This window comes from Tinamus guttatus, unplaced genomic scaffold (genome assembly GCF_059628265.1).
Source record: "Tinamus guttatus ecotype Peru unplaced genomic scaffold, ASM5962826v1 Tinamus_guttatus_pri_ptg000260l, whole genome shotgun sequence".
In the NCBI taxonomy this organism is placed as follows: domain Eukaryota; kingdom Metazoa; phylum Chordata; class Aves; order Tinamiformes; family Tinamidae; genus Tinamus; species Tinamus guttatus.
Genome location: NW_028288794.1, coordinates 4,327,496 through 4,615,853, shown reverse-complemented (window position 1 = coordinate 4,615,853; position 288,358 = coordinate 4,327,496). Strand labels below are relative to the sequence as shown.

The window sequence follows — 288,358 nt, the reverse complement described above, 5'->3', positions numbered from 1 at the left end:
CAACCTTCTCGACACTGTTCTGTAAATCTAAAGCGCTCAGAGGTGAACATAAGCATAAATTGTTCTCTGATCAAGTTTTCCTTATACTGTCCAGCACTATTTAAATGCTTATCAATATAAAATGAGAATCTGTCCGGCTATGTTGGTCCCCAGAGGTTCTCCTTTTCTCACAAACACATGAAACTATTGACAGTTCAAAAACAGTTAAAGCTTCTGACTCTTTGTTATTTTTTTCTCAGAAGAGCAATAGAAATGTAAGATAAGTACCACCTTTGCATGTAATATCAAATTTATCATGTAAGTTACAGAAAAATGAGAGCTTTACTTTTTAGTAAATATCCTACAGTAACTGTTAAAAAAAATAAAAAGAAAAAAAAGGAGGGAAAAAGGGGGGGAAAACTGCTACAGCACTGGTGTTTGAAACATGCCATCTGGGCTAATGCGTGCATTTTGTAAGTATATGCTATTGGCTTTCCCTTTTAAAAAAGTCAATATAGCTATGCAGGTGAATATTTTCTAATGTAACTACATTTTGACCTTGTATTTTTCATTTGTTAAAGGTTAAATACGAGTGTAAAAAGACGCATTCATAACATAGTGGTTTTTTTCTTCTTGCTTCCTGAAAGGAATAAGCGTGCGCAGCATTTCTAGAAAAGATATCACTTCTAGTCACGATACAAAAGGACATTTACTGTACTTCAACAATACTATTGTAAGAGTGGAGGAGGAAAAAGTGAACCTTGCCACTGGATGACGTCAATTGTCCAATAATTGTATGTTTAATCACTTAAGTTTGCTTTGATATCATCAGAATCACATGATACAGTCAAAGGGGAAATAATTAGCATCTTTACTGATAAGGGTACAATGTGAGGACAGTAGCAAGCTATGAAATTGGATTGGATTCAAGCTGAGAATTGTTTTGCTGTGGAAGCAGAATGATCTCAAGGGACTACTCTTCAATTGAAAATGATTTTCCTGTTTATAAATATACATCACTTGAGGTTGTGTTTTTTTGTTCAAAGTTAGTATCTTTTGAAAATGATCTTGGCTCCCAGGAGTAACTGGAGTTATTTAAGATGACAGTTTTCTCTTTATACTGAAATCCAAAGCCATCTGCAATTATGCAGTTTTTACCCCCTTTCTGACATCAGCAATTAAAAATGGAAACATAGGCATTTCATTGAGATGATTTAGAATTTTAATTCTAGTGTAGCAAGGCATCAATTTGCAGGGGAAAACAAATCCTATTATTGGAAACTTGAGTGTTAACTGCCAGGAAATAACTAATTTTACATTACAGTGTTGACAATTTGCTTTAAAAAACAGCAAAAGAAAGGCCACTAGCACTTATCTGTGAAGGCGTTCATTCAAAACAGTGTAATTGTCACTGAAACAGATTCTTGGATATCCATGGACAGATTCTGGGCTGGCTTACAGTAGGCATATACTTAATGAGTACATACTAGCCACATTCTTTCATTATTGCTCAAAGAAAAGCCTTTGATAGCTGTGCAGTAGTTTGCTGCCAGTATATGTGTAATTTCCCACAAAATATTCCGTTTCAGCCAGATCTAATTTACCAAAGATGCAAGAGTTTGTAGACAGAAGAGATGAGAGACTGTCCAGCAATTTAAGCAGAGTCACAGAATGGGCTTTCAGCTCTTAAGAAATACGTGTACATATAAATATATTTGCTGCACATACACTTTGTGCCCGACAAAAAATGTTCTATGTTATAATACGATGTTGGAAATAGGATAATCTGGATTCAGAGTGTATACAAGAGGCAGAGTCGGTCCAGGTGATCTGCACGCTCAGCAAGCTCAGAGGTCTTCCCTCCTGCAAATTCCCAGCAATAAACAAGCAGAGGCCTTAGGAGGCCCACAGAATTTCCAGGGTTTTGTAAAGGGTGCAAAGCGGCCCCCGCTCATGCCCGTTCACACGCCGACGAGAAAGAGGGCACATGCAGCAGCCTTGGGACCAGTTGCACGTTATTAGCACTTCATAGACACCTCCTGGAGAAATGCCTAATGGAAATATTCCTTTTCAGTTGTTGCTGCTAATATTTTCTCAGTAGACTATTTTCTTCATATTCACACACCTAGGAATGACAGCGGACCAAAGTCAACACCAGTCTCCATCCTGCTCTCCTGGATTGCATGGCCCAGTTCCAGGCCTGACACAAGTGAACGAGGCCGGCGCAGTTCCACACTCCTGTTTCCACCAGGATTACATTCAAACATTAGTTTATAAACAGCTCCTGCAAGACGCATTTATATAACATTCAGTCACTATAAACAGTCAGATAAAAATAACTATTTCACCCAAGTGCTCTTTGTGAATTGAGTTTCAGATAGAAACATTTCCGCCCATTCTGTTTGTGATTGCTTGAAATAAATAGATTTTTATAGTTTGTGTATGCATGCAGAAAACCAATTAAACAGAAGCCAAATAGAAATAAAAACTATAGCCTGTTCCAAACCATCACCACCATTGGTTTCATCAAGAATGAACTGTTCTTTTGAGAGTCTATAGGCAGCATCCGAGATGATAAAACTTGGTACACAAAGCACAGATCCAGCTGGTTTTTATTCACTGAAAAATACCATTCTTCAGCTGCAAACAAGTGCAATATTGGCACTTATGCATCCAGCCACCTCCACGATGGTGACTGTCCTTCCTTTTCGGAGATTTGTTATATATGACATAATTTAGTACGATATTTCCAGAAACACCTTCCAGCCCATATGCATCTCCACAGATCAGATTCCCTACTTAACACGCTTGCAATCATCCAAGAAATAATACCTGCTTTAATGATGCCTACGATGTTGCTTCCTACAGCTATAACGCTTGGCATCTCCCGCCTCACATCTTTTTACCTTCTTTGCCACTGCCAGCTATCCTTGTCACGCCGTGTGCGCCAAGCCCTGTGACTACAGGGTAGTTGGAACAGAAGGGGTGCTCTCTTGGCAGATGCAGCTGGAAGCTGCCCTGTAGAATCAGCTGCTTTCTCTGAGTCCATCTACACTGGGCACGTCTCTCTAAGCAATTTTTTTCATAGGTAATCACCAAGCATGTGCTCTTCATGCATGACAGCAGGAAATGAAATCAGTGGAACCTGCTTTGAATGCACACGGTGCTGTTATAACACTAGATACTCTGAAAAATCAAGACACAGTAGTGTCAAGTTATGCTCCCAGAGTGAGTAGGTCCTTCTCATTTTATTTTTACATGCCTAAGTTCTGTGTCTGTAAAATGGAAATAATAATGGCATCTTATTTCCTAAAGGCATTCCTAAAATTAATTTTGAAAACCATTAGTGAGATAGCAAGGTCTGTGCAAAGCCAAAGTTGGAATTGATGTTCATAACGTGTCAGTAGTGTGCAACAAACAGCCTTTGATATTGAGCAACAATAAGATATTAAAATTGCTCATTAGCTGAGAGGTAGGAACACTGTGCAAACGAACTGTAACTTAGCAAAGGCTGTCAAAAGAACAGGGAAAAATCCAGGAGCTGGCATGATGATGCAAAACCTTCCTGCAAAGAGGTAAGGATGCACTGTGGAAGTGTAAAAATCACAAACCACAGTCTCTCTGCTCTTTTTCAACAGCATACACTTTAAACTTCTCAAACAAAATGAAAAAGAAACTCCATTTACATGTTTCATTTCATATTTTCAACAAGAAATCTCCACATGCAAGACTACTTAGTCTTCTACCAGAGAAAGGAACTTCTTAAAGATGAAACTATCATCTGCATCTTTTCCAAGCTGGTCTCTTTCCCTTACTTTCTACATCTGTATTTCTACAAAATATTGGCTATTGACCAAATCTGACACTTGGATAAGATTTCTACTTATTCTTGAAAATCGGCCAGAAAAACTAAAGCCAAGGGAAAATTTACTTCAAAACTGAATACAGGCTGTAGGATTTGGTGTTAGGCAACTAGGGGTTTCCTCCTGCATAGCTGTAGTTCTTTTAAGTATCATCCACATAAGCTGGGTATATAAAAAAAACAAACGTTGTAGAATTTCCTGTGTGACAGTGAAGGTCAGGTTTCCTACGATGCCGCTCAGCGGCTGGGGACAAGAAATGGCAGCCCCATCGCAGCCGGCCCAGGCGCCGCGTGCAGCCCTCCCTCCGCGCCGGCTCCTGCGCAGGCCGCACGGCCTCCCTGTCTCCCTCTACCATCTCCGGCGCTGCCTTCACACCCCACCAGGCCGTGTGACTCCCTGTCCCTGTCCCTATCCCTGCCCTCGCCACAAACTGCCCTTGGGTGATCGCCTTAGCCGAGTCGGACACACCACAACCACTACGGACGCCACAACACGAGCAGTAAGAGCCCCGCGAGGCAGGGAGAGCAGGGCCCGACATGAGGCGCAGGAGCAGGGCCCTTCTCCTCTGAATCTGCTGCGCTGCAGCATCAGCGCCTGCTTTGGTCTCTTTGTTCTTCTTTTGTTTGCCGCAGGAACCTTGAGAAGGCAGCCTTCTTTCTTGGCATTTATATAATTTAAAATGCGGATGTTATGAGATGAAGAGTATAAATTAAACAAACGTATAAATTGAAAATAAATCAATTTATTTTTAAAATAAAATGTTGAGTTTTTCTTCAGAAGTCCCAGTCACATTATATTTATGAGTCTAATGACAAGGCAAATGGGATATCCCGAAGACATGCCGATTCCATATTGAACTTTGACATTCTTGTAAAACATCAGAATTTTAATAAATGGGTAAAATATAATTTAAAGTGTTTGATGTTCAAGTATAAACTCAGAACTCTTAAGGTTGATAGGAATTCCTTCCTTCTAGTGTCTTCCAGATGAGGAACTCAGAGCACTTTAATTAAATTTCACTAGAGCCCTTCAAGGCAAAGTATCATTATCTCTTTTTATGGCTTGCACTGATAACATGGGAATTATGTAGACAGATCAATCAGGCAACTAAAATAAGTCATACGGACACACTTTGCTAGCTGGAGTCTGTGGGCCAGACCCAAAGTTCACTGAACTCAACGTATAGCCATTTGCTCCAAAAGAAGGGCAGCAATCAACATTACCAAAGGGTCTGGTAACCTTGATCTATGACGATGACATTGGTGCATTCGTGAAAAAATGTGAGCAGGATCAATCTCTCCCTAACGCAGCAAATTGGGCAGGTTATTCTGTGGGATATCCTAACTCCCTGCTTGTGATTTTAATAGCCATTGGTTTAAAGACAAAATGTGATTTGACACACTCGGCTCAAGCACAGAAAAAAGCTGAGCTGGATACAGCTCCACTGCTAAAGCACTGCAAAAGAGAGGACTTCGTTGTTTTGAGCTGGTTTTCTGGGTCTATTTTTATTCCCTGTGATTTACCACCAATATCCTCTGGGTGATAGTTAAGGAAACAGATGCTGGGAATCTCTGTCCCCTCAGTTCCTGAGAGGAGGGCTCTGACTCACATTCGTGCCCAGTCTCTCCTTTGTACTCACACATGCAAAGGGTGGTTGTGTGAAACTTAAATTACTGCTTGATTTCCAGTTTCTCATTGCCAGTTTCCTCAAAGTTTCCACTTACGTATTTTACAGCTTAACCAGTTTCATTTGAATAGCATTTTATTACACGTTTCCCCTTCCAAAACCTGAACTGCATGTTCCCAGGATGAAGTTAAATTCTTTTATTTTGAAGTGCTCTATTTATTTGGGATTTTCCAATGAAACTGGAGAGAAAAAATGTACAAATCTGGGGCAAAGTTTAAATTAATTTCTAGCAGATGTTTTAGTCTGATTTTTTCCTCTAACATCCTGAAAAACAAAACAAAACAAAAACACATATAGAACATAAGTAGGATTGCTTAATGATTCATCATAAAGGACATAAGAGATTATCAGCTGTCTGGTGCCAAAACCATATTTAATTGCCTCAACAAAAGGCAACTATTAAACACAAATAAATCCAGCCTATGCTTGTCTGTAAGGCTGTCGTGGAGCTCTCAAGCACCTGTGTGCAGATACGAACGGGCTCGCTGCCTCCCCGTGCTGAACCGCTGGGCACCGTGCAGAGCACGAAGCCAACTCTGGATTGATGCTGGGGCAAAGACAGCAGCAGGGCCCCTCTCCAGCCCACAGAAGGAATACTTCATGAAGACCTAAATGCAACTATTACTATTTTGAAAATGTTGCCCCCCGCAAACAGGTTTATAGCAATGAAGGAGTTAAATGACATACTTGATTTCACTTATGGGAGATTTCTGTTTGACAGGAATTAAAGTCATAGCACAGTTCAGAGCTGAGGTCCAGTGTCAACCCACAATGAGTTGCCCTGGCTGAGTTTCTAGAAAAAAACAGTCACAGCACAATTAATCTGGTGGAACAGCCGGATACACAGACTGCAATTAATTTTGCTCTGAATATTAACAGTTCCACAGTAGCTGAAAAGAAATGATAACAGTCAATAGCTTTCTGAATCCAGTAGGCTGTGGGCAACAAAGTAAATTATTGTTGATATTGTAAAAATGTTTAAATCAACTGACTAGTTATAATCAATCTGAATACTTAATAAATATGTACTAGTACTTATTTATATACGACAACAAGAGAATATATTTTAACTTCTGATTGAACACGAAAGCGGAGATTTAAATAAACCACCCAAGTACTTCACTTTAACTGAACAAATGTGGATTATTTACTGTTTCATTGCCCAGTGTGTACATAGACATATCAGAAGAGTGTATAAGTAATATCCGTATGTTGGAAACTTGTTTCTTGATTATACAGAGATATAGGTAGTATCCCTTTAATAGTTTCTTTCAGGGAGGATTTCTAGGTAATAGCTGGACTTGCAAGCAGATGGTCACTGAGCAAGAAGCAGTTGAACAGTGGCACCCAGAGGTGAAGAGTGTACTGCTGCCCAAGAGCGACTTCATTTGCTATCATTTCTCAGCTTTTCCTTCTGTCACTCCCATTATTTCTTTTTCCAAGTAGCAAATGCCAGAAAAGAACTGTTGCAGTTTGGAAGAACGTACTGCAGAGTTTGAAAAAGAAAGTCTGTGCTTTGTAACAACTGTCTACTACAGCTGGGCAGAAACACATTTTTTCCTACATATTTTCTTTAATAAAGAACAGGATAAAAATAACCATGCAAAAATATAGAATTTTCAGATACATCTCCTCAGATGCTCAGGCCTCAAAGCCTGGTATTCTCCCTAAATTCACCAGGTGAAATTATTGTGCTGGGTTATAACAGAGGCTCAATGATACAAACTAGAAGTTCATGGACTTTAGGAAGAGGATTGGGCTTGGGATTATAATGGAAAAATACCTGTAGGTGCCACGAACTGCCCACATTAGGTACCTTGACTTCAGAAGCCTCCTCTGCTATCCTCCTCAGGCTCTTTGGCTAGTACATACATATATGCTTGCCAGTTATTTATTTCACAAGTTTAATTAAATACAAAGAAATGGCATGGTTACCCAGCCTCAAGGTCAGGAAGACCCAGTAAAAAGAGACACACTGATTTGTGATTAACAAGGCTACACTTGTGCCATTAGTACCGCATGCCCACACGGTGCCGTTCGAGAGGGACTCCACCTGGGCTGAAGTGCAGCAAACCACACCATTGCTTTCCGAGGATCCTCCAAACAAACTTCCACTTATGCGACCAGAATAGAGCAGGGCCTTTTGCCAAGAGCTGCTCCGAGGAGGAGAGGGAGAGATGGGTATCTTGCTCGGGTCTTGAAGTTTATGTGTGTGAGATAACCGGCTTGTGGGAAGTGTCCAGAATGTGTCTGATGATTTTCCCTAGCAATGAAGTCCTTTAGTCTGCTCTTTCCTCATCCTCATATCATCATCATCATCATCACATCATCACCACTGTCCTCATGTAACAGTGACGCGACAGGCCTCAAAGTGAAGCTCATTTTTCCTTATCGGCATCTCCATCCCAAGCACGAGGAATGAGTCTTCATAAACTGCAGACAGAAAGGCACGTGTTCCTATATTCATTCCTCTATCCAGCGTGTTAAGGACTGCGTTTAAAATACCAGCCCTACTGAAGCCATCAGCTGAGGTTAACCTTCAACCATGTGCAGCTTGTGCAGAAACGTGTATACGTTTCTCCATTCCTGCCTTTCCCAGAGGACTTTAAGCAAACACAGAAAGGAAGCACAGCTCTGTGCAAAGCACCGTCCTCGCACCCCAGCCCGGGCCCACCTGCATCTCCTGCCCGCCGCGGCGCCCTGCCAGTGTGACATTCGCTGCTTGCTGAAGGCCCAGATGAAGATACCGTTTGCATTTCTAAGGAACATTAGCCATTTCTAAGGAATACAGCCATTGTTGTACTGCTGTCTTTCAAACACTTCAGACATATCGCATGTATTTATAATTATATATTATTATCTCATTTTGCCTCACAAATCCAGAAAATGTTTTAATGGTCCTAATTACAATCATGTCTGGCTGCTTATTGTGCTCCCTGTATGCTCTTCTTGCACGTATAGGCAGGGATTTGGCTACACTGGCTTTGAATTTTGTGTCGTAGTTCCCAGAAAATGCCATCTTAAAAGTGATCTATTATTTTAGAAACAGCAGTTAAAGGAGTAAAACTCCTTGGTTGAAAACATAAAACTTAGCAATACTTGGACCACAGTTCCTCTTCCAGGACTGCACTGCAAAGAAAGAGGCAAATAAATACTGCTTAATGCCAACCAATAAATAGCGGCAATGCCTTTTAATTCTGTAAAAAAACTTTCAAAGGGGAGTATTACTTGGTGGACAGGATAGAAAAAGAGTATCTGTTTCCTTTTGAAAGGAAATTTCTGCACGTTCACCCCGGCCCTCGTGCTGTTAACTGGAGAGATCTCTGCAGATTTAATTGCGAGTGTTCTGCTTCACAGCCTAGCACACATTTTTTTTCTGTTTTGCAAGCACTGCAGCTTATTCTGCTCAGTTGTGACAATTCAAGAAGAAAACAGATATATAGTTTTGCACTGGGGGTTAAACACTGTAAAAATTACTACTCTGAATTTTCCTTTATAATCCTATCAGCTAGTTACATGCATAGCTGGAAATAAAACGCTCCAACTAGCCTTTACATGCAAAGCAAATGCAGATGACTGCCTGAGCCAGGGCGCTACTGAGAGACACAAATTGTCTTGCCACCAAGGAGAGGTGGGAAGCATCCGTGTACACCTGCGTATGGCAGTGATACAGATTTTCAGCACTTCCACTAAACTAAATAATTGCCAAACAATCTCATCGATGGTCTCTATATCCAAGCTAATTCTCCATCAGTGCCGGGGCACACAGAGGAGCTCCTCAGGAAACACAGTCCCGGATAAGCTATCGAGGTTCGCACAGTTCTCGACAAATCCCCCTGAACTAAGAAGAATTATATCCCCATTTAAAATATTGAACCTAATGTAACTGTGAATGTCATTACTCCTACTGCTGGCTAATATCTTATTTAAAGCTTGATCCAGAAAGATGCTTAGCTTTGGATTAGAAACTGAATATTATTCTGAGAAATAAAAATGGAACGCAGGGAGAAGAGCAAATAGCCCGGACAAACCCCAGCTGCAGCACGTGTGGAATCGCCCGCCGCAAACGGCACGGAGGGGGACCAGGCAGGAGCGTCTCCGTCTCTAACTTAGCAGCTATGATTAAAAGGTTGCATGGAGATATTTGACTTAATTAAACCATACCAGCACTGTATAACAAATTGAATATTATGTCCAGATATGCGTGAGTTATACAAATAACTCACGTTACTCAATATACAAACAACCATAAGGCAATTAAATTTACTTTTACATTTTTAGTCATTATTCAGAAAAATTTATTAAGCAAATATTATTACATAAAGCCTAAACTCTGAATTTGGATCTGCACAGGTAGATACTCCTGCCTGTGCACTATGCAAGAGCATATAAGTGCATTTAGCAAAACCAAATGACAGAACATAGTCTGCTGAGCACCTGATTTTAACTAGAAAATACACTTATCAAAATGACAGTATTATTTTCATAGCTGCTTGAATACAAAAATAAGTTCCATTTGATATACAATGTTTATATTAATCCTTTTAAACATTTGCTGCCTTTCACCCCACAGGTGATCCCTGCAAAATGTGTCGAATGATTTATTAAGGTTTGACCCAGCAAAGTGCAGAGAAGGCTCCACATCCCGCTGCCTGCAGGAGCTTGAGGGCTAATAAAGGGCTTGGGCACCCGCCTCCCCGGAGCGCGTGCTGAGGGTGCTGCGGCGCGCGGGTGCGCGTGGGCGCAGCCTGTTTGCACGTCAACTTTCCTTGTCGTGCCTTCGCTTTGCACTGAGGCCAGGCGAAAACTGCACCTAAAACTCTCTTCTTAAGCAGAATTTCTGGTTAAGAAGAGTTGGTGCAGGAAGGGAATGTGGGTGTGAGGAAAGTGTTTGTCACGGCTAGCTGGTACATAGAGAAGATTATTAGGAATTTCATACCACAAAAATTGCACAGTCGGCCTGAAAAAAAGATTATAGCTACACAAATTAAATATAGCAAAACAAAAAAAATATTTCTATGCAGTGGATCATTTTAAGGCCTAGAACTAGCATTCAGAAAACCTGTGTTTCCTTCTTGAGAATTTTGCTCTCCTCTAACACATGTAAATCAATGCAAAATATTGGAAAATGTAAATCAGTAGTAGTTATTTTACTGTAAAAAAATCTATTGTTCTATTTTTTTTATTTTGTTTGTTGTTTGTCCTCACACTCTAGAATTTCCTCCTTTCTCTTTGATATTTTAAAACCCAGTTTTAAATGGTCTGCTAAAGTAGCAGTGGTCATGAAAATCTGCAGTGCAGACTCGCATAACCCAAAGGATTTATCCACATCTGTAGAACTGATTGACTAAATAAAATAATAATTCTTTTTTTAAAATTACATACTACTGCTTCTAGAGCACAAGATAAGAGCTGTGAATATTTTAACGCATAGTCTAATTTGAACACCAGTAAAAAAGCAGCACAACACTGTTAAATTCAGGAAAAAATGTGTTGTTCTTTCAGTTCTGCCTTTGCTAACAATTCGGAAGCATCCATTGTATTACTACTGCAATGTTATTGAGGTAGTTTTATTAAGGCAAATTTATAGCAATGTTAGAAATTAATACCACTCTTATTTCCTCCACTGCCTGGCTTTATTGAATGCCATGGGGCATATTAATCAGTAAAGCCAAGTAGTGCATGAAATAAAAGTATAAATTAACCTGTAACATGAATGTAAAAAGGGGCTTAATAAAATAGAAATAAATAACACTTTAATGATAATCAACCCCGCCTGGTTTAACCATGTGCATAGTGCAATAATGCTAAACACAAAAGAAAAAAAAAGTATTTAAATACAGTTTAAATTGTGATATAAATAACAAAATATCCAAAGTAATGCTTAAATCACAGTATTGTTTCTAAGCACACATAAGTTTGTACAAAAAGCCCCTTTCTGGCCCGACAGTTGTTCATTCAAAATTCCTGTTAACTTTGGAATTGGGCCCAAAATATGGATAACCTTAAATATAACAATGACGTCCAAGCAATTCCGCATTCTAACAATTTTCATGCAACCAAAGAGGCTTTTGCACACGCACTCAAAATATCCACTCCAAATATCAACTCAAACCAGAAGAGCCTCTTCAAAGCTATTTCAGCCCATGGCTGATGTGCATACAATGCGTACAGTGACTTATTAGGGACTTGACCTTGTAAGTGTCTGAAGTCATTTTAACCTTTCCATAAATTTATGTTGTTGGTATTCTGCAGTATAAAGGTGGAGGATTTTTTGAAGAAAATCTCTTCCCTCCAGGTCCAAAAGACTTAGTCCACAAGAACTACTCTCAGCAGACAAAGTGCAATAGATAAGCAAGTCTTGGCAAAATCAAAGGTAATTTTGTAATCACAAATCCACAGCTCAGCTTTTTCCTACAATTACTGCGGCTGCAGAGTACAAACACCTATGTTGTCATACATAATAACTAGAGGTACAAAACTGTATGTACCTGCAAAAACAGAAAGTAAAAAAAACGGCCCGAATGTGCAGTTCTCCTACAGCAGCGGCGTGCAGGCTCCCTCTGCTGGGTCCGCTGCAGCAGCCGGCGATGAAATACAGCGCCTGGAACCGCTCTGCTGCTAACGACACTGCCCTGTAAACATGTACCAACCGGGATAGAAACACCGTGTAACACAAAGGAAAGAAAGAGAAATACTGCACGAGTGACTGCCAAGCCTGGCAGTATGAAAGCAAACCTGAAGTGAAGGCTTTGCAAATATAAAATATATTAGAAATGCAGTGGAATTCAGTGCGCCACAGGCTTTACAGCATTATGGAAACATCCTGATATCGGATACGGTCAGCATTTGAAAGATATCGTGAGCTCTGTTGGGGACACTGTGCTGGGACAGAACTGCGCCGGTACTAAATTCAATATGTCCCGTTTGCAGACGGTGTAAGATGGGGTTGCAGACGGGTGTTGTTCAGAAGCGCACGGGGGTCTGGGAGCCCTGGTGAGGGGCCTTGTTCTGGGGAACCGCAGCGGCCCTGGGGAGGGGACCAGCCCGCGCCGGGCCGAGCGAGGTCCCGCCGGGCCCGCGGCGCCGCTCGAGCAGCCGGGCGGCCCCGAGCGAGCAGGCCGGGCGGCATCGCCGTGCGGGGAGCGGCGCGGCCTCCGCGGCAGCGCGCGGCGCTCTCGGGCCTGGGCGCTCCGGTGGCCGCTCCTCTCTGCAAGCAACGAAAAAACAAACAAACGAACAAACAAATCCAGAGGGCTTCTGAAGATGAAAAGGAGTGTTTTGTTTGTTTGCTTCTTTTTTAACAAAGCAATAGAAACCCCTTAATAAAAAAGGAATTACAGCATACATATAGTGTTCTAGGAGCATACAACATCCAGCTGATAGAATATTTATGGACATCTACATAATTTAAAACACCAAATCCAGAAGCTGAACCAGCCGAATGCCACTTGTTGGTCCCCCGTTCACCGACACATCCATGTTTGCTCCTCACCTCCTGTGGCTACGCAACTGGGTAACACACGCCACGTTCTTTGAAGTATTAAGCCTTATTGATTCAACAGTTACATAAATTTCAAGACATAGTGCCAACTTATAGAATATCCCAAACATAAGGCTTATACTTAAGTGATACATTAGGGAAGCACACGAAAGATATATAGTTAAGATTCATGCTTGCATTTTAATGCATTAAGAGATAGAGGTTTTTTTATTTAAGTATTTCCTCTAGCGTTGAATTAGAACAGCCTCTGTTTTATCGATAAAAAAGCAGAGAGTGAGCAGGTGTCACATATACACTGTCTACGGAAAGGGGACCAAAGGGAAGCCCACCCTGGAAATACCACCAGGGTAGTCCAGGGACCCACATGCAAATAGACAAACATAAGCACTGGCTTCCAGAATTTTTTTCACACCTATTAGGATAATGTTTTAATAACAGAAAGTTATTTGTTGTGTCAATATTTCAAGCGTATTTTTAAATAAATTGCCCATGTGTTTGTATCCCTTGATTAAATCTACAAAATCTGCCATCTTCTTTACCTCCCGGGATTAGAAACAGCCGTGTATTTTTACACCAGTGCAGTCACATGCACGAGACTGGCAGCCAAGCCTGTGCCAGCTCTGCTCACTGCTTGCAGCTGTCACTAGCACGAGATCTATCTTCACAAATATTATTACAAGTGTGTTCATCTGAGGTGTCCTTATTCACAATAGCTGACCTTCATGGCGATGCCTGACATTTAAAAAGAAAAGTTCTGCTTTACAACCTTCAGTGCACTTTCAGTTATAAATTACTTGTAGAGTATTAGTAATAATAATTGATTTTAGCAGTAAGTAATAGAGTTATAAACAGCTCCCACTATTTAATGAAAGAAATGCTTCAGCTTCCAGCTTTATTTATTAGTACTCAAGAGCCTTCCACAACCTTACTGAGATCAGTTATTGCTTAATTAAACTAGAAAAAATGGCCTGTCAATGACTCTTTGTTCGAAAAACATAAAAAATATTTCCCATTTCTCTACAAACCTTCTTAGAGTGTGCTAACTCTCCTTTTCCGAGTTGATTTGAATGCAGAAAATAATAATGAATTGTCTTAATTTTCCTTATATGCTAATAAAACCCAGGATTTTCGCCCTAGCGTGGCGCACCGGCTGCAAGCGAGTCTAAACAAGGGAGAATTTTACGCTGTACTGGGCTGCTCTCGGTGCTGGCAAGTGGAGCAAGCGCAGGGAGAGCCCGAGCGCTTCCCGGCAGCCTCCCACCAAATCCTGGTGCGCCGCTGGGAAAGGCGGCGCTCCCGGCAGGCGGGACAGCGCCCGCGGCTCCCTCACACGCGGGAGCCGCTGCCGGCAAACAGGGAGGCCGAGGCCGAGAGCCTTCCCCGGCGAACGGTCTGACGAATGACGCCGTCTTTCCATCAGTAACGCTAGGAAGGTTTCAAATAAACAATTCCCAATTAAAATCTGACTGGAAATTGATAGTAGCTGCTGGTTTTCCCTTTTTTTTTTTTCAGTCACAAAGTAGTGAAAGCTGACAATGAAACTTAATGTCACATTATCATTATGCAAATAAAAATGCACTGTACACTTCCATAAATGTCAAGCTTGAAATGCTGTCTATCATCTCTCACCACTAGCTGGCACCACAGCTTTAAAAATGCAGTGATAGGTCCCATTTATATTTTCCTAATTAACAAGCCAGCTACATAATTTTCAACAGAAAACAATTATTCAAAGCAAATGAGAAATATTTGAGGCTATAAACTGAAATGAGTCTGAAAGCAATATTCTCAGCGATGGCTGGTAAGATACACCCTGTAAAGGAAAATGGATAACAGTTAATGGGCTCAGGGCTTGCTTTTATTAAATGAAAATAAACAGTTCTGAGCACAGATGGCAGAGTCAGGCATTTTTGCTACCAAATGGGAGATTGCAGAGGTCAAGATGTTGGATTATGAGGGGGAACGAACCCTGATAAACCGCCCTGGTTATTGGGCTTTTCTGTCCCAGTTAAACTCAGAGGCCGCTTTGCGTTTCTTCCCGAGGAAACGGCTACATGGCACCAGCTAACGAACGTCCCAGAGCCCGGCTCCCTCCCAGCTCCCTTTTGCACTGGGTGCTCGCTCGGCCCTGGAGCCCGGGGGGCTCCGGCTGGGATTCCGTTCCCTCCCCGCGGTGCTCCGGACCCAACCGCAGGCTCCCCGCTCTGCTCCGACCCGGCAGAGCTGCGAGCAGGGAGCTGGCAGGCTGCTCACCCACTGCCCGACCCTAACAGAGACCAACCAGGCAACTGTTGCTAATTGCCGATGGATTTTATATTTATTCCCAGGATAGGGTATAAAAACATCAATGTTCACATAACACCATACACATCATCTGTTAATATACAAGTACATCCTATCTGTGGCTGGCATGTCAGCTGGGCTATGAGTAGACACTGAAATACTTATGTAGTGTAAGAAAATGCTCTTGCTTTAAAAGTAAATGAAGCTTTCTCCCCAAAGAGGGCAGATCCCCTGCTGCAGTCCAACCAAAGTCCCTGTGAAACCTGGCACATACAGACAAGATTTCTGTATGTAAAACAGCAGTCACTCCAAGAAAATTCTGCCTTTCCAGCCCTGGTACCCTTAAACAGCATAGCTGATATAAAGTGATAAACAGCATAGCTGATACAAAGTGATATATATTCACTTTTGCAATCTTCCATAAGACAAGAGGGAAGATAATGTAAACCTTGAAGAGCAAGGTACAAATTCTGCAGTTGAGTCATTGCAGTCTCTAGCTGATAGCATTGCAGTCTCTAGCCGATAGCTTTCTACCCATTACTGTTCAATAGATATTCCCTTTCTCCATAGAAAAAAAAAATCAGAATAACATACACTGGAGGCTATGTAGAAAAAGGTCACCTCCTGTGTAATTTTATAGAGACATCTCTGTGCTAATGGGAACGAGTGAACCTAATCTCCACGTTCCCTGTGCTCTGGCTGGGCTCCATCCCGCCACTTACCCGTTACAGTGACCCATTCCCAACTAGCGGACTGGTTAACAAACAAAATCCTAACAGGTACTCAAAGCAGCACTGCACAGATTGCTACCTTCCAAGAAGAAAAAAATACGGCTGGAAAGTAATGAAAAGAACCTACCACTACATCAAATTCTTTGGTGTTTTAAATGTCTTGAGTGGCTTCATATTTGCTGTGGAATTTTGCCCCTCACCAATAGAGGTCCTTTGTGCTGTAAATAATTCTGTCCTGCGCTGGCCAGCCTGAATGCAAACACTTCTTTCCTATCTTAGAACAGAAAAGAATGAAGGCGGCAGATTGGTTTCTTTTCTATTTGAAAAATAAAATGAATTTAAAAAAAAAAAAAAACAAGGAGCACAGATTGGAATCGCATTCTCCCTTTCACGAGACGGAAGATTTTCTGGCGACATTTCCAGGTTGCATCCGGAATTCTCAGACTTGTGCCGCCTGCAGGTTGCGCTTGGAGTTCATTCCGCAGCCAAAGGCTTTGGATCTTTGTTTTGTCTAACAAAAACCGCCAACGCACAACAAATTGGCTGCCCCCAGTGCTTTAACAAAGTCGTGGGAGTTGACACCTCTTTGCCATATGCTCAACAGGATAAACACACTGCCAACATCAACTCACCATAACATAAAAGACCACCACCCTTGTTTTGCCCTGTCCCAGAGTTATTCTGAGGTCATTTCAACAGCCTGCAAATACTCAACAGGGCAGCCCCTGGGAGCTGAGCCGATTCCACAGATTTCAGAACAGATGGCAATGTAAGATGAAGGATCATAAATTGGAGAAAACCTAGTCTTAGTGCATGCGGCAGAGAAGCTCGTAAGGGCTGCGGGATAACAAAGAAGTGCTAGAGTTAATCCACTGCTATCTGTCTTTATTTTGCTAACCCACTCAAGTGGACACCATAGCATTGAGACTACATTAATCAAAATTTGGAATGACCTGCTTTTCATTGCAAACTGCAGTTATCTTTCTTTACTGATTGGCCTTGACCTGTCAGCTGCCTTTGGTCCTGCTGACCCCAGGGGTTCCTTTGAAGAGCCTGGAGGACTATGAAGGGTTGTCTGACTCGGTTCTTGCTCGGTTTAATTCATATTCTACTCAACATACCCATTTTATTTCCAGTAGAAATTGCTCATTTAATTGCATTGTAAGTTTTATGGGCTATGCCCCAGGCTGCGTTCTTTATGCCAAGTTTCTCAGTATTTATATGTAGAATGGTGGAAAGGAAAAAAAAAATCATTGACTCACAAAGCTAGACCAGGCATCATAATACCAGTAATTTTTACTGCTTTATTTTGTATACAAAGCTGGCTTGGGAATAAAACAAATGTATGTGTCACCAGCCCAGACTTACTTGAGAAATGCACTGCTTTCAACTTCATATTTTCAAGATAGGTTTGTCCTCCTTCTAGGATTTTAGCAACCTCATCTTCAATGCTGATATATATTAAACCTGGCAAGAGACCTGTATTACTTCTCCACATCTAACCAACCCCAAAGCTCGCTGGATGAGATCCTTACTATGAACCAACGGCTCATACTCAAGATAATAATATTTTTTCAGATAATAATTTTGTAGTGGGATCAAAATCTTTAACCTCTTCCTTAAACTTTGCCAATAGGTCTTAGATTTGATATTCCCAATTCTGATTCTTCCCAAAGAAATAAAGACATGGTGTAAAATAGCATAATTCTACCATATTTGCGGTATTTGCAAAAACATATGAGAGTTTAAATTTGCCTTTCAAATTTGAGTGTGAGAAAATGCCCTCAAATGTGATGTTAGCCACAAATGTGCAGACTAGTGCTGTTTACTTTAGTACAATTAGTAAAAGTCTTATAACCAGCACTCAAGTTTGCCAGGACTGTTTAGCACCAGTAGATCAGTGTTACAACAATCTTACGGAGACTAGGAAGGTAATGGTCAAAGAAACACATAAGGTAAACTTGGATTTTTATTCCCTTTTCGAATGAATAGATTGCTTCAACAAATAGGAGAGAGCTTATAGCTCAAGATATTTTACATCGCAACAGAACTGATACGTTAAATCACTATCATCTTGATTACGAAACTGAAAAATTTAGATTAGATCCATCATTCAGGAATAATCCGGATCCTGGTCACCAGACCAGTTTTGTACAGAGGCACTGCAGGAATGAGCATCTGCCCACAATGGTGGAGTCCCAGATGCAGAGCACAGAGCAGAACTCTGACTTGCCATTACAAGAAAATGTATTTATTATAAGCATTATTTTTATTTGAGCATTTAATTGAATTTCCTTTGTACAATGTTGGCTATTTTAAAATAAAAAGTAGACAGTGGAGAAAAATACAAGGGGGAAATACTAAAAGAAAATTATGAGTAATATATTAAGAAAATTTTTGAAAAGGGATTTGTTAAACAGAATAGAGGAGACAGCAATAAAAGCAAGAGATATGATCAAAAATGCAAATAAAGGAAAGCTACAAAAAGAACAACAGGGCAGCTCATTCACAAGTGAAAACAAAATAACAGACAGCATCTATTGAGAGATCAGAAAGCAAGCCTAGAAACCAAACACCTTCAGATTCAACCTGAATCTATTTTTGTGAGTTAGGAAGTATCACAAGAAAGCTTTGGTAGGAAAGCTCTGGACTCTTACATAAGGATCAACAAACTAGAAATGGACTTGGAGGTTTTAATCGGATGTGCTCTCTATGATGCTAATTCCCGTTGAACTACTATCAATTACCTTATCCTTAATGCAATCAGAGAAAAGTCCAGGGTCTGAACTTCACCAGGAATTTGTATGGAAAGAAAACAAGGGCCCGTTTTTTCTCTAATCTCCCTTTACTAGATTCACCAAGCCTTTTTTTTCTGGCATCATTTTCCTCTGCTGTACATAATTCTTAACAAAAGCAGAAGAATTTCAAGAACAAGGAAAACATATTCCTTCTGTTTAGTCATTTCCTTTCTGTTCCTCACCTTGACTTTCTTTTCTGAACAAAGTCTATCTGTTTTTTATTGCCAAAGCAATAAAACAATGTTAATGCTTTAACATTCAGCTTAACTGCGACACTAACATACACGTCAAGAAAAGAACACACTTCTCAAGTGAAATAACACTGCTTTCTGCTTTTGATGAATGTCACAAACCACTGATAACAGTATGTGGCACGATGTAGGAATGAGCGAACACTGCAGAGGTTCAAGACATTTGTTCACGGCCTGTTGTTTGCAAAACAGAAAGCACAAGGGAATGTGGGCTACACTGCAGCCAGTTTAGTTCACATGTTCAACATGTCAAATCATTGCAGGGAAGAAAGCATTCTCAATCACCATAGCGAAAGTCACAGCTAATCAACTAGTAGTTAAATAAATAAATAATAATAATATCTGTGTTCAGATTTAGCGCTGTGAAAGCATAGCATTTGGCCAAATTTTATTAGAAACAGGTAGATTTTTTTTTCCAGGAAGCAACTGTAAGCAAATCTTTTTTTCTTTTTTTTTTCAAAATACTCAAAATCCTGTATCTATTTATGATCCACTTCCTCCCAGAGCAGTCAGAGCACAACTGATGTTCACAGCAAAGACAGAGCCCTCCTCTACTCCTCTTCCCCAGTCCTCCTCCCTGGACTGTGACCGTATAGGACTGAACCTTCATTCGGCAAACTCCGGGGCTGGCAGCCATGGAGCGCGGGCGGGGAGGCCAGCGCCGCGCTCGGAGCCAGCGGGAAGCCGCGGGGAAGCGCAGGGAGCAGCGCAGGTCAGCAGGGCTTGGGGCAGCTCCGGCACGGCCTGAGGAGACCTCTGCACCGGGACGATCCGCACAGTGGGGAATAACGGGGCTATGTAAAGCAGAGAGCAGAGGAACACACTGTGAAGAACTGTCTGGGGGATGATTGTGAAGCTAAGAATAATATCCAGCAGCACTCCAAGACAAACTGCACTTAATACCAGATATTCTCTTCTCCTCGTTACTCTTCAAGGAGTAGCAATCCTGCAGCAGCAGCTGCTTTAGACCAATAACTTGCTTCCAGAAGTGCCGATCGCTCGTGCCGGCACAGCGAGCTCGTGGAGTACAGAGCTCTAGCACAGTTTCCACTCTGCTCCTGGTGGGACGCCACCAGAGCACAGCCCTAGTAAGGGGCTGAATCGTGTTCCTGCCAGCTCTCTTGCAGCGTAGTTGAAGCTTCAGCTCTCACACTCTTCCAGCTTACACACTGCCCGATTCCCTCAGTATCCTCAGACCAACTTGCATGTAAGTCACTTGGAAACACAGAGGCACCTATTTTAGCGTAAGTCGGATCTGAGGCGGGATCATACCCAAAAACAAAAAAAAAAGATCTGGATTCTGAAGATGAATTGCAGGCAGATTTTACAGTCAATATTGACAGACTTAAACCAAAGGTCAAACAGGCAAATCTGCCTCATCTCATTGAACTGAACAAAACAGAAAAAAGAAGAGCTTCAGGCTGCTGCTCCTGCAGCGCTGCAGCCATGTATAATGTAATACTCCACGACTGGCTCGTACCCTTCTCTATGCTCCCATCCCAAGTCCTGCAAAAACGGGCAGGATCTGTGGTTTCCAGCAGCCAGCCTGGAATACGGCCGCGCTGCTCCAGGCCTGGCAGAGCAGCCCTAGTTTCGCCCAAGACGTAATAACCAATCACCTCAGTCTGCCCTCTTGAGCTCTGGGGAGGGTGCTAAGCTAAGATGCAAACAGGCACAGGCAAGACAGGAGGCTGCGCCTGGGCACACAACTTCACAACGCGGGAGGAAAAGCAGCTCCGAATCAGAGGGGCCCGGAGCAACCTGCACAAGGAGCAGGGACTAAGAGCAGCAGTGGACTGGGGGTTCACACACATCCTTTGAGAAGGACATGGGAAGCAGTTACTTTTTTCTTAAACAGTAACTTGAAGATATACTGACATAAACAAGCAGTCTAGTGTTTCTATAACTACATATTACATGCATATTTCTTGAATTTTAAATTAAATACCACATAATGATAAATAACACTATCTAGCTATATATAAAATCTTATTGTAAATTCTATGGTGTCACTATAGCTAATATTCCAGATGGTACAGCCCTCCTTTTTCAACCATACTTAAAAATCCTAAGTCACATAATCAAGGTAACGGATCCATTTACCTGTGTTCTTTGAGTAACAAGACTCTGAAATAGCACCCAAAAAATAAATGAGTGAGTAAATCTGCAAACTTCCTAGGCCTACCTGGATTGTAGACCTCATCCTCAAGCAACAAATTAATGTGTAAGGAATGTACATGAAGTAAGGCTCAGATTCCATGACTCTCAATGCTTTATCCATATTTTTTTTAAAATAGTGGGGACATTATTAAATTGTTCAAGCACCACAATATCAAACTATTTTTTACCCAAAACTAGTATAAGATATTGTAACCAAGTCTTCTGACATCTGGTTAATGTAGATTGATACCCATATATAATACGGCTATGGTTGCAAACATTAAAAATGTAGTACTTGTCTTTATATTACATTTGAACAGGCATGATCAGGTTTCAGGGAAGGTCAAATGATACTCCACGAAAAAATGCCTGTCAGTCATTTCACAAAAAAAAAGAGCAAAAAGAGCAAAATAGCAACATTTTAAATTCACATTGTTTTCATTTACCTGAGTTCATTTGTTTGAAAGTTATGATCTTAAATATTAGTTCATTTTTATGTGTTAGATAGCTGACCTTATATTAGTTTTCTCTTGCATAATGTGTTTATATTACCACCCTCTTATTAACGCGTGGAAAATGATTAATTACCTGGCCAATGAAATCAAGAGAACTCACACCGTGTGTGTCCTGAAGGCAGGAAATGTCACCAGGTTATTTATTGCAGTAAATATTTCTACTATTCAGTTGTGGTTTTTGCACATGTTCTACAGTATTTGGTAAACAAGTGTGTGCAGTCATTTCTGTGGTAAACATTCCAGAATTACAAGGCATTTTTTAAAATCATAACACAACTGTTTTTCCATGGAACACATGAATTCATACAACTGAGGTCTCTGAATGTACAAATGACTACCAACTGCAGTTGCCTCACCTGAGGCTCTGTTCTCTCAGCAGTCTCAATATATTTTTGTTAATTAAGTGATATAATCTACTGCAAGGAATAGGCAGGCTCTCGACATTCTCTGTAGTTTTATTCTACTTGCCAGGGGTCTCCACTGGGCTCTTAGTGTTGGTCAGTACAATAACTTTAAATGTAGTAAGACAGAATGACAAGATATTTAGCAGAAACAAGTAGAGTGCACATGATACTGTTTAAAATACAACCACCCATATTTTATGGGACAATATTTTGTATTTAGCAAATACTTACCTCTAACTAAATAAAAAAATGCTATGTTAAAGAATCAAAGAATGATATATAACCTGCATATGGAAATCATTATGAAGATTTTAGCATTTTTTTAATAGATATGCATTTAAGTTCCAAGTAAAAACATTAGTACATGTGATTTTATGCCCTGGAATTTAAATTTATTTTGGCAGCTTATGAAAGACAATCTTATTCACATATGTTTCAGGTTTTCTATATACAGAGAGCAGGATACAATGCAATAGAGTAACACAAAAACCTCCAGTTAAAAGAAAGCTTCTTAGCAACAACAGACTAGAAAATGATTATGTAAAAATCGATTTAACATCTTTTGAAATACCAGACTTCCCGGAGGAGTGTAGTACTTAAAAATGGGCTACAACTTGTAAATAAAATAAAACATAGCATGCCATCCAAAAGCATAATCTACACATATAAGTATTAAGCATAGCTGGAGGAGTAAATACAGGGAAGGAGTCATCTGCGTAGCTATGTTTTTTAATAAACCCTGTTTGTTACCTTTGTTGGCAGTGCAGCTTTTAGGGTAGCTACCGTGCATACCAGACAAACAGTTAAAATTGATGCTTGATGCAACTTTAGTCACAGTCTAAAGAATGTGTGCAAATTCAGTGCAGAAGAAAGGAAAAAAAAAAGGAAGAAAAAAAAATGAGAGGATTTTATGTTTAGCGGCCAGAAAAGGCATTTTGAGGCAGAGAAATCCAGTGCCAGATGTAAGACTAACCATTGGCTGAACACTGACCATGTGTCTGAGCTGTGCAGATCTGCAAACCCCTCCCAGAGCTAGATCTGCATTGCAGTCAAGGAAAGAACAAGATGTATTTCCTCTGCCCTACTATCTGGCACAGATAGTTTGGCAAGCAGCAAATCCACCTGCAGTTCCTCCCCTAACCTGTACCAATATTTACTCTTTATCTAGTAGTACAATTACAGCTTGCAAGTTTTCCAAATCTTAGAATCAAGGAATGAATATAAAGATCAAGCATAATCTTATACTGCTTTTAAAAGAATTGATTTGAAGGGCAGATATTACCTGCTGCAGTTCCAATCTTCTTTCCTGCACATCTTCAGCTTTTTCCTTCCTATGTAGACAAAATGAACTCTGATAAAATATAATTCCAGAATTTCTTACCTTGTTTCACATTGCAATGATTTTTATTAAATACACTTTAGCACAGTTGACTCCTCATGCACCTTAAACACAAAATAATAATTTTCATTTTACCTGAAGCTTTCAACAATAGGTGACTTTGTCAACAGGACAAACATGGTTGAAAAATCACTTTGTTTCTGCCCTTGACAATAATATGCCCCTATCTGAACTAGATCTAAATAAAGTACATATGTTTGGTAACAAAAATAGCCTCGCATAAAGAAACTATTCTGTCTTTACATTTTGTCTAGATTGCAACTTTGTTAGTTACAGTAGAATCCCCTCTTGCCCGCGATCCAGGCCATAAAGGCAAGTTTCCTGGGCACAAAGTTACAGAGCCAGCTATGCTGCAATGGCATCTCAGCAGGCTGCCTTTTCTTCTTATTACTGGGGTAGTCCTAATAAGGCCTGGAAAATGATTCCCAATGAGTGGCTTTTCTTTTCAACTCCATCAGGAGGGTTCAAGCAAATAATATTTTCAGCAGAAAAATCAGAGAAAACACAGCGAAAGGAATTTATGGAATAAAGTAGGGCCCAACTATGTTCAGATTTGATTAGCATTCAGAGAAAGGCAAAGCAAGTGGAAAGAATTGTTTAGGAAGCAATATTCATTTTACAGTTACACAAAACGAAGGATTATTTTCCGTCTAGTAAGTACAGGATTACACATCTGGTGCACATACAAATCATAGTAAAGAATAAGCATTTTATATGAGGATATAACTGTAAAAAGAATTCAATTCCTGAATGAAAACAAAATATACAAGGCAATTTAAAACTATTTTAATTGAGCTAGTTGCTAATTGTTTGATCTCTCTTGAGTCACAGCTCTGAGATGGAGCTCTAGAGGAATGTAAGTCATGCAAACCTGATCTAAAGTCAGACAGATGGAGCCTAATGAACTTCGCTGCAAGAGTTGGGTGTTATTTCTCCAACCGTTTGTTTGAAAATATCCCAGAGTTAGGGAGACAGACAAGGACATGTGCCTTTGCTACAGAGACACTAGTTGACAGCCCGGCATATTAATTCACACTCACCTTTATCAACTATTAATGTTAATATAGGAGACCCTAAATTCAAGAAGCCAATGTGTATATATGCATTCTGTGACTTCTGTAAAAAAAAAAAAAAAAAAAAAAAAAAAAGGAGAAAGTGGAAATACCATCTCAAAAGCATCGGAGCTGAGCCCTGTAGAAACAGCCACAGCTCTGAGACGTTAGACAACTGGATCAGCATCATCTAAAGGAAAAAGAGCCTCTAGGATTTGTAGTTTCTGAGCGTGCGTATGTGAATGTAGTTATATGTGAAGAGAGACACAAAACTATTATTTCAAATTTCTGAAATAAAGCAAATACTGTAACATAATCACACTATTTATTCTGATATCAATAAACCTACTGTTGGTTCTAGGTATTTTTATATTAACGAAGTGAAAGATATTACAGTGAAAGATATTGCGGCCTGCATTGCATGCAAGGACAATTACAATTGTGAAAATGTTACCAGACTTTAATATATTATCCTGTCTTTGTTCAGTGAAGCTTGGCCATTTAAATCAAAGACGTCGATGAAAACAATGGCTTCTATATAAAGAAGGCAGCAGAATCTACAGATGCACAATAGCCAAGTGTCTGCAGTAACACCCACATTTAGATAGATCAATATATACAATACAGGGAAAAAAAAAAAAAAAGATGATGACTTGAGTGCTAGACGATCTTCTTCCTTGCAGCTCACATTAGTGTGTTATTATATAACACTTGGACCTCCTTACCAAGATTTTTTGGTGTGCTTTTCAAAGTAGGAAATTTGAGTATGTTTAAATCAACTGCACTTGTAAAATTATTGTTATAGTACTGTCATTTAAGTCAGTAAGAAATTCTTTTTTTTCTGCGATCTAAAAGAGTTACGAAAAACACATTTGTTGCAGTGAAATGGTTCATTAACATTATAACTGTGGAGACCAGAATCAAAGACTAAAAAAAAAAAATTAAAAAAAAGGAAAGGTTGGATAACTTCACCAATAATATTACTTTTGTAATATTACAGAAGTAATATTATTAAAAGTAATATTACAAAGAATCATTCCACAAACTAACAGCATGTAAGAGTAAAGAAAAAATCTAAAGGGGCACCGTACACAGATTTCAGCCATAGAAATATAAAAAAGTTAAAACTGTTTCCTACTTTACTGAACCTGTTACAAAGTACCTTTCCTTTAAAAAGAAAAGAGTTTTTGTTTGCAAACACTGTTAGGAAAACAATAACATCCTAGACATCTGCACCGGTCACCTACCGCTGCATAACATGAAACTGCATCAGCCAAAATAGACACGAGTCTGTCTTTTCTTTTAAGGAAATGTATGATCCAAAATGTAAAGCAATAGTCTACCAGATACCAACAGACTTTAAAATGCTTTACAAGCAGAAGATTGCTTGCTTGAAATCTGCATTTTATTTTTTTCGTCTAGGACCTGACTTGTGCATAATTTTCATATGCAACTGTAAATCTTTGTAAAATAGGCCTCTCCTTAACTGGCTGGTCTTTTGCATCAGTGTAGAGAGCACAGCATTATAAACTGGTTGCATTCATGCCTTGCTCATGTGTAAGCAATGGTTTACCTGAAGCACGGGATAGCAGAGCTATAGCATTCAAACCTGATCTGCCTACGGCTACGCAACCTAAACAGACCGCAAGACCAAATCAGGCTCCATGAGAGAGATGCTTAACTGTGAATTCAGAATGAAAATCAAAGCAATGAGGGCCTCATATTCTTCAAATTCTATGAGGCACCTGTGGTATAAACTAACAAAAAATCTTTGCAACTAACAAGTATTATGAGACGTGTATTTAGTAGTGTTGTCTATTTCACAGTGCCTTCATCCTGTTGGTGACAATCATGTGTACGGACAACATAAAAGACACATACATGGAGGCTTTTATGTGAAATATAAGTTAAAGCTTATATTGACCAGTGGAGAAGAAAGGAAGATAAGAAACTGCTGGGTTCAGCTTCAGTGCAGAGACTCTCTGGAGGCTGCTGAGATTTCCAAGGAGTTGCACTTCCTAGGAGGTCACCCGTATTCTCACCAAGAACAAGATAGAGTAATGGCCTATGCAGATCCTCAGGCTCCCAACTCCAGTGCAGTGGCTGTGAGAACATTTCTGAAGCTACTTGAAATTTACATATATATTAGGAAAATCCTCCTCAGCTAGAGGAAACAAACAGATTTTGGCACTTTTGCACAGACTGGAGTAAACTGAAGGTTTTGAAAACCCAACACTCAGAGACCCCCTCCTCAGTTTGTTGTTGTTACTTGATTGTTTGTAGGAACTGCAAGGTACAGATACAAGCGAAGGAAGGGACAAGTTAGGCCATCCTACTAAACAGCTCCTGGTACAGTGGGGTTAGAAATAATCCTGACCAGGGAGCAAAGAACTTTTACATGTAGGTTTTTACGATGGGTTTTTGTTTTTCTGGTGTCATGTTCCAGTATGGAAAAGTTAGTTATGTATGTGCTTAACTATTCAACAAATTTTACTCTATATGCACTTCTTCTATATAAGCCTTTTTCTTTTTTTTTTCATGGAGACAGGGTAGTGTTTTATCACAAATGCCAGTAAAACAAGGTACATGTGATGCTCCACGTGAGGTTTGCCAAAGTTAGCTTGCCTTGATATTGGGATCACAGTGCCTTCACCTCACTCAGTCGGAAGGCTCAGTGCTCAGCAATCCTTAGAAAACAAGTTTGTTTGTTTTTTTGGGATCCCCAGGGTTAAAGCACGGCGCGGTTCAGCGGGCGGGCCCACTACGCGGCCTTGGCTTGCGCCGGGGGCACCGAGCACACCTTTCCCTGCGCCCCTCTCCCATTAGTACTTCAACGCTCCCTGGGAGCAGCTTTCCCCCAAGATGGAGACGGCGCCGCTCGGGGCGGGCCGCGTGATGGCGGGGGCGGGCGGCCTGACGTGCTCAGGGGGAGAGGCCTGAGCGCCGCCACCCCCACAGCGGGCGGCGGTTAGTGCGCCGGGCGGCGGCGGGCGTGTGAGCGGCGAGGGCGGGAAGGAGCGTAGCTGCGCGCTGGCACGGTTATATCTTATCTTATCTCACCTCTGCTCCCCTCTCCCACCTTCCCTGCTCCCTTCCTCGTTTCCCCCCTTTTCCGGGCGCGGCGGGAGGTTCCGGGGGGCAGTCTGCGCCGAGCGCGGCCCAGGCCCGGCGGCGCTGCGGGGCGGGGGGGAGGGGAGAGCCGCGGCGCCCGCGCGGCCGCCATTACCGCGCCGCACTCCCCCCGCGGCGCGCGGGGCCCGCCCTCGCGTCACGTGGCCCTGCGCCTGCCCTTCCTCTGGGCTCCATATTGATAGCGAGGAGGCAGCCCGCTCACAAAATGGAGGTAATTTGTCCGCCGCGCGCCCCGAGCGGCGCCCGCCGAGCCCGCCCGCGGAGGACGGGAAGGTGAAGCGCCCTCCCCGCCGCACCCGCGGACATGCTCGAGCTCCCCGTTACACCCGGGCGGGAGGAGGCGCGCCGGGCTGCAGCGGCGCCCTGGGGAGGGGGAGGCGGTCGTGGCGGTGCCCCCGGCGCTGCCGTGCGCGGGCGGCGGCAGCCGCTGACTCTCTGGGGACTCGTCGGGCACTGCGGGCTCCTCGCCTCTCTCCGCGAAATGGCGGCGGCGGGAGGGGGTGGGGGGTGGCGCGGGAGCGGCCGCGCTTCCTCCGCGCGGCGCCGCGGCCGCCATTTCGCTGCGCTGCGGGTGGGCGGGCGCGGGGCAAGGCCCAGGCCCGGAAGGGGGGGGGGGAAGTGGTCCCCGTTGTCCCCGCAGCGCTGCGCCGGGCTGCTCGTGTCCCTCCGTTTCCTTGGGAAGAGACTTAAAGCAATCGGGTTATATAACGCTGGGGGATTAAAAAAAAAAAAAAGGGGGGGGGGTGACTAGAGCACGTAGCAGAACCCCCCTAGGGCGCCTCCCCTCCCCACCCCCGTCTTCGGGGGGGACTAACACGTGCAGCGGCTTCCCCTGAGCGGGAAGGGGGAAAGGCCAAGCCGAACTTGCTTGGATGCCTTCCCGCTTCCCCTTCTCCTCCCCCGCTACACACACACCAGAGCCATGGCGCTCAGGGGCCTCCCGCCATCGTCCTGTGAGGCGACACAAAGAAGCAGCCCTGCGCAGAGCTCGATTCCAAGTTTCCTTGCCTTGAATGGAATGGCGGTGCAATTTGTAGTAGGGCAGTCTTCCGCCTCCTAGCCAGAGGGAAGATGCTGTAACCATAGCCCCTTTTGCTTTTCTGACCCTTTTCTTCAAAACCAAAGACTTTTTTTTTTCCGCTCAATTGTCTGTAAGTAACATGGTGAGCAAAAATGTTGCAGTATTTTTCGTGGGTATCTTGCCCCCTTCATTTATTGCAAGCTGAAACTTTGTAGAATCGAGAACAGAAATCAACCGCTAACACTAGCTTCTCTCTCTGCCTTAAAAGTAGAGAAGAAACTGGATCCCTTAGCAAAAGAGCTAAAAATAACTCCACTTTACGTGTAAGCAATTGTTTTAGTTGCTTCAGGGTTTGACAGATGGGAGGGATGATGACTTCAAAGCATTTGAACATGCCTCAATAAAGTTTGGAAACCCATCACATAAGTTATTAAGCTAATATCTTCTTGTTTTTTTCCCAGCAGACGTTCCTGTTGGCGTTGGGAATAAACTGCCAACACACTTAGAGCTGAAAATCTATTGTTTTGCTGCTTTAACTCTTAGGTTTGCCACGATATACTGTATGCACATTAGGTCCAACTTTAGCTATATACAAAAAAGACCAATACATCTCCATAGTATTCTCTGAATGGACAGGTAAACTCTCATCTTGGGAATGTCTATTTCCCCTCTATTCTCTTGCTTATTGCCTCTGTAAGAGATACAGTAGTATAAATTCCTTTGAGGCATCCCCTAGTGGCTTTCCCTTCACTATAGCTAGCAAATTTGTTCGCGATTACTTTCAGTTTTGTGGTTAAGTTGAAGTGTGCAACTGTTTAAATGCTACTTTAAGTCAGTTGATTAAAAAAATATTCTGAATATTTTAGATTAAAGTTGAATGCAGTATTTGTATGGCAACTATAGAAAATAGTATAAAAATGTCCTAAACGTCTGTGATTAAAATCAGGAATAGGGCTGTGTTCCCCTTTAGCGGATGGTTGCATTAGCAATGAGATGGTTCTTTTGCCCATCTGCTGCTCAGAGGCGGTTGTAGCAGAGATTATGCCTGTGAGCTGGGGAAAGCAGCAGGTAACAGTATGAGAGGGGGACTGCATATTTTTCATGTTGTCAGAGACCTATCCTAGAATAGGCTCATTCCTTCTCTCCCTAACAATTCACAAAGATTTCTGCTGCCATACAGCTACTTTTCCAGGAGCTTTTGACTTGACAGTATTCTGTTTCATACCTCCCCAGCATGCTTTAAGGAATATAATAGCTCAGGAGGTGTTTGGAAACTGTCCTGTCTGCTCTCTTGTTGCTAATGTTTGATTTGAAGGATTTCAGGAGCAGGCTTAACACTTCTGTAAAAAAGCCTACAAAAGTCTTAATGCTGCTTCATTAAAGCCTTAAAAAATGTTGATCATGATGCTTGTAATTTTGCAAACAGCCGTAATTTGAAGATCTTAGTTTGAAGATGCATTTCAGTATGAAATTAGTTTAAGTGGTCATTTTTATTATGAAAAACAGTACATATTGGTCATTAGGAAACCTGTCTGCCTTTCCTAAGATAGTATTTAGAGGAATAATTTTTTTAAATGCACCTGATAATGTAAATATCAATGATCTTCCCATAGCACAAATGTAATTTTACAGTAGCACATTATTCATTAGTGTGTGTACACTACTTTGACTACTGTAATAAATTTTAAGCAACATCCAAATTAACAAGGAATTGTTGCCAAAGATACAAATACAGTTTAGTAAGACAAATTAAGTAATGAAATGCTCTTGTTTGAATGATTACATATGAATTCACTCGCTAGCTGTATTTGTGAAATACTTGTTTCTTTTTAGTAATGTGTTATGTAAATATGTTAACATCTTTATTGTGAGTGGTTAGGCATGTCAATAGAAAGAACATTGGGTAGTAAATAAATACATAATTTGGAAGCAAAGGACTGTACCACTATGCTAGAGATTACTAGTAGACAACTATTAAAGTTTCTGATATTACCAGAAGCAAATCAATGCTTTTTTTTAACTGATATTTTAAGGAAAATATTTTTTCAGTGACAAAAAAGAAAAAAAAAAAAAAGTGTCCTCTAGCATACCCATTTTGAAGACTGCTTGGGTCACTGATAACGGTAGACCATGCATAAGAAAACAGTAGAGTGTGCATAAGATTACTTACTAATAAGTCTCATTTGTAAAATATTAAATATTGTGGGCATAAAATCTAGAGCAGAATTTGATTGCAATTTTGATATCAAAAGTCCTGCTTGTCCTGTAGTATTCTTGATATTTGTGTAAAACAGCATTTAACATAGGGGTGGTTTTTTTTTTTTCCCTACAGTTTGTTTTAAATTGTTCCTAGTTATTCTAACAATTATAAACAGATCTTTAGTAGGACAGCAGATGTTCTTTCTGCAGCTCTTCTTAATTCTGAGCAAAATTGGCTGAGGATTTTTACTCTACCCTTTTAAATATTTCTAATTTTACTCCTCCCCCATTTTCTCCTGTAAAGCCATTTGTTCCAGCCAGAGAAGGCCTTGTTTCCCAGGTTTGGGGGTAAGTGTTGACTTATCCAACCTGTTTTCTAGGTTTCCTAGATTTAAAAGAAAGGCTGATTCAGAGTATCCTTCCAAAATGTCTGCTATTAAGGAAGAAAGAGAGGTTGAAGACTACAAGAGAAAAGGAAGACGATCCTCACAGGTGAGACTGTTGCCTTTTTCACTTAAAAGTGCAGTTTTAAGGAGAAAAGAGTAGCAAAACTCTACTGTAGTTTCCATCTGATGGATTAATTCAGATTTTTTCCCCCATATTAGTAAAATAGCTACTTTTTTTTTCCTTTTTTTGTATTTTAAGTTCTAAGAAGTTGTGTTAAGCATAATAGGGAAATTTTACTTTCCTTTTTTTTGTTATAACAAAGTAATCAAATATGTTCTTACTATTCATGATTGGAACAAGATGTAACTTTTTTTTTTCAAGAAATGTTTCTATTCAGAAAATCAGCAGGAATTTGTCTTTTTCAATCTTCAAAATTCTGTTTTTAATGAGAATAAAGCTTTTTAATACAAGTGGCTGACTTAACCCTGCAGATGAAAATGAGGCTGTACCAAGTGAAAATAACTGTTTACTATTGTTTCTGGCATGAGTAGAGACTGAGTGAGGTGTGTGATGAAGATTGGAACTTCAGGGAGGATAGAGCACTTTCTGTCTGTCTGTACGTGTTTCCTTTCTAACATTTGTTTTCCAGCATAACTGGATATTTTGACTAATTAATCCACCTGTTTTTTGAAAAAAAAAATAGTGTGACACTATTGCAAGCTGAGGGTCCTTTAGTTTGGAACAAACATTCCTCGAGTTGTATGTATCCTGTAGCCTAAGTATTTTTGTATCTAAATATTGTGTACAAAGTGCTTACGAAAAGGCTAGGCGTGGGGTTTGGATACAATATAACTTCGGTCACTCGCTGCCTCAAAATAAGCTGCTGTAGATGACAAAAGTAGCTGTGCCTGGGAGGTACTTAAAGGTTAAGTTGCTACGGAAGATGATTCACAGAGAAGGCTTATTCATCCCTAGTTGTCTGTAAGCTTTTCATTTTCAGGAGGTAAGCAGGGATTGGGCTGCCCGGGGCTCTGGGTAGTTTAGCTTTACCCGCGTTTCGCTGCAGATTACTTAGGTATAGCGAGAGGCTTCCTCGGTGTGGGGACACCGCGGCAGCCGCTTTGTCAGAGGGAGCATGCAGTGACGGGAATGCTGCAACCCAAAATGTTGACTATTCAAAGCCAGTGTCATATGAAAATCAAATTTCTGGCTAGCTTGGAATAAATAGAGCTGCATTGTGCTAGAATTGTGAGACTTTTTCCACAGAAAAGAACTTCTACAGGAATTGCTTGGGGGGTTGGGGCGTGCAATTTGTTCCCCTCCCCGACTGAAAAGGAGGTGCAGGTAGATATAAGTGAGAGATTGGGGATTGTATCGGACGTGAGAGGCCGCAGCGGAGCAGTTGCCTCGCTAAGGACGTTGTGGAGGGAAGGAGAAGCGCTCCCGCCGCGCCGGCCCATGGCGGCTGCGGGCGCCGCCGCGCCCGGAGGGAGGCGGGCGCGCTCCCGCGGCGCCGGGACGTGGCGGGAGGCGGCTACTGCGCACGCGCCTGGCCCCGCCCCGGCTCCATATTGAGGGTGGAGGAGCCGGGCTCGCTCACAAAATGGAGGCGGCCGGTGCCGCGGGGAGCGAAGCGCTGGTTTGAGGAAGGAAAGTCTCCGGACAGGGTTGAAGGAGAAAAAGTCCCCACCTTCTCACATTGTGTAAAAATATATGGAATCTCCCTTAAAATATTTATGTGAAGAAATGGAAGTGATTTGCTGGCTGTGGAAATGCTGAGTCATCCCCACCCCCTCACCCCCAAAACAGAACCATGAAATGGCATGCTGGCTTGCGGGATGAGTGAGGGGGAGTTTGCTAATCCTATTGCACCCCAGCTAGTTGTGGAATGGGGAGGAGGAAAGGAACTGTGTTGTGGGCTTGCTGCCCCTAAGAGCAGTGTTACAACTAGCCCCTTAATGAAGGACTACAAAGTAGCATTCTGCGTGATACAGCACAGCATGGTGCAGACCCAAGGCACTCTTACCCCCAGTAAGAGCAAAATGCTTGAAAAAAATATACTTTCCCTGAGAAAATATTGTTTTTCATTTCTGTGGAGAGCTTTTATAACATAGGGAGCCTCCTCCCCATGATGGAAGAGTGACCACAGTATGTGACAGATTTTCTGATGGCTTTGGGAAGCTGTAGCAGCAAGTGTTTTTCCTCCAGAATGAGAACTGCAGTTCATGATTATGTAATAAAAATGTGAAGGAAAAGCAAAACCCTTTTCTGCTAGGAGTGACCTGAAAAATGTTGTTGTTTGTTTTTTTCCCAAGGTAAAAATAAACAAAAAACACATCTGAATTGCTAATAGACAACCCCTGAGCATGAATTAGTGTCAAAGAACTGTAAGATTGTACAGGGAACTGTACAATCTGAATGTTATAAACCACTGGATTATAAAAGAATCCTAATGCAGCATATGACTGAGAAACCGTTTGTTTGCTTGTTTGTTTTTTCCATGTTTTCCTTCACAAATTTCATTGCTCCCTAGGGCAAATGTGGTGTGGTCCACTTTCTGATAGTGCCCTCTCCTCACTAAATAAGGAGTGTCAGGGCTAAAGCACTTCATTGTGCATTTGAAGCAAGATGCATTAGAAGTATAATACACATACAAAAATGTATATGTAAAGGCTGTGATTTGATCTCTCGCTCAGCGCTCTGGCTTGTGCTGATGCTTGTCTGAATTGACTCACTGCAGCAGAGACAGTGGATGCCACTGCGCATTCCTGCTGCAGGAGTGAAGTCATTTGCAGCAGCCCTGGCCAACACTCCTGCTGCAGAGGAGTTTGATTGCGCAGAAACCTCTCCTTGTTAATAAGGAACTACATTGAAGTCATATAAAGTGATACTGTGAAGAGCTTTAGTTATGCTGAAGTTTAAGACTGCGCTTGTTAAGATACCAGTCTTACTGCGGTGGTTAGTACCCCCACCCCCCCCAAAGGCACACACTCATGGTCAAACTCCTAACCACATGTTACAGTTTCATTTTCGTAATAAAAATAAGTCCAAACATTTAAGAGGATTTTCCACAACATTGAAAGTCAGATAAATACTCATTCTTTCTTGTTTGTGTCTCAGTTAACAAAGTTCTCAGCATAAAATGGGCGCTTTTAGGGAACTAGTAGTTAATTTTCTTAAACGGGCATAAAAATAAGCTTTTTTTAAAAAAAAAGTTGTAAAATGGATACTGTAGAAGACTAGACTTTTCATTTGGTTATTTTATCTTGAACACTGATTTCTTAAACTTTTGATAGTTTTTCATGATGATGTCTTATAAAGTGTTAGACTTCCTTTTGCCTTGCAGTAGTTCTTTACAAATCCCTAAGATCAGTTTGCAGCTTGAAGTTAAGGCGTACATAAAATGGAATTCCTTTGGGTGGAAGAACAGAAGAATTTAGTACATTGAAGTTTCTTCTTTCTGTCTGCATTTGAGCAGTCTTAAGCTGTTAACTGGTTACTATTTCAATTAAAGCCACACCTCATTAAGTGTTAAGCTCAGAATGCTGTCTAAAATATTAGGAATCATTGTTTTCATGTAAATATGTTCTGGTTTGGCTCAGAATGTTCACAGATAATTTTGGGTAGTTCTGTGAAATTTTACGACTGTGATTTGTATTAAAAAGTGTTTCATTTTTTTCTTTTGTAGGGCCATGAGCCTAAAGAGCCAGAGCAGCTGAGAAAGCTTTTCATTGGAGGTCTGAGCTTTGAAACAACAGATGATAGCTTGAGAGAGCACTTTGAAAAATGGGGCACCCTCACAGATTGTGTGGTAAGACGTCAAATGCTTGTGCTTTTGGAAAGATACAGGTACTTAATATTAGTATAGTTATGCGGTGTCCTTTCTGCATTTTTGTAGGTAATGAGAGACCCGCAGACCAAACGTTCCAGAGGCTTTGGCTTTGTGACTTACTCTTGTGTGGAAGAGGTAGATGCTGCAATGAGTGCTCGACCACATAAGGTTGATGGGCGCGTGGTTGAACCAAAGAGAGCAGTTTCAAGGGAGGTAAGTTAGTGTTTGGGTTAACTAGGCGTGCATTGAGAAACATTCAAGCTGTGTTAAACACTGAACTTAATTTTTGGTTTTTGCAGGATTCTGTAAAGCCTGGGGCACATCTCACAGTAAAGAAAATATTTGTTGGTGGAATCAAAGAAGATACCGAAGAGTATAATTTAAGGGAATACTTCGAAAAATATGGCAAGATTGAAACCATAGAAGTCATGGAAGACAGGCAAAGCGGAAAGAAAAGAGGCTTCGCTTTTGTAACTTTTGATGATCATGATACAGTTGACAAAATTGTTGGTATGTAATCCCTTACGGAGAAGTGCCATAGGAGACAAACTTTAGTTCTCAGAAAAGCAATGCATGGGATGTAATATTTTTGTAAATCAGGAGCTTGGCAATATTTGCAAGAAATGGGGCAGATTTAATATTTAAACTATACTCATGCCTTACAATAGCATTTTGTTAGTGTTTTATGGTGTATTGTTTTTAATGTTTTGATTTTCTAACTTTCTGATTTTATGCTTATCTCTAGTTCAGAAATATCATACCATAAATGGACATAATTGTGAAGTGAAAAAAGCACTCTCAAAGCAAGAAATGCAGACTGCTAGCTCTCAGAGAGGTAAATTTAGAATTACATATGATAACTTTATAACACTGTTTTTCAGTTAATGTAAGCTATGGAAAATTATTTCTTAGGTCGTGGTGGTGGCTCAGGCAACTTCATGGGCCGTGGAAACTTCGGAGGTGGTGGTGGAAACTTTGGCCGAGGAGGAAACTTTGGCGGAAGAGGTAGGTGACCGGGATATTTCTCCAAATGCGACTTAATTTGCTATGTCTGTTAGCTTTAACACTTACCGTGTGTGCAGGAAAAAAATCTCATCTGTTTTGTGTTCCAGGAGGCTATGGGGGTGGTGGTGGCGGTGGTGGGAGCAGAGGAAGCTTTGGGGGTGGTGACGGATACAATGGATTTGGTGATGGTAAGTGGATTCCCCTCTATTCCCCACTCCCCCCTCTATTTTTTTTTCCTTAATTTTATAACTAGCTTTAATTCTTTATTTCCATTTTGGAAAGCACTCTCTTGAGAATCAAGAGTCAGAGGTTCTTGGATTTGTTTTGTTTTCCCTTCTCTCCTACCTCCCCTACTCTCCCCAAAAGTGGTGGGGAGCAAAAAAAATCCCCTGCTTTCTGCCTTTATAAAGTAACCTCATATCATGAGGTTGTGCTTCATGTCATGAAGCAGCTTTGTAGCATTATTGGGAGCTACGCAATGAAGATTTAGATGCCAGCTGAGATGATGAAATCTGTGAGGTAATGCAGTGACCAGCTGTCTCTTTAAATGATCCCAGAACTCTTTAACAACTGTAAGGCTTCTGATGGGTTGTTACTACCTTTTGCAAGGTGAAATTGGGGTGAGTGTTCAAGATGGGTCTGAAGGTGGCAGTGAACGTTGCCAAAGTCAGCTGTGGAAGCAGTGTTTTCACTGAAGCGATTGGCAAGGTAGCCTGTAGTGAAATATGTCCTGATTTTACAAGCAGTCATAGCCATGCTGAGTTCCCTGGGACTGTTTCCCAGTTCAAAACTACTCCTTAAGTGTCCAAGACCAGGTCACCACCTGTTGTTTTGTTTAACACTTTTTGGTGATTGGGAAAAGATCCTCCAGCAGTTTTGACACATGTGTTAGCAAAGCTGGATGTGTAGATTAAATCTTTGAAGGGCTCTGCCTGCTGATCGCTTTCAATTTAGAGGTATGAAGAGGATAGCATGTAGTACTGGCAGAAAACCGCTAGTGTAAAGAGTTGATTAATACAGTGTGGTGGTGGTAGAATTATGTTCATTTTGCATGAGCAAAAAGGAAATTTAGTAATAACACTCCTAACATGGACAAATGTTTTCTATTTAGACCAGATAATGCAGGTAGCTAGTAATTGCTTTTGTTGTTTTTAAATAAGGAGCTTATCATACCAGTATTTAACTTCGACATGCTTAGTTTGACTCTCTCTCTTATTTATTTTGAAGGTGGCAACTATGGAGGTGGTCCTGGCTATGGCAGCAGAGGAGGGTATGGTGGTGGTGGAGGACCAGGATACGGAAACCCAGGTGGTGGCTATGGAGGTGGAGGAGGAGGATATGATGGCTACAACGAAGGGGGAAACTTTGGTGGTGGTAAGATGCCTACTTGGACATCCTTGTTCTTTTAAGTAGGGCCTCAGTTGTGCAGTGCCTCAAGTAGGATTGTACTGAAGTGTAATAGTAACAGAAAAGATTATATAACGTAAAGAAAGTTCTCTCCCCTTTGGAGAAGCCTTGATTAAACGACATGGCATTGCTTTCCCTGAAACTTGCATTTCAAGAAGCAGCAGCCATAAGTCTGGAGTTTGGAGGTGAAGCAGGAGAAAAGGGCTGGGGGGGAACTTTACAAATAGCAAGAGGAAGGGTTTCCCTGATGTTCAGCCCAGTTCAGACTTGCATGTGAGGCTATCGCGTAGGTTTCTATTTTAACTTTTCCCTTTTTGAAGGGCTCTATTGCCATGAGTTACCAGTTCATTCTAAATTGTCTTAGCCTTTTAAGTTTGTGCAAGGTTTTTTTTAATTGTTTTCTTGTGAAATGAGTGACTCAAAGTCTATTAATAAAAGCAGCTTTTACCAGACTATATCTGGCTGAACTTGCATTGAACTTTTAGTACTTGCTCTATAAAGAATTAGGTAATGTTTGCATGTTTTTAAGCCAGCTATCCTGTTCTGCTGCACAAGGCCTGTATGTACGGCCCTCCAGATAAAAAGGAGGGCATGTGGAGTGCTAGTGACCACAGTCCACATGGGCAGCTTGGGATGATGCAATGTTGCGAAATGTATTTGAATAAAGGCCAAGAGTAAGTTATAGAACTACTAAAGATAATAGTCTTGAGTGATGATGATTTCACTCCCCAGCATTAATGTTCTGTTAGTGCAGTGTCCTGGCAAAACCCTCAGTTCTTGAATACCACTTACTTGGACTAAAGAAACGCTGCTTTATAGCAATACTGTTTTACAGCATTAAATAGAGTAAAACGTTGATAAGTGATTAGCATCTTCCACTTTAATGTCTAACCAAGCAAAGCAGAGCTGCCCGTGTCCTGCTGAGCAATCAGTTCAGCATTGTTCTGTTCTTTGAGTGTTTTGTTTCTCTGATGGATGTGCTGAACCGTAGGGTTAATTCTTAAATTTGGAGCAGCTTCTGTGGAGGTCTGTTGTGACAGATGTGAGTTTTTCTCAGCTTAGTCTTTACTACAGTGGTTGGGGCAGGAGTAGAAATAATTTGCAAGGACTCGTGCAAGTTTAGGGAGTAACTCTGCTGAAGACTAATTTGTGCTGTATTTATTCACTGTGGCCCTTACAGTTCTATTGCTTTTGAGAACAAATATTGTGCGTGTGTTTTAAACAGCTATTGATATTTATGCTGAATCCCTAATGTTGGGGGGCTTGTCTCTTACGTTAACAAGCTTCCCATCCTAAGCTTTGGACTTGGATGGGTTTATGAATCTGCATTTTTTTCAGGTAATTATGGTGGCAGTGGAAACTACAATGACTTCGGCAATTACAGTGGACAGCAGCAATCTAACTATGGTCCCATGAAAGGTGGTGGCAGCTTTGGTGGCAGAAGTTCAGGCAGTCCCTATGGTGGTAAATACATTTTATATTGAAAATCTTCTTGGATAAATGTTCTTAGCTACATATTTCAATATATATGTATTCTTGTTTTTTTGTAGGTGGTTATGGCTCTGGAAGTGGAAGTGGGGGCTATGGTGGTAGAAGATTCTAAAAATGCTACGGAAAAAGGGTAGGTGTAATGCATGTTTATAATGATGATGCATAATGTACAACTGTTCACTGAGAGTAATAATCTTCTTATCCTGTATTCAACAGGCTACAGTTCTTAGCAGGAGAGAGAGCGAGGAGTTGTCAGGAAAGCTGCAGGTTACTTTGAGACAGTCGTCCCCAATGCATTAGAGGAACTGTAAAATCTGCCACAGAAGGAACGATGATCCATAGTCAGAAAAGTTACTGCAGCTTAAACAGGAAACCCTTCTTGTTCAGGACTGTCATAGCCACAGTTTGCAAAAAGTGCAGCTATTGATTCATGCAATGTAGTGTCGATTAGATGTACATTCCTGAGGTCTTTATCTGTTGTAGCTTTGTCTTTCTTTTTTCTTTTTATTTTCCCATTACATCAGGTATATTGCCCTGTAAATTGTGGTAGTGGTACCAGGAATAAACAAATTAAGGAATTTTTAACTTTTCAATATTTGTGTAGTTCAGTTTTTCCACATTTAGTACAGAGAATTCTATAACAGAAATAAAATGTAGTTTAGGGTGTTTCCTTGTTAGTCAATAGAGAGGATTAATGCATTTCTCAATTACTATTTTGTATTAATTTAAAGTTAACAATAGAAACACCTATTGATTTGCAGTCTTAAGGGGTCTAGTCTCAGTGTATATATGTAACTGTCATTGACATGAGTTACATAGGCATACAGAGGGAAAACATCTGTATGTTACATTATAGTTTGTTTAGATGTATAACTAGGATTGAGTTACTCAAATTAGTGTTTGTGAATTATAGAACTAAGCTTTACCTTCAAATGAAAATTTCAAATTACTTTTGGTTTGTGCATATTTTTTTAATTTGTAGCTCTGTATTAGTACTAGCGCTTCAAGAAAATAAGGCATGATAAATATTTTAACAAGACCAACTTTAGCCACATTCAAGCTGTCTCCAGTCTCATTTGAGATGTATAAGGAATAACTGCAGTCGCTCAAGTTTTGGGTGAAGAAAAAAGAAACTTGTTTTTTATCTCTCTATTTATTGTAATTCCCAAGAAGTTAAAGGGGTGTGTATGTTTGCGGGGGGGAGTCAAGTGCCTGTTTCCTTGGGGTATACGATGATTCTGTTGAATAAAATTACGCTGTGGGGAGGGGGGCTTGGAATTTCAATCTCCTTCCCCTTCGTTTCTCCCCGTTTCCCTCTCCCTCACACAAGACTGCCCTGTTTCAAGTAAAAGAGGTGTCATAGTGAGAGTAATAGGTATGTTCCAAAATAACTTAATGGCTATATACTTTCTTGCATGCACCCTAGGCAATTTTCTGGACACATTCTTCTGACTGGGAGCCAAGGGTAGCGCAGGTGTAATCCCTGACAGCCCCAGGTAACGCGTTCCCAAAGCCCCCTCGCCACGGGCTGGGTAGCATAGCGCTCGAGCTCCTCCCTTGTGGCTACCTACGCTCCCATAAGAGTGTGAAGATCAGAAGAAACACAACCTAGTTTGTATTTTACTGGTGAGAAGCACTTCCCACGATAGAGAACAAGATGTGGTACAGTCTTAAGTGTCCATAGGTAAAATGATAGCGTGTTGCAGTTGTGTTTGATACACTGGAGTAGCAAATCTTATCAGCACATATGGCTAGAAAAATTGTACTCAATTCTCACTGATGGCTTCCAAATTGAGACACTCCCATCTGTCCTTTTCTCAGCTGATCTGACTCTCTCTCGGCTATTGCCAGGACAGTGTCAATTTAGACGCAGAAGAGTAGGGACCCAGTCAATGCAAGAAATGCTCAGACGCTTGGCAGTACGTGGTGGTGGTGGTGGAAATATTGTCACCTGTTTCACTTCTGGGTCAATGTGCAGTATAAGGTAAATGCAATTCCAGTGTAGGAATGAATCTGCAAAGATGTATGAAATGGCTCGAGTCATAATCAGTCATATTAATAATGAATTATAATTTTAAGCAGTAGAAAAATGAGTGTGTTATTGAAAAAAAATTAAACAATGTTATTTAAACACTGTTATTGGAGTGTATTTAGACTGCAGTACACTAAAACAAGGAATCGCTGTCAAGATGGGTAGATCCAAACTGGATTTCAAAGTCTGATTATTATTTTCTGTGGAGTTTTTAAAATATCTAACCTAAAGCAAGAATTGGTGATTTAGTGAACACGCTTTTGTTGTTGTACATATTTATTAAGCTGGGCGTGGGATGGGGGCAGGTTGTATTTCAATAAAGGCATTTTTAAACAACCCCTTCGGAGTATGAAAACACATTGAGACCTTTAACACTTCTCACTAGGGAGTGAGTCACCTAATTACTGACTTGATCTGTACGTTCCTACACTTAGGAGAAGTGTAGACTTGCACCTGGGGCCTGCACCCTTCTGAAAACTGATCTGATATTTCTAAATTTCTTAGAATGTATTGACAGTGTTCTTTTTAACAGGGCCTCTTGTAGCTGTACTGTGACAACTGTTAACTTTGAAATATAGTGTCATAATAAACTATGAACAAGATCTGTATGCAACCTTTTAAGAGATGGAGTCTGTAAGTGACGCTGTGTAGATGGGTGGGATAGCTTAGCTGCTGTTTGTGATGTGGAAAAGCGCAAGCTGCAAGGACAGTGATTAACCAGTTTTAAAGAACCTAGGATGTACTTCTTTGATCCATACTTTGCTAAGGAGACTCATAAGACAGGACTTCAGCAGCCTATTGAGTATGGAGAAGTCAGCCTAATTACAGAATGACGAGGCAGCAAGAGCAACAGCTTCAACTCCAGAAAAGTGAAGGCATAAGATACTGTGCTGATAGTGAGCAGCTTTTCAAGGCTAGTTAAATCTGCTAATCACAGCTGAAATATCGAAGAAAGTCTAGCAAGAGTTCTTCACCTCTTGGAACCTCCTTGAGTGATAGCTACTTGAGTTGACTCAAAATCAATAGGTCTAGCATTTAGACCTGAAAGGAAGGGCAATGAGCATAGGTAAGGTTTGCCTTTAAAATTTTTCATGAATTAAAAAGAGTAGCGGGAGATTTTTTAACAAGGTAAGAGTAATTTCTTTAATTTTCAGGTTGAATGAAGCTGCTGCTTGACAAAATGGGGAATGTCTTGCACATCCTCTCCAATTGGAGGTTTCTGAATGGGTAAGATTTGTAGTGTTTAGTAAAACACTTGTTTAACCCTTGTTTTCTTCCAGGCTTTCCTTCAGCAGCCTTTTAACATGAAGGAAAGCCTTAAATATTAGCAAGTATGGAAGCCTGTGTCATCCAGTAATCGTTGGTCTGTGAGAGGCTTGTTTGCTGGCATAATCTGTGTTCAAGAAACTTGCATTCCTAATAGGTCCCAAACTGCTGTGTGGCCAAGACTTGGTAAAATGGGAATAAATGCTTAAAATAAATGCTGTCGTTGGGAGGAATGTGCAGTCAGGTTTTGAAAATTGCCTGTTAACCTGTAGTAAAAACGGAGGTGTTCAGGTGTGATGTAAGAAGGTTAAGACCCTTCATCACGTTGCACAGCCATGGGCAATGCAGTGCCGTGCTGCAGCAACCCAGCGAGAACACATTGCATCGATTAAAACAGTTTTGTCCCACAATAAATGAGCTTGGCTTACCAAGTCATTCTGCTTCAGATTGCAAAGTGCTTTCAGAGTGCTGCAGCAGAGGCTGTTACTGCAAAGTGGTGCCCAGCTGAAAGCAGAACTGCTTTGAATTGGATAACTAGCAGTGGGGCAACTTTTCATGAAATCCCCTTTAACACACATGCGTTCTTAACTCTTCTGTATATTACAGGCTGTCGTAGATATGGAATATTTTTGTTCTTAACTCTTTCCATCTAGCAATCTAGTACTTAAATTGTCAGCGGGATGGTTTTGAGCCTTCTAGTATTCTGTGAAGTAACTTCTTGTGTTGATTATGCTTAAGGTATTCCAAAAATGAAGTCAAATAGAGTGTACTTTTGCATCTCAATTTAACTTAAGGATATTCAGAGAGATTCCCACGTTTTAACTCATTACCTGCTGTATCTCAAGCATCTAGAAAGTGAGCTCTTGATATTGCAACATATGTACAATTAAAAGCTAGTTTCATGTAATTTCCACTCAAAATGTAGAGATTTTCCTGTAATTAGGATGTTTTTATGAAAACATTGCACAGTGACTGTATATATGTTTCAGTACCTTTTCCCCCCCTCCTTAGCCAAGGCTGAGCCATAATTTAAAATGTTGCAGGGAGGTCCGTCCTGTCTTAAATTAGGCACCATGTTAGGCACCGTTTTGTTGTTTAGATGTCTGCCTGGTTTCTGCATCTTTGCCTTTCCAATGCAAATACTGTTTCATGGCCAGCACGTTCATTTCTCCCCATCGAATTCGACCCTAGTTTTGGCGCTTGTTTAATGCATGCTCCATGGCCTCCTTGTACCCGGGGTCCGTCCCTAGCAGGTTCTAGCTGGTTGTTTTCAAATACTACTGAGAACAAAAAGCATGACACCGAAAATGCAACGGACGGGTTTCTATAGCAGCTGCTATTGAGAAACAAAGCCCCGGTCCCTAAGCTGCAGTACGACAGAAATGTGTTCGATGCCTAAGGATGTTTGTGAACTTACAAGCAAGTGGTATTTTCAGTAGTAAATGCATCTTTCTCCAAAAGGGACCCAGGATGATGCAGATATAAATGTTTTGTCATTAGAAAACGTTGAGATTAAGCACATGGTCCTAACCTGGATAACCTTGAGACCAGCGAGGCGGGAAGGGGGCTGCTCGTAGCCTGCCGTGCTGGCCGCGGTGCGCGCGGGCTCGTGCGTGCGGCGCTGGGACGCGGGTCTGCGACATGCTGAGCGCTCCCGCGCGGCAGCCTCCTCCCCGCAAACACCTGTCCCTTACCTTGTGTGGAGCATGAAAGAGCTTGATTTGCACTAAACTGCACGTGTCTGATAGATTATTCTTTTTCTGCTGTGGGTGCTACAGGTTGACATCTCTATCTAAGATTAGCTTTTTCCTGAACTAAAGTAATCCAACTATCACCATAGAAGAAAAGTGGCCTTCATGTAGAAGATAATATCGCAAGATTGGAAACAGAATAATGTATTAAAATACCTGGCAAAGACTTCAAGAGCAATGGTGCTAATGTGGTGAAATCTTAATACTTGTGGTTAAACAAGTTTAAATTAAAAATAGCATGAATATTACAAACTTCAGTATAGTCCATAATGGATTGAAATTTGTTAAAATACTTCATTTTTGTATCAGAATAAAGTGTATATTGTCAAATGACTTAAACCTGGAATGTGTTGTCATCACCTTTGTTGTTACCACTCTGAAGAGCACAAAGAGGTCTAAGGTTATTGCCTCAAACTGAGGAATGCAGTCACCTTCCCATGCGCCTTAACTTTAGCTTTAACATCTTTGCAACTAAGGGTTTTGGCCAACACGAATCAATCATCTCCGCTTGGAGCCTGTCAGCGTGCGAGGTGAGGACCGGGTGGCGTTAGGATCAATAGAACTTGGCACTGCTGCCAGTCCTTCCCAGGTTGGAGTTTTCCTGTGTAAAAATTGTATGTTGTGGCTTTGTTTCCCCCCCTTCATTTGGCTGGGTATTTCAAGGCGAGTGCAACAGTCATTGTGTTCATGGCATGGAAAGTTTTCAATTGCAAGTGTCAGTGGTAAAAGTGTGAGTTACTGCAGAATGTTTCTTTGATGGAATCCAAACAGGGCTTGTCTGCTGTGTAAGCTTTCAGCTTTCTCCTTGGGTTTCTTTTTTTTTTTTTTAACTGCTTTTCTTATTCTGGTAACAGAATCGTTCTTCCCAGTATTTGGTTTTAAGCAAACAACAACCCCCTGTGAAGGCTGTAAGGGCTTTGCCTAGGGCTATTGCTTTAGGGGGCTAAATTAAAACAGGGGCCTCTGAGATCTCTGTTCTGCAGCTAATTTGTGGTTTAGATACTGATCTTGTGTCTAGGTGGACCAGAGACATTTAATAGCCTGCTAAATAGGAGTTTTCCCTTTGTAGTGTTTTGTTGGTTCTCTGCCAGCAAACCAGCCTGTCTTGGAGCTGCAGTATCGATCTCGAGGGACGGGTCAGGCCTGTAGCTCCGGGTGCTTCCTACTTAGTCCTGGAGCAAGAGCCTCTGCCCTGCTCCTAATGCGCCGAACCTGCCCGTTCCTGCGCTGCTGGCTGTCCTTGGAGCGCTCGTCCCGGCCGTGTTGGTAGGGGCGCTCCCAGGCCTGCCCGTTCCTGCGCTGCTGGCTGTCCTTGGAGCGCTCGTCCCGGCCGTGTTGGTAGGGGCGCTCCCAGGCCTGCCCGTTCCTGCGCTGCTGGCTGTCCTTGGAGCGCTCGTCCCGGGCCGTGTTGGTAGGGGCGCTCCCAGGCCTGCCCGTTCCTGCGCTGCTGGCTGTCCTTGGAGCGCTCGTTCCGGGCCGTGTTGGTAGGGGCGCTCCCAGGCCTGCCCGTTCCTGCGCTGCTGGCTGTCCTTGGAGCGCTCGTTCCCGGCCGTGTTGGTAGGGGCGCTCCCAGGCCTGCCCGTTCCTGCGCTGCTGGCTGTCCTTGGAGCGCTCGTCCCGGCCGTGTTGGTAGGGGCGCTCCCAGGCCTGCCCGTTCCTGCGCTGCTGGCTGTCCTTGGAGCGCTCGTTCCCGGCCGTGTTGGTAGGGGCGCTCCCAGGCCTGCCCGTTCCTGCGCTGCTGGCTGTCCTTGGAGCGCTCGTCCCGGGCCGTGTTGGTAGGGGCGCTCCCAGGCCTGCCCGTTCCTGCGCTGCTGGCTGTCCTTGGAGCGCTCGTCCCGGCCGTGTTGGTAGGGGCGCTCCCAGGCCGCGGGTCCTCCCGCACGCGGAGCGGGGGGGCTGCAGTTACGAGCCCCAGGTGGGCGGAGGAGCAGACATGTTGGGGAGGCAGGAGGGGGCCGTGCACACGGTGAGTACTCTGGAGTGCGAGCTGTATCACCCGGGGACTGTGTTTTCCACCGTGTTTTCCACGAGAGCATGAGCGCGACTGCCTAGAGCGGCAGCGTTCCTGGTCTGCCTGGGTCCGGGGAAGCTGCGGGTACCATCTTGCAAGCAACTGAGCTGTCTAATGTCTACATGTAATAAAAGGGGAGAAGTCATTCTTCTCCCTTTCCCATGTAAAATGAAAGAATAAAGATCTCTCTTTTCAGATGTGCTTTGTTCTTCCTCTGTGGTGTTCAGGAGATTGAAACTTATGATTGAGTGTTCTTTGGCCTTAAGTTTTGAACTCTTCACAGGTGCTTTTGAGAATGCTTTACTTATGAAAAGGGAGAGAATAATTGAAAAAAAAATAAATAAAAAATAAAACTTGTGCACTGAGGTGTGAGAAACTTGGTTTTACCTGTTTCCCCCCCGCAATGTGCTTATTCACTCCTTCCAAACTTTGTCTGCTGGTTCAGATACAAACACGTGCTGGGGCAGGACCTCCCTTCGGAAAGTTTCTGGTAAGTAACACAGTATTAAAAGCTACCTGAAAGACAAGAACCTGGTGTGAGTTTATCACCTGCAGGGAACAGGCCTGGAGCAGCTGAAAGCCCCTGGGCAGGGTAGGTAAAAGGGGCTTTTTCCTGGTGCTGGTGCTCGGCCCTCCCCTTGCCTTCCACAGAGGGCAGAGCCAAACAGGCCTGTGGTTCCTGCAGTGCTGCACAGCGACCTTCTTGCTCAAGGTGTTTTGAGCTCCCTCTTTGCTTTCCCTTTTCTGGTCAGCTAAGGCTGGGGAAAAGGAGTGGCGCGAGTATCTGCGCGAGAGGTGGGAGGGAGGCGTCTGCTCATCAGAGCCTCTGTACAGGGGCTGATGAGGGGTCAGAACAGGGTCCCTGACACAGCCGGGAAGGCTGGACATGCTGTGGAGTCAGACTCCTCCACAAGAGCTGCTTGTGAAAAGGGGCACTGATGCTGCTGTGCTTGGGCTGCGAAAGGTGACAGTGCACGCAAGATCCACAGGCCAGCACTTACCTTTAGGAAAACAGGTTCCAATTTAATTAATACCAGAGAAAATTGTATAAAACAGCAGCTCAGTGCTCAAAAATGTAAGTAAAATATTAAAAGTTATGAGACAAAATAAGTAACATGCAGCCTAAGGCCTGAACAGCTGTTATCTTGACTCTAGCACCCAGGTCTTGGCATACACCCACAGAAGAGCTGCAGAACGAGGCAGGTACCCAAATCATTTTTTTCCTAACGAGGATCAAGTTAACACACAACCTGGGCCAAGCTGCACGTGCGGCTCCCTCGGCTGCGCCCTGCTGGAAAGGGGGGTGCCCAGGGGCCAGACCGGCCTCCCCGTGCGGCAGGTTCTGCTCCCCGGGAGCCCTCAGCCCGCGGGAGCTTCTGCAGCGGCCTCCGCGCCAGGGCCCTGAACCAGCTGCTCTGCTCCAGCCAGGGCCAGGGCTGGGGATGGCCCTGCCCTGCTGTGTGCACAAAAACCTTCCCTTCACCAAAACTCATCAAATCAACTAAGGACTTGCAAAAAATATCAGGTCCTTTAACAGCAAGTAACTCCGTTTCAACAATTGAAGCCTTTTCCCTACCTTAGTTAGAAGATCACAGGGAAGATAAAAAAGTCTCATCTTTAATGTCCAGATCAATGTGTCACTGTAAAGAAATACTGCAAGTGTTTCCAATTACAAACTGCTTTATATATTTACATGAAGTAAGTCCTCTGTAATCAAGTACACGAGTCTTTTGAAGAGTAACCAAACAATTCTACTTGTTTGCCCCAATTTTTATTCTTACAAATCATAATTTCAAATCCTGCAACTTCATTATCGACTGAGCAAAGGTCCGGGCCAGGGCAATGGGCTGGTGCTGTGTCACACTGTGTAACCTCAGATGCAACAGCAGTGACAAACGGTGCTTGTTAACCTGAGATGCACAGAGCTTTTCTGGAACAATCAGTGAGAAATGAACAGGATTTTTGGTTGGAAAAATGCATAATGCTGACAGTGGTTTAATTAACAGGCTTTAAATGTCTCTGGGGAGAAGATACCATCATGAGTTTATGTAGTGTTCAAAGAATAAAACAAAAATTGTCACGTGCACCCGAGAGAGCTGAGACGTGTTTGCTCCACTGTCCTTCCGCAGGGATCTGAACCGGCGCCAGGCCCAGGAGCGGGACGCGGCTCCCAGCGCCAGCGGTTCTGCTGCGCCAAGACTCAGCCTTAGAAAATCACTGGCGATGTTTGAATCAGCAAATAACCTACTTCAGGGAAATAAATGTGCATGAAGTACTGTAAAAAAGTTTAATGAACTTTAAAACAAATCAGAATCATAATTTGCCAACTTTTACCCTAAATTATATCTTAAATATAAAGCAAGTATAAATGTATAAGAAAACGGGAAATATTACTGCATATTTATAAAAAAAGGTATCAGAAGCCATAGGGGTTGTATTGCAAGAAATTATATTTAGAATGCTAAAATCATTTCTTTATATATCAAATCTATGAATATAACAAGAGATAGGAGCAGTATATAAATATGGTGTCTTTAAATATTTACATGTATACGGAAACTAGTCAAAGTGGTACTATAAGAAAGAAATGTCTGTTATAAAAGTGAGATTACAAATTTTGCATACGTACATCTGCATTACACTATTAGTTTTAAACCTGCATCTTCCATAAACCAGTTATTAACTTTAGAATTACTTTTGCATAGAATCATTTAAAAAATATTACCCAATTCTGCATTCCATCTCACAGTAAAATCTATCCGGATAACAATACAAAAATAACAACTGAAGAACAGTAGCCAGCTGTGCTGCTCTTCAGAATTTAGTCTCCGACTTCTTGCTTTTAGGAACAAGAAAGACGTTACCATCCCTAGTTTGCTGCAGTGAATATTCACTAGGAGAATAAGACTTTCCATCCTCATCACGCAGCATGCTGAAGACCTCAAGGTATAAGGTGGTAAGTTGCTTTTTCATTTGACGAAGACTTTTGTCATTCTCTCCTTTTTCTTTAAGCAGTTTCTCTTTCTCGTCTTTTAGGTTACTCAAATCTTGCTCCAGTTCCACTCTATTTTCCAGTTTTCTTTTACGGCAGTTCTGAGCAGCCACTTTATTCTTGCCCCTCCTGCGTATATCTCGGATAAGCGCCAGCTGGGCCTCGCTGAACTGCTCCTTAGACATCATTTCATTGAAGTCGTCAACAGGGAGATTGATGATTTTTTCTACAGGAAAGGGGATCTGCAGAGCTTTTGCTCGTTGCTCATCTCTGGTGAGAGGAGCTCCAGGGCGGCTGGCGGGTTTGTCCTTTGCAAAGGGAGCTTTGGGGTGGCCCGGGCTGGCGGGCGGCTCCTTCTTGGGCGCGTTGGCGTAGGGCAGCGCGGGGCGCTGCGGGCCGGGCCCCAGAGCGCAGAGCGCGCGCTCGGGGAAAGGCCGGGCGCACGCGTGGGCGCTGCTCTGCGCCGCGCTCCCCGCAGCACCGTCCGCCTCCTCCAGCTCCGAGTCGCTGCACCCCAGAGCCTTATCTCCGAGCACAGAGGATTCAACAGAGGGCTCGGGCGACGCGATACTGGAATTGGCGTTCAGTGAGATACCAGAGTCAGAATCGTTACATTCTGGTGCAGTTCCTGAGTGGTCACCATTAAAGGCTTTACATAGAGAGAAGCTGGAAAGATCTATAGGTTCACTTAGAATATCCACAAGTGACTGACTGATAGTGTTTGTTGTGGCAGTGTTACTGTTCTCCTTTGTATGAACAAAGGTGGCATAGAAATCCTCACAGAAATTAGAGCTCGAATTAGAGGTGTGATTTAAAGAGTTTCCACTCAACTGGCTGGTGTCTTCCGGTGGTAAAATGTTGGAAAAAGGACCTTCAATACTATGCAGGAAATCTGGACCACAGGTAACATCTTTCTTCATCGTAGATAATGAGTTGTAGTAATTATAGCTGTTGTGCATCTCTGTTGACTTTGGTTCTGGGCTTGTGATCGTGCTTACCTCACCCAGGTTATCGTTCTCAATGTTAAGACACTGCATGAGAGAAATAAAGAAATTCAGCAATCCATCACCAATGGACAACAAAATCTTTTTATATAATCCACAAACATTAAATTTTAGCCAAGCAATGTGCACATGAAATGGGCATTATCATGCTGCTGTGACCTAGATTGCCGGAACACTGTTCTACTATGGAGAGGCAATCTAGGAAAAAGACTGTAGACACCAGAGCAGAGTATAAGGCAACAAGCTCTGCACAAAGCTACCTTGATTAAGCCAGCAGAGCCTGTCTGTCACAGCAAGATGCTGAAGACCCATTCCAGCACACTGAGCCACAGGGATATTTCATGGAGCCTCCTGCTCTGCTAAAGTGCTCTCAGGAATCCTGGAGCTCTCCCAAGCACTGCTGCTAAATAACGGTGTCAATAAGTGAGTGTAACATGAGCAAATGCAATGTACTGAGTATTACTAGTGAATCGTGATTCTCAGCAGTCTTTAGTTTCATATCACAAGATTAGTTTCTTCAAAAGATAAATTATTTTAGGTACTACTGCATGAAACAGCTGTTCGGTGCAGAGAAGTGTAATTCTCTGTGAAGTAGAGCGCACTACCACTAAGCCTTACAAACATTAATGCACCCCACCTAGTTTCAGTTAAGCTGGCTATCGCCACCACAACTGCCTACACCTCTGACACTGATGGCCTTTCTTGGGCTGCAGGAGCAATGTTCTTTCCACCAGGGTGGCAGTATCTTAACCGAAGCTGAACCAAGTGCCTGCTGTCCCCGCGGGACTAGACAATCACTGAAACGAATCCGTCTCTCTTAAGAAGGGACCACACACTGATTCATTTAAATGAAGATCACACAAGGCTTAAGGTTTTGAAACAGTTTTCTTCAAACATAATTAAACCGATGGCCCCTTCCTTCTATGAATTACCTTACTTCTTTTTGGAAGATTATTCAAAATGCTATTCAGAATTACTGCAACGGGTGATTTTTCTTTTGATTTTATATTTGCAGTTTCACTGCTGCCTCTTTGCAGTTAAATTGTCCCTGTGTGAGGCTTTTAATCCTATCACAACCATAAAGATTAGAAAACTAGGACATTTTTTAAAACTACAAAGATTAAGGAAATAGGACAAGTAGAGAAAAGATGCAATCCCCACACATTTTTTTTAAGTATGATTTAGATTGGCAGGAGTTCCATCAAGCATTCATTTCTTGTGTTAACAACATCAAGTAAAGCAATGTCATGCTGCAGCACCACAATGTCTTACAAAAATAAACGAAAAAATAAATCTACCCAATTTTATAGTTGACCTAAGTAAAAATATAAGTAAAATCATAATAAAGGTAGGAAAAAAACAGATGCCCTTTGTAATGCACAATTTAGGAATATAGGAAAATGATTTTCAGGCTGCTAATTGTTCCTTGGAAATATTAATTTCATGTACATTACACAATTAGTTCTTATTGTATATATATACATAAACAGTAGTTGCACGAAGAGCCATATAAACATACACACACACACATAAATATATAAAAGAGATGCCTATCTCTTTTGTCGCCTTTTTTCCAAAACCTTTCCCCTCAGACAGAAGTTGAGGACAAAAACTAAATGAAAGTAACCATACATGATTTACAGAATCTGTTTAAATACTGTCAAAAACACATTTACAGCAATGCTTGTGAAAACAATTCCTGCTGTTATAGGATCCACAGTTCAGAAGTACTATTTTATATTCACCATGATCATGCTGTAATACTGTATTTAGTGGGTTGCATTCAGAGGCGAATATCAAACATGGGGAAGTTCTAGTTGGGAAGACAGACTGTTTTACTACAGCATTCTGATAGACAATCAATTTTCTTTCTGTATGTATTCGTTAATTTAGTATTTTTTTAAATTAAAGCCAACACCTTTACCTGCAACTCAGGAAGGGACAATAATTCTTCCCAAACTTGCTCTATGTCCTGCATATTCTCTGCGTCAGTAAGTGAAACTAAGGCAGGTGATTCAGGTGATTCAACTTCAGGCTGAGTTTGATTAGAAGACATGAAGACTGGATTACTATCCATCTGGGCAGGAACCAGTGACTGAAATGTAGTAAAAGAAACCTGGAGTATTTTAAAAAGTATAAACGGCTTAGAATTGTCTGAAGCAAAAGACTGTTCTTGGTGTTCTACCCTTTCTGCAAAACAGGCAGAAGTTGTTTCTTAATTAAAGCATTTCTTGTAAATAGTTGTATAATATGGAAGTATTCCCATGAAAGCAGTTTTCATATTAAATTTTATAAAGTAGAGAAAAAGCTACCAATTGACTGGTGAAGGGCTTACCTTTACCACATAAAATAGTCTGGGACAGCATGCTGAAGTAAAGCAACTCAAATATCCCAACTCCAGATAGCTGAACTATGCAAGTGACCCAACCACAAAATTCCCCTAATGTTATTTGTAGCAACTGGAATGACTGCCATTAGCTGTGGTCATAAACTGCATGCTGACTGCAATCCTAGGGAAACACAAGGAACATGAGCACCACACCACCCACGCCAGTGCAGCCTTGCTTTAGGACTCCTATAATGCTTTATTTCTGTTGGGAGTTGGTGTGGGATATAGCTGAAGCCATATCACAAGCTAATAGCATGGTTGTGACAAATCTTAATAAGAAATAAGATGGATCTCCTCAAGGAGCAGCCACGAAACAGAGCATTTACCTCATTGTCATCTATGAATGGGAAGGCTTCTGCCAAGAGCTGCATGCAGTCATCAAAGGACAGGGCTTCTGTTTCTGGTTTCGAAGTATGTGTGCTCTAAATAGGAAAGGGAAAAAATATCTTTGCATTTTTGAATAACTGAAGAATCTTCCATTACAGCAAAGAATGCAAATTAATTGTAAGTAACCACTAACACTATGTCTTCCTGTGAATGGAAAGAGCTTTGAAAATGTTCACAAATACATACAAAAGTTTACCTGCGAAAAACTGTCTGGTGGCTCAGTATTTTCGGACTCGACACGCTGATCTGGCTGAATTGGAACAAATTCACCTGTCTCTTCGTCTAACTGCAGCTGAGCAAGCAAGGCTTTCTCCTGCTCTTTTTGGAGCTGCTCTTGTCTTTCCTTTTCAAGTTTCTTCTGTTTCTCAAGTTCATACTCCTTCTGCCGTTGACTAAAATCAAAAACTTCACGCCTTGCCCCAAGGTCTATATCTTGCCTCCAAAGAATGTCAATCAAGTTCATATCCTGTAATAGAAAAACGTTTTTAAAGCAAGCCTCCTTCCCAGTAAAGCTGGTTTAGAACGATAGCAAGTCTCTTTAATTTTGTACATTCATGCAACTGAGGTTTAGACTCTTAATCCTACCAAATGAACCAAATAAATGTGACTATATGCCCTTTCTGAAGGGCACGACCCGATGGTTTGCTTGCCCTGGCCCCCACACAGGCTCACAGGAACAAAGCAATTTGTTATAGTTAGTTAAGGTAACATATGAACTAGCCAGAGGATAAATTAATTTTTCTTTCCCAATTAGCTAATAGAAAACCAAGTTATAGTCAGAATTATGTGACTTCATTAAGAAAGTATTTTTTAAGAGAAAAATTGAAAGTTGAAGAGTTTCCTCATGTAAATTCTTTCAGTATGATTTAAAAAATGTAAAAGTTGACTAAAAAGCTGACATGGCAGGAAACACGGGTGAAATAGCTATAATAGATATATTGCAAAATGCATTTTAAGATATTTATGTTCCATCACAGTATTCTGTATTAATGTTAAAAATCAGCAGAACAGTGATACAAAGCTGGAAGAAAAACTTGTTTCAGAGTCACCAAATGACATAACATCACTGTAGCAATAAACATAGTTATTGAGACCAATTACTAAAAATTTGTAATCTAAATCTTAGTCCAAGTTGCCATTCTAAACGTGGCCAACTTGCAACAGTCGAGTATAAATTAATAGGTGTCAAATCTTGCTAATCAGTTAGGCTCTAGCTCATCACAGAGTCGGTCATTTATCGGACTGCTAACAATGAGCTAAATTTCCTGTAAATCAGTCATCCTCTGTATACTTAAATACAGCTATAATGTTTCAGAAGACAAAGCAACCTCTGCAATCTAGGGAAAATCATCCAGTTTATATATTTCATCTGTCTACGATCACTTTCAATTAATTGTATGGGATTTTTTGTTCTGATTTGCTACTGAATGTCCAATCACTCAGTATTTCTAAGGGCTTTCCTATGAAGAAAATCTAGTACTCAGCAGAACCATCAATCAGGCTGTTAGCTGATGGAGAATTTTAATACTTGGTGGCCACTTCTCAGGTTTGGTTTTTTTACCCATAAGTTTTAGCAAGTGTCTGGGAGTTACAAATTCATGGAATATTTCCCTATCCTTAAAATTTTACAAAATTAAAAATAAAAAATGCTGCTAAACCTTTTTGCAGCAGTGTGCAGAAATAATGCTTAATGCTTAATGAACTTGCTCATCAGGTTAGCACGCTTGAAGTTATAAGCCAGCATTTCATTTCACAGATCTTTACTGATTCAGTTAGCAGTTCTAGATCTGAAGTAAATTTAGCATAACCACAGTGATCCACCATAGGAAAAACAAAACATTCCCTTATCTCTAACGACTGTTTTCAAACAGAGAAGCACAGTAACCTAAACACCAAGTCATGTTGCCATTCAAAATGATAACCTCTCTACAACGTTTATGGCAAAAGGGTTTAGTGCAAGCCAGTGTCTGAGCAAACCAATTCAAAATTCTCGTTTCCTCATTAAAGATTATACACTATTAACATTCACATTTATATATCGCAAGAACGATTTCTACTAGCTACTAATCACTTTTTAAAAAATCAGACAGTTAAATAAAATGAGCGTTTATACAATGCAGGCACCTCAGGCACATACAACATGCTTTGCTGTGAGACCAAACTCAGCTTTAACGGCCAGCAACGAAGAAGTGAAATACTTGCAGTGGCTGTCCAAGACCACGTTTGGTCTTTCCAGATTGGCAGAGTAAAATGAACTAATTAGGTTCTGCAGTAATTGAAGACATGGCAATATGGTAGAGCTTCATTAAGGGCTAGTAGTTTACCAGCTGCTCATTGTCTCCTCCTGCAGCAGATTCAAAACCGTTTCCTAGTTTTGGAGCATTTGCAATATGTTCTGGATAAAACTGCAGGATCTGGATTTTAAGGCTCATTTCTGAATTATTCATTTATAGGGCACCCTTACAAACATGACTCAAAAGATGTGCGTGCACGTGTGAGTGCGTGCGCACACATATAATACACAACCTTGTGTATTAACAGAGTTGGTTTTTCTCCCTGGTTCACAACAGACTACTGAACAGGAATAGAGTTCACACACACACACACACACACACACACACACACACACACAGAAAACAAGGCTCTGGGGGCAAGAGATCTAAAAAAGGAGATAGAAACATTTTCCTTAGGAAGAAAAATATGCAACCTTAATGCAAAACTTTAAGGTACAGCTCCTGAATCTATTGGACATATTTGTTATCAAAACAAGTATTTTTAAGTGCTGCCTTATTTATGGGATGGCACACATCAGCTGGCAGGAGAAATGGCTCAGGTGTACATAGCCTCTGTATCTGCACATCAGTCTACTCACAAGCAATGCTGCTTTTCAGATCAGACTCAAATTAATCTGCCTGCCTCGTATTGAGGATGTTGAACTGTGTCTGAGGGGGAAAAAAAAAGTCACAGTATTGTTGCCCTTTGAAAAATGATGATGTGAGGTAATCATTTAGTCCAGTATGTCCTCTCTGGCAAATGGCCAGAGCTTTGTTAGAGAGCTGTGTTTTACCCTGGAGAGCACTGTCTGTCAGAAACACCTTTTTCTTTTTCGGTTGTATGTGTGACACTGAAAACCAGTATTGTTTTTTTTAATTATCAGTATATAATTAGGAAAAGAGCCTTGCTATTTTTACCTTGAAAAGTTCTATATATACTCATATTATCCTTAAATTCTAGCAACATAATTATGCTTTGTGTGAATGGGTTGCATGTAGCAAGGGTTCTTCTACTGAGCATGCCATGATGTAAAATACTTAAAGAAGGTGTTGATTTAATCTAACCTGCCATTTAATGCTTATCTATAATTGCTCTTCTCAAGAAAGTACAAAGTTTGGGGCGTTAATACAAAGCCTCGGGTAAAAGTTAATGGAGACAACACTGACCAGTGATTCACTGACAAATGAACCACAACCCCAGCATAAGGTAGTGGCAAAGTGAGGAAAAAAAAAAATCAGGCTAAAACAAACATACTGCAATTTTGTTCCTTCAGCCTCCCCACAACCGCCCTGAACTTAGCTCTCTCACACACACAGATGCATATAGGCACTCTATGTTAGTTTTAACACCAAAACATTTTTTCCCTTTCCATGGTGAAAGGATTGCAAAAGTGACTGTGCATTCAATGTCTTAAGTGCTTAACTAAAGCTACCAAAAAGTACCAAGTATTGCCTGTGCCACAGCTACCATCTCATTTTTAGATGGCTTGACATGATACTAGAATCAGAAAGATTCTCTGGAAGGGGAGCAGGGGAACAGCAAGTCCAGATGAATATCCAAAACAGAATATCTGCACCAAGAATCCTCTGCAAGATCTGCCTAGGCAAAGGCTTGTGACTGTATTTCAGAGCCAGGCTAACCACTTCCCCTAGCATCATGAGTATTTACTGTAAGGGCCCCAGCGGCCCATCATGTGACTTAGTCCACAAGTGCCCGTTTGTTCTTTCCTCTCTTGTGTAATTTTTTGAATTGCATCAGAGGAAACGATTTCTTTGGCAGCAGCTGAAAGGAGCGCAGGAAAAGCCGGTTCTCCTCGGCACGAGGAAGTAGGGCTGCTAGCCGAAAGGGATTTCAGACGCAATGTTTTCCCCTAATTTAGAACCCAGGTCTTTCCCATCGAATACCAATCTCTGTTTGGAAGGAAGTACATTAAGGTATTTCATGTATGTATTACCATTATCTAAGTGCCTAACTTCTGGCAGAATCGTATGTTTCGAGCACTTTTTCCCTGGCAAGCTGGTCATGATTGTGTTTACTTTATTGACAATTCTGCAAATAGAGAAAGAATTTCTCTCCCCAGACCCAAACTTGCTCTGCTTTCCCGGGAGCCACAGAAGCAAAGGGTGCCTCCTACTCATGCTTTGGTTTTTTTGTTCATTTAGTTATATGCTCTCCCCACTACACTGATAGCCTAGTTTGGACTTATAACGGCAGTTTTAATAAGATAAACCTAAATGTTAAACAATTCACATTAAACTACCATCTGGTCCCCAATGGAAATTTTCATGTTTTAGATTTACATATCAGCATTTGCCATCTGGGCAGAGTCTGTTATACATTTTATGAGAAAATCTCTGACTATATTGTAAAGTTTGACTATTAACTCTTATTGCTCCTAAGCAAACAAATTTGCAGTAGGGTAAACAAAGGAAAGGGACCCTATTTTTGCGTTACTCTCTGAGTTTTGTGCTGTAAATAAAACACCCATCTTTCTGTTTCACCCGTTTGGTTTACCTAGCTGGTTTTGTTCTTGTTTGAAATATGGGCCACTTACAGGATAGAGTTAGCAAAGCAGGAACATCAGTAGGGAAACAATCTGGTATCTCAGACAGAGTTTTCAAATTGTTACTAATTCCAGAGCACATCCTTCACACTTTTTGTGTGTGTGTGTGTGTGTGTGTGTGCATATATGCTTTTTAATGTCATACCTTTTCCAGCATTAACTGGGATAATATTAACCAACCATCTCACAAAGACTTGTCTTGCTTTCCCATGATCCATTAGAACCTAACTTAAAGCAAAGATAAAAGCTCACACACCGGGATGGATAAATGCAGAAGCAATCACTAGAAATTGCATCCTCCAGAAGCTCAGAAAGGGACCCCTCAAGAAGCAGAGAAACACTCCTACAACTTATTAGGAGGAGACATGGGAAAGTATCCCCGAATTCCTATTTGCCTTTCAGAAAGTGAAAGGAATGAACAAAAAGCATCTCAAACAGTGTGGTAGGATCAAGGCTCTGTGCCCCAGGTCCAAGACAAGAAAGAAGTAATAAAGACAGGAGATGTAACAGAAGGCACTGGAAGCACTTTTTAATATCTAAGAAAAGATAGCAGAAGCAAAAGCTAAATGCTTTTCCATCATTACCTTCAAGATGAATTGATTTTTTGTATATTAGGATTTATGATGTGTGTATGTGTATATTTTAATATTACAGATCTTGTAATCTGGTGATTCTTTATCAAGGTAAGCCACCACCAGCCTCAGTTACAGAAAAAAAAAATCTGAAAACATAATCCACATTCTTCAGTTTAAAGGGGAAAAAAAAGTAGATAAGGTTAACACTAATGCTTTTTTGAACACAAACAACTGGCTTTGAAAACTGGCCCATGGTTTCCACTTCCTTACAGCTGGAATCATAATGACAGGAGTTAGTTCAAGAATTTGGAGGAGATGGTGAAGACGTGGAAAAAATGGCACAAAAACAGCATTTTAGGGAAGAATGGGGAACAAGGAACAGCAGAAACTATTTATGCTGGAGGACAGCACAATGGCAATTTTAGATGTCTCGATTTAGGATTTGGAAATGTGACAGAAGAGACAGCTGTCAAACACCACCACATGACGGCAACCTGTGATTTGTGAATCACAAGGTCAGGTCCCCGACTACCCTGTGGAGCTGCCTGCTGTCCCACATTCTTAACCAAGACCTTCTTCCAGGCAATCCAGGGGAAACCAAAGTACTTGCGTTGCAAGTAAATTTTTCTGTATTTGATACTTGTGCCAGTATCAAGGCTGGTGACACTGACACTAAACCAGTACCTGCTTTGGCTTCTTCACAACCGTTTACTCTGTGTGGTCCAAATTAGACTTTGGATGCTCAATTTCCTCCTTAGCAACCTCTTCTTAAGCCCAGCTTAAAAGAGTCCTTAAGAGGACTGTAAAAGGGTTGAATGCCATAGCTTTAAAGAGGAGACACTGTAAGAAAATTTCCACTTTGGGGACATTCTTCTTCCCCAAAAGAAACATGAGACAGGCTTTCTTCTCAAAATCTAATGTTTATAAGCAATTTTCATTTTCTTACTGAAGACATTTTTTGAATGCTTTTCCAGGTCAGGATGAGAAGATATTCTGATATTTTGTTGGCTAAAAATGTTTAAATGTTTAGCCTTCCCCCCCCGCCCCCCGCCACGCTTCACATTCCACAGACCGAAGCACACTCACTATTCCAGCATGCTCTCCTAATAAACACAAAGCTGCCTGGTTCTCCTCTTGTAAATGAAATAGTTTTTCAATCTACTTGGCTACACTGGCCAGCATTCTTGGGAAAGGTTCACCTAAGCTGTTACCTTTGGATTATCCTAACAAGGAACGTGAGAGACTGCAGTAACAGTCTCCCACTTGCAAGTGCTATTCTGGAAACCCCCCTCGCCCCCGCAACCCTCACTCCAGAAATAACTTCTATGAGAAGTACATGATTTATACACTTCATCTAAAGTGTCATCTTCCAGGAATGGGATCAACGAAGGCTACAACTGTAAAGTTTGGTTCTGCTTACAGCTCGTCCCATATCACACAACCTAGGGCAAGTAAGGTGACCAAACCACAAGGAACAAGATACACTTCAGATACTCTCGAGTAATGGCGGGGAGAAGGAAAACAGGTTCCTTTAAGTCTGAAGAGTGTTAAATGAGTGAGAATGTAACTTCAATAAATAAAAAATGGATTAAAATGCTTATTGTCATAAATGTACAGGTTTAATACCTCCAAAAATGGCAACATCATAATGCCAACAAGAAAGCAAGACAAGAGAGCAAATAAAGAGAAATATCTTCAGCACAAAAACGTAAAGAGGGAAAAAAAAAAAAAAACACACAAAAGGGCTGCTTGCTTCCCCACTTTGATTCTTTTTTTCCAGAGGAAAAAAAAAAAAGATAAAATTACTGTCAAGCTCCTCCTCTACGCCACTCTCAAATCCTGACCAGGTGCTCTCCCCTATAGCCTGGGGCGGAGCAGCAGGAGTGACAGTCTTCCCTCTGGCTCACCAGCCTCTGGAGCCAGAAATACCCACGTACTTCCTTTTTCCATCACGTTAGGTCTGCCCAACGGCTACATCAGGGCACTCTTGCTCAATATCGTAGATCTCTTTGCAGAAGACTGCTTGGCATTCTATCTCATACACTCCAAAAGCAGCCATGTTGTCCTAAATTGTTTAATCAATACATATTTTAGCAGATGGCTTCAAAATAACACTTTTAATACAGAATGTGCGCCTTTCAGGGGCTGAATGGTCCCAAGATTCATCCTCCCTCAACATCTCAGAAAAAAGTGTTGTTTGAAAAATCTAATTTTAAGTCTAATTTTAAGTTTATTTTTCCACAGTTTACTTGGCTAGTATAAAAGTATGTTCTGGTTGCAACCTTACCCAGCCTCAATGTTAATTATGAGATAGATTAGTAATACTATCACTTTATTAAAACCAAACACAACAATGCATTGAATCCAGTCCTCTCAGTTAAAGGTCTTTTAAATAATCTAGATAAAAGTTTACATAAAAGTTTTACTCACTTTCTGAACCCCTCTTTCAGCTTAACAGACATTTACTTGCAATTTCTTTACTGTCATCAGCAGTACGGTTAAGTCACACTTATCCGCACGAAGTTAATATATATGCACATTACAATCCATTGGGAGGTTCTGGCAAGAAGACAGAATTGTTTTAGAAAACGGCAGGTTACACTGCACGTTCATTTTTATATGTTTGATGCATCAACAAAAGTCTACTCTGCTGCCCTGGCAAGTAAACTGAGCGCTTCCATTGCAGCTTACTAGAAAGTTGCTGTATAGTCACCGTGTATTGGACCAGTAACTATTACGGAAGACGTTCAAATGGCAGCCATCTCAGACAAATCTACTTCATTTTAGGAAAAGTGCATCTTGATACCTCTCCACCCCCTGCCCCCCCCATCAAGTTAAATTCAAAACCATAACCAAATTTAATAAAAGCCATTTTTGTTATGTTTACACTAAAATATCCTAGCCCTACATGTAAACAAATAATATATACTTGAATTCAACCAGCATCTAAAAATACTGCTGACCTCTTAAACACAGGAACACATAAGTCTTTGCATTCCAATCTATTTTATATGTTGAACCTATGGTGTTTGGAAAACAATTGCCTGTTAAACGATTATCTTCAAGCTACCCTGCTGCACCCTGCCAGGCATGTTCTGTGCGTGGACACTGCTGCAGGCTATTCATTAGTTTATGTAGGAGAGGATTTGTTTATAATAATGGCTCAGTCATCTGGGAAACATGATCCAGTCAAACAATAGCAGGCTCTTACAGCCAATGAAACAATCAGGAAATTTAAAAAAAAAAAAGATGAAAAAAGAAACAGCGAAATGAATCTAATAAAACTGTAAATAACCTATTTATTAGGTTCTATTAACCTGAGCTTATAACCTCCACTGTTTGCATTTCACTAGGATTATCTACTTTTTAGAAAACCATATTTCAAGTCAAGCAGGAAAACACAATGCATCTGTTCTTAGGTCAAAATATTCTCTAGAATTATTTAGAATCTCAGTTGAGCTACACAGTGCCATTGCTCTGGGAGCTCTGGCTATAAAACACCTATTTTTAGCTGTCATTTTGCTGCTCACTGGGCAGGTTATGGGGACAAGCACCAGATGGGTTATCACAGCTAAATGACAGCCTGGGTGTGGAAACAGTGTGTTCTGGTATTACAAGCCCATCTCACCACGTTACACTTCACCAGGCTCACAAGCACCTTACTTTTCACGTTGTTGTTCAAGGGCCAAACTAGCAAGGCAAGCACCTGGCACATCACAGTGGGTTAGCAAAGCACTGAGTGGCACTAACTGTAGCGTCACAAACATCCACCACCCTCACTCCACAGGGTACATCAAGGAAATTCTTCCATGCTTCCAAAGGGAGCTGAAAAAGAAAGAGCAGCCCTGCTCTTAAACCAGGAGGACTCATCACACAAACACCTCACCAGCCTAGGAGTACTATCTTCCTGAATAAAAGATTAAAAGGATTAATAATTGAGTTGACCTCAAGAAAACTACTAGAAGTTATAAGCACCAGTACCCTCTATTTCTGAGACAAAACTGGACTGTCATCCTGGTCCTCAAGAAGCCTGCAACACCTGGACACGGGTACAAGGGACAACCATTGCCATTCTATTGAGATTAGTAATTCTGAAGTAAATTCACTGCTTTAGAAGTTATGTTATTTCTAAATGCAACGTTGTAACGTCTTCTACCATCCCCAATTCAATTTGGGCAATAGAATTCACAATTGCAAGACAGACTTGCAATTAATGCACACTTTTCACATAGATTATTTTTTATAGCTAGGAATGCTGAGAATTTGGTGCCAATGTGCAGTTTGGACAAGAGAAATAAGTAGTGTCCAATGTAATACAATATTAGAAAATAAGTGGCAACTATCTAGTTCTGATTGCCCTTAAGCATATGATGGAACGTTCAGCAAGCCTCATTTTCCATTTTGTCTTTTTGAGTGTTTAACTTCTATTTGAAGCTAGGCAGGTTCTTCCATTTCTGTGGAGGAATAAAAAACAGAAAAAGACAAATATTTTGCTATTCAGCTGTTCACCATTGGATGCTAGAGAACCTTAAGAGGTTAGAGAAAGTGTTCCCCATGTGACAAATTTTTTGCTATGGTGACAGTTCATCTTTCAAATAAATAATTCGTGATTAAATGGTTTATTTGACACAGCCTTCATTAGCAACATGCTTCAGTTTGAGATAAGCATTACTAAATAACTACATTGCTTAACTGTGCTCTACTGAAGTGAGCAAAAGTTCTTCCTATGTTTACAAGAAACAGCATAAAAATCCTTACTAAATTTGTATGAAATGAGTCTGCTGAGCCTTCCTGCAGCCTTCAGCCATACTAAAATACATGGTGGGAGTTGCTCTTCTCTCTAATAAGGAAAAGTCAGATTTTTTTTGCTCATTTTCTTAAAAACTGAAGTTCACATATCTTTCAATAAAAAAAAAAACTGTTAAAAAAAATATAAAACATTCCCCCTAGATTAGTTAGAAAGCTTTTATGCTTAAAGGCCCTGAATGGTTAAAACAATTAAACCAGAAAGGTCAAGAAACGCCAAAACATTGGGTGTCCAAGTACCAATTTATCATTTTTGTACCCAATGACAGCATTTGCATAATGAAAAAGCAAACACATATAGGAACTGATTGTATTAGAAAGTAAAGCTTTGTTTCTGTGGCGTGCAAACCAACCTTTACTTTTTAAAGTGCTGTGCACTATTCAATTACAAATCGAAAACAAAGAAGCTAATACATACTCCAAGATGTGAACTATTTTATACTTTTTACCAGATTATATAAATGCAATTATTCCAAGGTCCTTAAAAGTACACTTCCAAACTCAAGCATCAATAATTCACTCCTTCCACACAAACGAACAGCCTCTATCTACTCCCTGCTACTTTGCCTGGGCCTTCTAGGTCTGCCTCTCTATTGAGGCAGGAGTAGGCAGGAGTCCCACTGCCTCCTGGATCTTCCTGAACCACCTGTTTTTCTGTTCTTCTCCACTGCTATGAAATGCTTGGTTATGAAGTGGCTGCCTCTTTCAGTCTTCTGACTAAATGGACAGATAGATGTACCTAGGAAATCAAGGCAGAAGCCAATTCCTCAGTATACTTTAACAGCAGCTATGACAATTCAAAACAAAACTGTTTTCCAAGAGTAATAAACATGTCAACACATCTCTTCCGTCTACAAGCAGGTAAAAATATCACATGCCTGTCAAGATGCTTAAAAAACATTCAGTATTTGCAAGTGGGCTTGGAGGGGAAGAAGAAAAGTCTAGTTTATCTAGTCTATCTAGTTTATTTTAGCACATTTTACAGAAAAATAAAGAATTTTTAAACCCAGAAAAACTCGATTAAGTCTGTTAAGCATTTACTTTTAGTTAATAACTGGGTCTGTTATCTGAAAAATGAACTGATCTCTTGGACATTTATAAAGCAATGTATTCACACAAATGTTAACTTAGTTAAAACCTTAGACACGTGCTGGTTGAGTGCTCTATACAAACAGTTTAAGGGGGCAATTCAGAGAATTTTAGATATTTTCTAGAGCTGCACATTTTATCTCCCATGACCACCAGCTGCAGTCTGATAAAGCTGTGGCTTCTGAAAAGGAGAATGTTGGACTGTGATAAAAAATTCTGGTGGCCAGGAAAATTAAGGAAAGAACTAAACTTCCTTTTTCCTTCACCAAGTACTAGACCTTTAATTATTCTATATGAAGTGAAACAGCACAGCATATCGTTGTTTATCATGGAGTAAAAAAAAAAATAATATTTGAAAACAGGAATCACTTTTATCTTCTCAGCTTAGCTTGCTTCTTACTCCAAACCACATTTTCTCCTGAACCTAGATCATGACCATACATTTTGTTGAAGAACATTTGATTAATTGGTCTTGTGAGCTTTTCAATGTTACTTGTTATGTGAGCCAGAAATACCTTTTCTCTGTTCTCTGTTCCTCTTCTCTGCCATCACGACACTCCCAGTTCAGTAAGGAAAGAGGTGGCGGAGTTGAATCAAGGCAGAATCTTTCCAATGGTAGAATAACCCTAGCAACAATGTTCAAAGTTTTTAATTCATTCAGCTTGTCCTTTCCTTCTTGCTTCCTTTCCAAAAATGAAAATAATAATAATAAAAAAAACACCTTCCCTATATGTAGAGATTCAATGAGCTATCTTACCCTTTTTCCTCTAAGTTTCTCTATACCAACTTTTACAGCTGGACTTTTAAGGAGAGCTATATTAACTGCCACTTGAAAATGACTTTTTTTTTTTTTTTTTTTTTTAAGTTACCCAAAATAGCATAACAAAGTGAAGAATCCTTTACAAAGATTCCATTTCAAGAGCCGAAAGGGCTGAAAAGCAACAGACTTACCTTGCTGCCTCCGAAGAAAGTGTCTAATCTCTAAAGGCAGGGTCAAACATCCCAGTACACTGCAGGCGTATCTATCAGCAGCTGAAGGACAGCAATTTGCTGATGCATAAAATAGAAAGTAACTGTAACTGTTCTGAATATCTGCTGCCAAATTAATGTTTGTGTGCCAAGTCCCCAAATTCAACAAAACATATTTATTCAGAGGCTGTTTCTAATATCAGCATTTACTGATGATTTTTCCGGTAGAAAACATTATGGAATATTTATTTGCATTCCATACAGAATTTGAATCAATTTGTTGAGTAAAAGGAATAAAGTTAATCTGTAGAAGACCACAGTTAAGGCAGAATGCAAACAAAATTTCAGGTTTGGATTCTGGCTGAATTGACCACTTTTTTTTCCTTATGACTCAGTAAATACTTGGAAAAATTAAATTTAAGCAAGCTGTCAGTAACAAATTACAAAGCTCCAAAATTTTCCCAAAGCACTTTTAATTCAGATTATGAGATACTGATCCCTTGTTAGGGCAAATCATTACTCTGTCAGATATTTAGTATTTATCTTTCATTACTATTTGCATTTTATAGCACCTTGTCCATCATGTCTGCCACACATAAGTTATTAAAAACATTCCTCCCAAGGTTCACTCCATTTTGCATTTAAAATAATTCTACGACTCCAACCTTAGTAACCCAGAAATTTTCTTAATCATCTAACATACTTCTGTGATTTGCTATATCTCCACTACAGTTTCACCGTTTAAGTGGCTGCCATTCTTCATTTTGCCAGCAAAAGAAATTCTGAGGCATGATGAGAGATGTCCACACACTTGTTATCAAATGAGCACCGATTCCTAAGAGTGGTTTGTGCAGACTAGATTCCTCAAGCGACAGATGATGAAGGAACACAGCTCTGTCTGAAGAACGTTCAGCAGAACTACAGAATTCCACTGAACAATTTATCCTACCTGAAAAAATGACACAATAATCCTATAATACCTGTAATACCCTATTCAAATACCCAAAGTGAATTACAAAGTATCAAAAACCACTGTACTGGGCCTATACAAGTACTAGACACCTAAACATGGTATACATTTCTATGGACAAAGGATGCAGCTTGCATAAACTTGAAAACCAGCTGTCAGAAGTTGGTATGAGCTAGTTTCAAGTGTCAGCTCCATTTTATATATCATACTATTTTAATAGTACTGGTTTTGCTATCAAAGTACTTCTGGTTTTGTCCTTAATTTCTTAATTCTATACATTTCAAAAGTTGGGTTTTTATTTTATTTTACAAATAACAGTAGAACAATCTTCGTAAAATTCCTGAGCTGACACATAGTCCTGCTTAACACCTCTCTGCACTAAGTCAAATACAACCCAATGTTACTAGATAGCTTTAAGAAATATCTGCACACACCTCAGGTCCCGCAGTTCACAGAAGGCCACCCCAGGTTCTGCAGCACGCTGGCTCCTAGAACACACACATGGAGACACTGCAGTCACTAAATCCGCACCCCGGGCACTGCTTCTGCGACCAGAAAAGCAGCCGTTGGTGCAATAAGCTCTGATCGAGCAGCCCCACTGATAAACCCTGTACAACCTCTGCAGCTAAACTCTGTGTGTCATTACAGGCAAAAAGCTTCTGAAAATTCGTTACGTCTAAAACATCAACCTTCAGAGGCCCCTACATATACATATTTTGCCACCCTTTCTCCATCATTTTATTACCAAGCTGACTCTGGAACATATATCTGTGTTAACTTCAGGCAAATCTAACTGGAAATACCCTGTTAGGATAGAATTCTACACAGCTCATAGAAACAGTCCTTGAAGACGGAAAGAAAAAAAAAAAATCACAGAGTGTCCAACTCCAGGGAACATAAACTCCAGATGCAAAGTGGTCAGTCTGTTTGCTCTGCAGCTGCATGGGTGACAAACCTGCATCAACTTGCACGCTGCTTATAATTCTGAATAGTAATCTTCCAACAGTCCAAGCAGTGCAGGAATTATTCCACTCTAATTACAGCCATAAGCACAGAAACATTAATTTTACCATAAGAGTTCATACAAACAAACCAAAAAAAAAAAAAAAAAAGATTTCTTTCTATCTTAGCTCCTTATGGTCAGACAATAGGAATGATCAGAGCTGGAAGCAACTTCTCACACAACTGCAGAAAAGTCACTGCTTCAACATATAATTAATTAATTGACATTACTTTCAAACACAGCAAACAGGCACACCCTTAATCATAAAACAAATCTCCTGAAAACTTGCTATCAGCCAGGCTCCTCTGAATGAATTTCTCAGGCATGCAAACCTTATTTTGCAAGCAGCCTCCACAAGCAGATTTTTTTCCTCCTTACAAGAGGCAGCATGTAACACCAATACAACCAACAGCAATAACGTTTTTAAAAGTGCAGGATGAATGCAGGGAGAGAAAAGGAGGATAATTTTATATCTTTAAGTTTCATAGACACACAGAAAATACTTCCTGAAAAAGTTTGAAATAAATTGTTTTCAATCAGATCTTACGTAACATGTTGCTGCAATGCTAAACTTAAAGAAAACTCATTTTCTTTTCTTGCCATTTAATTTCCTTGCTCATAACAACACTGTACAAGCTAAAAGTTGTAAGATATGTCCCCAAGACAAGTACAGCATAGCTGAGTGGTGTCAACTTTCTCAGTACTGCAAGAGCATCAACAATAAACAACAACAACAAAATTTGGAAATGGTCTAGCTTAATTATGAAGACAGGAAATAGTAGAAGTCATTTACAGGATTTTCACAATAACTTACCTAAAAATAAACATTATTGCATATTCCCTTTTCATAGTATTAGAATTACAGTTAATCAGACCAAAATCAGAAACATAAAGTGATAAGAAAACTCTCAGCCAGATCTGAAGCATTGTTTCTACATAAGTATTATTACTAATGGGGATGTAGTTTATAAGTTTTACTCATTCTATTAAAGACTCACCAGTTAGTATTTCTGCTTTCAACAGCTCTTACACCCTGCTGCTAAAAATGTTAACTTTATGAGTAATTAACATTCTTATTTACTCCTATTAACTTTACCACATATAACACATAATACATCTACACAAAGCCACAATCAAAAATCAACTAAAGAAATCTGAGCAAAAATTTCTGTAAGAATTCAAAATGCCTAAAGACAGAAAACGTTCCACATAACATGAAGACAAACTTAATTCTCCATTGGAGTCAAACAACTGAACATTTTTTCCCATTACTTGATCATGTTACATATCTCTTGGTTAACCAATTTAATATTTAACTCAAAAATATCTGGCCAATTTTAGTTCTGAGAGATACTGCGTCTATCTTAGTCATCACTGATACATGCCAAGGTAAAAAAAAAAATAAGGAAAAAATAATATGTATGTATGTATATATATATGCACACACACACATATATATACATAAGTCATTGAAACCAAGAAATCCTGAGATAAAACTGTCCCTATGCTTACTTCAGTACTGTAGCTGCAGAGAATAATAACACTTTTTAAACTTGAGAAAAGCTTCAGCACAATATTAGCTTCTTGCTGCTGCCAGTTAAGATACAACTGTCATTAGTACTGCTTTTCCTGTAGGAAAAAAAAAGCAGATACAGCAGGAAGATTACAAAATCACTACCATTATTTGGAAATTATTTGCCTGCATTTGTTTCAGATATGCTTTTCCTGTTTTGATGCAATTTTCTACATTACAGATAGTTTTGTTGGCTTCACTTCTGACTTGCTGGTTTAATTGCTTACCTTAATGAAACAAATATGCTATAAAGCTATTACAGTTGAGCAATTCTGAACAGGTCTCTGTAAATCAGTTGTCTTTGGATAACCTCTTTAAAGTTTTTAGCTTCAAAACTGGTCTGCATTAAAATTTTATATATATATATATATATATATATTTGCAGAAGTTTCAGATAAAGTTCTTCCCAAATCTGTTAAACTCAACTATTATAGAAAACACAAGAACTAATCTGAACACTGTATCAAATTATTTTTCCTTTATCTAAGCTTGTATTCTCTAGCACAAAGTCCTTTTTGATATAATACACTATCAGAAAACGGAATGGACTTAAAATATTTCAAGTTCTCTAAGAATGTGCAATATTGAAATAATAGGTTAGTTAGTGTTGGAAGGAGATAGAGGCCAAAACAAACTTTAACTAGGTGATTAACCTGGAGACTTTGGAGGACTTTTTTGCTGGCTGCAATTCAGACACTGCAGCAGGAGATTAATATTTAATTCATGCTGACAGGTTACTGCCTAGACTTGCACAGCCTTAACCTCAGCCAACACAATTACTACAAATACATCACACTTTCACAAATGACCTAATTTTACTGAATGATTTAGTCATTCTAAGGCTTATCTTATCTTTCTTAATTTCAAAGAAAATGGAGAGGAACAGGAGAGGAGAGAAAAAATTCCTCCAGTGAAGCACACGTGCAGTGCTGACAGGCATGAGCATACTGAATGTCACTTACTCTGTCACTTGGAACTCTTCCCTTTACCCCTATGCAACTCTACCCTTTTCTGGACCTGCAATTATCTGCTTTTCATTAAAATAATAGTAACAATGCATTTCAATAATCTGTCCATGACTAAAAGACAACAAACCCCCCCACATCTGACAGGTATTACTGCTTAGGGATGGGGGCTTTTGGGGTTGTTTGTGCTTGTTTTTTGAAAAACCAAAGCTAACAACAATGGACATTTCATTTAGTTCTTTCCACTTCCAATGTTCCTCAACAGCTCACAAGACCCTTTGTATCCCGCAGGAACAACAAAATCTTACGGAAATACACGTCCATCATACCAAAGCTACATTTCTTTCAGCTGGGATCACAAAAGTAAAACTACCTATCAAATAGATATTACTCTGGTTTGAAAATGTAAAAAAACAACTTGACAAATCTAAAACAAATGAAGAGAGCATCTGCGATCAACAGTAGATACCTGTTAGTCCTAAGCACTTTTAACAACACCCTTGAGCCTTCAGGATTATAGACAACCTGCTGCATTTTTATTTAGGATAAAGTTATATCTTTGTCATTTTTCCAATTAAAAAAAAGGAAAAAGCTGGGGATTGGGGATCACCAAGCCCAAGTTTATATTTGCCCATGAACATTGCTGGGAAACATATACAAACCTTCCTAACCACCCACGCACTGCTATAAAAGTGTCTCAAGATCTTCGAAGCACACAAGATCATCCAGCTGCTCTTTGCTTATACTAAACTTTTTTTTTTTTTTTTTTTTTGTTCCAGTTTGGTCTCTTTCAAATATTTTTCAAACAAACATTTATAGCCAAAGTCTTCTCCAACTCCAGGCTCTAACTATGAGGTTCTACAAGGTCTCTGACTTTCAGGGAAAAACCTACCCTTCTACTTCCACCAGATTCCCATGCAATTGTAATTTTTTAGTGCGTCCTAAGGACAAAATACAGGACACAGTCGTATTTATTATAACGAAAATGCCCAATTAGTCACTCTCCTGAAACGAGCAGCATTGTCATTGCCTTTTACTCTATATACGTATCAGTAATAAGTACAATGTAATATGCTTATCTACCACCAGTTTAACTGAAATTTGTGTATTTTGAAGGCAAGAAAGCTTTTTAAGTGCAGCTTGACATCAAAGTGAGCACATGAGAATTGTTAGTCTCTAAATAAATGGATTCCTACTTAAGATACAGATACTGTCATTCTCCGATATATTTCCTCCATCACCTTGGTAATTTTAGTAGATACATTATGTTATCATCATGCTCAGAAATGTATTTCTTATATTGAAATTTATCTTCATACACTGATAAGTAGATATTTTGATCTATCAACAGCATTTCCTATTGACCAGCTATTGAAACTAGTTACCTATAAAGAACCTAGGGAGGTGCTTGTGAGGCCTGAGTGCTGTATTTGTCTTTGCCTGCAGTTTTTATGTCATGGGGAAGCAACGGGCCAGCAGGGCATCAAAGATAAACCCATTCACTTGGCAGTTTACTAGTCAGTGTCACAAAATGCCAGTATGGACATTTCTTATTTTTTTTAGACTAAAGAGAGCAAGCTAATTGACCTAATGACTCTTTAGGACAGTGAGGAGCCCCAACAGATACACAGATATCTGATTACTGGCTCACTTTACTAAGAAGAGAGTTTTGGAAGACGAGAGCTGCTATGGGAATATCTTGCTTTTGCAAACAATTTCAGGCATCTTGACACTTATTTAATTGCATTCTTTTTTTTTTTTCCTTCTTCTTAGGTGTTTTGAATCTTCTGCTATTAGTGTATCTTTTTTTCCCCCAAAAAGCATTGCACTTGGTGATTCTGCTGCTCCCACTAAGCAGCAGTGATTTTACACTCCGTTGAAGGCACTGGATCAAAGCCACTCCTTCACATCCACCCAAGGCAACTGCTCACCCGGGCACACGCAAACCCCGGGCTTGCCCAGCATTCAGTGTGCAGTATGCAGTGAACTGGGACCTGGGGGAAGGAGAGCTACGCAACACTGCCAAGATGTTACCTGTAGAAAGCACCCACTTACTTATCCTAGGAGAGGATATTTTTACAGTATTTCTTTTTTACTACAAAAACTCATATGCAGTGTGTATACTGTACAGACAAGCCCCAAAAGAGCACCCAAGCTCTTCAGTTTAAAATTTGTACTATTAAGAGGGGGAAAAAAAAAAAAGAAAGAAAGGAAAAAAAAAAAAAAACACACTCCGGATTAAGTTTCTAGTTTCTACTTCTTTAATGCTTTTTAGAATGTGGGGATTATTTTATATGTAAGGATAATATCATGGACTCTGATCTTTCATTTACATTTCACCGTATGCCATCATCAAGGTTATCCTGGTTTACTTTTTACATCGCATTTAAAAGATTAAATCGAAAAACCAAAGCCACCCTAGGGAAATAAAGGATTGTGCAACATCTCCAACTGGTTCCTGGCTCGGCCGCGAGGGCTGCGGGCAGAGCCGAAAGGGCCCTTTTAGGGAAACGGGGGCCGCCAACGGTTCAGCTTCGCTAAAGTAGAAGGAAACCGCCGCTAATTCACCCAAATAAGGAGGCACAGGGTCATACGGACTCCTACGTGCCACACAAGGGCTGTTCGCGGCGGATTTTGTTTAGGGTCCTGCGGTTTCATCCACTGCTGCCCAAAATGACCCAGGCTACACCTTCCCTCTTGCACGAGTGAGCTCTCCTGAGCCTCTCACGAATTGAAGGGAAAAACTCACAGGGAGAGCTGCCAAGCACCAACGTCCACCAAAAAAAAAAAAAAAAAAAAAAAAAAAAAGAAACAACCTAAAGCAGCACAGATTTACCGAGCCCGTGGACGCGGCGGGGAGGTGAAGCGAGGCTGCTCCGGCAGCAGGGCCCTCGGAACACGCTCCTCGCGGCTCCACTCGCTCCCTTCCCTCGCCCCCGCTGCCCGTGCTCAGCAGCCACGTTACCTGCGCGGCTCGCAGCCTCCGCGCGCCCTCCGCCGTGCGCGCCCGCGCTACGCACCGGCCTCCTCGCCTGGGGCGGCGGCGCCGTCACCGCCCCCCGCGAGAGCCATCGCGCCCCCCGCGCGCCCTCCCTGCACCCGAGAGGCCGAAGCCCCCGCGGCGCCGCCGCGTCCCCAGGGCGCCCGCGGGCGCGATGACGTGTGTGGGGGAGGGTAGCGCCGCCCCCGCGCGCCCAACGGCCGCAACGGCCGCCCCGGCCCCGCCCCGTGACTCAGCGCGGCCGCAGGGGCGGGGCCGCGCCACGTGCTCCCCGCCGCCGCGTGACCGCGCCCCGCCCCGCGACGCCGAGGACGCGGCGGGGGGAGCGCGGGGGCGGCCGCGGGTCCCGGCGCCGCTGCCGGCGCCGCCGCGCGGTGCCGCGGCCGCCGCTCTCACCTGCGCGCCGGGGGGCGGCTCGGTCTCCATGGCGCAGGGCCTGGGGCGGCTGGCGCGGCTCGCCCGGCACCGCCTGCGCCCGCGCTCCGGAGCTCTTTGGCGGACGGCGGCGGCCCGAGCCGGGCCGGGCCAGCGGCCGCCCCCGCGCTCCGCCCCGCCGCGGCGCAGCCACTCAGGGAGCGCCGGGGGCGGCTCTTCTCCCGCGCCGGCGGCGGCCGTGACCGTGGCCGTGCCGGGAAGCGAAGGGACGGGAAGGGGAGCGAAGCTGCCGCGCTCGCCCGCCGTGCTGTCCCGCGGCAGCTCTTTAGAAGGCCTCGAAAATACCTTGTTCTGGGCTATTTCAAGCTGAGTTCCTGCTGCGGCCTCCCTACCTCCTCTTCAATTCGCCAAAGCTGTCCCAGCTCCCCCGCCTCCGCACCGAGCACCACCGTGCTGGTGGCGTAGCCCCGGTTAACGCGACCGCCACTCACATGGGCTCACTGTACTGCTCAATCTCACAGAGTATTTTCAGGCAGATATAATGGAAGTGCTCCAAGGATCGACAGTTCAGAATTTCCTTTATCAGTCGAAGATGTCACGCTGCCAGTGGATCAGATTAAAAGAAAACTGCATCACCGTGTTCTTTATCTAGTCTTTCATTTGCCAGCTCTTGCCCGCGTCTCAGCGCGTACCTGGGTATTCCAAGCTGACGTAGCGCGCGGTAGCTGTAGGTTACGTGTAGTTAAATAGCGAGATCAGCGCGGGCGGAAGGAGCGTGGAAGTCACGGCAAAACCCCCGCGAACACAGGCATAACCTGCAGCGCAAAGGGGTAGTCGTGAAGAATGTTGTTAGAAATAACAGCAGGATGCAGCGACACCGTAACTGCACTGCACGTCACCTCCCCCAGAACACCAAACAAATGACCCAATTAGGAACTACCCACAACAGAGATAATGATATGTGGGATTAGTACACACTAATCATTGGAGTTTATACCTTCGGACTACCCTCCAAAGCAGTAGTGTCATTGGTCCTTATAACACCTGGGTCAAACAGATAAAACACTGCGGACAGTGACAAGGGTTTAACTTCTCTGGTTATTTATTACACATTCAGTAACGTATCGTATTCCTTATTTATGACAGCAAGCACACACCGCAGCACACCTAAAAATAGGAGAGAATGCCCTGCTGAGCTATGGTGTCAGAGCTACCAATGCAGAGAAAACAAAGTAGAAAACAGGTGCCCAGAGTAATACATTGAGAACACTTAGGAATTCTAACAGAAGGATCAGTTCTCATTTAGGACTACGAAACATACATGAAACAAATATATACAATATATATATAACACCCAAACACATATGCATGTTCTTACAGTCTTTTCTCAGATAGCGGCAATATGCCTGTACTGGGTATTCATAATAGCTCATCTTACCTATTTAAAATGTGGCTAGTATGAAGATCCTGTTTTCATTTTCGCCCTGCAAGGTGCAAGAAAGTAGATGTATAAATTACAGAAATAACAGAAGTTAGTAATTTTGATAAATCTTAAATAATTTTAAAAATGCACCATTTTGTTGCAGATGCCTGTCTATCCAAAAATATAGAAGCTGCTTTCTGTAATTAAATGCTATGCATTTGAAGGAGGAAAAACTCCTTAAGTAGATTTATCATATGCCTGTTTCATAACTGTGCTAGGTATGGAGGAAGCACTTGCTTTGCAATGAAAGTTTAGTTAAAACACACCCACAGTGCCACTAAATTCCGTGTGGAGGTCTCAGCAGAACACCCGCTGCATCACTGAATGAATCAAGTATACTGAAATAGTCCTTAGGATGCAGTGTCCTTGGTCCCAGGGAGCAAAAATGCAGGGCCACAATTAGTAAGTCGTGGTGGAAAGCCAGCAGCAAAATTTTAAGGAGATTCCTGTGATAGTGTTTTTACAGTAACACTCTAAAACCAAATCCAACTCAATTCAAATAAGATGAGACTGTATGTTGGAGACTGTGGAGAAACAGAGCTCTGAAACAAATGAGCTGTCACAATTTAAAGAATGCTTTGATTACAGATGTTCCCATTTCAAGATGGGAGCAAATGATGGTTTTATTAATTACCATCTTTTGATTTTTTTAGTACAATAAAAGAAATAGCAAGCAGAAGAGACAATACGTTAGCAGACTATGAGTAATATACAGTGTCAGTTCATGAAATATAGGCCTGAAACCAAAAAAAAGATGTCTTTTCTACATGCTTTATCTAATTAAAAAAAATAGCAAAGGAAAAGCAAACAGGAGTCCTATGAATTGATATAGATTGAATCACAGTGGAGAAATACTGGGCAAAACTTAGCTTAGCCGCTTGCTTGGACCATGTGGACAAGGGTTTAAAAAAAAAAATCAAAAAAAGAAAGAAAGGACACTTCCTGGCCAGGACAGAGAAAGGAACACTGACTACGTATCTCATTCGCATTCTTGCTGAATTTCTTTCTCCTTTCCTTATCGTCTCGCCTGGCTCGCAGGCAGCGCAGCGCTTTGGTCCTCACGAGTCGCGCAGCCCCCGGCCCTCGACGCCGGCGCAGCACAGGTGCGTGCTGGGCTGTCCCACCGCGGCCCGCGCGCTGCTCCGTGCGGTCGGAGCCTTCGGAATCACAGCGCCAACTGTGGTTTTGCAATACCCTTATCTACATCTGATGAGACAATCTGAAACACCAGGAAACACAGGTCTGTGTGTTACTTGCCTTATAGTTCTCTGTAAAATCGAGGGAAATGTTTCCAATTAACACTGAATCTTTTTAACCCTGCAGGCACCCAGTGAAGAACATTCAGTTTCTTTGGGATAGAATTACATGTCTGTATGGTATATACAGAGGAATTTGGGCCCAAATGTAATGTCTCCGGCTCCACTTGTGAATATGAACTTTTATTCAAGCACAGAAAAATTCAAATGCTTTTCTATTTATGGTATTTCTGTTTATGTATGTGCGCCTGCTTTGTAAATACTACGTACGTAGTCTGTCCATGTTGACCTTGTTCTTAGAGCTGTTCAGTCATTTTTGGGATACCTTAGCTTGTAATATAGATAGATATACTTTCTAGAAGATCTGAAGTAGCTGAGTATATGAGTTAGTTTATATATTCAAGAATAGCCCTCTGGCCATACTTTTAGCTAGTGGACTATTAGCAACACTTCGGTGAAGTTCTTTCTGACATAGATGTATAACATTTTATGCTGTTTTATATGGGAGTAATACAAAGATAGAAACTACTGGTGCCACCTATTGCTGAAAACATACATTATAACACCTTGCTACTTTCGAGTATCTTCAAAGAAAGTGCAGTTGAGGAAAACTACTGTTGGAAAAAAGATAATCTGCTGCAATATGTTGGACAAGTCTCGATATGCTGCCTAGATTCAGTCACACTGAGTTTCTGAACATCGAGACAGTGACTGTGTTGAGCCCTACTGAGTAGTGAATTTCAGGACTCTTACTTTATGCTGAAACCATGCAAATAAGGGAAATTGTAGGTCATTGCCTATAAGTACAAACAATTAGAGTATTGACCTTTACTTGTTCTTCTTAAAAAAATCAAATTTAAATTTGGCTCAGAAGGATCAGAAATGGTTTATCTTTTGTTGCTACATGTCCCATCTTGTAAAGCAACATGGAAATGTTTTGGATGCATGACTGTGAGTGTCTTATTATGTTTTGATGACTTAAACTTAGAAATTAAAATCCCTTCGAGTTGAGAAATTCCTGAAAACAGCGTGTTTGAAATAAACAGAGCTGGTGAGGACAACGCAGCCTCCCAGCGGCAGTATTCCCGCAGCCTGCCGGGGAAGCCTGCGCCCGCTCCCGCGCGCCGCGCTGGCAGCTCGCAGCGCTGCTCCGGAGAGCGCGTGCTGAAGAGGAGGTCAGAACGCGTTTGCACAGGCAGAAGGTGCATGGAAGGTGTAACGCTTCCATGTTACACAACAAGAATTCACCTCCTGCTAGGTAAACTTGAGAAAGAGAGGGGATCATTTTTTTGGTTGTGGAAGACATAGGCTCAACAAAGTGAAAAGTCATGATGACCTTTTGGAAGTATCTGTTGAACAATTTTTTTAATTTACTTTCAGGAATGCTTATGTGTGATAACAGATCTGTTACATTTCCATCTAAATATTTTAGATTCTGGTTTATATAATAATCTTCAGATTATTTCCTCTGCAGATATTCAAAGAGGAAAGGAAGATCTGGCTGCTTTATTGCCACTTCTTCTCTTTTTTGAGATTTTCTTCTTGATAGTCACATGATGTGTGCTATAATGCTATTTCCTTCAGCCTCCTGTCATGCCTATATATTCTGCCACCCTAGCAAGCCATGCTCTCTTACTGTGTTTGAAACACACACAGCCTCCTGCCTCTCCTCGTGCTGCTGGGACCCGCTCTCGGAGCAGCCCTATACACAGGGTGCTCTGCTGCTTTTCCCAGGGTTGTTACATAGACAGTCTATAAACTATCTGTGGCTGCCCGGCAAGTCTGTCCCGACGTTTCTGATGCAGCGCTAGCTGCCCGGAGCGCTCAGATTTGTGAAGATCCAGGTGGACAGACCCCAGTTCTGCATGAGAAAGCTCTTACAGGCTCGTTGCTTACTGAGCAGCATAGGTAAAACCCAGGACAAACTGCATAGATTTGCTCCCAATGTAGATATGTCCTCTATGCTTTGGTGTGACGGAAACAGAAATGCAGAAACCATAGAGTCTGCTTTCTGTTGGTATTTTGATTATTTTTTTCCTTTTCCCTTTCTTTAGTTTAACTTCAGCTTCTGACTTGCATCTTTTGGTCCTGTCCTAAATATGTCACAATGTTCCCACTCATTGGCATCGCTCCTCCCCATAGCTCTGTTTGGGAAGTGCAATACACAGGCTGAAGCACCAGCTGTGCTTTGAATATCAAGCAACATCATGGACTCCATGTGATACTCAGCAGCACGCAGGACTGTGTGCCTGCTTTATTTATGCGGCAGAAACAGGGAGTTTGTCTCTGAAAGCGAGCTTCTGAGGAGACACAAACTAAGCTTGATTCTCAGAATGCAAATGCAACCCTTATTTTTATAAGCTCTTTTGGGTTTGCTGCTAGAGCAATTTGGCAGCTGCTCAGAAATGCCACCTCCAAAGCAGTGTTGGGATCTCTGTCAGTCCATGACCTGCTGACCTTTTTTGGCTTTTTGTTTCTAAATACTTCGTTCCAGAAGAACAGATCTATTATGGGTTCCCCTTAATCATCCTTAGAGGTTTGGACAAGTTAAACATAAAAGACGTATTTTCAAATAAATCTGGCTTTTTTCAGAATTCTCTCTCATTTGTCTTTGTCTTCTTGATAGTATTATGGGTAGAACTGAATATTTCAGGCCAAAATCGTAAAGAAAATGATTTAACCTGATGTTGTTGCTGTTCTTCATATGGAACCCCAAATTACTTGGATTTTTGTTTTGCCATATCCTATTACAAACTCACATCTAGTTGCTTGGGGAGATTCATGCTTTTCAGACTATTTCTTCAACTGAAAAACTTCTGAGATTATTTATACAATATTTGTCAATTTGGCTGATTGGAGAGCAAAACTTACTTTCTAGGTATCCATTTTTTTTTTTCTCCACATCTCAATTTTCCTCATCGGCATGCACAGCTTTCTAATGTACAGTTGTGTCAGCAGCATGCTGAAAATCACTTTGTTTTCTAAGACAGATGTTTTAAAAAAAAATCAGATCTCACACACACACACCCCACCCCCAAAAGCCTCACACTTCACTGCGTGAGCTACCTTTGCTTATGCCCTTGGCCACTATACTGAATCCCCTGTGTGTGTTAGGGGCTCCAGGGTGCTGCAAGCCATGTTGGAGGGAGGAGCTGTGCGGGAGCAGCAGCTTGGCAGCTGGCACAAGGAGGCCGCAGGGTTGTTAGCAGCACCCCAGAGCTTCCCGGGAAAGAGCTGGCTGCTGGCAGGGGGTCATTAGGAACAGCAGGAGGGCATGAGCAGGCAGGAGATGCCACAAAACTGCAGATGTGATTGGCAGAGGACTGGTGTCAAATGGTCCCAGCAAGGCCACCCCATGCTGCCATCACCCTCATTTGAGTTCCAGCAGGGCTGATTATGTCACTACCAGCAGGATAACTGTGCTGGAAGGAGTGCCCTATTTGTTCCACAGAAGCTGTAAAGTTGTCCCTATCACTTCTGCAGAGCTGCATGGTAACAAGGCCACCCTGGGCGCCAGAGCCTGCCAGGCCCCTGCTCAGCACCCCACAGCACCTGGCCCCAAGCAGGACCCAAGAGGTACCTGCTAACCCACATTGAGGGACCCTGTGTCCCACCACAGCACAAGAAGCTGCCGCTTACCCCTCAGAGCCACTTGCAATTAATTTTTCAAGTAAGGTTTTTACAGAGCCTTTAAAAGAAACCAGCCTCTCACAACTGCCACCTTCTCTTCAGCCCTTCCTTTTATAAAACAGTCCAAACAAATCACTCAAGTTGGCACAACAAGACTTATTTTTCATAAATTCGGTGTTTGTTGCCTGTAGACCTAGAACTGTCTAGCTGCTCAATGATGGCTTTGTAGTGTATGTAGTACTTGTACTAGGAACAAAAATTATGCTTAAATGACTGATGGAAAGTATTTCTCCTTTCTCTTCTCAAAATTGGTAACATGCTTGGTTAATAAATGTTCCTTGGCTCCCCACTTTTACTATGGTCCTGTTTTATCATATAATTACAGCTGCATCACATTCACTCTAGAAACTACCGTAAGGCAGCTAGTAGCCCTTGACGCATGCACAGAGCATAAATTGTTTCCTGTGTTTGTTTATGGATCCTTAATCAAGCCATTTTCAATCAAGCTATTTGCTTTCAAGGTCACAAAAGCTGTTTTATTGGAGCACGATGTGTGTTATGTTGGCACTCGCACTGTTTGTAAATGCAACAGGAGAGCAGCAGACAGGTTGCTTGATGAAAACAAGTCCATTGGAAGGGCTGTGTTTTGCTTAGGTGAGCTGACAAAAGTGAGCAGAACAAAGCAGGCTTGTTATAGCAAGAGTACTATGATCTGTGATGTTCAGGGGTAAGGTTATTACGCAAAATTTTAAAAAGAATAAGAATTTTTCAGAATATGAGATTTTAATTGCAGTTCATGCACAGAAATTTTGCTCTGCTAACAAAGCCAAACACTTGGCTAGCATTTCAACAAATTAAATTCCTGGGACTCTTGCCTGACTTCCTTGGAAAATCTGAAGTTGTTTTAAGGAGGTTCTGTGAGAAAACACAGAAGACTGAATATCACTAAGTTTAGCCTGCTTATAAGGGAAGGGCTTGTGGTTACCCTCAGGCATAAACTTGATTACATAAGGAGTAGTAAATACAAAATAGATCATATTCTTTAATTCTAAATCACATTATTTGCTATAATAAGAGCTTCCATACAATATCAAATCTCAATTAGTTGTTTGACAATAGTAATTCCCAGATGTGTCTAAGGAAATTGCCCAATTCTTCAATCTCCTTTTTGGCCCTCCACAAGTTTAAGGTATAATTATATAACAATCTGACTATAAGGGAAGTTATTTTCTAACTGCAAGCTGGTTGCTGATTTATGCCCTGAATTGTGAGCATTTATATCCGTTATGAATTTTTATCGGGACCAATCTAATTCCCCACATAAATGTCTATGTGTATATAACCTTTTACTAAATCTCACTAAGCACTTGGCCTCAATGGCAACACATGCCAGCATGTTTCACAAGCATATTAGTTCTGTCATTTTAAAATATATGGCCTTTTTCTTTTATTATGATGATCAGTATTTATCTGTAAGTGTATAAGCAATGAGCCCCAACATCCTTTCTGCCATCACTGCTTGGCCTGACCAACACTCGGGTCTGAGTCCAGGTGTCCTTGCTGGACCAGAAAGTGGCACCTACTGCAAACTGGCATTTTCTGTTCCATGCACTCATCAGCCAGACCTGGTCTTTACATTATGGACTTGCAAATGGCAGAGATCATGCTTTTAGTAAATGAAAAGGTTAAACCACCTCAAAAACAGCTACCCCTCTACTGCACCACAACTTCCTGAATTTTCAAGTGTCATTAGAATGTAATGTTAAAAGAGAAGGTTATTTTAGGGGGCAATTGCTTGTTCTGGACTACCAAGAAAAAAATTTTCATTTAAGAAGCTTGTTTTGTGAAAGAGATTGGGGAGGGATAGATTTATCTGGAAGGGGAAAGGGAACATTATTATAACTAAATTTTATTTTAGGGGGTTGGTTTATCTTTGATTATATTGGAAAAAATATACATGGTAAAAGGTTGGATTAGGATTGACTGAATAGAAAAGAAAAGCCATTTTACTTAAGGAAGTTGACTGTCGGTGTAGTAGACATTTTACTGACATAAAACAGTGAACTGATTTTGACTGGAAGCAAAAATGAGATGTCTGTAGGGAAGACCATTCAAAAGCAGCAAGACAGTGATTTCCTCTCTCCTCCCAAAACTGGCCATTAACTGTCTGCATCCACAGAAATGTGAAAGGTTGGCGGACCCTGGGGTTGCCAAAGGAAAGACATACCTTGCAAATCAAACTTTGACTAAGCACCTGTAATGAAAAGAGGCCATCAAACTGGCTTCAATAGTCCATATACAGTCAGAAAACTCAGGGAATCTTTCAATTTGTGATTCTTCAAAACATACACTGTGAGGAAATATTTTCAGGCCAAAGAAATTCATTTGCACAGACTGGGCATATATTCAAAGCCAGCAGAAATTCAGATTTGTTTTCTCAGGCAGAATTCAAGCAGCAAAAATTATGCTCAAGGAATATGTGCAAAATGATGGGTCAATATAAGGCATTTGTGAACTGAGACAATATTTAAATCTTGATGTAAATTCTTCATTTTGGGAATGCTGAGAGATTCTCTTGTTGGTTCACTTAATTACCTAATGAGCAGCTATGATCTTTTTACTCTGATTAAAATTTTCTGGAACATAAATTAGTTTAGATCTGAGGTTTTGGCTCAAGCCTATTCCTAGCTTGTACTGAACATAAATTACTGGCCTAGAGCCATGGCATGTTCAATTTATCCTCCATTTTATACAGGTAAAAAGTGCACGCATAATTCTGTGTAGATCACACTTTCTGTAATCTAGCATGACAAACAGACCAAATGACTGTAACTACTAGGTAAGACACTATTTTAGCCCACACCCAGACTTAGCTTGAATACCAGGCAAAAAGGACATTATTTGATTTGAATCAATGCCAAATTCAATCCTGTGCAAACTCAAAGAAAAAAATAATCCTGGAATAAACCCAATGCTTTATGTGTGGGAACATAAGGCAATAACAAGCAGCAATCAAAGTAATGACAAGAAGGGACCACCATGAAAAATCTGACACTTCATGCTTTTTATTCATTCATGGAGCTACTGTGGTTGTGGGATTGGGAACAGGAGCAGTATTTTGGTGGATAATGACTACAAGAAAGGAAGATTTGGAGACCATCATTCCCACTCCCACCTTCACATTCCCTGTGCCATGTTCACTCACACGCTTTGAAATTCTTTAATGTTCAGTACAGTAGAAGACAACAACATTTCCCCTTTGGGAGAGAATAGAAAATAATGATGCTGCTCCCAAATGATAGAAACCCTACATTATCATAATCTTTTTCAAAATAACTATGCTACATTAAGAGGTTTACCCTGAAATAATGAATCTTGGTCTTTTGGCTCAGTTTGATTTGTCCATTAGTGTCTTGAGGGGAGTAATGTAACCTAAACATCACCTAGAGAGGAAGCAGAACTTCTAAGAGGTTTGTGAGCATTACACATCTCATAGGAATTACGTTTTGCAGGATGATCTTACACTCTAAAATACAATATTACTATTTTTCTTAGGCATTCTTTATTCAGTACAAACCTTTGCAAGCAGGTTAGTTGTATAACCAAATGCTGGCAGTTGAGTTCAAAAGCCCAGCAAGACATCTTTTCTACCTGTACCTACTTATGTACATGTTCGATGCAACTCAAAAAAGAGAGATTGGGGAGTAGCTATTTAGAAAGTTTGTGACTGCAATTGTATTTGGCCACTTGCACCCAGAAAGGCATCAAACAAGCATTCTCTGAAGTTATTCAGAAAAAGAACCAGCTCATTTCTGTTTAGGCAATTTTGTCCTCAGCCAGAGACCTACCCTCTAATTTGAGGCTTCTCAGTGGGACTTCTGATCACTAAATTGTCATGCCAAACAGTTGTCCACTTTGTTGGTTTTTCATAAAAAGGCACCTGTTCCATTTTAGATACTGCTCAGTCTGTTCCACTCCAGTGGCCTGCGCGGCTCCTCTGAGAGCCCTGAGCTTCTGACACTTCAAGCTGCCAGCTCAAAGCTGCTCTTTTCCCCAGCAGCCAATTTTGTTCCGAAACTCTTACGACAGAGCCAACTTCTGTCCCTTCATAAAGGGATACCCTCTTGTTATTGCAATTGAGGAGTTCCCTGAGAGGCGTTTAAAGTCTCCTGAGTGCTCTTACATGTGATGAAGTCCTGGATTAAGCTTTACCTAACACTTGTTCATGCAATAGTCATTCACTGGCAAATTGCATTTGTTTCTGCTGCTGACATACTTTCAGGTTTATTTCTAATACCACAATTACATGACCGGATTAATATATAACAGAATAAAATGTTCATGCTGAACTCAATAAGCTAAATGAATTCAGTACAATATACACTGCCATCTTGTGTTCTGAAATTCCAATATAAACATGCATACGATGCAGCTAGACATACAGCTTTTCACAAATATTGCTTTTCACTCTTATACTATATATAGTTTCTCACAAAATAGAAGGTGGCTGTAAGAACAATATGCAAAGCTACCAAAAGATGCCTACTGTCAGGGTACAGGACTTTTCCCTCATGTAAAATAGTCTTTAACCTAGTAATTCTCATTAATGAGAATTACTGAATTTGTCAGTTCTGAGGATTCTTCCTTTAATTATGATTTATGTATAACCCAGTCTAAGAGAGACTGCAGATAGCATTCTGCTGCAGACAGGAATAAGGTTCAAAATGGTCTCCAAGGCACAGACTTGTGGCCTCTGAGCTTAGCTAAAATGCCAGGGTGGTTCCACAGCAGAGGCTTCTCTTCAGCAAAATACTGTGCAGCATAGAAAGAGGGGGTAAGTTTTTATTTTTCACTGGAGTCTCTCCCTTTGAAACAACTGTAGCCTGAACATAGCTAGATCATCTGAGGCTGTTCTAGTACACAACAGACTGCTAGTTAATTGGGTGAGGGACCTAAAGCAACATCTACTTACAAAGCCAAGAAAGAGAATGCAGCATCTCTGCCCTGCAGTGCTTATTTAAAGCTGAACACAAAGCAAAACAAAACAACAATGATGCATCATGGCGGTTGAAATAAGCAGGCTTTCCTTGCAAGAACAAGCATTCCTTCATAATATGAAGATCAAAGAAGCTGTGTACATTCATACCTCCAATTGCTTCACTGTATGATAGTATTTAGCTCTGCATTTTTATTATGTTTGTACTAATTCCAGTTTCCTTATGTAGTCGTTTACTATTGAAAGCATGCAGGAGCTCCCTGAAAACCAGCTTGTAACAGCTATATAAAACCCAAAGGATTTATTCCATGCAGCTGCTGTTGCCTGAACCAAGCCTAAACACGAAAGGCAAAAGGGTGCCAAAATCCAATAACAAACTCAGACAGGGAGCAGGGCAGGGAACAGTAAGCAGCACATTATGTTAACACACACCAGGCAGAAGGGCAGGATTGCAGAGAAGATGAGCAGGAGGCAGCGGGAAACACGCTCCATCTTTACTTGCTTGGAGGTGCCTCTCACATCCGCTGCTTCCCCTCAGCAGAAACCTTCCTTTCCACCTGGGCAGCTTCTCTTAGCCATTTGCACATACTCTACAATACAACTCAGTGTTATTTGCCACCTCCAATGGCAAATGGTTATGGCAGCCATTATGATTTATGCATGCAGAGCTTCTGCCTCCAAAGGCTTGTTTTATGGCTTAGATATCTAATATACCATAAAATAGTTTAAACTACCTCTCTCTATTGTGCAATGAGCAAGTATAATGATCCTAAAGAACTTTTGCCTCTACAACAATACTTTCAAAATACCTGGCCTTGCTTTAAACTTGTCTTCAAAAGGCAACATACATATTGTGGTCTGATTGCATAATCTGCTGTTTCAGTAAGATTAGAACATTAAAATTGTTTGCACAATATATTGCAGTCTGTTTCAGTAGAGCAAAAGCATATTAAACAGGACTTTGCCATTCCAAAATCCAGAATACTTTACTAAGAACATTAATGTTATTTCTGTTGCTTTATCTGCCTGCACAATCCTTGCCAGCTTTCTTAATTTTATATTTTTGTTCTGCTGCCATGTAAGAGATTCTCAGACAGAAAAAGTTGACTGTCTACACCTAAAGAACAGCAAAATAGTTACTCAAATTATGCTGGTAACTGTATCAAAGTGGTAAACTGATTTTTGTAATCTGTGCCAGTCATGGTAATCTCTAATGGGACATATGTATATCCACCTCCTCACTGAAGGAATAGCCCTGAAACAGCTACATGCACTAAGGGAAAGCAGACAGAAAATTACTGTAAATAAAAAACTAGAGCCCTGGGGGGATAATAAACAGCAATTGTGTCCTCAGTGCCTGGAGATACAGACTGGCATAGCCTATGACTGTGGTCAGCATAAACCTTCTGAGCATCCTACACTCCAGGCTTTGAACCTCTGCTAAAGGTTGGATTATGTTGCACAATGTGGAAGTTTAGACCTTCAGATTTGCTTTTAAGACTTCGGACTTTAGGGAAAGTAACAGTCATATTACCTGTCAAAAAGCCCCTACTTAGGTTTTATTTTCTGTTATCTAAAGCAGTTTACTCAGCAGTCTGCTGAGTAAAGAGAAAGCTTTGCTGCATTTAGAAGCACAAATACCACAGCCCCATCCTTGGAAATATGTTTATGTTGGTCAGAAAATGCCTTGACTTCTGACTTGTTAGCTCACCCTGTTTAGCTATTAAGAGCTCCTTTATTAGCATCTAGGACACAGTTTAAAATGTGCCTCATTTAAATACACTAAGATTCTTGCTGTCCTCAGGCATGGGAAGACAGACGAAGAGACAAGGCTCACGTTTTGACACCAGATTTGAGTACAACTCTAGCCTCTGCTTTCCAGCACATCCAGGTACCCCAGGACTCACTGGAACTAGGAGCTTACTGGTAGTCCACATAGAGTGCAGCAGCTCCTGAATTTTAAGCAATTTGAGTCTGACAGAAGCTTTAATCCTACTGTTGGGATTTACAGAACCGAGGATACTGCTTCGCAAGCTCGCTTATGGACAGGCATCGATTTAAACTACTTCAGCATCCCAGGAGCTGGGAGGTGTGTGTTCAGGAGCTGCTCCTGTGCAGCATTTAGTATATTTTAAGGTCCCTCAGCACTGAAGCACAGGTAAGTTGGAATGAAAAAAAATAAGAGTTAACTGAGAAAAAAACTTGCCATAAAGAACTTAGAGATGAGGTCATTGGGATTTTTGAAAAGCTTCTTCGTTAAAGTATAACTGATTGAAATAAGGTAGAATTGATTAGGCACAAGGAACAGATCTAGCTGTTTTAACAGCAAACAACAATGCCACATAAACCAGGTACAAAGTATAGAACCAGGAAGCATCACCAGGAAAAGTGATCTGAGGTAGATAATCTTTCCTATTTAATTACTGAAATGGCATTTAGAAACCAATTAATAGCTACATTAAAACATCGAGACACTTTAACAAAAGTGGGTAGAAAATATTTTGTTAATATACAAATAGATGCTTTGGTCAACTATAAAATATGCTAAAAAGTTTTTTTTTCTAGATGAAATGTGCTATGTTCCTGCATTCCTGCAGCAGGATCAGTGAATTCTCCACTAAAGATCCAGCCTGACAAAGCAGTGCTTGCAGCAGGGATCCTTTTGTTAGAGAGTCTGAATGACACATGGAACAGCAAACAAGGAAATCAAAACATCTTATTGAAAGAATGGGTGAGAAACTCTCCAGCCATTTAACAAATAGTACAAGGACTTGAGGGAAAAAAAAAGTCAAGCTAGGAGCTTCAACTGTCCTGTTCTTTTGCATACAAGGAACCTCACCCTCTCCATTCAACCTAAAATTAAATGTTTAATTAAGAGTAAAGCAGTTTAATGCTCTTGGCCCAAGGTTCCTTGTGTGAAGACATCCAGGGTAAGTACTACTGTTGTTACTTCAAGACAATCTTTCTGATCAAAGTTTCACATTTCTAACTCTCCCTCTGCTAAATTTATTATCATGGTTTCATCTTTCCTCCGGTCACAAGACTATTATCCTTACGTGCCCTCCCACCACAAGGAATCTCGGCACCGGGAGGGAGAGCTCTCGCGGGGCAGCCAGCCCTGTTCTCCGAGGGCTAAGAGGCCCCATCCAGCAACCCTGGGGAGCGACTGCCCTGGCAGTTCTTAACAAGCTGCTTTCAGTTCACAAGAACAGGAGGAATCACTTGGTGCTTCTTCTATGTCCTAGTCATTGGGTATATTTACAGTACTACTTTCTCCTTCAAAGCTTGGCATTGCTTCCTTTACCCCTACTTTGTTTTATAACTGTTCCTTGCCCCAAACTTCCAGGGCTGCAGTGCAGAGGAGCCATGAACAGGGAGAGATTTTTACTTCAAAATACAAAGAATGTTGTGTTAAAGAGAATAAATTTGGTTTCTCTTTTGAAAGTGCTCATCTTCAGTGATATCACTGCATGTAATGGAGCAGTAAGTTGATCCCCATCTAACAAAGAAAGCAGTAGAGATTAATTATCTCACAAATATTTTGGAGAATCAAGCAGTTCACCCATTTGTGCTGCTCCATTTCCCATGTTTTCAGCTGAAAGAGCAGGCTGCTGTCTAAATTGATGGTGTCCTTTTCAGCTGAGACCAGCTTAATCTATTTTCTGTTCTTCAGAAAAGGAGCTGCCTTTGTTATCCCTTGCATACACCACATTTCTCTGCTGAAACAAAGCACTGGAGAACAGCCCTGGCTTGACAGTGCTGGAGACCAGAGGCCCCAGGCCTGGCAATGCTGCAGCAGAAAGGGCATTTAAGGTGTCCTGCTGGTGCAAATTTAACCGTACAAGCTGAAACCTTGCATTAATTTTTATATACTCTCCATTGTACAATACAGTCAACAGATCTGCACATGAACTCAAATCACTTCATCATAAGGAAGTAAAATAATAATAAAAATCAAAATATGACCAATAATTCCAGGTGTTAAAGGGAAGAGCCTTCCAGACTGCCTTCAAGTGACACATATGAGTCAGTCTGCTTTAGCACTGCTTGCTTATTTATAGGTCATGCTGCTATTTAATGGTTCTTACCCATGACTATCTACCCTATCCTCCTCTAGGAGGCTCTCACTCCCATCACAAAGACTGTTTATCTCTCTGTGGAACAGCTGCTGAACTGCTCCAGTTTATAGCCCAGCATATCTACATAAATTGCCACTCATTCCTCTTAATATACTGTGCTGTAATTTGCAAAATCCTGAAAAAAATCATCCATTTTTACTAGCATCTCTGATGTTAAAGTGTATTATTTTAAAAACTGCAACAATTTATATCTGAGCAGAAACATTGCTCTTGCTTAAGTAGTTTATTCAGCTGCCTTTGACTCCCCAGCCTAAATCATTACTGAATCAGCATTCTTTTTGTTTCAATAGAATGACAAATTCAGCTACACTTTTATGAAACTCCCTTGATTTACAACTTGATCTCATTCTTATTACTACTATTACTTCAGCCTCAGTGTTATTTTTGCTTCTCAGTGAGGCAGAACCGAACTCAGGACGGGGAGGCGAGCGGGGTGCCCAAGCAGCCCCCCGGGCACCGGCTGCACAGAAGAGACTGCTCGTGGCCCAGCAGTCTCCGGCCCGGGCCTATGACACAACCTTTTCTGGGCAGTTTGTCCCCATTATACGGGGTTTAACTCTGTAGATACTTGAGTCACTCCTGGCACTGGAACAGAACCTGTTACACACTGTGCCACCAGCTGCCCCTGTCCATGCTCTGCCTATCACCTAATCCACAATCATCTTTGTTCCTGGGTGTCTTCCTAAAATTATCATCCTAAGGCATCTCAAACTGAACATCAGTTATATTGCTCTCCTATAGCTAGTCAGCACATGCTGGGAGAGTCTCTGGTTTTTCACCAGGCACCCATGATTTGGCAAAGCAGAGGTAAACGGGGTAAGCTGGAAATAAGTCTGTGCAGGTAGCGAATGTGTAAACACAGTGAGGGAAGTTACAGCATTACAGAAGACTTTACAGGAATAAATACTAAAAGAGAAAGGATATTACCTAGAGCTAAAATATACATGTAAGTACAGCAGATTGAGACTAGTGGGCTGCTTGGGTGAGAGCCCATGAAGTCTAGTCCATCAGCTGCAGAGGTGTCCTAAGGACGCAGCTTAACCTGTGCCTCCAGCAGGTCTTAATAGCAGCGACAGTATTAACTTTGCATTGAAAGACTATGGATTTCAATTACAGGAGAATATAGGTGTCTGCATGTATCAGAGGAAATGCAGAGACTTCAGGGTAGTGGTATCCCATCTTTACCATTTTCACAAAGCACAACCACGTGAATTTCTCAATACATGGCTTAAAAATTACATATTACTAGTTATGCATTTCCATTAACAGCAACTTTTATAGCTGTTAATTTATAGGACAAAGGAAGAGATAATTACATGATAAAATAAGAGCATATGAGAATATTATAAATATTATGGAGACAGTGTTAACAGTTCTGTCTTATTGTAAGCAGTAGATGTTTCATTCTGCTTTGACATCCATTTCCTTTGAGGTCATGGAAAACCTAGGCTTTAAGCAAGGGGGAAAATAGTGATGGTTTCACATAAATTTTCAGGGGAAAAGCATCCAAGGTAATGAAATTGTGAAGAGAACCCTAACAGAATCAAATACTTAATTCAAATGCTAACACCAACCATTTAAAGGATGTTTTGTTCATTTTAAGAAGTCATATGATTATTTGCCAACTTTTATTCATGAGTAGCTTTAGCATGGCCTGTTCAAACACTCCTCCCATCCCAAACATGTTGTTTACACAGTTACAATGCCTAATTGCATGTCTGCTGTTGCATACCATGGCATCCCCTAAAGAACACTCAGGTAATTCTTTGTATTTAATAGACACTAGGAGAAATTGTTCCTTCTTATTAAACTCGGTGGAAGGTTTTGCAGTAGCTGGTGTGTTTGTTAAACTGCCTCGCTATCTGACTTAAGTGGTTTGAGTTAACACAAAAATTAAACATCACACCTTTAACAAGGTCAAACAGTTTTCCTAATTTACCTAATAAATGCCTATTTTCCAATAGGAAAGAATTTCATAATAGGATTCTGCAATAAGAACTGCACAAATATACTGCTGTTGTTTCATCAGTACCTTTTTCATATATTAAAGGAGTAAATATCCAACTCAAACTACATGCAAGCAGAATAAGGCCTCTCTGCCCCTCTATTTCCTCTCCTTTCTTGAGATGCTATTTCTCACTCAAACTGGCAAGTTCTCAAAAAGGATACATATGAATTGAGTTTAATATAAAGCAACATCTTCTTCCACAAGGCAGTTTATGATCAATTTATGTGGCCATCAGGAGGTAAAAGAACAGCTATTAGAATCAATAACATTTATGGACATAAGCAAGTGAAAAATGGAATTAAGCAGAAGTTATCACTACACCATTTCTTCCTTCTTTAAATTCTGAGGAATTGACACAGATGGGGAAAAATTTACTGCAAATAAAGTACTTAAAATGGATTATTTTGCAAAACACCACAAATGAATCCTAGGTTGCAGTACCCCCAAAAATATTTGATATAAAGATCCCAGCTGTATCCAGAGTTGATCTAGGAATCTACACACATTAGAATATAGGGGAATGGTGGAGCATAATGTGGAACATTCATGTTCAACATAGGCAGCTCCTGCTGACTCTGTTCTACATAGCCCACAAGTACTAGAGAAACATATCAAGAAGATATATGGATCTTCTAAATGAAGAGAAGCAAAACAATATGATTAAAAGCCTCAGAAAGAAACTGCCAGTTCTGTTCAGGAGAAAATCATAAAATGAACCAACAGAGGCAAAGCTCATTCCCAAAGGGAATTTTCACAGTTGCAACACTTCCTGTCACACTTCCAAAAAGGGCACAGAACAAATGAAAAACGGAGACTCTGAAAGTAAATAGAGAGAACAGTAGTTACAAGATGAAGTCACCAAGATAGAATGCAGGTGTGTGGGTCTCAACAACTAAGTGATCAGGCAAATAATTTCCACAGGATATCCCTTGTTTTGCTGGGCAGATACATTTCCCTTTAACTGAGAAATCTCAAAAAAACGAAAGGAAGAGAAACTCTTGGAGAACAACTACCAAAAAAAAGTACTAACCACACAAGGCCCTTTGGGATGGGTACCTTGAAAGCCAGGTGCCTGCACATGCCCACTTGCACTTACTTTCACTGACAAAGCCAAAGGTTGGCATGTGCAGTAACTACATGTTTAGTTTTATTGACTTCTCTCAGCAAACAAACATGAAAGCTTTCTCCTTTGGCAGGCTTTGCTGTTGTGCTAGAGTTGTAACTAGGCAGGCTATACATCCTTACACAACTGAAAGTTATAAGAACTTGTCTTTCTTCCTTTCAGTAATTTGGATCCATCAGGACTCAGCAGGAATCTGCAGAATATGTGCATTTTAAACATAGCTACTATGTTGTTAGCTGTGATAACTGGTTAACTCATTTATTGCCAGAATTTTTGTATCTGTTACGTGCAAGGTGCAGTATTTCTTAATGAGCTATTTAATCCTAAACATAGTAGGCTCTGAATCAAAACTGGAATTTAACTTGCATTTGGTCCATAGCAGACCAGAAATGAAAAAGCTACCTTGAACTGGTTGCACAGTCTGATGCACATCTAGACCAACAGGCAGCAATCTAGCAAGTATCACTCTTGTATGCAAGTGATGTGGTCAAATCCGAGTGACACTAATACACATATTGAATAGGATTCCTGTAAAGGGCTTAGTGAAATCACAGCAATTCCAGACCAGAAATGTAGCACTGCCCAGTAACATTCCCACACAAGGAGGAACCAGCTTCTGGTAGGAGATCCCTAGGTGGGAGGTTTGATTCAGGCTCTGTAGCCTCTACTCTTCTCAGGCTTCCATTCCTCCTGCCCCCATGTAACCTTTCCAGGTGGCAGCTGACCATGGCCATGGCTCGAGGGACAGTAGTCTCTGTCACATAGCTAGGGAGCTGCCACCTGGGCCTTTCCCATCTCTTAGCACTGAATCCTGCAAGCTGAGCCTCATGCTGTCAAAGCTGGTAGCAATGTGATATGGATACAACACCCTGAGTCTTCTCTGACACTACAGAAAGGGCACAAAGCCTAAGTAGATCTTGGACAAGCTGGTTCCTTTCAAGAAACCCTCTTGTTCCATTCAACTATCAACCAAACTCCTCCCAGAGGATGACTTACTCTGGGCTGAATGCTGTGTTCATGAACCTGTTGCCTTTCTGGTGATAAAGTGACTAACCTAGAGTGACTAAATCCTAGAGGTAAGCTCTAGGATTTATGCCCTTCTCATCTTATCAGCTCCTGAGCCCATAATTTATCTGTCAACATCTCACACCCATTCTGTACTCAGAGCAGCCAAAGCCCAACCTTTTCTGGAGGTGGTGGCTTTTTATACAGGAAACAGAGCAAAAAGGTGGGGCCGATACATTAGTGTCAGTCACATCTGAAATGAAGTAGAACTAGAAAAAACAATATCAAGTACATACCTTACTTAGCAGGCATTCACTTTGTGTTAGCTATTAGAGTAGTTGCATCAAGTGAAGACTCTTGAAAAGTAGTTTTTATTCAAGGACTTTCATAAAGTTGCTGCAGGTTGTTTGCTGAGCTGGTGCTGACCTTTCATCCAAGCTCTTGGATGGCCCTTGGCCAGGCACCATCAGGACTCCCCACACCAGCAAGAGCCCCTCCTATCACCTCCAGCAAGGGAGTGGGGCACAAAGGAAGGAGCAATAGCCCCCAGCTGAGCTTAAGTAGATCCCCACAGAAGGGCAGGGTTGGTGGGAGGTCCCAGGTGGTCCTGATCAGGGTCTATTAGCACACCAGGACCCGACAATTTCTTTACTCGTGTAGCATTTGAGGGGGAGGCGGAGCAAAAACGGAGGTGGGAAGGGTTGCCTTGTAAGAGGTATTGTTGACAATTCTCTTGCTCTTCAATTAATTCATGTCATGAAAAGACCAATTTTCCCATCTTTCTCATTGCTTACTATGATGAGAATGTTGTTCTTTTGCGGCCCTTAGAACCAGGAAGTTTAATTAAAGATGATGTGGTAATTCAAAATTGTTTTTCTTTAAAAGCTAACAATCCCCCTGCCTTCTTTTTTCCTGCTACCTAGTCAGTAAGGGAACAGTGCAGGTTTGTAGCAGTAGATTAACAATCTGTTAGTTTTGAATGGGGTCATCAACTTTCTCAGGCTGCTGTAAATATTTTTTTTTTCAAAATTCATTTTGCAGTTTGAGTTGAACACAGTAGTCTGTACTGGACTCTTCTTAGCTAAATGTGTGGTGTGCGTAGTTGCTCTTTCATCAGCCTCTCTAAGGCTGGAGGTGTTTCCCATCAATTAATTTTACACAATGGATAACTGCATCTCAAGGGCCTTCAGGCTACCGTAGGTGGTGCACATTGATCTGTTGAACTTCATTCAGGGCAAGATAATTTACTGGAAGAGTCCTGTCTTCTTTCAGCCTGTGTCTGGGTGTAGTTGTCCTTAGCACCACGTTCTCCCTCCACTCTCCTGGGTGACTAATGCATTACAGAGCTCCGAGGGACCTTGCTACGGAGATCTCTGTAAAAGTAAGAAGTATTTCTGCTATTTTGTTGTATTACTCTGTAAATTCTTCTTAAAAAATGCATTATTTGAAGCTGTCAGTGTGCACAACTCTGGAAATGCACATCTCTGATGACATGAGGAACATCACGTTGAGCTGCCGTTGCACTCAGGCTTGTAGACGTGCTCAGAAAAAGCTGCAGAACTGCACAAATGCTGCTGCTCTGGCTTGGCGACACTTGCATGCTTCAGAATACCGCTTCGCAGTGGTTCACCTCAGGGAAATGATGAGAAATAGCAGTGTCATAATGGACATTATGTTGCCTCTTCTTTTTTCTATGGAGATGGCTGGGTTCCCACGAGAGCTGCGCAGGGCTCAGGGTGACGCGTGCACGCAGCAGGGCCTGGCCACGCACAGCCGTGAGGACACCCGGCGTGTTCCCCACGAGGTGGTTCTAGCTGCAAGCCAGGACCCGTCTCTGGCACAGATACAAGGTGTCGTTAGCTGTGTTTTAGCTGGATTTTGGCTCTCTGCATGATGAGGGTTCACACTAGTTTTGGAACCAACCAGCCCCTCCTGCCGACAGGTCAAAATGCAGACACTTGAAAAGTAACTGGAATTTTTTTGAGAATTAAGTCCAGAGATGGTGATAAATGTTACAAATTATTAGTTAAATTCCATTTTTCACTTGGAACATACTATGATTAGGATCAAATACATCATCTCCTTAAGGCATATTGCAGCTTACAAGTAACTGGTACAAAGAAACAGTCTAGCAAAACACAAAGTCCACCACAGTTAATCTAGGACCCCACTGCAAACCTTAAACTATGTGGAAAGATTTTGATAACTGTGACTTAAAATCCCTCCAGCTACATCCAGAACTTCAGTAAACAACGTGAATGGAAATGCAGTCGAGACCTACATTTGTTCCCTAAAGACTGTTTTTTCACAGCAGCAGATAGTTAAATGCAGATACACATGAGTTAATCCAGAAAGTTGTGTACAAATTATTCACAGGGGGGAACTTAACTCCAGAACCAAACAATCAAACTGCTGGAACAGCTACTTATATTGCAGCAATACCAGAAACCTATCCTAGGGCTGAGAGCCCATCGTAAGTGCAATTCCTGCTCCAGGAAGCTCAGAGACTATTTTCTAGTCAAAGTACACAAATGGCGTAAAAATGAATTGACAAACGTGAGAATAAAAGCAAAACAAATACTACTAATATGGGGCTTTTATGAACTGCTTATCACCAGTCGCTCTGATGCTGGTTGATCGCCTGTTGTCACGCAGCCTTAGTGTGTTTATATTCAATTGATCTCTGTGAGGGATACCCTTGGTTTCCGTACGGAGGGCTATATGGGCACCAATACTGCACGTGGAGCAAGAAGCGAGCCAAGGTCTCGCTGCTCCCGTGCTGCTTCCTGCTCCCCGGGAGCCTCCTGTGCTGGCCTGGCTAAGGGAACGGCACCGCGGCGCGCACGTAGCATGGGAGCAACAGGCTCTGTCGCGGGGTTTGAAGAGTTCAATGATTTGGGAAGTTATTTTATTTCATGTACGTGACAGAACAGGCACAAGTGTGTATGAGAAAGGAATGAATGCACAGATCAACACTGGTAGGGAAAATATCATTACGAAAGTATTAATAGTCACATAGATATCAGTATTTCACCCCAAGCTTTCCATAAACCTGATGGGCTCTATCAAACTGCACAAGCTAATCATGAAAATGGGTCCTAGGGGATGATAGAGTGTGCTTCAACTGTGCGGAAAATTCCACCTCCCTGAGAAAATGCTGGAATTACCCTCAGCAGGTCACCTCGCCCTGAGCAGAACTGTTTATATTGACATCATTCCTCACACGTATTATGTTGTCTGTTTGTAAAACTCTCTTACAAAGGCACTACTTAGGTAATGTACTTAGGTAACCTACAACACTATTAGGAAGCTTTCCTCACACTAAAGCTATGTCTTGCAGTCACCAACGAACCAGAAGCATGAAGGACAGATGGATAGCTCCTGTTCCGTTCATAACAGTCTTTTATGTATTTGAAGACTTATCAGATCCTTCTTAGTTTTCTCTTTTTTTAGGCTAAAGAGACTCAGTTGGTACAGCCTCTTCTTCATCCTCTGCTGGTGAAAAACTCTATTCTGTTCTTATTCTTTCTGTTCTACTTTAAATTCTTTGCAGCTTTCACATCTTTCCTGAGGTGGGAGCTCAAGGTTGATGAAAGCATTCCAGGAACAGCTGAGACCTCGTTACTAACAAAGCTCTAAATTCCTCGTAGCAGGCACCATCTCAAGTTGGTACCACCTCTGTGTCTCCCCCTGAATCTCACTTCTCCCTCTTTGTAACGCATGGATGTGTGTAGGGCCATCCCCTCCATTGCCTAGCGGGTGCTGGTGGGAGGGCTGCAGAGGAGGAGGCGCCTGCCGCACAGCGAGGCTGACGCTGGGGCTGGACACCCGAGCTGAGCGCCCGCCCGGCGGGGCGGCCGGTGGGACGCTGCCACAGCCCACGTGCATCTCCCGGGAACAGCCCAGCAGGGAGTTCAGTCCCTCAAGGAAGAATGCGAGCTGACTAGTTAAACAACGTTTATTTTGTCCTTCAGTCTGTGCGTGCGTGTTTTGCACCCCAGTGTCCTCCGATCTGTTTAAGCACTCTTCAGATTCATTCAGGGGCCTGGAAACAGAGGGGAGTCTGTTGTAACAAAAGTATGATAGGATGCATTACTTTCAAGTAAAACTCATTTTGAAAGTGGGTCAGGTTTAGGAGGGACTGGGTAACCAGGATTTGGGAGCCTCTTTTAGCAATATACGGTGCGTGTATTATACAGTTAAAGGTACGCAGCTAAGCAGTCCCTCCATCCATCACCCAAGGCTCTGCTTTGAGACTCAGCTGTTTGCTTCTTGCCAGCTGCAACGGTAAGATCTGTAACTCCTGTAGGATTATTTGTACCTGACCAACCTATTTCTTAAGTATCCCACATATGCTAATGCCATTAATTGGTATTTCATAACTCGCTTGTGCAATGCCCTGCTTTCACAGCATCTCTCTATTCCCTCAGAGCTGTTTGGAGGTCAGATACCGGTAATTACAGGAAGATCTGCAATAATCCCCCTTTTCACAAGATGACTGAGGTTGGAAGGGACCTCTGGAGGTCACCCTGTCCAAACACCCTAGAGCACTCCCACGTGCACAGGGTGGCATCCAGGCTGGTTCTGAACATCTCCGGAGAAGGAGACCCCATAGCCTGTCCGGGCTGTTCCAGGACGCTGCCACCGTCACAGCCAACAAGTTTTTCCTCAAATTCAAGCATAACTTCCTGGGCTTCTCTTTGTGACTGCTGCCTTTCCTCCTACTGCTATCCACCTGACACCTTCCGTTACAGTATTTGTTACACACACTGATGCGATTCCCCCTCGGCCTGCTCTTCCTTGGGCTGAAGAGGCCCAGCTCTCTCAACCTTTCACCCCTTTTCACCCGCCTCTTTACGCGAGCCCCGGATAACTGACTTGGAAAGCAACCCCTACGCCTGCATGTGAGAGCAGGCCGAGGCCACAGAGCTTTGAAAACATGGCTGCTCCTTCCCAGGAGCTTCCCGGCTCCTCCCTGGAGAAAGGAGAAAGCGCCTCCACACCTCCGCAGTCAAACCCGCTCCTCCCGGGACAGGGGCGGAGCGGCTCCGCAGGCTGGCGCTGCCGCTACAGTTGGCGAGTGCTGGAAAGCGGCACTTCCAGCACGGACCTGGGAAGCTTCCCCTGGCGCCCACCCCCCGCGCGGACGACACAAGATGGAGGCGGCGCGGCGGGGGGCGGGGCCCGGAGCGCGGGGGCGGGGCCCGGAGCGCGGGGGCGGGGCCTGGAGCGCGGGGGCGGGGCCGGCCGGCAGTGCGCGGGCGGCGGTGCATGCCGGGAGAGCCTATATGAGGGGGCCCTGGGGCCGCGCCTTCCGCTCCGCCGACCTTTCACCCGGCAGCGCTCGGCGGCACAACACGGAAGTGCGATGGCGGCCGCGGCGGAGGAGGCCGCGCGCAGCGGCCCGGGCGCCCCGTGCTCCGCGCGCCGCCGCCTCGACGTCATCTCCGGCCACCTGCGCGCGCCGGCCCGCGCGGCGCCCACGCCCGGCCCGTGCGGCGCGCAGGGCCCACCCGTCGCCTCCATCCCCAAGAAGCGGTAGGTGCGGGCGGTGCCAGCGCCCCGGCCGCGCGCGCTGCGCCGGGCTCCGTGGCGGCCGGGGGAGCCGCGCGGGGGGCGCTGCGCAGCGGCCGGGGCCGCTGATGGGGCTGGGGGGGGGGGCAGCTCCCAAAGGCGCCATGGGGTGGGTGTTTTTCGTGGGCCGCGGAATGGGGTGGTCCCTTCTCCGAGAGGGGAGGGCTTGTGCGAGGGCCCCGTTCGCTGTGGGCCGCAGGGGCGCGTTGGCACTCGCAGGGCGAGGAGTTGCTGCGTTGCCACGTGCAGGAGAGTGGGGTTCGTGCGGGGCCTCCTGCGGGGCCCACTCCAGTCACCCGAGCGCTTCCCCCCACGTGAGCTCTGCCCAACACACGCCCATAAAGGAGGCTGCAGCTCAGGCTGTGGGAGCTCAGCAGCTTTGTCATGTCCATTTTTTCTTCTGTGTCTTACAGTGTTCAGTAAAAAAAGGCTTGTTTTGGTAAGGAAAAAGTCGTGTTAGCTCTCTGAAAACTGTTTCCTTGCTTTCTGTTTTTTTACCACATTCTTTCAAATGCTGCAGTTATAATGCCATGGTATAGCTTCATGCAACTTGCAAGCTCATCCTGTCGGAAAGGCCAACGTTTTGCGATCTCTCCTCTCCCGGGTGTGGATTTCCTGTGGCTGTGTGGCTTCTTATCTTGCAGGAGTGTTTTAAGGCTCTGTTTATAGACAACTCAACTGCTCTCCTTTCAGTGACCTGTAAGCAGCCTGTAGCTCTTCCTGGTGTGCAGAGATAGTCTGAAGGCAGCTGCTGGTTAAGAGAGTGGTTCCTCCTTTGAGGAAAATCCATCCTGCCTGTTTTTCACTTGGAGCTTGTTTTTCCAGGCAAGTTGGAGCCATGGTGGGGGCTGTTCTGGCAGACTCTGCTTTCTGCCTAGGGCTTGCGTTGGGAGGGCATCCGTGTTACATCCGTGGAGTCAGATGTTAAGGACTCGAGGAGGCTGCAGCTTGCTTTGTGAGAAGATTTAATTGTGCAGGACAGGCACCCTGATGTCAAATGATGCTGTTCACTGGGGTGTAGTTTCTTTTTCCATAGAAATGCAGGGTTGGTAAACTTAGCTTTTGTGCTAATACCAATCAGCGACGTCATTCTCCCATACCAATCTTTTTGCTGTAGAATGTGCTCTAAGACATGTTGTGTGCCTTTAAAATGGTATTTTTCAAGGTATTTTACCTGTGTCATTGTAAATCTCGCCGAGGATTCCCCCCTCTCTCCCAGGTTTCTGTGGATGTTCCAGGATGGCTTTTTAGGTCTTCTTCATCTTACAGTCACACAGACACTCAAACTACTTTACTGCAGACCTGAGTCCTCTGCCCAGTGTGTCCCGTGTCTCTTGAATCGGTCAAGCAGCGGCAGGTCAGCCCGGCTGGAACCAGGCTCAGCCCCTCTACCACTCCCCACTTTTTAAGCTACAGAGTCATCCCCCCCCATCACTCCCTTCAAAACCTCGGCCGCAGTCTCTACCTAAATCCCAATATCCGAGGTACTTAAGTCTCATGTATTCTTTTTTTGTGACTTCTCAAAGGTGTTTGATCATACCTCAGGTATTCAGAGGAAGCCTCTACAGGACAGGGACACTTTCTTTTAGATTCTCCTCTTTGAACACGTGTGAGAACCTCAGACTCAGGTAGATCAGAGTAGTTGTACATTGTGCCTATTGCAGTTCTCATAATAGCAATATATTATATTCCTATAGCAAAAAAATGGTGTTGCAGAAGGATATTGTTGAACTGTAGCAGTACAAGTGTTAAGTTCACAAAACTGTGGAGGCTGTGGGAAGTGCAGGGAAGAGGGAGGACTGGAAGGTTATGATTGAATTTACATCTAGGGTGGTGAGTACAGAAGAGTGAAGTGTGGAGGAAATGAGCTTGTGAAATACAGCACAACAGGTCTTTGAAGTGCAAACATGAGTGAAAGGAGCTGTGGCTCAGTTGGTTAAGTACCTCTTCCTGAAATAGGACTATTTGCTTTATGCCCAGCATTTAACCTGTGTTGGTACGCTGCTTTTTAAATTTATATTCTTATTCTTCTATGGTGCAGCTTCGCAAGGTTTGTAGCCATCTCTGAAGATGCTTAAGTATTTTAAGCTTTGTCATAGTTCTAAGTGTTTTAGGTTGTTGAACAGACTCCAGAAAAGTTCTGAAGTTTCTCTAAAATTTTAAACTTGTCAAGTTTTCCTGCTCATTTTTTTTGAGCTGTGTGGGTATTCACTCTTATCGTTGCATCAAGCTGTATCATCTAGTTAGATTACAACACATTAGTTTAATCTGTACCAAATTTTACATCACTATCAAATTAATTGTCTTTCAGTGTTGTTTAGTAAGGCTTTCTCATGTATTCTCATAGTCATAGCCACAAAAGCATGCAGTACTAAACTCACAGATATTCTTTTCTCCCTATCAAGGCGACAGCAAAAAAATTCAGGAGTTAATGTGACCTCATGGTGGGAAGATCTTCAATATAATTTTTTATAAGTTACTGAAAAGCTTGGCTGGAAAATCTTAGAAGAATAACTGATCTACAGATAGTTGTGGTGATGGCGTGTGGCTTTTGGTGAGCAGTATTAGGGCAACCCGCACCAACATGCCTTTTCTCCTGCAGTCCATTAAATCTGTACATGGCAATTCAGCTTTTTCCCCCTCTTTCTGAACTATTAGTTTAACTGTGCCTAGCAAAGCTGTAAGCAGAGATATCTGTTTTCATTGTCTTGTGCATCTTTCAGGAGTGTTTGAAATAAGCAAATCAGAACATGATGGGTATGAGATTCAGTTCAGTCTGTTTTCCTAGCAGCTGGAAGGTTGCTGTGACTGCAGCCTTGTAGCACCTCATGTGTGACCTTCATGATATTTACCAAGGTGTGAGTTCTTCTGCACAGAAAATGAATACTACACCTATTAATTTACGATTTATTCGAACTGAATAGGAACATTTCTGTTAATGCAATAGACTAGAAGAATTGCTTTGACTTCCCAAAAGATGCCTTGAACTGAGCTGAATTAAGACCGTCTGTAGTTCAACATGTTGCGGCCAACTAGGATTCCTGGCAGTGCTACTGTTACCCTCGTAGACTGAATGTGGTGGCCGAGCATGATGCCTTGTTAAATCCCAAAGTGGCTGTTGTACGCAGGCTTTCAGGGGTCATTGTCAGACGAGAAGTTTTTTTTTTTTTTACAGATATCTCTATGTGCTACAGAATATGCTAAAATTTAACGGCACAGTAAATAAAGTAGTATTGTCCAGGAGCTGAGTTTCTTTTGCTTGAAAAATAAATAGTGGATGCTTGTTCTGTTCATTAACTTGAGTTTTTGAAAAAAGAGAAGTAGATCTCATTCTTTTTGCTATCTTAAAAAAATACTATGGCAGGACTGATGTCTAGGTTCAAAAAATAAAAACTTCAGTGCCTGTTCCATTACTATCTGAAAATAGTAAACACTTCTGTAGTGTACAGTGCCACACTTTTGTAGTGTGGGCATCTCTTCAAAGAGAAAAACAAAGCTGGCATCTTCTGAAGCAGAAGATACAGTGAATATTGCTTCTTGGAATGCATTCCATCACATAAGAATTATCATTTAGCTAAGTGTGCTTATTTGGAAGCTTAGGAATACTGGTTTTCCTGATATTGATTTTAGTATTTCATATTTAATTCAGCCATATTGACTGAAACTTTTTAGAAAAGAACCAATTTCCTTGTTCTTTGGGGCTTCATTTGTTCCACGTACCCTAACTAGGAATATATAAGGATGCTCTTGGTCATAACAGCTGTAAATGAAAAGCACAGTTTGCTTTGGAGTACCTGGTACGTTAAAGTTTATTTTATGCCTTAACTTTTGTGATTACATTAGCACTTTAACTTAGCTCTTAGGTTTTAAATATGAGCGTGGATTCCTATTGCTGTGTTTGCTATTTGGCAGAGAATAGCAACCGAGTTGGGTGTGCCTGTGTGGGTTTTCCTAGAAGCACAGGCTACAGAGGTGAAGGCTAAGGCTGTGAAACAAACATGTTATTTGGCTTCACAGGCTTGAGAGCAATTCCTTTTGGTTGCTGCAGGGAAGATCCTCCAAGAGGACAAAAGTGTAGGAATGACTAACAGCAGATGCTCCCTGCCTACAGCATGCCATTCTTCTCCAGAGCAGTGGTGCTATCTCAAAGCAGCTCTTGAAGAGATTCCTGGGGCTACGTTCTCCTCCTCTACTTCTAGGTACCCAATGACTAATTCAGTGCTGACTTCAAAACCGCCTGAGTGGCTTGCTTGCTTGGTGGCTGATAGCAGTCTCACTATGTAACTTAAATAGGGTCTCTGCTGCAGTTAGGGAGGGAGAGAGACCTTCCAGCATCACTGAAGGGCTGGCTTCTGAATTTCCATCAGCTTCCTGCATCAGTAACTGGCAGTCCATCTAAGCCAGGCTTTGAAGCATTGCTGTTTGGATGGTATCTTACTGATGCAACTCCTTAGCACTACAATACTGCCTGAACCTTACACTTATCTTGGATTTTGCAAGAGCTGTACAACCTGCAAGACCTTTTTGCATTGCTGCCTTAAGCAGCTGCTGGTGTTTTAGCCATTGTGGTTGCTCTTAGAACTGCTCCTTTAAACCTGCCTCTGCGAATGTACTGGGTCTTGGATGACAGAGCAGGAGTGTCTGTGTATGTGTAACATTTTTATGTGTAGGCTTCAATGCTTGGCATCAGCTGCTGATTGAATTGAAAATACTGTTGGGTATGGTGAGGAAACCATAAACCAAATGTGGTTTGGTTTCGATACTTTACGTTGCATTGATTCTGTATCTTTTGTTGTGTTTTAGGGAAATACCTGGAGCCGAATCATTTGATCTTCTAGCAAATTAGCTCAGGTTTGCTTTGCTCTTGTGTGGTGTGCCAGCTCTCCAGGCTGTGGTGAAGAGGGAGAAGTAGTGTTGCTATTTGATGCGCATCTGTGCGTGTTAGCTGGAAGCTCCGCACTTACCCTTCGGTCAGCACTGCCTCCCTGGAGAAAGGGAAGCAATTTCCAGGCAGTCAGTGTCTGTCACTAAAGCGTGAGATTTGAAGCCCATGTTGGTTTAATTCAAGTGCTTGGTTAAGGCTGGAAGCCTTGGCGAGCCAGAGGAGTGCGGGGACCGGAAATCCTTGCCACCCGTGCCCTACGGTGGGCAAATGCTGCCACCGCGTGGGCTTGTGTCTCTGCTTTGGTGCCTGTGATTGTTTCAGTGCTGGATGTGACAGTCTCCAGCGCTGGGATTTGAAGAGCTTCCTGCCTAGTGACTCCTACCTATTCTGTAATGAGCTCTCAGAGGGAGTGAGGAAAGGCTTGATTTGTTTAACAAGTATGTAAAAATTAATCCTTGTTGCATTGAGTCAAATGAGTATTTTGATGCTAGGTACTGTAATAAAATGAAGTATCTAAATTTCCTTAGCTCGGCTGTGCTGCTTTTGCAACACCGTCTTCTCGTGTCACTGTTACCATGGAAACTTGTTTTCTTTCAGATTTTTCCCTTTGGGCAATACCATTATATATAATGTTAAAAACAAGCTTTGTTTTGTATTTAGTACTTCATGCTTTTTTTTTTTTTTTCTTCTCCTCCCCTCCTGTAGTACGTCTGGTGACAAGCCAAACCTAGAGGAAGGGAAAGTCGCTTCCCCCCCCCCCCCCATGTAGTATTTCTGGCTAAAATATTCCTACTTTTATCTTTAGCAGAATATCAGGATAATTTAGTACTATTTCCGTTCCTGTGAAGGTAACAACTAACAGAGCTATCTTAAAATGATACGGTTCAGGTAGGATGTAGAACTGAACAGTTTTTAAAACATGAAAAATAGCAAATGTTGGTGAGAGTCTTCAACTTCTCTGTGTGTGTTCTTTGGAGAATAGATAGAAAGAAAAATGTAAGGATATGCTTATAAGATTGTCTTGCTATGTATTTAATATACACATGCCTATCAGTCAAATCAAACTGAACTTCTGATTGTTTTTTCAGGCTTGGACATGAAATTATTAACATGTTTTGAGATCATGAGTAACTTTTAAGTGTGTGTGTGCTTTTATTTATTTGTATTATTTACTGTTTAGCTAGCAGTTTAAGAAATTATTTGGACTTTTGAAAAACTAAAATAGAAATTAAGGTGTTGTTGCAGGGCAAACTTTGCATTTGAGATGGTACCAAATAATGAGTTGTTAGACAATATTTAATCTGTAAAAATCTAGGAAAAATGGCAGTATATATTGATTGCAGATCAACGTGTGTTTTGAGTTCTCAGTCCTCAGCACTTGTTGCATGCATTAGTCGTACACTGGGGGAGACTTTAATATCGGTTTAGGACTGTACATCCTCAGCATTTCTTTGTGGTCTTTGTGAAATTCTTATTTCAGAAGAATATATTGAGATCTTTGGAAGTTAAAAATGGGGAGATACAGAAAATGATTTTTTGTTGTTGTTGTGGTGGTGGTTTCCATACTTAAGCCGAAAAAGCATGAAGGTGAAGAGCAGGTGTCTTAAAGTAATTTCCCTAATTTGTGGTTCTTCAGATAGGAAAGCAACCCTGAGGAGCAGCCTAGTGCTGTGGCCTGTGCCTTGCAGGGCTCCTAATCCTGCACCTATCCTGAATAATCCGGGACCGAAGGGCCAGCCCCCCGCGCACTCTGCAGGCTTTTCCGCCTGCTCTCCCGAGGGGTCTTCTTGGGGCCTGTGGGTCAGTGGCCTCAGCAGTCAGCGAGGCTGACTTAATATATTAGAAATGCATATATATATAAACACATAATACGCTTAAATTCAAGCACTTGTTACCAGTTTTAGTAAAACACTTATTAAATGTTAGTTGTCATATTCTAGGAGATCCCAAGGTGTCCCTTTCATACCAAGCTCGAGTGGATCCTTGTCCCTTTCTGAGAGAAGGTGAAGTGCAAGGATTGGTCCTGTTGAAATGGGCAGCAGAGGGGCTGCTGCATCTCAGCTGCTGCTTGGCTGAATGGTTTAATCTTGGCTGAAACTTTAGAATTGCTTCAGTTGGGCGGAACAATATATGCAACATGCCTGGTGAAACACTTGTGTTTCAAACTGTAGTGCCATAGCTTCCTGTGTGTTTTCCATCTGACTAATGAAAACCTTGTGTATGGACCACTCGAAGAAAATGAACTCTGATTAAGCAGCATGTTGGCATCTGATGCTCCTCTTACCTTTGTTATAAAGGTCTTCAGTAAGCAATTATCACCCAGCTTCTTATATGTAAAGCTGGAGTTATAAGTGATTCATAACAATGGTTTATTTGAATTTAGACATCTTTTTTGGAAGGGTTGCAACTGATCCTTATCTTACTCCTTGTCTGTTTAGTGAAAGATTGAGTTACAGTCACTGTTTACTGAAAGATTGAACCATGTCGTACCATGGGTTGAGGTAAATCATTTGCCTTTAACTTATTGAAGATGCCTTTTAAATAAAATTCAGTTGTAAAGTTATCCTTTAATAGCTAGAGTAAATAAACGAGGACTTTTTTCAAGCAAAGTTAGGTTAATGTATAATTACTGTTTTTGTATTTCTTCTTAAATGATTATACTATGGACTTAGGACTATCATAATTAAAATATTTTCTATTTTAGAATAGTTGTGATTGAGGATTTAGTTTTGTATTTTAGCAATTATTATATATATATTTCCATATTCTTTCTTATGATGTCATTACTTTAAGGTCACATTCAAGTTGCTTGGTACATTATTCTTGCAATGATTTTTTTTTTTCTTCCCAGGAGTGCTTTGTTAAATGAGCATTTAAAAATGCAGTGGCTTTCGGTGTTGATGTTATAAAGTTTATTTCTTGACAGAGAATAAGTGGTAATTGTCTTTCATTCTGAAATTCAAATAATGCATTTTGGTGTTTTAATATTTGTGTAGAATTAAAAAAGGGCCTCTTTCAAGCATCACTTTTTTGCTGATCTATATCATACGGTGTGTGTTGGCTTCAACTGGTGGTCTTTCTGTAAAATACCGTGTTTTTCACACATCAAGATGTCATGTCTACAGTGTGAAAGAAAGTTACCTCAGAAAGATTTTTTTATTGCACTGTCTTAAGCTGTGTGCCTGTGATGGGCAATTGCTTTCTCGAATTACTACCTAAAGCTTTTCCAAAGCCATAAAGCTCCAAATTGCAGAGATGCTTCTGGTTTACAGTATGCTAACACATTCTCACTTTTTTCTCCCTTTAAGGCAAGAACTTCTAAAGTGGAATGGTTGGGGATATAATGACTCCAAATTCATATTTAATAAGAAGGGTCAAGCAGAATTCACAGGAAGAAGGTACGTTCAATTTATCATTGAAGCAGGATAAAGTGTTTTATTCAATGCTTTTTAAAAAAAAACAAATTGAAAAACATTGTTCAGTTATAGAAAGTTTTCTGCCTTGTTTATGCTCAGAATCAGTTTTAAGGTTGTTTGGTGTTTATCAGGTTTATTACACTCTATGTGTAGTCTTACATATGTTTTAAAATAGACTGTGTGACTTATAATAAGGTTTATTAAAGTATTACAAAAATACAAAATCTGCCTTATCCATAACTTTGTATATCTACTGTGCATTGAATGTCTTTTGAAGAGTGGGATCAGGTTAAGAATCTGCCTTACCTCCTAAAGGTTTGGTAGCATGCAGCAGTCCTGTGCAATTTTATTAGTTTTAAGAATCTCATGAGCATCATCGAGTAGCTTTACTACTTAACTTTCAATTCATTTTTTCTAAACTTTCCTGCATGGAGCTCTTCAATCCTCTGAACTTAAAAGTTGCTCTTTAATAGTGCATTTTTTTGGTGGTAACATGCTTTTCTGGCTTATTAACTCCTAGAGCTTTGTTCATCAGACCTAATTGTCTAAGAAATTTCATCCTTGAGTAAATAACAGGAAGATTAAGACTACTTAAACTGATCACTCTCTTCCAGTAGCATTTCAGCCTTTCATTTCACATACTTTTTCCTCCCTGAAAGAGGAAAGAGCCTTGCAATCTTTTTCCTGATTTTAAAAGATATAAATATAGTAACTAGTAACTTTTCTCTGCGTATCATACTGATGTGCTTACATTTAAGCGAGCCATTACTACTGTTTCAGTATTAATGTCTCAAGAACACACTGGTGGTTTCTTGCTAGAAATAATGAGATCTGCGAAGCTGTTTCTTGGAGTTGAAAGCCATTCTAGAGCTTTTCTAAAGGTCAAATAGGACCTTCTCTTCCTTTCCATAAGATTTTTATAAGATCTCCAGTAGTTTGTGGAGATTCCATAAGCATTTGCTTTAGTTGCTAGAGAGCTGCCTAGTTATGAACACACATCTTCCAGAGTTGTCGTCCTCTGGCAGGCACAGCTGCTGCTCTGTGTGCTTGCTTAGCCACCAAACAGGCCTTTCAAGCCAGGTGGAGTTACTGCTGAAATGCACTTGCCTTTGGGATATGGTTGAGGCTTTTGAGATTGCACTATCAGTTGCCTGAATTTTGCCTGAATTTTGTCCAAGTTGTCCTTATTTCTTTTCTTAGAAGCAAAGAAATGGGAAGCACTGAAAGAAAATGGGAGGAATGGGAAAACAACAAGTATTCATAGCTACTTTCATAGCTCACAAAGCTGAGGGTAGGTAGGGTTTGAGGATCCTGACAGGGTTTGAGGATCCTGACATACTGCACTAAAGAAATCAGAACATTACATTGTTTTCATAAATTCCTCTTTAGGATTGCATAGAAGAGATTTTTCTTTTTTCCTCTTTTTTTTTTTTTTTTTTTTACCTAGACTTTTGCTCCTATCACTGCCACTCATTCTTCCAGCTGATATTTCTTTAGCTCTTCCTCTGGAGTAGGTTATGCTCCATAGCAAGCTTCCGCAATGAAGAAAGAAAGGGCATGGAACTGGACTTTCATTTTAGAGGCTGCTGCTGGTTTGGCTAATGAGCACGAGTCCATGCTCTGGAATGGTGCTGCTCTTGCCCATCTGCAGTCTCTCTGAGTGATGGTTAATGAGAAGGGCCCTCTTGGGCCATGCCAGTGTAGCTCCTATGCAGTGGTCTCCCGGGGATAGAAGGACTCTGAGAAGAGTGGGAACTCAACTTTTGTGACAACTACTCTTTCAGCATCTGCAAAGATTGCTGGAGATGCCTAGTGCTTTTAGTGTCCATTTACAGATATATTGTCCATGAACTTACCAAATACTCTTTGAGACAGTAAACTGATACTGCCTGGCTCTCTAGCATCCTTCTGGCAGCACCTTCTGGAAGGGTCACTTGCTGTGTAATGTACTTCTGTCTTAAACTGAGTACCCCTTATTTCTTGTGTTGTAGGATTAGGGGAATAACACTTCTTTGTTCAACTTATCTGCTACCACCTTGATTGCAGGACTTGGTCATATCTCCTCCCCATACTCTTCTGACCATACAGAGAAGTCCTGGGTGTTCTAGTCTCTCCTTGCAAAACTCTATCCCCTTGATCTTACTTCTGTGAACTTTCTCTAATGCTGCCTGTCTTGATGCAGGGGCAGGAGCTGCACACACAAATCAAGATGAATGAAGGTCTTATAAGGAGCAAAAAGACTGTCTTGTTTCTCAAAACTCTTCCTGATGATGCATAATACTTGGCTGCTGTTGTATGTTGTTAGTGATGATGCCAAAATTTTTACTGGATTAACAAGCAACCTGAGTTCAGCAGAATGTGCATGTGCCATTTGATCTTTTTTCCTGCTCCTGCAATCATCTACATCAAAGTTTATCTTTTGTTTTTCATTTGCCTGCTTATTTACCTTTTTTAAAAGATTCTAGAGTTCTGTGCAACCAGGGTGGCCAAAATGGACTTAATTTCCACCTGCTTGGAGATTCCACTCTTTAATTTAGAACACCAATGAAGATTTTAAAGAAATCTTCAGCATTGTTCCCACCAGTATTGCTCTGTGAGGACCTGTACTGCTGAGTTTGTCTTGGACAGGGATCAATAATCCTTGCCCTTCCTGTCTTAACTTCTTTCAGTTAATGAGAGAACCTTTCCTTTAGTTCTGTAGCAGCATACTTCCTCTACTAATCTTTGTGGAAAAACAAATGTTTTTTAATTATGTGTTCATTCACAGAACTCCATGGTTAGTGAAACAGGATTTCCTTTTCCAGGAAACTGCTACTGGTAGGAACTGCTTATAGATCTAGTTTGGCCTTTGAATAAGTAGTGAAGATTGCTGAAGCTTAAGTTCCCAAACTTCAGAACCATTGATGGGTCAGGCTTGTAACTGGCTCAACAGTGAATAAAAATCTTCAAGAACACTTATCAGGCTTAATGCAGTGATCCAGGTGGAATCTGTAGTAAGGTTTCTCAGCTGCTGAAAGTTCCTAATACTGTTCTCTTCTCCTTGGAGAACGTTTGTACATTTGTATATGTGCATCATGTGTACATATAATTAACAACTTTGATCTGAACAGTGCGTCTCCCGCCTCACCTATTCTGCATGTGGTTGCATGGCTGTAATCAGCTCATCTGTCCCTTGTCTGTCCAGCTAATTCAGAGTAAACTTTCACAGATTTTTATCTGCTATGTAGATAGGCTTTTCCTAAGATAGAAGCTAAATACTTTTCAGTGTCCATGTTCCCCTTCTGGGGCTTGACCTGAGGCTTCTCATGCCATACAACGTCTTCTGTTAGGACAGTACCTGGCATGGTACATGGTACAGCCAAGTACATGGCTTTTCTGTGGCATTCAGAGGGTTATTCGACCTGGAAGGTGTTGAACTTGCATTATGGTGGTTTTTGCTCACCTAGACTCCAGTCTTTGATTGAAATATTGACTGAGAAGAGTGAGTAGCTTGGGTTAGAAAATGTAGAAAGAGTAAAAGCAGTTGTCACACAGCCTTCTGCCTTACTCGGAGACATTTCTTAAATGGAGAGGGTGGTAGTGGTTAAAAAACAAACAAACAAAAACTGCAAAACCCTAAATTTTGCTGTGATTCCCAAAGATCTTAAAGTGAAAGTGATATTTAAGTTAACAGTTGGTATGATTTTGTGTTAAGTACAGAACACTTAAATACTGTGAAGTATGTGCTTGCATGAAAGTTGAATATATAGAAGTCTTGCAAGCATGTAGATAAAGCATTTCATTTAAAACTTACTCTTTGTGACCAAGTAGCATCAAAAGCAGTGTGTCTGATATGCATTGTTTTAATTTAAAATGACCATATGTAATATTGACTTTACAGGTACAGATTAGGTGGTATGGTATTACCAACTTTTAAGGAATGGATAGAAAAAACCTTTGGAGCAAGTCTGGAGCACAAATCTACCTCTAGAGTAAGTAAATAGCTCAAAAAATCAGTTCCTTTGAACATTCATATTGGTGATCAAGACCAGTTTGTGTACTAAAAACAATTCGGAAGTTGTCAAATGGCTTTGCATATGGTTGACTTACAGTATAGCAGCACTTTAGAAGAGCTGATATTTGTTACAGAACTGCTACATGAAACCTTCAATAGAAAAACTTGCTATTCTCATTCAGCTGGTAATACTTTAATTGCAGTAAGTCTTTTGCAAAGTGAATTTTTGTCCGTAGTTGTAGTTTGTTTTCCCATTTGCTGAAACTTTTAGCCAAGAGGGAGTTTCATTTACAAGGACTCATGGTTGTTCACGGTAACAAGTGTAAAGATGGTGAAGTTAAAATATGCAATGTTTCCAGTGCATTTGTTATAAACAGGCTATGCTCATGCAGTGGTTAGGAAGTGACCTGTTCTGGAAAACAGTTTCTTCAGTTAGCTCAAGATTGCATTTTTGCTGAAGCCAATAATCTTTTAGGACCTGAAAATGTGAACATGTCTTCAGTCTTGTTCTGACCATTCCTGCTTTCATCTGTTATGGCTTGCAGGCCAATAGAACTGCCAGGACAGTTGCGGGGGGGGGGGGGGGAAATCTGTCTTCACATGAGCATCTTCCTTGACCCACATTGGTTTTAAGTGGTAGTGGAATTGCTTTCACTAGTTGTGACTAGTGGCCTGAGAGCAGTTCTTCCCCTTTCTTATGTATAGAAACATAGAAAGAAGTATGATTAGAAGACAAGGGAGGCTTCTCAAATATTATCCTCCTTCTACAGCACATCTTGCAGACCTGCTCCTCATGAGATCGGCCAGCAATATGAGTTCTATCCTGTTGTGTAGGAAGTTCTCATGCTGTCGTAATCTGAATTTTGTTGTAACCTTGACACCAGATAGGAGACCCCTCTGGAGTCTCTAATGTAAGTCTGGACTTGCAGAATTCCTAACTATTACTGTGGGTCTTCTGTTCTAATGTCTCAGTGATGGTTTCTAGTGTATATTACTTTTTACTGTCTGCTGTCATCAGAGAATAAAGGAACTCGGGCATAGGAACAGCAGTAGGAAAAGGGCTTCTTGGTCCGTTAGTCTTTGTACCTCATTTCTTCTTGCCTCTGTTCTATAAGACCAGAAGTTTTTGCAGTGCAAGTTGCTTTCTTGCTATCACTAGCAAGCAGTAAATGTTCCTGCTTCTTGATGCTCAAAGCTTCATCAGTTTTCTTTCTCCTCAGATTAGAAAAGCCTTATCAACAGAAGCAACAAACTTAGTTCAAGTAGGCTTCCTTGCTGCCCTTCCAGTATATGAATCTCATTCAAATAGCTCATTCCTACAAGAATAAAGGTATATTTTTCATCTGACATTGTTATAGATAGTTAGTATAAGTGAATTATAGATTATAAGTGAGCATTTACTGCTTTCTTCAGTAAATTTCCTGCAGAAAGCTGAGAAATGGTCAACCTTTCAGATGTCATCTGGGATCTATGTTCTTGTGGGCCACTACTTGCAGTGTTGTAACAGGTCTATCTTTTATTGAGGATGCTTTCCTTAAGTAAATTAACTTACTCAAATAGATGAGTCTATTTAGAGTGAACATAGACTTCGCTGGAAAATGTCCCAAAGCCAAGTTTAGAGATGAATCATTCAAACACACAATGTACATGAAATCTGATCTTGGCTTCATCTGTGCTTATTGTGTTAAGTTGTCATCTCTTAGTAGCAATGTGCTGCTTTTGAACCTTGAGGCTCTTTGAGGCTTGAAGACAGCCAAGTAGCTGTCTCATGCAGATGTTCCTTAATGAATAATTCCTGTAAGTACTTTTAAAAATTCCAACATCAACATATGTTATTTCTTTTATAATGGGCACTGTTAGGCAAGTAGGAAAGTTGCCTCCTCATGGGTCTGCTCGTTACCTGAACACTTCCTTTTTGAAGGTTGTCCTTCTTCCTGTAGTTATCTTAGTGCAAGAGCCAGCCAGTTCAGAAGAGACTGGAGGGTGCCAGATGAGAGACTATAGATCTCTGTATTCTCCTTACAGTTAGTTTGGGAGCTGGTGCTGTGCTCTAAGATTTTGTCTTAACAATTCACTCCTAACATGGCAGCAGAAAGTATAGGCTGGGTGGAACAAAAATAGATGAAACCCTTCAAGGACAGGAAATTTTCATGGGTGAATGTAGTTTTTTATAGAAGGCGTAGAATTTAAGAAATGAGAGGAAAATGAATTCAGCTTTTACTGGTCAATAAGCATAAGATGGCCTAAAAAAAGAAATGTTCTTTCTTTGATTATGTAGGCTCTTGTACATAATACTTGGTCTTTGGTAGTAGGATTTTAAGCAAGCTCATCTGGCATCATTAGACAGTGCATACAGCCTTTCCTATTGACTTGAAAACAAAATTTTAAGAATGCTCTTTCATTTCAGTTGAAGCTGGTGTTACTTGGCTTGCTAGGATTGTCTTTGTGTTGAAATTTTGAAAGACCTACAGTGTATGCTTCAGGTGGTTTTGTGCAGCTTATTTTTAGGAGTATTAAATGAAGATATTGAAAAAAAAAATTCAATTCTCCTGTTCTTGAGCGACTGGTAGTTAGAAGAAACTTATTTTTTCCCCAATAGGAATGCATTGAAGTATAGGCATCTGAGGTTTTAAGCATAAGACTAAAACTTTATATTCAATTAAATAACACCTTAGTTAAAGGCGGTGGGGAAAAAGTGTGAATAAACCTAAAAGTTCCTCTATTCATTACATTAAAAGAGCTACTTTTTTAAACATTCAAAAATGAACTTACTTCTTAAATTTCTGTTTTCTAGGCAACCTTAAATGTTAATGATGTACCTCCACCCATTGTAAATGAAGAATTCATTCAGGATCTTAGAGCCACTAAAATCTCATATTCACAGGATGCAGAAGATAGGGTATTCAGAGCTCATGGTAAGAGGATGTCATTTATGTAACTGTGTGCTTTTAGATACTTCCTGTTCTAACTTCTTAATTTATTATTTGGGTTTTAGGTCACTGCCTACATGAGATATTTGCACTCAGGGAAGGAATTTTTAAGCGAATTCCTGATATAGTTGTCTGGCCTGGTAAGCCGTAATTCTTCTTTTCCTTTCTGATCTGGGAATTTGTTTCCTAAACTATACTTTCTTGTCATGGAGAAACTCCTGAAGGGTTTTTTTCATGAGTGGTAACCATGATCACTTAACGTCTGGATTACTAGTTTTGCCTGGGATATCCCAATACTTCATATTGCCACGGGGAAGTCAAGTTCGTTGTTAAATGTAGCTGAAGTTTTTGTGGGCAGATGAATTGGAATGCATTCAAAAAAGCAAATATGACAAGCAACTCTGCTTTTGAAACTGAATGTCAGCCAGGATAAAACAGATGTTTTTCTTCTTCGTGTTTCAGAGGAGACTTTTTTCACTTCATATGTATTGGATAACCTACTTTAAAGAAGACTTGAACTTAACTTTCTCTCCAATACATCTAGCAGAAATGTTTGCTAGCTAGTTTGCTAGGAAGTCTCAATCCATGAGTATAGCAAGGCTATTTTACCAGGAAACTAAGGTTATAGTCTTTTCTTTAGAAGTATGATTGTTCAAATCTGAACTTCACTCTGGAACTCCAATACTTTTGAGCCTGGTTTGTATTTGCTCCCTAACTGCTTTTGAAATATCTTCTTTGCTGGTGTTTGAAAAGGTGCTGCCGTTTATTCAGCCTGTTTTCTAAACAAAAATTTTGTGTGTGTCAATTTTTTTCAGTTTGCCACGAAGATGTAGTTAAAATTGTGGAGTTAGCCTGTAAGCACAGTCTCTGCATAATACCATTTGGTGGTAAGTATTATCAAATCTCAGGCTGTTTAACATCAATAAGTTAAAATGTACTTGAATTAAATTTTGGTATATTGTAATTCACAATTAATTATTTGAACTTTCTACCTTGGGGGATGAGGAGTGTTTAAGGAAAATGCTTCCCCTTCTATTGTGGGAAGCGAAGGTGTCTGGTGGTGTTGCTCTTGGAGAGTGTTTTATGTGCTTGATTAGTTGGCACTGTCTCTGCAGTCATTAGTGCCTGAAAGGGATTCTTGTAGTACCTTACACATTCTCGTTAGTATTATTGTTTTTTTCTTTCTCTTGTGACTTTTGTAGTCTTTGAGAAGTCAGAGGGTTTGCAGAGGTGGTTCTAGGATATATTATAAAGATGCATTAGAAACCTCCAAAGAGGTTTGCCATCTGATTTTATTCATCTGTTTTTATAGTTATACTCTTCCAAAAGTTTTATATTGATTGAAGGTAAGTATTGTGGTAAGTATTGTGTTCCTATATTAAGGAGATTCAGCCAACTTTCCAGATAGGAGCATAATATCTTTGTAATTCTATCACTTGGTATTTAAAAACAACAACAGTTTCTCGGATGGCTTTGATATTGCTCTATTTCAATATTCTGTTCTGGACTTTAGCGTCAGCAGTGGGATGCTGGTCAAGGATAAGCAGCATAAAGAAAGTGATCTTTAAGTTCATAACATGAGAAAGAACAGGTTACATGTAATGTTCTAAGATAACTTTTATTAAACAATGTTTTTTTCCATATTTTCAGGAGGAACAAGTGTCTCTAGTGCTCTTGAATGTCCTGAGGAAGAGAAAAGAACAATTGTCTCCTTGGACACATCACAAATGGTACATAGCTCTTCTATAAGAAAAAAAACATGTTGAAATTAAAAGCACCCTACAACTACTTTAAATGATGATCAGTGGAGAATAATGTTTCTGTGCTTAATGCGGGAATAAAGAGTTAGAAATACTATACATATGCCATGTATAGTATGATTAAGTTCTTGATTAAATTTTCTTTTAATTCAAATGGTATTTTACTGATGTTACTACAACTGCCTGTTTTCTCTGTCTATTAATGTCTTAAAACAGTTTTCATAATGCTGCTTTTTCTAACCTCTGTTCAAGATAAAAGCAGAGCTATTATCTGTATTGACTAGATAATCCCTAGTTAAGAGTGAAGAGGGAAGTTGAAGGTTTTGACTTGCTCTGTATGAAGTGAGCTAAAATGAAACTTGCATTTCTTTTCTATTTTGCATGGATTTTTTCTCCTTTGCATGGATTGTTCTTTTTGACTGTGACACTTAGGGTAGCCTGTAATTCATAGTATTTGCTTCTTTCCTGTTCAGTAGAATATGCTAATAGGACAGTGAATGTTCCCATCAAACAAAATGAAATAATCTTTCTAGATATTTTAACTTTCTTAAGTACTTCTCTTATAGCATGTCCGAGTATATTTTCTGTTTCTAGTGTAGTGTGTCAACACCCAAGAGCTGAAGTGGATTATTGCCTGCAGCCTACTTAACCCACCATACATATTCAGGAATACTTCCTTTGGTGCACTCTTAATGTCTAGATATTTAGATTCAGATACCTTCAGTTGTTCCAGTTGTGGGGAAAAAAAAATAATTATGTCATTAATTTCTGTAAGAACTAAATTACTTCTGGCTTTTCTGAAGGGCTTCTCTAAGCCTTCCTCGGGTAAATTGACTAATGAGTATAATGCTACTTTTAGTCACTTCATAGTGACTTTACAAACCATAACCTGTTGTGTAGCTGTTTGAGGTGTTGAGGGAGCTCAGCTTCCATTGCTGTCACAAGTAGAATTGTATTAAGTTTTATGAGCAAGTATGTGGGCTATATAGTGTTTTAGAACAAGTAAACAAATCTTTAATACTAATTCTTAACTTTGATGTGTTTTTCAACAGAATCGGATTCTCTGGATAGATGAGAAAAACTTAACAGCTTGTGTAGAAGCTGGCATTATTGGACAAGACTTGGAAAAACAGGTATTTAGACTTGTGATCCTGTGTTTCTTCATATCGTTCTTAAAGTTGCTCCTCATCTTGCCAAAAATCATTGGATTTATGGTGTATTTTCATACAGGCACTGAACTGCTAAGCATTAAATACATGGTTATGAACTATATTACACTGGATGCTGTATTTGATATATATATATATTAAAACTGTTGCTAGCTCTAGCTACAAAGAACATGCAATAATAAGCTGACAATTGATCAGCTGTAATAGTGTGCTGCTTGCAAATCTTAGCTATGCCTTTTATAAGGCACTTCACTTTGAAATGTTGTCACTTCACAAGATAGAGCAGAAAAAGTATGAACTGTTGTTCTATGGCAAAAGATTTAATTATTTTAGCTAGAGGCAGTGTTTCCTCAGAGAGGTTGTAGCATATAGCAGATTTGCTGCTGCTGGTGCTGCTTAAAATTCTCTAAAGGAGAGTTGAGGGAGTTCAAAACATGGATCCCAGTGGAAAAATTCATCATTTCTCAGTGATCTTTGGATGCTTTTAATTGGTTTATCAGACAAGCCACGGCATCTTCTTTCTCAGTGTTCCTCTGTAATCAAGCAAGCTGCGAATATTTGCTACTATTCCTCAGGAGACACCCTTTGTTCATAAAGTGTTAGGTAATTTCTGCCTTATTTGACAGCTAAATGTCATCTAAACTTTCCAAAGGGCCTTAATGAACTTTATAAATGCACAAAAACTTGCTTGAAAAGTTTCTTTTGAACAACTATTTTCACCCTTCTTTTCTTTTTTTGGATGGAGGGAAGGGGAAGAGAATTTGTAAAGCTTTACTGACAATGATTTATGATGAGAAAGATGGCTTTTTCATCTCTAGCTAGATTGTGACAGTGCAAACTGATTGTTTCAAATACACTAAATGCAGTTTTTTCATTGTGAGACTGCTGGATCTCAATTTCTGTTGGCCTGCTTTGGTGCAGCAATTTTAAGGATTTTCAGTAGACCTCAGGTGCTGTGCAGATGGCAAAGCCAAACTAATATAGAAAAATGAGAAACAAGTGACTACTTAATGCACAGGAATGCCTGATCTGCATCACAAATAGTTGACAGCATTGCATGCAGGAGGCCCGGACAGATGGCTCTATATTAAAACACATCACTCCTTGAGGGAATTAAGTCCAGGCAATTTGGTCACACTTTCTGTAGACCTGCTGCATATCATATTAGAATAAAAAGAACAAGTGATTAAGCGCCTTGTATATTGGCAAGGTTTTTTGTATAGTTGGCAGTTGCTTCATTATTTTTTCCATATGCATTTGAGTTGTACCTTCTCACAAGCAGTAGCGTCTGTTTTAAAATGGGGAGAGGAGTATTACAGGTAAATATACAGCTCCGCATACGCAAGGTAGAAGCAGAATCATTTTGCATTGCACTTAACTATCAAAGCAAAACACACACATTTCTGACTGAATAACCGGGGGGTAGGGGTGGTAGGATATTTCTTGGTATTAATACTCCAAGGATCAGTATTTTAATTTTTTTAAGTAAATGCAGGCTCTGTGCAGAATGTATTGTTTCCTTCCTTCAGCTTGCTGAAAGTGGCTTCTGTACAGGCCATGAACCAGATTCCATGGAATTCAGTTCCCTTGGAGGATGGGTAGCAACACGAGCATCAGGCATGAAAAAAAACATCTATGGAAACATTGAAGATCTGGTAAATATTTCTAATGCTTGTTCTAATTTGTTTTATTGATGGCTCAAAGGCTTAATTTTTGTAGTGACTAATAATGATGGAAAAGAGAGGGTGAATTGCAGTTCTGTTAACAAACAATACAATCTTGGCATCAAATTTTGAGGGAGATGCTTGTTTGTTTGGTTTTGGTATTAGTCTGATAATATGTAACACTGATATAAAAACAAGCCTGACTCTTTGGCACTCAGTGACTGCTCTCAGTCAAGATTAGTCCCTATCTTGATTCTGCCTTCTTTCACTGTTTAATGCTCTCTGTGACTGATCCTGTCTTAATTTGTGATTAATCCATTGCAAAATGCACATGCTGCCTTATCTGTTTTGTATTCTTGAAGTAGTCATGTTGAATCAGCCCTCTCTGTCAGCAAGCTGGTTCTCTTACCACCCTCACCCCCCTAAGCTGCTTTTTTTTTCAAATTGACAAGCTGATCTGATGGGCCCTGTGGGTGCACAAGTGCTAAATGCCACATCACCATGTGGTATGCAGGAGTCATGAAGAAAGCAAGGGGCTGGGCCTGGCAGGATTCTGTCTTAAGTTCATTTTAAGTTTTAAAATACTAACCCAAGTAATGTAAGCATATTATCAATAAAAAAAAATCTACCTTTTTGTGTTGTTCATGAAACACTTAAAAAGAAGCAAACAAAAAGAACCTTCTACCCTTACATATGAATTGTACATTAAATATAATTCATTTCACAAAGGTGTCTTCTCTTTCCTCCAGTAGAAATATATTTCTGTAGCAACTGATGTCTGAGTCAGACTAGCTCTCTTTATCAAGCATAACTTAAGCAACAAAACATGTTTCTTCTGCTTCAAAAATACTTTCTTTTTTTCCTGTTAAGCCTTATGTATATTCTGGATTCAAATTCTAGTGTACAAAGAAAGTACTGTCAATATTGAGAGAAACAAAGCAGTTTTAACCATGACTGCCTGCAGTCAACAGTTAATTTCATTTGGCAGGGACCTGGGAACAATCTGTTGTGTTGGCAAACTGTGTTGCATTAGAAATAATGGTTAACAGTTCTCTGGTATCCCGAAAGTTTTTAGGGCAGCCTGCAGAACATCTAAATCCTACAAGGCTGAACTACGTCAAGCTTAATAGGAATTTCATAGTAAATGATTATTATCATTAAAAAAGAAAATCTGTGCTTAATGCTAGAATGTGTAATCATTATATACTGTTTAAACAGGTGATTCATATAAAAATGGTAACTCCTAGAGGAGTTGTAGAAAAAAACTGTCAAGTACCTCGCATGTCAACAGGACCTGACATCCATCACTTCATTATGGGATCTGAAGGTATAAACACAGTAATACCATGTAACTGCATCTTAATTTAGCTTCTGTAATGGCTTTGTGATTTGCGTATCTCTAACACTGTGGCTTTCAATGTGTTTATAGGTGACATTCTGCAGGCATGGATTTCTTGTGTTGTGATAACACACTGAGACCTTAGTTAGGGCCATAAAGTTATGTAGCTGTGTAGTTACTCTGTATTTCTAGTAACAAGTTCTGTGTCTAGTTCTAGTTCTGTGATTTAGAGGGTAGCTTGTAAGATTCTTTTTTTTTTTCCTGTGTAAATTGTCAGGGATAAATCATCTAGCAGTTGTTCAATTTTGAATTTTGGGGACTTCTAACTTATGTCAATGTGAAACTTAGTAAGCAGTTGCTAATAAGTTGGGTAACTTGAAGTGCATCTTCCAGCACTTTACTGCCTAGTTTTTCTTTTTCCCTGAAGGAACTCTTGGCGTGGTTACTGAAGTTACAATAAAGATTCGCCCAGTCCCCGAGTACCAGAAGTATGGCTCTGTGGTCTTCCCCAACTTTGAAAGAGGGGTGGCCTGCTTAAGGGAAGTGGCAAAGCAGGTAAAGAGAAGCCTTATGTTGACTTTGTGCAAGAACACAGGTTCTAGCATTGTCCTGAGTGTAGTGCCAAGGGGAGGCTGATGTTCCAGTCTGTCTTTCTTGGCATTTGGTAAACAAAGATTTGAGAGCATGTGAAAGTCAGTAAGCGCATATGGTCTGCCAGGCTTCCCCAAATGATCCAACTGACGACTGAGCAGGTTCTGCATTTTGACAGTTACTGAGCTAAACTGTGGATGCACTTTTCTGGTGACGTTCAGTGGCAGTTCCTACCATATTCTGGCAGGCAATTGGACTTTGTCTCCAGCAGTGGAAAGTTTTGTCCTCAGGTTCTTTGATTGTGGAGGGGAACAGGATTTGTTTGTATGTTGCAAATTAATTCCTCAAAAGAACAGCTGGGCTCAGGGATCTAAAGTGACATAGGAACAAAAGTCATGGAATACAAGTATATGGTCTATGCTTACAGGGGTAGAAAAGTCTTGTTGAAGGCTCTGGCCTGTTGAGGTGAGCTGGATGTTTTCAGTTAAAATTGAGTTTTCACTTCAGGTTTAAATAGAATCCTCTCAAACGTGTGATCACAATTGTGTGACTCTAGGAAAATGGGCTTTGGTTAGCACACTGTCCACACTGTTATTGTTACGCCTCTTTTCGTGGCTCTGCTTTCAAGAAAATATTGCAATATATAGTCTCTTTCTTCATGAGCTCAGACTAAGTTTTATTGGCTCTGCATAAAGTACCAAATCACTGCTGTGCGTAATAGAATACACCTTGAATTGGGGAAAGCATTTCAGAAATGTTCTAATAACTGTCAAATTAAACACAGCTTTATGATTTCCAGCAGTGGATCTAAATAAGTGATTTAATATTCTAAGCTAGCTGTCCAGACTACCATGTGGATGATATGTATGCTAGTCAGCAGCACCTAACAATTCCTCTGTCACATACTTCCACTCTTGGTACTTGTCCTTCCTCTTAATGGTACCTAAGCGGATTGGGAGTAGTTAATTATATGTACAGGCAACAGCTTAAGCCAATTTAAGAATCTATTGTCTTTTATCTAGCATTGGGTTTAAAGGGGGAAAGGTTTTTATCACATACTGTTCTTATTCTAATCTTCTGATACTGTTGCTGTTTCATAATTTACTTAATCCTGGGTTACTTATTGTCTTCTCTGTGCCCCCTCACATCAGTGTTGGTAGTAATTACAATAATTTTTATCTGAGAAGTTCAGGTTTGTCTGTATTGGTCTGTTGTAATGCAAGGACATGAGGATTGTAGGCAGTCTGTCCCATAAAAACCTGCTTATCCAACCTGCTCTGTCAACCTACCGGGCCAGCTAGCCTTTTCTTAGGTCCCTTTCTTCTGTCATGTGACCAAATAGACATTAACCCTGTGATAAGGGTGAACATGTCAACCAAGTGACAAAGGAGGGCTGCTGTGCTCACGTGATGGAATGAAAGCTTGCTTAAATTTCAGACAATCTGTTGTCATCTTCTCTGGTTGCACATCTTGGTATGTGACTGGACATACTCTGACTACATGATGTAGAATGTGTCCATAGATACAACCTGTTTGCCTCATGAAAGATAACTGCTGTTACTGGTCTCCAGACTTCCATGCAATGCAGAATACAAACTGGACCGAGATGTGGATTTTGATCACCATCTGATGGCAAAATATACAAATAATATGTGTATTTTGGGTGATGCAACATAAACTTGATGCTCTAGTCAAGTTGTTTGTCAGGTGTCTCCAGTGGTTTTCTGAATTGCTGTAATATGCTAAATACTTGCATGCCAAAGATCTTTGGATGTTATAGTCCAAAGATGGTTTGAGAAGAGAAATATTTTGTTGAGGTATTTTGAATAGCGTTAGACATTTCTTACTGTAACTGTATTCTTACTGCAACTGTATTAACATGAGAAGATTTCTAGCCTTAAAGCATATTTTATGCTGTTAAAAAGAAAAGGAAGTATAGTCATCAAATGCAGACTCACCTTGTCTGACAGGTCTTCTATTGAAAATGCAGGGAGAAGTCCTCTCAGACGTTGTCATATAGTAGTGAGTGGGCGCTCGTTAGAGTATCTTTCTAGAATGAGATATTTTGTGTAACTACTTGACAATTTTTTTCATGTGGATGAACCTAATGTGGTTCTGGTGCACTGAGTTCTAAAGCCTGTCTGTGTGTAAAAGCCTTGTGAACACAATTTTACTGAAATGCATGACAGTCTTTAATTCTTCCCTCTTGTTCCTGCAACTTTGCCCTCAAGAGATGTGCTCCTGCATCAATTCGCCTTGTGGACAATGCACAGTTTCAGTTTGGTAAGTTCATATATCTTGTCTCGAATACCTGTTTCTGATGGGTCTTTATTTTTTGGTAGCTGAAGTTTGTCTTAGCTGGCATTCTTTACTCAAAAGTAGACAAAGAAAGTAATGAACCTCAAGATGAAGTTCTGAACAATGCCATGACGCTTACTGCTTGTGAAAAATCCATCTTTTCCTCTGGAAAAGCAAGCTTGGATACTGCAATCAGGAAAGAACCATACTGTGCAGATACATACATAAGACTTTTGGAACTTATTCCTTCGTATCACAATTTGTATAGCAATTTCTTGGTAAATTTTTAACAAGTTTAAATGCAGAAATAGAACAACGTCAGACATGCAGAGTGATCATATTGGAGCTCCTCTTAGAGGAAATGATCAGATTAAACTGTAGGAGCTTTGTGGAAAAAAGCAGTATTCTAGCTCAGGATACTTTTGAAGAGTCCCTGAAATTCTACTATGTAAAGAGCTGATGTTTTACAGTGCACCAAGTTCTTGCTAAGACTGTTGTATATTGATTGTGCTCTCAAGATAAAAGTATGAAATCTGACCTCAAAAACCTTTGGTATTGAGGAAGCTGAACACTCTCTTTGATCACAAAGTCAAGATCTGCTTTTAAAGGAAAAAAAAGAGGTAGTAAATTGAGAGCCAGCAAGCCTTGCTGCTTGCTTTGGCCATTTTTTGTTGTTGTTGTTGTTGCACTGTTTCTCTGACATTGATAGCAAAAGGCAGATGAGTTTTTACTTCTTAACTGAAAACAATTCTGACGAATTGTAAGCTTTTAAACCAACAGCTAACCCCCAAAATCCAGTATTCCACTTTGCGGCTTTGATCTGAGGTTGGTTGTTTGGTTACCCATGAGAGTTTTAGGTTGAATTGAGATAAATCCTCTTGCTTTTACAGGTTGTGGTTTAATAAATTCATATCCTTTCATTACCTTCTTTGGTGCTGTTTTTTTCCTTTTTGCATACTTAAATGTGCTTATGTGTATATTCTTTGGGATTTGTACAAGGGGGAGTTCCTCCTTGAAGAGGGGTGAAGGGGGGAACCAGTTACTGAAGTTCATGCTTTATTTGGGAGGAAAGACTTCGAAGTATTTTAGAAGGAAATATCATGTAAATAGTGCATAACTTTTTTTATGAATTGGGCTCATAGCATGCAGGCCAGATGCAAGACTGTTGAAATTAAGTAGTTATGGGAGTTCAGAAGTTGCTTGTAACTGAAAACAATGGAACAAATAGTAAAAGGCTTTCATCTCAATTAAACCCAGTCTTGAGGCAGAGATGTTAATTTAACAGACTCCAAGACACCATTTATATATCCTAGTAATTGTAGTTCTCTGTATGTGATTAAGGAAGCAATTACTAGTTTTATGTACAAAATTTTGCACAAGTGACATAACCATTAAAGGAAAGATTGCTTAACTCCTTGCTTGTACCACTTTTGACTATTGCTTTCAGTGGTTTTGGCATAACTTTAAAAAGGTCACTGGTTTTGTTTAGCTTTATAGAATAAAGCCTAATGAAGTGCTTTTTAAACAACTTTCTGTGTACCGTGTGCTTGTAAAGATCTAAACTAGGTCAGTCTTAATTACATCTCTGAAGTAGTGTTAAGTGGAATATTCATGGAGCTACACGTATGCCTTTTAAAAATTAATAACAACCTCTTCCTAAATCAGTTTTCTAAATGATTGGAAAAAAGTGATTCTTGCTTTACCTACCAACTATTTCCTTTGCTTGATGGTAGGGCTAGGAGTTAAGATTACTATTTACCTAAACACACTTTTTTTCCACTTTTGCCAAAGGTCATGCTCTTAAACCACAAGTTGCTTCCATTTTTACATCGTTTTTGGATGGACTGAAAAAATTCTACATCACAAAGGTACCTGGTTGGGGTTTTAATACTTCTTGAGACTTTTCGTGCTATTCATGGAGTTGTGAGTTTTCTGTTGTACAGTCTCCGATGCAGCAGAGTTCGTGAGTGTAACAGACACTTCCTACATTGTATGAAATTGCAAATCGGTTAACTGGACAGTATCAAGGTATTTTAATCCAAAATGAGATTATCTGTTTGAGCAGTTGTTCCATGAGAGCTAATCTCTCCTGTGATGTATGTAGATAAGTGTCTTGTCTAACAATGAGTGACAAAGCAAGATGAAAACAAAAATATGTGATTTAGAATCCATTGGTCATCACTTAATACTGCTGGAGTGAAACTAGCATTTTACGATTTTCTTGTATCTCCCCAGATTTTCTCGAGCTGTAGCTTAACTTGCTATTGTGCTAAACTAGAAATTTGAAAGAACCTCAGGTTATTTTGTTGAGTTTTCAATATAGATTGTTGTTCTTTGAATTCATTCAAATAGGTGCCTGTTTTTAATTCAGAATCGATAGATTCAAAAATAATTTCACCTAAACTTGTATTTTAACTAACCTGTCTTGTTACTGTCTTTTTTCCTAAAATATACTTGCTAAAGACTTTTACACAAATACAAGTATTCTAATGTAGTAAACAATATTTAGATACCTGTTGTGTTAGGAGCAGATGGTAAAGAATCTGTTTTAATCTGATGCTACTGGGTATCTTCACAGAACAGGCAGGACTGGGAGACTTAATGGTTCGCATGGTGTTTCAACAGAAAGTGCTCTGGGCTTCTCTTGCTTGGAAAGCATGTTAGGTTTAGAGATGGCCTGGAAATAGTTTTACCTCCTCTCTAAGCTGTTGTAACGCAAGAGTATTCAAAGAAATGAGTGTTTTAGCAATACAATTTTTATTGGTTTTGCGATCAAAATCCCAGTAAGCAATATCTACTGCAACAGCATTACCACTTACCAAATAAAATTGTATTACAATCCCAACATCTGGAAAAATGCAACATGTAACAGTGCAGAGACTCGGAGTTAGTGACCAGTTTGCCTTTCTTGTTTCTCTAGTAGGGCATAGTCCTCTGGAGTACACAACAAATCCCAGCTAGGAGGGGAGGTGAGAGTAGAGAAAGGAAGTTTTGATGACCCCGAGGGGGCTGCCGTCCATGTGCCCTGGGAATGAGACGCTCCATCCTACAGAGGAGGAGCAGCATCCTTGGGAACCCGCGTTGCTGCTCACCTCTGAACTGTTTCACATAATTTGTGGTGTGAGTCTATGGGTTGTAATGACCCTTGCTCTATGAAGACTTCTGGGTGCCTTGAAGGCTCCTAGTTCAGACAGTCACATTCGAGTGTTCACAAATGCTCTGGGTATTTTGCCTGTCTGCCAATTCACACTCTACTCTCTCCAGTGTCTCTTGAATTATGAAGTGTTGGCTGCTGATTGTGGTAGAAGGATAGAGCAGAAGACTAGAATAAGGTTTAATTAACACTGCAATGTAGATTTAGGAAGAATGGAGAAAAAAATAACTCAGTAATTCACAGAATCTAATTAATCAAAGCAGTATGTGGAAAATAATTAATGCTCTTACTCTTTGTGCTGCTGAGAGATTTGACTCTTGCCTCTTCAACTCTTCTTGAACAAAGTCATGCGAACAACAGGACCACATTGCTGTTAAACCTTTCATGCAGGTTTCTTCCTGTTTCCACTGGGGTATGCTCTCTGCACAGTTTGAATGGTTAACTTCCCTCCTTTCCGTAGTGCTTTCCCAGGTTTAGAGGTTTTTCTATGGTATGCTCCTACAGAACATGACCTAAAGTGTGTTTTTTTTTTTTTTTTCTTTTTTGCAGTTTAAAGGATTTGATCCTAACGTATTGTGTGTAGCTACCTTACTCTTTGAGGGTGACAGAGAGAAGGTTCTTCAGCATGAAAAGCAAGTCTATGATATTGCCACAAAGTTTGGGTATGCTTTTCAAAAAACTTTCATATGAAGCTGCAAGTTAAATAAAACTGCTCTTTTTGTAGAAATTGTTGCATAGATCTGTTCTCAGTTTACTAACTGTGTGAATAATTGATTAGATACTTAATGTCCTCTTTAAATATAGTTTGTGCTAATCCCTAATAATAGTTAAGCTCACTGAGGCACTTGAGCTATTGATAATAGTGCAAAATGTTTTGATTAAATATGCAGTTGAAATTATTAGACCTTGAGCTAGCCATTATTATATATATATATATATACACACAAACTTGGAAGCTGCTTGTTCTGCAATACTAAAATAAAACTTTTTACTTTAGCTACAAAGAGATGAAGACAAAGTCATGAAGGTGATACTTAACATTTTGCAGAATCAACATCAGAACGTGAATAAAGAATTTTTATTTATTTATTTATTTATTTACAAAATATTTCCTTTTAATTAAAGGAATTTCATGTATATATGTCCCAAACCAGTCTGACCCAGAAACCTTTTTGTACTTTCAAAGAACAAGGAACAGAAAGCACTGCGGTATTAGGCTGAGTAATGATTGAATGGTTTCTCTCCATCCGTTTTGGTTGATTGACTGATGAGAGCAATCAAGAGTGTCATTTGTCAAAAACAAACCTTTTTATTTTTAAGAACAGTATTGCAGGTATCTCAACTATCTACATATAGAGAAATGCCTTAACTCTTTCTAGAGTATTTTTTGACACTTGTGCTTTGATTCTGTCACTTAAGTGACTTACAAAGTTTCACAGGGGCAGTTTGGTATCATTCAGTGGTTCCTTTTTGGGGCAGGTGGCGCACTATGGAGTGGAGTTCAGGTTTTTGTTCACATATAACTTTTTTGAGATCTTTAAATCAACAGCTTTGCTGCTTTGACCTGTGAGCACACATGTACAGAAACCCAACACAGTCTTAGACATGTAATTGCACATATTTCTGTATGTGACCATCAAGGATGTACTCTGTCCAGTTTTCCCTCTGCTTTTTCATGAAGCCTAAGCGTCTAAGATCACTTCAAATGATTTACTGTTTAGCCCTCTTTAGATTAATTCTTCACAGTTCTATCTTTATTCACTGAAGATCTATGTTGAAATAAGTTGTCATTGCCATAAAAAAAAAATTCCAGCCTATTCATTATTTTTCAGGGAGATTAATATTTCTGAGAATTTTAGCTTATTAATAAGCATCACAATGCAAATATATTTAAGTGGTACTTGTCTGAATCTGCTATGCAAAAGATAAGTTCTTTACCATGAAAACAGTCCAAAGTTAAAGTGAGATGACTCACTGTTTAAGTAGGAAACATAATAGATTCTGTTCTTAGCTGCAGCTTAACTGCAGGTCTAATTCAGTGTCACACCTCCCTGTCTGTGACAGATCTGTGCAAAACGAATAATTAAGAAACCCTCACTGTGTTTAAGTGGCAGTCTTAAGGTACTGTTCTACCAGATCAGGAGCGTGCAGCAGTTCTATATGATGAAGTGTAGCAGCTCTTAGCAGATCAGCAGACTGGAGTAAAGTAACAGATTAATTTTCGTGTAAATTGGAGAACTTGAATCTGCTTCAGTTTTTAAACTATTTAAATTATAAAAGATGTAGGAGAAATTAGTCATAGCAGTTTATTAAACTTTGCAATACATCTTTAAGTATACTTTGAAACTAGTTATATATATAAAGGTTTACATGCTTCTGAAATTGATTTGTCGTTACTGTGTTAACATTTTATTCTTTAAAGAGCTTATAGGGGAATGGCTTCACTGATTTAGGCCAAAGATCTGTTTAGCTGAATAATGAGTAGAAGATGTCTAAGTACAGTGTGTTAAACTAATACAGTTTTAATATCAGTCTGCAGTATGAAAAGGTTTAATTTCTAGATGTGTTCTTCACTTTACTAGGTCTTTACTGAGGTAAGTGTATAATAAACTGTTTAAAGTTATGTTCTTCAGATCATAGAATCGCAAAGGTTATAGAACACCAAAGACTGTGTTCCTCTTGTCCACATACTGTGCCTTTTCCTTTAGTACCAGAGTAGTGGTGTCTGACATGTTGCTGCAGTTACCCCATGGTTACAGGGAGAAGGCAAAACCGAACTCAGAAGACAAACATCATCTACAGATGTTTGATCTTTGTCCTTGTTAACATCTCTAGTCTTCAGAATGGTGCAATCTGCCTTCTGTCGAATGCAGAAATATTGCTGTTAAATGCAGAAGACTGTTCAAGGGGGAAACTTTATTACAGCAATTTTAATATCGAAATTAACCCTTATTTTCTGGTTAAGCTGATTACTGAAAGCTGAAAGAATCTGATTAAGGTTTCTAAATTATTAAATCATTGCTACACAGATTGGTTTTGTATTATAAATTGTCATCAGTCCAGCTTTAGTTGTTGATTGCACTGAAACAGAGCAGAAATCATTGTACTTTCAGGCATATTTTAGCTGAGCTGGTGAAAGGGAATAGTCTAAAGTATGTTGATTTACAGATATCTGCTATGAAGTTAATCCTACTGAAATCTACATTTTTGGAAATTGTTTTTGATTCTGCTTTCCAGAGCAAACATTCTTCATGAGCATCTCGGTGAAGGGAATAAAATGCCATTTCAAAATAAGTATAGGGATCATGTAGTTTTTATGCGGTTAAATTTGCTCCTGTATTTGATTCAAGTATTGATTTTTTTTTTCTATTTTTTTAATTCTTTTGTGAAACCTGTGAATAGTTTGCTGAAAAGCTCTTTAACTTTCATTAATTGCAGTGGCTTGGCAGCTGGAGAAGATAATGGACAAAGAGGTTATATGCTGACATTTGTTATTGCTTACCTTCGGGTAGGTCACCTTGTGTTGGTTTACTGAAACTTCTGTTAATTACTATATTAAAACTTAAAGATGTGTTTTTCCGAGATACTTTTACGAATTCTAACCACAAATTGCCTTGTTATAATCTCAAATTTATCTATCTTTAACTCCGTAGTGCTTGTTTATAACATAAAACATTGAATTATGCACCTCTTAAGAATATAGTGTTATTAGTGAATGCTAGGGAGAATGATTTTGAAGAATCACTGACAAGTTGCTAAATAAACAAGGTCAGTGTTAAAACATCCATGAGCTGAAAGTTGGGGGTCTCATCTTATGTCTGTCAAAATACTCATGTTCTTTCTCAGGTCTTTTTCTTTGGGCTTATGGCCAAGGTTTGAATCGGAATATCAAGAAAATTTAACATGAGTCTGACTGCAGCTATTCTTAGGAGTTTAAGTTCCACTGTCTTTTTAGAGATTTATCAGAATATTCTGAACAATTGAGTGTTATGTTTTGTTTTTGCTCTTACACTTTGGAGCAAATCATTGAATCTACCTTTGTCAGCAGGTTAAATAGGAAAAATGATGCTTGTCTGTGGTCATGACATCAAAATGCTGAAGTCATTTGTGTATTGAAAGAAAAACCCTCTTTCCATAACTACTAACTACTGTAACTGGGACACCTGGCTGTTCTTTAGATGGACTGTTTCTGCTTCTCATAGAAATTATCAAGCTGAAGAAGTACTAACTATGTATCCTACACTGTAATCCCAGATGTAAATGGTGAATGTTATTGATAAATTCCTTTCTCTGTTTATTAGGACCTGGGCCTGGATTACTATATAATAGGAGAATCATTTGAGACATCTGTTCCTTGGGATAGGTAACCTGATTCTTCAGAACCGTTGAAAACTTGTACCTGATTTTATTCAAATTATTGCTAACTCATACATGAGGAAACTTAATTTAGTTTTATGTATAGTGAAGGTTTGCTGATGTGCCTCTAAAATGTTGCACCTGCATGTTCTTGCTAAAGTTGCTGGAAAATTACATCTTGGGGTTTGTGTGCACAATATAGGCAGGTATTCAATAACATTTCTATTTAGGGGGTAGCTTACTGTAACAAAATCAGGATTTTAAAGTGCCCAGAGTGGGAATGGGAGGAGTGACTACAATAAGAGATCTGTTCAAGCAGCCACATGTGTGTGGAACTGGCAGTTTATTTCAAGCAGAAATGTTTCTAACAAAGCTCCTAAGTTTATGCAGATCTGTTGGACAGCTGTGTTGTCCCCCCGCTGTAATGCAGGGAAAGGATTGCTCAAAAGGATGAATTATTCCCAAGGTGAAGATCTTTAGCTACCCTGTTTAACTTACCTGTCAAGCTATAGTAGAGAAGCACATGACAACAACACAACTTAAACCTTTCTGCTTAAACTTGTGACGGTTATTGAGCTTTTCAAAGCGGATAGTTACCCTGTAACAGACTAGTTGGAGATACTGGAACAAAATATTTAGCTTGATATACTCTTCAATAGTATATAGGTATGTTTTACTTATGCATTACTCCCATCAGTAGTCCACATGATTTAAATCTGTATAAAATGTCAAAGTCCAAATCATATAGTATGCATAGCACCTCAGATCTGTGTAGGAGAATGTACTAATGAAACAAGTGGTCATCAAAACTATTTGGAAGAAAACATTTAAAGTATGTTAGTGCTTGGGACACACCTGGATCTATCCTGGGAGAAGAAGGGGAAGAGAGGTGGGGGAAGAGAAAAATATATGGCTCATGACAAGCTTTAACAGCTTATTGCCGTATTAGAATTACAACATTTCAAGATTGTGAAGTAATGCACAGCTGGAAAGTTTTTTTTGCCTTGCAACATGCCAAAGATGTGGTCTGCACACCAGGCCTTGGAGTTCTCATCTTCTGCAATGAGCTGCATTTTGCCAGATACTTTGTGAAATGTTTCAGGCTGTTTTACAGAGAAATATACAGAGCTATACAGAATTAGATGATCTCAGACTTATATTATTAATGTTTTTTGAGTCCTCTTTCTTACGCAAAGCAGTGTTCAGTGCCCTGCTTCAGACTAAACTTGCGGCTCAGGAGATACACAGGAGGACTAATAATAATACTCAAGTCTAGTTAGGAGTATTTTACTGTTAGGGCAAAGTCTAAACTAGCTTAACAGTGGTTTTAGTCTTACTGCTTTACTAATTTATGCCATTACATTACTAAAGGTCACATTTTTTACAAGGAAGTTGTATAAAGGGACATCTTAAGACTCAGTTTTATTGTTTTCTTTTATAGGGTTTTAGACCTCTGTAGGAATGTTAAAGAAAGGATAGTAAGAGAATGTAAAGAAAAAGGTGTTCAGTTTGCTCCTTTTTCCACCTGCAGGTAAGTTACTCACCAACTTAAATATTCATTATTCTGGAGTCTTTTATTTGTTAATAACTAAGAAACTTTAGCACTAGCAAAGAGGTCATTAAACTTGCTATATAGTAGGTAAGGTGAAGCTGCTAGTACAGCTGTTAACAATCTCACTTTCTCTACTCTGCTAGTGGATTAGATAGCAAAGTAATAATTTCCAGGGATTAGTGGCACTTGATTAGTTTTAACATTTATTATTGCTTATAGGCAACAAGGAGTCAAACAAACACTGAATGAAGAGCTTTATCTTGAATTCGTAGCATTGATTCACTCAAAATATGAGCAAAAAGGACATAAAGCTTTAAAAAGGAAGCTTCCTTTTAAATTTAAATTATCTAATGAATTGCCTGGTGTTACAAGGTAGCTGGTTTAATTGCTAAAGCTCTGCTTGTAATGTACTCCTCTTTAACAGGGTGACGCAGACTTACGATGCAGGTGCATGTGTCTACTTCTACTTTGCCTTTAACTACAGGGGAATTAGTGATCCTATTCACGTCTATGAACAAATAGAGGTAATTCATATATGAACAATGTTTAAAGTGGGATGTAGGGGAGAAGCAGATGATATATGATATGTTTGCCACGGTATGTATTTCAAACCTGTTGGCCAAGCTAATTAAATGCAGGAGAAGGGATATCAAGTGTTTGTTCAGCAGCAAAGGGAAAATGTGCACATTGGTAGCAAAGATCAGATAAAATCTAAACTATGCTGTGTTAAAGAAACTTACAGTTAGTTCACCAAAACCTCTGGAATAAGTCTTTCCAGAAAAGCCCTATTTGGGCTTGTAAGCTTACTAAGAATACACAGGAGAGCCAGTGTTACTGCTTTAGTCTGGTGAAAGGTATATGTATGTTGTGGGGAAACTAAGGCAGGTTCTACATCTTTAAGATTAGTATATGTAACAGGATATGGCTAAAGTGTTTTCTATTTTCTGGTTCATATACTCACTAGCAGATAATTAACAGGGCTACAGAGAAATACTCTTGGTAGTGAGGATATGATACTTTTCTTTTTTCTTAAGTTTCTTGTTAACTTGGCAATTGGATGCAAAGCTGCATCTACAGGTTCCAAGATTCTCTGCTGTTGAATTTGGGACTCTGGCGATCATACTTCTAAAGCACTTGCTAATTGAAATTCCCTCATACTTGGCTCTAACCATTTGTTGGAGTTAGCAGGTTGCTCACGCTGCTGTATGCCTTCTCTTGTAGAAGTATGAGGAAGACTGAAAAATCTGTAAATTCACAGATACGGTTATATGCATTATTCCAGGTGGAAAAAAAAAAGAAAGGATCTTTATATGAAACCCACCACTGACAAGATGATATCTATGCTTAGGAAAGCTTTCTGTGTCCATTTTTTTGGAAGCTGTCTATTAATGATCAGGGCTGATTGGGAAAGGTTTTTATACTTGTAAATGAGTATGATATCAAGTATTTATTTTTAGTGAAATGTATTTTGTGTACTTATTGTTGAACAAGCACCTTATCTTTCCAATTTAGAGGGCGGCTAGAGAAGAAATCCTTGCTAATGGAGGAAGTCTGTCACATCACCATGGAGGTATAATTCCAAGTTTTTTCTGTCTTACAGTTTTGCCATATTTGCCAATGTATAAAGTAGTCTTAATGGAATTTGAAAAATACTTCAAGGATATTAATTGAAATTACTGAGAAATTTTTAGCCTGCTTCCGGGGAACTTCTCATGCTTTTGTCTAACCTGGTTAGCCCTAGTTCCATAGCATGTGGTAAAAACTATTTGAACTAGACCATGTTGTAGGCTACAACTTATTGCACAGTTGATCTGAGCATTGGCTCACATACGTCTTGCTGCCTGCTAACTTCTGATTTTACTTCCTTACTTGTAGTTTGGGAATGATTTATCTTGAGTTACTGGTCTCTTTACAAGTTACACTGCCTTAATATTTGACTCAAAAAAACCCATCATGCCTAAACTGTTACCCTAATGCTTTACATATGCTTTTTTCCACACAGCCTAATTAAACTTGATTACATATGTCCTGTATTATGCTGTAATTTCAGATGTCTTGAATACTTGTTCTGGCTTCAGCTTGATTTGTACAACATGCTTATCTTCTCTCTATTCTTTTGGGCATTGCCCAGTCACCATTAAGAGCAAAAATTAAAAAGCCTAATGCTTTAAAATTGATTTAATTTGGAAATTTCAGTCTAGTTTTGCATGGTGAAAAACTAGAGAGCAAAATGACTGTTTTGAAACATATTAGTGACTTTCTGGACTTGGAGAACATCTTGAAATTCAAGATTTATAGCTAGACCTATTTTTCTATGTACAACCTTAATACAAGTTTTAAGGGTCTCTGCCTCAGGAATACCAGAATAGGAAGGGGTTGGGTGACTCAGGCTCTGTTAACATGCAGGGGAAAAAAATACTGGTATTTAGTGTGCTTTTATTATCCACTGATGGAATTTTTAGTGTGGTATGATAGTGGACTGGTCAGTTCTTGCACATGAGGTATGGAATTTCCCCCTCAGTCTGCTCTGGTGCTCTTCCCTGCTGTGGCACCTGTATTATACTGTGACTAGTATTTCATCCATTAGCTTGCATGCAGCTGTAGCTGGTCATATGATTAAATGCATTTGAGTGCACCATATAAAACCTTGCTTCTTACAGCATGTGTTAGGCAAGAAAAGAAATTGCTTGTTGCTGCACCCGTGGACTTCTCACTCGACAGACACGGGGAAACTTTCTTGTTGTTTAATTCCAACTGCATTGTCCTTCCTGATAAATATTTTCTGCTTTAAAGAGTGGTTTTTTTTTTTTTTTTTTTTGTCTGCCAGGGCACTTTGTACAATGTGCAAGATCCATTTTTCTGTGTTTAGTAGTAAATTTGCTACTGAGAATTAGTCTAAAGGTATTGCTTTTATTTACTGACCTTCAGGCCTTGTTACGCTTAGCACTGCTAACACTGGTGTATTGTGTAGGGTAAAAGAAAAATACTGGTGCAATTTCTTCTACTATTTGTCTTGTAATTGTGATTAATAACTGTTGTTTTCACTATCTGGAAACAGACAGACTGGTTTGTCTGCCTGCAATCATGCTGTGATAAATGGAGCTATTTTAACTCTGGTTTTGTGTATCAAAGAAAACAGATGTAGTCTGGGACTTGAGGCTATAGAAAATACAAAGCCTGCTTAACTCAATCTTGATATACTTCTTGAGTGAAGACATGGTCATATATGTCAGTTTTAGGTATCTGTTAAGCTCTGGTTTAAATCTGGGTAAATACTAATTTCAGGCAAACCCATACCTCCTACAAGGAGAACTAAATTTGTGATAAAATTTTATAAAGGATAACTAAAGAGATTTTAATGTGGATTCTATTTTATATTATCTCCAACTCCTGCACCAATGAAAAGTGCTGTAACTCTGTGGCAATACTCAGGAAAAAGTTAGCAATGTTACGAGATTTTCCCCATGCACATGTGAACGCTTCTGAAATTTAAAACTTAAAATAGCGCTTTTAAAATCAGGCCTTTCTCTTTGTTAATGTATTGCACCTGACTAGCCTGCAATACGTAATATCATACTTTGCTATAGCTACCTTTTTTTTTTAAGAGGATATGCTAGCAGAGTATATGAATACCAACCTCTTACAGCAAGAAAATCTCATACAGGCAAGAGGTCGCAACAAAGCTAGAAGTATGCATTTGTATAATGGGTTTATCCTTTCAATATAACACCGAGTATTAATTAAGTCTATATATTTGAACGTGTCATGAGCGATTTTCCTACTTTAACTTTATCATTCTGCATTTAAGGGCATGTTTGTAGGTGATGTAACAAACAGGGTTTATACTCAGGAAGACTCTTGGGCATGGCAAGGTTACCACGGTCTCATGGTCTGCTCATAGGTACCTCTCACCAGAAAAGCAACTTTGGAAAGGACAGATTTAAAGATACAAATTTAAATAAAAATTCTTATAATGGCAGGCCCTAAAACAATGTCTATGAAATGTTACCTTGTGCTATTGAATTCTTGTTTTAAAAAATAGGTATTTTGTGGCATACATGGAATAACACTCGCTGAGGAAGTATCACTAGGTAGGACTGATGTATAAACAGAAATGTTTCTCTTTGAAGTCCAGCATCAGAAGGGTGCTGGCTGGATTTGGGTCAGATCCTTTTGTATTGTCAAGTTCAGTAGCCATGTAAAATGAGCTAAAGAACAGTTTAAAATGAATGAGAAATGGTTTCCTTTGAAGAAGTGTTCTAGGAAATGGTTACTTAAGGAAACAATTATATGACCTTTTGATTTGAGTAAGAAGCTTCCTTTACCTAGTCAATACAACTATTTTTTTCTTCTTGGAGCGGCTGACCAGGATAACTGTTAGTGCAGGCTCACTCCACAGGTAAAATATCAATTTCCTGGCAGTTTATATATAAATAAAAGCATGTTTGGCACTGCAGTTCTTCTGTATCGTGAAGGGGTCATGGCTTAGTTGTACATTGCAGTAATTACCTGCAGGTTTGTTTTCTCAGCTGTAAAATAACCCTCACAAATCACAAAATCTGGAATTATAAAATTCCCTTTGGGGGAGGGCAGTTGGACACTTTCTTGTTTTGCACACAAAAAGTATCCTTTTACTTTTGCAAGTTAAACACTGGAGGTGGATCACGTTTGATCTGTTAACTGCAGCTTGCTCTGTTGATTAGCATGAGGCATTGAAACTGACCCTTCCGAGTCGGACACCAAGAATCCCTGTCGTATGAAATACTGTAATCACTCGTATGGGGTTTTCCTCCTTGGCCTGCTGAAAGTCTTACCAGGATTGTTACCTTCGATACCTCTTGCTAAGCAAATGCAGAGTATTTTGAGTCATCAACACTGAATTTGGGAGCAGTTGTTTGATGCCAGATGTTGGACAGTGATTGGGCATGTTAATTATGTATCAGACAAGGCCTCAGGTATACTGGTCCCATTTTACTGCAGTATTAGATTAATTAATGTGCTGACCTTTCTCAGTGAATTGCAGAGCTCTCTGGAAAAGTAATATCCTGCTAAGCAATTTCCAGGAGGGGAAAGATGCTCCCCATAGGGCGCCAACTTCAAGAAGAGCATGTAGCAGTCAAGAGCCCCATCCATCCCAAGCGGCCATCCCTCCTTCCTCTTGCAGAGCTGTTCTGCAGCAACTGCCTCCGAGTTGAAAGGATGGAGCAGAGGAAGTCTGGGGCCACTAGAGCCTGTTTCAGCTGAGATAACACTATCCGCATAAAATGGATTTATAAGAGTGTATTTCTGGTACCTGTAGTTAAGCTCCACTAAAGTTCCCTTACAAGCTTGTTTATGTGCTCAAGTAATTCCTGTTCAAAAAAGAAGAAAATTGAATCCTAAGCAGTCAGATCTTGCAGCCACCCAGACACATCCTCAGATATGAGTGAGCATGGCCCTGATGAGCCCAAGCTCTCCTCTCCTCCTGGCTGCTTTTGTGGGCAGGCAGCAAGCTGCCTGTCCAGTGTGCTCTGAAATGGGCATCTGTGGCAGAGACTGTAATGCCAGTGGCTGCAGAGAGTAGATTGGTGAAATGCAACCACATACCAGGTTCTTCCAGCACAAGCTCTGTCATGTGCAATTATCTTTTGTTCATGGCCGTGTCTCTTATTGTTATGGAATTCTCCTCTTCCTTTTTCTTTCTAATTGGGTTACTGTACTGAGGAGGAACAGAATATTCTGAAGCTAACCTGAAGTGAAACAAACACAAAGACTGCTTTTCTGCATGGTGCCTCATCTGCACAAAGCCTCAGCTTTTCATTTTCCTGTGGAATCAGATGGACCAGCTTAGCACTCAGGGCAGGATTGCTTCAAGTCTTTAACCCTGTGATACCAAAATGTGCTGCTGCTGACACATCCACATGCATCTCATGGATGTGAGCAGCGGGAGGCTGGGGCTCAACCTGCTGTTATCAAGGGGTTAAAATCTTTCCATTGAACGTGTCCGTGAACGACCACGGCTATCTGTAGTAGAGCTTTTTTCTTTCCAGTTCGCTAATCAAATGTATGTTAGATTTATTATTGTAAAAGTATAAACCATAGAAAATTTGACAAGATAGATGTGTAAATTATCACTTTGACAGAACTAATGATGCACTCCAAGCACCTTCTGTTTTGCAGCACTTGGTGAGCGCCTCCATTAAGCATGCAGCGCCGGCTGGCGCCGCCCGGCGCGCGGCTCGGCCCCTCGTGGAATTGCCTCATGGCTGGAGGTGCGGGAGAGGCGCGCGCTGGCTGCGGGGCGTCCTGCTGTGCTCCTAATGTGCTCCATCTTGCTGGAGCAGTTGTGTGCAGCCTTTTCAGGACAATTACATCCATAACCACAGGACATGTTCGCTGAAACTATATTACAGATAGCAGTTGAGAATGGTAACGACTGTTCTTCAGCTTTTTGTGCAAGAGCTGGATGTCACTGACTTGCGGTGATGGTCAAGCCACATTTTTTTTTTCCTCTCCTTTAAACCATCCCCACATAAAATTCAACTAGATCAGCTTGCTCAGATAATCAAACTGTAGTGCTGGTGTATTTACAGATGGGGATTGTTTGGAGCCGGATCCCAAAATGCAGATATAGCCCCTACCACAGGACAGATGCTCTTGTCCTTCAGTTATGATCTTTGCTCTTGACACGTGGGCTGGCAATATTTGTTTCTTACCAAACTGCACATTTCATTCTTTCTCGCGTTTGCTTTTTCAGTTGGCATTGTGACTAGCTCATATTCCTTAAGGTATAAACAAATATGCTCTGTTCTCCAGAGGTGTCCCTGTAATTTATTATTCTGATGACAGCTTGATGGTTACCCAGAGAACAGGATACAAAAGATGGCTTGAATTTAGCTTCAGATACTCTTAAAGCACCTGCCTCTCAATCTTTTACTATATCACATCATACTGATAAATGGACTGTGGTTTAGGCTGACAAGCTAAGTGCTATACTGTGTTTAATGAAAAAAGTCCTCCGTTTTGAATGATCTGTTAAATCGGAGCTGATGACTTGGTTAATATATGAATGCTTGGCCATGTAACAAGACTATTGAGAGACTTGTAGTGTTTAAGCTGTGCTTTGTGTATGGTATGTTGTGAATATCAATTTTAACATGGAAACTAAGTTCCTATGTAAAATAGTATGTGTAAGTGTCAGTCTGTAGAAATTTTGAATGAAATAAGATGTTTTATTGATTGAAAGCCAGGCTTTGTCTTGTCATTAGAAGGCAATTTTTAGTTATTTAAACTGTTTCTGGCAGTAAGTTCTCATTCTTATTTGGCTTACTGAAAGGAATCAAGCAGTATGGGATTCTAGTTTTAATAGTCTTCGCAGCTTTCTACTTTAGAAGTGTTTGGCTTTTTAAAACTTATAATTACTCTTTTTTCAGCTTCAGTATTTTTTATAGAACATTTGATCTCAGCTTAAGCTTCATCTAAATTTCATAGTTCCTAAAGAAAGTAGGCAGTGTGGAACACAGGCTTCCTCTGGGAGTATGCTGAGCTTAATGAGCTTGATAGTCTGGTGGGCTCAATAAATCAAATAAAGCAAAACATTTCTCATTTTTGAATAAAAGCATTTATCATGCAGTGTTTATTCATTCATGGTCACAAGATTGATTGGCTCCTAGAATCCTGCCATATATTGAAAGGCTTTGTTTTTGTTTTTCCAGTAGGCAAATTGCGGAAGCGCTGGATGAAGGAGAGCATCTCTGATGTTGGCTTGGGAATGCTGAGATCTGTTAAAGAATATGTGGACCCCAATAACATCTTTGGAAACAAAAACCTTTTATAAAGCGCCGTACTACATGATATACTAAAACTTAAAAATTGCCGTTGAAATTCCTTCATTTTCATTGTACTGATATCCCAGTAATCAAATATAACATAGACTAAACTTTAAGACTACTATATTAATTACTGTGTCTTTTCCCTTCCAATAAAGTGGAATGAATGCTTTCATTCACTGTTAATGTTTATGGATTTTTACTTACAGTGCTTTTAAGCTCTTGAGCAACCCACTGGGCACATCAAAGTATATTGCCAACCAGGAAATGCAAATTTGGCTTTCCAAGTTGGGTTGGGCAGCACAGCTGGAAGTATCTTCCATGCTGGATGCAGCCAGCTGTTTGTTACTAAAGCATCCCCTACAAGGAGAACAGTCTGACAACAGTGTTGTCTGCAGAAGCAGCTGCTCAACCCAGCCCCTTGCCAGAGGAAATGTGCTAGGAGAGATGCGATTACACCAAAGAGTGCTTGTGCTGAAGAATCAAGTATGTAGTAGACTTTAACCAGCAGCCCTTTAAAGCACAAATGCAGGCTTTGATCGAAAAGGGACAGTGTTAAGTCAAGCTCCCACCTTAGCTCTGCCAAGAATCTTAAAATTGGTATGTTCTGAGTTGTATTTGCATTGCTGGGATAATCTGCTTAAATTAATCCTAGGTAAGTCACTACGTTTTGTACAATGGACGTTTCTCACTGTTATGTTGAAAACAGGTTTGTAACACAAAACTCTGCCTTCATCTGTACTACAGTCCTTATGTGTATGGTTTTGCTCTTGTTTTGTTTTGCAGAGATGCAAAATAGTCTTTTTTAGTAAAAAAAAAAAAAAAAAAAAAAAATCTAGTTATTCAAATGAAACTGTTTGCCTAGCACTGTCTTTTAGAACAGTCTCAACAGTTTTACTAAGCTTAAGTGGACAACATGCTGTCATCCTAAAAGTGAGGTTTTCCATTTTAATTTTGTACAGTTTCCTATGAGCTTTATGAATTGTTTACGTCACCAGTAGCCACAAATGAAATTGTCCGTTTAACTTTAGGAATTTTTTTCTTGATAAGTACAATATGAGTAAACATTTTTACATTGAAACTTGAATCTTAATCAGTAAAACAGACTAGAACTATTTGTCAATACTCATGATCCATTTTTAAGGTGGGTTCTTTTCTTAAAGCAAATTATCCAACTTTTTGATAAAGTATATGATCACATAGGATAGAAACAAATTGCAGACTAACCTTTGAGGATACTGTCTTTACCCAACTGCTTCACTGCTCTGTAGTGACAGTTTGGGCATCTTTTGTATTGGCAGTGCCCTTAACAAGGAGAAAAAGATAAAATTGCAATTCTGTTTTTAAACTATTTTAGGATACTGTCTAATTAATTCTTGATTTTGGTAATATGCCATAAAAAATATAATACACATGCTTGAAAAATAGAGCATATCAAACAACTTAAACTGTTTAAATTTCAAGTATGTAATTAAAATCATCTAAGAATCATGGACAGTCAAAACATCATTTTAAAATGCATGCAGTTAAGATACCAAATCAAAGCCTTTTATGATCCAGAGGTCATAAAATAGGATGTAAATGTGGTCTTTGTCATACAGCTAGATTTATTTCTAATGGTCTTTGTTTCACAACATTTCAATATAAAAAAAAAAATCTTGTCTTCTGCATTTTTGTTAATATTTCAGCCCACAGAGCTCATATTTCAGCAGCGTCCAAAACAGTAGGTATCTGTAGTCTGTTTTAGCAACGGGACTCCTGGCACCGTGGTTAAGTGTTCCTTATTCGATATGTGCACAGCGGCGCTCTCAGCAAGGTGAATCTGTACACGTTTCTGCAGGAGACTTCCTCGTTTTGCATGCTGCACCCCGGTGACCACTTGGCCACAGCTGGACACTTGCTGCTGACCAGTGTCACTGTGAAATAGAGACCTTTCTAGGAGCTGGTAAATATGAAGGGTATGTTTATTTTTATGTGCCTCAGTGAAAGCTTGGTATGCTAACATGAATTATCAGTTTTGAAAAGTTGTGTAGATAACCAGAAGCTTTTGTGCAGAATGACAGCACAAGCAGAGCTTAAAAAAGGTGGCATAACTCAGAAATACACTTGTCTCTTAAGACACTGACTTTTTGACTTAAAAGTACTACATAGTAGTGCTTAAAAGTACTCCTTAATGTGCAACTTCCTCCCTAACTCTTTCACTTCTAACTATGATTTCCCCTACCTATTGAAGTTTCACAGCCAAAAACTCTGTATGTCCTTTATTTTCAATCTTTAAATAGCCAGTGGCTTTGAAAAATGTTTAAAATGCAGTAAAAATTTTCATTGCACATCAGTTTCACTATAGGAAAGTGAGATAACAGCTTGAGTCCTGCAGCTACAACACAGGATAGCCCCAGAGAGAGGATTAACTGCAAATGTAATGGATATTTTTTTCTAATAGCTGCCCTACAGCTGTCTTCCTAAATAATTTTCTACCATATGAACTATTCAGAGCTTAGTGAAATCCTACAGTTAAAATGCACATTTCATCGGCTGTTTTTATTCTTTAATGAGAAGACAGAAATATGTAACAAGTACAGGAGACCTAGATACACAAATCATCACCCCTTTAAAAGAAATCTTCCCTCTCCTAGTAGTGAATGAAGTCTTCCACCATGCTGCTCCTCCTGTTTTCCTTGCAGAGGCTACGCTTCCCATGGCTGCAGCCTGTTCAGACATGGACTTCACTCCATGCGACTCAGAAGTGTATCTTAGCAAAGCAAACTCTTTCATCTGGTTGACTACCTTGGCCATGTGTGAGAGAATTTTGTTGAAACTTGCCACAACTTGCAAATACACAGCTACTGCTGTTCCCTTTGAAGGGAAGAAAGATACAGAATTAATATGCTTGAATGCTAAGTGTATTTACATTGGAGAGGGACACCCCTATAAAAGTTGAAGGGAATGTCATCAAAAAACATGTGAAAAATTAACAGACTGGATCTGAAAGAAAAACATACTTCTGACTAGAATACTGTGGATATTGCTACTTACAGTATATTGATTATATTAGAGATGTCATCTTTGCCTTACTGCTGGGAACAGAGGCCAGCCCAAATAGTTCTTCTGTAGCAATGTAAATTAATCGAAACCAATCACAGAGGCAGGAATATGTTAGCATTGAAATTCAAAAAACATGATCTGTTTCTCAGTCTTGGAAAATGTATGCTTATCAAGCTTTCTGCTAGTAAAGCCAAACAGTGTTTGTCATTCCAGTGTGAGACTAACTGTAAAACAGTTTTAATATTAAGAGATTATCAAATCTTATGTCATTAACAATAATAATAAAAAAATGGACCTAAACCATCATGTGTTTTTGTGCTGAAACTGAAAAATATATTCCCCTAACTAGTCACATTGGTTCATCTTAACTTGGTGGTTAACTCCTAAGGAAAAACACTAGGAAGGCTTTGTCATTTGTAGAGAGAAAGGAGAATTAATTTGAAAATACTTGCTAATAGAAGATTTTTTGGGGGAGGTTCTATTTAAGGCAAAATAGAAGTATTAAAAAGACTCAATTTTCAGTGAAGAAAATGCAAAACAATACTTGGCCTATAGATTATATGAATTTATTGGCCAGTTTAGAGGCTTCTCTTTCCCTATTTGGTCAGCAAGAGCCACTCTCTACTGCTCTTGGAGAGCTCTCTCTGCCAGACACAGGAGGGCATCTTATCTTGATTGACTTTCCCTTGTTCAAAGACCTGTTGTATTAAGTTATTGCAACAGCTGACTTAGACATGCAACAGCAGAAAACTATTTGATAGGAATTATTTGCAAAAGTACCGTAAATCTCTATTTGGAAGTTTTGTGTATGCAAATCTGCACATATGAGCAGAAGCATATTTCAATTCTCTGTCATTGCTATAAAGTTTATAATAAACTTTAAGCTAAAGTGACTGAAATTGCATCTTGCTGAAAGGTCTGTTGAATTGTCTTATGCTAATGCAGTTTTGTTAATGCATGTTATTTGAAAACTGCAAAAGGCGGCGTGGGCAGGGGAAAGGAGATGTAAAGATGTGCTTTAATTTGTAGAATTATAAATGACAACGTTGCATTATCCAAAGCCTGTATATAATTTTTCCACAGGAAGGAGAAAATTACATGATATTTAGGTATTGTATTGCAATGTTTCTCTCATTAACAACATAAAAATGTGGTGGTTTTACTTGTTTTTAGGTCTAGTTACTCTCTATAGGAAGGAGATCTTGGGCAATATGTAATATACTCTCAGGATGAGAACCAGATTGTATTAATCTCATTAAAAAACTTCTAACAAAATCCTGCCTTTAAAAAAAAAAAAAAAATCAATCTGAATTAGCAGCTGCATAGATACTGTCACTTGGCTTCTTCGTCCTAGAACTACTCTGAATTCTACATTACTTTTGAAAGAAAATTGATGTCTTTCTCTAGGTTATGGAGACCGTACTTGGCAGGGCAGTGCTTTGTTCATGTCGACTTTGAGGTTTCCTGTGGTGCTCAAGTGCAGAGCTGGTCAAAGCTCTTTTTCAAAAATATTTGGCTTACTGTCTTTGAAAAATATCAACACTTGTCAGTTTGAAATTTAAAACTTACTGTTTCCAAAAGATGAAATTCATTTTAATTCTTACTGTTACTTGCAGTATTTACCAATACAGGTTGCAATAATATGTACCTCTACTGAAATGCTGTGAAATTTCATTTATGAAGTTGTGTTTGCACTTTTGAAAAGCAGATTTTTTTTTTTATGGGAAAGTTTATGAATGTTTCATTTTGATTCAGAATAAAGCTAAATTTGTTTCAGCTGACTGTTCAGGAACTCCAGTAAAATGATCCTCTTTGGGAGTATCCAGGCCATTCCTGCCTTCATGATAAAAGCATGGGGAAATAACAGCTTTGGAATTACTATATTGGTTGTAGTGCTGTAAAGTATATCACAGCAGCTGCCTTTCTGTGAAATGGGAGTATGGATCAGAGAAATGAAACTGTTTGTGTATATGATGATGGACACAATCTGATGCTGTGACTGTAACTGTGTAAAGTATAAGCTTCTAGGACTTCAGATCTAATCAGAAATCAGAAAAGTGATAAATGTTAGTCTTTGTTTAAAATTCATTTAAAATTAAACTATATTTTCTAATGAAGAATGTCAAATGACTTTCTTTTTTACAACTGTGCAGTTCATATATAATATCACATGGCTTGTAGTGTGGCTGGCTTCCCAAAGTGCTACTACAAAATAAAATATTAAATGGCTGTAATAAAGATAGGGCTTTGAGTAAAGGTGCTCTCATTTCAGATAACTGGAAGAGCTTCGATCCATTCCCATGGCACTTTGAGGACAGGGATATCTGATGCTGCCATCACACCAGTCAGGACTAGTTGAGCAACACAAATATTCAAAGCGGTGTGAAGACAAAGAGGAGCATTATAATGTACTCCAAGGAGGTTCGGCACCGAATGCTGAAAACTCCCTAAAAAGTTGATTTGGATAGATCAGTGCACAAACAGGACACAAGTACATTTAACTATTGATAAATTGATATTGGTATTGGTAAGTGGTTGAACAGCAGTCTTGAATTGCCAAGGATAAGGTAGCGATGAAGCCTGAGGAGCCGGGAGTAGGTACAAATAGAGTAGTTGACCTTTATTCCTCTCAGCCGGTGGCAGCAGCCATCAGTATTTCCTGTTTCACTCTATTACCGTGGCTGTGCAGGAAATCCCGCCTGCCCAGAGGCAAGGGTTAAAAGCTGCTCTGAAATGTCAAGTGACACGTACACCTACCTAACAAATATGTACCAGCTGGATAAATACATGTAGAGATAGGGCAATAAAAGCCAGTCATTAAAAAAAGTAAATCTGGCTAATGTTAGGAAGCAAATGTTAGAAAGTCCTGGGTGAAGAGAATGCTGCATGAAAATTGAGGCTTTAGAATGGTATTTTTTGACTAGCCTTGGGCATCATACACATCTGAATGCTCTGTAGAGTTAGAGTGCAGAGCCCATATAGATGGGAGGATTGGGGTTTTAGCCTATTTTTTTTAAGGAAAAAAAGCATATGAAGTCTCTTATATATTTTTATTTTTATTCATACCTTTGTCTCCACCAAATCTTTAGAGCTTTGTGGATGATTCCTGCCAAACTTCGAGGGCTGCAAGTCTCAGTATATTAAGTTTTCACAAGCTATGGTGGAAAATGGGCAGTGGTGTAGTTAAGCAACCCTAATTTGTACTGGCAAGTAGCTGAAATGTTAGTTCAGCCCTAATACTAAACAACCCAAGTGGTAGAAAAATGAATTCTCTATGGGAGAAACTCATTGGTGTTCGTTCCACTTCAAATGATCAGTGTTTTCTACTGTGTGGTTCTCCAGTTATTAAAAGCAATTTTTCTTGCAGCTTGAAAATATTTTAATGAATGGGTCAACTACAAGGCTAAGGCACTGCAAACTGGCCTTTTCAGTACTGCTGCCCCTGGAAATACAGGATAACACTTCCAGTTAGTGTTTTTGATAAAAGATTCCTTTAGTAAACTAAGGTCTTGCCTTTGTTCATGCTTAGCACTGCCATGACCTCCTGGGTGGTTCTTGGTGCTATTTTACAGTCAGTGTTCTGGCACAGGAGCGTGTCAGAACAGACTTGGCTTCCTTGGGATTTTTCTGGAACTCAGGCTAGAGTGTGTCTCAAATGGAGCTTGGGTGGTAGCTTCTACTTCACAGAGGAGATTCCTTTAAAATGTACCATTAGCGAGAGCTTGCAGGGAGCTGAGAACCCACAAAAGGGGTTTTGGGGAAAAGAGGGAAGAAAAAAGATGCTGGTAGGAGCCATCAGTGAGGCGGGCCTACTGGCTGTTGTTCCAGCCTCTTCATGAAGAAAGCCCTCTCAATGAAGGGTTGCACTGGCTTAACAAGTGTGTGTTCCTACTGTGGTGTTATTCGTGTGTAGTTAAGGAAGCAGGATTTTTAGTTTTAGACGGAGAACACGAGTGACTGCTGTACAAGAGGTTTGAGAAAGGGTTTTTGGGAAGAGTTTTGGCATGGCCATGAGGTTAAAACGGCAACCTGCAGTTCAGCCTGTGGCCTTCCCACCTGCAAAGCTTCAGCAAGCGGCGCGGCCTGTCAGCGCGCGCAATAAAAGCCTCTTTGTACGACGTCGCCTGTCTGTTGTCTGACTCGGAGCACATGAAATAGTGTCCAGGAAGCAAGGAGAATTACTGACTGGGAAACCAGAGCAAGGGCAGTGCGAGCCAGTGTCTTGCTTCTTCGGCTAAATTACCCTGAAATGAACATTTGGCAGCAGCAGCCGAGCAGAAGGAACTTGGTTACTGTAGAGAAACAGTAAATTTTAGGATGGCAACAAATCTGCTGCCTTAGCTAAAATTTAGTACTGTTTTAAGATCGATGAGAGGAAATCTATGTCTCTTCATTTGTCGAACTGTATGCAGCTTGGTGGACATGAAGAAAACATTGACCTTATTTCATGTTCTTTTATAAGGTTTCCCCTATATCTCTGTGCTTTAGTTGTCAGCATTCAGGTGTTTAGTGCCAAATATTTGCAGGCTGGCCCTCTAACTCTCCTAGCAAGTGCTGGGTGCTTCTACCCCATTTCCATCACAGTGTGACTTATGTTACTAAAACCAAAATTATCCTTGTGGCTGTTGCAGAAAGGATAGCCTCAGTGTGATCCACTGCTTTAAAAAAAAATTAAAAAAGTTAATTAAAAAAAAGTAGAAGAGCAAAAGTTTTGGTTGGGGATGTTTTTGCTTTGTTTAGGATGGAGTGCCTGATATGCTACACGTGCAGAGCAGCCAGTGCCCAGCGAAGTTAAAACACCTGCAGCTAGTTGATAGTGAAGGGTGTGTCTGCAATTAGCAACACCTGCAGCATTAAGATTCAGCACTTAGAAACTAAGTGCAAGCCTCCTTGAGGGCAAGTGGGTTGAGGAATACACGGTCCAGCATTGTGGAGGTGCCCTGCTTGTACCTCTGCAGCCCCAGTGCACAGCCCTGTGTGTGGTGCCGATACCTGGCATCTTGAAGCATAAACTCAAGGCCTGCACTTTCTGTGAGCCCCAGGAACAGTGGCTGCCCACAACTTGGATGTAAACTTGAAAACAACCAGAATTACTGCGCCTTGACTGCCTGTCATGGTTTCTTCCAAGCGTGGTGAGCTGTGTTTGCCAGTGCCTCCAGTTTGGTTCCTGCCACATTGGGTTGCCCAGCTGTGGGCATCCTGCTTGTTACAGGGCTTCTGGCCCTGCCCAAGCCACCCTCCATCTGAGGAGAGGGAAGGAGGGGAGAAGAGGCTGCCCAACTGCACACCTGGAACCTGCTGGGCTGCCTGCCAACAGGTGTGAGCGCCATGAAGGCCGGGAGCGACGGCCAGGCTGGAGGATCTGCTGGAGAGCAGCGCCGTGTGGGGAGCGCTCTGTGCTGAGGTGAGACCGCGCGCCCGCGAGCTCCCTGTTGTTCAAGTGCAGTTCCTGGGTGCTAATGTAGCATTTTGGGGCAGGAGCAGTTGGGAACAGCAGGGGGAAGCCCATGGTGGGCTGAACAGGGCTGAGCGGCCATTTCCTGAGACCTTCCCCTCTGCGCTGGTGACACCAGAGGACCCAAGATGGTGCCCTGAAGTGGCAGCGCTGTGGCATGTTCAGCTCTGCTGGCAGTGATATCAGCAGGGAAGGGTTTGGGGCACAGGAGAGTCAGGAGCGAAGATGTATGTGGCCATGAGTTGTATTTCTTTTTGTAAAAAGCAAGGGGAGATCTGTTATATTGATTCCTTGGATAATATTTGCTGTTTTGTTGGTATTGCAAAGCCTTATATGCTTCTGCTGAAGAAAAAGAGTGCTGAAAGAGTTAATAAACCGGAGCTGAGAAAGTTCATGGGGAAGTAATGCTGGTTAGCTCAATATAACAGCATCGTTCATAGAAAGCTCCTAATGCCTTCAAGAGAAAAAAACAAGAGTATTGTTTTGCTCCTAGAATTTTCTTTGAACCTGTTCTCTGCTGCAAAGCAAGGGTAGTGCTTGCCATGTGTCTTTGTGCTCTAACATCACTTGATTTTGGAGCTTTTGAGTGATTTTTGGTTTCGTCCTTTAACATATTTCTTCTAAATTTTGCTTGCTCAATGAATGTGTGTAATGCTTTTTAAAATGGGGGCTTGGGTTCTACCTATTGGGTTGTGCTGCTGCTATGCGCCATTGGCGTATCATATACTTCTGTTTTTCAAAGGACTCCTTTTCTTCCCTTTCCATCAACTTCGAAACATGTGACTGTGAAATGTTGATACAGACATTCACATTTTAGTTATGAAGAGCTGTGCAATTTCAGTCCTTGCTTCTTGAGAACAATGCATATAAAGGAGGGGGAAAGAAAGAGAATTTCCGTGTAGTGGAAGCTGCAATTGAATTTGCTTTTAACCAGTGTATTACAATGACTTGAGTATAACCTGCCTGTAAAACTTCCCAGCTGTTGTAGCTCTTTGCCTTTTGGAAGGTTGGCTATAGAGTAAATTAGGAGTATAGAACTGAAACTGAGATGTGAAATTAAAGTTTAATAAAAGTAAATAAGGTCCTGGATTTATTTTAAAGAGTGAGGCAGTAAAAACAAGAACATATAAAAACTTGCAATTTAAAATAACATGCGTTCTTTTTATGTCATTCTTCTGTTTTCAATTTTATTAGTACAACTGAGTTATATTTACTTCAGTTGCATACCTGAGTTTTCCCAACTGCGATGGTATCTCATGTTTGATGCCGTTAGCTTTCAAGATGCCATGGAGGGCAGTATGGGGAGGAAAGCAGTTTCTGTTCTCTGCTGTGGCTTTCCTTGGGATGATAGGGATGTTAATTGGGTCTACACCGGTAAGAGCTGTGCAGGTTTTCTCATGCAGGACAAAACCTTTTTTAAGGATGATTCTTCCGGTATTTGATTCCATCAAATTCCAAAGCAATTTCTCTGTTTTGCACATTTGCCAAGCTGAAGGGAAATGGTTTAGCCTATTTCAGAAGGGCACAAAAGGAGTTCTAAGCTAAAGTGCTTCAGAACTCCCTGAAGATTTGTGGTCTCACAGCTAGAGAATGAATCTACGGAGGTTGTGTCGTTCCTGAGACTCGCAGTGTGGACCCGTCTCTGCTCAAACAGCTGAGCTCCCTGCTCCATGGTGCCTTAATATTCCCATCAGGGCAGTCTGCACAGAGAATTAACACAGACTGGCCACAGTACTACAGCTCCTGTGTCACTAACACGTTCTCTAGCTTACTTGGCATTAATGTCAGGGTGGATAAATCCTAAATTATCTACCCTGGAGCTATTATTTCTCAAAAGTTGCACAATCTAGCACGGTTCTGTAGAGCTGCTGTTCCCTTCTGACATGGGGGAATGGGCAAGATTACTATTTTGATGGTAGGATGCCCGTTCTCACCCACCCCCAGCCCTTCAGTTTTGGAAAGGGAGAGGTGGAAGATGAGTTTGCCGCAGTGCTGGGGCGGAAGGGAGGAGCTGAAAGTGTTCATGGCTCCTTTGCTGCAACCGTTCTGGTGTTGCCATCTGGAAGTCACTGGGGGAGCCTGTTAATTTAACTTTATTACTGTATATTTTAAAGACTGTCAGGGAAGCCCAGGGATTTGGGACAGGTCTTCATTTTAGTTTAGTCTAAATCAAAATAAATAATAAAATCCTCATGAAGATGTACAGGCACCACAAGATACTTATTCAACCTGACGTGATGAAAAAATAAACTAATGATGTTTTATAGGCTCATGAAAAAGCATTTACTTACTTTATGTGATTGTGCCAATAAAGTTTTAAACAGATTAAAAGCAAAGGCAGATGCACATGTCCATACTGATGACTTTGCACATGAAAAAATAAAGAAAGGAAATAGAATTATCTGAAAATGGCAAAGCTTTCCAAATCCCATTTAAACTTATTAAAATAATGTCTGGTGCGGCATGACTTCTAAACCAAACAAGTTTTGCTATAAATTTGGCAAACTCTTAGCAGTGGCTGAAGGAAAGGGTAAAAGTGCATGTTGGGAGAGATTTTGGATCAGAATACTAGCTTTGGGAAAGAACTATACTTGAAACAAGGCTATTTCAGCCTATGTAATTAGGTTCCTAGAGATGCCTCTGATGTCCTGGGGCTGCGACAGTAAGGATTTGTTCACCCAAAAAAATGGGTAATTGCAAAGGAAGTGTGTGAACCCGGCTGAACTGAGCCAAATGCTGCAATGGATATAGACATGTTTCTGTAAGCATTCAAATGTTTTAAGTTTTATACACAGGAAGTAAAAATGCCTAGGAAAATTGAGGTATATGAGCAAATTCTCTAGTAGTACGGTATCCACAAGGTCCATAGCACATGCCAGAAGTGACTAGTTTCAGGTATATATGCATTTCTTGCACGGGAATTATTTTGGCACAGACACGAACTTCTGCTGCGATTTGCATCCCCTGCTAACGCAAGCCAGACTGGGAACTGTAACATTAGAAACCTTTGGAATCGAAACTGATCCCGGGACTAGCTCCATGGTGAGCAGGCTCGTGGTTCACCTGCGTGCTGCTGCCAATACCAGCGCCACGGTGAGTGCGGTCATGGAGCCCCCAGGGGCTCGGGGTGGCTCCAGCGCCACAGAGCCACTCGCACTCACTCGAGGAAGAATAAAACAGAGCATCTGGTGGGTGCTACCGAGGAGGGGAAGGTTCGTTTCAAGGAGGAAACTTCACAAGAAAAATAAAGATACGTAAAATCGGCCAAGATGAATCTATGGTATTGGCTAATGTGCGAGTGTGTGTCTTGCCTTGCCACGTATCAGTGCTCTTACCCTTCTGCCTTGGGCTCCACTGAGTCATTAGGGAATTTCCCTTTGGCAGCAGTGGCTCTGGGCAAGGACCCAGCTCTCTGCCGACGACTTGGGAAGTGCTGCAGTTCCATGGAACTAACTTGCCTTTTTTCTTTCCATCTGTCTTTTTTGCCTTTATTAAAAAGCTGCTAGTCCATTAAAAGGCTGCTTATAAAGGGTCATTTTTTTCCCTCAAAATTGGTATCCCCCTGAAGTAAGTGTACAAAAATCAGAAGTGTACATTTCAAAAAATGTAAGAGGATGTGGCCTGAACATCGTGCGAGAGAGGCCAGATAACCATGGGGAGAGGCTGGGGTTCATGACGATACATCCCTGACCTAGACCACTGAGGCATAGGTGACCTACTGCTCTGGAGCTAAGCTTGAACTTTGATTGCACTAAGCTTCTTCCAGCCATACGTTTGCAAGCAAGGTATCCTAGGCCTGCACTGGAGGGATTGCTTAGGTGATTGATATCTGCAGAGTTCTTCATAAGTCAATGTATTTCTAAGAAGAAGAATCTTTTTTTCTTACTTATTTTTTAATTCATGCCTGCAGGCTAGATTGTGCACAAATTGGTTCCTGTGCGATACGCACAAATCGCCTAACATATTCCTGCCTGCAGGACATCCATAGTCATTTGTTGGCTTCTTGTTGTTGTTGTTTTAATCGGATTGTAAAATGTCTGAGCAGCCGTATGTGTGCTAAAGATTAGTTGCTCTACAGAATGGCTGCAGAAGAGGATGGTGCCCAGGATGAATAAAAGGTGTGAGCTCTGTTAGGTGATCCAAAACTATCATGATGTGACTAGCAGTGCTTAAGATCTTACCTGGATTTTTTCGTTTGTGTTTTGTTTTTCTCTCTATTCTTCCCTTCAAAACCCAAGCTGTAAACCGGAGAGGTAACAGGATAACTAGGTGTATGTCCAATGGGTGTCGCTGGCAGTGACGGCACCGGAGGCCGGGTCACGGCTCAGCCTGTGCATCAACCCGAGCGCAGAACGGTGGGAGGGCTGCGCGTGGTCCCCTGCGCTTCGCAGGCGCCTCTCGCTGTTGTCTGAGGGGTGGCAGTGCGCTAAGGAGGGTGTTTGCAGCCCCTTTTTGCAGCAATCCTCTTATTTAAGTGCTGCACGTTCTGTAGTTGGCAAACTACAAAGCTTTGGCCTCGCTGGTGCTAACAGCGAGCAAGAGGAACTTTTATTAGTGCTATTTATTTATAATTACCTTAACCATTAATGGGCCCTGGCAGAGCAATCGTGTGCTGGAGCATGTTAGGGCTTGGTACGGGCTTCTCTCACTCTACCCAGACTATGGCTTGACTGTGTGCTTGTTTGCTACTCGGCTTTGCTTCTGTGCCACCATTTTCACTTGCCTTGTTTCAGTTTGGCTGGGCTGAGAGGCTGGGCAGGACTCCTGCCCTGCAGAAACTGGCTGTGCAGCGTTTCTGGTAGCTTGCTGATAAGTTGTGTGTCCCCAGGCTATAGGCAGAATGCTTCTGCTCCGGACTGTTACGCATCTGAATTTCTCGGTGCCCACAGATTCTGCCATTTCCTTGTTCCTTCTGAGGCGAAGGGAATACCCCACTACAAGGATTTGCTCCAACATGACAAATCTGGGGCTCTTCAGGCATTTACATTTTGTCCTGATCTCCTTGTAACTACTGTGATGTGTGGCCTGCAGCTCAAGGAACTGGCAGAGAAGTGCCCAAGCCTGTGGTTTGGCTACGAGCTTGGGCTTTACATCCTGCTCCTCCAGCTATCTGCATTGCAGACAATAAACCACACTGGATTAACCCCACTGCGCTTTGATTCAGCCACCCCAAAGTTATACCAGCTAAGAAGCAGTGTCTAAGAACTAGTAAGCCCAGTGTCTTATTTCTAATTAGGATAAAAATTGTAGGGAGAGGCTCTTTACTAGATCTCTTTGGTCTATTGGAGGGGGAAAAACAGACTTTTGGGCAAGCAAGTCCTTGCTCAGGGAGAAGAATCACCATGAGAGTGCCACAGAAACGGGTATGGCAGCCCATGCGCAGCCAAAGGATTTCCAGGAAAGGCAAGAGGGAGAATTTTGAAGCGCTTCCTGCTGTGGGTCCTGTGCTCTTCAGAAAGCACTGAGGGGAAGGGCTCAGCCTTAACTAGGAGGGGAAAAAGCCCTTGGTTCAGTTGTCCCCAGATCCGAGATTTTCCACGGTAGCCAGTTGTTTTTCACCACTGCTCTCCAGTAAGTAACAGGATTCAGAAGGAAAATGTGAATTTGGGCAATACTTGCAAAGCATAAAGTGTAGTTTTGATTTTTTGATTGCTGTTAATGGCCAGAACAAGACACACGCTTAGCAGAGATGCTCGTACCACTTTCCAGCATGTGCGTGACACGAGTGCTCAGCATCCCACGTACACCGTCAGCCTCTTAACAAACTCCTCAAGTAAGGAAGCCATTTCCTACCTTCCCAAGAAAGAGGGGAGCACCCGTCTCGTCTGGAGTTGCAATCGAGCTCGCTTCCTGCCCGCCAGCGGCCCCTGGCTCTGCTGTACTAGAGATTTACGGCTCACCCGGTCAGCCCGGACACGCGCCGCGTTTGCCTGGATGTTTTCCGCCATCCTGGTGGAGTTTGCCGAGGAGACTGTGTTTAGATGTCTCCTATGAATTGGCTTGGAGCATAATAGGGGAAATGACAGAGAGAGCTCAAGCTCAAATGTGGAGGATACGAGGTGTAACAGAAGACATAAATCTTTGGTCCCTCTTCCAGGCCAGATGCACCAAAAGCCTGACAGACTTACGATTTTAGGTGAAGAACAACACATGTTACGGTTTTTATTTCGCTAGCCATTAATCAAAAGGTATTTTGTATAAACAGGGTAATCGCAGGCTCTGGCTCGCGTGGGTGGGCTGCCAGAAAGGCTTTGCAGTCTTAGAGCATGGAGAAGTTTCCCCAGGTACTACGGCTGCCAGAAGGGGCTCTGAGTAAAACACCTCGGTGCGGGTGGGTTTGCTGGGCTGAGCAGCAGCGGCGGTGCCAGCAGATCTGCCCTCCAGCTTCAGCCTCATTGACCGGACACGTAAGGCTGAATGTTCAGAGCAGCCATGTGTGTAGGTGCCTGAATTTCCAGAAATGCTCAGCACCCACGATTGCCAGGAGTTATAATGGGATGTGAGCACCCTCGTCACTGAAAACCAGACATCCACACTACCTTTTTCTGGAGGTGCACATCTGTATTTAGCAATTGAAGTCAAATCTGGAGGCATTGACCGTGGCCTGCTCCCTCTTCCTCACTGGAGGATAGCATCATTTGTTAACTCTGCCTCTGTAAAAGCATCTTGGAGTGCTGCACGTAAACCACAGTGTTTACTGCAAAAGCAAAACACTACTGTTTTCTTGGCTTTTCTTTGATTTTTTTTTTTTCTGGGGGTTTCAGCAGACTCTGAATTGGAAGCAAGAGTGAGAGAAGCTTCATTATTATAATTTGGGTTATGTCTGCTTGATCGGTTGTAATACAAATCCCATGATTTTTCAGGCATGCATCGCAGACCATTTTCACTCCTGGCCAAAGCATTTTATGCTGCAGGGAAGACAGCTGCACACGAGCAGATGACTTCCCTTAGGTAGCAGCATGTTCCCTGTCACCACTTGTCTGTATGCTTTTTTGCCCAGAATTCAAAACATGGCTGCAAATTAGAATCTGTAAGAGGGTTTTCTGCCAGGGACAGGACCTGGGTGTGCTGCTCATGGTGCCTCTGGAGCCTCTGTCATTCTGCAGGTCTCTTCCATCTCATGTGAGTCAGCGGGAGAGGGAAGAGGGCGGGATGACCCCCCATTCCCCTGTGCTGGCCTGTCCTGCTGCTCCAGTGCCTTTTTTTCTGGAGGAAGAAGAGGCATCTGGCTCTGTGACAGGGCATTTCTTGCGAGTAGAGAAGCCTGCAGGAGAGGAGGAGCTGTGAAGCTCCATGGCATCGGAGTTATTTCCTGAAAGGAAAACGTTTTACTGTCCAGTTTTATGCTGCTATTTGGCACCGTGGTCATTTATCTGGAAGGACCTTTTCCAGGCCAGGTGATGCCAGGTGATTTGAGACTGCAGCCAGGCCAGGATTCTGGTGCCAAGGTGATTGTGAATAGCAGCCAGTGTGAGCAGGAATTGCCAGGATGATAATACTGCTGCTTCCAAAGCCCTTCCAATAGACATCAATCTGTTTTAATTTTAAGAAATCTATCCCAAGCCTTTAGAAGTTACCCTCACAGAACTGAGGGCAAATCTGAGCTTGCACTTCTGCAATATTTTAATCTACCAAAGAGCAAACGTTCTTTTCTCTCAGAAATAATTTAAAATATCAGATTTACAGTAGGATTAATTCACAGATGGCCCCAGAAACTAGCGTCCACTTTGGAGTGTCAGAAACCAAGCATATTTGCTTGCTGCCTTCCTCCATTGGGAAGAAGTCCCAGTCACCACAGATTCTCTATATTCCTGTAGCTGCCAAAAGCCTCTCGGAGACAAACAGGGCTCATGTGAGGTGTCAGATTTGTGATTGGGTCAGCGTTGCACCCCCTACCTAATTCCAGCTGCTCTGTGGTGGTGGTCGGTGCCGTGAGTGGTGGTTCTGCTGCGTTAGCTTCACTGGGAATCATTGTAAAAGCAGTGGACAAAGGGAAATGAACTCGGCAACCCAAACTGAAATTGCTCCAACAGTTGGTCGTGTGGGTTTCTGCTGGGCAACTTTAAAGGGTTGGAGAAAATACAGACTCTCCCAAGGGCGAGCAGGACCGTGCAGCAAATTCTGGAGCCGAATCTCGATGTCTGCAAGCCCGAGAAAGTTTTAGATGCATGGTTTTGGTTTAGCCAAGTCTGTCTTTTCTTTCAAATTTGTTTTGAAGCCAGATTTGGATTTCTCACTATCTCAAATTTAGCTCTGCTTACTTTGTGGGGGAAACAGATTTATATTCTGGCCATCTTGAACTGGATGATTTGTTGAGTAGCAAATTACAGAATTTGCTGTAACAAATTGTTGGATGGCTGATGCAAGACCACCAGGATGCTCTCACTGACAGCATATGGGGATTCCAAAGCAACAAACGTATTTTGCTGTACCTCTGTTAGGAGAGTAATTTCTTCGTGACACTTCTAGAGGTCATCTTACACCATGAAGCATGGGATTTGATAACTGCTACTTCAGCATGTGTAACCATAAAGGTTGTTATTTTTAATGGAGTGGACAGCATGTCTCGTGAGAGTTGTAAATGCATCCCGTGCGTTCCAAATGTGATTGTGGCGATTTGGCCGTTTCCAATACAGAAGGCTTTGCATAATTACTTTAGTTGATGAAAACATAGCAATGCTCAGCAAATCAGCAGGATTCATAGTTAATCTGGTTCCTGGAGTAAGGCTTTTTTTTTTTTTTTCCTCAGAAATTTGGCTCTCATGAGTAGCAGCAGTTTCTGTGGAGATTGTCGGGCTGGGACACAGCAGCGTGGAATGAGATGTGCTGGAAATGCCAGTTTTGCAAGTCTTGAAGCCCAAGTCACAGGGGTGCTGTGCTATGATTTGGAGTGACCAGTCAATTTTATAATGAGTTTTCCATCACCTTGTTCGCCCTCTCCTCCATGGTGGTAATTCTGGGTTGCAGAATTGCAAATAAGAAGGGTGCATTTTCCATGAGTACCTTATTGTGCTCTTTCCAACCACTCCTCCAACAGCCAGCAGGAATTCTGGTCCCTGATGCTGATGTCATAGCTGCATCTTCTGCCTGCCTCAGGAAGCCTGGCTGCACGTGCATCCTTTGCAAGTGCTCTGCTTCAAACCTCTCTTTAAATAACCCAACTTAATCAGCTCTCAGAGGCTACCAACAAGTAGCCTTCATTTGATGATTTTTCATTTCGTGCTGCTGTGTTGTTTGGGATAAGAGCAAAAATACTTCAGGATGGGCTATTAGCTATTAGCTCTATTAAGGGAGCAGCCAGGGTTCGGCTGTGCCCTCTCGCAGGGCGACAGTAAAGGTCCTCGCTCGCTCTTTCTCCGGCCGTGTTTGGTTCCTCATGTGGTTCTGTGCTGCAGCTCCCCGTGGGAAGCGCTCCGAGGCCGTTTACAGCCTGGCTGCTGGGCTTGCACCCTCTGTGCCCCACGGGGAACGAGCGTGTTGTAGCAGACCGTGCCTTGGGACTGGAGCGCGTGTGTTCCCAGGGGGCTGTTCCCTCGCAGCATCCGTTCCTGTTACTGGCCTGGGGCCGCTTTCTCTCTCACAGTATGGGTGTTTTAAACTGACAGCAGGCTTGGAAAAGGGCTCTGCTTTGACATATAAATGATTAAGGTCTGCCCTCCCCTTATTTGAAGATACAGTGCACGTTTAACTCATGTTAAAGTGACATTTGATTTATTCTGTATAATCTGATGAAAACACATTGCACAAAACACTGAAAAATCAAGTTCTTGCAGTATGGCTGCCTCACACTGGGTGGCTTGCTCTTTGGTGAAGCTTTCTGTTTAAAATCCGCTTTTGAATTGTCTAAATGGGGCTTCAGCCTAAGGAGACCTTGATCACTAAAATTAAAATCCTCTTGCTAATGCAATATTCTGACCAGTCCTCAGTGTAAGGTAAAATTCTTTAATGTTGGTGTCGCTTCCAAGCCCATCATGCTCTGTTTCTATTTTGGCTCCTCTGCTTGGACAAATGATCCAGATGGGGAAACCCTACACAGCCCTCTTCTATCTGCCCTCATTTCAGCTATTGCCTTAAAGCCACTCAGCTTTAAACTGTAGGGATAATACATCTGCTTTTTGTAGTAGTTTAAAACTCATACCAAGACTGGCTTGGGGTCACTTGTGGGGGTGCTCCGTGCCCTGAGGAGCCCTGGGCTGAGCCGAAGCCTCCATCTAGACAACTTGTGGGCCCTCCATGGCCGAGCAACTACCTGCTCCCCTGGCTGTGATCCCTGCAGTTCACAGCGCCCTTCTAAGGCCTCCTGTCCTGCCTGGCCTGTCCCCAAAACTTTGAAATAGGTAAACAGATTATGAACAAATAAAAACACAATAGGTTAATAGATTATAAACAGACAAAGTACCCTCGCGCTTGGTCCCTGGCTGTTTAGCTGATTGCAGTGAGAGCAGCCCAGCAGTTGGGAGCGAGGTCCTGTCTCGCCCCTTTCCCGTTTTGTGCAGTTTGTAAAGCCGAGGTTGGCTTATCACAAGGTGCCTACACCTAAATAGTTGTGTGGATTGGAAGGGCAGTTCTTTCCCTTTTTTTCCCTCTCCTCTCTCTTCCCCCCCCCCCCCCCTTTGATGACTTTCTTGCTTAATGCTTTCTGGATCCAGTCCCTGAATTTATGGATCCCAAGGGAATATTTTACCCACATGGCTGCCTGCCCACCCCACCTCTTCATTTTTACAGAGACTTGTAGCAACAACTGTGTTTACAGTGTGGCAAAAGTGAAGTTAAAAACAAATTGAATCCCACCTTGTGGCCACCAACTCAATCCAATTGCTGCAAGCGCGAGGGCTTAAGTTGTTACGCAGAAACCCCTGTTTTCCTCAGACCTGCAGACCAAATGTTCTGCGTCTGCTTCACCTTTTCTTCATTTCACCTCGTTTGAGGTTGGCGTGCCCGTGGACACAGAGCATGCCCGCCGGCCGACGTCTGGCGGGACTGAGTTCGCCTGTGATTCACATTGTGCTTTTAGTGTTGCTGATAAGTGATAGCTGCATTCCCAGACCGGCGAGGGGGTGCAAGAGGCGCATTAGGCCTTACACAGCGTAATGGTGCAGTGCCTGAGCTTATTCCAATACGAGCTCACCAGTAGCTAAGGATGCCGGATGCAGGCGACTACTAGGAAAAGATGGAATTTAAGGTATTCTGTGACTGGATTTGTGGCAATGTTCCCTCCCCGCCAGACGTGCTTGCACCCTAAGGAGGGTGCCGGGGTGAATCGCCTCCCATCCAGTTATCCCTCAGGCCTTCCTCGTTCCCGCCACTAAACGCACTCTACAACCGCAAGGGAAAAATTAAGCCTTTTGTGTCTGGCTGAGCCGGGTTTTGTGAATAAGGAGTGTCTCGCGAGCACCCCTGGTCTCTCTTGGTTTGATGCTGGAATTGTCTCCTTAAGGGATCCTTGACAGCTTCCTGGCCTTAGGAATAGGCAGAAACGGAGCTGCAGTCGATGTTCCTCAAACTGTACCCGAGGTCAGGAAATCATGGAGCTCCTTTGCTGTGTCCATACTGCAAAATGTTGCTTCTAATCCCCTCTAAAGCATCTGATTTGCTGAAGGAATTTCTAGTTATTTATTTTTATGTCTTTCATTATTGGCTGTTCATAATCACTCTCAGCCTTCCTGGCTTCCAGGCCCTGACGTTTTATTTGCCTTAGTTCGTATTCCCTTTCTGCTGGCTTCGGCTGGGCAGGGTGTTGGGTTTGCTCAAGGCACCTGCTTGGCCTGAGCAATATCTGGCCATTTAACGACTTCCCTGCTTTCCCCCCTGCTTCCCTGCCCTCCTCTCCCCAGCCCCAAACGCACCTCTTTTTGTGTGTGCTTTGCATGATTATGTTATAGTTTCTTAAATAGCTTCCATGCTGTGTCTAAAGATTTTAATTTCCTCACTTCTGTATTTAAAGTCTTTTTAATAGCTGCTACACTTAAACAGAAAGCCGCCTTGCCATGGGGCTGCTTTTGGCTGGGTCCTGAGTTATAGCCCCGGGCAGCTCTGCCCAGCCCTGGCGACAGCTCCGCGTTGAGGGTCGGGTGCAGGTGCTTGGGCAGCAGGCTCGGTGGCTCCAGAAGCAAAGGACAAGTGGAAAAGGACAAGTGGAGACTGTGGGGAAAAACCCAACACTTTGGACTATGCGTGTGCGTGGGGGGACATCCAAGGTGTGTGCTCACACGGGGATGCCTTCCTTTGGCTTAGCGAATAGCAAGGTCCAATACTTAGAATATGCCAGTGTAGTGTGGTAGAAGAAGAAGGATAGAGGCTTCTCCTACCTGAAGCACCTGGAGACTTTCTGTAGAGAAAGTGAGGATAGTCTTTAATTTTAGTGGCATCATTCCAGGGAATTCGGGAAACTTGTTAACTTGGGGGAAGGATGGTAAAATCAAAGCAATTATTTTAAGATATTAATTCCTGCAGTTTTAAGACAGTTCTTCTTTAGAGTTCAAGTTTTTCCTGTGATGAGCAGAACTAGGAAAACAGAAATCTGGACTTTGCAAAACTGAGTCTAATTTGTGTAGGCCCAGCTTGGCCCTGTTTTCCTTCTTTCTGCATTATTACCTTGAAACTGTCAAGCTATATTTTTAGTTATTAATTTACTTCTGCCATTTTCCATTGACAGAGCACTAGAGCACAAAGTTTCAACCTCATACAAATTTTTATAACCAAGTTCCAAACCCCTGGAACAAATTATTTTATCGAATGTGCTGTTAAGCCTTTAACTGGAGCAGTGCTAGCAGGAGCTGCAATAATACAGAATGGTGCTATTAGTGCCATGGCTGCTCTCTATTACTACCCAAAGGAAATCCAGGTTGTAGGGAAAGCAGAGAGCTTTAGCAAGTGAAGATTTCCCCATGGCCAAGGGCACTGTGCTTACAAGGAGGCTCCCTTGACCATTCTTACAAGGTAAGAGGTGGAAAATAAATTATGATTATTTGTAGTGACTCTTTATCATTGCAGCAAAACTATGGCCAGTCGGGCCTGGTAATGAGTTTAGGTGACTCCCTAGCTTTGTTACATTCCTATGCCTGGAGAGTTTATTTAATTGAACTGCTGTGTTTTTATTACCAAACTTTCCAGAGTCCCAGGCTTCGACACAATGCGCCGCAGTGCACACACAGCGGTGTGCTCGGAGCGCAAGAAGCAGCTTTAATTGCGTCAGATTCCCATACGCTGTCCCTCCTCCTCCACCACCGTCCCTCCAGAGGTGCCTCTGGCTCAAAGTTGAATTGAGAAGTGGTTTCATGCAGACACTCCAGCATCCCTCGCCCCCAGGCAGCGGGCAGCGCACGGCGCTCGCAGGCCTTGCACAAGCAGCCTGCCCGCGGCAGCCCCAGCAGCAGCGCAGCTTCAGCAGCGCCGCAGGCCTGCTGCTCTCCAGGCACGAGCAGTTCTTCGGGTTCCTCTCCATAAATGTATACAAACAGGACCAAATTCTTTTCTCATTGTTGCTCCAAGGTAATTCCAGTGACACCGCGAACACCGTGGTGAAGTTGCACCAGCTCTGGCTGCCGTGGCTGTGTGCGCGTGAAGGCTGTAGCTGCGCTTAGCTGCCGAGCTGAAACGCTCATTTGCTGTCACACATGGAGGGCATTACTGCTGCTTTAGACGTTGCTTGGGTCAAAGTCAATGGTTAAACACCTGAAATCTCGGTAGACAAAAGAGAACACTATAAAACTTTATGACTGTAGAGTAGGAGATTGAAACATGTAGGTTCCATTAAAAAAATCAGAAACTATGTTATATTACATACTTCAGGGGTTTTGTCACCGAGTTGATTAGTATGACTTAGTTATTAGCTGTTACTAGAAGCTTTCCACTGAGAAATGGAATTAGAAATACCAGTCGTTGTAGTTTTTATTCCCAATCTTGTTGAATTCATCTCAGCCTCACAGATGCACGGAGAGCCATTCCAAGGGCTGTTTTATATGTTTAAATGTTTTTCTATTCTTTCTTTGTGAGAGAAAAAATAAAAAAAAGTAATCCATACAGACAAAGCCCATGTTTTGTAACAGCTGGGCCTCAGGTGCTTGTGGCAGGGTAAGAAGAGATGAGGGCTGTCAGCCACGTCAGTGCTCAGGTATCCCGGTCATTAGGATTACAGCTCCCCATTTGCCCAGAGCAGCACTAGCACCTTTGTTTCCAGCGCCCTCCACCTTCTCCTCCCTAATCCCTCCGTTTTCCCTCTCCCTTCTCTGCCATCCCTGCCAGTCTCTCTCCCTTAGCACCGCCAGGCTGAGCACTGCGCGCTGTGCAAGGAGATTAGTTTTTTTTTTTTTTTTTTTTTTAAAAAAAAGGCAAACAACAGATTTTGAAATAACTATTTTTTTTTTCTCCCAAGCATGCAAACCCACAAGCAGATACTGTGTTACATGTTCTTTCCAGAAACATGCTTAATGCACTTCATATATATATAAATAAATATTATATATATATATATACATATATATATATTTGCCTTGCAGCTAGATCATGAATATGTTAAGCTTTAGATGCCCCTGCTTACCTGGGCAGGGTAGCACCAGTTGGTTTTGCCCTCTGAAGGCCCACATATAGGTACTGTCAGCACATACCCCAGAGGCTTTGCAGGACAGGGGCAGCGGTTGGCACTGCGTGCAGCTGTGGGCATGACTCTCAAATTCAGTTTCTAGGAGTGTTTTAGACAATTAAACTCATTACTCAGCAGTAACACAAGAGAACCTTTGCTTTGGCAGTAGGGAATTCATTAGAAGTACAAGAAGAAAATAAAATTTTAAGAAAATTGCTGTAGTTTCGGTCCAGCCCCTTCGTCCTTCTATCTCCTCCTCTAATTCCAATTTCCACTTCTGATCTCATCTCCAGCCAGTGCCACCAGGGTACAAAGGTCCCAGTTTTTACCTTATTCAGGTGTCATTAATTCACTGGGCAACAATATTCCAAGGTAGCAAAAACCTGCATTTAGGCAGTGACTTGAGAGGACTACTTAAGAATTAAGAGAAGCTTTGAAAGCAGCCGGCCCTGTGAATTTGACTGCTGTGTCATTAGCAGTGAGCAGGTCTTAATGTTCCTCCAGTCTCTCTTAAAGCAAACGAATATAAAGCCAAGGGCTGATCGCAGCGCACGTTCCCCTGCGAGTGCAGACGGGTCCTTGCAAGTCTGACTGTCTCTTTAACCTCATTGAAAGAGACCTTGTTTAGAGCATGAACGCGAATGTTTCCATTGCTCTCACATTTGTGCCTGAGCTTAGTGTCCCCGGGAGACTCGTGGGTGCTCAGGAATTAGCGAGTAATCTTGTTTTACTGTTTTTGTTGCTGATTAGAAACCATAGGGCTGGGGGTGGGAGGGGGGGGTCTTGTTGTGTTTTTGCTAGTGAGGAAATGCAAAGAAAATAAGTCCCTTTGGGCATGAGGAATAACTGGTGTTGTATTCTACACAATAACAAATAAAATCTGCTGTGCACCGAGCCAATTTATAAATGTGATCTCTCCAACCCCCACTTTTAATTACAAGGGGAAAAACGGAATTAGTTCATTAATGTTGTGAAAAGGAACGGTGACCTACCTGCCAAATGGCAAGGTGGAAATAATTAATCTGGTCAATTAAAAAGAAACTGATAAATTAAAATGCAAAGACTTCCATGTGGTGCATTGAATTAGGGCGCCGTGATTTCCGGCTCATATTTGCTGTCAGACCTGATCCTCCTTCCTGCCTGACTTGATTGGGAGTTTGGCAGGTTCTGGGACAAGTTCTTTGGCTTCAGGGCTAATGTATGAATTCAGCCGCCCGGGCGTATTTTGGGAAAGGGAGCAAGATGAAGCTCCTTGCGAAACTGGATGCTGAAATTTGAGGCACGTGCCTTGGTTTTGTGTCTGTTGCCAAACCACTTGTTTGCTTTGCTTTTCTTTCCCACCGTTAAATGTCACTTGTGCTTCCTTGGGTTGAAAAGACGTGAGCACGGAGCAAATCCTAGGGTCATCCCAATCTAGTCATGACCTTAGAAACCTTTTCCTCCCCAACACGGCTGAGCTGCTGGAGCCCAACCCTAGAGTGCGCCAAGTATTTGCTCTGCAGAGCTGGGTAGAGGGAAACTGTTTCTTTTCTGGAAATGCCAGAGGGTGAAGGTTTAACGTGTGAGGTGCTGGAGTTGGCAGGTGCTGAAGAAGGAGCGAGGGGAGGTTTATGCGACGCGCGGCGGCGCCTCGGGGCGTCGCGTTGGCCTCCGAGGGGGTGGAACGCAGATGGGATAAACATCTGCAGGCAGCGCCCGCGTTCCTGGCCGTCCGGAGAGCCGCGTCCTCCTCTTTGCAAGCTGCAAATCACCGGGGGGATTTCCCGTGCTCCGATTGCTGCCAGCAGCTCTGCAAAATCATCACTTGGGCCCCTGCAGCGTGTTTTTAGCTCCTGAGTACTCACACATGTCCACTGAGTGCCTCGCTAAACTCTTAGGATGTTGTGATTCAAAGGTGAAATGCACCCTGGGCACCCATTTTCCTCGTCTGAAAAAGCGAATTGGTGCCTGTTTCTAGCAGGGAATTTCCTCCTGAGAGCCCTCGCACAAGTGGCTCCTATCGGGGTTTCCGTGCAGGGGGGCAGCTTCAAAGGAAACGGAACAGGAGGAGGGGGAGGAAGAGAAGCACGCACAACACACAAATTTATTTACTGTAAATGCGCACAGAATATACAAACCTGCCCTGGGGCATGGAACTTGGAAACCTGATGATTTTCACAGAGTTTTGCAACACCTCTTTGTCAAGCTCTGCTGTGCCGCCCCTGTGAAAATTGAGGCGGGCGCCGTTTGCGGGTGATGAGAGCTGCCTCGATCAGACACATAAGCCCTCCAGGAGCCTCTGTGATGGCGTTGTGGCCAGCTATGCACCAGAGTCCCTCCTGATAGGGCAAGTTTTGGGAGCCCCAAGGTCCCAGAGGATCCCGGGCGCCGGCGTTCGCCAGGAGCGGCTGTGAGGGGCCCGCGGTTTGTCCCTCTTGCTGGCGGGCCGTGCTCTCCCGTGCCGCTGCTGCGTGCCTGGCGCCAGCGGGGCCGCCTCTCGGCTTTAGGTCTCGCTGGGTGCCGCTCTCGGCCTGGGCTGTGCGGCGGGCCCTTTCCGTGGCTCCCCAGCACGAGACGAAGGGCTTCTCTCGAGCGCTGGCCGGGGAGCGGAGACCCTGCGTCTCCGTCCCCTCTCCACCGTGGGTTTTGAGTTGGTGCTTCCCAGGTCCCCACTGAGAGCCGGTGGTCCTGGGGTTGCTGAGATCTGCCTTAGAGTTGAAATAAGAATTAACGCAGTCTGCAAAAAAACAATCCCCAGTTCACATTTCATTAAGATATTGTTTTTGAAACTCATCATTCACTTATTGGAATGAGGCAGGGAGAGGAGGACGGGGCAATAGCTGAAGCTGTTGGAGAAGCTGTCAGCAGCGCATCTAGCTGGGGATCCCGTTTCCAGGAGGCAGGGAGGGTGCCTGCGGGGTGTCCCGCTCCACACTGGGAGGAGCGACCCGGCTGGCACCTCGCTCTCATCGAGGACAAGTGCCCTCCAAAGGGGTGACGTGACCTCCATGCAGCTGCTCGTGCTCAGGAGGTGCCTCAGCCTGCCATGTCCCAGGCAGATTTCCAAACATCCACAAATTTCTCAGCAAAACCATGAGAATCGGGTGCCTACGTGCCAGGCAAATCTCAGCCCAAGGGCTTCCTTGTTTCATCCGTGGTAGCTTCATGCTTGGCCAGAGCTGTAAGTGGCAGAGAGGCTGCAAAGGGAACTGGTGCCACCAGCCCTCGTGCTGCGAGCGCATGGCCGATGTCCCGCTCACGTGTGTCCTTCCCTTCGCATTTGGGTTTCCCAGAAGCTGATGCCTCTCTCTTTCCTTAAGCTATTTTTTCAATCCCTCCCTTGTGCTCTTTCTGTCCCCATCTCACCTGCCCTGTCCATTCCAAAGCACAAACACCCGCCTCTGCGTGAACTTTCCCGGCACACTTTATGCCTCTTTATTAGCTCCACTGGAACACTCAAGGGAGATTACATGATGCCTGGATTTTCTTGCAGTCCAACTTGATATCCTGGGAAATGGGAAATATTACTGAAAAGCCAGGGCATGGGCCGGGGTGCGGGAGGGTCTACGCTGCCGTTGTTGTGCAGGGGATGCGACCTGGGAGGTGTGTGAATATTTGGCTCAGGTGTTTATATTCCTTTTTGTTCGCTTGGTTATGGGGGCGAGGCAAACGTGCCCTATGTAAGCGGGGTCACTGTGCAGGGAGCCGAGTGCAGGAGGCGGCGAGAGCGGCAGTCGGGAACACGGGAAGTGACTCTGTCCTTGCTCAGCTCAGGGGATTAGCGCCAGCTTCTTAGGGAAGGAAGTAAAAGAAATGAGAGAAATAAATTCCACAGAACTTGATACAATGTTAAATTTTGGGAGGTTGATATAAATTCACAGTATTTTCAGATGTGAAAGATAGGAGGTGTCTATTTAATGTGCCTCCCCAGGGAGGAATTAGCTGATTTCTAACATGAGAATACACCCTGGCTGAGGCAGAGACCTGCTGTCACTGCACTGCATCACAGAGGAACATGTCCCTTTGAAATTTCATCAGCTAGAAAATCAATGACTAGGGCTTCAGATTGCATAGAGAAATTTTACTGTTTTCTTTTTTCTTTTTTTTTCTTTTCTTTCCTTTTCTTTTTCTTCTGTATCCAAATGATAAAAATGTTATAAATTCTCTCTCAGATTCCACAAGTGAAAGGTTTAAGAGATTATGTGAGTAAATCATTCATCCCTCTTGAATATCCTGATGATAAAAGGGATCCCCTGGTGCAATATGAACTGTCAGGTTTGAATCTGAAACAGAGAATTTCTTTCAAGCTCCCTTTAGGGAATCTGCACATTTTACAGTGAATATTAGGATCACCTCTCTGGGCACAGAGAGGAAGCGAGAATGAGACCCTAAAGCCATAGAGAAGTTATCAGAAAGAGATAAACTGGTTTCCTTTTTTATTAAATTCCTCTATAACCAGCTTTATCACCTAGCAAGTCGCAAATTTCACAGTAGGTGACCCGTGCTTGCCCGCAGGCACCTCCTCCGCCACCTCCTTTTATTTATTTTTTATTTTTTGGCGCTATTAACCCCTGTCATCAGCATCGCCCCTTTGCACCCTTGTGCTGTGGCTCTCCCTGCCTGCAGACTTTGTGAATCAGGCGGTGTTTGCCCATGGAAATGGCCCAACAAAGATGCTGCTTTTAGCGGTTTTAAAACTGCAGCAGCCCCTCATGGTTTTTGTTGGCCTTCAGTTTGGGTTATAAACTACACTGGATTTAGGGGAAGCACCCCCAAAATAGGAACATTCTGGGCTGGAGCGATTGGATTTGGCAAGGTCTGCTCTATGACAGGGCGTTATTAGTTTAATTTCAGGCAATGTTTAGGAAAATTACACTAATCAAGAGGGCCTTTGTAAAATGAGTCCAAACATCTCCGTTTTTCTACTTAATAGAAAGAATGTCAGCCAAAAAAAAAAAAAGAGTTGTTTGCTGAAAGTAAATCCTAAAAGCTTGTCAGGACTGAGAGTCTCGTTTACTTTATTTAGAAACTGTTTCTTTGGGAGTTATGGCTGAGTTGCACTGTCCAAATAAGGTTCAGGGGAGTGAAAAACAGCTGTTTGCTTTATCGGCCGCGTTGCAGCATTTCTCTGCGGTGCCTCTCGGAGCTTGTGCGCACTTTGATTTCCTCACCCTAGTGCTCAGCAGTAACACTTGATTCAAGCTGGGGTAATTCTCACACTCACTCGCTTTTCGTCATTTATCGTTTCTGTAATTGTTGGTCCCTCTCTTTCTCCTGCAGCCCCCTATGCACCAGGGCTCTTTGGGAGCCTCCTGCGCTGGGCGCTGCCATTTAAGCGTGACGTATCAGGTCGTCAAGAAAAGGCCCCTGCAGTTGTGAAAGCAGGCGGTATTTTATCATCTCATCTAAGCTCTTTGCGTGCAAAGGAAAGGTAGTTTTCCAGGAAATTTGTTTTGCAGACCAGTTCTTGGCAAACCAGATGGTATCAGCGTGTTTATCTTCTCTATACGAGCTATGTGTGACAGTGAAGATACACACAGTCCTGGGAGTACATGCTCCTTTCTTCAACAGGACAGCGAGATTTAGTAGAGCCTTCGCTCATCTGCTTTTGGAAGAGTTTGAAAATCTATTGCATGTCATTAGTATCTCAGATTTCCAAGTGCCTTTGGAAAGGCTGCCCCAAGGCCTGTGGCGGGTGCTCTTGCAGGGAACTTGCCCCTGCAGATACCTGGTTCCTGTGCAGGGGTTGTGGTGGAGGGGCCAGAGGATATGAGGGAAGAGGAACTGCAGGGATGAGGAGAAGATGGATCCCTTGGTGCTCATCTCCCTGCCCACACCGCCCCGCGTTATCTTATCAGCGCCCTGAACCTGAAAACTGTTAGTCAGGGCCCCACTCCACTGCCAGGTGTCCTGGTTCTTCTCGTGTGTGCAAGAGGGGCTAAAAACTGGAGGGTCTAGAAATCAGATGCGAGTTACTTATGAAATAGCGGTGACAGCTTACCTAGGACTTTTCTGGACAGGAGTTTTGAACCCTGGCATCTAAAGTGGTAAAACGGGACTGTAAGGTAGTGCAGAAAAGGTTGTCCAAAGCAGCCTGAGGTGGCTCGTTCAGATAAAAGCCCTGCTGGAGCCTGGCCTGGGGTTGGCGGCTGTGAGGCCGGCAGATGGGGACGCATGTCCTGCCGCTCTTGCAGAGCAGGGGCTGCTGGCTGCTTTCTCCTCACTCCTTCCCTCCCTCCTTCCCGCGAGATGATGCTCCTGCTTAAGCTCCAGCTCTTTGCCTCCCTTGACCGCCCAGGAATAAGATCAGCTCTTTCTGTGTAGGGTTTTAATGTCTTTTTAGATGAGCAATTTTAAGTTATGGATTAAAGAAAAACTGTGCTGGCATAGGGCATGAATTTAGGCAGATTTTACTATACTTATAAGCAGCATTAAATCATTATTTGATATCCTCCCTTCTCACCAAATAAAAATATATGTGTCTGTCTTTACAAATATATTTTGTGTGCGAGTCACACAGTGATAACATTACATGCAGTATAAAGACAGTAATAAAGCTGGTTGTAATGGTTATATGTACTTTTTCATGACCAAAGCGTTTTGCAGTTGGAGATGCCAGAAACGCATGCAAAGCCGTGATATCTTCGTGGCGCAGCGTGAGCCCTCGAGGCGCAGGGCAGGGTGGCTCCTCGGCTGCGGGATGGTTGGAAGGTCCCTGCTGTGGCTCCACGGCCTGCGGCTCGTGTACATGCAAAGCCCTCTTCCACCTCAAGTTGTCTGAGGGCGCTCAGCGCTTGCGACACACAGATCTTAAAAGTGCAGGTTTTCAAACACCCCCTGACTTTTACAGAGTGCGCGCAGTGAGTATTAAACAAAGCTCCCATCGCTGCGCACGGGCTGCACCTCCTTCCCTGCTGCGTGGCGTGACTCCTAAAAACCTTGTTTTTAAAGGTCGTGCTGTTTATGTTGGGTAGTACATAACGCAGTTCCACTGTAAATCAGAAACGTGCTTTACAGCCGTGCTGTCGCAGCGGGCGAGGGGCAGCACGGACGGTGTCAGGAAGGCAGCGCGAGGCTGGTTATGGGCAGTCGTGGTGCTGCTGGCTGCAAGGGCAGACCTACACTGAGATCCTAGATAGCAAGCACAGAGGCTTGACACACGCAGGGATGTTGCTGCTCATGTAACGTGCTGCTGGAGTGCACAGGAATCTGTTATGGGGTGTGCAGATAACGCTGCAATTTCTATAAAACTCAGCTGTTTTCTCACTACTAAATATATCCTTTCCCTCTTGGTCCCTGTGCTAGATTGACCATTTGCCAGAATACTTGGGCATTATTACTGAGTTAGCAGAAGGTCATGTTAATACTTGTAGGACTGTTTTTTATTAAAAAGCTATCTTTTTGTTTAGTATATACAATTACCATAGCCCATAACATTTTAAGTATATAACTTGGAAAAAACGAAAGAAACATGTTACACGAATGTACAAATTAGAGAATTAAAACAATTCTTTTTTCTTAATTTCTGTGTTGGAAGAGATGGATGATAAATTACTTTTAATAGTGAACCAATGGAAAGAAACAAAATGTTGCGGGGATAAAATATTTTAGAGGTGGAAACTCCATGATATTTTGGTATTTAATTTCTTGGCCACCAAATCTTGAAGAATATTTTATAGGGCTGATTACTGAGAATGCTCCTGGTTATTTAGTGTATGTGAATATATGCAAGTGTTCTATTTTCCATTGCACAATGTGAAAATGTAGGATAAAATGTTTAAATGTGAGCAATCAGGAAAAAGCATATGAGTATGGACTATTCAGGTGAGCGTTAACAGGGGTATAAGGCAGCTAACGAAGTTCTCGCTCCTGCAGTCTGGGAGCATGGATTACGTGTTCCACCCGATGATCTCGTACATGAGTGCCCTCAAGTGCCTGGCTTCGTACGTAACTGTGTTTTTCCCGCTGTGCATCCTCTCCTCCTCAAGTGGCTGCTCTATGACAGCAGGGATATTTCTTCCATACAGTTCACAGTGCTCCAGGAACTGGATGCACCCTTGAGTAACACTGTCGCGTAGTGTTATCATGTGCTTCGCCATGTTCTCCAGCAAGGACAGGAAACACCTTTTGGCATAATACCATGTATCGGTGCCTAATTTTTTGTTGTATGGCTCTAGGCTTTTAATGACCCTTGAAATGCCAAAGTCGTAGTTCCCTTTTGCACAGTAAAGGGTACCGATGACTAGATTGACAATGCAGAGATGGTAGATCTTTTTATCCGGATCGTCGTAGGACAACTGCTCTTCCTCCTTCTCAATCTTCCTCATGAGTTCCTCGGCCTCCTCATTCTGGCTTGTCATGATGTAGGAAACGCAGAGGTTGGCTAACACGATCGCACTGACGTTCAGAATGTTATCATAGTGCTTTTTAACTATGGGCTCATAGAAGCCAATGGCTTCTTTGTACTTGTTTTCTTGCATGAAGAGCACGTGAGCCACGTTGAGCTTCCACACCTCGTGCTCGTTGCAGAACTCCACCGACTTGCGGAAGATCTTCTCTACCATCGTGTAGTTCTCCATGTCCCAGTAGATCTTTGCCTGGGCCATCAAGACAGGCACGTATTTCTCCAGAGTCTCATCGTACTCATTTACTGCCTTTTTTACGGCTTCATCGTCCCGGTTTTGCCTAGCTTCCTGCACCTGCTTTGTGAGTTTTCTTAGCTGCTCCGTCAGCGTCCCTGCTGACTCGTCCAGCTTGTGGAAAGCCTCTTCGGGAGCCGTTTGGCATGTTATGATGGCGTCAAGGAAGTTGTACAGATAGGGCGTGAGCAGCTTGTAGGTCAGATGGGCGTTCTCAGCCAGCACATCGGCCGCCAGGTCATAGTACTGGTGCTTGCAGTAGAGCAGCAGCAGGTTGCCGAATGTCTCTGGCGGGCAGGGGTTCTGCAGCAGGAGAAACTGCAGCTTCTCGAAGCCCTCGCTGGGCTGGCTGTCCATGTTCATGAGCGCCTGGTTGTGCAGCGTCACAGGGTCCAGCTCCTCCTCAGCGCGGGGCGGCATGTCGGTGAGCGCCTCCCGCGCCGCCTCCACGTTGTGCAGCTGGTACTCGATGGCTGCCTTGAGGTTGAAGGCCTCCACGAGGGCGGTGCGGTGCAGCAGCAGCGTGTTGCCCACGCTGCGCACGTCGATGCCTTCCGTGCCCATGCCCACGGCGAGCTCGGGGTGCTGGCGGATGCCGCGCTCGATGATGTCCGAGATGTGCTTGAGGGCGGGCGCGTACTGCTTGGCGGCGTAGCAGCACAGCGCCATGTTGTAGGAGAGCTCGGGGCAGTCGCCCAGCACCTGCATGGCGCCCGCGAACTTGCTGCACGCCTCCTCGTGCCGGCCCTGCCCGTAGAGCAGGCAGCCCAGGTTCACCTCGGCCTCGGGCAGCTCGCAGGGCGCCTCGGCAGCGCGCTCGCCCGCCGCGGCCCGCGCCTCCTCCACGAGGCTCTTGGCGGCGGCCAGCTCGCCCTGGGCGTAGCGCACGGCGGCCTGCAGGCGCAGCGCGCGGCCCTGGTAGGCCGGCACGTCGAGCAGCGGCGCGGCGGCGCGCAGCGCCTCGCCGTGCAGCCCGGCGCGCTGCAGCGCCTGCGCCCGGTACAGCCGGTACGCGTCGAGGCCCGGCTCGAGCGCCACCAGCTGCTCGTAGCACTCGGCCGCCGCCGCGAACTCCTGCAGCCGGTAGTAGCAGTAGCCCAGCAGCGAGAGGCCGCCCCGCGAGCGCCCGCTGCGCTGCAGCTCCGCGCTCAGCAGCGCCGCCGCCTCGCCCAGCCGCCCGCCGCGGATCAGGCCGTACGTGACCGCCGTGTACTCGCCGTCCGCCGCCATGGCCCCCGCCAGCGGCCCAACGGCCCCGGCAACGGCCGCCGCTTCCTCCCGGAAGTGTCCCCGCTGCCCCGGCAACGGCCGCCGCCGCCGGGAAATGGCGCCCGCGCGCGGCCCGGGCGGGGCGGGTCCCGGGCGGCGGGAAGCGGAGGGAGGCGCATCGGGGCGGCCGTTAGCGGGGTTTAGTGTTGTCATTTATGTGGGACCAAAAGAACAGAGTTGTTAATTTAAAAAAAAAAAAAAGCCAGATCAGCATTGTTTAATCTGCTAAACAAAAGAGTAGGGGCAAGAGCTTAAAGGCAGCAGGAACGAGGTGCAGTCCAGCGCTGTGCGTTCGGAAAGCCATGGGACTTGCCTTGGGTGGCATGCGTGCCTGTGCGGGGTGTTCCCTGCGCCGCTGTGGGATGCAGCGCCCGGCATGCTCGTAAAGCAGTAATGAAGTAGGAGGTAGTGCAAGAAAGAAATGAAAACGAGCTATATTTGGTGTGTAGCCCCATACTGTCATGTTCAAGTCATCCAAACCTTGAAGTCTTGTTTTTGCTCATTTTTAGCTTACATATAATTATTTTGTTCAAAAACATTTAGGTAACCTTATTAGTAAAATCTTTAGCTTCTTTGATTATGCCAATATAACGTTTTTGCCCAGGATACCGAAAACAATGGAAGTGTCTGTTAGGTTTTGTATAACCACAAACTAATCCTAATGTAAAATCTCACTCAATACATGAAATATCTAACTGTGACTAAAACCCTCTTCTTTTATGAGGGGAAAATAGGCATGCAGCCTGCAGCTGGAAGCACTGCCCTGGATGGGTTGGTCTAGTCAGGCACTGCTCGTTGCAGCCTCCAGAAACCACTTGGGAGCCCTGGCCCTGGCTCTGCCGGCAGCTGTCGGCGTGTCGCGACACGGCGGCTGGAGGCAGGAGCAGGCAGCGAGCGCGGTCCAGCCTTGGGAGGGCGGAGCGGGGGCAAAACAACGCGCTGCGCTCCTGCGGGGCCCAGCCTGCGGCACGGCGGGCCTTTCTGGGGCACGTCCCGGGCGTGGGTTACTGCTGCACGAGCTCCAAGCGCCTTCAGGGAGGATGTCAGCCCGTGAGGGCCTGCGGACGCTCCACGCGCTCACCACGGGAATTATAAATGTTTATTCAAGGCAAGATTTCACTAGCAGTGGAAGCAAATGAGCGAGGATGCTGCTGTTGCTCAGACAACGTTGGCACATTGGGCATCTGCAGAGAAGGACCAAGCAGGTCTCAGTTCGCACTGTCCTAGGTAACAGGGGACTTTCTGTCCTGTTCTCCAGGTGTCCTCTAATTCGTCCTCTCATGGTCTTATATTTCATACATGATTGCAGAAATAAGCAGGTATCAATGGATTTTGATCTCTGCTTATGCAGTGGCCAGGGAAATAAGCGAGAGAGAATCCAGGCTTAATTTATAAAGAAATCTCTCTCATGCAGCTCTCCCTTGGAATTGCCTCACAAAACTGACTGAAGTATTGAAAAGTGTTTTAGTATCAGAATAATGAAAAGCAGTACACTATACATCAAGCTTGTAAACACAAGGTAAAGATTGCTTCCCACAGCCTTAACTATGAGATACTTGAAACAGACATTTCCTTAGTGCACTGTGAGCTTCCACAAGGAACCTTGTTTGTCGCTTTCTAAGCTGAGTGTCGAGAAAATTTTAGTAGGTTCTAACATCTTTTCCCCCTAGATTGAGCTCTATCGCTCTTGGAGACGAAATTCAGTGCCCCGACATCCTGCTATGACTCGCTGATTTTGGCAGGGTTGCTTCATTTTGCCCAGGAGTGATTTGCTAAAGATCTAACCACGCGCTCTCGTTTTCTCCCTTGTGACACGGGAACAGGGCCATAGCGTTAGTCAGCACTTTCTGAATTCTGACCCCCAAAAAGAAAGATACCAAAAGACAGGAGAAATAGATGGAGGCAATTACCAACCGTCACTTGATTGATGGTTGACATTGTTAGGGCCTCAACTGGATGTCAGGCTGCAGCGAGGCCGAACTCCCAGCTCTGCCGGTGGGTGTTGCTATGGGCAACTGCGCACTGAAGCCAATAAAGAGGAGAGGAAATGAGGGGAAGCTCAACCTTGGGGAAGCTGCAGGGTATGCGCTATAAATTACGTTATGCTTAGCAGTATGCAATATCAAAATTCAGGAAGGCCCTGTGCACCTTCCAGCAGTACCGTGCCAGTCCATAGCATGTGTTTCTCCCATAAAGAACATACTGTGTGCTTTATAGGGCTAGCTGCTGCTTCCCCTGCATCTGTCTTAATGCAGGCAAGAAAGTAATAGAAGAAACATTTCCATTTGGCGCGTGTATTCAGTGCTGTGCAGTCTCAGTTTCTGCTCCTTGCCTGCTGCTCGCTAACAGAGAAATGATGCAGCTCGGTTGTGTACGGACAGATTGCCTTACAGCGCCGCTGCAGCTTCCAGCTATGCATGTGGCCAGTAGCACAGAGGACTTTTTTGTCTTTTTCTTCTGCATATTTGTTTTTATCAGACTCTCCGGCGGCTGTAGTCAGCTTTTCATAGGGGCTCACAACTCGTTTTCCTTAGATGCGTAAATTGAAGATCTCTTTTTAGCATCTGGTCTCTCAGGGCAGGTTCCAATTTCCGTTACGTTGGTGCCAGGTCAAGGCAGTTCCACTGAAGCAAATGGAGTCTGGCAGAGGTGTAAAACCAAGAGCTGAACCCAGCTCTTACTTCTTGTGCAACTTTTACCTGCAGCCAGGCAATCTTAGATTTAAAATCACATTTTTCATAGAATACAAACGCTTTCTTTTCCCCCTGCTACAAATGGGAACTCCTAAGTGTTGCAACACGAATCCTCTCGCATCTGGTCAGCCCGTAGATCTTGCTGCGCTGGTGATCTCTGTGCAAATGGAGAGCCCAAGCTGCACACAGGCTGGTGTCACTGCGCACAACCAGACCCGCTCGGTTTTGAGAGCCACCGCGTCTGGCTGCGCTGCTCCGGCACCCGCACCCCCGGCACGTACGTGTGGGCCGTGGCTAGCACCTCTGCGGGCTCTGGTGCCATCTCTGAGGTTGTCCTGAAAGAACAGCAAGAGGAGCAGGAGGTCGTCGCTCCCGTGTGGTGTGTTCTTTACTGCTCCAAAATGTGCATTTCAATTGGGAGTCTTACCAGAAAGGCCTATCCACAGAAATGTAATGTAAACCTGAAGCACAGGGCAACAGATCGCATTTTTTATTTTTATTTTTTATTTTATTTTCATTAAAGTTCATTAATCTTTTCCTCTGGGGCTCCTATAACTTAAAAAAAAAAAAAAAAAAAAAAAAAAAAAAGGAATGCATTAAAGGAGTATATGTAAAATACCCCTAACCCCCAACCAAAAAAAAAAAAATTACCATGCAATATTTTGCCTTTATACAGACTTCCCCTTGCAGGGGGAAATGTACTGCATTGTTAATATGAATTTCTCAGGAAAGCAGGGAGAAGTTGGTATTTTTAAAGATAATAAAGTTTGTTTTTAAATGTAGCAAAGGTAGGCAATTCTAAAGGCCCTGATCAATCACTAAGAAGCTTTGTTGTAAAAAAATACGTCTTTAGAATACAAAGCAGCTGCTGAGAACATTCAGGCATAAAAGGGGAAGGAAGAGTGAGAGAGGGACATCACAAAAGCGGGCATAATTGATTCATAACATGTACTAAAGAGATGCAAAACAACCAGGTAATTACACACTGCGCTCTGCTCCTGCAGCTCTTGCATATGAATCGAGCAACCTGCATCCCAGTTCTGCTCTGTATTATTAATTTTAGTAAGTTCTTATACCCAGGCTGTTGGTGGCTTTTGTGTGGTGTTTACAGCGGCGGCTCAGACGTGGCGGAGCTGAGCGAGCGCTCGCTGGGCTGCAGAGTCCTGTCCTCCGCGTCGCTCCGCGCCGCAGCCCGCTAAGCCTCCAAGTGAAGCAACTGCCGCTATCGAGATCATATCCAACTAATTAAGCATGTCTGTGAAAGCAGGTTTTTAAATGGTGAGCCTAAGCGTGCGCAAGCCTTTCAGACACCTCTTGTCGTAAACCAACGCTGACGTTCCAGCCTTAATTTATGTCTTCCAGAGACATGGTAAAGCTAGCGGAGAAGGAGGACGAGGGTGCTGCCTGGGAAGAAGGTCCGTTCTGGTGCAGCTCCTTCCATTTAGCTCTGTTCACTGCCACAGAGTCCAGCATGGGCTTCAGTTTCACATTCAGCTTCACCAGGCACTGGAAAAAAGATTTAACAAGACGGGAAATATGGACAACGTTCCCATGTTTTCTGATTCACAGTCTAGAGGGTGAGCGGGCAAAGGGGGTCTAATCTGCAGGGCGCAATGTGCCCCATTCCTACATTAGAGAGAGTCGGGCACCTCCTCGAAGGAACACCCAGATGTGAGGGTAACAGCAGTTCCCCCCAGAGCAGTCATGCAACATGCTCAGTTTCAGGACAGAGGCAGTTCCCACTGTGTGACTTCTTCATTGGTAAGAAGTGGTGTCACCTCAAAGTTGGGTTTCTTGCTTTCTCTGACAGTGTGGGATGTGTGTATTCGCCATTACAAAAAAGTTGGTGCCGGCAAAAGAAAAGAGAGAGAAAAAAAAAAGGAGTGATGGAGGACACAACAGAAGTTGCTCTGAAAGTGCAGAAAACTGGAAGGAAATGAGAAGGGAAGGGCCTGCATCTTTGCAGTTGGTCTTTTTTATATTTTGCTTTAAATAGCAGGGTTAACAGCAACCACTTTAAATGGCCCCAGAAGCCCAGACTCCACTAAAGAACTGCTTTTTTTATAGCTACCCTGCAAACCATGGGAGCTTGGCTAGCTAGTGAAGTACATCTTGGTAGATTTTTAATTGAGCTATTATATGGTAATTAAGGGTTAATGGCCTGATTTTAAGATGTGCTGAAAACTTGCAGTTTCAGTTGACTTCAGTAGGAAATATGAAATGCTCAGCACTTCCAAAAATCATGCCATAACTACCCTATTTGTGTAGAACTTGAAGCAAATCCACTTCAAATTATTCCCTTGGAGTAGGGATGCCAGCATCCATCCACCAACAGCTAACGCTAGAGCTCATGGAAGAGCTTGCAAGATGTTTTCTTCAAATATTTTTTTCCAGTATACTTCCACTTTTGAAGTATTTTCTCTGTGTTTGAAAATCATGGCATTTTGAACCTCTCTAGGCTTGTTGAATGGATTCAGGAAGCATCTGCACAGTTCTACTTTTGTTTCATGTTAACCATGGTTATCTTATGAGCTGCATACACATTTTTAAATCCAGGAGTAAATATATATGTTTCCTGTAGAAGTATTATGAGTATTACAGAGTCTAATAACCCATGTGTTAACAGAGGTTACCAATTAAGTAACAAGTTTACTTTATTTACTCTTCATAGTTAACTAATACCATTAAATGCAGCTAAAACAAATAAAAAGGAGTATTTAAGAAAGAATAAACCGTTTCTTTGATATTCAGTTTTACTGCAGCACAAGTGATTAATTCTGTTGAATGCTTACAAAATATATAGAGTAATTTTAGGAAACTTTATCTTGTTGCACATTAATTTCGACAAGGGTTACTTGACAGTGCAGATTTTGCACTTGGTCTATTAAATGTCTTTATTCAGACATTGATTTGATGTTTAAACTACTGCTTACGTATTTAGTATCTTTTCGCTTTGGGACTCCTTTGTTCTGATCTGGTCTTTTAATTAAACCCACTACTATAATTCCTATGGAAATTAGCTTTTATTTTATTTTATTCCAGCTACCAAAGCATTTCACTAGGACTTTTCCAATAGAAAGTACACTGATTGGATTTTATTTCTACTGGAGATGTAATTAGAAACTCATTTGATTACTATATTTCTGGCTATTTTAATTATTAAACTCCTGCAATCAATTCCTTTTATGAAGCTTCTGGGAAATGATCTCCAGCGCCACAAATTTCTCTCCCTTCTGGCAGGTTCTCCAGCATTTACTGAATTACCAAAGTACTTGTGGCACCCGTTCCTGATCCGGATTAAACCAAGTCCCTGCTGGCGCTGCCGCGTTCGCCGTGCGCCGCCCGGGCTGCTTTGCGAGCGGATCATCCGGGTCGGTACCTGGGCGCTCTCGCCCTGTTCATCACCCCTTTCAGTGGGAAAGGGACTGGTCCTAAGCAGCCCCGGGCGGCAGCGGGGAGAGGGACTCTGATAGCAAACCCTTTGGGAGGGGCGGGTGGCACCCCCTTCCCCACAAACATGGGGGTTCGCGTTTTGTTTCGAGGTTCTCATCCAAATATCGACCGCTTCTGACCTTGCCTAACTTGCGGGCTTTGACAAGATTACAGCTCATGGAAGTATGGTTGCGGGTCTGATATTTGTAAAGTGAGTTTATGGAACAAGACCATATAAATTCAGTTTTATTACTGAGCACATATCAAAAAGTTATAGGTCGCAGTGTTCACTCTTCTTTGGAACCCAGTGGTTTCTAATGAATCACTTTTATTATATAGGCAGTTTCTGAGTTGAAAGGGAAGACTAGTGACCGCGAAGCTGCAGGGATGAATTGAGACCTGGCATGAGTGCATGAAGCATTGCTGAAGTCAGGGGAGTCGTGACCAGGCAGGGCAGAGCTGAATTGGATGCCCGCGTTTTGCTGAAGCGGCTTTCGTGGGAGAACGCACGGGCCAGGGGCGAGCCATCTATTTGCGAGTCCTTGAACTTCACATGAGTTCAGGTACGCTGGAACCTATACTGTAGTCATCCATGGACTCGATCTTCATAATGAAAAATGTCTTGAAAACCCCAAACATACATACCCTTATGCCCATGGACTAAAACCAGTAAGATCACTAAACTTTGCCCTTCAGTAGGTCCTCTGCAGAAGATAAGGGGGTTAACTTCCATGAGCCCATGGCTGTTTGTGTATGTGAAGACTGTTTTAGGGCCCTATTTAATTACTATTTTCCTGAAGAAATAACTGTATTTGGGAGGAAGCTGGAGTCACAGCAACAAGCAGCAGCAGCAAGTCTCCTTGCACTCGATGCAGACCTTGTTATTTTTCTAGGAGTCTAGGTAGTTGAGTGTACGACACATCAGTGCATTGCTTTTGCATTGCAGCCACAGCAATTTTTCTGGTGCCTAAAGAAATAACTAGATGAAATAATTAATAGCATTGACTTCCCTCATAGAAAAGATGAGTTTCTGCTAGTGTGTCTTTCATAGAAATTGTTAGCAGTGCAGAAGGGAGCCAGTTGTGACTGGCAATGGATGCACAAGTGGTCAGCTCTTGGTATGAGTTAGTGTCATGTTTCTTTCTGGCCATGATATACTAGCAAGAATAATGTTGTATTCCTTTGTAAATAACACGTAACATGGATGGATGAGTCAAGTTTCCCAACTGGTAAAATGTGCCCTATACTTCAGGGAAGAAAATACATGCTGAGGTCCTGGTAAGAAACTGTGCCCTGCCTGTCATCAAGTGCCAGGGGAAAGGAGGATTGGGCACCTGCTCACGTAGCTCAGCTGCTGTGTTGCTGTAGTCGCCAGACAATTTCCCTCTCAGCCCACTGGAATTGCACAGAACAGAGGGTTTGTACACAACAGCTACCGGATCATGAGCAATGTCTTATTTGGCTCTGCTGTGGTTTGATTCTGTATTTAAGGCTTGTGCAAAAGACAGAACATTTCTACCCCTTTTCCTTTCAACTCTTTAACCGAGGAGCCGATCGATGTCTTCTGCCTTGCTATTAAATGGATTTTGAAAAACTCTTCAAACCCTATGAGTTTTATATCCTTATTTAGTTCTTTGTATCTGCCCTCAGCTGGGAATTCTGCAGGCAACTGTGATTCTGTTGTGTTAAACACTTACTTGAAGTGTTTCATCCATCATCATTTCTAGGCCTTTTCTGATGCAATGTAGTTTGTGCTTTGTCTTTCTTGAAAACTGAATGCCTGTTAAATTATCCATTTATCTTCTTTGAGATTTGCTGTACGATTTGAGTTGCCTCTATTGGCTGTCTCTTTTACCTTATCTGCCAACTTTTCAATCTACTTCCTCAGCTCTTTATATGCATTTCCATACATGACTGCATGTCTTCTGCAATACATGTGCAGATAATTCTATGTAAACTAGCAGCAGAAATTGCAGTATTAGTATTAGTTAGTCACTTTTTCTCACAGATTATGGTGAAAGTCTTTGATGAAGCCTAGCTATTGACTGAAGTCACTAGCAAATGTTGCTTCTTCCCGCCTTCCCCCCCGCAATATTTTCCAAAATGTTTTGGGCTGATGACAGTATTTTCAGTTGAGAACTGTGTGGGTTTCCTTTTTGACATTAGATGAACTAATTGATAACTTTAAGAAGTACTCTCATTTGAAGAGTTAAATGCTTCTGCTGACTTTTCCTCTGAGCAGTTTATGCAACCATGTAAATTCCTCTAATTGTCAATAGTCATGCAGTGTCCCATGACTAATCTCACCAAATTACAAAAATCTGAACAAAACCAATAACCTTCTGTTAATTCCAAATGTAAAAAGCCCTCACTGATCTTCGGAAACAAACAAACAAACAAAGAGGACCAGGATCTCCCTGCGATCTGTATAGACTCAAACATCCTTGCTCCAAAACCATCTAAATTATCTGTATTACAGTGTGAAATAGTGATTAACTTAGAGGGGAAGGGCACATAGAAGCATTCCATTTTCCTTTCCTAGTATTCCTTTTCTTCACCTCTCCCAATAATGCAGAAGTAGCAGAAATGAACTAACAGTGCAAGGTAATAAAAAGCTGCTGTTGTCTACTCCATTCCTGGGGCCTGGAAAATTCTCATAGTATCTGCATTTTTCCAAAGTTGGAGAAAATTAATTCTAGGTTGATTTGTTTAAGTTCATCATTAGTAGAAAGCTGACGAGGGAGCAGAAGTGCTGAACCCAGCTGGGTTCCTGCCTCACGGCTGCCGAGATCCTTTTGCCGTGCTCCAATCCCCCATCCCAGGGCCATACATGATCCTTGGCTACCAGCTCCCCCAGGCCAGTCATTTGGCATAACTAACCCGAGGAAGGTTCTTCTGCAGCAAATTTCTTACAGCCCCAGCAGAATGCGCTGCACCTGCTCCTCCTTGGAAAGCAGGGGCTAAACTTTCTCTAGGGATTTCAACAGAAAGTGAAACTAATTTAATTGCCGATTTCTGTACAGCTGGAGCGCATCACTACCTGCCTTCCAGATCCTTGCCTGCCAAGCATCCCCGGGAAGCACAGGAGTGAGTGCTGCCAAGATTCTGCATCTTTATGGTATCCTTTGATCTTGTGAAAGTTCTCCTCATCTTCCCTCAGCAAGCTATAAAGTTGATGCCAATGGGATTGCATAGACCGGATCAAATTGCTTCCCGTGAGCAGGTTTTCTTATAGCTTAGTCTTGTTTTTTGTTTTTTTCTTGTTTGTGTTAAAACAGTTTTTAACAGCTTGTAAATGCATTTTAGTGACTATCTGTAAATATCTGCCATTTCAAAAATGTTTATGCAGATTCCCTGTTAAGTCATTTTATAAGTTTTTTGTTGCAACTATAGAGGACAGAAACATTTGAACAAAAATGTCATTGTTTTGGTTACATCCAGCCACTTTTGCCAGAGGAAGGTCTAAGGTATCCCATACAGTTCGTTCTGGACAGGAGCACGCTCCCAGAGCAGTGACCTGAATGTCTTGCACAGTTCTTCCTTAGCCAGCACTGTTACTGAGGGAATGCAGGGAGAGGCAGAAGTACCTGGAGGGGCTGTACTGCAGCATGACACCGTAAACGTGGTTCTTAAAGGAGGGCTTTTCCCTCTCTGCAAAGGAATATCAAAGGATGATCTCCTGCCTTTCAAAGTGTAACTGGTATTGAAGCTTTTGGCGCAAACCGCTGTGTGCCTGTACACAGCTGTGCTTCAAAGCACCTTTTGCAGAGGGAGGAGGGGAGCAGGGAGCGTAGCCGCGGCTGCCGCCCCTTTCCCTGCGCTTTGCGGAGGCTCCGGTGCCGCCCTGTCCCCGCAGGGCCCAGCGGCGCCTCTGCAGCCGCGCTGCTACGGGGCATTGCTCCACAGATGAATGTCATTACGAGGCTACACATTATCCTCTGCAGGAAGACAGGCATATAAGGGCACTTGGAGCTGGGGACCAAGGAACCGTATTTCCTTCTGAGCATGTCGAGCAATGCGATAAAGAAGCACTTTTACTGTCTTGCCACAGTAAGTCTAGAAAATGTCAAGTACTTGCTGGAGTAAACATAAATGTTTCTGTTCTTCCCAAATTCCTCCTAGACTCTTGGATGGAATGATGCAAATTCCCTCTGTATGTTCTATTATATGTCTGAAGCTCTTCATACTCAAGAAAATCTTGAATAGCACTGAAACTAGCATTAAAATGGAGCAGCTCAATGAAGCACCAAGGTAGAGGTGAGCAGGGCAATCTCAGGCGTATGTAAGTCGTGAGCTTCTTTATCTCCCCCGAAGACATCTCCCTTAAATCTGAATAGCTGCTGTCGTCCTCGCTGACTACCTGACTGTGTATTTATGTGGGCAGAGCAGAGTGCACGGCCTCTGGCCCCGCTATTCAGGGCGCTCCTGTCTCTGCCTCACAATGCTCTGAACAGAGCCCGGCTCCTTTTTCCCCCCTTTTGTTTGACGGGAGTCGCTGATGCTTTGATGTTGTTTGTGAGAAAACTGATGATAAAAAGCTCTGCGCTTTCCCAATCTGTCTGTGCCCCACAGAGAAACCTCGTTGGAGCAGGGAGGGGGGTGGATCTGTGCCTGAGGCTCTCAGGTACCGCGGGGGCCGCAGAGCCCAGGACAGGGCTCTGATACTGTTAACACTCTTAGTCTCTCTTCACTGCAGCTCCAGAAAAATGGTTTGTCCTTATGGTCCAAATACTGCATTTGTGTTGCACAAACATGTACGTCCTGTAGGTGCAGGCGCCTTTATCTGTGTGGTGAACGTGGCTTCAGTGCAGCCAGTGCTTTATTGTCAGTGGGCTGTTCTAGACTTCCTGCTTTCCTGCATGTGTTCCACCTTTATAGACTGCTCTAGCCCCCCAAAAAAGGGGTGATAATTTCATACTGAAGCAGCAGTAATAGATTTGAAAGGCGCTACAGTTCCAAAAAATATACTTTTTCATATAAATGATTATTCTAATAAGCTTGTTTCTTATCTCTGCTGATGAACACTTTCCTTGCTGTCATTTCTGAATGAAGAGCAAATGCTATGCAGTAAAGCATAACTAAAGTCCCTAACTAAAATTAGAGCTTCAGAGTAAATGGATGGCTGTTCTGCTACCCAGGGCAAAACGCCACTGCCACATAAAAATACTCCGATCAGCGATCGCTACAGTAACAAAGTAAATTCAATAAAATTATAATGTCCCAAGTGTAATAAAAAGCAATGAACAAAAAATTGGAAAGCTTTTATCTTCACAATCCTTTAATACAAATGTGAAGGAAACAGATTTGATTACCAGGGTATTTTGCAACTGGAGGTGCCTTTGTTCCCACATGGCAGGGGCAGGTCAGGGGGCAGAGCCACTACTGGTGACAAGAGGGGAGTGAGGCCTAGAGTGCCCCTTCCCTAGCAAACACACAGCAGTGTGGGAGTAGGGCACGGGATAGGGGAGATTCAGGTAGGGGGGTGTGTGATGTTCTCAGCTCTCATTATGCATCTATATTCAGTGTCAAACTCTGTGTTAGCTCATGTAGAATATTATCTCTTCGACCTTCTTCAGGGTTGGACTGTCTCTGTCTCCAATGCACAATAAAACAGGATTCCTCATGGAAAATGCACAAATCTTGAGGATTTGATAGTCGCTTGTAAACCTTCTCACACAAAAGGAGAGTCCTATATATCTTTGTGTGTGTAGAGGCCTATATATATCTCCCTGATAAAAGAGACTGTTGGGGCAAAAAGTCCTTGTCATTAGCTACCTCGAGGAAAGGCGGAGAGGGGACCAGACCTCTACCAGGAGGTAGAGCCGAAGCTCCCTAGATGTCTGATCCGAGCCTAATGCTACACAGTAGACAGAAAAATGAGGCAAGGAAGGCCACATGTGTATGTGAGGCACTAAAAATCTGGATCTGCATTTCTTTTGTGCAGGAATAATGGTGTAGGAAGCTCTGCAGAGGCCCTGTACCGAGCGCTGCGGCTCTTGCGCGTTCCTCGTGAGCCGAGCTGGGACGCAGGGTGCCCACAAACACCCTGAGCTGGTGCATGAGGCTGGGGCTGGTGGCCCTGGGGTGCTGCCTCGAGGTCAGCAGTCTCCAAGGTGCCCTCGGTGCGCAGAAAGCTGCAGGTGCCGGGAAGGGCTCGGGCTCGCTGCAGGGGGCAGCGGGCCGCAGCGGCGGCGCTCCCTGCGCTTACACGCGCTCCCGGTCCACTTTCCGTGGACGCGAGTTGCGCAGTCCCATCGCAGAACCGTACGTGCCGGGAGGCACACGGAGGCGCTCGCATTGCAGCTCCCCTGGCTAGGCAGAACTTCCGACTGTCACGGGAGCCCCGGACGCCCCGACCAGGGGACGCCGCTGCTGTGCGGGGTCACGCAGGGTGGCGCAGCGCGAGGTCCCCCGCCAAGCACAAGCGGCTGCCACCCGGAGTCAGCACTGCTGAGCCCTCCTTTAGCAATAACTATATGCAAAAGCCTGGATTTTGTTTTCTGGAGTTTAATGTTGCAGTTTTGATAGTAAAACATGTGTCAAATGTTTATGTCAAACATACGGTTTTTATAAGCACGATGCTATTGAGCTGTATAAGCACCGCTAAGATTTTACCCGTGTCAGCTGCCACTCTGCCTCTCTATATTGGATTTGTAATGATGTAACCCATTCCATCCCCACCTGCAGACCCTACAGCATGTTACCATGGCTAGATTTTTTAAAAATAGATTTAGAAAGAAGAAAATCCAGGAGTTGGCCATAGTTGTAGTGTGTTTAGCCAGGCCCCGGCAAAGGATTTACAATGCCTGAATACACTGCTGATATGAAATGTGCACTGAGGTTTGATTAGGCCAGATATGAAAACTAAAACTTGGCTTCATATTGAAGAGAGCATCTCACGCAGAGCGATCCTGTGACATCAAGTTTTCTGTTTACCCCTAAGGCTGGAGCTGCGCTGACTTGGAGGTTTGATGGTGTCTCTTTTGTAAGCTGTTGAGCAGCAGGCTAATGGCTGCACAGCGTGCAGCAAAGGCGGTGGAAAGCAGGGAAATCAGATGTGAATATATTCCCCAGAGAGCTCCCGCGAGGCTGCAGCTAACTAAGCAGAGCTTCAGTGCGCAGCGCTAGTCTCCTCCTGCACAGGATGCTCTCATTATCAGCCCTTCCTGCTTTGTTGTACTCCCTGGATTACACATGCTATCAGAAATCATGAATTCTGGCATAATATGCATTCTCATGCAACTATTATATTGAAAGTAAGATTGTTTTTTAAAGAGTTTTATCCCAAGATCAAGTCCCTACCTTATGTAATGTCCAAGATGAGTTTGGTAGTTTAAAAAACCCAAGTCTCTATTGTACTTGATTGTTTGAAAGCCATAGATTTACAGTTTGTTTTCCCATGACAAAGCCTGACCTGTGCTAAGGAAGGGGCAAGAACACTGGCAAGGCTGTGGCCCACTCGCTGCTAACACCGAGCCATGTGGTCACCTCGCACAACAGCAGTTGTCTTTAGTGCTGGGCCCTTCATTGCTGCCACAGGGTACCAAGGGCAGCGGAAACGCACAGCCCTTCTCACCTCAATTGCTGTTGGCGACACATCTGGTTTAGGAAAATGAAAAGGAAGGGCCTGTCTACTGCCACGTGCGTACGGAAGCTCCATGCACACGCGTTTGCAGTAGTACGATGTGAACAGAGGAGCTGGCCCCTCTAACCCAGGGTTTGACTCTGTCTCAGCATTCCTTGCTCCGGGGAGATGCAATGTTCAGACTGTCCTGGGATTCCCTGGAAACACCTCGCGAGTATCTCCGGGCTCTCGCTAACACCAGGACTGAAGTGGCAGGATTAGTGGCATAAGGCTGCCTGTGGAGTTTGGGTGAGGAGGAGGAATGCTGGCTGACACCGTTATTGATGGTGAAAGCTTCTGCAGTGTTATTTTCTATTTATCATCCTGCCTGCAGAGCTCTGCTTTGGATACAGATAAGGGAGGAAAAGTCAAACTGGTGAAGCTTGTGTTACATGAGTCAAGTTGTGAAGCTGGTCTAATCCAAAACAGAAATGTTACCCTGGTCAGTCATAGCCCTAGTGAATTAGTACCTATGGACTTACAATTTATTCCAAGCACCTAACAAGCTGTGTGGATGAATGATTAACTTGGAACCTGCTCTCTTAAACAGCACACAGGTTGAACCACAAATCATTTGTCACTGACCTTAAAGCCCTGGCCTGCAGTGCCCCTTCACCGTTCGGAAAGGAGCCAGAAGCGAGGGCAAGGCTCAGCCCCGACTCTCCCTTTGGGCCTCACAAACCCCTGCCCAAAGACACGCAGCACCTAGGCAGGACATCGTATTTACAGATATTGCCCATCTTCTCCTGACTCTACATGAGCAGTAAGTAAAAATTACCTCATACAAAGGCATGCAGATGCTATCAATCCATTCCAGCTGCAGCCGGGGTAGTTCATCTTTCCTGTTCCGATCAAAAATGGCCTGAATTGAGAAGGGAACAAAACTGTCATGCTTTATTACACCAGAGTATTTTACAGACACATCATTCAGCACTCTGGAGCTATGATCAAATTCTCATAAACAGAACACTTTGTAAACCATAATCAATCTTTGCAGCAGCCGCCTTACTGCTGTCTGGCATGAAAAATAAACTTTATTTTCATTCCTGTTTTGAAATTTGTAGGCTGAATGTATTTAAATTTTACAATTCTGTAATGTAAAACAAATGCTCTGCAGCTGAATTTCAGCTGGTGAAGAGCTCCAGAAATGTAAAGTAGATACCTTTAAATTAGAAATTTCCAGTTTTCCTTGCACAGGGCTTTCCAGATCAGCAAAATGAGCTGTGAGGATGTGGGCCGGCCCCCTCCCTCTTGCAGACCCTTTTAATAGAACCAGCCAAGCCCACGGGTGGGGAGGCCACAGAGCACCCTGGGGAGCAGCTCCCTGCCTGCTGCGCGCCCCAAGGAGAGAACTGCAGAGGCCAAAGCTGATGATTGAGAGGCTCTTAACTGGCTGCACTGCCCCATGAAAGGAGATGGAAAATAAAAGTTACAAAGGTGAGCTTCCTCCGTGACCTTCGATAACTGCTACAGGATCTTTCTCCTTCTCTACTGGCTCACCTGGTGTCTCATTATACTGATAAATAATGCTGGTAAATATGTTAAACCTTTCTGTCTTTTTCTTATTCTGGGCCTATCTCCTCTAGGTTTGATAACTTACTTTTCTGGAACCTTTTTCTTCCAAAAACTCAATATAATTGTGCTGAATGTCTGGCTGAATTCATACAGTTGAACCTTGCTGTATAGGTATACCAGTGTAATAAATAAGGCAGGGGATAAAATTCAAAGACTAAAGATCTTAAAAATAGAATCTGGGGTGGGATTCTGTGTTTACTCTTTAAATCATTTTGAAAATTCTTGTACTTTTTCAGTTTTTTCAGCACAATGCAAGAAAAACTCCTCAAGTTACCAGACAAAATATGAAGTTTTCTTACTGACAACTCTATCTTATCCAACTAGCAGCAATGTCTCCTTTGGTGGCTTGCTGTAGAGACATGTCACAAAGTTCATCAGCAACTGATCTTGTTTAAAAAATCTTCCTTATTAATATGGTAAAATTCTGCCCATAATTTTGATCCTTAGACATCAGATGTTAGAACTGATGAACTTCATTATTGATGGTCTAATCTCCAACACAGAATCCTTCACACATCACTTAACTGGATTCTTGGGAACTGAAGGACTAAACAGAGAGGAAAACCTTCCTTCAGTTTGTATTTGCTTCAAAGCATGCCAAGTGTGGGCTCTGAATTCCTTGGTATAAACTGAAGAGCCCAAAGGAAGAGTGAGAAGGCTGCTAGGAGGGAAGAAAGGCTGAAGCCACCCTACCACTATCTCCTCCTTCCCCAGCCATCTAGGCTGTTGGGTGCTGATTGTGAAAATATATGAGGAATCCAAAGAAAACTCTGGCTTTGGTCTTTCTCTGCACTTCTACCAAGTTCACAGTATGACTAAAATGCAGTATATAAAAATATTCTGAAACATGCTATTAAGGTTGCTAGACCTGGGCATTAATGTATGTGTTGAAAAAAATTACTTATATGCTTTATTAGTGTGAGAAACACTTTGTAACTTCTATACACGTGGTAGGAAAGGGACACATTATAGGGAATGGAACCTGCCATTCCTCAGGACTAGAACTGTGCTAGCGTGCCGTGCTGTGACCAACTGATGACTGTGCTACTGGATTTTAGCTACTCTTTTATGGGGAAGATGCACCCACAGAACAACTCTAGAGACATCCGCTAATTTCCCAAGCTGTGACACTGTACAAGCAGAAAGCCATATTTTGTAGCTGAGTTTTGTTTACTTCAAACTGAATAGCTATTTTTTTAACTTCATTATATCTCTACGGGGAGTGTGCTCATGTGCAAATATCATGTGCAAAGTGAGAACAAGTCTGAACCAACAGAACTGTCTGTTTTTAGAAGCATAAAGCGTAAGTAGAATTCTTTTGAAAACTTTCTTGTTTCCCTTCTCCTGTTTCATCTCTATAATGGTTTGTCAACCTTCTGAGGTATGTAACCTGGGTAAGGCTTTCTCTTCAAATCACTCACAGAAAACCTTTATGAAACTTTTCTTCCTCTTTGTTTTTGTTTGGTAATTTATACTTATCTTCCACTTATAATTTAATTTATACCTATCTTCCACTTTCCATCCGCAGTGTTCTGTGTAGTTACATATTACAGAAATGCCTTTTCAGCATTTGATACATCAAATAATACAAATAGCAAATGGCTGCAGCATAAAGTAAACCTGAAAATTTTGATTTCATTAACTATCTCATAATTTGGTTCGAATACTCTGTATTAGATGTAATACTTCTAATGCGCCTCCTTGTTGGACTGAGCCTTTACTTATTCCAAGACATTTCTCTCCATACAAAATACAATTTGTTTTCCTGAATGAATGCAATGATATTTTCTTATGCTATCCAAGTAGGGAGCTATTTCAGAGTGATAAAAACTTACCGAAGGTGTGAGCTTGAGTTCAGATCTTTCTCTGTCTCCTTGTTCAAAGAACTCACTGGTTACCAGTTCAGCTGCCTAAAACATAAATCATGATAAAGATAAGAGTTCTTTTTACATAATTTTAGGATCATGAATTGTTACTCAGTCTATGACTTTAGCCTATGCTTAACCGTAAAGAACTTTATAGCCCCACTTAATTACTGATACTTGTGTATCTTTCAGAACTGAGCCCCAGTGGGTACAGATAGCCATAGGCACCTACCATTTTTATCATCTGTTGATGAGGAGCTGGGGGAATTGCATTGCAATGTGGAGACAACGCTCTTTGAAGTTCCATGCATTCAAGTATTGAGAAAAGAATGGAGAATTATAGTTTCTTGTTGGCATCTATAATTATCTCTGTATAACTGCTTTTTAAGGCGTGCAAGAGCTTCCGGTGTATTTACAGGCTGTTACCTTATTGAAACAACTTCTCTTGTTAAAGAAAATTAATTAACAAGTAATCTGTGTAGCCTACATTTAACACAAGATCATAGAAGGATATTTTCCACCAGGCTTCGTTTTTTTTTTTCTGTAATTGTCATCACTATAGGACCTGAACATCCAAATGTGAACTCAGATTGTGATTTTGTATTGGATTAAAGACAAGAACTGCTGGGACAGAAGGTGGAATGTGTCTTCCTGACTCTTGTGAATGAAGATGTTAAGAGCTCTGTGCTTCTTGGATGAATATGAGATTTAAAAACAAGTTAGCTGTGAGAACAAAAGGAGTTTCAAGCAGTCGCACAGTGAGCAACCCCGATACAGCAGCCTAAGGAAACTTTACTTTCTCTCAGAGTTGGGAGTTTAGAAGGTAGGTACATGTGCGAGGAAACTTATCTATCTACTGAGGGTGACATCCAGCAAATTTCTTCCCATGCCTGCTTATTGTTTTCAAGTGCAGTGATGGAAAATGGTTTCATAATGCCACGGCACAACAGGGTTCTCAAAAAATCTCGAAATTTTTTGGTCGAGCAATTGTGTGGTAGTTAGCATTCACAAACCTGAGCTTGTTGCAATTGAAATAGCGAGTCTCAAAATAAATTATATGTAGGTGAAGTGATATTATAAAATACTCTAAAATCTTCAATCAAGCTACCATAGTTTGGAGCTTTGATAATGTATGAAGTGCCAGCACACTAAAAAAATATGGATCAGTACTCCAGATGGAAGAATAATTAACTTTTGTTGTCAAGCAGCAATTAAGGGTTTGCCGAGAATATTGCACAGAAATAATCAAGATGCATTCTCACCTTTGTGTCTCGTCATGTTCTCCTTATGTCCTTTTCCCTCCGCTTTTGTCTGTTTCTATCCTGACTTCTTAAAGTTTGCCTTTGCACATTGATCTCTATTCCCTTTGATTCACATATTTAGATCTTTTTCTCCCTCACTTCCCATGTTCTTTTCCTTTATGCACAGTTGAGGTCCAAATATTTCCCCTGAATTTTCTCTGTGAACTTTCTGGCCTCTGTGCTCAACCAGATAATGCTCCAGCCACTCCCTGACTGGACTTCTCAACATGAAACAAATTTGTAGAGAGGCTGCAGAGCAATTTGCAGCAGACCTCAAAAGTGGTAAGAGTAAAAAACCAGTTTGTCAGAGGCATCAGCACTGATTCAGCACCATAGCACAAAGATTCACAACATGGAAAGCAGCTCCTACCTGACATTCTGTCTGTCAAAGAAAATGGAGAAACCAGCTGGGTTAGAGAGGAAAAATGAGGAGGAGATGCATGTACCACAGCTGTGGTTTGGTGCTGCTGAGGAGCCCCATGTGCCTTTTCCACTGCGGGGTAAGAGCATCCTCCCTCACTTCTGAGGGGGTAATCACATTTGGACTGAGCAAAATAACAGCCTTACAAGGACTATTGTCATAGTCTGCTTACAAAACCAAACTATATTCATTTGATAAAACTGCAGGCTGAACTGAAGCCCTTACCACATGAATGCTTTTTGCCTGAGTAATGCGCGTGCACTGCTGCGAAAGCACACGAGTCCTTTCCAGCTGCTTCCATCTGTCTATCTCCAAAATATCCGGCTACTCTCCTCTCACTTGCCTAACTTCTCCACACCAATTTTTAAACAATCTTTTGTTAAAAAGCTAGTCAAGCTGTGCCAGCTGCTTACCTACACTGAACTGCATTGCTGTATTTTCTCTTTGCTGGTTGAGGCTGCATATTCCTGCAAACCCCACTTTCCCAACATAGCCTGCCTACTTGTTCTGGACCTAAGGACAGGACAGAGTATTATTAGCTTGGGAAAGAGGAAAATATTAATGATGGCTGTAGAGTAAGGAAGGATTCCTGGAAGAGGGGAAACCATGTGGCAATGCACAAGGCTCTTGGGATGAGCCTCGGAGCAGCAAACCAGCAGGTCCCTTTCTCACATTTTAGTCTCTTGCTGTAGAAAATGCTGGACCTGAGTATTGTGTAGCAGCAGCAAAAGCCCGAGTTTTTGTTTACTTTTAAGTACAGGATGCTGAGTAAGGCTGTATACTGCACTTGCAGCGTTCCCATCACCATCACTGAAGATTCGATGTTAATTGAAGTCTGCAGATCATCTGCTGGTGCTTTTGCTTTAGGGAAGATATTGTCACTGCCATCTACACCACAAGGAGAAGCTTTGGGACAAACCCAGCAAGCAAAACTACATGCAGCTAATACTTTTTGTTTGTTTGTTTAATCTGTCCATTTTTTAAAAGGTTTGTAAGAGAAGGAGAGGTTATCAAACCAGATCTGTTCAGGTGCCTCCAAACTGCTGTCCAGCACTGCAAACAAACAGATTATGCAATAAACCATTCCTTGCAGAAACCCCCTGCTGTTTTTTTTTTTTTTTTTTTTTTTTTTTTTAACAGCATTAACACTGCTGTAACTTGATACCAGGTTTGGTCCCTGTAAGACAGGGCCCTGGGAATATTGTCCCATGAGTCCCGCCTCTTCCCAGCCCTGCTATTAATCATGACTTGCCTGTCTTGAAATCTCCCACGGTTTGGTCACAGCTCCAAGGTCACAGGCTGTCATTAGCATTGATCTGAAAAACAGAAATGAACAATACAAGCTGAATCAACCTTTGTTGGATTTCTAAACAATTCTGTTCTGGATGCATAAATAAGCAATACATATATAAAGGGTCAGCCCGGGCACCTCCTTTTCCTCCAGAAAAGAATGTCATGTTTGAAATCTCAGCCCCCAGTGTTGCTTTTACATCACAATTGTGCCTAGGCAGCCGCATGCACTGCAGGTCATCAGGAGATGAAGTTTTGGTACTGCACATACCAGAAAAGAAATGGTATTGCTAATTTTGCAGTCTTCCTAATGCTGTTCATATTAATTTAGATAATATAGCCGAAAGCATGTGCCTCACGTGATATAAGGAAGGGTATTATTATATAATAACAACACCCGAAAACAGGATTAATTTATTTGCCTATTTGCAAGGGACTGCTGTAGCAAGAGAACCTGTAATCATAAGAGGCATCCTAGACACTGCTTAAGCAGTTTCTACTGCTCATCTGCAATAAAAAATTAAGATTTACTATATGAGCTAGACTGTTCCACTGTAGTTTAATACCTGGCTACAACCATGTTTTATATGCATTGGAAGAAAGAAACCATTCAGCTGTAGAAAGCGTTTATGTACAGTACATGATGCAGATAAAAGTCTGAGAAAGTTTAAATGAGGAACAAGGGCAATGAAAATGAAGTATCAAATATATTGCCCAAATCTAAAATTAGGGATGGGTGAAATGATATGGAAAATAGAAAATGAACAATATTTCAATCAAAAGACCAAAAGGAAAACACGATTTTAATGAAATTTCAGATAAATTGAGACAGTCAAACATGCATATGCAAAAGACTTCATTTAGGCAGGGTGTACCACCCTGCAACAGGGTTCCTAGGGCAGGCAGGCCCACATCATTTCTGAGGGCCAAAAGAGGACAGCACATCTGCAAATCCTCACATGCAGGCCAGGAAAGAGAGAAACTTGGCCCATGGACGTAAACAGTTGAGATGAGGAAGGAAAAAGAAAGGAGCAAGAAGGGTCCTCAATTCCTGAAGCAGAATAGGGGTGCTTTCTACAGAAAGCTGGGAAGGGCTGGGAGCTAACTGATGAAGGTAGGAGAAAGGGATGAAAACAGGTCATGGACTGTGAAGGCAGAAACAGGAATGGAAAAGGTGAGCTCATACTGATTCCTTTCGTGCTTGTTTCTGGTTTCACAGTCTTTAGAAATCACGTGTTTATTTTAAAACAAGCCCCTTTCCTTATAACTGCAGTCTTCTCTCCCTTGCAAGCAAAATTCTTTAAACAAATACAGCTACACCTTGAAACAACCAGGAAGCCGGAAATAATGGTACTCACCGAAACATTTCTCGATGGTCTTTAATATTCCAGTCATAACCACCTTTGCTGACAAGTTCAAAAAACTCGCTTCTTCTCCTGCAACAAAGCAGAGCATCAGAGGAGGGAGCAGAGCCTTCCCGGGCAGCGCAGCAGCAGGAACACTGTCCTCTTGGCAATGTAAAGCCCTGACACCCCATGCGTTATCGCTGGAGATGTTGCACCGACAGCCCGTTCAAGCAAAACATACTAATTTCCAACCATGTTCTATCAGTGCCTGTCATCAATGTCAGAGCTGCCTGGTAAAAGAGAGATTGTATTTATGGTTTTCCCTGATAGGGATATAAAGGATTCCAAGATGTTCAGTCTTCCATGGAAGCATGAAATATTTGACTAGAGCAGTGGGCAGACAGACAGTAGCAATAACCCTAAAACCTGCACATTTGTCTTTGCCTATCCTTGCAAAATATCTTTTTTTCTCTCCCCAGCCCTTTTTTAAACTCTGGATACTGAATTGTTTTTCAGAAATGTCTTAGTACTGTTATTTTCAACACAGGGAAGAGAACTGAGACTCTGAAGCTGCGGGATTCACAGTGAGTTAGTAGCTTTTATAAACTAGAAACTAGGTCACCCTGCTTGGTCCCATGGTTTGTCTTCTGGAAGATCTTTTCTAGTTCCTCAAAGCCTGATAAAATATGAGTCAGGGTGTGCTAACACTTTTGGGGAGCCGTTAGGTATCAAAATTTTGACTTATCATGGTCTGTATCTTTTATGGCCATGCACACTGAGAATCCAAGGGCTCTTACTGCACACAGCGTGGAACAGAGCCTGCCCTAGCAAGGGGAGAATAAATAGGGAAAATAGTGAAGTGACATGCTCAGGACACACACACACCTGGAAACAGAATAACTACTTTCTGAATGACAGTCAGGAGCCCCATCTCATAAGGGCCTGTGCTATCCCCTCATCAAGAAGAAATTTCTTTATGTTAGAAGAAATTTCTTCTAGTCAGATTTCTAACATGAGGGAGTTGATAACATTGGATGTAGAAAATACAAAACTCTCAACACACAAATATCAACACAGAATATCAACATATCAAATGTACCCCATTTTCCATTCATTTCATGCTCAAATGTGTGACATATAACTGTGAAAGTGAAGTCTGATGGTGGTGAACATGCGGACAGGAGTGAGAGACCTTGGGAACATTGCTCACTATCCCAGACTAATTTTTAAATGGGCCATATTGCATTATTCTGCTCCTTGAGTGCATTATATGACTACTCATCACTCCTGCTTTAGGGTCCTTTTGTAATGGATTTCAGGATGGCAACTAGAATAAAGAGATAGGGACTACGTGATAATATCTAATCTCTTTACATTTTATGAAACAAGATATAAAACAGTTTCACATTACAAAATTTGCCAGCACAATGCAAAGTCACACAAGCAGAAAACAAAATTCATTTCTCTCATACAAGTTCATGGGATAATGGCCCCAGTGGATATAAATACTGCAACGATGAAAATTTTAGTGGCCAAGAGTAGCTGGCACATAAACTTCAAATCAGCCTAATCCTGAGCAATCATCACCAACTACATGTTCTATTAGGACAGGCAGCTGTGGCTTTTCACATCTCACATTTCAGTGCCCAGCGTAATAATGTCAGATTTATAAAATATTCAAATTATTCAAATTACTCTTGATTTTCTAAATGCCCAAAGAAATTACCACAGAAACAACAGCGGAATTACAGGGCTGTGCAGGTTCCTGGGGTTGCTCTGAAGTGTATCAGCCTATGGCTTCTCTTGCCTTTTGTTTGTACACACATGCTACGCATTAAAGTAAAACTTATTTGGACACTTGAGATATTTCTATTAGCCTAAGATACACTAAGCGTTAGACTAAATCTCTTCAACCACAGCTGAACGGTAATTTCTCATGTTATATATCCTTATTGGTATTTAATAGGTCATTAGAGAACGTTCTTTGAATTTTCATTTGTCAAATACAAAAAATGCCAATACTTACTCAAAATACAGAGTCAGGTCTGTTGCCAATATCGACTGCTTTAGAAGCTGCATAAGGTCACTGTAGTCCTTAGAGGACAAGTTAGCAAAGATGTTGTGACCCTGTAATGAAAGAGATAAAGGAGGTAAAAGGCTGGCAATCAATATAGGTTTTTAAAAGGTTTTCTAACTCTTTAGTCTACTGCTTCCCTGTAGCAGAGGCTTCTTCTGATTCATGGCAAAACTATGACAAAATAATAATGTTAATACCACTGAGATTACATTGGGGTGGAAGAGTTGACCATTGTAATCAAGCACCCTGAATACTCCTCTAAACTCTGCTGAAATTATAGCCTCTTGAGAGAAGATTTACTCTTTGATCTGACTCTGCGCAGATTCAGTTTATGGAGAAAAACTAGGGATACATCTCAATCTTTCCTCTTATTATATGTTGTGGGGAGCTGTGCATTGCAGCTTCTGAGCTGTGCTCCTAATAGATTTATCTGCACTGCTGCTTGCAGGCAAACAAACTGCTTGTAGAGCAGTCCAAGACACTAAATCAGTTTTTCATTCAAACCAGTATCTTTGCTCGCCCTGACTATTACGAGGTTGTCTTACAGGGCACACAAACCCTCGCTGCACAGCCTGAAAAACGGCAGTCTGATGCACTGGGGCCCCAGTACATGAGTTTCTAAGGAATCATGGATTAATATCTTGGAGGATGCTCCATAGCCAGTACAAAAGGAAATAAACTATTTAAGATTGATATTTGGAAGCAGGAAGGGGCTTTTGTAACTGAATTTCTTTTTTTAAAAAAATAAAGGGGGGGGGGAGGGACAGAGATCCTTCTAAAAAAAAAAGGACGGAGATCTTAGATTTCTCCAATAAGCCCTGCAGAAAACAAACTAAAAGGAGCAAAACTAATATTCTAGTCACATATGACTAAAGTCACATAAATGAAAGGGTACACTTACTCCGAACTGATGGATGTTGTGTTTCACTACCGAAAACTGGATAAAAATCCCACTGGGATTAATTTTCTGATCAAGAAATAAGGACCTGAAGAAGATGCTTGATGATCAAAGAGGAGACCTTGTGTTTCAAGGAAGTAGTATTTTATATCTAGGAAGGAAGCTGGAGTATATTGCAGGTAAAAAGAATTCTTGATTTTAAAGCTGGGAAAAGATTTTTAAAAAAGGCATCTGTTCTGATATAACTATCAACTTTCATCCATTTATGCCTGTTTTGAACCTGTCTCCAGAAAGACCTTCTGCTATGGTGAAGATCCCAAGAAACAGAATTCACTGCTTCCCAGGAAAGGTTCTTCTAGCAGTTGAAATCTCTTTTGTGTCCCTTTTCCCTGTTCTGAATGGCTACGCTTAACTTTCAAATTTTAAGTTTTTTGTTATGCCTTCCTCTGTTAGTATAAAGGGCCATTTAATTCCAATTATTACCTTCTAATTAAGCTAGCCTAAGCTATGCAGATAGAGTTGCTTATTTAAGATGTTATTTGAGATGTTGGGGCTTTCCTTTTCCATATCCACATTTTTAACATAATGTCAAGACACTGAATACCAGAAGCACAGCCAGCATCCCATGCCGGATACCTGCAACACGGAAACGCAGGCCAAGCCACCTTGTCCCTATTTGCCTGTGATCACAGGGCACTCCCAAATGCTCTTTGAAAGTTACTGCAGAGCAGCAGAGAGCCTCCAGCTGGGTAAATGTCAACAATACTTTTGTTTTCTATACACTGAACACATGTTGTAATGAGCTTTCTGTGTAATTACCAAATCATGACCACGGTTTTGTAAGGAACATGGGTCCATCCTTTCCTCCCCCTGCCTGCTGGGTCTTTCAGCTAGTGCATGCCACATGCCATTACTCAAAAGATCTTTTAGGCAAGAACTGTATCTTTATACAAATCTGCAAAGCAGCTCGTGTACTCTGGACCGTACAGCAACACTGAAGAGTAATTATAAAAAAAGTCATTTAACAAAGTAATTCAATACCATTATGAAAATACTGATTACAAAAGAACAGTCAAAACATTAAATTGGCCCAGGAAGGGATGACTGTGATAGACTGGACACGCACCTGTGGGAAGGTAAGAGCTCCTCTACCTCTCATTGCACCAAGCAGGATATTTGTAAGACGATGGAGTAAAAGTTGGCCACCTAGTAGGGTGAGTTCTCCTTGCTGCTAGCTGATTGAAACAGATACAACCTCTGGGCTATATGAACAGCATTCGTAGTTGTTTAATTTTGTGCTAGTTGTGACCTTTGTGGTAACCAATAAATAATTCCTCAAGGAGAGGGCATTAAAAAGGTAGTGTGTGTGGTATTTCCTTTCCCTGGCTGCAAGTGCCCGGCAGCTCGCAGCGAGATTAATAGCCCTGCTGTTGTACCTCGCTCTGGAGAATCATGACAGCGTGATTGAAGTGGTGGTGCTCCAAGGTAGCCGAGGTGCCGTAGAGCTGAGCCAAGGCTGAGCCGCTCCTGGAACACAACACGGGCAGTCAGCAAGGGCTCCCCCGCCGCGGCACGGAGCAGAGGCGCGCGGCCCGCGACCACGCCAGAGACAGCTCACACTCCAAACAGTCCTTCCAGCAAGGGGCCAAACTAAGGGTTATTCCGGAACATGAAACTGTGGAATGCAGCTTTCAAAAACGCCTCGGTGGTTCAGCCACAGAGATGCTGCAGGCTACAGTAAAGACAAACTGTAACGTCCCAGGCAGGGATGATCTTTTCTTTTAAGGCTTTGTAGTAGATGCAATAACAGTGGATTTGAAACAGACAAACAAAATGTTCTAAATGCAGCTGAGTGCCTGTCTCTACAGTCCATAAAACACAGCAGTTGAAAAATACTAAGGTAAACTAAAAATCAGAAGTGAAATGAAATATATATACATATGCAGGAACATAAAAGAAAGCTTAACATCTCCTTAGAATTTATTTTGCTAAATACATTTGTTGTCTCAAACAAAATTGGATTCAAAAGGCATAGAGCAGATGGGTTTTCCAAGTTTAAAGGACAAAAAAAAAAACATGGAATGCAATTATGAAATTGAGAACTGCCAGTAAGTACAGGGAACAGGACTGGATTGCCAGGGCAATTAATGTCCACCGCTACTTCACTTCTGGGACCCAACCTAAAGCAATGAGATGGGTTTTCTTTCCAAAGAAATGAGTAGCAGAGATTATGGTAGAGACAAACAGAAAGAGTCTCCCCGGAGCACAACATGCTGATTATTTAATTATCCAGGGCAACTGTATTAAAAAGGAAACATCAGGAAACATCAACTCTAGAAGATCTAGTACTGAGGACCGTAACAGCGCCAGTTCAGACAACTGGGACGTTGCTTCCCTCATTTACGCTGGGACTTTCATCACGCAAAACAGCAGTATCGAACCTTGAAGATGAGTTAGGAAAAATGATGCTTAACTTTTTAAGTTACAGGAATAAATCACAGCTGCTGTTTTAAAAGCTACAGCTTCTGTTTGCAGAGCTACCTTAGACATGTGTGATGATGTTTGTCTTTCCTGTGTCTTCAGTCTTTACAGAGCTGCACTGAATACTTTGTACTCAGCTGTCAAACGACAAGGACAACTGGCCAAATGCTGAAACCTCTACTTCTAATCTACCCTCCCTCTGCCCAAGAGATACGGCTGTGTAACAGTACAGTAAAGAAGTAGTTAACTTAATAAGGGCCTAAAACTGTGGAGCTGCAAGCCTTACATGCCATTCTTGTAAATCAGGAACATAAAGCAATCACCTGAGCTTCCTATTTGCTCCATCTCTTCTGATTCTCTTCCAGACTTGGCTGCAAAAAGGCATCTAGCAGTGCCTGGTAACCTTTGCACCAGGAGCTCTGTCTCTTGGCCACTGCAATTGATTTTCTTGGCTATGATGACTGAAGATGCAGACAGTGTTGTTGCTGCATTGGGAACGTACAGTGACACAAACAACCCAGGCCATGGCAGCTTGGAGAACATCTGAGACATCAGTCTGAGAGCTGTTCAGTGAGGCACCTCTGCCCCAGGAGTGCAGCAGTCCCTGCATACACAAGTTGCAGCAAACAGGGCCTCTTCTGCACCTGAAACTGTGGGACAGAGCAGGCTAACACAGCATCTCCCTGTCTTTTGAATATCTTCGGACAACTTTTTGACCACTTGCCCCCAGAACAGGGCAGAACAGACAGAGCTGCAAGCACAGCCTGGGATCTGCAGGACAACAGAGCTGCGAGGTCTCCTCCCCAGTCTCCCAAGCTGGCCTGGGCAGTCAGCAAATACCACCACTATGGAGAAGAATTACACATGACTGACAGCTCCCTTTCAGAGCTGAGCCAGGATGTTGCCAAGGGGCATCTCTTGCTGCCTTTAAAACACAGATTCTGGGCTCAATTTGACCTTGGTCAAGGGAATTCTCTTACCTCCCAGTAAGGAGAAATACTGCTGAACCTTCTACTAACCTGCTTCTATCTCACTGCATGTGTCTGAGTGAAACACTCTGGAGAATAAAAAAAACGTAGAAGTCAGGGCTGCAAGATCTAGTCCCACGTGTCTTGAGTAGAATAAAAATCATATTGTAATCGAAAAAGACACAAAGAGCAAGATTTAATTTAAGTCATGTAAGAATCTGACTACAAAACCCAGCATCACATTCAGTAAGTACAGATCACTTCCCTGGGTAGCCAATTCGAAAACTCAAAACTCAAAAAAAAAAAAAAAAAAAAAAAAAGGACAGATAGTCCCTCACTACACACAAAAATAAGAACCTTGGCCTTGGAGGCCTGGAATTAACAAGTCATTCTTTATCCTGGTCACCTTTTGCTCTTCTGTGGAAGAAAAACAAATTAAAGTAATAAGAATTATAAAACTTACTTGGCTTGGAAGGCATTGTTGGTTCCCCTGTGGTCAAGGTCGTGACACAAGCATCCCACAATCAAAGCAAGGATTTCAATTTCAGTCAGAATCTGCTGAAATCCTGCTGTCTGAGAACAGAAAAAATAGCAGCTGTAACCATCAGAAGCAGAATAGATAAGTAATGCAAGTCCATTGAGTAACAGTCAACTTTGTTTTGATACCACAAACCTTTCAGTAAGGAGAAGATAAATGCTTTATTGTCATATTATATTCCCTGCACTCTGTTAGATGGTTAGCAGAATAGATAATGTCCCTGGAGTGATCTGTGATTTCTCTGTTGCGTTTCCAACCTGCCATTTCCCCACTACCCAGAAGGCACTGGAGGAGAAAAGAGCTAAAAATAAAAAAATAACCACACACTAAGACAGGAACTGAAATTTCATGAGAGAGCAAAACAAACCAAATTTCATTTGATTATGAAATTATCAAGAGAAGTCCTTTGACACAGATTTCTTTGGTCCTGAGGTGACCATGTTAGGCAATTCCTGCTGTAGGAAATACTTGAGATGTTAAATCAAAAGACCCATAAAATACACCAGCCAAAATATATTCTATCTAAGCATTACAATCTATTAAGTGATTGACTCTCCGTGATACAATGTGACGTGCTTTGAGGAGATTTTGTTTCAAAAGGGATCATTCTGCTGCAGATAACTGCTTGAGTTTGAGGGAACATTTTAAAATTTAATGTGCTGAAATTCCCCACAACCAGATCTGAACAGATATGCCTGGCATGGGGGGAACTGAGCCTAGAAACACTTTTTTCTCGCTCTATTTCTCCTCACGGATAGCTGCCACAGCAGTTTTTCTGCCAGAACCGCCTCAGGCCACAGAAGAGACCCCACTGCTCCTGATCCCCCAAGCACCCTGCGCGGAGGACGTGTGAGGGTGCAGCCGGTGTGAGGTACCACCTCGCTGGGCTGGGCCTCTTACCCAGGACAGAAACAATCTGGTTCTTCAGCTTCGGATACGTGTAAGGTAGAACTGCCTGCAAAAAATCACTGCCTGAGAAAGTCGTAATTCGTCTTTCACAGTGTCAGTCTCCAACCAACTCTAGTTAGCACCAAGACCTAGTTACTATGAAAAAAAACACATAAAACAAATATACATTGATAGGAAGACCAAACCTAGACTGAGCATTAAATTGAAAGAAATCCTGAATTCCACTAGTTTTCAGTGCAGCTAAATTTTACCCACTGGCAAAAAGAGGGCTATGAGGTACAAAGAGAGTACTGGTGAGATCTGCAGCCCTCTCAGGGATGCAAGTCAAGTCCTGCAACACCACATGAAAACTCTGATAGTAACCTGGAAGACCATAAATTCCACTTCAGTAAATTCATATTCAAATTCAAACTCCTACTTCTCTAATCTGCTGTGTGGCTGTTAATATTTAGGCAGTAGAGGGGGCCAAGACCCCCCACGTGCCCAGGAAGACATTTCAGTGAAAATTAAGGAAGAGCAAGACTTGCGAGGAAAGCTTTCTAACAGGGCTCGAAGTGCACATATCAAAAAAAGACAATCAAAACTGAGGGAAAAAGGTTTCACTCATACAGGACACATACACGTACTGAGTGGCTTGACTACCTTGAAGGAGCTTCTCATTTCTAGCCATGTTATGTTCAAAATTTTAGTTTCAATAACAGCTACACGGACAAAGGAAGTATATGAAAAACAGTGTTTTCTGTTTTGATTTTTAAAATATTGCTGTCATATAACAAAGAATAATCAAGGTCTCTTATTTTTTCTCTCTTATACTTGTCATGACAACAAGCCATGTGTCAAGTTTCATTCCAGAGAAATGTTCATGGCTGACCTATAAACCACTGCAATTAGAAGCTTTATAATAGAAAATTGTTGCTGCAATAAATGGTCCCTAACCTAACACTTGGGTTAGCCTAGAACTTGGGTTTTGATTAAACCCAAGGATACAACCTCTATTACAAACACACACAAAAAAAAAGATTATGGAATTTACTAACAGTAACTATCTCAAGAATAAGTTCAACATTTTACTTAATCAAAAATCTTCTCAGGGAGAATAGATATATACATTATCTCTCTCCATATATGTATACACAGAGAAACCTAACGTATTTCATTTAATAAAAATACTTAATTTATAAACAGTGTTAAGGGGTAAGAGGATATCTTTTTTTGTACATGATGCAAGGAAGGAAAAGATTATGTTTCCCCATTTTGTAAATTTACACATAGAGAGCAAAAATACATAACGATAGACGATGGCGCAGCAGAATTTATTTTCACGAGAAAAGGAATGACCCATAACTCATGAGTGGCAGAGTCTCCGGTGAGTTATGGAGGTCATTCTTTCATGTGAGGAAATGAATTGCATTCATTATATCTTGCCCTACATTTATGTGTTATGTTGTTAGCACACCAGATGGGATTTTAATTTCTTACTACTTACATTTTTATTTTTACTTTTTAAAATAAAAATCTATATGAAGTGTGTCAGAAAAAGGCATTTGGAACAAGCCAGCTGGGGCTAGATCCCGTGGTTTATTCGCATCCAATGTGATTAACTCTCAGGAACAGTCTTGCTCCAGTGCTCGTCCCTGGAATATTTGGGTGAGTGTGAAATAGAGAAGCAGAGCTTCAGCACTGGGCTAACGATTCTCCAGTGCCTGTCTGGAGAGAGCAAATATACATTTACACACACAGACACCTGATATAGGAGTGAAACGTCTGGGTTAAGCTTTGTGGGATTTTTGCTGGTTAGCTTGTTCAGCCCAGCTGAATTTTGCTACTGCTTCAAATGGGAGCTTGTTGGGCCTCTTGAGGTTGCTGCAGCACAAATTCGACATCTCTACGTTACAGTAGGACCTACTCTTTTTTTGTTGTTGTTGTTTTTTTTCAAAAAACTGAGGCACAGATGGTTCATGCAAGAAAAAAGCAGAGTAAGAACAGTCCTTGTGCTATCAGCAGTCGTGCTTTGCAAACCACACTCCGAGCAGGTTAAGACCTAGGCCTCCTGGGGCTGCGTCCGCTGCCTAGCTAATGCTGAGGGATCTTTTTTCTCTCTGCTGGCAGCCAATTTTGTCACCTTGGGACAAGCTGCCAGGTGGAAGCAACGATTCCCACCCAAAACCAGGACCTGCGGAAAACTTGGCCTCCGAGCTCCACCTAGGGGATGTTTTGCCTCACAAATAAGACTGACACAAGCTACGGCATCTTGGTAAAAGCACCGAGCAGCCAGCCCGGGAACACCGTAGTGTGCCCTAGGAACGTGCCCAAGTGGGAAATACTTGAGGTGTTAAATCAAAAGACCCATAAAAGAGGGTCCTTCGCATCAGTAAGGCCCTTCCTTGGAAACTACCACAGACTGAGGTGTCTTCAAAACACAGCACAGGGCAGCCCAGTGGCATTTCTGCTACCTTGCAAATAACTTACAGGAAAACCTGTTTCTCCTTCCAGGCCTTTGCTGAGGCGTGAGCAGCTCAGCACCAACTGAGACCATGCTACACAGCTCCAAAGATGTGGATTTTATCCTTAGCTGTGTCACACGCTTCCTCTCTGTCCCTGGGAAAGGAAATACTCCAGTATTTGCACCTGCTGCCTTCATTTCTGCATGCCTCCATTTGTTAGTTCCTCACAAAGAAATTCGTGTGGGGTGGAGGAAAGAAAAAAAAAAAAGGCTTATTAGTCACCCACTGTTCTCTTTTTTTTTTTTAGTGTCTAGTCACAAATTCCAGAGTATTGGTTTGAACTCCCTAAAGCATGAACATTCATGGAATTTTTAAACAAAGAAAATCATCAAAAAGGGGAAAAAAGCTTCAAAAGACTTTTCCACTTTTCACAAGATTAAAAACATGCACAATTGTCACATGGCCAATAGCATCAAAATTGATACCAAAATTGAAAATGAAGAAAAAATGAAAACATTTGAATTCAGTTTTCAACTGGAGATAGGGTAAATCCAAAATGGAAAATAAGCCATGTTCCTTCTACCAAGCCATATGAACTTTAAATGTTACAAGACCACCAGTCTTTTTATTGATACACTCACAGGAATTAACTAAACCTCTACTGAACATGACTCTTTCATGTGGTGCGGTTGGTGTCATGGAGGGGGAGAGCAGAGAGAAGGAGCGAGCACAGAAGTGCTGCTCCTGTCAACAGGAGTTACTTTCCTGGGAGGAGATAAAGCTACTGACAGAGATAGATGTTAGTGAGAGCCAGCAGTGCTACAGTGTCTTATGAGGACACAAGATTCTTCAAATTACTCTATTGGAAGATGATCTTCAAAGGCTTTAAGGCAATACCTTCTACAACTATTTAGATGCTAGAAAATAAAATATATCAACTTAATAAATACTACTACTACTGTGATTCTAATCCTCCATGGTTTTGTAGCTTCCAACATAAGAGACTGAAATAAATGCCAAAACAAAGACTTCCAAAAGAAAAACATTATTGTAAGATCAAGATGTATAATAACAAGCTCTCTCCAAGATTGCCATCTGTTTTCAGTCACTTTAATGTGCCTGTGATATCGCTGTCACTAAAACATTATAAAGTTTTGCCAAACATGTGCCTCCCGAAGTTGAATATCATAATGCGGTGTAGATTTCCTTCTGAAATAAATGAATACAACCATAACTAGAAAAGATACCAAAGTTTGGGAAAACGCTTGGACAGGTAAGACAGCGAGACAAGGAAAGCTCTTAGGGGACTGTGTGTGTAGCTGGATACTCACAGTCAGCATTGCGAACATGAGCTGGCACACGTTGAAAGCGTGCCTCCAGTTGTGGTACAAAACCATCCGGTAATTCTTCCTAACTGTCAAAAGCCACCGACACAGCGTCTGAAATGCAAAGCACAACCCGTGTCAGGGCTACTGAGGGGCACAAACGGCCAGCGCGGTGCCAAGACGCGGCAGCAGACATTGCTGCGGAGCAGATGGTTACCTCGTAGTCAATTTTGAATTTCTGCACCATGCCAAGCTCCATGAACATCCGGAGGGCTGCAGTGATCATGGCATCCACGTCAAGCGAGAAGTCATCGAAATGGATGTCATCGATGCCAAGCTCTGACACCGGAGGAATGTTTGCTGCCTGAAAACGCCAAAGGGAAAGGGAAACTTCTGATTCAAAACACAGGTCTTTTTTTTCTTTTTTTTTTTTTTTTCCCCTTTGCCAGTCTCTTGAGAGAAACGTCCCACGCCTCAGGGTGGGCCTGCCGGCACATCCCCTGCCTCATCTGCGCGCGGGCAGCACGGGGGGCCGGGGCGCCACGGGAGCGGGCAGCAGGGCCACGTCCAGCCGGAGCCACGGGAACAGGCAGCAGGCCCAGGTCCAGCCGGAGCTGCGCGTGGCGCCCGCCGCTCCACAGCTACCCCCGTAGCACGATGTGTCCCAGTACAAATTACAGCGCTCCAACGCAAGAAACATCTGGACAGCCAGCAGCTGTGCACTTTAATTGCTGCCATTCAGAACTGCAAAGTAAATATATGGCTCTGCAGAATTTCTGCATCCAAATGTCTTTACACCCATGAGTACACCAGTGCCCTTTCCTCTATGCCGCGCACCATGCATTCACAGAAGCAAAAGGAGTAATAAACGTCCAACAGAAATACTTTTCTGTAATACAAAATATAAAAATCATTTTAAACATTCTGGTCATTTAGTAAGTAGGCACACTACAGGAAAACCCTACATTTTACCTTGTCCTTTTTAGTTCAGTTTACAGGCGTGAACCAGCCGTAACGCAGCACTAATGCTGCCGTGCTAAGCGCCTTGCTAGCTGCAAGGAAACGGCCCGTTCGGTCCAGCACGCAGCAACGGTGCCGCCTGCACCCACGGGTGCTGGTGTGACCCCGCACGGGCTGGCGGACGGGGCAAGCGCAGCGAGGGCTGCACTCGCGGCGCTGCTGGAAGCGCAGGGAGGGAGATACTTACTGCACGACCACATTCATTTTGCAGCCTCTATAAAACGCCCCAACAGAGGCCGTGCCTTTGCCCACTGCACCTACCTGCTTCCCCAAAGCAAGCTTAAGGAACAGGGATTCGGAGGCAGCAGAAGTACTCGATCCCAAGCAGATCCGCTTGGAATTACTTTACCAAAAATACTTTACCAACCATCTGTGGCATTTTCAGCAATTCTGAAGTGGGGAGGGGCTCTGATTAAAATTTTCGTGCATGTTTTCTCCTCTTTAAGGAAAGTGAGAACAGCTACTTCCCTTGCTGCTCTGCACTGGAAGCTGACACTCACCAACCTGTTACAATTCAAGGGAAAACACTCCAAGCAGTTGCTTGACTGCAATTGCTTTTTCTTTGATGAACAATGGAGAAATAACAATATATTCCCAATCTATTATAAACTGAACAACAGGATATTAACAAAGTGAGTCAAAAACAATTTCTTCCCATGTCAGTCTGAAACTTTTAAATATTTATGAGGTTTAACATTCCTAAATTTAACAGGAGTGCCATAATCCAAAATAACTGCTGAATTAATAGCCAGGAGATAACATTTGTATAAAAGAACCATTTGTTTTACAACAGCAATAAAGGAAACAACAGAATTATGAGTGTTGAGACTAATTTGAATAATGTTAAAAAAATGATATGTTGTGGGGCTGCAGCAATATTCCAGCTGCACCTGGCATTGTCTGTCCTCAGTTTCTTATATAGGAAATGCAGCAGTCCAGGGTTTATAGGAGAGCAGTCATTAAAACTTCATTTTTTTTAATTACAAAGATATAAAAAATATTCATAATACAGAATATTAAAACATTCCCAGCCTTGAAATTTTGCTGCACTGCAGGAGAAATTCCATTGGATTTCTCAAAATAAACAGAAATAACGTTTCCTTACTGGAAAACAGAGGGGATGAAAGGACCACGACAATAAGAGGAAGGGGCAGGCAATTAAAATCCCACCTGCACTATGATTATTTTTTAAAGCCCCCTCCCCACAGCAGTGTTTTAAGATCACTTAAAAGACTTGCCTCCTTCTGAATGTTTTGAAGTTCAGTTTCCTCCCTCTAGAAACAATTAAGAACATTAAAGACTGAAGTCTTTTCACCCTGCAAACCAAGTAATTTCAAGGCTCTTCATCCCTGAGAAAGATTCCTGTGGCTTGCGAGGGCTTACTGTAAGTTGAAGCCGGACATACCTCCCTTGGCCATCAGCCAGTGCTGGCATTAAAACAAAAACTGGTCTCACGAGGTGCCACGAAAACAAGTTTGGGTTGATGAACTAAAACTCTGCAGTTCCCAGGCTGGAGAATAACCTCGCTCGCTGTGGGTAGCTAGGAAAGGGGATGCCAGGGCCCCATCGAGAGCGTGGGGACAGGGGCTGCCCCACGCTCAGCGTCCGGACAGGGGCTGCCCCACGCTCAGCGTCCGTGGGCCGCGCGGGACGGACACAGACAGGCAGGGAGGGAGGGAGGGCGCCTGGCGCTCCGCTCCGTACTGGGACGGCTCCTCGCTCCCTCGCGGCCCTGCCGTGGCGGGAACCGCCTTCCCGCTCGAGCGCCATCGCCATCGGCGCGGGGCCCTCCCGCCATCCCGCGGAGCCGCGCGGCGGCTGCTGCCCAAAGCTAAGCAGGAAAGCTGCCACATCCACCGAGTCCGGAGTCGGGGCTTCAGGGAGGCACCGGGACGGGAAATACTTCAGTCAAAGGCCAGTACTCAACGTTTGTGTGTCAGTGCTGCTGAAGACAAAGATTTCGTGTCGTTCTTCAATACATGCAGAAAATGTACGCCTCACAAAAGGTTTCTTTACATCATAGCATGGAACTAAATCAGCATAAAGACAAGGATTCCTCTTTTTCCTTCCAGGCAGCATGTGTGTGTTTGCATATACATGTGAGAAGAATACAATATGATACATACACAAAGCATTTTAAAATGCCCTTACTGCAAGGGTTGAATAAAGCAATCACTTGCAAGGAACAGCAATCAGTCAACACATGCAAAGGGAAACTTCTGCTGCTCTTACCGGGCATGTCTCCTGAGTGGGATAGTGTTTTACACTTAGCTTGGCTAGCGTTACTGCAAGTAGCTTTACTTTTAGCATTACTTTCAATTTCTGTCATGTACTGCACTAGTAACTTCATAAGGACCAACACTGCTATTGAGAAACAGGCAGGACATACAGCTACGTGCTCTCTTGCACTCATTAATGACAATGGAAGAAAAAAAAGAGTCTTTAAATCAGTTTACAGTTATAAAGAATACAGGAATGATCCTTTGAGATGAGTGAAAGGCAAAGGGGGAAAACTTCCTGTCTTGAATCATTTGTTATAGCAGCTGCCACTGGCTCCTGACAGATATCCTCCTATTATATGATCTGGAGACACATTTCCAGCCCTTCCTTGCTCAAAAACTACTCCTGCCTCCTCTTTGGTATATTCTATTTCTTTCACGTGATATCAGAGCTATGCTGTAAGGGTAACTTCCCCTACAGAGTATGGTCTGCTTTCTATATATATATGTATATATATGTGTGTGTGTAGCTCCATGGACAATAACATTAAATATTTACCAGCATTTCCTAAGCAGAAAACGCTGCTGGCCAGACAGAAACAGTAGAAAGAAGCATGAATATATGTAACAAATACACAGATACCCCACAAAATACGTGTGCAGCTGTACCAGAAGAATGGCAAAACGACACGACAGCCTTCCTAACATCCTGGGGCTCCGAACCGGCCTCCACGCACTGTGATTTCCATAGAGCAGCAAGACCTGACCTGATGCACCCTTTACGTTGATGAATTATTTTCAGGTGAAAAGTTAAACAATTAAACTGGAGCTTAAGACAACAGAACTTAGGCAAAATAAGTAAAAAAACTCTTTTAGTTTAAAGCTTTTTAGGCTGAGTATTTCTGTGCCTGGGGTCTCTCCCAGATTAGGAACTGAAAATCCTTACAGTCAGATCATCAAACACTGCACAGAAAAATAAAAACATGATGCAGTCTTAATCTCATACTTAATCTTCTGTCAAGTTGTACAGGAGACAGTAATTGCTGATGGTACAAATATTTATTTGCAAGGGTTCCTTTTGTGTGGAAAGGCCTCGAAAAATACTTGATTATATTTATATCTTCAAGCCTCTTTTAAAGTATTCATAATTGGCTATTGCCATGAGCAGCAGTGGACATATTTTTCACTTACTCGCAGTCGTGCGAGACCAAAGCTTATTCGCCCTTCAACAGCTTTCATCAAGTTTTGTTTCTCTGACTGCGGTCCCGGTAGGAAGGGGCACGCAGAGCACTGCAGGCTGGGATGAACCAGGAGCGGGGCTTGGGCAGGAGTCGCGGCAGACGGATGGAAGCGGGAGCTGAGGAGACCTCTCCCTCCCCAGCCCGAGATCCCGGCCCTCACCCCGGACTGCGCCCGGGCTTCATCCAACAACGTCCACAAGTCACAGACACCAGCGCTCCCGGGAGCAGCATCTGCAGGACCCGGGAGTCGCGCTGCTCCCGCACACAGCCCCGAAGGCTGCAGGAAGAACCTGAGTGTATCTGTATGCGGCCGCATCCGCAGCTGGCAAATTAACAGCGTAGCACGTAACGCAAACGTGAAAAGTGGAACAACAAGCTGCATTTGGTCTCGTTTCAAAAAGCTGAATATAATTACCATTTAGCACAAACACTGGTATTTGCTTTAATAATAAGAGAAGCCTCATGGCATTGGAAGGCTGTATGTTCAGCTGCTCTTGTAAGGACAAGAAAAGCCACTAAGCAATCTATCACGTATCAATCATAGCACTTAGGTATCGTGCACTGGGGGCTTAGGAAAAAATATAATATTTATTTTTTGCTTTTGGCATAAAACTGTGTGTATGAGAGAAAAAGATTTGTCTTTTCAAAATTTTATATTTTAAATGGCAAGGTCATTACAGTATTTCACATGCTGTTTCCAAAGGGAGCCTAAAACTGTTTAAAAGCTGGAAGTATCTTAAATGTTCCTGATGAAGCAATCTTTTCTGAACATACTACTTTCTCAAAATGAGACCCATGAAAAGAAATAATAAATTTCACAGGCTACTAAGATAAAAATATTGCATTTAAAATTTTGTTACAAACTATAATAGAAAAGCTACAACATACATTATTTATGTTGCTAAAAATCAATCCTTAGTGTTAAAGTTGTTTCCTGGTACATAGAAACAAAATATACGGCAGCCTATAAAGGGAACAAGAAAATTCCATTTTAAAAGAACAGAGACATAAAATAAAAGCAATTAATGGTCTGAGCATCTATTATTCTTAAGACCAAAGTCCATATCCACAGCAGCTCAGGAGTGGAGTTTTACAGGCATCACTTTCTAGGCAATGATCTCCCTGAGCACACAGGGAGTCTCCATGCCCTTTCGGCTCCTTTCTGCAGGTAATTAGCAAATAACCAGCACGTCACATACTACAGAGCAACAACCGAGATTTTTTTTTTTTTTTTTTTTTAAAAAGAACTACAAGTGCAAATAAGAAGCTCATACAAGAAAAACTATTCAGCCTCTGTCACCGAATTTTAAATAGTTACAAGCAGAAAACCTAGGTCAAATCTTTCTCCATGGTACAAAACAGGTGTTCGGCTGCTGTTTCCCACCGCAGGTTTACTTGGCTTTAGCCAGCAGAAAGTCATCTTTGTTGCTCCCATGAAGAGCAGAACAGGTAACAAGGCCTGACCCCCTCATGCCTGGGAATTAGGAGGGGAAAGCGCGAGCGACATAAAGGAGCTGCCTCCTCCTCCTCCAAAAGACCCAGGAACAGGGAGGAAGGGCCCCAGAAGACCCAGCAGAGGGAAAAGCTGCCCCCTCTCCCTGCAGAGCATCCCTTGGTCTGCACGGGGCACAGGAGCCACGTCCTAACCCCAACCTGCAGGGCACAGAGCTCTGTTTATAGGTCATTGACGCCATAACCAACTTTTTTTTTTTTTTTTTTTTGAGAAATTGTTAAATTTACAGATCCTGCTCTGTCAACAAAAAAAAAACAGCCCTCAACCTTGTATTTATGTATTTATGGTGGGGTGTATTATACCCCACCATCTTTATAAATTCTCTTTAAACAAAAGAAGTTGCTTTCGTCTACAACACTTTGAGGTGGAAGGCCGCAACTGTCTTGCAACACAGCGTAGCTACTTGAGCCTTGCTGTTGTTAGGGTTGCTCGGCCTGCTTGGAGGCGACTGCCAGAGATGCGGGTTGGACGCGGCCTAACGGGAAGCGCCACCATCCCCGCGAGGGAGGGGAAGTCGATTTGGCGGGGTCGTGTCTCAGGGCAAGGGCTGTCTCTCTGCGCCGCCTCTGTTGTGCTGCGCACAAGGGCCGCGCTAGGCCTGGGCTCCGCGGAGGGGCCTCGAGCGCCCGCGCCGGCTCCTCCCCGCAGGCCCCGCGGCAGCCGGGCTGCCCAGGGGAAGGGCAGGCACCAGCGCCTCGGAAACGAGCTCTGTGAAGCCCTAGAGCCCTTCGTGCTTTGCCCAGAAGCTCCGTGTTTACTCGTGAGCTCATACCAGGGCCGTGCATGTGTCAGGGAAACACAGAGGCCTGAGAAAACAAAGATATCTGATGCTCTCAGCTGTTTTTGTGTGTGTGTGTGTGTGTGTGTGTGTGTGTGTGTGTGTGTGTGTGTTCAAATCTTGGTTTAGCTTGTTGCAAAGTGAAGGATGATGGAAATTTTCACCCAAATGGCCTCATGAAATATTCAGCTTGCTGCTTGTGCCTGGGGGGCAATCTGCACAATTCCCATACAGTTGGAGCAAGAAAAGAAGTGCTGAAGTGTATTTCTCATACGGTTAAAATGTTTATAATCTAAAAGACTAAAAATGCAGAACTACTGACATAATTCTTCCCTTGGAAAATACATTTACTCTGCCTGGGATTTTGCTAAAGGAGAAGATGTGATTCCATGAGCAGAGAATGAGGCAATGTCATAAATAACACCTAAAAGACCTGTAATCACAAATAGTTTTTCCGTAATAGATATTAGACACAGTTATGTCTGGATGACAGAGAGCTCCAGACACGAACTGACTGCAACCCTTCCCTCCCCGCAGCGCCAGCAGAGGCTGGGACGAGGCTCGGGGCGCACGGGCCCTCCCCAGGACTTGCAGCACGGCCTCCCCCTGCATCGCCCCACGGACACCGCGCGCAGAGGGGCCTGCGCGGGGCTGCCCCGGGAGGCAGCGGCTCCCAGCGCGCCCACGCGCCACCGCGGTGCCAAATCGCACTGGCATCACCTTTTCTTCCAGGATTTTGAGCTTAACAGAAATAGTACTCAGCAACCAGCCTTAAAGTGGAGCAAGGATGGCACCCAGTGGCCAAACAGATTCATCTCAGACAAACACTGCTCGTGTTTCCACTCCTCACCTTCCAGAGGCATTCAGTCCGCAAGAGGCTCTAGCTCTAACCCAAACTGCTCAGTAATGTCCGAAACCCTTCAAGGGCAACATCTTGTTTGTTTAGAGATAATTGTATCTGCTGTTGCAAAATATATTGCAAAATAATGCCTAGAGAAACACTGCAGTTCATAATTAAAATCTTAACAGTAAGTGTTTATGATGAACAGCTGTTTGCAGACAAAACACCGTATAGCCATAAAGGGCCTGTTACCAAAAGTATTTTGTCTTCTCATGCTACTCTTTTTATACCGCATATGTTGGGGAAATAATAGTTCCTCTCCTGGTTTTATAATTAGTTCCATTGCTAAGGAATTTTTTTATTTTTCAAATAATGTTGATAATATTAATACCAGTCTTAATATTTCTATCCAAATAGTTTGATTAGAGAAAAAAAAAAAGAGAGAGAGAGAGAGAGAGAAGAGAAAAAAAGAAAAAGAACACAGAAAAACAGAAAAAAAGGAGAGAGAAGAGAGAAAAAAAGAAAAAAGGAAAAAAGAAAAAAGGAGAAAAAGAAAAAAGAAAAAAAAAAGAAGAAAAAAAAGTTATTTCCTTTACAGGAAATTCCCTGCTGTAACTTTCAATCTGCTAGGCCTACAAAAAGAATCGAAGCACAGCTAAACAGATATGTTTTAAAATGCAGAATGATGTGCTATTTTGCCGCATTGCTTTGAATAATTCTTTCTTTCACAAGTGAAACAGTAAAAACGCTCTTCCTTGGCTAACCTGGGAATAAGGGCCTCAGAGCACGGGGCTGTTACATACGCGGCTGGTCCCAGGGATCTCCACGAGCTGCACTGGGAGTAACTGGCTCCTCATCGACACTGACAGGCAGTCAGTCACTCTAGACCCATCTTGATGTTCTACCTAATCTATCCTCATTCTCCAAAACTTCAATTTTTGAAATTATCCAACTTAAAGCCCACAAGTCTTCATTAGATGCATTTTTCTCCCTGTCTGAAAGCCCTTCCCATGCGAACGCCTGCATCCGTGCTACTTTATCATTGGACAAATGCTGACTCTTTTCCTCCATCCATCAGACATGCTGCGGTCTGCAGGACAGTAAAGGCATCCTGCGTCTCATCGCTTTTGCGTGGCCCGACCCGTGCTTATTCCTCAGAACTTTCCTGCCAACAGGAGATGCTTGTCCCGCGCGATGACCCATCGGATGGGAGGGCAGCCAGGAAGGCTGCAGGATAGCGAGTCTTTTCATCTGCCATTCCCAGCAATGCTCTGCACGCCCCCAGGTATTCCCGATTTTCTTCTGAGCGTTCCCAAGTCCTGAAGCAACTTTCAGATGCACCAAATAAGAAACTTCCCATGTAAATAACAACACAAAATACAGCACTTGAGAGCAGCGAGAGAACAGCACATACTGTCTTTTTTATGTATGGGTAAATTAATAACCATAACTGCTTTATTACTTGCTCCTCTACTGATAATTTCTGTTGTTGAAGTAGCACTACATTAGTGTGCATAATTACTAAGAAACTGAAAAACAGCCACTATTAAAGGCAATAAGTCAGTAGTATTTTAAACTACTTAGAATTGTTTTTAGAGTGTAAAAGGATATTACATGCTTTGAATTTTATTACAATCTAAGCCAAATTGAATATATTTCAGCTTTAAGAAGTGAAGAATGCTTTCTCCGAAGTAGTATAAAAGACCCATTTTGACCATGAAAGTAATTTTAATATTTTCCTGTTATTTTCAGCGACAGAAAGTAGCTTATTATTTAAGTATTTCTAAAACACTGAGGTTTGAACTCCAGTGTGAATGTGAAGTAGTTGATCTTAGAAGTATTTATTATTAATATTTTCAGTCATGTCTAGTCTTTACACTACAGCCTGTATACCAATATTGATTTTTCATATTTAATAGTGACCTTTAAAACCTTTGTTTCTAACCTACAGTGTAAACCCAAATAGATATTAATCTGTACAAGAAATACACATAAAAATAGACACATTTTGCATTTATGTTTGAAAAATAAGACTCTTAAAAACTTCATTTACTTTTTTTGCGCATGCTCATTATACAAAATGAGCACAACCTGTTCTGATGATTATTAACAACAAATAAAGGGCTAATTTCAGGGAGTCTTTTGCAAAAAAATGTCGGTTTGACTACATGCTATCAAAATAAAATTAATTTGGAAATTTCAATAGAATTATGTTTACACTTTGGAAAGGAGATTTATAATTCCCATTATTTTTTCTATTAACTATTGCTAGAATCAGAATTTACACCTTGCAGGACACTCGTCTAGCAGAACACTACTCCTTTAACAGTAATTCATAAATGGGTGCCTCTGATGACTCTAACACACCTAAGCCTTCCCACTTCCCTTTCTGCTCATTATATACCCTATAAAACAAATTTCCCATTATCAGCCCCCAAGTTCTTCCCAGCAAAATGTCCTGTTGTTCTTTTACATGCCTCCTTCTCAGCACAACCTGTCTCCCTGTGTCAGACTTCACGACGGGAACACTGTCTGTATGAAAGTGGCTGCTGTGTTAGTGGAGACACCTGAGAATCACTGACCTTGGCACTGAGCGAAGGAGCTGAAGGGCTTGGCAGGCCTGGCAAGGAATGCTCCAAGAGCTTGAGCAAGATGGGAGGAAACACAGATTTCAACAAACATAGGGGTTTGCTCCAAAGTCCCTGTCTGCAATTTCTGAGACCTATGGCCATAATTACCAAGTCAAAGAAGAGCATCCACTGCTGTTTGAAGATGGAAGGTAAGATTTCTTTCCCGAATGACAGTGTGATGCAAAGTTATTTGACTGGAAGACTATGATTAATCACACAGGAATGGTGGTACTGTGTTACATCAAAGGTCCTCCTATGCCCTATGCCTTAACTATGACAGGGCTCGACAGCAGATGCTCAAGGAAGAGTATGAGAACCGAGAAGATGCTTTCCCTTGGCATACACTTCTTCCAGCTCCAGAGATTGCCCGAGCCAGGGCACTGTATCTGTGCAACATGTCTCATTTGACTCTTCTTCCTGTTAATTCATCATTTAACTTTGCCACATCTATGGTGAGAGATCACATAGTTTAAGTATATGTTTTTTTAAAAGGATTTTTTTGTCGGATGAAAATCTGTACACCCTAATAGTTCTGCATTTCATGAGATGGCTCTAAACCTAAGCACTACAAAAGAAGAAATAATGAACTCTACTCTTCTTTCTACTCCTCTTCTCTACTCCTTTCCCTACTCCTTTTCTCCATGCCTTGCCATTCCATTTTTTCACTGAAATTTAAAGATTTTTTTTCCAGTTTTATACATCTTTGAACTATGCAGCATTAGCCAGATATTAACAAACAGGAGGCTTACATTCCAGATACTGGAATTTAAAAAGCAATATTTTATTTTTTAGTCATTATTTATTATTTTTCATCATTTCAGTGTATGCAATGTGTTTCTGACTTCTTGTTTCCATGACAACTGAAGACATAGGCACATGTAAAAGGGTATGAAAGCTGTAATACAATAAAGACCTCAGCTTCATGAATTATGAAACTCTTACAATATGCCCTAGTCGTGTTCCATGCAGGTGGTATGTGTGGAAAAAGAGAGAAAATACTTTATATCTTGTGACCGTGTACATTTCTGAAAAGGAAAAGGACACACAGTTCAACACTAACACTCAAGCCTTGTACACCCTCAAGGTTTCTCCTTGTTTCTCCCTACTGCTGCTATTCACCGTGGACCTTGAGCAGCCAGAATTAGCACTGGGAACGGCTCAGTGCAGGCACAGACCCTCCTGCAACAGCCACTCTGAGACTCGTCCTCTGGGAAAGAGTCGAAATACTCAAAGATGCAGGCAACTTTGTGCACTTACACCAAACTTTAGCCTCTAAAGCTGTACGCGTGTAACTGCTTGCATGACAGGGACCTTGCCTTGCAACTCCGACCTCACGTGTGATACCTGCCTTCAGCCTTGCCAAACCTACCAGCTGGATTGGAACAGCGGCAGCAGCCACACGTGAATCCTCATCTGCTAGAGACACATAGTTAAAGGCTGGTAACTCTTCACACATGTCTGAAAGACAAAGGCCTGCTTGCCTTTCTGAAACGTAGTTACTGAGTGAGACTGTCATGACATCATTATAAACCACTGTAGATGACTTAAAAACAGAATAAAAGAGTAACTAACTAAAATAATTCTTAACTGAAAGATGGAGTAAAGGATAATGTAGCATAGGAGTGTTTCCCCAATCTGTATAGAGATTAGAGAAAAAATTAATACAACTATTTTTCTCTTTGTAGTCCACTCTTATCGTTCAGGAGCAGGTATAAAATCCTAACAGCTTGTAATATGTATACCCAACTCATTTTATACCATAAAGATAGTGCACTCCCAGTATCAATTTCACTTAAAACAATCATCTGTCATGTATCTGTCTGTTTACACTGTCACAGACCTAAAAGCTGTTTCCCTTTCTCACTCAACTCTGTTCATCTTTATTTAGCTAAAATATCTATAATTTTGAAAGAGGGAAAAGAGCTAACCTCTATGTAGGTAGGTCTTAAACTAGCCACACACCAGTCTATGGACGTCAAAAATACAGGAATTATTATTAGCACTACATTTTGAATCCATTCTTTCCTGTTGTGAGGCTCTCCTGTGTGCTGTTTGTCCTAAAAAGACGAGACTCTCTCATAAGGCTATAAATAATGCATCACAGTCATTAAATATTGATCTGGTTTGTACCATTCACAGCTGCACAATTAGGTTAGCTTTTTAAAAATAGCGTCTTGTATATTACACAGCACAGGGCAATGTTTACATATTCTCTTTGGGAACTCTATTAGTTGAATTTAAAGGTGATATGTCTTTGTGGAGCTGCTTGCCAAGTCGCAGGACTTGTTCATTACTGTCTCACAAGGCAGCAACTCTTGCTATAAATATCCTGTCCTGAATCCAGTTCTGAATTCCTTACTCCTGCACCCTGGATTTCTATATTTGTCTACAAGATTACTATTTATAGGTTGGAGAGCCTGGATTTCAATGAAAAGAGACTTGGCAACACAAGACAACTGTTTAAAACAGCATCAGTCTTAGATTAATTGGACTTCATTAATCTCGCCTATTTCAATACTAGAAATGCTTTTAGCTGGAGCCTGGTACTGCTGTATGATTGGAAATAACAGAGTTCTTCCTTACTTCAACTCAAAAATACAATGGAGAAATTAAAAACTTTGTGGAAACTCAGAATTTAAAAATCATACTTATTTTTACCTGCTCATTAAAAATTAGGAAGGCTGGATACGGGTATGATTCACTGGTGTGCTATTTTAACCCATGCTGCCAAAATGCAGTTTGAATCTAGTAGAGCTACACAGACATAAGCCAGGAGAACAGTGATGAATCAGACTCAAGGCTTCAAACACTCTCAGATGTCCAAGATGTGTTTGCACTCAAGGTGGATTTTTTGTTTTACTTACAAAAGCCCATGAAAAAAATAGGTTTACATTTTTGCTCTAGATCTAGACCAATGGCATCAAAAACCTACCTATCTCAATTAGGTAATACCTATCACATATAGGGAGTATTATGTGCTTTATATTAACTAAGACATCTGATTTAATTTTTTATTAGACAGCCATTATAATCCATTTAAAAAAAATCTAAGTTGAAAATTGTTCAGGGCAAACAAATCAAATGCACTGTCATTCCAAAGGCTTTAGTTACTGTTGAGTCTAGTGTAGGTCAAGAGCCTGTAGTGAACAACCTGCATTAATCTGCTTTAGTTATTTCTATCAAGTGTGTCTGTTAATGTTCACACTGAATCAGAATATAAAGCAAACTGCAACAGGCATTGCAGCTGAAATGTGCCAATAAATCACCAAAAGGGAGGGGGAGAGTTTTATCCAGCCCACAAAGGGAGGAATTGTTTCTTAGCTAGTCAAGTCTAGATGATGAGCATCATATAGCACAGGCTGGCACAAAGATTACCTGGCTGATATTTCTTTGTGATTGAAAGTAAGATAATTGGACAGAAAAAGAGGGAAAGTTTTCGGAAAAAAAAAATCTAAGTGTTACTAGTTCAAGCATAGTTTGGTTATATTCCCCATTTCCTTGCCTGTGTCCTTTATAAAAATATATACCATGGATGTTATGAATAAACGCTCCTAATGTTTTACAGCCAAAGGTGTAACTAAATGCCTCCCATGTAAAGGGATAATGACAAGATACAACTATCCTGGGAGACTGGCAAATCCGTTAATGAGGACCCTGGGAAAACACGCAGTGCAGATGCCCAAGGCGCCCGTAGCCGAGCGCCAGGCGCCAGAGAGGGCCTTGGGCGCAGGGACACAGGCCGGGCAGCAGGAACTGCCTTCCCGTGGCTCAGAGGGCCAGACAGCCAACACGGCCTTGCCTGAATCTTGATGGTCACCAAAGTCATACTACCAGTACCTATTCCAATGTATATTAAAATACAACAAAATATAATACAATATTTATGGCTCTTTGCTTCTTTCTCACCCCTCTCTCTCAAACAGACATCAGTGTTCTGCTTGCCAGACATAAAATACAATTATTAAGCATGTGGAAGTATTTCCTGTTGGCTGCAGTGTTGGAATGATCTTCAAGTATGTTTATTTTGAGCAATAATACAGTTATCATCATTTCACAAGAGGGTGGGTGACTGCAGCAGTAACTGCAACAGGGGGAGAACATCACACCCTTGCTGCAGTTCCAGGCACAAGAAGAGTTCTAAGGCACAACTACACAACTGATCAACTAACCAGCAATAGCTGCTCTGTCTCAGCTCAGGTAACATCAGTAGCAGTTTTGCTAGGTCTCCTGTAGCTGCCCCTTCCACTGAAACCATCTGCTTTTAGTTTAAAAGCAAACTTTTCTCTGAAATAACCTAAATCCATTTTAATTTATGGTTGTATTTTCAGAAATAACTAAAAGTTAAATTCTTACCTTAAATTTGTCAACTTCTGCCTTTGAACATGTTGCATGATAGGATAATACCTGCCCCAGAACAAGAGATAAAAAAACATTTTTGTACACTTGACAAGTAGTAATAATAGGCCTTTACAGTGCAGTCTTATCAATAATTCTTAAAACAAATTTTAATTAATATTTATGCATGATAATTTGGTTTTGAATGTCAGCATATAATAACTAATTGCAGGTTATCAGGTATACATTTGGCATTTACATTGCAGGTAATTTTATAGGGAACCATAGACAGTAAGTAATTTTATAAGCATTCCAACATTGTTCTCCTGAAGTTCTACAATTAGGAGAGAGAAGTTAATGTAAAAATAACTTTACAGACTTTAAATAATGCCTTTTGCTATAATGCTGAGCTTCAACGTCTCTTCTAGTGGCACATCACTCCATGCAAATTATAGCACCTCCAGCCTATGCCCGACATTCCCTTCAATTCTGTTTTGGAGATGGGTACGTCAAGATCCAACACACACAGGTTGGCCCACACCGTGCTCTTACCCAGGAGGATCCCGGTACCCAGCACAGCCCAGAAGCTGCAGGCGGCTTCGCGAGTGCTGGACTCACCACAGTTGTGCGTTGGAGAGGCCCTGGAGCTGGGGGAGCGCGCAGAGGCAGAGCACTCCCTGCACGAACGGGTCTTCCTAACTGCACAGCAACAAGCTTATGCTCTAATGCTCTGACATGTGTATTTCACCTTGAAATTGTTCAAGTCTATGGGCGCTCAATCTCTATTTTAAATGCTCTTGACTTCCAGGATGTTGTGGCAGTGTTGTGTTGTCCCAAAATGTATTTACTGATATCTCTTTTAGGTATGTTGTCTTTTAGAGTTACAGAATATCATTCCTGTACTACGAAAGAATAAATAATGATCCATAATTTACTTGTTCTATCCCATGTTTTATTTTCAATAAATATATCTTGAACAGAAAAATTGATGCTGTTTGAGGAGGGACAATTATATTGTAGTTTCTTTCAGAAATCTGTTATTAAAAATGATTTCTTCTGCTAAAATAGATGACACAAAACTGAAATTCTTGTCAGGCTTCTACTTTATCTGCATCCACTATCCCCTAGATAGTCTTCCCGAATGTTGATTATTCTGATTTTTAATCATTTGCAGTTTTTGCATCATTAGAAAACACAGTAGAATTTGCCCTGGTATTTGGTATCCTACTATCAACCTTTGTCACATTTGGTTCCCATCACTTATTTATATTTTGGTCTTCTGTTTATTAATTAGTCTTATGAGAGTTCTATAAGAAAAATAAGCTATGTTGCTATAAGCTATTTAAAATAGCGTATTCCAGAAGTTTTCAGTTATTGATGGGTAAGAACATACACTTAAGGGCTAGATTCATTCCTACATATGCCTGTGTAAGAAATTTGCTTCAAAATTAAGAAATTTGCTTCAAACTTAAGAAACTAGGTTCAAAATTACTTAAATTGAGGGCAAGCTCCACAGCTAAATGTACCCTGAGAAAGTTTCCCTTTAGTATTATTTCAATAAAAGAGTATTCTAAGGTGTAGAAAGGTATACACAGGAAATTATGCTCTCTACAACAAATTTAGAAGCAGTAGATTCCTTTACATGTGATGAGTGAGAAAGGTTTAATTAAGGTGCACACATACATCAAGAGCCACAGACTGCTTTGCCCAGGATTTCTTCACTTGGTCATACATTATCGTGTTGTTAATGCCCAGACCGCAAAAAATAACAAAAGCCTAAAAAGAGAGAAAAAACAAATAATTTGATTATAATACAAACATAAAAATGAATGTGGTCCTAGCCACTGAGAAGAAAGTGGCTACAAATTCTAGGAATTATTTGGTTTGGACAGGTTACCTAGAAAACGCAGTTAGGTCACTACCTTGAGCAAGAAAAGGTAAGATGCAAGAAATGTGCTTTAATTAGGATGCAACTTTATCAAGTGAATCCTTCTCAAGGCCAATGGCAATAGTTTGTACAGGTCAGCTCCTCAAGCCCAACCCGGAGAAGGTCTTGGAGGAGCCAGATCCCCATCCTGGCCATCCTTGCTGGGGGTGCCACCGGCACCCTGTCCACAGGGCTGCACGCTGCTGCACTGGGGCAGCGAGCACCGCAGGAGGAGGAGGAGGAGGAAGGTCACCTCACCGCAGTGTTTGTCTCACCCTGACCCTCTCAAGCTTTTCCATTCGTGCCAGCTCAGGACTTGTGTATTTTGCCTGCAAACAGCCAGTTACTCCCACAACCTGCTTGCATAACCCCGAGCAAGCGCTCCGGCCCCTTCCCAAGGGCCCGTTCCCAACGCTCTCAGCAGGAACGCTGCAGGGCAGGCTCAATAGCCTAGCACAGAAAAGGCTGCCTAACGCGGGCAGCACTCTGTAATTTAGGTGGCTGCAACAGTGAGGGAACATTCCCATACTCTGGCTCTTAAAAATTTAACAAATACAATTAAGAACTGCTAAGGTGATTTATTGAATTGGGAAGCAGGGAGTTGCCCTGTCTGAGCAGTAAAGAGCTGCTAAATATTGAGGCTGCTGGTGCACTTTCCTCTTTGTGAGACACAAAGAGACACTGCTGGCTTAATTTATTAAAGAGGATTAGTAGGATTAATAAAACAGAAAACATAAATTATAGAAATTTAGGAGCATGTTATCTGGGGGATACAGGACAATACACTTGCTATACAAGAATAAATGGCCATTAAAAGAACCTTTTTATGTAATATCCCTATTTTTCAAGCAATCTGTTTTCCAGGGAGAACACTGAGCATAGTATCCACCAATTTCAAAAACTAAAATAGGCAATTGCTTGACATACAATCTTTTTTCTATTTGTAACTTGACAGTCCAGGGACCAAAATTTTACCTTATGCAAACACATGATTGGCAGATGATTTGAAGACATGATAATGGTTAAAATTACTGTATTTTAAGTGAAAGTATAGAACTACGAGGTTCATTCTGGCTTGCAGGAAATCTTGTTTATTGTAGGTCATGTCTTCAAATGTTACACAGAGATTGAAGACAAGTATAAGGTTCTTTTATTGCACTACTTTCCACACACAAAAAAGGATTCTACAAATGTATCTAAATCATGATTAGTGAAATTGCTTAAGTAAAAAACAAACAAACAAAAAACCCATTAATGAAATGTGTGTATACCTGTGTACTTGCACACAGATATTTAGGGACAAGTACACCAGGACTCTGCACTTAGCTGGTAAGCCAAAACAAATCAACTTGAACACTAAAAAATCATGTCTACAGCAACAAAAAAGTGGTACAAAAGGTGCTGACCATAAATACAGATCTGGTATTCTTTTCCCCGCAAAAGGATGAAGCAGGATTACCCCAAAATATCAAATTCTGCTACAAAACTGAATGCCTCTTACCTCAAACAGTCGCTGGTCGGCATCATCAAAGGGTTTCCCATCCAGCCTGTTCAACACTTGAGCTACCCCTTTAGAAAGAGTTAATATGAATTATAATCTTTACTCATTAACTCATAATGCAGAATATTATATTCATTAGTAGTATTTAAAAAATATTTTAAAAAATAAAAAGCAAAATTGCAAATATTTATTCTGGAATATACTAAGCATATATTACTATCTGGAATTCTGATTGTTTTGAAACCAGGGGTCAGTTTATAGCTTTCAACTGTTATTTTTTGTTCTGTAAGCGTGAACTTAGCAATTGAAAAAAACTTTACTCATAATACTTTGCATAAATGCTTATACACCTGATTCTGAAAAGTACTTTGCTAACAGCAAGCATGTAGGCTGTCCTTGTAATTTCAAGTTGCTTATGTAATTTGTGGAATCAGTACCTTGAGTCCTAAAACTTTAATTTAGCACAATCTGGGTATATATGGCCTTTTTTTTTTTTTCCCTCCTATTATTGTTGAACTAGATGACCTCTAGAGGTCCCTTCCAACTTTAAGCATTCTATGATTCATCCAGGTATTTATTGAACAACTGAAAAAATGTAATTTCTTTAAACGAGAGAGAGAGAGAGAGAGAGAATATTCAAAGCCATTGGCCATAGCTGCGCTAATGCCGAGTTCCACTTCGATATCATTTCTATTTCATTTAGAGAAACACCCTAAGACCCCTCAGCAGCCGAGCTTCTCCTCTGCTTCTTCAAGCTGCTACGTGCCTCACCAGAACCCCGCTCCCGAAAGGCCCCGTTCCCACAGCTGCTGCCTGAGCTCGGCCGCCCCGGTCCCGCATGGGCCTCACGCCGCCGGCCCCGCCACACGCCCGTGCTTGTCTTGTCCCCCACCTCCCCTCAGCTGCTTTATATCGCTACAGCCTTGCCGCAAACTCCTCAGTGGAAGATGCAGAGGAATTTGGTGCTGTTAGTTATAAATAGTGCCTTATTTTTTCTTGTTCCAAAATCTGGTAGCGAGGCAGGTTCGTGTACAGCTGCCTCATGGCTGGGGAGCACCGTGTGAAGCAGGGAACACCCCGGGGCACCCTGAGCTGGCAGCACCAGCGCCACGGGCAGCCCTGGCAGCTGCCACAGCCGCCTCAGGAAATCTTCTCTGACTGGGTATTTTGATCATCAAAGAGAGAAACAGCCACTTTGCTGGACTGCAGAAACAGCTGCCCAAGCTGTGCACCAGAAAGGGAGAGCCAGGAACACTACCAAAGCACACTACACATTTTACACCAATGTTGCTAGAATTTCAGTTTTTTTCTCATTAGTCTTCAATACAACATATAGCTCAAAAGGGGACCAATGGGAAAGCTGAACAAGTCCATACAGCATCCCAGTCAAAACATCCCTTCTTGGATACTTAGCATGCATCCTAGGTACCGTTAACTTCTTAACAATATTTAGCTGAGAAAAAGAAGAAAAAGGAACATAGAATTAAAAAGACAGATTTGAATTTACATTAGCACAAAAACGGCAAGGCTATGAGGAACATCTTACCGATTATTTGGTGGCTGCTATTCCATATAGGAACGCACAGAACAGACCTTATGTGAAAGCCAGAAATCTGGTCAGCCTGAAATGTAGAAACGAGGGCTCCCATCAACGACAGCTTATCATTCACAGACTCTGAAATTCTAGTAATAGGTACGCCAAGCAGAAGGCCCGTAAGGTTACATTTACAAAGTTCATGTAATTCCACTTAGAGTAGCTCATACCTCATTCATGGTTTAGCTCAAAGTCACAAGGACTATTCTAAAAAAAACGCCAAATACAAAAATCACTATCTTTGCTACTGAGAATGTACACTTTGATTTTAAATTAAAGGCAAACTGTGACTGTGTACATGTCCAGACAACTCCTCTAAAGAAGTGCAGTCTGTGAAGAAATTGATGTGAACAAAACCAAGATTTGAGAATTTCTGTACAAATGTTATTTGTAGTTGTAGTTCTAAAGAGAACTTTGTGTCCTTTGTTTGTTTTTAACTAATATAGCCTAGTATAAAGCTTTATCATTTACTATAAATTTAATTGATTCTTTATTTTCTATGGTGAATCAGCTTCATTCTTTGTAGTTATTTCTACAAAATCTCAATAAATAAAATACTTTATCAAAGAAGATTTTAAGCAAAACTAAGACAGTGGGATGAGCCCACTCAAAGAAAATGTCAGGAGATGTTCTCTTACTAAAACTGCTGATGCTTAAGGCAATCTGTAACAAAAGAAAAAGATCAGCGATAACTCACAGACTCAGTCAAGGCAGGATTGAATTACTGTGATCTCCGAGCTAGGGAAGCTGGAGTTCAGGTTTCTGAGAGTACTGCTAATCCAAACGTACACAGAACACATCACTGAAATCAGACTGGAGTGCCCCCTAAAATCCATGAGAGAGGGGGGTAAAATTGCCCTACATGTACTTTCAAAAATAAACTTCATGAAAATAATTTGGCATTAAATTCTCGTGAATTAACTGGGGATTTTGCTTTTTTTTTAATGAAAACTTTTAAAATGACCATTAGTGTAGAAAGAAAGCAGCTGACAGAGAGTGTTTTTAGTATAGGCACAGAACAGATTATGTTCATAACTTCAGCTGCATATTCATTCTGTCTAGGACGTAAGGGATAACACGCTCCTCTTTTAGTACCCCTGTGTGTAGATCAATGATTCTAACAACTGAATTTGAGAACTGCATTTTTATACGAACCTTCCAGCAGAAAATAATTACTGCCACGGGTATTAGGTAATTTTTCATTCTCTATTTAAATTGGGTAGTGCCTCTAACTTTGAGAGGACTAACTATGAAACAGACACGAGAAGGCTGAATTACTCAGGACATGGCCTAAAAGCACAGCTGCAAACACATCAAGGATTGGCATCCTCTACTTCAACCCATCTCTGAGACAGGAAAGAGTCCACAGGCATCATTCCTGCGTTGTGGAGTTCTGAACAAATTAGCATCAGTGCAGACAAATTCTGCTGGTTTGAGAGCTATTCCTTATAATAAGGTATTACGAAACTGGACCCAAGGAGACTCCATTACAAAAACGCTTCCAAGCTCACTTCTTGTTGCTGCAGTCTGGGTTCATGAGCTTGCTGACTGGTTCTGCCACTGAGTAACATGCTGCACGAGTTGCCCGTGGTGATTCTGTTTCACCAGACAGTATTCAGTGAAGGTTTTGTCCTTCCATATGCCTCTAACAGTATATAGATGCAAGGCGTATGTATGCATCTTTAACTAAATCTACTCAATTCTAGCTAAGACTCGAATGAGTACGTTGGGATGCACACACAATTTTTATCAGGAATGATATGCATCTTGAAGAAATGACCTGATCAGTGTGGATATTTCACATGCGCAGAATTACTGAATTAAAAGGGTAGTTGGCTAAATCAAACTAAAAACAACACTTGTCTCTTTAGATACCGATTCTGTTTATGGTCTGTGTGCACACAGTCCTCGTCACCCTGACAGCCTACAACACTGGCTCCACCACAGAACACCAGCAGTGCAATGTGAGGCAATAAAACCCAGTTTGCATAAAGCTCAAAGCACTTGATACAAGAAGTATCATTCATAAAGCAGTGATGGAGAGTAACCACCCATAGTTATACACTGATCCAGTAACTTATGATCACTCTATAAAGCCATGCCAGCACCAAAGGACCAGGAGCAGGACACACGCTGGAAAGAAAGCACAATTCTGTACAAATATTCACATGCTTTGCAGCCCTTCAAAGTTGCTAATAAAAATTATAATTCATTACTACAGTGCTAAAAATAGGATGTACGTTAACATTTCTAAAACTCTCCTACCTCAGCATCGAAGCGAGGATCCTGATAGGCATCACTGATGTTCACTGGGAGCCCTGTGGAAGCTACAAGCTCCGCAACGCTGTTATTTATTAGCCAGTCGGAGTAAGATGATGATTTCTCCACGCTGTCTTTGAAACTATCACACAGCAAGAGAAGAAAGAAAACATTACAGTCAGCGCGGCTGCAAAGCCCAACTTGTCTGATAGGCATAATCATAAGGACAGTGCAATTGTTCACAGTCATCACTGGTTACCATGAATTATTTACAGAACAATAATTTCGTTTTGTCAAAATAGTACATGAAGGAATCTTTCCCTTTCACTAGTTTTTCTGAAATAACCTTGGTCTACTGTATAAATTACATGCAATGTTCAGTAATGACAGGCAGTTACATATGAATCAAGAAGGGGATTATCTTCCAGCTTTCCAAGGGATATAGGCTTGTTCCCATTCTAAATAAGCAGATCATTCTAAATAGCATTCTTTGTAGAGCTACCTGGAAGCATGTATTTTTAGAGTTAATTTTTTCAAATTAGTCTAATACTTCAGAGGTACTTTAATTCATATTTACTCTGATTATTTGTTCAGGTCAAACGCTAACTGTTTGGGTCTGGTTTGTGATTCTCGAGTGGCTGGAGAAGGGATCACAGAATAAGCCTTGGGATCGACAGCGCGCGGCCGCAGGAGCGACGCGGCCGGACAGGGAGCGCGGGAAGGTTTCCCTGCTCCTGGCTGAGCTCCGGCCACCTCCCGCGCGCGGCTGCAGGGCGCAGGGAACCAGCGCGGGCACCCGCATCTCGGGCTGCCTCAGCACCAGCTGTCACAGCTCCTGCAGGAAGCTTAGCACCCGTACAGACTCCAAGGTCCTCGTCCCATGCCTCTCATCGAGCTCATTCTCACCGACTTACTGCAAACACGTGTGTGACCTTGGCAAGGGGTAGTTATGTATCTGAGAATAAATTAACTCATGTCATCTTAGTTTTGAGGAGAAATTCAATTAACTTTCAATGCCCGACACACATCTGTTGAGGAAAAAGTGCCTCTGAGCAGCCAGCCATGGGAAAGGCTGCAATGGCTAGAAACTCCGAAGGAATGTATGGGAATGGAAGAAGGGTGCAAGTAAAGTTGTTTGAGGACTCAATGAAGGTGAAAGGATTGATTTTTTGGGGGAGCTGTATTCTTTTTTCTGAAGACTAATTCATCTAATCACTCATTTAAAAGAAAACTCAATATTCTTAGAAGACTACAGAGATGGTAAGAATGATTTACACAAAGAAATCTCAGGACATCAACTTTCATTTAAGGATAAGCATTTTGAGCAAGTGTAACAAATGTTATGCAAATACTTGGACAGGGACCTATATTCAAACACAGCATTCTTGAACTGAAGTATAAAAATTTATTGTATAATTTAAAAATTACTTTAGGACGTCAATGTACTTGAGAAACAAAAATTGTTTAAAGGTAGGATTTTCATTACAGATGCATAGCTCTCAGTGCATATCTTAGGAAAAAACAGCCATAAAATTGTAAGAGATACAAGATATACAGCAAAGATTGAAATTTGAAAGATATGATTATGTGAGAGACTTTGAATCAGGACTGGATTATGGGTGTCAAGCATTTTAAGTGGCAAATTAATTCAAGTTAAATAATCAAGACATAATTCAGAAAGAAGTTTTCAAGGTACGTTCTGCTGCGTCGCCTACGTTCCTAGCAACGCTTCAAGAACTGCACAGAGGAGAGACCCAACTTTCACTGGGAGGAAATATCAGTGTTTAATTCAGAGCTAAATTACAGCCAGCTGGCTCAGCCTCCATCCTCTGCTGCTCAGAACAAACAGAAGCCACTGTAAAAAAAATCACCAGCAACATTTTTCTTTCCCCCGCTATGGGAAGCCCTGAATCTTGCTGCGTTGATGCAGGCTCTACGCCACCTCCTCCCTTCTTGCACGGGCAGCAAGCGCCAGAGAAGCAGCAGAATTTGCTCAAGGGGCTCTGGGGAGCTGCAGTTTGTGTGTCTGGACCAGGATTTCAGCACGTCCTGCAGCAGCCTCCCTGGGAGGGAACGCGGATATTCTCCCATGCTGGGGTGGAAGGAGCTGACCTGCCACCCATGCTCGCGTTAGGGAATGTGGAGCCCAGGGTGGCATCCACCGGGACGACTTCTGTGCAGGAAAGACGGGGCCCACGGCAACTTCCCCCTGGCTCACACGTGCCCAGAGCACATGAGAACAGAATCCTCAAGGCTTCTCAGATCACCACAAATAAAGAGGGATATTTTTTCAAAGAGAGGCCAAATTTAAGAAAGAACTTGAACTAAATGGCTGGAAAAAAGAACAAGAGCATCAGTGTACCAACATGAATGAGAACTAAACTTGATCTGGGGCAGGTATCCCTGGAAAGGGACAAATTATGCACACAAATCCATGTGTGGTCTTGCAAGGTATTTCTTTACAAAAAGCAGAAAAGAAAGAAAGAAAGAAAGAAAAAAAAAAGAGATAGGCGTACTCGTTGCAATGTTTAGGGAGTTACCAAGCAAATAGCAATTTCTTCTAAAATCAAAGCGAAAATGTGTTATAATTTGGAAAGATATATCATCCTTAAAGCTTTTTTCCCCTCTTTCAGATAAAACCTCATACAACCAGTTTCCATTTATAATTCCCCTTATAATTTTCCCCTTATAATTCCCCATTATAATTTTTCACAAAAAATCCAAATATATAATATTTAACTGGAGTAACAATGAAGGAGTAGCACTCTATGCCATTTTAATTCATGTGAAACATCTCGTGACTTCTCATCAGTTGGGTCTGCAGAATCTAGAGTGAAAAGGGCACAATTCACCAGAAAAAAAAAAAAAGCTTGAATGTCAGGGGCTCCAGGCATTATTCTGTATCCTAAATAACCTTTATTTTCCCACTGCAGTGCCAATAACACAAGCTGTGCCTGTGCTAGATCCAAATGTGATGTCATATCTGCCAGTCTAAACTTCATTTTTGTAAAACCAACTTTGTTCTCCACTGAACGAAAAATGAAAGGAAAGCAGTATATCTTTATACCAAGATGTACAGAAATATAACTCTATAAATCTTTAAAGAATGGCTCCCCAGTTGCATATGCAGATCCATGTGTCTCGGAGTAAGCTCAAGTTGAGCACATGCAGAGCAGGCTACTAAAACCTGCTTTTTGGTAAGATGCTCATATAACTATGGTAACAAGAAAAGACCAGCTTGGTTATCTTGACACCACTCTACACTGTGTTGACTAATCTGGCTATGGATCAAGTTTGTGAAAAACAAAAATAACAATTAACAACTCTCGATTCATATTGCTGTCCCTGAGTAAAAGGAACCTATTTTCATCCATTTAATTGAACCAGGAAAGAGCAATTGCTGCTCTGAAGCTCTTTGTCAAAAGTGGTAACTGCTGATAGGTTGTGTATCTTAAAAACGGAGCTGTCCATTTTTGTAATGCCGTGAGATCGCTCCGTGAAAACCATCACGAATTATGAATTACTGTAGTCTGCTGCACAAGGCACATATCTGCCTTACCACACTGGAGACGAGGATATACTAAAGGAGGAATTTTTTCCTTCAAGTTTTTTTCAAATACTACTCCTTAAAGGGCTTAACTATGGAGAACTGCTAAGAATCTCCAAGCCTGCTAAGTTACTGATACCAGGATAAACAAAAAGTTAGATTTATCATTGCAGCAAGGATTCTGCATCGAAAATTTTAATTCAAAATTGGTATGAAACTAGGTTGCATGTAATACAGTATATGACAACCACTGAGTTTGAGCCCTAGCAGATGACAGAAACCTTTAAATAACAGCTCTGAATCTTCATGCACACATTCAGTACGTAAGCCCTTTTATATGAGCTCATTACATTTCCTCGTAGGAATTAAGATAGTAACCCCAAGTGAAGAAAAATGTCTTTGTACCACCTCTTACAGTTAGCTTTTTTATCAAGGCTTAAGTATAGATCCCACTAAGCAAAATATACTTTTTTTGACTGGGCTCCCAGCTGAGATTTGGCCACAGGAACATAGTTTCTAGCAAATGCATATCCTCCGAGGTTCGCAGGCCTAACAGCTTGAGGATTAGAGAAAAAAAATCAAAATCTTACTGGAAACCTTTCAACACAACCGCAAGGGGGCATTTTGTAAGACAATGATCTAAAATAATTTTGTTATTTTACTTCAGTGCTTACCACACAGAACAACATTTGCATGTTCTCCATGAAACCAACAATAAGAAGACATCAGTTGCTTCATGGTGTCTTCTCCGAGATAGTGATACTTTAGTTTGTAAATACCAATATTAGCATGTATGTTATTCAAGCCATACTGCATTGGAGCTGAACATGAGTTTTATCTGAGTAAAAGCTTTAAGCTCAGGCTCTCTCAATTCTACTCAAAGTTCCGTATGAAAACATAATTAAGATCAAACAAATTTAAAACTATGGTGGGGGGGAGAATCAATCCATTACCATAGAAAACATGAGGGCTAACCTGTTCTCAGCATCTGCACTGCATTTTGGAGATAACAGTTCGAAGGACTTTGTGAATTTCACCACCTGTCACATAAAAAGAAAAAAAGGATATTAAAATGGTTATTTAAAATGCAACACACACACTAAAATAGTAGTAACAGGTTCCTACATTTTTATGATTTTTTTTTAAATCTTGTGGTCTTAAAATATTGTTGCAATGGAGAATTCATGCTGAAACTATCTCCTATTTGTAATTCATATACAAGCAATATCAAATCAATTCATATTTCCAAGCCTCCTTCATAAAACTTTTTTGCAATAGAATGTTCTTTTTCTTCAAAGGACTTTGGGACATAAATTATGGAACTTTATCCACAACTTCACTATTTTTTTTATGTACAGGAAAATAAATAGAAATATCTATTTACAGTACTAATGGTGTCCAATTTCCCTTGAACATGTGGTATCTGCACATCTGCCAACATCAGTAAATACACACACAGTTTTAAGCCTGGCGGATGTGACAGAGAATCCAGACAATGGTTTTTTGGTGCTAGGGTGATTCCCTATATTCCACTTCAAATCCACATTATAAAATATTTTCATATGATGTACAAATGATGAACATTTTAGATATGGCTTAAAATTGAGTAACTCTATGCAGATATATTTCGATATATATCTCCTACTCCAAATTAAAGAAGAAAAAAAATATTGTTGATACTTTTTAAGCTTAACTGGTTACTTCAACTGACCATATTTCAGGATTTGGTCTAGAGTAATGAGGCCTGAGGCCTCATTACCTGGGTCTGGCAAAAAAACTCTCTTCTCAAAGGTAGGAAATAATAGTAACAGCAGAAAAAAATAAAAGCAATACCATCCACAACCTACTACCAAAATAATATACTCTTCTATAAAAGTAATACTCGTATTATAATTGTGACCATAATAACATTCCATAGAAACATAGTAGGAAAACATAATTATAAAATTGTTACAGGGGGTCTAAAATGGGAAAATAAAACAGAAATATTAAAATTCTATAACAGAATACATAACTGAAAAACAATGTCGATCCAGCTTTTATGAATACCAGTATAATTTAGGGCATACTTCACTAAAATTAATTAATTTCTATTAGCGTAAGTGAAATGAGAACCGTATCTTTCCTCCAGGAAACAAAGTAATGTTTTTTTTGCCCTAAACACAGACACATCCACTCGTGATTGCCTCTCTGATCATCATTTAGACACACAACCCTACAACAAATAATCAATTACAGAGTCAGTGAATCCCAAGGTATTTGGAGAGGAAGAAAATGGTATTACAAATAACACTTCTTTATCCCTCAACTATTTCTTCAATCAATAGAAAGGCTGATAGTTTATTTGTGTTGATTATCCTCAAAACACAAGCAGGAACTACAAATAAAAAGACAGTTGCTTTCTCAATAATAATGATAATCATAAAAATGGCAATAATGTTACAGATTCTTCATAGAGCACTGACAGTTTCTTGAACGGCAGCATTAGAGAGTCCCAGTAAAAGCCCAAGCCAAAACTGTGCATGAAATCTAGCTCTTGCTAAATACTTCCATATAGATTGCCTCAACCTATTCACCGAGCTGAGCTCGGCGACAAAATAATTATCCTTTGCTCAAGTGGACAGAAAAAATTGGAAAATAACAAGCATGCCTGAATAGTGCTGAAAGCCATGCTTTCCCTTCCCCTGCTCAATGCAAAAATTCGCTCCCATACCAAGAACAAATAAGTGACTATCTAGACATTTGCATTCAAATCTCCTTCAGTGGGTTTTCTGTCACCTCAGGGAACAATTACCAGGTCAAAATAATGAGACAACCAATCTTTTCATAGCATTTTCATCATTTGGGAGCTGAGACCAATTCTCATTATTTAGTTTACAGAGTACTTCCCAAATACTACTAAAGGAACATGTTAAAACGTACAACATAAATATAGCTGCTCCCAGTCATACCTCACCAACAGCTAGTGTGCATAGAAAGCTTTCAGGAAGGTGCAAATCCCAGCTAGAACTGCTGAGAAAATTCATTGTGTCACAGGTTCAACCCTTACTGTCTTGTTTTTCATCTACAATAAAATATTGGATTTCACACAAAACATTCCTGACATAAGAGAGTTCACAAGCTGACCATTATAAAAACAGGATTTGAGTGGTGTAAAGCTCACTGAGCTGCTGAATGGAGAGGATGGTCAGGTAAGAATGCCTTGGTAGGTTTATTTTTATCTGTTATTTCTGAGGGAGCAGTAATCTGATTAAAGTTTTTTATGTGAAACCAAAATGCTACACACTAGAAGGGAAACTACATCAGTATTTCAGTGTGCTACATTTAAACAATGACAGATCCAAAAGAATGAACACTGTAGAAATATTAGCAAGGGTGGCTGACGATTACTTATTGAAATGTGAACTGAAAAGATTAGTTCTAAAAATAAACATTAAAAACTTGTTGATAATGCAACTGTTTTTGGTTCTGAAACCACCAGCAAGCAACACAGATTTTATATGGCATTAGCCTGAAAACGATAGCAATGTTTTAAGTTCCAATTAAATTTAACTGAAGATACAGAATGGGTATTTCTTCCCTTCTAGTGGCTACACTATGGAAGAAAGGAATCTAGAAAATAAATATTTGGTAACAAATCAGGTAATTTTTCTATTCTAAGCTGACCAGAGGAGCATTTTTTTGTCAGCTAAGGTGCCCCTGGCTGCTTTGTACGCACTAATTGCATCAAGAACCACAGGACATCAGCTGGATCACACCACTGGTGGTCAGATTCAGCACGGACTTACAGACATTTCATCAACTGCCTTAAGCAAGCAAAACAAATCACAAACATAAGTTCCAGCCTCCCTTTGAAAAGCCACGTTGATCAAGATCTGACCTGAACCTAATTTATATTTCAGAATTATATGCTGAAAGAACACTCTCTGTCCACTATTTATGCATGATATTAACAATAAAAACAGCTGTTACGCTGCTCATATGCTAAAACTTCTCTGAATTTGAAGAGGAACTTACTGGCGACTCAATATCTTCCAGAAGTAACACTGAGCACCGCTCACACTTCAACAGAGTCTGGGCCCGATGCATGATTTTCTTGACAATTTTCTCCAAGTCAGTCTGTTCCTCAAAGAGATCATTCACTACTTCCAACAAAGCCTGCAGACAAGGACAGAAAAGTCTTATTTATTACTTCCACAAGCAAAACAAGTGAATAATAGCCAAGGAGGTGGAATCTTTGTTCTTGATTTTGGCCATCATAGCACTGTCAAGCGGCATTGACATTTGTCATGCCTCCCATGACTGAAGCAACAAGAGCAAGGAATATGCGTCTCTCCCAATTTCCTGAGATGAGATGTCTGTCTACCCTCAAGAATTTACCCTTTCATAATGAAGAATGAGAATGTACTTAGTATTTCTCTGCCAAATGTCTTTCTCAGAAGATTAAATGTTGATCCCTCCAAGGACTGTCCCTAAAGGTTGAGGGTTTGTAACAATTTTTAAGTTTTGGAGTTGTCAAACAATTACTTTAACATCAGTTAATAATAATAATAATAATAAAGGGCTATTCTTAGTGTTTGAAACAGTGGAAAGCACTAACTTCTGTACATGGAAGGCACCAAAATCCTGAGCCTGGAGCATCAGTGTCATACAGAGCACTGCAGTTTGCCAGGTTACAGAGAAAGAGAAATTAGACACAACAGATAGCAGTTCTACTGAAGCTTTGTAGGATACAATATGTAATAACAAATGTAGTATATGTAATTGCAGGAAAGGCTATTGAAAAAAATCCAATAGTTTGGGAAAAAAAAAAAAAGACTTCAATAGCCCGTTTTATTTTAAAAAATGCTGATAAGTAAATGTGAGCTCAGTATTATTTTCAATAGTTCGCAACCACCTGCCCCAAATCATGCACAGCATCAGCAACCATGAGTAGTACATCTATGCAAACACATGCTGTCAAAACCCTTCATGCTCAGGGATTCTGCTTGCTTACTTTTAGAAAGGAATATATTATATCCACATGAATATCATTATATCCACACGAATATTACAAGTCTAGGACATTAGAAGTTTGCTCTTTCTGGAATTTTAAGAGATTTTGAATCTGTGGCCATGTAACTCTTTCTACTGCACAGTCTATCTTACACACCCAGTCTCAGTGTTATATAACACGAAGCTGACCCTGCAAAACAATGGCTACCACCAAGAGCATATTTACCTCCTACCTTCTCGGCTTGCTATCTGAATTAAGTGCGCTGTCTGTTGTCAATGCATTGTTTTGAAATGAAATATAATTAAAAAAAAAAGTCTGCTTAACAAATATATGTGCAGAGCTTGAATCAGAGAGGGGAAAAAATCGTTTAATATTGGTCCAATATACATTTTTACTTACCCTGCTTCTGTCATATTCCTTCCTTGAAGCTGCAAATAACTGGGCATTGGATATGGCAATCCCACAAAACGGGAGGTACATCTGCATCACCTAGTATCAAAAGAAAGTCCCAGTCATTAAAAACAAGTGCAATTAGACACTCTCATTTTCAGTTTCATTTCAGTTTCATTTTCTCATTTTCAATCTAAACTTCAGTTGCATCTCTTGGAAAAATCTCAGCCCCCTCACTCTTCAGCAGAGCACGAAACCATCAAAGACACCACGTACAAAGCGCATACTATGGGTGCAACAGACTGAATAGGAACAAACCCATTAGAGTTCACAGATCCCAGCAACAAAGTTCTTCAATGGCCTGCCAAGAAAATTGCAAAGATGCTCAAGCCTAAAAAACTCTGTCTGCTGAGGACTATTAAATCACTGCACCTTCTCCAGTAAAGGGATCCTTTTTTATTTTTCTAGACTGCTTCTCTCCTAAAATGTAAAGTTACACTCCTGCTGATTCCTATGGGCACCTAGGATACACAGTGGAACACAGCACGTCACAGAATCATAGAATCCCAGAATGCTCAAGGTTGGAAGGGAGCTCTAGAGGTCATCTAGTCCAACCCCCTGCACATGCAGGGTCACCTAGAGCACGTGGCACAGGACTGCGTCCAAGCGGGTTTGGAAGATCTCCAGAGAAGGAGACATCAACCTCAAACTACTGACCAGAAGCCAATTCTCTTTTTGGAGACAAAAAAGAGGGGGTTAAAGAGCATGCTTGAGAAAGCACAACAAGAAAGAGAAGAAAGGTAAATTGAGCAGAAGCGATTGAAGAGAGGAAGAAATTACAACTTCCACATCCATCTAACATTTAGGGGACCAAACTGGGCCTGAAGAAATGCATCACTGTGCATTAAGATAGACAGAGATTGGAGAGAAGGGAATGGTAAAATGTTTTGAGAGGCATGAGCTGGCCACACGTTAGGCTGACCCTTGGTACGAGCCCAGGAGCGGCCTGGGGACCAACACCATTAGCATTTTTAAGTTAGACACTGGTAACAAGTCTGCAATACAGGGTTACTGCCGAGTAGCTCCAAGCTCCCGTTCCAGAGACATTAGGCAAATTTTGTATGTGTGACATGGCAGAGCGAGTGAGAGTTGAGGACACTTGGCCCTGGACAGAGCCATGGGAAGAGGGAGCTTGGAGAGTGATTACTGGGATATTTGAAGAGATGGAGAGAAAAAGCTCCAATCCATTCCCACATCTTTGGACAAAACACTTGATGACAGGCACTGAAATAAACTGCACTGAAATAAAAGAGAATTTACTGGCCCTGGAAGGTGATAAACAGGTTAATATCCCAGTGTCAGCTTTGGTTATTAAGTAAAGGCTTAATAAAAATAACATGCTCCTGGAAAAGCAGGTTGAACACTTGGCATCTTAGAGAAGCTCCCACAAAGAGTCTCAGCAAAGACTTGATTTTTATGGAGAGCAGTAATAAAGCTAGTCAAATACTGCACTTTGGTAGGAAAGAAACAAAAAGTAAGAGTGTAATAGATTCCCAAGGGTGGATCCTTCTTTATGAGAAGAATTTCCCTGAGAGAATTTGCATATTTTAGTTTACATTTTATTTTCAAAATGAAACAAAATCCTATTTAACTTGTAACAGCACTAAATGCCATAGCTAAGTAAGTGATGCAGAGCAGCAGAACTTGCCTCTGAGAAAGATCTAACCTTTAATGCAATTTTTAGTATGATACAGAGATGGAATAAGCTTTTACTTGTGTAAACACTAGGGACTAATTTAAAACTGAATCCTGCCCTCACCCTGGGTCCCCTTGTCCACAAAGTAACGTGACACCGTGGCAATGAAAGGTATATGAGAAGCTTGAGAACCTTCAACCATCACAAAAAAACCTCTGTATAGATTCTCTATATGGAAATGCACATCCATAAAACACTACTTCGCCAAATGCCAAAAGTCTGGAAAGCTGTTGACTTACATCCTGCCTTTCACTACCCGAACTCAGTGTGTCAGGTGCAGTGTGATTAGCAACTGGTCACCAAGTATCAAGACGTTTAATAGACAAATCAGAATTTATCAGATTTAATGAATAAATGTCCATAGCCATTAAGAAAAAAAAAAAAATCAACCATCAATGGAGAGGAACCAGCTCAGTTACCCCAGTTTGCAAGATAAAAACTGAGAAAACAGAAGCCTAAACTGCCATTCCTCCTCTGCACTTTCTGAGCTGCAAGGACAACTGCTCCTTAAACAGCCTTTGGCAAATTGTAACGCTGAAAGGAATGAAGAATAAAGGCAGCTCTAACAGTAACTGAATTTCAAATAAGCTTTTTAATCCGGAATTTCAGAATGAAGTAGAAAGCAGTTATCACATTCTGACATCAGGTTGCTAAATTAAATCTGCAGTACTCAAGGCTGCTTCCTGCTTTATGTCGTAACACTTTAAGAGAAAAGAGGTCTCCACAGGCACCTCCAGCATGTTCACACTACCTCCACACAAACAAGAGTCAAGGAACATGTTACTTGCTGTCAACGCGAGCCACTCGCTGCAAGCAGCCGTATGTGTGTGCCAGGTACGGCCCAGGGGGCTCCTCTGCAAAAGGAACGTAAAGCATCATGGACACAGCACGTATCACCTTTCACTGGATGCTGCACCCTTCCCTCCTCTTAAGGGACAGGTACCTAACTACAGATCCTCTGGTGATGCAAGGAATATTACATCAGCGAAGCTTAATGCACTGTTATTCCATTCTTATTCCCACTGCTTATTACTCTTTTCTTAAACAGAAGCATCTAACCTATAAAACAAAACTTTTTTTAACATTTGGATTTTCCAGCATGGAAATATTTCAGTAATAAAATACTGATTTTTGGTGACAGTATGTACATTAGGCAGGAAGAATACATGATGAAAAGGAGAGTGCCTTGGTCACAGACACACTGCCAAGCAGCAGGTGCCAGGAAAAGACACAGATATAAATTACACGGTTATTTTAATGTGCTCAGGGAGACACGGCCTGGCTAGGAAAGAGCCGTTTTCTTCCCTACCTCTTCCCTACCTGCTCTTCCTGCAGCACTGAACAGGCCAGGATGGCTGCTCTCCCCCAGGCAGGGTCCGCGCAGGTTGTAACCAACAGTTTTACTACAGTTTTACTACTTAGTCCCTGAGGCTGGGACTAAGACTGGCTGGGGCCAAGCAGCTTCCCTAGCACAGAGGCACAAACAGCTGGGGGAATCTCATGGAAAAAACACACCCTTCCAAAAGGCATCAAACTGCTTCCCCTTCCTATATTGAAGGCCAGTTTTAAAAACAATTTGCAAGCAAAATGGAGCACATCTGAAAGGAAGTTTCTTTTCAGATCTAATTTTCATTAATGGGAGCAAGAAAGGCAGCATATTTAGTAAACAATATAAATTGCTAGGAAATCAGTAAGTATTAATATGAAAGCATCAAGCACAGATCTTTGTCAGATGCACCTTGTTTATGTCCGCAAACAGATCAGGTGCAACAACTCATCATGCTACTGCACATCAATTAATCAGTAAATATATAGCAACAGATTTTAGAAAAATAATATTCAGCTAATCTAAGGAATATGCTGAGATGCTCAAAGTGTACATCACTTTTTTTGGTGCTAGTTCTAAGGCATTCAGATAGGGCAAACGGAAGTTAGCAGCATTATACTTTTAATTACTTGGTACATGGTGCCTAGGTATCTGGCACGGTCTCTCCCACCTAACCCTCCCAACGACAAGCAGAGCACCCGTGGGCACTGACCACACTCACCGCAGAACTCACTGGCGTGCAAAAGCTAAAAAACCGTGCTCACAAAATTGCTATTTTTTATCCAGGCAGGAAACCTATACAAAGATGATGAAGTGATGAGCACCAATTCAGCATTTCGTCCTCTTCACTACTAAATTCTAGTATTTGCTTAGAAGATTATTCTATGTTAGGAGGACTGAAGCACAACTACCACAAGAGGAGGCAGGATAAGTACTAGAAGCTGCAGTATTCACTTATGCAGTCATTTAAATGTTCAGCTACGGGCTGAAGATGCCACAATTTCTCTGCAAGGCTACACAGTGAGACTAAATGACCACCGTCACTTTCTCCTTCCTGCGTAAAAATAAATATCCATTGCTTAGTACCTTCATATATACAATATTAGACCTTTAAATCCACAGTAAGTACCTAAGCAGTAGCTGGATATTCAGAAGTAAACAGCACTCTCAAATTCCCCTGGGCTAACTGCTAAGCCAAGACAGCAGCAAATGAACCTGGGCCCGTTTCACTGTTCTGTGGCATCAGTTAGAAATCCAGGTGGACACACTGGTTCACCCTGCGCATTTCAAACAACAATCTCATGTTTCCCCTCTCCTTATCACAATTTCACAGGCCAAAAGTTGTGCACTCTGCACCACAGTCATTTCATACACGATATAAGTCATCCTGCCGCAGAAGCAGGCGGGTCCGGCGCTCCGGCTGAGCTCTGACGAGCACCTTGCAGCCTCCTGGCTTCACTGCCTGTCTCGGTAGCCTGTTGCCTTCTGCTTCCCCAGTTCAGAAGATGGCTGTTTTCTAGAATTGGGTGTCTCATGGGAAATAATCTAAGTTTGGAAACTTTCACTTCTGAAGAAGAAGATACAAAAGCCTTTAACTTCCTAACCTTGGTGGTGTTTTGCAGACAGTACAAAGAGCACATCACCTACTTTGCTTACCCTGCACAGGACTGCAAGCTTTAATTGCAATAGCTCAGTGCCTTCTGACTTTTTTTTTCCCCCCTGTGGCACTTAACGATCCAAGCAACGAAGCCGCAAGACTGCAGACCTGCAATGCAGAAAGTCACCAGCTAACTGCGAAGAGCCCGCGCGGCGGCGGCTGCTCGCGCCAGCGGTGGCCCTTGGCTCCACTCTTGCTGCCGGCGGAGCAGGGCCAAACTGGCCAAACTCAGAGCTAACCTCTCAGCTTGTCCGGTTCAACTGGTGCCCTCAGTGGCAGCAGGAACCAGCTCTTCAGGCAGCCGGATATGGCCCTGTGGTAAGGCTGTGGGAAAGGGATGTGGTACAGGCTTCACAGAAAGAAGAGGGGAGAAAAAAAGAAGAGGAATTTTTCAGTAGCCTATCATCATAAACGTCTAAAGAACATACTTAAAACCAAGTCAGGGAAGCCAGCTGCCCCTTTAAACACTTCCTAAACAGCTAAAAATAGGTTCAGTGAACGAAATATTTCACTGAATCCCAAAACCGAGAAAGCAAAGTCAATAGCAACCTGGTTAAGCCCGACCCAAATGCCATTTGTCCTGTCAGCTGCGTGGCGCCCAGCAGCCTCAGCCCCTGATGAAACCCAACCATAACCCGGCTTCCCAGTTCCCAGAAATACTGTCCTAGATTATTTTTCCACTCCACATACAGGCCAAACCAGGGCTTTGTAGAGACACTCCATGAATTACAGGCAAGCAGGCCAGGCACATAACTCCTACCTACATCAGCGAACCTAGAGGCTCCTGGTCTATTAACTCTGACATTTCCTTTCTTTTTTTCCCTTTTTTTTTTTTTTTTTAATTGTCATTTGTGTGTGGTTAATATTTATGCAGTGCTGTAAAAATGCACTAGTGCTCACAAATATAAGGCAGCCTCTTTGTTCCGTAAAATTGGCCATCTGAACTGCCGAAGCTTTCGGTGTCTGCAAAGAACCTAAAAATGACTGTGGGCACCTTTCTTTCGCAGACTCTGCGCGTGGCTGCCTTGGATAATTGCTGGCACGTGTCCAAAATACATAACTGCATCACCAGACACACTACAACCCGCATCTCCTGCGGGAAGGAGGCTACAGCTTTATAACCTGCCTCCCATGCAGGTCGCTGTCCTCAGGAGCCACAGGGCTAGGAGACCTGTGTGCAGAACAGCGGTGCAGGAAGGGGCATGAGTGCCACATTAACAGGTTCAGCCTCGGCCCCCGGCCCTCTTCTCGTCTCCCTCACTGCTCTCCAGCCACCGCAGCACAAAATCCATCCTTTCTCTTTCCTATTATGTGCCTAACATCTTGGGGGAAAACAAATAAACACATCAAATTTGATTTATAAATACTGACTTATAAAATTGTTCATACCAGCTGAACTATACACATCTACTAATCCTATTTCATTCTTCTGGCAGATATTTGGAGGTTTCTTGCCTCCATCACTTTACAGTTAAACATTATTCACATCTGCCATCACCAAAAGGAGATGGAGCTTGAAAAATCTAAACAAGCTACATGGTGAATTACACTGTCATACACACAAAAACACTGGCAGGGTCTATTAAACCTGTTTTAAACAATATTCTGTAGGACACATCTAAACACCTTAACACTTCCTTGAATTTAGCACGCTGCATAAAGTGGGAAGGACAGTAAATTGTACCGTAAATTTCCAAAGAGCACTGCTTAGAGCAACACAAGCTCTAGATAAATACAAAAGACAAAACAACTCTGCTGAAGACTAGAAATCCAAAGGACATTCACACAGCCTGACATCAGGCGAACCAGCTCACGTGCCATGATCAAATCCTGTGATCTTATACATGCAAAATTCCTACTACTCTCATTGGAAAACTCCCCTTACTTGACTCGCATGCAATCAGTGCTACAACAACAGCGAGCCCCTTCCCACCAAGTCACTCAAGCTGCCACTCGGCTGCTCACAACGGGGCACCTTGCTTGGTGCCAGAGCCTTGCAGAGACACGAGGCAGCTGCCAAGCAACCCCAGTCCACCTAAAATAACCCAGGGCGGCAGCAGCAGCATGACAGGGACACCAGCATCCCCAGCAGCACAGCGCTCCCCTGTCTGTCCTTTCACGGCTGCACGCCGGTATCTCTGCATCGCCCAAACTACAGCACCACCCGCTGCCTCCGTTCTGAGGAGCCGGCAGGGCTGGCAGGGCAGAGCACGACGTTCTCCTGCTCCTGGGGCACCGGCAGCGCGAGGCGGCTCCGCAGCCTCCCGCCGATCCGCGTGGCAGCGCGGGCTGCGCTCCACAGCGGCAACGCCGCATCGTAATTCCTTCCCAGAGCTGGGAAAACTGAGCCCACGAAAGATTAAATGATTTAGCTGGGGGAAGGGAGGAGGTCACAAGGAAAGACTTTGTCAAATCAGGGGAAAACAGCAGAGCTCTCGGGCTCCAGTGCACATGAAATGCTGGTCCTGCCCAGGGCCTCTCTGATAAAAGCTTTACAGATGGCACTGCAGGGCACGGGAAGAGCCCTGCTGCAGGGTGCAGGACAGACTGACACTGCCACTGCTAAGGGCAGAACCTCACATCGTGCTGCAGAATCAATAAGTATCACTTTAAAGTTGTTTCTTCCCATCTGATTGCAGACTCCTGTGTCCCATCTTTTCAGATTACACCACATACCAGATTTTTGGCAGATACAGATACTCACCAAACTAACTGACCATACTAATTAAATGATATTGAAAACAAAAATGATTTCCATATGCATACATACATCCCCAGCGTCATGTTCACGTCACAAGGCTACTTGCAGTTCAGTTACCAACTCCCAGTCCTTGTCAACAGCAACAATTAGACTTGCAGACTTCTCCTTGCTGCAAACCCAACACGTCCCGGCTTTTAGGAGGACTGAACGGAAACATCTTCTTTCGCTCTTCCTAACGATTATGTTTCCTCTTTGGAGACAGAGTGCGGGCGTGCGCTAGAATGAGTGACACTTAATCCTGAGGTCGCAGAGCTGCCGTGTGCAGTTTAAACAAAATGAATTTAGCTCATCTATATATAGCAGCTTTCAATAAGATCATAGTGATATTACTAAGTTTCTATTCAGGTTCTTTTCTCATATACTTCAAAAAGGTATATTATGGTTTATAAAGAAAAAAAAATTTTGAAGGGGAACCTTTTCTTCATATTGGATTTCTTGATTTAACAGAGAAAATTGCAGGAACATCTTCCTGCAAAAGCCCTATCCACTGCCTTGCTGAGCACCTCTTTGACAGAGGTGGGCGTTCTCACTCTGACTGGAGTTAGTGCCATTAAAGTTCTTCCTTCTAGCTGAAACTAGAATGCTGAACATCTCCATCTTATAGATAATGCTAATGGAAACTGGAAAGAAACTACCTCTGTGCAGTACTTTGATTCCCACACATAATTTCAGTTATGGCAAGTAAGAAAAATATAAATTATACAAATGATCTAAACTTGTGTTTCAAGTTTCTCCATATTTCTATCTTTACTTCAGTGCAAAATAAAAAAAGAACACATATGGAAAAACATAACTGTCCGGCCAGCAGTAAAATGCACACACAAAGCTAAACAATGCAAATACAAACAGATATTGAAAACATACCCCTTTCAGAATAAAAAGCTGTTTTTACATGAATGAGAAGACAGTCCAATTACTTCTGCCCTTAATCTTTTCTTAAAAAATAACTTTCATCCTGCCAAATTCCACCCATGCAGATTTTCAACTGTTTTGTCCACTACTTTCTCCAGCCCTCTGAAGGAAACGCTCTCAAGTGTGGATGAGAAGCACGGGCTTTTAGAGCCCAGTATGCCCTTTCAGCTTAAGCCTTGGAAGAATGAACCTTGCCAGAACAGGCAGAGCTAAGGCAGAACTAAAGCGCCTTTGCTCTTTCCCCAGGGACCTCCGGAGCTGTTGCCAAAGCAGCACCTTCGCACAGGATTTACTCTGCTGTTTGCTGGCTTCTTCCTTAGCAGCCTTCACTAAATCTGCAGTCAGGAGGGCTAAGACAGTAAGTGTCTCCAGTTTCAACGTAAGGAAACTTTAAAACAAAACCAAGTACCAGGGTAGATATTTATCTAATTCTCTAGAACTTAGAAACATGTACTGTAAGACAATGATTAACAAAATGTAGCTTTGACGTCTCTTAGCATTTTCTTGTGCCTGAAGCAAAACACAAGGTAGTTCATTTTGAGCCTTTCTGTATTTTTTTTGGGGGGTCCTCAGGGCGGTGGAGCTGCTTAGCTCCCAGCGCACTGTGTTTCAAGAGTTGGAACCCCTGCTGCAACACAACTGGCAAAGCATGGCTAGAAATCAACTAAGATGAAAAGTTACGATAAATTTCTAAATCTCAGAATTTAAGAATGTCATGGGTATTGCAACTGTTTAAATCAAATCATACAGCTCTTCTAATAGTTAAAATATTTCCCTCAGATTATGAAGAAATACATACTCCATATTCAATGACATTGTTATAATAGTTACAGCACAGTATGGATGGTCTAATTACATAAGCAAGATTTGTAAGGAAAGTTAACATCTTTATCACAGTTGAAGTACAATAAGGCACCTTACAAACCTTGTCTTTCTAATAATTCAAGAGACCTTAGTGCTGCTAGTACCAGTAATAAGTTTCAAAAATTCTTGTTGTTGAAAAATGGTGATAAAGAACACCATCTTTCATCTAAAGATTTCTCTTTAAGGATCAGTGTAAGCATACACCCTATTTTTTCCATTTATAATCCAGTCAATTGAAATTGTGGTGATGAATTCAGACAGCTTTTGAGCACCACTAATTGACAGACTGCCAGGAAAATCAGTGACTTCCACATTACTGCACCTCTGGGCTGAGCACTGGGTGGGCTGCAGCAGTCTGACTTCCCAAGTTTCTTTTCTTTTTTTTTTTTTTTTGTACTGCTGACTTCAAAAGGCTGATGAAAGTGCGTGGGCTGGCTTGAATGTGAGCCCTGCTTTCCCCACACATCATTGTATCTCCTGCACTAATGACTCACACCTGCACACGCTGCTATCTGATTTCTAGGCAAAAATGTTTATATAGTGGAACTGCAGGGCCAAATCCTTGCGGTGTAACCATACAACAGCAATTTACCTAAAGCATGTGCCTGTGAAGCGTAGAGGATTTGGGGACATGGAACTCCCTTTCCTTTCAGGTGCCATGAAAAATGGATAAATTTTCTCCTTGGATAAAAACCCACATTGCAATTTTAATCTCATGTCTGTAGTCATCTGCATATAGTGACGCTCTACTTTACACCTGGCTATTTGGCAATCAGACCCACGAGCTCCATTCGATGCAATAAAACTTACCGCTATCTTCTCTCACAGCAGGGTAACAAATTATTCTCCAGTGCAGGCTATTCATACCTGAATAGTTATATGCTGTTGGCCACTGCAGACAAAAAAATACTTTATTCAAGTAAAAATACTGCTGCTCCAAGGTTTGTGATTACTGTGATTACCTGCCTGAAGCCCTTCACTCACTGTCCAGAGCAGCAGTCTCACCTTGGCACTTCCCCAGCGCTCCGGCTCTCACTGGCATCAGCCTCTGGTAGCAATTACACATCTCTCTTCTCCTTTCTCTGCAACTGGCCATGAAGTGTTTTTACTACAGCCTCAGATGAGGCCATTCGTCTTCCTTTCTTTCTTTGGAATAATTTGGTGAAGGGCACAGGAAAAAAAAAAAAAAAAGGCAGCTCAGAATGGTCTGAATGACCTCTCTGCAAGAGCAGCATTATGAACTATTCAATGAGTTACATCCTCAGGGCATAAAATAGAGATTTGTTGCAGTGTTAAGTGTTGAAAGATGTTAATCTGACACCTCGTAAGTATACAGTCTGCAGCATCTTAATGCTGAAAACCATACTGAGCCCTGGATCTCAGATTAGGGTGATTGTGCACCTAAACAAAGCTCTATTTAAAAGAAAAAAAGCTCTTCCATGGAAAATTTGGTGAATAATCAAGCTCACAATGGTTATTTATACAGATAAGCATTTTGCTCCCAGCAGCACAACATTCCTCCACACAAACGTAGGTATACTTCATTGGTTGCTTCAGAAAACAAATGATGAGGTACTAATGTTAATGTGGCTGTTGAACTGCAGGCTGGAGGGTGTTTGATTTCAGGCCCTGTTCAGAAATGAATATACCACTGCTGTCTTTGGCACAAATCTCCTGATGTTAAGGCTTTACTTCAGCCTATGCTGTTAACGGTTTCATCTAGGGCCAGCTCATTACACATCTGCCCACGTTTGCTCTCCTTCTGCCTAAGAAACCACCAAGTCTTAGTTTAGATTCTTTCATAGGAATTCAGTCTTGTGGCAATCCTTCTATTATATCTTTTCTGTCTTCTTTTTCCTGTACTGGTTAACTCTCTTTTCTCAAAATTCTTATTTCCAAATGCCTCTTTGTGAAAGAGGCAACAAGTTTTAATTTCGGTATCGCTTTTCTGAAAAAAAAAAAGGCACATCTTGTGTTCCTTTATAATACATTGGATTTCCTGATTCTTTTCTTTACAGTAAGAGATTCACTACCTCAAAAAAGAAAGTCCTCTCTCCAGAGGGAATCCTCTCACAGAAGTGAAAGAGTCAAAACGCCCAAACAGGTGGATTTTGCATTCAGCCCATCTGTAGTCTTGAAATATTATGCAGGCAATAAATATTATTTATTCTTGGTACTTTATTCATTGGAAGTGACAAATTTTTACTACTATCTATGTGAAAGTGGGTTTTACAATGTTTTTGAGCAACTGAATTTACAGCATAAATGGATTTCACTGAAAAAATCACCATTAGGTGATGCCAGTACTATCAAATCTGAAGTATCAAAAAGCTCTCTATCCTCATACAAATTGCATCAGGCATTTAAAAAATGTTGCTGCTTCTTCTTTAGGCAAAGAGACTGTTGAATCTGAAAACAAGTCAGTTTTAACTAGCAACTATAAATCAGATTGCAGCTGCAGTGGGGTAAAAAAAAAAAAAAAAAAAAAAAAAAAAAAAAAAAAAGAAAGAAAAAAAGGCAGAACAGCTTAATTCCTCCTCCTGTGGCAAGCAGAACTATCACTATCTTGCTTTTGGCTTTTCTTTCTGCTTTTTTCCCCCCCCTCCTCTCTTCTAATATTTGCTCATTTTATCCCTGCAAGCAACCCCTTGAAGTTAGAGGCTTTGCATGGGTGAAGCAGGAAAATCTTGTCCTTTTGCTAAAGTTCATGCCTTCTTTTTTAACAATTCCATTTTCTTCCAATCCTATTTCAAGTATTTTATTTTTCAAGTAAGAATTCAGATGAACTTTTAAACCCTACTATTCTCACCTGGCTAACAAAAGCACTCTCAATGGAATCCATAATTCAGTATGTTCCTTTAGAAATATATTTAGATGATACATTTTGTCTTGAAGCAACTAAACGTGATATCTTGTATCACGTTGCATACTAGTATATCAATAAGCTCATACTAGCAAATATAGCTGCCAACCTGACAAGCAAAAACATTACAGGTACTTAGGAATGTAAATAACAATGCCAAAACAGAACTACATTTGAAAACTACGTATACATACAAAACCATAAAATAATCATGCATGTTTCCTCAGTGCCCATATGTACTAATTAGCAAGCTATTAAAATGTGACAGCTCTCCAATAAGCAAGTTCAATTACACTGTGTTCTGCATTAAAAGCCTCTTGGAATGGATTTCCAATTGAAAATGTATGCAAAATTCAAGTCAAAGCCTCTCTTATCTTACACAAGAACATCTCAGGCTGAATTGGGTCCCAAGACGCTCCTTTGGCTCCAGAGTAATAGCAGAGTTTTCACTGAAACGAACACAGTTGACTCCTGCAGCTGGATCAGAGGGAAGCTGCGTGTTCAGCTACTGCACAGTAGGTGCCACGATTAAACACAGAGAATAAAGAGTATAAATTATATATATTTTCATGCTCTTACTATAACACTCGCAACTTCTTCATGAAACAAATGTATGTTCAAGTGATCACTGTAGGAGTTTTATGCTAGAAACAAAAAGAAACAAAAAACCACAGATCCAGTTTTGTGATTTATGCAGTGATCAGGTTCGGTGTCCCTATGCACTTTGGTATGGAGCTCCTGGATGAGGGAAGTGGAGGTAGCAATGTGCTAATTTTACTGTTTTCATCTAAGAACTTAAGAGAGAGAAGAATCAAATATAAAGCAAAATTTTACACTATACATGAGGAAATTTATTTGACAAAGCTGTTGCATTACCTTAAATCCTTTAGCATCCCTGCTTGCACAGTGTTCCAGACGGGAGCAGAACCTCTCAGTTATCCCAGCCATAAGTTGGCAATACAGTGAGTACCACATGTTACAGTTAGGATTATTTTATAAAGACAAACGTAACATTAGTTTATTATTAAACATACGTAACATTATTTATTATTAAACATTTATTTTGTAAATTTATACAGACGATACCTGCATCATGATAACTCAAGTAACCATCTACTATCATCTGCTGTTATCATGCATATAAAATAGAAATGAAGTAATCATAAGGTAAAAGAAAATACTGGAAAAAAAAAGTGAGTAGTTTTTGTATTTCCTGATTAAAGCTGAAATGCAATATTGTTTCCAAGCTCAGGGCTGACTTTACTCAAGCACTTTCCAAGGTCAGGACTAATTGCTGTCAGAAGCAACATCACATTGCAACAAGAAACTAGAACCACTTGCTAAGGCTAAGTAAGAAAAATCAATTCTGAATCAAAGAGGTTATGCTATCCTTTATGTGTTTTGGCTCTCAGAAACACAACTCTATCACTGAGCCTAGTGTCTCTTCTGTATTTTGTGCAATTTAAAAAATATCTAAGGCATATACAAATACATCAGGGGATAACAAATTCTTCCAAAAGTGCCTTTTCTCAATCACTTTCCTAGGATCACCTGGACAATGAATCAAACCACTGCATTCAACATTGCCACTTTGCCTTCTATAAATATTTTATTTAAGAATCCATTTGCCTATATACACAGTGACAGAAGATGAATCACGAATACCACAGGCTAACTTAGACCATGGTTGTGCCCCCCCCCCTTTTTTTTTTTTTTTTTTTTTTTAAAAAGCGGGGGCCATCCATATAACCCCTAACACTTCTGCCCCAGATCCTCAGCACAGGTGCATTCCTTTCAACCTAATTCAGTCCTTCAGTTTTCTTCTAAAAACTATACTTGTGCTGATGGGAATGGTCACTTTTGAATTATTATATATTATCATATATTATTATATATTATCATATATTTATTATCTCTCTTGTACATGGAAAAGAAGATTAATTCTAATTACTAGGGCACAAAGGAAGTAAACAGAGCCTCATTTTTTTCCTGAGCATGACCATAGCCAAAACAACAACCTACTCTGTAAAACACAGGCTGGTTACAGCTCCCTGATGCCCTGTGTTGCTGCAAGCAACTGCGTCGGAGCCAAAGCCACCGTAAGATTCCAAGCACTACTAAAATAATACACGGGGCAGGGAACAAAAATGACATTTCCCAAATAATCTTCCCTTCTGATTTTTCCTCTGTTCCCATATGAGGAACTCGTGTTTTTGATAGAACTGTCTGCACACGTGATGCCTTTTTCCCCACCTCCCAGCCGAAGCTCCTCCTTTCCTGCTGCAGACCATGCCTGGCAATGGATGAGCGGGACTGGTTGCCTCTGGTGGTTACTGCTGGAGAAGGCAGCCAAGGGCTCCAGCAGCACCAGACCTTTCCACCATTCTGCAATTGAGGGAGGGAAGTTTCCCACTCCTAGAGCTCTGAGCAGCAGTGAAAAGGCTCCACAGTCTGCCTGGGGGAAAAGGTCCCTGCAAAACCTGCTGTATTCGCATAAGAACTGTTGGTAAGGAAGGGTCAAACTCAACCCAAAGTCAAGGAAACAGAAACCATGTCTTTCCATGCCAAAATTTTGCCCGCTGTGCTGACAAGTGTTTTGCGAACTGACACTTCCAGAGCCATCTGCAGTGTGTATTTACACAGTGACACATGTTATGCTTCCTACCGTAACTTTTCACCCGTGACTACATTAGAGCTAGGAGCCTAACTGCAGTAAATATATACACAAATAAGCATTGCTGAGGCCTAAATCCGAGCATAAAACTAAGCTCCTTCAAAAGCATTCAGCCTCCACGGACACTCTTGCAAACAACTTCCCCAGTGGAAACATTCCAGGTGAACAATGGATTTTAAGTGACCATTGGAGAACACCAAGGGAAAGTTACACTTGGATTTGTAAGCAGTGCTTATTTACTAAAAGAAAAAGAAAAAAGCTTTCCACCACCACACAGGAACAACTGAAACAACATTACATTAACACCAGCAACAAACTGATATTTTGTGCCTATTTTGCGTGTTCCCATAAACAAGAGAGTGTAAAGGCAGATCCATCAGTCACCTTGCAGTTTCTGGGTTTCTGAAAGTCGGATACGGAATGGCAAATGCAAGCATCTCTGTAATTTCCAGGAAGCCACAGAGAAATTCTTCATCAAATGCACAAGTCTTCTGACGTCCAAGGCCAGAAAAGCCCTTGTTTCATTGAGCTATTTCTGCTCAAGGAAAAAGTAACGCTGAGGTAGCGAGTATTCATTTACTACTTTTACGCAGACAGAAGCACTATATTTAATACAGATACCCCCTTCTTTCTTGACTCATTCAATCAGCTTAATTGTGATTTCAAGCCGGCTTCATTAAAAAAAAAAAAAAAAAAAAAAAAAAAACAGCATTGTTTTATATAAAACATGTATTAAGCCCCATAGCCACGAAGCAAGCAGGAAATAAGCAGGAGGTGGTTCCTTTGCTCTAAGTCTTTCAGCTGCACTTTGGACTACAAATAGTCTCTTTCTCGGGGCCATCTCACTGGCAGGTGCCCATGAACGTCCCTGCACTTGGGCTTACAGGGGGCTTCCCAAAACAGCCGACGCACCTGAGCCTACACTCACAGCTGGGTAAGAGCAGCCCCTTCTGGGGACATCTGCTGTCTTGAGGCTTATGCTCCACAGGGGAGCCAAAACTACTTCATGGGGCTATCAACAAATTCAAAGAAGTGCTTAAAACTTGAGGAAAGTTTAATCCAACTGTTGGCAACATCGACATACACATTTATCATACACTTACTATTCCATTAACTAATGAAAGGAAAAGCACTCTCCTTGTTTTAGGTATGAATAAGAACACTGTTGTGATCGTGCAGATGACTCACACCACAGAACACAGGGAGACAAAAAGCCCCTTGATTTCAACTACCCAGCAGAACAACACATGCATTTACTTCCAGCTGCAGACAAGTCTATAATCCGAGCGCCTGGAGCTCACGGACGGGGGCTGCGCACATTCTTACCGCTGTCAATACAGCCAGAGAACTGTATTAATCCCAATTATTTATGTTATAGTGTATAATAAAAAACACACCCAGGGTTCTACTTCAATAGCATTAAAAGACATGTAGAGAATTAAACCCTAATCTGGAAAACAGATTGCATTTCTCACAAAGAGTAATGGACTGTTCCCTGTAAACTGAAAGGGGGATTTAGTAAAACAGACAGATTCTGACCTTTTCTCCCCTAGTCTCAACTCAGAAGACCACCGACAGCCCCCTCGCCATCAGTTGAAGAACAAGACACGTTCAGGTGCAAAGCAGACACACACAGGTGAGAAATGGATGTGTGCACAGGTAAGAGCTGCCCGGACCACAAGGTGCTATTTGGAGCTCTTACAGACTGCAGTGACAGCCCAGGGAAGCTGCAGTACATAAGAGCCGCTGACTTTCTGACTGTTGTTGCATGTGCTAAAGGCTGCAGTGACCTCCTGAGTACTGCATCATCTTGAAAGGTAAAAAGGCCTCTCCTTCCTGCAGCTCCTAGCGATGCTTCTGCCAGGCGCAGCAGCGATCCTCGGCTGCTGGCTGCCATTTGCGCCACCCTCTGTCCTCACTCGGCTCTGGAGGCAGTGGGAAATACAGGTAAGCAAGCAGGCCATTTATAATCATGACTTACAAGCACTAGTAAAATCTTGTCCCCCACATCTCTGATGTGCCTTATAATCCTCAGAAGCACAATACCTTGAACACGACTTTAGTACTAATTAATTATTAAGGCTTTACTAACCATCTAATATAGAGTGACTGATAGAGATAAGTATCTGCATAATTGCATAAGAAGGGAAAACAAATTATAGTGAAAGATCATAGCAAAAGCATCTTTAGATAATGCATATGGATTTAATCTTGTGTTTTTATTAACATCAATAGGACTTACGTCTACGTGTAGCAATGTACAGTATTTTAATACATTTTATTACTATGGGTAACAGGGCATAATTTATCAAGAGCTATTTTTTTTTCCCTTTTACATTTAGTTTCCTAGAGACTGCAGTTGCATTTGTCCAAATAGAGTTAAAGTTTCCTACGCAAAAGAATCCATATAACTCCATAAAATGAAAGAAAAATCATGTCAGTCTGCAACTACATTATGGGATACTTATTGCCTACCTCATACACTAAGAGGCAGAGGGAGAGGAGGTACTGAGGGATGTTGACCCCAAAATATGAACTGTGAACAAACAGAATTTTAGGAAACTGCTCCAAGAAACCCAAAGCATTCCAAAAGACTGATTTTTAAGAAAATTACCTGTAAACACATACTACAAGTATTTCGTAAAGAAAATACACGATTCTTTTTATAGATTGGATGAAAAGAAATTAAAGATCTAAAGTACTAGGAAACTAGATACTAGAACTACAAAGCACTCAGACATCAGCTTGTTAGAACGTCATACACAGCTCAGGCCAATCTGTGGAGTAAGGGATCACGCACCTGCAGCTGTGAACCCCGGGCAGACACATATTTAATGCAACAGGAACTCTCTATCAGGATCCCGCTTTTATATTCACCACTAAAATACAACTGCATTAATGAAAATATGGCAAAAATAAGCTTCTAGATAAAAAATCATAGCCATATGAAATAATGAAGGTGCACTCTTCCAAAAACTTAACCAATCACGGCCATATAAAAGCAGAGGCTTCATCATCTCTGTAACACTTGTATTCAAAGTGTCAACATCAGAATTACTAGCTCTTTTATTCCTGAGACAATGTACATTTTATACACTAACTGTGCATTCATGTTCAGACTTTGCAGACTGCTGAAGATGACTTGGGCTGAGTAACGAGAGCTTCAGAATAACAGAGCAGGTCAGAAATAAATTTTGGTTGGCCTAAATTTGATACTACTCTAATAAAACAAGTCAGTTACCCTCAATATTTTTGCACTTAGCATCACAACAAATGCCTTCTTTAGCTATTGGTATTGACCAAAACATGACTAAAAGAAAATTATTCATTCAGATATACTTACATCCTAACCTCAGCAGCCCATTTTTCACGTATGCTGGTCTGAGAAGCCAAGGGGAACACAAATTTCAAATAAAAGCCCTCCGAAGATCACTTTTTAACTATATATATGTATATATATATATATACACACAAATACATAAAATAATCAACTTGCAAAATCAGAAAATAAACGGGCAGGGTTCCTGTTCTATCCAAATCACCAGTGCACGCAAGAAAGAAACATTGCATTAGATAAGAAATGAGAGGAAAACTCCCTTTAGCTTAGAAATAAAATGGTACTGAATGAATAATAATAAAAAAATTCCCACAGAATTGGGATCATGAAATAAAGGAAAATTAAAAACAGGAAAACTATAAACAGCACAAGCAATAAAAAGGTTATTTAAAAAAAAGAACTCAAAAAGAAATGAGATGTTGAAATATATAGTCTACAGATTGAATATAATTTGATTGTCCATGTCTGCAAAGAATTCAATGGAAACTAAATACATCAATTTCTAGTAATATCCAAAAGTGGAGACATACGCTCCGTGCCACATACGATTCTGTATGACGAACAGCACCAGCTTGTGGTAACCTCAAGCAGCAGGTTTCATTGTTTTCAAATTTAACAGTCCTTTGAACATGCACAAGTTCAAGCAATGCCAGAATATTTTATGGAATGACCTTTTCTGCCACTGCCATGTTGCAGTGCTTCAGCAAGAAATGACAACATGCTGAACTTCACTAAACAGCAAGCCCATTGAGGACCCCTTCACAAAGCACATACACACTGGCACAAAGCACAGGGAGAGAACAGCATAAGCAAAAATTTTAAAAAAAATGAAAGAAAAAAGGGAACTCACTGAGTGAAGAAGGACTTTATACACAGTACCAGGGTAAAATGCCTTTTGAAAGAGAACGATATAAGCTGCTGAAGCAGGAGAAGCAAGGATACGTAGAAAGATCTATAAACTCAGAAAGCAATGCAATGCAGTTATCTGAGGGTGCAATTTTGAATTTTATTTTTAAAAGCACACATGGACAGCAAGAGGCTCTTCACAGTATGCGACACATACATCCAGCCATACGAAACCCAGCTCACAGCCAAATTTCATGGTCCTCATTCTAAATGCTTGGAGTCAAGAGTTTGACAAAAGAAAAATATTTTTAACTTAGGCAAAATAATACATTTTTTTCTGTAAAACTATTTTTAAAATAACAGGTGAAATACAAAAACCTTCTGCAGGAAGAAAAAATCCAGTATGGAAAATCTGATCATTGAAAGTGTGGAACAGCTTTAAGTAACTGAAAAAAAATCCCCTCTTAGACAGCGTTCAGTTACTTTCAGTGCCTAAGACAGGAAAAGGTTGTTCAATTAGAATTATTGATGATGCTGCCAAATAAAAGCCCAGACTGCAGTTTCTTCAACTCATGGAAACTTACTGAAGAAGTTTGTGGATGAACAAGGAGGTAGCTCGTGAGTTTAAGGTACTCCTTGGAGTAAATAGCCATAAAATTAGGGTTTTCTGAACTGCAATTTTGAATGAAGATGCATGAAGCACGTACAAGCCTTGCTTTTGGTGCCTGGGTCCATTTTTGGACCTGAGCACCTCCTCATCCCATCATCTTCAGACCATCTTTGAAGAGTGTGTGTCAAATAAGGTTTGAGGCCATATAACAAAACCAAAGGAGAAAACATAGCAAAATATTGCAGAGAGAGCAAGCAGTGTCCATTGAAGCTTTGGAAATGAATCTTAAAGGCAACCTAAATTCTGGCAGTTCCTAACACTTGAGTATTTCAGTTTGAATTAACCGAGGTCTCAGAGTTATTTATGCATAATCATAAGGATGTAAAGTCAGCATCATATGTAAAGTCCGTTCCAGACTTAAGCTACAGAGCTTTTTGTGTACTTCCATAATTCAGTAAAATATGTGGTCTCAGCAAACTACCTCTGCTTATTCAGCACTGCAGGAAGAACGGAGCAGCTCCGAGCTGCATCAGAATCAACAGATGTGCAAGGAAGCGCAGTTCGATCACCTCGGATTTTGAGGTAAGGCCGAAGTCCCCCGCGGGGGCTGTTGGAGGCCAGCACGAGGCTGGTGTTATAGCGCGTGGCTCCCACACGAGGGCGCTGTGAACGGGCTGGCGGCGCTCCCGCCAGGGCGTCGCGCCGCACGGGCGCGTTCGAACGCTCCGGCAAAACCCGGAACGCCGCTTTGGCGCGGGAGAGCGGCAAACGCTCACAGCGCTGCTAGGATAGATGGGGACTACCAGTCTGCCAAGAAAATGGTAGGAGCATAAACTAGATTTACACTGAAGTAACATTTACGAAACACATTGCCATTGTGCAGTGCTAAGAAAAAGCACTAAATAGCAGAAAGCCTAAGCTAAACACCGAAAAGCATGGCTTTGTAATTAAACCTGCTCACTTAATTTTGTACTCATACTACAGCTAAAGTAAGAAAACAAGCCACTAGAGGGGGGAAAGACCCTTTTTTTGGTGACAAATGGATATCAAGCCTTAGGAACACAGGAACGAGCGCTCGCACCACTACTTGTCCTGTCATCCACCTGACTGTGCCTCCAGCTATTCACCCCAAATTCTGCTCTTCTCTCTCTCCTCCTGTGAAAAGCAGTCTTAAAAGCACAGCTGTTTCAGCACCCCTACACGTGCTTCGCATTGAACCAACCCATTCATGGGGCTTGGTGATGGCAACTGCAAGTGGAGAGGATTAATCCAAGCCCACATTGGTGCCTAACGCAACACAAGAATGAGAAAGTCAAGACCTACCTGAGCCCTAATTCGGGTGTCACAACGTGGTCTAAGAGTTAAGATACCCACACGACTTGGCAACAGCCACCCCGATCCATCCATAACAGCAGCTGATCAAGCATCTCTGTCTTCCAGGAAACGCAGACTTCAGAATGACTCAAAAAACTACAAGACAAGAGCTAGCACTGAATACTTTTATTGAAAATGAACAGTTCTCCTGCTCTAACTCTGCTGTTGTGATACACACTTAATGCTACACAACATGCTCACTGCTACTCCTGATAGTCACTTCCACAGCTTTCGTAGCCATCCTCACATAAAATCACACCGCCCATTAACTTTGGGTCAGAATTGCAGCAGAGATACTAGAAAAGCAGGTTCTCTTTAGAACAGTATCTCCTGGTATTTTTGTTACTTAGATGTCTTTGATTTCAACATCACACACATTACAAGCATCAGCACCTAAATTCATCTTTGTATGTGAGCAAAAATAGATCTTTGTATCTGACTTCACGTATCTATCCTCATAAAAATCCAGAAAGCTGAAGCATAAGCAAATCAGAGCCACGCAAATGTAAAACATTTTGGGAGAATTAGAATCAAACCAAATTATTTCTCATAGCTCAGTTATAAAAAGTCTAAGTACCCAATGAAAAAAAATTAAGTGATGCATTTTGATTTAATGTTCAGAATGCACTATTTTAACATATACAGTGAAGACTGTTTTTGTTGCCCTAATTTGTTAGTGAAAAGTTTCTTGTCCCTTTGGCAGGTGGACCTCAGCTTTTGCAAGCCATCCATAGCCCCACTGCTCTGTTCAATGTTGCTGACTTTGGGAGGTTTCAAATTATTTACATCAGAGTTCTTCCTTCTCACAGCAGTGGTATTTCTGAGCTCACATTTCAGCTGCTGTGCACGTCCAGCATGGTAGCAACTGTCTTGGCAACCACCCGAAACATGAAACCTCTGCACATTGAGGATTAAGAGCGCAAGACTTTACACGTGAAGTTAAGGTACAAGCCCTGAAACCTCTGTCTATAACTGATCTAAAAACTCTTGTGATTCAAGCTGTAAAGCAAGTACACTGCCCCTGCTAACCATGTGAACTGCTTCCACCGTGTGCGTGTGTGACAGAAAAGGAAAATCCAGACTGTGTTTATGCTAACACATCTTGGCAGTCGGCCTGCTTTCGAGCCCTCCTCTCCTTAGTAGGAAGAAGTGTCATCTCCGCAGCGAGTCTGTCTGTTCGATGAGCTCAAGGGTCTCTGCTGCAGCTCAGCCCCTCCGCATTGCAGGGCGACGTGCAGAGCGTCCCAGGCACCCGAGCCGGGGACAGACGTGTCCTCAGGCACCTCTGCAGCGACCGTCCTGTCTGCCGGGAGCCACCAGCCACCAGGGAGCCGCAGGCGCCATCGCTCACAGTGCCCTGTGACACCAGTGTCGCCAAATTCCACTAGTCCGTTTTTATACCATAAATGACTTGGAAAAAAAAAAATCTTGTTTGTATTCATTTCACACTACAACACAGATAGCTAATTGCCAGCAAATTAACACTAAGGTTAAATTCATGTCAAGATTAGTTCAAAGACTGTAGCCTTGATAATTGCCAGTACAAACTTTTTTTTTTTTTTTTTTTTTTTTTGGCAGAAAAAGGTATGGGGATAAATAGCATAAGTGAAAGGTTTCCCCAGAGACTGATTTGACAATTAAGATGCTTACTCGCAGCTTTCACCAAGCCCTGTTAAATTGACCATTCTTCCTGGTGCCCCTGCCTGGGTCACTATGCTGTTCATAGAAAGTATTTTTCTAAGCAGTTTGCTCGCTCTGGGAAGAGTTATCCGAGGTGGGCAGCATCCATTCTCACCTTGCTGTGATCCCTGGCCACATTCATGATTAGAACAATGTGGCTCAGTCATCTCTGACAGCTCCAGCAATGTTCTGAGAAAATCATCATAATACTGATTGCTTTCACTCTAGTTTACCGTTTCCCACCTAGGACAGGTTATTATTGTTAATTGGTTAAATCACTTTGGCTTTTGCAGTTCTAAGCAACTTTACTCTGGCATACACAATCTTGCTGCACACCAATCGGTATCCTTGTTGTCTAACTTTCACCGGTGACCTTATGTTTTGTTCTAAGGTCTTTTATTAATAATATGTCATTTTCCAACATCCACAGCAATTTAGAGGGCTCTGAAATCTTTCATAAGGACAATAACAGTTCTTGCTAAAATTAACTACCAGCAAAGCAGACCAATTACGTTGGATGCTGAACAAAACAAAAACTTCTTTCATGCTCCAGCAATGCAGCAGCATCAAAATGCAAATAAGCCCTGAAATTCTGCCCCAACTTTCAAAAACATTTCTAGACATACATGACAATTACTGCAGCAACAAGGAAAAAATGTAGTATTTGCTTTTGCAGTCTAGAACTTGCAAAGAATAGAGTGGTTCAAATTCCTCCTTCCTTCCAGAGAGGGACGCTTAAACTGACTGGCAGGGCAAACCGAGGGCACCGCCAAGGCAGAAGCTGGGGCACTGAGGCAGCAGAAACCCCCCTCGGGGGGAAGCGAGGACCAAGTCTGGTTCAAGAAATTCCTGAAAACATTCATGGTGAAAAATCCTTGGGAAGGCATTAAATACAAATGTACCTCCAGCCCTGAGCTGCAAGACACAGGAAATTGGTGGGATATACAGGAGAAATACGGATGAGGTCACCTCATCCCAAGGCTTTTGACTGCTGACTGAAAAAAGTCACTGGGTGAAATGGACTCTCCTTCTGATCCTGTTAATATTTTCTCATCTTTCTAGGAAAGAAAGAACGAGATCTTTGATCATTTGTGGTCTCAGAATTAAGTGTCCATTTTCCTACACTCAGGGAAACACATTCCTGTACCCATTCTGAGCAGGCCTTACTGCTGTGCTCTTGCCTACCTATCCCAAACACTCTAACTACAAAGGCCTCGTGGAGGTGCACCAAGTACCTTCTGCTGCATGGTGAGAAGTTCAACCATATTAGATCAGCTACACTCCACAAAACAATCAAGGAGAAAAAGGTGGCACAATTTCCACTGAGAAAGCTGGGGACATTAAACAGAATGGAAACATTATGCTGAATTTTTGTGAACTTTTTTGCTGTTTTGTATCCAGACCCGTCTAGATTACAGCATCTGTGCATGAAAGAAGACAATCAACAAGACTTCAAAACCTCAGGCCGAGCATAAAAATGCAGGGAAAAAATAATTTCCTTACTATAAAGTAGGAACACCTCAAACAGAAATCTGACAGATAGTATGAAACCACCTAATGCCATTTGCAGAGTTATGTTTCAGAACAGAGCCACCTGTAAGTGATTTGCCCAAAGGCATACCATAAATCAGTGCATCAGAAAGATGGAATACTCTTATAATTATAGCTTCTTACAAAGCCTGTAACAACACATTCAAGGTCAGAGGTTGACTTAATTGTTTAGCAAAATGATTTGCTAAGCACTTTTCTCTGTCTCATCATGTAATCCATAGCTACAGATAGGTTCAGCATCACTATTCCAGTGGGAAATACTTTTATGGCAGAAACTGCTGTACGAACATTTCATCATGCTTCAGGAAAGATAAGCAATTCACAGGAGATGGAAAATGCTGTTTTCTAAGAGTATATCAAGCCTTGAAGTTATTATGAAGAATTGCTATGGGGGACTGAACAGACTTGACAGAAGTTCAGAAAAATACTTCACTGGGGACAGAGTCCTCCCACATCCAGCCCCCAGGGCACGTCGCAGGTTACTGTCAGAAATGAAGGTTGTCAGCTGCAGACCAGAAAGGTTTCCCTTTTACAGCCTTCCACAACTAGGCCCCAACATAGGTTTTGCTTGAAGCAAACAAACTTTTCCTAGCCTGACCAAAACAATTTAGTTGGTTTAAGGAGTTTTAATAGCCAGAGGGACAACAATTAGAGCAAAAAGTACTTTATTCTTTTAGATAATTGATTTTTTTTTTTTGCATTTAATCCATCACCATCTTGTTTTTATAGGCACTGAAGGCCTGACCCATAACCAAATTCTTCCCCTGCTGAGCTACCAGTATCAGTCTATACAAACCACTTGCCTTACACCTTGCGTCAGTGCAATCTCTTAACCTCACGGCCGTACTGAGGCACAGAAACTGATCCAAGTAAGCTACTGCAGAATCAAATCACTACATAGAAGGGATTATTATTTCAAGACAAACCCACACATGAATCCTCTCCAGAAAAACAGCTTTTCTAGTCAATTCTGTGTAGGACTTACCGAACACAAAAACAGATCACAGTCCTCATGCTATTTGTGAAAGGCTTCTTTTCTGCTCACAGATGAGCCAAATAAAACTCTTACCCTACTGAGCTCTAGTGTTACTGCTCTTTATACCATTCAAAGCATTTTATAAATAAACATTCTATTAATATGCAAGAACGCTAAGAATAGCATTGCATAAACAGGGGAAAAAAAAAAAAAAGAGAGAGAGAAAAGAAAACATCACCACAGTTCCTAGTCATTAAAGTGTCTAAAGATTGCTATCCAGATACCACATGCGACTATGAACACACAGCAAAGTGGACACTGTCCCTGGAAGAAACATTTATGTTTGTGAACAAAAACAAGTATTCCACTAAAAAAATAAGCTATGTAAAACACTTTTAGACAAAAGTTGATGTTCTTTAGAGATGAAGACGCCAGATTCAAATACAAATTGCCAGACTCAAAAAAAAAAAAAAAAAAAAAAAAAAAAAAAAAAAAAGGTGTTGATAGAGGTGTACATATTTTGTTACGTTTTGACTCCATTTATAGAGTTCTAAAATTAAAAAGAAATCCACGCACTCACCTTAACGGGAAATCACAACTGAATGCATGAAAGACTGGGCACAGTCTACTCAACTATTTGTCCATGCTGCTGGTTACAAACCAGTAGGTGTGAAGCTGACTTGATGCAGCCAATTTCTAGGGACTAATAGTTTTAAATTTCCCCAGCAAGCAAATTCCGCTGCTGTGGTTTATCTTCATTTAGATTTGCGTAGAAGGTACTTTTCCAGAACTGTGCCTAATAGACCATTAGAGTTTTCCCAGATAGGTGCAGCGCTTCAGCACCCTCATCTTTCAAGTGTCTTTCTTGTTTTCTGCCTTCTTTCAGCAAATTTGTCTCTGACATTGACATGCAAGTAACATGCAGTCCAGGCACTATCTCCTTAGAGGATTATGTCAATTTTAAATAACATACTTCGGAGTCATGCAGATTTATCATAGAACCAAAGTAGATGTTAGTAGGAACATTCAAGGCCGAGATCATGATGTACTACAATATATGAAACACACATTCCTTAACTGATTTGCTTCTTATGCACCGTTCCAGTGTGCCATCAAATTTGTTTTCAGGGGAATGTTTGCACATTCACAGAGCTGATTTTTCTTCCCCCACAACACTCCTGATGGTAGCCTGTTCTAGAACACTCCTTTTCATGACAGTTTTATTTACGATTGATTACTTCCATAAACTAAAGAAACAATCCTAACTAATCCTAACTGACTTAGGAGATTGTCACATCCCAGCGCAACTCTAAGAAGCTCATCATGGAAAAATTCACAGTAGACAAGTTAGCAGGTATAGCTAAGTCTCTGCAAATCATTGGTCCCTACAGTAGTCCCTGGTATTGAATATATTTAGGCCTTGGCTAATAAAGGCCAAGAAGAACATATTAAATTGGGCAATTTAGAATCACTGGGCTGCTAATAGGAATATAAGCAATAGAAATGTTGAAGCATGAGACCCATATCTTCAAGCCCTCACAAATCACAATGTTCATTAGCTTAGTCTTGCAATCCAGAAATATAGTCCTTAATAAAACTATCCAAAAAACCCAGATAACCAAATCATGCTCATCATTCCCCATGAGGAACTCCACTACATTCAAACTACTGCTTTTCAGTAAATTAAATAGGATTTAGTTTAATAAAACTGCCCTGCAAAATTTGCCTGCAATTGATTCACTTCTTCCTGGCTAGGAGGATGCCAGAGCTAGAGAGCCAGGTCTGCAGTTTAAATGACTGTGGAGCTGCTGTTGTCCCTTAAACCTCTCGGGCAGAGGACTCGAATTTTGGCTCTGCATTTCCAAAGACTGTGGAAGGGCACACAGTAACCTAAGCCAGAGACAGCCAAACTCCTGCTAGGTTGTTCCTCACCAGCCATGAGACAAGCATGACTAACACAAAAATACCGCAAATACTTAAATAAGTCTTCAGGACAGTCTCGGACACACAAGCAGCACGTATAGTTTTCTAAAGGTTTGGTTAATCTTCCTAGTCTATGCCTTCTCACATGAATTGGTGCCCCCATTTACAAGGCATATAAAGGTATAATCAGCCCATTTTTCAGAAAAGTTATCAATTATTCAATGTAACATAACAAAATGATGGCTGCCTCTACAGCTATATGAAAGCAATAAAACATTCTTCTGCTGTTTGTATCAAACTAGAAATCTCTGAAACCAGTCATGTTTAACAGAGCAAAGGGGAAAGCAGAGCATGTTTTCTCATGCCAGTGCCTTGCAGGTCTAGTTTTGTCCTCGTAGTGAAAAGACTATGATATTCTTTATACTAAAAGGAGAAAATAAATCTATTTGGCAGTGAAAAACAATTATTAATGCTGCTAATAACGAACTAATAATGAACACATAATTTTTCAGTATCTCAATAGCTAGACATTTAAAAGAAGAAAACAATGTTTGCCATGAAAAATACAAAAGTATGAAAACTTTGAAATCTGATACTTCTAGGCTTTGCATATAGCAAAATATAAACTTGGTTACAGCTCAGGAGAATTAAAAACTCAAGTATTAAATATTTTATTTGCTGTGAAAAAGTTCTTGAAAATAACTAAGAAGAACACATAAAAATAATGCTAGCGCCTACTTGATTCTAATTGAAAACATAATTCTTTGTTTCCTATTGACTCAAAACACAAGTGCCCTCAAGTGACATTTCATTATACAATAGTCTTCTGCCTTTGTTAAAAATATATAAATATATTTTATCTACTTTGCACAATGTTCACAGAGAATGAAAAGACATACTTATAAGCAAAAGCCAAACTTAAATGATATGGAGATTCATTTGAGAGCTTTGGCAGGAGGAAGAGTAGTTTACATTCTCCTTTTTAACTGTTCTGAAACTGCAAATTGTCAGAAATTTTTAGCATAAGTCAGAATTTACTTCATTTGCTAGCTACTCATCAGCCTTTTTTCTACAAGCTACCTCAACACTCAGGTAGGTATTTGCTTGTTCTGGAAAGAATTTCCCAGTTCTCTTTTTCAGATTATTAATCTTGCAAGTTGCTCTCCTGAAATCATGTGTCTTCTCTGTATTCCCAAAGATATATCATGCTTTCTAGGTTAGTGAATATAGAAACTTAAAAGAACAGATTTGAAGCAAATAGTATAGAGACTGATAGACCTCATTAAACCTAACATGTCTTAAACAGCCCAATATTCGATACTGGGCTGTTGTTTTTCCTGTACATGTACAGGAAACTGTACATTTCCTGTACAATTTCCTGTACATAAACTGTACATGAGAAAAAACCAAATCATCTAATATGTTCTTGAAGAGCTGTAAGATATTGTTATTATATACTACATATACTACAGAATATTATAATTACAACATTGTAAGCGACAGTAGAAATAATAAAAGATGACAAATGAGATTGGGGCAATTTACTCAGATTTTATACTTAGCATGCACTAAATAGAAGCAAATGCCACAACCTCAATACTGGCATCAAATGTTTACATACTATGTTCATGAAATATATAAAGCTAGCAAGTAAGTGCGACATGTATGATAATCAGATGTAGTGTTAAAGATCAAATGTTATATTCAAGATCAAGGCCATATTTTAAATACAAATTTCATTTATGCTGACACATTGCATACTCAAAAGGAAATACAGAATAAAGCCTACTTAGAAAAGGTTTCATCCTTTTTCCTTAATTTACATCTGGTATCTGCAGTTGGAATCATAAACATATGAGTCTAGCAGAATATGCTAATATATTAATATAGAGAGCATTGAAGATTTTCAAGAATCAAAAGTAATTCAGAGGAAAACTCATGGTTACAGAACTTGAGATAATTTTAAAAGAAACAATTTTCAAGAATTATTGGGTCTTTTCCAAAGTCTGAACGGGTAGAACCTGAAAGTTCTGTGTGATTTTCTAAAATTTTTACTTCATTAAAACTGTATCACGTGTACTAGCAGTTACTTGGACTCTTCCTAGAAATAAGTATTTTAAAAATATTAAAAAATTGATATATTTCTTTGAAAATAAAGTTTTTATATGTTCTTATATTAGAACATACAGAAGTTATCTTTCATATGATGCTAGAATACCTGGTACTGCTGACAGAGACAGGACTGTGACTTTAGTATTCCAAAACAGCATCTAACCAAAACACGATGCCACATATACACATGCATTGCAATTAATATTGCTCTTGTAAATTTATAAACTGGAGATTTAATAGTAGTGATGGTGTAAAGAGTAACTGTAGTTAGTTGACATTTATTTAAAAAAAAAAATAAAGCTCAAGCAGTTCCACAGAATAATTAGGGAGCTATGAGCTGCCTGTATCATTAGTCTTTGTACCACACACATCCTTACTGTTAGTATAATTTATCCTTCACTCCTTTTATCTGTTAAATGCACTTTAAATAACACTGTAGTCCAAATCTAAGTCTAATTTTTCAACCTAGATCCAAACAGCTGTGAATTAATGAGAATCAGAAGCTTGAAGCTTAACAAAAGATTTAACAGTAAGCTCAAGCACTGAACACAACACACGACTGAAACAGAGTTAGGAAAAGCATCCAAAGCCGTGTTACATGGCAAGAAAGCTACAGCTCTTCACGTGTACGTAGGTGTTGATAACTCCTGGAAAAGCTCCATGGGATAGTAAGGATGACCCATATCAAATATTAAGAAATATTTGTTCATAATTGTTTCTATTTAAGATATCTAGCGTAAGGTATAAAGATAATCATTACTCTGCTTTTCTCTCTCAACTTTAATGTGTACCTGCTTAGAAGCATTTTATCTGGCAAGCATTTTCCCACCTGGACTGATGGAAAAGATTCCATCACTTGAAGAAATTTCCAAAACGCAATCTATTTTGTATGACTCCCACGGCACAGCAAACCAGAGAGTGTGATGCTATTAACAGACATTATTCATATTAAGATTCATATTATTAATCATAGCAGTCAAACACATTTTTCTAATGACTATTTAATAGCTATGCACTATACACTAAATTCACTACTCCATATATATAACAAGTAAAAATAATCATGTAATATTCAGAAAGGAGTGATACAGTTACTATTGTTTCTATGTAAGGAAAGTTTAATTTATGCAATCTCTCACAGTCCTTATACGCTGCTATTAGTTTAGGACTTCTTAAAGGCATTTCATTCAGATCACACTATCTGGATTCTGAAAATTAACTCTAGATGAACCAATGAGGCAATTTCCCTTTCTGACAGACATTACTTAATACCTCTTTTTGTCTCAGCACAGATCTCAGCACAGCAGCAATACTGAGCCACCAACAGTGACTCTCTATCAAATATCAATGGCTTTTGAATCAACATAAGCAGCCCTTAAGGGCAAAGTCTGCCTCAAACGACATTTTTGCACAAGTGAAATTCAAAAGTATTTTAATAAGCATAAAGTAGTATTTTTTCGCATTTTTGTGAAGAACAATCTCTTCCCTACATGCTGGGCAGAATGAGTTGCTTTTCCATTTCCCTACAGTTTGCTATCCTTTATACCTCTTTTTTTTCCCCCAGTCATCTTTTGGCTTCATTCACATTTTCCTTATATGCTCAGCTACACGCATTTGCCTTCAACAGCACCATTTCCCCACTTTTCTCTGCAACCTTCTTTTCATTCAAAGTTCCCTCCCTCCTTTCTGCTCCATTTATTCTCCTGCACTTTGAGCTCCCTTTATTCTCAAAACTCTACTTCATGTACTCAGTTTCCTTTCCTTGCCCTCTTTCATTTTGCAGAGGTACCTTGTAGCCTTCTATATTTTATGGTAGCTTAAGGGAATATTACTTGCTGTAAAATAAACTAAAGTTTCTTCTACATATGCTACAGACATTTATCATACAGAGAATATTAGGGGAAGGTAACAATTTCTAAGACAGCAAGCTTGGGAATTTCTCTATGACAGCTTTACCTGTGAATTTATTCTTACAGATACATTTTCAAAAACAAAAAAGTAAATTTACTATTACCACAAAGTATTTATTTCACAGAGAAAATACTGTATTTGTTCTACTGCAATTTTTCTCCAAATGTTTTGCTGAGTGATGATTTGAAAATCTTTCTTTTGCATCTTACAGCAATCTATCATCTTTCTAAGACATTTTCTTTGAGCTACCCTTCAATAATACCAAAGGGACTTTTTTTTCCCCTTGAGTCCTTATATTATCTTGTAGCTTTTAAGAGTATTGGAGTGCGTTAAGTATCTTAGAAACTTTAGTTTCCGAACTGCAAGACACGGTCTCTAAAGCCTTAACCTCTATGAAACAAACTACACTGTGAAGGGTTAATACAAACCCAAACACAAGTAACAGACTCCAGGTCACATAGAGAAGGTGAAAGTTGGAAAGCCTGACAATTATTCAATTACTTAAGAGTAGAGGGCTGCAGAAGTGATTTTCAGTACAGATATTGCTTAATCTAAGGTTAATGATGCCTTTTAAGAGTGACTCTGCTAATATGGAATATTAGCAGGTGGTATTTTTAACCGGAGATGAAGAATAGTAGACCATTAGCCTCAATCTCATGAGACAAGAGTCATCTTTTCTGCTTTGTAACTGCAAAAATATCTTCATAAAACATTAGTTCTAACAACTCCTTTTTTTAATAGTTGAGAAAACAGATAAGTATCAAATTTAAGTAAAGCCTGGAACAATAAAACAAATTATAAACTGGACATGCAGAACAGTACGCAACCTTCCCCTCCCCTCCAACAGACACATTAAGATCAAACATGTATTGCAATCCACCACAAAGCTGAGACGTTAGCACCCCCAAAGAAGTTAACTCATTAAATAATAACCTTATGTTTTGATTACAAAACCCATAAGATTTATTCCTTAACAGTCTATTCATCACATTTGAGTGACTATCTCTAAGGGAGTCTCCCAAACTACAAGTGAAATAAAAGAACAAATGAAGATAAAGCTAATCTTACTTTTTCATCATCATCAGAAAAAGGGGCACCTCCGGGAGTCTTATTTATTGCCTGGGCAACACCAATGACCTCTCCATCGCTGTTCCGTATGGGCATGCACAGCAATGACTTGGTCTTGTATCCCGTCAGCTTGTCGATCTCATCATTAAAGCGACGATCCTTCAAGAGGAAACAAGGAAGTGTTAGCGTGTGCACCGTACACCCGTGCTTCCCTCAGGCAGCAATGCACTTGCTTTTCTCCATGCTTTACACAGCATTCTCAGTGGTATCATGTTGTTAACGTTCCCCTTATTATACTCATTTTTCTCAGTTAGGACACTAAGAAGAGCCTGTCTTGCTCAGAGGTTCAGGCCCACGCTTTGCTGGTACCAGCATGCAACGGTGAAGAAGAAACATGGCACCTTAATTAGGGCAATGAGCTACCTAAAGGATCACTACTAAAGTGGCCAGCAGGAGAATATGGAAAATTAAGACAAAACGAACGCATGAGGAACACATGTATAAAAAAGGAGGAAGAAAGGGATTAGGGTAGAGCCATGCAGAGGAACAACTCCAAGCAAGGCTCAAGATAGCGTTCCCGCCTTGCTGAGAGGCTTGTGAGGATCACATTTACATTGTGCCCCACTGGGTAAACACTGGTTGTCTCCATGTCACTCCTCTCCAGGGGAGGCACCCTGCGCTCCTTCTGTGGAGGCTGCATTTCTGCTCAGCTGTAGGACGGCTGCAGCCTTTTGTGCTGCGAGGGGCTCCTTAGAGCACAAGAGACCCTTGCGCCCATGGCACTGGTTCCCTCTGACAGGCTTGTGGCAGCCCTGGCTGTGTGGGGGCTCAGCAGGCTGCCCCAGCACCAGCCAATTCAGCGGCTCACCCATCCCACCGTGGGCAGAGCGCCAGAAGGCTCCCTGCCCAGGGCACCCTGCCATAGCTGGCTGTGGGGGCTGCTGTGGCGCCTGTGCTGGGGATGAGGGAAGGAGCCATCTTTGGTAGGCCCTCACCGCAGAGTTAGCTGGAGGGCTGGCGATTGGGAGCCTCACATGAAGTAAGGAGCGTGCCAGCGTCACACTACATCCATTAACAAGCCTCTCTCTTCCTCATCCAGGGAGCCTTTGGCTCTCTTGATCAGCAACCCACATGTGCTCATCTATGAGTCCCTCTCAGGACGCGAACATACGATTCGTGGAGCAAGTTGTGATGCTTTAACATAACCATAATATTTGTCAAGGTGCTGTGCTCAGACTGCACCAGCAATAAAGTTGGGAAAGACTCCACAAAGACTTTCTGAAGTGACCAGGCCTGAACAGAGATTTAGCCACAGATATAATTCCTCCTGTCCTCCAACTAAGCCATGTGCAGCGCTAAAGAAAAAAAAAAAAAAAAAAAACACACATGAGCAAACACCAGGGCAGCTTGAACAGTCTACAGACAGAGCAATTTTTCAGCAATCTATAGTGTTTGAAAGGGCAAGTTTTCAGTACTGCATACAAGGACTCAACAGCACAATGCTCATTAGTACTAATGGGAAGAGAGTGACTGAATCACCACAAAAAAAGTTCACCCCTAAACTTTATGTGGAACATAGTAATTATTTACTGAAGAATTTTGTGAGATTAATTTTCTTGTAGATTTTAAAATTTTGCTGGCCAAGAATTAAGTTTTTACACTGCTGGAATACCAAATATGAAGATTTCTTTTTAGCAAAATTACTTCATGCACTTTTGTATCCACTTAGGCTTTGCACACTTTTTTGGACTATGTTAATCAATGCATATATACAAGAAGAGCTATAAATCATGACTAAGTGTCCAGTAATTCCCATTTGTCATAAATCCTGAATTTTGTCAAAGAAAAAGCATGAACACCATGGTGTGAGCTTAAATTCTTTCATACGAGTGTCAGAAATCAATCTCTTAAACATCTAACAAAGTATTAGCAGCATAGCATTTTGAAGAGTAAAGATACAATAACAAAACAATCTTTGAAGAGACTCTAGTTTTTTGGGGTTTTTTGTTTGTTTGTTTTTTTAAAAAAAGTTTGTCTAAGGCAATGTGTCTAAGGTCACCCATACTTATGAACGTAAAATACAAATAAATATATAAGAAATAAAAGTTTGCAACTTCAGTAAGTTATTCAAATTGTGTGCTGAAAATTTCCTGTCCCCCATGAAATAAGTGTTAAGCATAAAGCATTTGGTATACTTCTGTCTCCAAAGGTCATTCAGATACTGAAGCCTCTGAAGTAGTACTGATACCAAGGTATTGAAAAATTGACCGATTTAGTCTGTATTTTGACAGACCTCACTTTGTGTTTTAATCCTAGTTTGGGGCAAATTACATATATTTTAATTGCACTACAAGAGGTGCTTCATTTTCCACTGAAAGCCCAGGTACTTCCACTGTTGAAGGAATTTCAAAATTCTGCTGTAAGAGAAGACAACAGTACAGAAAACATCACTGATACAATTAGTAGTGTAAAATATATGCATAGAGAGAAAATATTAACTTTCACCTGTAATGAAATTTGATCACCTAAAAACAACAACACCCACCCACAATGCTACCACTTTATAGAACACTTTCATGCAAGTGAAAATTGATATATAGTGCTAGTTATTTGACTACATACACACACATTAGGCTATGTTGCCACTTCACCACTGTGTTTTATAGAGGGTCATGATTTCAATGTCAAAAAGACTATTTTTGTCCCAATTCTCTGCCTGGTACACTTTAAATACAGTAAACCTACTAAGGCCTGGCAAGGGAGCTAATATTCCAATGAAGTACAGATGGTTTAAAAGACATCTTAAATATCTTCTTGTTCAACTCCTATGCTTACCAGTAAATGGAGCTTATAGCACTTTTGATAATAAAAATTGAATTTTTTCTATATAAACACAGTAATATTTGAATCAAACAAACAGCTAAGAACAAACTATAAATTTTAGCAGAAAATGTCTTTCAATACATTTGACAAAAACTAAAGGGAACTAAAAATGGTCATTTAAACAAGAATTACCTGTTGGAAGAAGGCTTGACTTTTTCTTTCTATTCCTCAAACACATTTCTGAAACACCAGGTACAAGCCGCACTTTCTAAAAACTCAGTCAATAACTAAATCTATAACTAGGGAGACATCTGTCTGCACCTGACAGTTTTGACTGCACCAGGGCTTCCTTCCGTCCTTAGTGAGGGCCTTGACACAAATGGATCACTGGGCTGAAATCATTCTGCGCTGGAATAGCATAACGTAAATTACGGATCACAAAAATGATTCAAAGGAGCTTGTAAAGTCTACAAAAGCTGCTGCTAATAGCATCTTTATCTTACACTGGAATTACCTTTACTAGCTGTACCTGTTACTGCTATTAACCGTGAACAGCTCCATTCTTCCAAGGTTATGGTTGTGTTTCCACTGAAGCTAGTGATTACAGCCAGTTCCGACTCCCTTAATGTGAGGGAACGGAGCTATTGTATAAAAATAAGCAAGTCTTTCAGAAGTCTAAACAATATTGGTTGTAAAATAGTATCTGTGCGTTCTTGACTTAGGTGAAGAAAGAATAATACATACCATCCTTAACACATGATAAGATTTGACTGTGAAGAGGAAGAAAATTCATTAAGATGCATGCAACCAAGACAGCACTTTCACCCCCTGGATTTTTTATTCTCAGTTTTATTTCTCTGCATTTATTTCTGCATTGCAAATACTACAGAAACAGACTGGTTTAGTCACCTCCGAAGTGATGTGCTTTAGAAGCAGTCAACACTCACTCAGCATAGAGATTAGCATACATATTTGGCTATTATGTTGCTTTTCGCATTTTTTCTTCTTATATTCTTTGAGGAGAATTAATACCAGCTGTGCTATTCTTATAGCAATTACAGCATTCTGCTGCCACAAAATACCAAGGTTGGAGTATTTTTTAATTGTAAAAATTTTCATTGCCTTAATTCTGTAATTTTATTAGGAGCTGTTCTTCCTTGGACCCATTTGTGCCTCCAGAGTGCATTAAACAGCCTTTGCTTCCACAAAGACTGGATTACCAGTGTGTGCTCTTTGATAAACCAGTGAGATGTCCTTGAATTATTTGTGCCTAACAACTTCTTCAGGAGACCCAGAACTCCCAGGATGAATGTTTTTTAATAATGGCATCCAGGGCCAGGGCCTGCTCGGTCCCGTAAGGTTTCCAAATGCTCCTGAATCTTTCCATATTAACTGCAACACAAACTGAACCAGTTCACAGAGGACCAAGCTTAGGCAAATTTTCTTCTAGAACAGTTCACAAAGTGAAATTTTGCAATTATCACACAGTAGGTCTCACCAATGGTTAAACTAGACATCTACTTCTTGATATTTGAATTATTTAGAATTGTTTTACTGAAATATTGATAAAGTGCTTTGCATTACTGAAGAGATACAGACCCCACACTGATTTTGTTCAACCCAAAATAGCATACACAGAGTGACATCAAAATGACAAGGAGTTTTGACTAGCAAAATTGTTGATTTACCTTTTATGGGCCTTAGAGATATGTTTAATCTCCAAAGTAGTATTTAACTGTAAAAGAGTAGCAGTTGGGTAGACTGAGAGTAAGCTAGTATTCATCCATTTTAACACATACAGTCAAAAAATACATTGCTCAAAAACAAAAGAAAGCAGGAAGATATATTTGTGCCTATCCAAAACTTTATTTTGTTTAGATAACTATAATGGATATTGTAGCCCAACTGCAACTTATTTTCTGTCAGTTACTCAGGAGAGTCTGTCTGAAGTTTTTCCTTCACTTACAATTTTAGTAACAGGAGTAAATTACAGTTATGGAAATTTACTACAATGACTAATTATGCACTGTTGACAGTTTCAAAATGGCAAAATATGAGGAAATACCATCAGTATGCAGAATTTCTGATTTATCTGTATCTCTTTATTCTGATATGTTTTTCCATAAAATCAGCCAGATCTGTGGATCTTATTACTCAAAGTAATAGCAGGTTCAGTTTTAGGGTTAGTGAGATTATACACCAGTTTATATTTTGCATCCAGATGCAGGGCACTTAAAAAGAGGGGAGAGCACTAAATGCTGGAAAGCACCCCAAAACATAAATGGATTCTCAGCACCAACAGCAATTTTAAATTTAGAGATCATCTGTGTCTTAGCAGTACCACACAGTAAGTAACTTTGCACTGTCCAGGACAAGACACATGTACATTCGCCTTTGGGACTGAACAGACTCTAAACTACTTTTTCCATAAAGTCTCCATTGACTCATTAACCACCCTAGTCAGAACAAGTTGGCCAGCTGTGACCAGCCAGATTATCCTAGGATAATAATTCTACCTCAAGATTAACTTGAGCTTACAGCCAGGCTGTTGTTTGATCCACAGCAAAAGGCAGCACATTGGACAGAGCCTTGTGAACCTCTCTCAGTTGAATATATCCAATTCAGCTGCCTGGGTAAGGAATAAACTTGACACAGGTAGGATGCATCCTGTGTTCTTCAGTGCATGCTGTACAGAGCAGCAAACTAGTACAACAGAGAAACTAGCCACCCAGAACTTGTATTTTAAAGTACAGCTCATTCCTACTACCACTGCACCACCTTTCCAAGCAGATTTTACAAATTCCTTGTTTGCATTTTATCTTGAAGTCCCTACATAAGATAACAGAGACACAGGGATCCTGGAACAATTCAGACAGCCTTAGTCCCATTAGACACAGCTGCAACAGCCTATCCCAGCCTTACTGACATCTGGCAATATCAGATTATCCATTTGTACTACAGCTCTGGATGCCCTTTGGTGAAGGGCATTGCACCCCTGGAGCAGAGGCTACAGGTAGTACAGAAAGCAGAGGGGAGGGAAGAGAAAAAAAGTCCACAAAAACTAGATAAAAATTACATTTATCAAAAACACAAACTGGAACTTTGTCTACAACCTTGAGTGGAAAAGCAGTCAAGAATTTCATTTCAGTGACATTATGGGAAATGATGAGGAAACAGATAGAAATAAACAAGATAAAACACTACTTCTGCCAGCATTAACGTTGCTGAGTGATACAACGCGTGCATAAGACAGACAAATGGCTGGTTGACCTGCACTATATACTAGTTCTACTGTCTTGTTTGAGTCTTCCCCCTCCCTACTTTGCTGCATCACCACAGTGCAATAGGATGCCAAGGTTGCAATAGGATGTACACAGTGGCACTAGCTGACAGGTCCTGCTGGATTTAACAGCATCAATAAAAACTCAAACGCCCAAGTATGAACTGTGGAGACTGAGGAGCTCATACAAATTTACATCTACCTCTCCTTACAGGGTAGTCACCTTGAGCAAGGAGGCCTGTTTAGCAGCTGATAACAAAGCTGCTAAATCAGAGAGAGGCCATAAGCCTGCAAACATTTGGGGATGCAAACTCTATCTGTCTGCACTTCTGGGTGCTAAGGAATATTAATAGTGATTATACTAACCAGCATTTGCTTTCAAGATTAGCTTTTATAGTCAAGGCTTGCATTCAGAAATTGGGGACAGAACAGATATAAAATATACTATTTTTTGAGAAACCTTACCACTTGATATATTATACTGGCAGTATTTTCATACAATAAAGTCTGATGAACTCTAATGGAAAATCTTCACTGACTAATTAAAACATTACCAAAAACAAACGACATAATTGTTTTTACTATTTTGGTTCTGTATAATGACATTTCCAGATGTTGGAGACCCATTCAAACTGTAATGACTGAGGCACTTTTAATGAGAATTTCAGAACTGCAAACGACAAGGAATTATTCTACAGGATAAGCCTTATCTTGACTGAAATGATTTATTGATTGTAAATTCTTCTTTGGAGAAATTTCACTCTGTAAAATGTGATGTTCAATCAAGGGAACACAGAGAAGAGAGCAGACTGGATTCATCAAACCAAATGCCAGTATTTCAACCGCTGAAGTGATGACACTGCAGTCTCACTTCTTTTGTCTTTTCTCACTTATTGACAATCTTTAAGTATATCCAAGCATATTTGTGATTGTATAGAATAAACAACAAATTAAGGTGCAAAGCTTCCCCTCCGCTAGGATTGTAGAACAATGCAATGATATCAGATTCTCTTATTTCATTATCCATTCACTCCCCTCTCCCCCCCCCAAAAAAAAGTTTCTAGTTCTTTTGACTGTGAAGATCATCTTAAAAGCATAACCTGACAGTGATCAAGAACATAAGCATCGGAAGAGCTACAGGCTGGAACAGCAGCTGTTAATAACACGAATTCTTAGCAGTGACTTCTGGATAAGCGCCCGTGGCTATACTAAGATCTCCTGGCCTTCATCACGTCAGCTGAAAACTTGAAAGGTAGAATGGAGCCACAAGTTCTGATCTTACACAATACTCACTATTTCGATGCACCTGGAGCTTCAGATTGCTTGAATCGCACCCTAGTTATACAATGCCTAACTCCTCTGAATTTATCCTTGTGTTCCTAGGACCAGTTTGCAAATCTGACCACAGGACTATAAAGAAATCTACTGAAAACTAAAGTTAATCAGCTGTATTACTGATAGGAGTGGACTGAATATTTAATGAGTATCTCCCGCAATTGCCTTTTTCTTCAAGCAGAAAATAAGACAAAAAGTCCATAGAAAGTGCATTAGGACCTCCTTTTTCTGAAATCAATAGCAAAATTACCTGAGTGCAAAACAACTGGACATTAGGATATGTGGGTCTGAAGTCCCTAAGCAAAATTCACTGAACATTAGGAAAATTGAACAGCTACTTTAGAAAAGAGAGTTATGATTTTTAAAAAAGAAACAAAAAAAATTTAATCTTTATCCAATTAGTACTATTTGAAAAAAAAAGAATCCTAAGAGAAGCTAGCAAACAGTCAAATAATGTAATGCAAATTGAATCACCTGTCTGAAAGTGTTCCCAGCAATAAAATCTATGTGACAGTTTTATCTGTGCAAAAACCTGATGACACTAAAGGGTGTCATTAGAACAGAAGGATACAAGGTGACCCTTGCATAACAGGTCTGGCCTACCATATGCTACGGTTAGTAGTTACCCTACTCAGGGTAACTGAGTGAAATCAAAAACAAGAAGTGTCAGGCAAGCTTGCTTTGAATATACTATACTAAGATTTCTGATCAAGATCACATTAGCTAAAACAGTGTCAAAGACAGGTAATGAAAGAGTAAAATATGTTTGGCAACTTTGTTAAGATGCATATTATTGTATTACTGAACAGCATGGGAAGGAGAAATTTGATTTAAGATGGTTTTGATTGACTTTACAAGAAGCCATGCTCCAGGAGCCTTGAGACCTGGCAGGAGTGGAAGAACTGTAACTGGAAAAAGACCTATTCAATTTATGAATTTATGTTCTATCAGCTTCAATAGCAAACAAAAGAGTAATCCAAGAGACTGTACACTGTTCAGACTCAAAGCATAACATTAAGACAGCTAAATACAAAACTGAAAAATAAATGCTTTAGCTACTCTTCTCTATAAAAATCACATATGATAAATTATATTATGCAGAGACAAGAAACAGACCACGCAGTAACCACTACTACAGATACAGACAGAACTTTATAGAGAGGAAACACGAGCACAAAAGACAACTAGCTAAATAGTTCAATCGCTTCAGAGATTGCTTTATCTTTTAGAATAAGCATAAAACACTTTAAATTATTCAAGGATCTGTAGAGATAAAAATCAAAAATATAACAAACTCATACTCATTAGAGGTGCACTGTCAAGTATGAAGTTGACACTGTCCTATTAACACATTATTTTGTAAATACTTGCAAAAGATGAGGCTGAACCATTAGCTTGAGATGTTTGTTTTCAGTAATTTGTCAAATAAGATGAAAAGTAAAACCAATTAACTTGTATAACAACATAAATACACTTCTACATATTTTTCTATTACTACATATTTTTCTATTACATAACAAAGTTAATATAAAGATACATAAAGTAACATAAAATCACAACCAAATACAGTGAAACATCTATTTGTTTTGGAAAACAATCAAACATTGAAAATAACCCAATCCACAACCAAGCCAAACTAAATCTTTATTCAGTCTTGCACTTGATGAGATTTGTGCTAAAACTAGAACTGCAGGATTAGGCCCTTCATTCACCGAATCACTGACCTGCTCTAATATATAACTGAACAATATTATACTACATTGTTACATCATACAGACTGCCATATAGTTAGAAAAATCTCCCTTCTTTTCTACGAGATTATGATTAAGTCATGCATTTTAAATAACATTCTTATTTTTCTAAAGCATCATCTTCCAGATCATCTTTCCATAAGGCTTACTGAAAATAAAGGGATTGATCAACGAATTTTATATATGAAAAAAACCTTTAACAAAGCAATAAGTATACACTAGACATTCACTTATCTAAATATGATTGACAGCACAGAATATATTTAGACAAATGAGCAACTTGCATGGCAATCATGTATGAAAATAACTGAAAGCAAATCTGGTGATCTGAATCTGAAAACAAATGAGGTTCAGAAAAAGAGGAGTCAAACAAATGAGCAACTACAATGTTTATATACATACATCTGTCTTTTGGACTTAAAACATGTCATTTTCAGTGACAAAACTAATGAAATCCCTGCAAAGTGTTAAGCACCTGAATGGGAACTTTGAGTGTCCTTCACATAGGCAGTGTGTGTGAATATTATACGTGCATATCAACACAGCTCATTGAGTTTAGGGCAGCCAACTTCCTGGAAAAAATGCTTAGCATTCTGCATGTCTGATCCCACTGCATCAGCTTTCTTCTTCTGTATCTTTTCTGCACTGGTCTAGCAGTGTGTGAGATGACTTTGCCTTTAGAATCTCATTTGGTGAAGTTACTCTCATTTCCTTTAAAAGTTTTTTCCATTTAACATCTACAAAATATCTATAATGTCAGTTCTTGTTTGATTCCAACTACTCTACTGACTTGTATGTTTTCTTCTTGTCTTGCATGTGGTCATATATACATGTATATTCTGCAGCTCCATAGAAGTGCAAGGATTTGGATTAGGGAAAAATGAAATGTATATCTGATATGCAGAAATGCTAAGCTTTACTTATGGCAAAGTCTACTTTTCATTTGGCTGGAAGCCTTTCTCCACACTTCTTAAATATATACATAAGTTCACTACAGTATATATATATATATATGTAAGAACTGTAGTGAACTTATCCAGGTGTAGCAACACCAGGGAAAAAGGTGTAAGTGACACATAATGTACCACAGCATACAGCTGATACTACTGAGTGCTTCACACTGAATTAGGAAGTGCAGCAACTTACAGTTTAGTACTTCGAAGATCATCACTGATGACCTGTGTCATCAGTCCCAGAACATACAGGGCAGGGGCTTCCCCTTTTGTAGGTTCTGATTTTTCTATACTATAACCAGAAAAACCCTTTCAAAAGTATGGGTTTCCAACAATTTTTCCCTCACCCCTCCAAAACATGAAGGAATCCTGAGCCAGCTCTACGGCTGAGGCAATGAACTTCACCCAGAAAACAGGGCTCAACATTGCAAGACATGGGGCAGAGAGAAATCCAAGCGCTTCACATCCACAGCTATCCCCTCCTCATCATATCTCTATCTGTACTTTGCCACCCACAAACGCTTGTGCTAGACTACCCAGAAACCATGGCAATATTGCTGCAGCCACTGGTTTCCATAATTCATGCCAGAAACATAACAAGATGGGTACAAGTGTCCCATACAGGCTCTTTAGGACAGGTGGAAACCAAAACAGCTTGCTCTACCTTAAATCATTAGAGATTTGCTGAAATAAAGACTTTCTGTCAGATGAACATTTCCAGTCCTTCTCTGGAATCTCCTTAGCTTTATTTTCCAGGATAAAAATTATGAGGAATGTAATACAACCACATCAAAGAGTTCAAATCCATGTTATGTAAAACTGCAACCCTTCTTATATGTGCACACTCTACTAGCACCAAAATTATGACTGAAGACCCCCAAGCCTCTTTTCCCAGCAACATATGAAAACTCACAAGGAAATTATAGGTCATGAAACTGCTCAACATCTGACTGCCTAGGGGTACACAAAGTAAAAAAGAAATGAAGACCAGAACCTACTATTACATCTCTCTGATATTGGATACCAAGTGCTCTATAGGTTAACTGAGAGATCAGCTAGATGAATTTTTTAATAAATAGATAACTACAAACCTGATGATGCTATGAAGTCCTCCTGGTTACCTCCTCCCTAGAAGACCAATACATTTGAGAACTTCCTCAGACCAACACTGAAAGCATGCAAGTCTCTGTGGTTTGGCACCAATTTTAAGTGTATAATCCTCCACACCTGTGAATTTCCCCACAGCCCAGGTGGAAAGCAGGGAAAGCTCACCAAGAGCCAGAACTGCTACAGGCAGATTGCCTCTGCAGCAAGGCCTTCAAAGCAGAGCTCCTGTTTGCCACCTGTGGCTGCTCTGAGCCACAAGGAGCCAGCGGCAAATGGCCCCCACTCAGCACACCAAGTGCTCGTTACAACTGATAAACCAGCTACAGCTGGTGCACCTGGGGTAACTACCAGCTGTTGTGTGTCCATGAGACCACAGCACTGCTGACCCTACTGCCACAAGAGCTCGTGGCCTGTGCTATGGAGGACTGGCAGCCTGGCGGGTGGTCAGCAAGGCAACCTCGCTGCCCTGGTGCCATCCCAGCACCGTGTGGCATCGCGTTACCTCATGAGAGCTGTGGGCTATCACCACAGGTTTACATCCCACTTTGCAGCTTTTCAGTGACTCCTAGCACTGCCCAAGAAAAGCGACACAGAGGGATGTGAAGCAGAGAACAGGGAGTCCTTAGATGACTTTGGACAAACACCCTTCTCTGCAATCCTGACTTTCTACAGGAATTTCTATTTCCAGTAGGCACTTCCAAGAGATGAGCAGAAGCAGCATTACCTAATAAGGCCTGAGGAAATCCTACACTTCAGTTAGAAACTGCTCCCTCTGCGGAGGGCTGATCACATACAGAAACAACAAGAGGATGGCAGAGGTGCCAGCTGTGCCTGCAAAGCTCAGCTCCTGTGGATTCCTTGGATCCCTGCAGCCGTAACGCAGGCCAAGCCCTAGGAAAGCAGCTTTACCCCCCTGAGGAGCCTGGCAGCCTGTGGGGAGCCCGACACAACCCACTATGCTGGGGACTAGTCTTTTCTAGACAGTGGATTTGGAGATAATTATAATGATCAGAAGAATGTGTATAAGAATGTGTCACCATTCTTTTTATATTAATTTACTGATTCATACTCAGAATTTTAAATTACCCTAAGTTTTGCATCACAGAATAGAGGAATGGGGCTTTCCTTTTTGTGTGAAGCATGTTAAAGCAGTCTGTATTTCTCAACTATTTCACTTATCTTTTGCATACCCTGTGGTACTTTCTAGTCATGTTTAGTGCACAGCAAAAATAATCTTAACTAATTTCTTCTGCATTACACAGAACTGTGTTTTTAAAAGTTATTTTTGCTCGCCGTGTTTCATCTCTGCTCTTTAAAAAGCAAACTGTCCTTGCTAAGAGGTAGCACTAAAATGAATACAGCAGTTTGGTGCCTGCTTGGCAAGTGCTGCTGAATAAAACAGTCCTAAGTACTTCCCATGCACAGAACTGAACCTCTCAGGGTTCCCAGTCTTAATGCTTTAACTGCTCTTTAAAATTGAAAGAGATGCTATTAATACTGATGGTAACAAACAGTTATCCTATGTAATAAACCTTGGCTCTCGTGTTCATGACCTTTTGCATAAACAGCCCTTCTTGTGGGGGAACTCCCAGACTGAAACGCTTACACCACTAAGCAGGAAACTTTGTTATAGTACCATAAAACAGCAAGAGCAAACAGATGCTCATAACTCACTAAGACTTTAACTCAGAGTTGTAGCAATAAATAAATAAAACAAATCAATACTTATGTACAAGTGAGCCAGGATTTTTAAAATTTAGTCTGGAGGCTTGTGTTTGCATTAGTTGTAGTTCAATTGGCCTAAGCTTAGAAAGGAATTACAGAGGAGAAGCCAGACGAACAGGGAGAAATCAATTTGTCTTAGGTTTTACTTGACTTTAATTCCACTAATTTGGTTAAATTTGCTTTCTAAAGACTGACTTGTACTGGAAAATCATTTCTGATCATCCTGTACTGCATTTTCTCCAGCTTATAAGAACACATCTTATTGTGACTTCTTCTAATATTTTTTTCTTTCCCCTTCATTAAAACATCTATCTGATATGCTGTTCTTCTTTTTCTCTTCAGAAAAATCATTTTACATTCAGAAAAATAAATGATAGATGATAGTAAATTAAATTTCCCAATCCTGTCTTTTTCCCTGTAAACTAACTGATAACAGGAAAATATCTTTACCTCTTTTCCAACAAGTTTGTTCATTTCAAGAACAAGCAGAATCTAGAGATGTTTGTTTGACCTAATATAATAAAAGGCTTTTCGTGACTAGATAAGAAGCATCAATGTAAAAGGTCTCTTCAGCAGAGTTGCCCCTTTTCCTCCCGCTCCATCTGCCAGCCCGACCAAGTTTGCTGGTGGTGCTTTTTTAACCTGACAGTTGATTAAACACCTCCATCATCAGTGGCAGTGCTGACAAAAATCATATCACCATATGTATTAATTTTTAAAGCACTGTACTGTGAGACCTACAATAATCTGAAGTGGAACAGCTGTCTTTATGCACACAGAGCTAAGCTTCCTTAGGGCTCTTCACTCTAGACTATTGAATCAGAAAGGTCTCCTTTTAATGATGCACAAGGGCTGTACACACCCCGGGTAACAAAAGACAAACTGCGCCAAGTCAGAAACAACAGAAGGCAGATCCCTCATTTTATTATCAAGCAAAACTTCATTAAAGTTACAAGGTCTAAAGTTTCTTTTGCACTAGAATTAATCACAAGTAACTCCACTGAAAGCAGCGAAGCTGCAACTGATAAAATTACAGGGTAAACTTGGTTTATGACTTCCCTTCTACTGCAACTAATGCACTTAGGGCTTAAATATACAAGGAAGTGTATTATTTATAATCTTTGAATCCCATGAAGAATGGAAGCCAGACAAAAGTATGATATAAATAATACTGGAAATGGCAAGTGCAAAGATTGTTTTTCATTATCATGGTGAAACAGAGAATAACCCATTTAAAGAAACATATTTTTTTTTACAGGGAAGTAAATAGAGCAAACACCTCAAAAAAAAAAATCCCCTGGGACTAGAAAACACCATGCCATTCTAGTGTCCTTCTCACTAGTATCTGGAGCTACCCAGAGAGCCTGGGAACAAGAAAAAGGCAGCAGTTATAAAGAAAGACGGAACTCTTGCACAACCAAACTCAAATACCCTTCAAACTCTTCAACCACTTGAGACAGCAAACATCTTCAGTTTAACCACAACCACCAGTTCTTTTGGAAAGAGAATTATTTTAGAAGGGAAAGTCGTATTAAAAAACAAAATGGTAAAGAAAGCATATAATGGAGAAAAACAGAAAGGAAGAAAGCAAGCTTTGAATTTATTAAAGGTGAGCCACCGTTTTTACCAAGCTCTGTTCCTTCCCTTTGAACTAGGTGTTTTGGAAACCCCTCCCAGTCTGGATCTGTGAGGTGCCTGGCATTTTCCGCTGGGTGACAAATAAGTAAGTGTTCTGCCCAAAATACACTTATCCTGAATAATCCACTCCTAGTATTCAGGCATCTTCCATGCATGGTTTGCTATCAAGAGGCATTGAGTTTATATTGATTATTGTTATTATTCCAGAGCAAATTTAGACTTTGCACAATAGTTATTCCCCAACTTCCTGAAGACATGCATTGCCCACTTTCTGTGGCTTTCCAGGACCATAATGCACAAAATTTGGAGTTCTAGGGTTCTTATTTTTGTCAGGAACCTTAGATGGAGGATGGCGCCTCACGCCTCTAAGTGCCAGGAACAACCCCAAGGACTGAGGCAGAGCAGTGATTTTTGAGCTAGTGAAGCACTAACACACACCTAGAGGAAGGCACTTCTGAAGCCAAGGAGGTTTTCTGCTCTGAAGCCAGGACTGCATTTCACAATTGAAGTAGAAGCCTCTCTGAAAGTCGAGCCCATAGAAACTCCTCGCAGGAGGCTCAAAGGGCAGGTTATAAGGCCCTTGGGAGGAGCATGGAGAACACTCTGCGCTGTGGGCATGTGTGAAGCCACAAGGAGAAGCGCGAACACGGCAGCAGTGTGAGGGAGACAAACACCACAAAGTCTCGCTATCAGGACTGCTGGGTTCATTTTTTTTTTTTTTTAACATTTTCCTTCCGCAGATTCCCAAGCGCTTTTTGGAAATGAAGACAGCTGCCAAATACCTCCGCATCATCCCTCCCCGAAGCGGCTCCTACCTGGTAGGCGTCGGGGATGTTGACGGTCTCGCCGTGCTCGGCCACGTAGCCGATGATGCCCTTGCCCCAGGGCACCTGCACCTCGTCGCTGCCCTCGCACGAGCCGCACGGCAGCAGCGGCGTGCCCGCGTGCACGTCGAAGAACTTGGAGACGAGGCTCTTCTTGCCGGCCGCGGCGCCCTCCACGAGGAAGAGGGAGCCGCGGTCGGCGTCGAGCATGAGGCAGGCGAAGATGAGGATCTTGTAGCTGAGGCTGGCGAGGTCCAGGTCGTTGGAGATGTCCTTGAGCAGCTCGAGGAAGAACTGGCGCTCGTTGCGCTCGCGGAGGTGGCGCTTGCCGGTCAGAGCGCCGGGCGGGTACTGGGGCAGGCGGACTCGGGACTCGAGCAGCGCGCTCAGGATGGTCGCCGTCGTGGGCGGCAGCGAGCTCGCCTTGCGCAGCAGCGCCCGCCGCCGCGCGCTGCTCAGCGGCTCCTGCGCGCGCCCGTGCACGTGCTCGTCGTAGGTGCGGTTCACGGGGATGGCCTTGGAGCGGGCGAAGCTCCTCCGCAGCTCCCTCTGCGACGCCCGCCGCTGCAGACCGGCCTCGCCGGCCCCGGGCACGGGGCCGCCGTCGGGGCCGCGCTGCTCCTCGGCGGGGCCAGGCGCCGCTGCGCGGGTCGCGTTTTTCCTCTGCAGCCACTTCTCCACCAGCTCCGGGTGCCTCTCCAGGAAACTTTCCACCGCCGCCACATCGAGGTCGGCGTCGGCCGCCATGGTGCCGGCGTGGGGGGGCTCAGGGGGGCATGCCCCGCCGCCGCCACGTGCCGCCGCCCGCCCCGACGGGAGCCCCGCGCGGCGCCGAGCCCTTCGAGCCCCGACGGGTGCTCCTCTCCGTGCCCCGCTCCCCTGCTATGATTGTTATTATTATTAGAGGTGTTTCTCTAAGTCGCGGCGCTCGGGCAGGAGGTGCCGGCGGGGCGCACTCGGGCAGCGCTTGCTGCCAAGTGCCGCTGCGGAGCCCGCCGAGGAGGAGGACGCGCGAGCTGCGCGGGGAGGCGGCAGCAGCGGCGACGAGGAGGAGGAGGAGGAGGGAGGGAAGGAGGGACCGCAAGTGCCGCGGGCGGGGGGGGGCGGCGGCCGCCTCCCCCCTCGATCCCTCCTGCCGCTGCCTCGAGCAGCCGCCCGCCGGAGGGACGCGCTTTTGGACTGCGCGGACACCGCGCGGGGGGACTGCCAGAGAGCGGGGAGGGAGCGGTGTTTATAGCGTTACTGGAGCCACTTCAGAAGGCAGAGGGAATAACTGCGCTTTTCATTTTTTCATTTCATTAATTATTATTCTAAGCCCCAGACAAGTAAATTCGGTTTCTTCAGTCTCGGGGCCGGGGCCGTGCGCGCCGCGCTGCCTCCGCGCCCCGGGCAGCCGCTCGGGCGGGGGCTCCGCGCGCACGTGGAGCACGTCCCGCCCCGCCGCTGGAGCGGGCGCTGGCAGCCGCGGAGCCCCCGCGCCCCGGCCGCAGGGGGAGCGGCGCTGGCGTCAGCGGGCGGCGCTGCGCAGGCGCGGAGCAGCGCGGCCGCCGCGAGCGCCGGGCGGCGCGGGGGGCGCCGCGTGTCCGCGCGGAGGGGAGCGCGGCCCGTCCGGGCGCCCGCGGCGCCGGTCCTGCCGCGGCGCTGGCTGCAGCCGCTTGGAGCGGTTTCGTTTTGCTTGCCGGGAGCTCTGTGTAAACAAGTCTCGCCTGTACCGTTCCGCCCCAAACTCGCGTCAATTTTACACCAGACCCCTCGCTGCAGCTTCACGCGTGGGCACAACATCCATGAACTGCAGCCCTTCGTGGCTTCTGCATCACCTTCATAATTCCATAGGTATCCTGCACAGGGCTACAGGCGGCTCATCTTCAAGGCACCTTTATATGAAGCACTGGAAAACTGAGAAAGAGTAGCTTATAGCCCCCACACAGCAGGAAAAGCAGGTAATCGTTCCGTTGTACCACAGAACTTTTACCTTTCGCTATTCATTTGTTTAAAATAGAACTGCATCTCTTTGGAGCACTGTAAGACAATTTGTTAAAACCCCTAGCGGGTAAAGGCTGGAACAGTGCAGGTAACAAAGAGAATATGGGAAACGATCCCAGCACAAATTAGTTTTGTACCAGTGCTCCTTTCTGCGGTGGCATAAAGGAACCTTGGTTGAGTGAAGTATATTTTAACCTGTAACATTTGTGAAACAGAATTTACTTGTAAATCACACTTCAAATGTTAGAGAAGAGATTCATGGGTAGGTTTTAGAGGACCATAAGAACTTTCATCAATCTTTGGTAGAAATACCTATCACTAATACTATTCATTCTACACCTGAGAGGATAGCTGAATAAATTTGCCTCAGCTGATAAAAAAAACTCCACAATTATGAAAGGCTCCTGTCTGGCAGATGTTATTTTAATACACAAAAGAACACTAATGGTACTGTGAGTGGGCTTGTACAGTTAAAACACAAAGCTCTAAGATAATCAAATTATCTCCTCATGATTCTTTCAGACTATAGTTACTGAAAGTTTACTTGTGCTCTAAAAGTATCTGGTATTATTGATATCCCAGTCCCATCACCCTTACGCAGTGTTCTTTTAAAAGACGACTGTTATCTGCTGAATAGTAGCTTCCCAGCTGACATGCTGAGGGTTCCCCCCTCCTTCATTCACTGTCAACCCTAATTATAGGCAATTTCCTATTTGCATAGTAATACATATAGCCACAATCACTATGGCTTCAATGAGTGTTCAGATAGCTAGTGGCAGAATCAAGTTCTCAGATCTCTCTAGAGAAAGAAACACTATTTTCTATAATACATTCCACAAAATTATTTGAAACATATACAAGACCATATATAAAGTTTTGTTAGGAAGACTTAGCATTTAAAACACACTTTTATTTGAATTTTGCTAAGGCCAGTCCCTAATTAACAATTAACTTCAAAATACCAAAACCTGAGTTAGTTAAACTTCAAAGCATTTTTCACTGATACTACAGCTGCTGCTGCAATGTTTCAGGAGGTGGTTGCTTTTTTCAAGTATGCAACAAGATCAGCTCTCTCACTCTGCTTTTTAATGCCAGCAAATATCATTTTTGTTCCAGGAATGAATTTCTTGGGGTTTTCCAAGTACTCCATCAGTGTACTTTCAGTCCAGGTAATACCTGAAAAACAAATACAATAAAATGCAAGACTTGCCCCATATATATCAAGATACAAAGCATCTCAAACCTAAAGTGTGGTGCTCTTGCACATCATGTGTCTAGAATACAAAAGGAAAATGAGCAAATATGTACATAAGAAAATTTTATTAACTATGTTTCTATATCCACGCAATACATAATTCATACATTGTCTTTTGAGTCACACAAAAAAGACCTAATGTTTTAGTGAATGAGTGTTTTGTCAAGCTGAGTGAAACTGCAGCACAACACCAGTAGAGGGTAGCAAGCAGCAAATAAAAGCACTCGAACAAAAATGGAAATCAGTGCATTGATATTACACAATTCTGTGAAATATGCACATTCTGACCTGACATGTTAGATATTGCTAAAATTCCTTTTAATTTAGAGACTGAATAATTTTGCTTCTGAAACTAACTCAGAGTCATCTGCAATACTGAGATGTAATGGTTGTAAGAGTCATTTTTCTGAATGTTTTTCTGTTGTACCTCTAAAGAAAAAGGCTTTTGAGAATTCCATATCCTTTCTCCCCAGCATTCTACCTCATCCATGCCATGTTAGCTTTACCTTTGTTCTTGTTAGAATCTGAATAAGAGAATCCTGCAGCTTGTCCTGTTTTACGACCAAATAATCCCCAAAGATTTGGGCCTGTCTTGTGCTTTCCACCTTTTTCAACTGTGTGGCACTGAGAGCATTTCTGCATAAATATCTTCTTGCCTTTTTCAACATCACCCATTTTGATCTATGACAAAAAAAAAACAAGAGAAATTTACACAATGACACAGACAAGATCACTGTTGTTGGTCCTATCTCCTTCAACAGTTTTAGAAAATATTTGTCTTGCATCAGGAATAAAAGTTATGTTTATCCAACAAATAAAAATTTTAGCCTTAATTATAAACTTAAGTTTGGATACAACTCTGTTAAGACCTCTTACGCAATCTCCTAAATATATTTTGTCTGCTTATTGATGGTCTTGAATTAACTTTACAAATTTATTGAAGATAGAATAGTAAAAAGCACCATGAGTTTTTTTTTTCTCCATCTGCAAGAGATGCAGAATTTGTATCATTGCTTCAGAAACCTCTGAAGTAGCCTGAAGTCACCTTATGGCTTTCCTAGAGCTACTCTAGGTGGTAAGAGAAAACATCTCTTATTATGATTTGACCAGAAGATCTATCTAGAAGTAGAGAAGCATCTCAGGATTTCCCTAGGCAACACAGTGCCCCTTAGAATAGCTCGCAAGCTCTATCCCAGTCACATATCCAGAACATTCCTTGCTCCCATGTCTATTAAAACATGAAAATTACCACCACAGTCCAGACAGGGAGACTCACAAGGATTAGTCCTGTCCAGAAATACAACCTCAAGG

General features: G+C 41.5%; 6 protein-coding genes across 19 annotated transcripts; 2 read left to right on the top strand and 4 right to left on the bottom strand.

The window, feature by feature from the left end:
* The first annotated feature begins 27,558 nt into the window (after nt 1–27,558).
* Nucleotides 27,559–44,495, top strand: HNRNPA3 (heterogeneous nuclear ribonucleoprotein A3). Of its 7 annotated transcripts, none has more exons than XM_088527019.1 (13): nt 27,579–27,664; nt 29,244–29,415; nt 31,359–31,470; nt 35,054–35,176; nt 35,264–35,410; nt 35,497–35,707; nt 35,943–36,032; nt 36,110–36,202; nt 36,280–36,390; nt 37,430–37,576; nt 38,948–39,073; nt 39,160–39,230; nt 39,317–41,468. In XM_088527019.1, exons 2-12 carry the CDS (start codon nt 29,408–29,410, stop codon nt 39,210–39,212), a joined length of 1,221 nt encoding a protein of 406 aa, XP_088383145.1. In that variant the 5' UTR covers nt 27,579–27,664; nt 29,244–29,407; the 3' UTR covers nt 39,213–39,230; nt 39,317–41,468. The 7 variants fall into 7 exon arrangements, 6 of the variants coding, with proteins under 6 accessions (XP_088383146.1, XP_088383145.1, XP_088383148.1 ...); XR_015913516.1 differs by lacking the exons at nt 27,579–27,664; nt 29,244–29,415; nt 39,317–41,468 and adding exons at nt 27,922–28,031; nt 42,287–42,359; nt 44,177–44,495; XM_088527020.1 differs by lacking the exon at nt 29,244–29,415 and having other exon boundaries at nt 27,559–27,664.
* A 4,097-nt stretch (nt 44,496–48,592) lies between these two features.
* NFE2L2 (NFE2 like bZIP transcription factor 2) lies at nt 48,593–73,173 on the bottom strand. 7 transcript variants are annotated; one of them, XM_088527011.1, is made up of 7 exons: nt 66,613–66,731; nt 65,191–65,289; nt 64,755–64,922; nt 53,129–53,398; nt 52,872–52,967; nt 52,081–52,251; nt 48,593–50,183 (listed from the first exon to the last, which is right to left on the bottom strand). In XM_088527011.1, exons 4-7 carry the CDS (start codon nt 53,393–53,395, stop codon nt 48,975–48,977), a joined length of 1,743 nt encoding a protein of 580 aa, XP_088383137.1. In that variant the 5' UTR covers nt 53,396–53,398; nt 64,755–64,922; nt 65,191–65,289; nt 66,613–66,731; the 3' UTR covers nt 48,593–48,974. The 7 variants fall into 7 exon arrangements, with proteins under 7 accessions (XP_088383137.1, XP_088383136.1, XP_088383139.1 ...); XM_088527010.1 differs by lacking the exon at nt 66,613–66,731 and having other exon boundaries at nt 65,191–65,569; XM_088527013.1 differs by lacking the exon at nt 66,613–66,731 and having other exon boundaries at nt 64,755–64,865; nt 65,191–65,569.
* A 24,893-nt stretch (nt 73,174–98,066) lies between these two features.
* On the top strand, nt 98,067–141,698 carry AGPS (alkylglycerone phosphate synthase). 2 transcript variants are annotated; one of them, XM_088527038.1, is made up of 20 exons: nt 98,067–98,273; nt 106,503–106,592; nt 110,491–110,581; nt 113,399–113,519; nt 113,600–113,674; nt 114,350–114,421; nt 115,185–115,264; nt 116,347–116,427; nt 117,993–118,118; nt 119,346–119,454; nt 119,894–120,021; nt 122,289–122,340; nt 124,147–124,223; nt 126,059–126,171; nt 128,948–129,017; nt 129,811–129,872; nt 131,307–131,396; nt 131,842–131,941; nt 132,930–132,987; nt 139,112–141,698. In XM_088527038.1, exons 1-20 carry the CDS (start codon nt 98,104–98,106, stop codon nt 139,231–139,233), a joined length of 1,887 nt encoding a protein of 628 aa, XP_088383164.1. In that variant the 5' UTR covers nt 98,067–98,103; the 3' UTR covers nt 139,234–141,698. The 2 variants fall into 2 exon arrangements, with proteins under 2 accessions (XP_088383164.1, XP_088383165.1); XM_088527039.1 differs by lacking the exons at nt 98,067–98,273; nt 132,930–132,987 and having other exon boundaries at nt 106,352–106,592; nt 139,112–139,147.
* Nucleotides 141,699–169,848: 28,150 nt separating this feature from the next.
* Nucleotides 169,849–172,169, bottom strand: IFT70B (intraflagellar transport 70B). The gene has a single exon (XM_010228816.2). The coding sequence runs from the start codon at nt 172,152–172,154 to the stop codon at nt 170,175–170,177; it is 1,980 nt and encodes a 659-aa protein (XP_010227118.2). The 5' UTR covers nt 172,155–172,169; the 3' UTR covers nt 169,849–170,174.
* A 3,945-nt stretch (nt 172,170–176,114) lies between these two features.
* On the bottom strand, nt 176,115–284,556 carry PDE11A (phosphodiesterase 11A). Its single transcript, XM_088527055.1, has 20 exons — nt 283,801–284,556; nt 268,374–268,532; nt 236,181–236,270; nt 234,803–234,943; nt 231,761–231,825; nt 227,245–227,380; nt 224,932–225,007; nt 223,386–223,453; nt 221,641–221,733; nt 219,976–220,026; nt 205,598–205,744; nt 205,387–205,494; nt 200,628–200,737; nt 198,152–198,242; nt 195,767–195,867; nt 193,753–193,830; nt 192,353–192,420; nt 189,353–189,423; nt 186,721–186,804; nt 176,115–176,392 (listed from the first exon to the last, which is right to left on the bottom strand). Exons 1-20 carry the CDS (start codon nt 284,554–284,556, stop codon nt 176,231–176,233), a joined length of 2,655 nt encoding a protein of 884 aa, XP_088383181.1. The 3' UTR covers nt 176,115–176,230.
* A 2,203-nt stretch (nt 284,557–286,759) lies between these two features.
* LOC104572220 (cytochrome c, somatic) lies at nt 286,760–287,722 on the bottom strand. Its single transcript, XM_010219374.2, has 2 exons — nt 287,554–287,722; nt 286,760–286,968 (listed from the first exon to the last, which is right to left on the bottom strand). Exons 1-2 carry the CDS (start codon nt 287,720–287,722, stop codon nt 286,820–286,822), a joined length of 318 nt encoding a protein of 105 aa, XP_010217676.1. The 3' UTR covers nt 286,760–286,819.
* Nucleotides 287,723–288,358: the final 636 nt, after the last annotated feature.

Bases quoted from the DNA above. Each gene is read 5' to 3' on its own strand.
- HNRNPA3 (XM_088527016.1), top strand. From the start codon at position 27,964: ATGGAGGTAATTTGTCCGCCGCGCGCCCCGAGCGGCGCCCGCCGAGCC. The intron at 28,032-31,358 runs GTGAAGCGCCCT...CCTGTTTTCTAG, and splicing joins CGCCCGCGGAGGACGGGAAG to GTTTCCTAGATTTAAAAGAA. The intron at 37,577-38,947 runs GTAAGATGCCTA...CATTTTTTTCAG, and splicing joins AGGGGGAAACTTTGGTGGTG to GTAATTATGGTGGCAGTGGA.
- NFE2L2 (XM_088527009.1), bottom strand. From the start codon at position 73,146: ATGGAGACCGAGCCGCCCCCCGGCGCGCAG. The intron at 52,252-52,871 runs GTAAATGCTCTG...ACTACATTTCAG, and splicing joins CATTCATAGATGACAATGAG to TCACTGGTTCCTGCCCAGAT. The intron at 50,184-52,080 runs GTAAAGGTGTTG...TCTCTCATGCAG, and splicing joins TGTCCCTTCCTGAGTTGCAG to TGTCTTAACATTGAGAACGA.
- AGPS (XM_088527038.1), top strand. From the start codon at position 98,104: ATGGCGGCCGCGGCGGAGGAGGCCGCGCGCAGCGGCCCGGGCGCCCCG. The intron at 98,274-106,502 runs GTAGGTGCGGGC...TCTCCCTTTAAG, and splicing joins GCCTCCATCCCCAAGAAGCG to GCAAGAACTTCTAAAGTGGA. The intron at 119,455-119,893 runs GTATAAACACAG...TTTTCCCTGAAG, and splicing joins CTTCATTATGGGATCTGAAG to GAACTCTTGGCGTGGTTACT.
- IFT70B (XM_010228816.2), bottom strand. From the start codon at position 172,154: ATGGCGGCGGACGGCGAGTACACGGCGGTCACGTACGGCCTGATCCGC.
- PDE11A (XM_088527055.1), bottom strand. From the start codon at position 284,556: ATGGCGGCCGACGCCGACCTCGATGTGGCGGCGGTGGAAAGTTTCCTG. The intron at 205,495-205,597 runs GTAACCATCTGC...TTTGCATTTCAG, and splicing joins AATTCAAAATTGACTACGAG to ACGCTGTGTCGGTGGCTTTT. The intron at 193,831-195,766 runs GTAAGTATTGGC...GCTTTGTTGCAG, and splicing joins GACCTGACTCTGTATTTTGA to GAGAAGAAGCGAGTTTTTTG.
- LOC104572220 (XM_010219374.2), bottom strand. From the start codon at position 287,722: ATGGGTGATGTTGAAAAAGGCAAGAAGATATTTATGCAGAAATGCTCT. The intron at 286,969-287,553 runs GTAAAGCTAACA...TTTGTTTTTCAG, and splicing joins AGATTCTAACAAGAACAAAG to GTATTACCTGGACTGAAAGT.